Source organism: Talpa occidentalis, unplaced genomic scaffold, assembly GCF_014898055.3.
Source record: "Talpa occidentalis isolate TD23 unplaced genomic scaffold, MPIMG_talOcc4v2.1 talOcc4.16, whole genome shotgun sequence".
NCBI classification, from domain to species: domain Eukaryota; kingdom Metazoa; phylum Chordata; class Mammalia; order Eulipotyphla; family Talpidae; genus Talpa; species Talpa occidentalis.
The window spans coordinates 3,913,698-4,148,263 of NW_023601653.1; the positions used below are offsets into that span (position 1 = coordinate 3,913,698).

General features: G+C 47.8%; 4 protein-coding genes and 1 long non-coding RNA gene across 15 annotated transcripts; 1 reads left to right on the forward strand and 4 right to left on the reverse strand.

Moving 5' to 3' along the window:
• Nucleotides 1-17,864: 17,864 nt before the first annotated feature.
• Nucleotides 17,865-20,779, reverse strand: MCHR1 (melanin concentrating hormone receptor 1). Its single transcript, XM_037515210.2, has 2 exons — nucleotides 20,698-20,779; nucleotides 17,865-19,513 (listed from the first exon to the last, which is right to left on the reverse strand). Exons 1-2 carry the CDS (start codon nucleotides 20,777-20,779, stop codon nucleotides 18,534-18,536), a joined length of 1,062 nt encoding a protein of 353 aa, XP_037371107.1. The 3' UTR covers nucleotides 17,865-18,533.
• A 32,191-nt stretch (nucleotides 20,780-52,970) lies between these two features.
• Nucleotides 52,971-193,761, forward strand: MRTFA (myocardin related transcription factor A). 4 transcript variants are annotated; one of them, XM_037513500.2, is made up of 16 exons: nucleotides 52,971-55,355; nucleotides 71,678-71,739; nucleotides 85,840-86,101; nucleotides 157,990-158,055; nucleotides 176,614-176,669; nucleotides 178,869-178,944; nucleotides 179,805-179,966; nucleotides 183,470-183,645; nucleotides 184,091-184,222; nucleotides 186,213-186,466; nucleotides 186,682-186,850; nucleotides 187,801-188,793; nucleotides 189,213-189,308; nucleotides 189,611-189,772; nucleotides 190,014-190,074; nucleotides 192,069-193,758. In XM_037513500.2, the coding sequence occupies exons 1-16, from the start codon at nucleotides 55,181-55,183 to the stop codon at nucleotides 192,563-192,565; spliced, it is 3,399 nt and encodes a 1,132-aa protein (XP_037369397.1). In that variant the 5' UTR covers nucleotides 52,971-55,180; the 3' UTR covers nucleotides 192,566-193,758. The 4 variants fall into 4 exon arrangements, with proteins under 4 accessions (XP_037369397.1, XP_054551996.1, XP_037369401.1 ...); XM_054696021.1 differs by lacking the exons at nucleotides 52,971-55,355; nucleotides 71,678-71,739 and adding an exon at nucleotides 82,696-82,802; XM_037513504.2 differs by lacking the exons at nucleotides 52,971-55,355; nucleotides 71,678-71,739; nucleotides 85,840-86,101 and adding an exon at nucleotides 105,649-106,353 and having other exon boundaries at nucleotides 192,069-193,760.
• Nucleotides 56,618-145,842, reverse strand: LOC119247234 (uncharacterized). Of its 4 annotated transcripts, none has more exons than XR_008552117.1 (4): nucleotides 145,653-145,842; nucleotides 144,586-144,917; nucleotides 74,009-74,114; nucleotides 56,618-56,874 (listed from the first exon to the last, which is right to left on the reverse strand). It is a non-coding gene; the product is annotated as an uncharacterized LOC119247234 (long non-coding RNA). The 4 variants fall into 4 exon arrangements; XR_005125684.1 differs by lacking the exon at nucleotides 56,618-56,874 and adding an exon at nucleotides 73,798-73,883; XR_005125683.2 differs by lacking the exon at nucleotides 56,618-56,874 and having other exon boundaries at nucleotides 73,920-74,114.
• SGSM3 (small G protein signaling modulator 3) lies at nucleotides 193,294-216,735 on the reverse strand. Of its 3 annotated transcripts, none has more exons than XM_037513505.2 (22): nucleotides 216,664-216,735; nucleotides 201,219-201,314; nucleotides 200,797-200,882; nucleotides 200,339-200,405; nucleotides 197,906-198,117; nucleotides 197,728-197,835; nucleotides 197,340-197,483; nucleotides 196,966-197,161; nucleotides 196,640-196,785; nucleotides 196,345-196,569; nucleotides 196,092-196,146; nucleotides 195,862-195,989; nucleotides 195,585-195,740; nucleotides 195,433-195,487; nucleotides 195,226-195,275; nucleotides 194,978-195,130; nucleotides 194,759-194,829; nucleotides 194,627-194,675; nucleotides 194,462-194,547; nucleotides 194,252-194,374; nucleotides 194,107-194,167; nucleotides 193,294-193,972 (listed from the first exon to the last, which is right to left on the reverse strand). In XM_037513505.2, exons 2-22 carry the CDS (start codon nucleotides 201,223-201,225, stop codon nucleotides 193,892-193,894), a joined length of 2,259 nt encoding a protein of 752 aa, XP_037369402.1. In that variant the 5' UTR covers nucleotides 201,226-201,314; nucleotides 216,664-216,735; the 3' UTR covers nucleotides 193,294-193,891. The 3 variants fall into 3 exon arrangements, with proteins under 3 accessions (XP_037369402.1, XP_037369404.1, XP_037369403.1); XM_037513507.2 differs by lacking the exon at nucleotides 216,664-216,735 and adding an exon at nucleotides 216,105-216,291; XM_037513506.2 differs by lacking the exon at nucleotides 216,664-216,735 and adding an exon at nucleotides 216,039-216,291.
• A 3,349-nt stretch (nucleotides 216,736-220,084) lies between these two features.
• On the reverse strand, nucleotides 220,085-233,213 carry ADSL (adenylosuccinate lyase). Of its 3 annotated transcripts, none has more exons than XM_037513509.1 (13): nucleotides 233,043-233,213; nucleotides 230,510-230,713; nucleotides 228,713-228,757; nucleotides 228,219-228,298; nucleotides 227,172-227,343; nucleotides 226,955-227,001; nucleotides 226,352-226,442; nucleotides 225,321-225,390; nucleotides 225,064-225,211; nucleotides 223,224-223,314; nucleotides 222,128-222,217; nucleotides 221,465-221,641; nucleotides 220,085-220,202 (listed from the first exon to the last, which is right to left on the reverse strand). In XM_037513509.1, the coding sequence occupies exons 1-13, from the start codon at nucleotides 233,211-233,213 to the stop codon at nucleotides 220,116-220,118; spliced, it is 1,473 nt and encodes a 490-aa protein (XP_037369406.1). In that variant the 3' UTR covers nucleotides 220,085-220,115. The 3 variants fall into 3 exon arrangements, with proteins under 3 accessions (XP_037369406.1, XP_037369408.1, XP_054551997.1); XM_037513511.2 differs by having other exon boundaries at nucleotides 233,098-233,121; XM_054696022.1 differs by lacking the exon at nucleotides 233,043-233,213 and adding an exon at nucleotides 232,554-232,684.
• Nucleotides 233,214-234,566: the final 1,353 nt, after the last annotated feature.

The following is a 234,566-nucleotide window of genomic DNA, read 5'->3' on the forward strand; positions in this document are numbered from 1 at the left end:
TGTATTTGATTGTTGTTCACTCTTTATTTGACCATTATCTTCTCCAAACCAAGTTTATGGGATTTGCCACCAACCATACTGAATTATCACTATACATTTATCGATATTAACCTTACTCCTAGCTTCATTATTTTTCCTTTCCTTTTTTACCCTTTCACTTCAATTCCTGGCATTATTTTGTTCCTTGACATTGTGTGCATTTTTGTGTAGTGAAATGGGTAAAGGCATGTCCACATTAATAGCATCCTCACACTTAAATGTGAATTTGAGTCGAATATACATAGACTTGACCCCCTTTCAACCTGAGCTGTGAAGAGTGAGGCCAGGAGCTCCCCCTCCCTGGGATTCCTGTGGGATCCCCTGTTGCCCTCTTCTGCCTGCCCCTGTGGTCTGGGAACCTTGCTCTCTGGTTGCTCCAATAGATGTTCAAGCCCATCGAATTGCTTCCAGGTTCTCCTGGCCCCAGACAAAGGCTGAGAAAAATATCAGACCTCGACTCCCACCCTCTGTGAAACCTTCACCTAGAGGCATGGTAGAGCCTGGTGGGAGGGTCATGGGGACCAGCTCTGGCCTCTGGCGTCCTGTTACTGAGCCATGTTGCTCTGTCTTTCAGCTGCAGGGCCCAAGTGCTTCTTCCCACCCACCAGCATTTGCCTCAGTGTGAGAAAACAATTTTCATCCACCCAGCAGGATGAAGGTAGATGGAGGCAGCCTGCTTTCTCATCACAGAAACCTTTTCCATCTTGTGGAGGCTGCAGTGCCAAAGGTAGGTAGAGCAGCTTTGTTTTGACGCGGTCCCTGCAGGATGTTCCGAAGCATAGGTCATCAGCTCTGGAGTCCGGGGAGTGAGCAGCTGGGATTGCTGCTATCCTAGGACCAGACACAATGGGACTCTCCTGGGATGGCTGCTTGTAATCAGGGGTAGGGAGCACCAGGCCTGCCTGCAAGAACAGGGGTGGGCACCTGCAGGGCTGTGGGCAGTGTGTTCAGGAAGCATCTGGAGTGCTGTTCTCTTCCCAGGGCTTCTCCTTTCAGAGAGGGAAGCTCTCTGAGAGAGCAGGGCAGTTGAGAGCCTGCAACTTTTCCAGAGCTGAGTGCCAGCTTTGCCAGGCGTCTTTACCTGCAAAATGGGTATTTCATAATACTGGGTGCACAGAGTTGGTGTGAGTGTTGGATAACAATACTCCTCTTGGTACATCCCCGTCATCACTCGAAGTGCTCAACGCATTTAACCCTGACAACGTGCTTGGTCATTCCTATTCCGGTGTATCGGAGGAGGGAATTTAGGATCAGAGAGCTTAAGCAACTTGCCTGAGCTGACACAGCTGGCACAGCTGAGATCTGGCCCCAGAGTCTGTGCCCTAAAGCATAAGGCTCTAGAACTTTTCCACCAAAATCCCGGAGGGCACCAGTCAAAGGCAGATCACTGCTCTGGTACCTGAGCCACTGAGTTGGTTTCGTGGCTCCAGCTGGGAGGTGGGCTCTAGCAGAGGTGATCTAGATGATTCTCTGGCAGGTGGGGGCTTTGGGGCCCTTGGGTGCTACCTCCATCATGCACTTAGCACCTCGGGTTACCATTCTCTGGTGACATCTGTCTTCTCTACTGTCTACCAGTGACTTGCCTCTCCCATGGCCAGGATTTACTATCTTTCTTGACATACACCAAGTGCTTAATGTTTACTTAAAAAGCTCTTCTTTGTTTTGCTTGGAGTGGCAATGTTCCTGGAGTGAGCCTGTTGCTGGGTGACCTGTTGCTGGGTGACCTTCTGGGTGGGCTGGCCAGATATATATCACTTTCAAATCTATTTTGCTTTGCCTGCTCACATCTCAAGCAGATCGTTCTGACGGCTCTTTAGAAATACCTTTATTTTATTTTTTTTTTAAATATTTATTTATTTATTTATACAAGCACTGGGTACAGTCAGAAGCGCGGGAGGGTGAGAGAATTCACCAGAGCCAGAGCGGGGAGCAGAGCAGGTAGAAGGTACGAAGTACACTGCTGAGGGGAGCAGCGGGCGGCAGGAGAGGTCTGCACGCCATGTGGGACCCTCCTCTGGTGGCCGGGGAGCAGCCGGGGATCGAACCGGCGCTGCAGAGGCTGCGGGCAGCTTCGCAACCCAGCGCTCAACCGCTGCGCCACCGGGGAGGCCCTACCTTTATTTTTTTTAAAGATCTATTTATTTATCCATATAAGAGCTGGGGTACAGGCCAGAGATGCAGGGGGTGAGAGGATTCACCAGAGACAGAGTGGGGAACAGAACTGGCAGACTGACCAAAATACACTGCTGAGGGGAGTAGTGGGCGAGACAGGAGAGGTCTGCTGTGCCATGTGGGTAGCTCCCTGGCTGGGGAGCAAACTCATGCTTCAGAGGCTGCGGATTGCTCCATAGTGTAGTGTTTAACCCCTTGCGCCACCAGGGAGGCCCCAGAAATACCTTTATAACTGACTTTTTTCCAGCACAAAAACAAATTATGCTTTTAAAAAAGGAACTTAAACAATACAAATCTGCTCATCCATGCAGGGTTCCCCTCTTGGTAACCTGGGAACGTGCAAGGAATTCAGAATCTCAGGCCCTTCTTGCGCTGACCTGAAGGTCAGAATCTGCCTTGAACAGAATCCCACTGACCCTCCAACAACAGAAAGTATGAAAATCAATGCTCCTCTTCCCCCAGCCCAGGTCAGAAGCGTTCAATTTTGTGTGCATTTGAGATCCTTTTTTAAAAACACACTTCTAAGTTCTTCCAGTAATTACCTGCAATTTTGTAGCCTCATCTAAAACCAAAATCCTCAAAGTCATTCGGCAGGAAGCTGATAGAGACATCATTATCTTGTCTGTCTGCTTCCACCCCTGCCTTCCTCCAGCCCAGTCCCGGCGACCGCTGCCGTGATCTTTCTAAAACATGAATCAAGTCACTCTCCCGCTTAGACTCCTGGGACACCTTCTCGTTGCCCTGGGGACAGCTTTCCCCTCTTCCGAGAGTCCACGCTCTTCTCCCTTCCTCCACTCCTGTCACCTTGACTTTCTTTCTTCTCTGGGTCCTTGCAACCTCTGCTTCTGGATGCCCGTCCCGCATGCCCCCTGGCTGACGCCTCTCAGCCTTCAGGTCTCAGCTTAAATGTCTCCTCCTCAGAGACGTGGGAGGAAATGACTTCCCGGGAGAGCGTGACTTCGTGTTCTCCCTGATAGTAAGAATCTGTCCCCAGCTGTGGTCAGCACTGTCCCCTGGGAGTGAGGGGCGGGCAGTGGCTCTCCCTTGCTGTGCGGCACGTGGTACAGCCTGTTGGCGGGAACTTAACCCTCAATAAATATCTGTTGGATTAATATCTGCTCTCTGGAGATGAGGCAAGTTAATAGCATCATCCTGTTTTTATTGACTTGTTGATATTATAAAAATAATAAATGCTAATTATATTTTTTAAAACTCTGCGAGAGGGAATACAATGAAAAGTGACATCTTCCCCCATCTCAGCTCCATCTAGCTGGAAAATAACCACTGATATCAGCTTATTTTGTCTCTTTCCAGAATTGCATAACCACGTTAAAAAAAAAAACAAACCCCACACAAATAAGATCATGTTCTAAATATTAATTTTATTCTGCAACCTGCCTTTCTTTAAAAGACTGGTAAAATACACATAACGTTAAATGTACTGTTTTAAGCATTTTAAAATGTACGATTCAGTGGTGCTAGGCATATCCACATTGCTGTCCAACCAGCTTCTAGAACTTTCTTTTTTTTTTTTTAAAGATTTATTTATTTTTATACAATAACCAGGGTACAGGCCAGATGCGTGGGAGGGTGAGAGGATTCACCAGAGACAGAGCGGGGAACAGAACAGGAAGACTGAAGAAATACACTGCTGAGGGGAGCAGCGGGCAAGACAGGAGAGGTCTGCTTCGCCATGTGGGATTCTTTCTGGCTGGCCGGGATCAAACCCGCGCTGCAGAGGCTGCGGACAGCTTCATGGTGTGGTGCTCAATGGCCTGCGCCACCAGGGAGGCCCAACTTTCTCATCTTGTAAAACTGAAACTACACCTAATTTAAAAAACAAATCCTCATTCTTTCCCTCCATCCCAGATGCTAGAAACCATCATCCTATTTTCTGTTTCTATGAGTCTGAACAACTTGCTTTTGTCCATCTTCCCCCCAGGGTAGGCCTCAGCCAGCTCATTAATCCTACACCACACAGCATCCTCAGCGGCCACAGCTGATCCGTGACCTGTCTCCTGTCAGTGACAGTGTTACCAAGCAACGGGCCAGCTGCCCAATGCAAGTAGAAGCCAATACTACAACTCTGCTTTTTGAGGAAAGAAAACACTTCATTGCATGGGTCGAAGGAGGAAAAACCTCAAATCTACCTCCCTAGCTAAGCGGGCAGGGGTTTTGTAGGACTAGAGGAAGAAATACAAATAATTAGGAATAAGGCTGCTGTGAGACTTGGCAATGCTTGAACAGGTGCATCTACTGAAATACACTGCTGAGGGGAGTAGCTGGGAGACAGGAGAGGTCTGCTGCACCTTGTGGGTAGCTCCCTGGCTGGGATTGAACTCAAGTACTGAGACTTAGCCCCTTGGCCACCAGGGAGGCCCTTGAATACAGTCTTAAAGGAAAGTTGGATAAGTTTTATGTGGTTTGAAGGGGCTGAGGGCAAGTTTTTTGCTTTACAACTTTTTTTTAAAGATTTATTTATTTATGCACACAAGAACTGGGGTACTGGCCAGAGGTGTGGGGGGGTGAGAGGATTCACCAGAGACAGAGTGAGGAAATACACTGCTGAGGGGAGCAGCGGGCGAGACAGGAGAGGTCTGCTGCGCCATGTTGGTAGCTCCCTGGCCACCAAGGATTGAACTTGTGCTGCAGTGGCTGCGGATAGCTTCACAGTGCTATGCTTAACCCCTTGCACCACCAGGGAGGCCCTGTTACAATGTTTTGATGCAGGGTTACTTAGTGAGGTCAGAGAATAAAGGTATGTGCTTCCATTTTGCAAATTGCTGCTCTGAGAAATCGTGTCCCACCCACAGAGGCCAGGACGTCCCCTCTCCCTGCACACACCAGGCTCTTGCCCATGTCTCCTCCCTGCGACGGGTGGGACTGGCCTTGAAGGGAGTGACCCCCTCTGCCTTGGTTTTCCTGGGAGGTAGGTAGCAGAGAGATGGGGCACTCAAGCTGCTAGATGTATACACAAGAGGAAGTCTAATTCAAAAGCCATATAATGAGTGGACTTGGGAAGGAACTCGTTGCCATGACAACCTAATTCCCCCGCTGCCAAGAGCCAGTTTTCTTCTTTCTTCTGCACCTGGCAGGAGCGCCTCTCCTTCAATGTTACTTGAAAAAGAGAGAGTTTAACGTTCTTATGTTGAGGTCAGAGCGCAGCTTCTGACAGTGACAGCCCAGTCACTGACTGCCTGGTCCTCAGATGTCCTCCAGGAGCAGGAGCTGGCAAACCCCCTCCGGTGGACAGATGTCCCTGGGTATCCCTCCGAAAACTCTGATGTGATGACCCCACCAAGCTGCACAATCTTTCCCGATACTTCTCTCCCCACCCTGGCTCCAGGCTGGCCCACGGAGACTGAGTTACAGTCCAGGGACTCAGCGGCTTGGGTCCATGGACAGGGTTCTGTTCCCTTCACAGAAAAGCTTTCCTACATTTTTGTTTTTTAAGCATTTCAAAGGTCAAGGCAGGGGATGCTTGCTTAATCAAGTCTCTTAAACCAGTTCCTGGCCTCAGTCACTTCATTCTGCTTCCTCCAGGACACTTAACCCTGAGTAGTGCTGACAGATTAGAGCTGGGGGCAGGGCACAGGGGGGTTGTGCAGAATTCCCAGCCGCTATGCGAAGCACACATGCCTGCATTTAATCCTTTAGCCCCTCAGTATGGTGGATCTATTATCCCCAGTTGTTACAAGAAAGAAATCTTAGGCTCTGAAGCTTAAGTGAAATTGCCCAAGTGCAGGAATATAAACCCAGGTCTGCCTGGTCTCAAGGTCATGCTGCCTGTCCCCTGCTAGATCATTCAGAGATTCCAACCTGATGGGAGGCAGCCCCTTCTCCTGGACATGATGGCAGCTGTGAGTCCTCTAAACAGAGGTCTGTGGGGGCTTGACCCACCTCAGCTGGTTCCTTCCCCTGACAGTCCCCTCCTCTGTGATCCCTACTACCTTCCCTTAATCAGGCTGAGGAAGGGAAGCTTGGGGTGTACAGGTCCTAACCCATGCTAGTGTGGTTGCTGAACCCCAGCCTTGTGACAGAAATGTGGGAGAACAGAGCCTCTGGCTTTGCTGTTTGTTTTGCTTTTAAGAACACCTAGTACATGGGGGAGGATTAAGTGAGCTGTGGGGAAGGATCCTGGGTCCCATGAGACTTTTCTATTAAACTCCAACAGGGGCCTCCTTGGTGGCGCAAGGGGTTGGGCACAGCACTGTGAAGTGGTAGAGGCCTCTGCAGCACAAGTTCAATCCCCAGCTGGCCAGGTAGCAACCCACATGGCAAGGCAGACCTCTCCTGACTCACCCACTGCTCCCCTCAGCAGTGTATTTTGGTCAGTCTGCCTTTTCTGTTCCCCACTCTGTCTCTGGTGGGTCCTCTCACCCCCCCAAATCTCTGGCCTGTACCCCAACTCTTGTATGCATAAATAAATCTTTTAAAAAAAAATCAACTCTCCTTCCTGCTGCCACCCTCACTGGTCCAGGGAGCAGTCAGCTTGGGCCTTGGAGAGCACTCTGCTGACAGCTGCTGCTGGCGTCCGGCCTCGGGCATTAGTCCCCTCGCTGTCATCTTTCACCTGCCCTGAGACTCCAGGTCCCCTTGCTGGAGCCCAGAGGGATGCAGGACCCCACAGCCACGGGAGCAGTTCCTTCATCTGGCACATTCCATCCTTGGTGTTGCCCTTCTGCCCCCCTGACCTGCTAGAGTCCGTGTCCAGCCCCACTGCACCTCCTCCTTGGTCCTAGACCACGTTTGCCTAAACTTGCTGTTGCTTAACCCCCAGGGTTAAGACCCCGGCCAGCCAATCACAAGTGAGAAACAGACACCCCTCCCTCCCCCAGGCTTCCTGCTGGGGCGAGGGCTGAACCAGATGGTTGTGCAGATGTAGACAGCAGAAAAATAGCCCAGCAGGGACGCAGGTCTCACTAGCTAAAATGCACCCCCCTGTGTGGAGACCAGGTGCTGTCTAGAGGCCCCTCCTATGAAGGTGAGTGTGATCCTGGGCTCTCGCGCCCCAGGAGTCCAGCCTAGACATGCTGAGATGCTGCTCACCAACACCCAGGCCTGGTGACCAGCCCCATAGACCAGGCCCCCAGCCCTCAGGTCCAGAGCTGGCTGGCCCAGGCACCTGCCACCCTACCCTGTTGTGTGAGCCACGGTGAAAGCGCCTCACTCGAAACCTGTTGTTGGCTTTTCAGAGCCTGTGCAAGATTCGTGTGTCAAAGCCAGACAAAGACCCTGAGGAATTGGTCACACTGCGGTTCTAAATAGGGAGGGACAAAGACCCTGGGGTACAGGGCCTGGAGGACTACCTCGTCTCCCTGGGAACTGCCTTCCTGCCTCCACCCCACTCCTGCTGCATCTTACCCTGATTCCTTCACTCCATTCCTTCACAACAGAACTCCAGGCCCAGTCTCCAGGCCCGGCTCCTCACACATTAATGTCACGTGAATTATTTAGAAAATCCCTTTTCTTCATGAAGACTGGGCTATTTTCTTGCTTTCCACTCGGAAATACCTTTTGGATATCCAAAGCCAAGCTTCGACTTCCTCTTTGCATTCCTAATCCTCTCCTGCCTCTGGCAGAAGGGGAGGGAGTTCCCCCACTGGAAGGCGCAGGAATGGGCACAGGGCAGGTTTTCTATGATCCAGAAGACGGGGGAAAGGGAGGAGTCAGAGTCCTGGAGCCCTCGGTGGCTTTTCAGGCTTTTATTGGGATTGACCAGGCAGGCAGGGGTTCTGGTGGGCCGGGAGGCTGGCAGGCCTCCCAGCCCCCAGCAAGTCTTCACTCTTTCTGTGTTCTCCGGTGTTCTCTGCTCCCATGGTCTCTGCTGCTCTGCTCTCTCGTGGTTGTGCTTCTGCTTCTTTTACTGCTTCTCTTCTGCTGGCATCCCCATGACGCCGCCCTTAAAAGCCCAGTCTTAGCCCAGGTGAATCCCATCTCCATACGCCCACACCCTACTCCAGGTGCCGCCATCAGGCGTGCATTCAGGACCGCTGGGACCCATCATCCATCCTAATGGCGGGAGCGCAGAAAAGCCTGATCCTTTTTACCTTGCCCTACACTCACAAAGGGGGTCTAAAGAGGGAAACACATTAATATCATTCAACAGATGTGGGCCCAGCCCACGAGCTTGAGACTAGGTGAGTCTGAGTTCCATCCAGCCCGAGAGTCTGTGTGTCTGAGCGCTGTTCTTCCCATCTTGTTGGGGTAGGAACCATTTTCATTAGCAGCTTTTGGGAAAGACCTTTTCTTTAATTGACATTGATTTAGTTTCTGCCTCTGCTCTCTTCCCCTCAATAGTCACGCTTCCTAGAAAAGTTGTTAAAGCTCCTCCTGTTTCAGAACCACCAAGGTCCACTAACAACCTCTTTATTTCTAAATCCAAGCACCCTAACAAAGTAGCACCAGCTGGTAAGCCAAGAAATGGGAGAGAAATGGATTGTCTCACAGCCCATAGGTCGGAAACTGAGAACTGAGCTGATGGGCAGGATGGGTTCCTTCTGGAGGCGGAGTTCCTTCTGGGTCTCGTGTGACTCTCCTACTTCTGGGGGCCCTTGACTCCTGGAAGTGTCCCTCTAGTCTCCACCTCTGTCTTCACATGGCTTGCCCTCTCTGTTCAAACACCTGAGAACTGTCATTAGACTTAGGACCCACTTTAAATCCAGATGATCTCAGCTGGAGCGCCTTAACTACATCAGCAAAGACCCAATCTCCAAATAGTCTCAGGCATGAGGGCTTAAAAAGATATGGGACGTATCTTTTTGGAGGACACTGTTCAACCCATTACATACCCCTTTCTACAGCATTCGATGCTCCTATTTACTTTCTTTTATTTATGTTTCCAGTGGTTTCCAGGAAACCAGGCTATCCTGGTTTCCCTCTCCCCTCCCTGGCTGACACCCCCCCCCCAAGCTACTCCACTAGCTCTTCTTCTGCCCAGCCCCCAGAGGCTGAGCTTCCTAATACCTGCCCCATCACTAGCTCTCTTCACTCAGGCCCCTGGTCTTCAAAGGGGACACAACTGGGTCATCTGGGATGGAAGGGGCCATAGGGCTGCAGATTCGGGGCTCGAATGTGTCTCTGACTTAACCTGGGGGCAATAGGAAAGGGATATTATGGAGTCAAAAGAATGACAAAAGGGGTACACTACTTGAAGAAAGTTCTCTGGTCTTGGTGTTTGGGAAGGACTGGATTGGAGAAAGCACATAGGAAATTGGGGACTTTGAGGAAGTTCCTGCTGTAATGCAGGTATGTGGTGCAGAGGACTCAGCAGGATGCAACCAGGAGAGACAGAAAGGGGAGAATAGGATTAATGTTTTCTGGGCCTTTATGATGAGCCACATTACATATGCTTCAATTCTCACAACAAACCTGCAGGAATATATGCTTGCCTGCATTTTACGTTTAGATAACTTCAGAGACGGTAATTGGCTTTCCCAAGCTTGCACAGCAAGTGAGGGGCCAGACTGGGGTATAACTCAGATGTCTCTTAGTCTAGAAATCAGATGGAAGGAATGAAGCTATGAAATAATACAAGGGTTGGCAAAATTGAAAGTTAGCCATGTGACCGGGGATCGAACTGAGGCCGCAGCAGGGACTGGCAATAGCTTGATGGCGCTGAGACTTAACCCCTGTGCCACCAAGGAGGTCCCCCCAGCCCCACCCCCACTTGTTGGGAAAGGAGCTGGATTTGGGATTGCAGTCTATTTTTTTTTCTTTCTAGCAAGATCGGGGGAGACCGGGACAGAAAAATAGCAGACCCAGTCTCTATAAATCAGACTTTCTGGTGTTACACTTTCACATAGGATTGCATCCCCCAGGCGGCTGTTGCAACCTCATAATTGCAACCAGATTTGTTCTCATTAGTGATTGCCAAATAGGCGCAGGAGGACCCGAGAAAGGAGGCTAGCCACTTGAGGCGTCCCTTTGATTCATCCACAGCCAGGCCTCCATCAACCTTCCCTAAAGCCCTTTGAGCCCAGGGCCCTCCACAGACAACTTCCCTTGCCAGGGGAGCTCACCCCACTTGTCCTTCAGCTCTTGCTGCTGAGATTCCTTAGCCAGCCTCCTCTGACTAAGCAGCCCTCGCCCGCAGCACTTATTCTCTCTCATACTTGTGGAGTCCTGTTGTAATTTTGCATATATTTTGGAATTATCTGATTAATGCTTCACTCCCTGCGGGGGCTGGAAGCTCGGGGGGTGCAGGGGCCCTGCCTGCTTTTTCTCTGATGTTGGTCGTGGACCTGCCCACTCGGCTGGACCGTCTTGGCCCTTGGCCTGACTTTGCTGTCAAATGACCGGATGCCAGGTTGTGTTCCACTCCCCGCGCTTCTGCTGGCATCTGAGAGGGTGGTAAACCCTGAAAACTTACCTGCAGTATTTCATGTGCATTGGGGCTGGGAGAGCCCAAAGTTTTTGTCAGATTCGAGATTGAAGATTCTTTACTGTGAAATATCTTCAACAGTTAACTGGATCCTTGCTCTCCTCACAATCTCCCTGGCTCCTTCCTGCCTGCCCCTTTGCCCCTTCTGTTTCCCGAGCCGCCCTCCCTGATGATTGAGAGCCTGTGTGGGGGAGAGCTGTTGATTCTGTCTGCCTATCACCTTCTCTCCGCGTGAGACAGTACAAATCCTCTTTTCCTTTCAGGATCACACACACACACATACACACACACAGAGAGACAGAGAGACAGACAGACAGACAGACACACACACACACACACACACACAGCCCCACTAGGGTGAACATGTGACCTATCCTAACCAATAAGAGTGTCCCGTCCCTCCCCCTAGTTCTCATGCTTGGGGGGTGGCGGGGGACAGGTAAATCAAACGGAAGTGTTTTGGGGTTTGAAACAGATGTGGGAGGACGGACAGGCGAGGTGTTAGGAAAGACGTCCTGGCTAATTCCTGGAGCTGCTGCCTGCGAGGATGAGGCACGCTCACGTGCCTGCTGGTGGCCATCTGTGCGACCCCACGGGAGGATACCTGGAGAAGGAAACCGACAGGGAGGGAAACTGAGGAAAGTGCTGGTGGGAGGGGGCGTGAGGAAGGGAGAAGGGAGGGTGTGCTGGTGACAGCTGGGGCCCTTGGACCCTGTCGGGACATAAAGCCTCAGTGGGTCCTGAATTTATCCACTTACAGGCCAATATCTTGCCCTCTGTTGGATTTGGGATGCTGTCATTTGTAACCAAAAACGCCCTTACGAACAGGCTGCTGCCACAGTGCAGCCTGGCCTGGGTGGCTCAGACAGCGGACTGTTTTGGAGACTGGAAGCCCAGCTCCGCATGCCAGCTGACTTCATCTCCCGGAGCCCTCGCTGGCTCATGGTCAGCCGCTTCCCCTGCGTCCTCACCCAGCCTTTCCTGGGGGGTGCGGGTGGTGAGAGGGAGTGAAGGCACAAGATCTCGGGGCTTCTTCTTCCATGGACACTAACCCCTCACAAGGACTCCCCTCCTGACTGCATCTAAACATAGTTGCTTTCAAAAGGCCCCTCTTCAAATATCATCATGTTGCGGTTAGGGCTTCAATATGCAAATTTTAATCCATGGTACTAATCTTAATACTCTATGATTATACTATAATGATACTAATCAACCTAATCTTAAAAATGTTCTCATTTTTCTTATGAGGATGTCCTAGTTGCAAGACTAGAAAGCCCAACTCAAATGGATGTTAAAATAAAAGAGATGTATTAGTTCCGCTAAGGAAACAGTCCAGTGATAACCCTAGCTTCAGGCAAAGCTTGATCAAGGTCCAAACCATGTCACCTAGTTCTTTTTTTTTTTTTTTAATAGAGGCATGTTTTTTATTTATTTATTTGTTTGTTTGTTTGTTTTGTTTATGCATGCACTGGGTACAGTCAGAAGCGCGGGAGGGTGAGAGAATTCACCAGAGCCAGAGCGGGGAGCAGAGCAGGAAGAAGGACCGAAGGACACTGCTGAGGGGAGCAGCGGGCGGCAGGAGAGGTCTGTGCGCCATGCGGGACCCTCCTCCTGTGGCCGGGGAGCAGCCGGGGATCGAACCGGCACCGCAGTGGCCGCAGGCAGCTTTGCAACCCAGCGCTCAACCGCTGCGCCACCAGGGAGGCCCGTCACCTAGTTCTTATACTCTCTTTCCGCTCTCTTTCTTCTGCACTGGCTCTGCCCTCAGGAAGGTTTTGTTTTAGCCATCCCAAAGTGGTGGCCAGCAGCTTGTGGAGCTCCGTGCCTCCCGCATTAAGTTGCGAAGAGGTTGAGAGAAGCTCTACCAGTAGCTCTGAACAAATAAGAATAAAGACATTCCTGCTCAGAAATCCTGGCTAATGACTTGCATTCCATTGTCTGCTCTCGCATCCCTGATGAACCACCTTGTTCAGGGAGATAGAATAGAGTGATTAATGACAGCCTGTGGGGACCCATTCCTGGAGCTGGCGCGGGATCAGAACTTCCTAAACCACAGCCTGGGAGGTTCAGGGTATTGTCAGCTACAGTTGCTTAAACAAACAGGGATTTACTTTTCTTGCACCACAAGAAGTCTGGAGGACTGTGTTGGTGCAGCCAGTCAGCAAGGCCCTGGGAACTGAAGCTTTTCTGTCTTCCTGCCCCACTGATCTCTGGGCCTTGCTCTGCATTGTGCTTGTCACCTCGCGATCCCAAAATAGCAGTTGCAGCTCCAGATGATGCATCTGCATTCAAGGCAGGGAGAAAAGAGGAGAGCAGATGCTACCAGGCTCATTCATTCTCGCTGATCAGGAAAGCGAAACTTTTCCCAGAAGCCCCCACAGCAGACTTCTGCTTAGGTCCTGAGATCCAAACTGCACACCCTGTGTCCTTTAGCCCCAAGGGAGGCTAGGGAAGCTGGAGGCCAGGCTGTCTGATGGGTTCAGCTAGTCAGGACCCATCGCCTGGGGGTTTCATAATGGAGAAAGGCCGTATGGGGAGGGCGTGTCATCAATAACGCCAAAGTTCCCTAAATACACCCTTCCTTCCCACGTCTCCATATCTGCTCAGGCGTTTCCCACTGCCCGAAATGTGTTCTGCTCCATCTCAATAAAACAAAGAAAAATGCCATGGAGGAAGAGTCTAGTTAAAAATAATTTTTTTCTTAGTCATAAGAACCTATTATTGCCACTTTGAGTTGAGTGGAAATATGATTGCTAACAAAAACGTATGCAGTTTTAAAATGGGCAAAGGGCTTTTGAAGAGACATTTCTCCAAAGAAGATAAACAAAGAAGACCAATAAATACATGAAAAAATGCTCAGCAGCACTAGTCATTAGGAAGATGTGGCTCAAAACCACTTCACATTGGGCCTCCCTGGTAGCGCAAGTGTTAAGACACAACCTATAAAGCTGTCTGCAGCCACTGCAACTTGAGTTCGATCTCTACCAGCCAGGGAGCTACCCACATGGCACGGCAGACCTCTCCTGTCTCCCTGCTGCTCCCCTCAGCAGTGTATTTCAGTTGATCCATCTGTTCTGTTCCCCACTCTGTCTCTGATGAATCCCTCTCACCCCATACACCTCTGGCCTACACCTCAGCTCTTGTATGCATAAATAAATAAATATTTTTAAAAATGAGTGCAGAGAAACTGAAAGTGCTGTCACTGCTGGCAGTAATCTCAAATGGTGGAAAACAGTATGGCAGCTCCTCGAAAAGTCAAGCATGGAATGTCCGTATGATCAGTAGTTCCACTGATCTGGGTAAAGGAAACAAAGGAATTCAAAGCAGATCTTCCAGCAGATGTTTGTACACCTTTGGTCATAGTGGTGATACTCACAATGGCCAAAGAGGTAGAATTGGCTGAAATGGGCACCAGCAGGTGCATGGGACAAGCAAAGGGAGGGTAAACATACAGTGGAATATTACTCAGCTTTAAAAAGGAACAAAGTGGGCCTCCCCGGTGGCGCAGCGGTTGAGCGCTGGGTTGCGAAGCTGCCCGCAGCCTCTGCAGCGCCGGTTCAATCCCCGGCTGCTCCCGGCCACCGGAGGAGGGTCCCACATGGCGCGCAGACCTCTCCTGCCGCCCGCTGCTCCCCTCAGCAGTGTCCTTCGGTCCTTCTGCCTGCTCTGCTCCCCGCTCTGGCTCTGGTGAATTCTCTCACCCTCCCGCGCTTCTGACTATACCCAGTGCATGTATAAACAAGAAAACAAACAAACAAACAAATAAATAAATAAATAAAACATGCCTCTATAAAAAAAAAAATTAAAAAATTAAAAAGGAACAAAGTGTTGGGCCTTGCTGGTGGTGCAAGTGGTTAAGACGCAACCTATGAAGCTATCATCAGCCTCTGCAGCGGGAGTTCGATCCCCAGCCAGGGAGCTACCCACATGGTGCAGCAGACCTCTCCTGACTCGCCACCTGCTCCCCTCAGCAGTGTACTTCAGTCAGTCTGCCTGTTCTGTTGCCCACTCTGTCTCTGGTGAATTGTCTCACCCCCCACACCTCTGGCTTGTACCCCAGTTCTTGTATGCATGAATAAATAAATCTTTAAAAAATGTATATTAAAAAAGGAAGGAAGTATTGACACCGAACCTTGAAGACAGGATGCTAATTGAAGCCCTCTGAGGACCTCAGAGTCCTCAAGGTCACAGTCAGGTCCCAGAGAGTCGAAGGTGGTTGCCAGAGACTGTGGAGGGAAGAGTTGGGAAATCAGTGTCTCCTGGGCAGAGGGTTTCAGCTGGGGATGATAAACAATCCTGGAGGGGCGGGGGTGGGACACACGATAAGGCAGATGTGCTTCTGTCTATGAATCAAGGACTAGAAAGTAGTTAAATAGGGCCTTCCTGGTGGCACAAGGGGTTAAGACGCAACCTATGAAGTTATCCGCAGCCACTGCAGTCTCTGGTGGATCCTCTCACCCCCCACACCTCTGGCCTATACCCCAGTTTTTATATGCATAAATGAATAAATCTTTTTTAAAAAGTAGTTAAATTGTCCATTTTATGTTACATTTATATTTATTGTGGTAAATCACACATATCAACTATTTTTAAATGTATAGTTTGTTTATATATTTACTACAATAACAGAAATAAAAGCTGATGAGGTGGGGAATAAACCCAACAGAAATATCACTGCTCATCCTCTGTTTGGTGTTTGTGTCATTATATCTTTGGGGAATGTCAACGAGCAGAAGGAATTTGCTTTGCCTGACTTGTGAGGTGCTGAGTCCCGAGACTGTGGAACCCGCAGGCTATGAGGGGCTTTAGAGACCGCCTCCCAGTGGGTGGAGGTAGCTCCTGGTGGGACTATACTGAGGATGTGGTTGAGGGAGCGTGAGATTTATAAGGTGAGCACAGGGAACAGGTGCAAGGACATCAGTCATTCTGTTAGCGGGCAGGATGAAGGCACCCCAGGATCTCTAAACCTGCCTGCTCTAAATGGGTTCTGCCATCTGCATAAAGACAAGCATACACTTAGTGCATAAGACCTTTTCATAAGAAAGAACTTTAATGCAATTAGTGTGCAGTCAAGAGAAGAGAAAAAAATAGTTAAAATAGTTTCCCCATGAAACACCCAAAGTTACCCAACCCCTGGTGGGCAAATTCCCAGACAAACAGGGTCAGATGGGTCAGTCCAAGGCCCAAAGGGGGGCCACTGAGAGGGGGAAGCCCGGGCTAAGGCACCTCCTGGCGGGACCCGGGTGAAAGGGCAAGTCTGGAATCAAAGAGCAACATCAGCACACACGTCCCGACAGCGCTGCCGCGGGGTGCCGCGGGCTCTCCCCCAGTCTCTTCCAAGTGTCTCCTCTGTGTCCCCCACGTCCCTGGTTCAAGTGCAGGGCCGAGAAGCAAGTGCGGCTGCTGCTTCACGTGCCTCTCTGCTCCGTGGCCTCCTCCAGGTCTTCTCTTACTTTTCCTTCCCTTTTCCTTCTTCCAGGTTGTTCCAGCTTCCCCTCCTGCCCAGCTCCACCCTTCCCGGGAGGGGGCGGACCTGGACCCTCCCCTTTCCTGGATGTCTGGCTGGGATGACACCGGAGGGACGGCCCCTTCCTGGCTGCTCTCACAGAGGCCCCACGACCCCCAGGCTGAATGAGGAGGAAAGAGCCCCTCACTCTTCAGACCCTCGCACCCTCCCACCTCCGACCCCATCATGGTGATGGCCCTGCCAGCCGCCCCCGGCTCACTCTCATCCTGGGCTCAGGTGTGTTCAGGTCATTGGGATCATCCTGGGCTCAGGTGTGTTCAGGTCATTGGGATCCCGCTGGGGAAAGAAGTGTGAGCCCCAGTTCCCCCGCCCTCACCCCCGTTAGAATCTCCCCACCTTTTGGAACCTCCCTGCACCCCTTCCCCTTCCCCGCCTCCTGGTCTCCCCCTGGGATTTCGCCTCCTCTCCCCTCTGCCTCACTTCTGTTGACATTCCACCCTCGCTCTCCTGCCCGCACCCACTTGCTTCGCTTCCATGTTCTGTCCTGGGTGGAGAGCTGCAGGTCGGACTCCTGGGGTCCCTAGGAGCTGACTGGTGGCTGGAACCCTCAGGGGGTCCAGTGCCTGCCCCCCCCCCCCCCCCCCAACCCCCGCGAGCGGCGGACTTGGCCAGGTGCTCTTCTGGGGCGGGGCCGTCTCACCTACCTATCGGCCCAGAGGGGCAGGGGGCGGTGGACACTGACCCCTGGGAAGCCTGTCGCAGGCAAGGCAGAGGCAGGACAACCTTTTCTGGAACGGTGGGCAGGAGCCGTCTAAGGCCCCCTAAGAGAGCGCGCGCACGCTCGGGCGTCTGAAATAGATTCGGGGCTTATTTGAAGCAGCTACAACCCCCTGTTAGCAGCAAGTAAGGAAAATGAACCATCAGTGTCCCCGCAGCCCCAGATCTGGGGGGAGTGGAATGCACGAGCCAAGAAATGCTATTGTTGATGATCTGAAAAAGGGCTCCCCAGGACCCCAAGAAGCAGCCCGAGTTTTCCAGACTACCCGCTGTAACTCTGCGGTGGAAACAACCAGCAGAAAGAGGTGGTAAGGAGGCGCCTGCTTGAAGGGTGCGTCTGGGCCGGTGAGGAACCTGCACTCTGCTGCGCGTGGCTGGTAGCTGGTGGGGACCCCGGGCTCCCGCGACCACTCCCGAGCTGGGAGAAGCCGGGCAGCAGCAGCCTTGGCCGCCGCCCAGCGCCCTTCTGCCTGCTCTCCTCCCGCCGGCTGCGCTCCCCAGCAGCACCGCACAGGTGACTCAGCAGGGGGGGGGGGCACGGTGGGGGGCGGGGGAGCTGGGGCTGGAGGGGCCAACCAGTGCCAACCAGTGCTTTTGAGAAGGAGCCGGGAAGCTGAGTCCTGAGTCAAGCCCAGCAGCACGACTGCAATCCAATGGATTCTCGCGAACGCGTCGGTCGTGTCGCCCAACCCTCCCTGTGGGTCTACACAAGCAGATCCCTGCTTCTTCCTAACACGCAGCCCGAGTCTGCAGCCTGTGTAGCTTCACGGCTAAGGCCAAGGGACCTCTCTCTCCCTTTCCTGCCGCACTCCCGCGCACACCCACCCCACGAAAGCCCAAGCAATTAGACACGAGCATCGGATGCTGTGGGTGCAGATTTTCCTTTATTTGTTTTTAATTGGGAGAAGAAAGGCCAGAGCAAAAGAGGACGCCAACGCCCCAGGCATCGGGGCCACCCCACACCTGCAGGATGCAGTGGGCACTCGCTCAGGATCCGGCAGGTGACAAATGGGCCACAAGAGGACAATGTCTCCACCCCACCCCCATTTTTCTTAACTTCAGGACCCCACCCCAGAGAGCTTTGGCATTTTCAGTGGCTGGCCTAGCAAATTGGGCTTGTACTCCTGTGGGCTCAGAGCCCTCATCGCCCCCCCAATAAACATGCATCCCCTAGAAATAAAGAGAAATGGACAGCAAGGGCGGGAACGCAGAGACAGCTCACTTCGCTTCTCCTCACCCTCCGGCTGGGAGACAGGCTGCCCTCCGCAAACCAAGGAGAGACAGGAAAGAGCACTGAGGCCATCCCCCACCCCTCACCTACCCGAGGGCCCTAGGTGGTGTGGCTGCTGCCCACATTGGCCCTGATTTCCAGTACACCTTTCGCACCGGGCAGCCAGCAGACGGAGGGCGCCCCCCTATTTTCAAACCCAAAATTCCTTCTTGCTCGGTTTCTGTTCCGCCCAAAGAGCTCGTCCCTCTCTGCCAAGGGGATTTCTGATGTTCGAAGTCCCAGACCTGGCCCCAGCCTCCCCAGCAATTTGTGGGCCCCGGGAATGGTTGTCATCACAATAGCCCCTCACCACCCAGCCTCCCTGCAGCCAACCGGCTTGGTCTGGGGTGTCTCAGCCGCTCTCCCCGTGGCCTGTGGTTGGCTGTGGTGTCCCGACTCGGAGCTGCCCGCGTGGCAGGGGGCCGTCAGGTGCCCTTGCTCTCTGTCCTCTCCTCGTCAGCGGTCTGGGCGTTGCTGACCGTGCGGAGCTGCCCCTGGGCCGCAGGCTTCACGGACAGGGCCAGGCGTTTCCGGAAGGTCTCGCAGAGCACTATGTACACGAAGGGGTTGAGGCAGCTATTGGCGTAGCCCAGGCTGATGGCCGCGTTGTACAGGTAGACAAAGGTGAGCGTGGGGCGGCTGATGGACAGCTGGGTCAGCTGCAGCACGTAGTAGGGCGCCCAGCACACAAAGAAGACCAGGCAGATGGCGATGGCTGTGCGGGTCACCTTCTTTGTCCGCAGCCGGATGCTGCGTTGCGAGGCGGGGGCCACCGAGGACGTCATGCGCTGCAGGATCCTCACGTACGCGGCCGTGATGACCACGAAGGGCAGGGCGAAGGCCAGGAAAAACTGGTACAGGGTGAACCAGTAGAGGTCAGTGTCGGGGTTGGGCAGGCGGATGCCGCAGCCCACAGTGCCCCCCGGGAAGGGGATCAGCCTGGCGTAGAGCCACACGGGGGTGATGCTGATGAAGGAGAGGGCCCACAGGAGGCAGATGACCAGAGTGGCGATGGAGGGCTTCCGGAACTTGGTGGAGGAGATGGGGTGGACGGTGGCCAGGTAGCGGTCGATGGCCATGGCGGTCAGGATGTAGGTGCTGGTGAACTGGCTGTTGGCGTCCATGGCCGTGATGAGTGTGCACATGGTCTCTCCAAAGTGCCAGACCCCATTGCCCATGAGCTGGTGGATCATGAAGGGCATGCCCAGGAGGAAGAGGAGGTCCACCACGGAGAGGTTGATGATGAAGATGTCGGGGACATTGCTGCACCAGCGGAGCTTGGACTTCTTGACCACAGCGAAGATGACGGCGGAGTTCCCCACGATGCCCAGGAGGCAGATGGTGCCGAACACGGAAGGCATGATGATGTTAACGTAGGAGACGCTCCCTGTGCGGGGAGGCGGCCCTGGGAACAGAGGGGGCAGATGGGGACCCCCGGGCACCCGGCTTTCTAGGGGCCAACTTCCCGGGAGTGCGCCCCGTGTCCAGCCACGTGCTGCTCACCTGTTCCTCGGCCCTCCTAGTTCAGCTCTGTGCCCCGTTCATCTGGAATCTTCCTCTCCCCACTGTTGCTAATCCTGTCCCCTGGCTTCCTCCGCCCGTTCCCTGGTTTATCCTACCAGGTTCTCCCGCACCACCTGTTAGCCCAAGGGCCCAGCTCTCCACCTGCTGCATTTTCTCAGAAGGCGCAGAGTAAAAAGTCACAGCTGTCTGCAGAGAATTACTCAGCGAGCCCCTGACTTCAGCAGGAAACCTCATCAAAATAGCCAGAAGGACACAAAAGTGTGTGTGCGTGTGTGTGCGCGTGTGTGTTCACGCAAGCAAGCAGGCGTGTGCTTTCTCTTTTCCAGTTTGCAGCCCTGATCATTTCCCTTTAGCAGTTGCTGGTGGGAGGCTGAGCACTGACTCCTGGGCATCTCTGGGGGTGACTGTCTTCCAGGGGCTGCGGTCCCCCCTCTCCTGCCTGCCTGTCAGGGAATCCCTGCTGCGTCTTCTGGGTCTGGGCTTCCCGGCCAGCAGAGACCGAAGCTGCGGGGTGCAGCCTCCTGAGAATTTTCTCCCGCAAACCTTCCTCTCCCCCTTCCTTCCTGTCTCCTTCAAAGCTGGAATCCGCGCACCTCAGCCCTGGGAACGAGGAAGCCTCTGCCCCGGGAAACTTCACCCCCTCCCCTGCGGGCAGCGGCCCGGCCCTCCCTCCCCTCCCGGGCAGGAGGCCGGCAGGTGCCCACCGCGCAGCCCCGGGGAGGGCGGGAAGGCCGTGGGGGCACGAGCGAGCCCCCGCGCCCCCCAGCCGGGCCTCGGCCGCTGCCCTCGCCTTCCCTGCGGTCGTGTCCCCCGCACGGCACGGCCGGGCGCCCCAGCCAGCCCTCGCCCGGCGCTGGCCACCGTCCGGCCACTTCTGAGTGAGCCTTTGCCGGCTTCCCGCTCCTGCCCCTCCTGCGCCAGCCCCGGCGCCCCTCCCTCCCGGCAGCGGACTGCCGGCCTCACCCCAAGAACTGAAATAAAGTTTCCGGAGCGGTCTGACTCGGAGGTGAGCCCCGACTGCCACCCCGGCGCGGAGAGCTCAGGGCTCGCTCCGGCGCGACTCACCGGCCAAGGTGAGGTTGTCCGGGCCGTCCGAGGTGTTGCTGGCGTTGGGGCCGGGGGGCAGCGGCGAGGCTTGCAGGTCCATGGCGCGGGCGCGGGTGGCCAGCTCGCCCGCCCGCCGCCCACGCAGGCTGCGGCAGTCGGGGCGCCGGAGCCCCGCAGTCCGCGAGGGGCCCCTCCGGCAGTCCCTGCCGCGCGCGAGCCCCGCCGCGCTCCCGCCCGCGCCTCGCAGCGCCCACTGACATCACCTCCACCATTAGCATTCGCGGCGGAGGCGCCTTAACCTCTTCCGTCCTGCGCCGCAGCTCCCGCTCCGGAATCCTGCAGCGCCCGGGTGGGAGCCGCAGGAGGGGCCCGGCCGCCCCGCAGGGCGAGGGGTGCCCCCCCCAGAGGCTAGCGCGGCGCGGCGGCTGCTTCCCCGGAGCGCCCTGGTCCCCGCAAAGACTAATGGGTGCCTAGCGCTGCAGGAGAGACCGAGCCTGGCCCCACCCCTGCCCCGTCCAGGTGGCAGGCCCGGTGGAGGGGGTGCTCAGCCCGACCCCCTGCAGGCCCGTCCTGCAGGTCGCCCGCAGCCCCTCCCAGGATCTCTGTGCTCTCCAGCCACCCGCTAGGCTGCAGGGTCTTTCAGCAGCTGAGGGCGCGTCCCTGCTGAGCCGCTGGCCACCCTCGGAGGGGTCGCTCACCACTCGCGGGCCTCGGGACCTGGAGGGGCGAACGCCCTCTGCACAGGCGCTGGGCACCAGGCTTAGGGGGTTGTGTACTAGTGCTCTGAGGTCCTCGAGGCTTTACCTGGGGCTCCTCGAGACAAACATCAGAAGCTAGAACCCCCAAGTAATCACCAGCGACAGCCTAGAAGGTAAAGTGAATCCTCAGCAAGGACATCCAGCAACCTCCATGTCCTTCACCGCCCCCGGCCAGCTGCCATCACCCCCACCCCCAGCACCCTATTCAGGGGCCAGGTTCAGGGTGACCCCAGTCTGAGCTCTACCTGCTTCTTCAGTCTTTATTTTTTTGCTTCAGCCAACAAATAACCATTGAGCTCTTACTGCTAGCCAGGCTCTTACCCATAGTGGGAAAAAAAATGAGTTTTTGAGTCTCTGTCCTTATGGAGATTACAGCCACATCAGGGAGACAGAAAATTGACCCCCCCCAAAAAAAGAGAGAGCAAGAAAGAGACAATTTATGGTTTTGATGGTAAGTGCCATGAAGCATCAACGCAAAGTGAGGGGGTCAGAGACTAGCAGGGAGGCGGATGTTGCTGTCTTACATAGGGAGGGCTCTCTAAGAAGTGCTTTGTCTCAAATGCAGTGAAGGGGCAGGCTTGGAAATATCTGCAGGAAGCGCTTTCAGGCAGTGGGAACAGCTAATGCAAAGACCCCAGGCAGGCCTGTGCTGGGTGTCTCTCTCTAGTGGTGCAAGGGGAGATTAGCAGGAGTCCTCAGAGAGGAAAGCACAGGAACGGTTGATTCCACCAGGCCCCGGCAGGCAATGCAAGACTTTGGCTTTTCCTTCACGGGAAATGAGTCACTGGAGAGTCTTCAGCTGAGGCTGGGCAGGATCTGACAGGTCCACTGCTGGGTAGTGAGGCAAGCAAGTTGTGCAGCTTGGCTTCCCTTGAAAGCAGAGCCTAGACTGCCCAGTGGTGTTTCTGAAAGGGTGACCCAGGGAGCAGGATGTGGGAGTTAGGACAAGGAGACAGGAAAGGAGAAGAAGTTGACGCCTGTCTGCTTCTGTGGCAACGGGAGCTTGCACTCACCAGGGTCCTTGGAAAGGGCACAGGTTTTTCCCAGGATCGCCCACCTGGGCAATGAGGGGCAGGAACACTGATCGAGATGTCCCTGTCCCCCAGGGGTTGAGGGCCACCTCTGGGGTCTTAATCCTGCACATCCCAGTGCGTGGACGGCGGGGGCTCCTTCTGATCCAGCTTCCGTGCGCCAGAAAGATGTGCCGCTTCCCTTTGAGGCAAGAGGCTGCCAGCACAAGGTGAATCTGGTGCCGGGACCGGCAGGGGTTTGACAGCACTGGGGTGGAAAGCTGACAGGAGGTGTCCCCTGGAGTCGAGTCCCTAAATACTTCTCCAAGGCCAATGTCATGGAATGTCACCTATGTGCTCTTCTATGTATTCTACGGCTCCAGGCCTTACAGGGAAGTCTTCACTCCACTTTGAATTAATCTTCATGTGTAGCGTGAGATGGAAGTTGCTTCATTCTTTAGTGTGTGCTTCCAAGTGAATAATTAAATCACAGTAACCTCATTCTCGTTGCCAGTGACTGTATCAGTGTCTACTGGACACTCACGTCACCTCTTCAGTCCTGAGGGCCACAACTAGCTTGGACCCACCCACGGCTGCAGCAGCCTGTTTTGCACTGTCCCCAACCGAGGACAGGGGCAGGCGTGGGGGCAGGCACGGGGGCGGGGGCAGGTAGCCTTGAGGGTGCTGTAGCAACTCGGGCTTGTAACAGGTGCTTTTTGCCCTCTGTCCTAGATCCTCTGTTGCTGTTACAGCTTAGAAGGTGGGAATCTTTGAATGTCCATGCACGAGCAACCCAGAAGCGCGGAGAGAGCGAACCTTCTCCTTTCACCTTCTCCTGAGACGCACGTCATAGGGCTTCTGGGTGGTCTCCGGGCTTCTCAGTGAGATGATGCAGTGGGTCCCTTTTAGGGTCACTTATAGAGTCCCCTTTGCTGCTGTACCCTCATCCCTAATACCCGGAGCCGCAAAACACCCAAGCACTGGCCCTTTTCTGGGAACCTGAGGCCGAGGCCACAGTTGACCCATTCTTACCAATGACACTTAAGGGGGCGGGTGCTGAGAGAGTTTTCCTTGTTCTTACACCCAGGACCCAGGAAGGGCTGTTGCCTGAGCCTCCTCGGGGGCACCTGCCGGCCTTCTGGTTGGGTCCTGGCAGCTGTTGAGCGTATTCTCCTTGATTGCATCATCAGGCTGCCCAGAGGGCACAGAGCAGACTGGGGGGAAATGGAGGAACGTTAAAGGGTTTCTTGGCCCTGGTTTGGGCAGCGTTAAGGGAAGCTGGAAGGGAAGGAACAGCACACCTAGGGAGCAGCAGCAGTGCCAGCGCACTCCTGGGCCCGGGGCCCCAGAAAGGAACGCTGCAGCCTGGACTGACCAAGGCGCTGTGCCTTCTGATCTGTGACCAGGCCAGGAAGGCACCAGCTGGATAAAGAGCCTGACCTCACCCTCTTGCCTCCAGCTGCCTGCCTGCTGGGTGCTGTCCTTAGGGTCTCCTCCAGAGCCCAGGGCAGCAGGATACAGATAGAAAGTGGATTTCAAGGAGCAAATTCACGGATGTATCCCCCCACCCTCCATACAAAGGGAGTCATTGGAGTTGAGACAAGGTATTTAAATGGCATCATTTTGTTACTATTCCTTGAGTCTGTTAGGGATTTCACTTTCTTCCTTTGGCAGGTGAAGGAATGAAATCCGTAGGGCAGGTTGGGTCTTCTGGGAGCGGATTCTGGGGCAGAGAGAGGAGTGTAAAGTGTTTATTGTGGGGTGACCCCTGGGAAGGGGAGGGAGGTGTATCTGGAAGGGGCCCAGAGATTGCTCCGCAGCTCTCATAAGGGCTTCGGAGGGGGGGGGCAGACATGGTGGGGTCCTTGTCCACCCCCTGGCCAGATGGTGACCGGGAGCCACTCAAGGAGTGTGACTCCAGCTGGAAAGCTGAGGCAGACCCAGATGGGACTGGGGACTGTCGGCTGAGTCCTTTCTGGAAGAGGATTGTGGGGGGCTCCCCAGTGGGGATGCAGGTAGCAGCTTTGGCCCTGGCTCGTGTGGGGACCAGGCGGCAGCTCCATGTCCACTCTTCAGCTGCAGCACAAAGGTAGGCCAATGTGCAGAGACTTTCAGTAATGGGACATGCCTGGCTTTGCAAAGAGCACTTTGGGGGGTAACATGGAACCTCCTGCTGGGGGGAGGGGTTCCCAGCTTCCTCAGCTCCTCATCCTACTCACTGAGCCCAGTGTAAGCAAGAGAGCCCAGGCTGTTCCCCCAGGCCAGATGTTCCCTAGCCAGATGCTAGAATTCTCATAACTTTAGTTTTTTGGTTTTTTTTTTTTAGAGAGATTTATTTATTTATGCATACAAGAACTGGGGTACAGGCTAGAGGTATGGGAGGTGAGGGGATTCACCAAAGACAGAGTGGGGAGCAGAACAGGCAGATCTACTGAGATACACTGCTGAGGGGAGCAGCGATGAGACAGGAGAGGTCTGCTGTGCCATGTGAGTCAGCTCCCTGGCCAGGGATTGAACTCGTGTTGCAGTGGCTGGTGACAGCTTGATGGTACCGAGACTTAACCCCTGCACCAGCAGGAAGGTCCCCAAATTCTCATAACTTTAGAGTCACTGAAACTCCGAGACAAAGTCAGCATGGCCCCGAAGTTCCCCCGAGAACAGAAGGTTTGACCTGTTCTCCTCCAAGCCTCCTGCTCTAGGTCTGGGCCTCAGTCCTGCCCGGCGTAGTCAGGCCCGAGACCCAGCAATGAAGTCCTCCCTCCACATGTGCCGCCCTCACCAACCCTCCCCGGGGCGGCCCCCGGCTCTGGCATGTCCCATGATGGCCTGCTGAAGCCCGCCTGTCCTGCCATCTCCGGACTCGGCGGCCACCTCAGGGCCAAGGGACTCGCGGAGGTCACTGCTGCAGTCTCCCCTTTCCCGCCTCCCTCCTGCCGGGCTCCCCCACCATCCCCACCCCTCCAGCAGCAGGCCTATTCCTGTTAAGACACAAAGCTCATCGCCCTGCTCTGCTCTTCTCTTAGACACTTGAGACACTTGAATGGCTCCCTGTTGCTTTCCCAGTGAAGTTAGCCCTGAAGAGAAGGTAACGGAGGTGACACCTTCGGTAACCCAGAGGTTGGTCCCCCAGAAAGCGAAGGTGTTGAGAAATTCTTTTGGGAGAGCAGGACCAGCACCTCTAAGCAGCCCTTGGTGGGAGCTGCTGGTGGGAAAAGCAGCAGTTGGAGCGGGGTAGACCCTGCCCAGCAGCAGTCACCACAATGGGGCCCCCTGCAGAGATCAACGTGCTGACTGGGTGTGGGGGCTCCCAAACCAGATAGAGGAGCAGCCCACCCGCTAGTTTCCACATGATTTGAATGTCTGAATAAACGTCAGGCCTCATGAACACAGGTTTAAGGCACAGTCCCTGACCCAGTTCCCAAGCCTGAGTCACTGATCCAGGCCCTCAGAAGTGGAAACCGGCTAAAGCGAAGCTTATGTAATGATTATTTTACCATAATTATTTATTATTATTACTAATAATTATTAATAATTTATTATAATTATTTTACCATAATTTAAAATAGGTCACCATTTCTTTAAGGTATCACAGACCATAATTCATTTTAAGAACTGTTCTTGTATGCATAAATAAATAAATCTTTACAAAAAAAGATTTTGAAAGCCTAATATAAATCATATTTTTTTAAGATTTATTTATGCTTTTATGAGTAAAGGAACATGGCACAGCAGCCCTCTCTTGTCTAGTCCGCTGCTCCCCTCAGCAGTGTATTTCAGTCAATCTGCCTGTTCTGCTCCCCACTCTGTCTCTGGTGAGTCCTCTCACCCCCCCACCTCTGGCCTACACCCCAGTTCTTGTATGCATAAATAAATAAATCTTTTAAAATAAATAAATAAATAAAAATTGGAGACAACTCAAATGTTCATAAACAGAGTAGGTATAAAAGATGTCGTATTCCTATACAAAGAAATATTATTCCACTATAAAAAAGAATGAAGTACTCACACACGCTCTAGCAGGGAGGGACCTCAAATCATTGTGCTAAGTGAAAAAGTGACAAAGGCCACATCTCTTGAGATTCTATATGCAATGCCCAGATTAGGCAAAATAGGCAGAGATACACCGTGGATTATTCCTTGCGTAGTTCAGGAAAAAGGTTGGTGTCAGGGGGAAGGAATAACTATTAATCGGTGCAGTACTTTTCAGGGTAATGAAAACATTCTCAGAGGTATTGATAGTTGCCCTATCTTGTGAATATCCTGAAAACTGTTGAGTTGTACACATGAAAGGGATGTATTTTTATGGTACATGAATTACATCTCAATTAATCTGTTTTTTCAAGATTGGAGGATGGGCGTAGGAAGTGTGGAGACATCTTTGCCTCTTCTGCAGTCCTCCGAGCAAAGGTCAACTCTTGGTCTCCCTTTTGCCCTGTCTCCTGGGAAACTCATTCGGGCTCCATCTTGCCAGCCATTTGGAGGATAATGGGGCTGCCTGTTGGCAACTACCTTGAACAGCTTTGCTGAAAGGGACTTCCTGGAACGCCGCTGACATCTGAACTGCAGCGTGACGTTGGGTTTTAGCTGATTCTGCTGAAGCCGCTGGAGTCAGTAGCTTGGATGGGTTTACACTCACCTCTGCTACTGACTTGCTGTGTCATCGAGTAAGACGTTCCCAGCCAAACTGGTGCCAAATGGTAACTGGAGCAAAAGGAGCCTGCTTGGGATTCTCCTTGCTGTGGGATTTTTGTGTGTTTTTTTTTGTAGGTGGCAAAATTATAGTAAGTTGCATTTGTGCAGCCTTTGTACACAGGTGCTTATCTTGGCTGGGGCCCGAGCACAGAGATGACCCCAGTGACAGATGTGGAAACAGAGGCTCAGGGAGTTGGGTGACTTTCCCAGAACCATGCAGCTGGCACAGTGGAGCCTGGCCCCAGGCCTGGGCCTCCTGATTCTCTGACTCCGAATTCTGCCCTCTTTCCTCACCCCAGGGCACCCTGCGGTAAGACTCCACTTTCCAAAATGCTGATGTTGAGAAAACAACTTTGGGTCCAGTCTCATCCCCTGTGATCAGTCCTGGGAGGCAGCCCCTCGCTCTGGGCCCCTCTGGCCATTTGCCGGCTGGTGGCGCCTGCCCCACCTGACTCCCAGTCTCCTGGCTGCGCTGGCTTGCGCTGTGGCCGCTGGTGCACATTTGCAGAAAGGACTGAGGTGGGAGTGGATGAGAATCCAGTGTGCTTTTCGGAAGAACTTTAATCCCAAATGTTTTATTATGGCACACCGATCACACCGGTCACACCGATCACTTTGTGACCTGGCCTCTGCCCACCTATAGGCCTCTTCTCTCCCCCTACCCTGCCCATTTCCACCCTCTGTCCAGTGTCACACTTAAGTAACTTAGTGTCTCAGGAAAAGACTATGTGCTCCTGCACCTGTCACACATGTTGACCCCTCTGTCTTTCCTTGCTTGCTAAGCCAGTCTTCAAGATGCAGCAGAGAGACCACCTCCTCCAGGAAGCTCTCTTGGCCCTCCCCTCTGCTCCCAACCCCATCCGCCACCAAACATCAGGCTCTGCCTGTACCGTAGCAGATGCCACTGGTGTCCTCCCAGCTTGTTTCCCAGATAGGTGCATGCATCTTCCTGCTACGGTGAACTGTGGGTTCACAGCACCCCAGAATCGCCCTTGCTGACTGGAGCCTCTAGCCAGGAGATTTCCACCTGCCATCATCCCACAGCCAAACCTGAAACAGAGGGAGAAAAGGCCAGTCCCTTTGCCTCCAGGGGTCCCACTGGGCAGTGCAGCCAGGAGCTCTAGAAACACCCTCCCGTCCTGTGGTCCAGGCTAAGGCCACACTGACCAGAACCCCCCCTCTGCAATTTCTCCCTCACTGACCTGCTTCCTTCCCCTCAGGGGTACTTTGCCGCCATAACCCCCAGCATCAGATCCCCACCATCTCATTCCACTCAACAAGGATTCTCTTCTTGCTCTGTGCTCCCCAAAGACAGGAGGTACAATGTCCTATTTATTTTTACTTCCATACCTAGTTGGGGCTCTGGGGAGAGCAGGTGCTTCATGTCGAGGTGGGTGCAGCTTCTGAGTGGTTATGGAAAGCACCGCATGAGGTTGTGTATCACCTGCCCCCGGCTTTACTCTGTCTCCTCCATTTATTCCCCTCCTCGTCTCTGGGGCTCCCTCTTCACCTTGCTGCCCTACTCTCGTCTTCCCCTACCCCTCAGGTGACAGAATTAGGTCCCCCGCCATGCTTCTTGCAATTTTAGCTTTGAAAGAAAGCTCCTGGGAGAGCAAGAGAGGCCGCAGGGGCCCACCTCTCTGGCGGAGCTGGTGGGGAGCAGGGGTGGAGGCAGCTAGGAGCACCTCCCCAGGATCTGGGCAGCCAGGGACCATTTGCTAAAAGCACCCACTATCCCAGTGGTTGGCCTTTTCCAATCACTGCTCTCCATTCCCCTCACTCTTTCTGCACATCTTAACTTCATCAATGCTGCAGGCACCCCATGTTCTCACTCTTTTTCATTCATTGCCACCCACTCACAGCACAACCACGTCGCAGGAGGAATGTCTTGCTTCAAAGGCTTATTAGCTTTCCAGACAGCATCCAGCTCATGTGGGAGCTGAGTCAGGGCCATCTCTGCCAGCCCCGGAGGAAACCAAGCAAGGCTGACTCAGAGGGGGCTGCTGGGTCCCAGCAGAAGCAGTCGGAGGAGCAGGGATCAGATCTGCCCCCCAAGGGGATGCGGGCTAATCCCACCTCACAGTCCCTGCAGCCAACCTCTGCATCTCATCTGCTATGTTCATGGCCTCTATCTGTTCCCCCTCCGGTACACGCAGCTGCCTCTGGGCTTCCTGAAAAGAAACTCAGCCTCTAGGGTGTGGTAGGCCCAAATGTCACCACATCCTTGAACGGAAGAGCCACTTCTGGGTCCTGTGGGGTCTCTTCTTGACCTGGGAGCAGGCTATGGATGTTGAGTTTGTGAAAATTCCTTGAGCTGTCAGATGATGCTATCTGCACTTTTCTGCGCCTTTCTGAAGTCTATACACTTCAGTGAAAGGCAACAGGGCAAAACAAAAATGGGAATATTGTGAAATCACATTCAAAATGTGCCTAGAAATTCTAATTTAAAGAATTTGCATGCTTCGGCAGGTGTTCTGGCCACTCCCGACGGGGGATGTTCTCTTTTGGGAAAGTTCTTTGGTGCAAAAGTAAGAAAGGCACCATTTGGGTTTTCCCATGGTGGGGTGTGAGGACCACCCCCCTCCAGAAAGCATCCCCAGGGAGCTCCTCCCTCCCGGACAGGGTTTCTGGGGAGGTATGTGAAGCCAGTGCTGGGGCAGAGCCTGTCTTCTGTGTTTGCATTCTGATGTTGATGTGACGAATCATGTTGCTAGGATGAGATGCTGATATTTCTTTTATCATGGGACTGGCCATGAATTTTGATTTTTGAGGTGCTATTTGTCTTGATTCATGAGGGGTTTGTGGGTGTCTGATAAAATGTTGTGTGTGATTCTTACTCTGACAGCCTGACTACCTTTCATTTAAGACAAGGAGGAAAAAAGCCCTGTTAATTTTTATCTTTAAGACAAAATCTTACACGTGGCCACCAGCAAGAAGTTGGCTTCAACTTGTCCTCTAATGGCTCACCCAGAAGCTTAGTCGCCCAACTAGGGGGCAGGAAAGCGTCGCCGCGCTCAGCCACGAGGGGGCGCCAGAGAACAGCTTATGAAGCCCCCGCGTGGGCACAGGGCGGCCCGCAGGACAGACAGCTCAGCCCGGGTTCCTTTTCTCCGAAAAAACTCATCCATTTTGTAGTTTCTCTGCCACTATACACTCCAGTCTCACGTAGGCTTCCAACACGGGAGCCAAGTTCAATAAGAGTATGCTTGGCTTCTAGCCCCAAAGTACCCAGATAATTTGTATTGGCCGCCAGGAACAGAAAAATCAAGACGGAATCCCATGGGACCGAGTTGGCCAGTCTTGTGTTTAAATCCTGGCTCGTGGGAAGGGCAGGGGGGTATCTTGGGAGGGTCACCGACCTTCTCCATTTGCCTGGGGCGGCCCTGGGTCTAGCACTGAGAGTCCCTGCAAACTGAGACCACAGCTGGTCATCGCCTTGCCTGACCCTCAGTTTTTCTAACCTGCAAAATGGAAGTCACACCACTGGAGAAGGGGGTTGGATGGTGCGCACAGTAGGCACGGAAGCAAACCTAGCTTCTTTTGTAGTTTCACGTGATCCTGTTGATGGTGGCAGTTCCAGGCATGGCCTGAATCCCTATAAATCATTTAAGCAGAGCCCCGGCCTTTTTACCCCCTCCACAGGGCATTCAATTCAATTTCAAAAAATCTGCCGAATTTTAACAGCGTATCAAGGACGTGTTAGTGGTTTTGAGGTTATCGACACTTTTTTTAAATGATTAACACTTTTCAAGGATGTTCTCATCTTTAGGGGACAAGGAAAGACAAATGTTAACAGATTAGAGGGGAAAAAGGCAAACAGCCCCCCCTTCCCACGACTTCCACCTCCCCACCCCTTCTTTCTTCAGGATAGATTACGGTGGGAGTCTCCTGACTTATCTCCCTACCCCACCGGTTCAGGCTCCTTTTAATCTAATCTACAAATGACCAGGTAGTTTGTAAGACCACAACTGAACACCTGCCTTGCCTGGGCATTCTTTACTTTTTATAGTAGGGCCTCCACCAAACTTTCAAGCCTTATCTTTCAAGCAAACCCAGCAACTCCCTTGCTCAAATATGCCTGGTGTTTTCCTTCCTCCATACTATCGCTCATAGGGTGCCCTGAAGTGGGTGCCCCACCTCATTCCTGTCTGTCAGAGGCAACCCCCCTCCTGTGGCCTTACTGGCTTCCCACAGACAAGAGCTCACCCTCCTCTTGCTTCCTGTCTACGGTTGTCCTCACGTGGTTGTGGGCAGAAATGGTCTATTTCATTTTCATTTTTTAAAAAAAGATTTATTTATGCATACAAGAACTGGGTACAGGGGGGTGAGAGGATTCACCAGAGACAGAGTGGGGAACAGAACAGGCAGACTGACTGAAACACACTGCCAAGGGGAGCAGCGGGCGAGACAGCGGGCTGCTCCATATGGGTCAGCTCCCTGCCTGGGGATTGAACTTGTGCTGCAGAGGCTGCGGATAGCTTTCACAGTGTTGTGCTTAACCCCTTGTGCCACCAGGGAGGCTGCTATTTCATTTTTAAATGTGTCTTCTAGTTCCTTATGTTTATAGAATGCATCCAGAATTCTAATTCCTGACTTTGCTGGTTTTTAGCGACGACTCATTGAGTTGCTTAAATCCTCTCCCCTAGTCTGGGTTTCATTATCTGAAAAGTGGGGATCACAACAGCACCTACTCAGGGTTACGACCAGGATGAAGTGAGATAACTCAGAGCTCAGTTCTGCGTCCTCAGAGAAGTGGAAGATTTAGGAAAGGGTTGAATCTTGCCATTTGCAAGCACACCTATGGAACTGGAGGGGATTATTTTAAGTGACATAAGCCTGAAGGAGAAAGACAAGTACCTTTTTATTACACTCATTTGTGGAAGACAAAGAAACAAAGCAAATGAACAAGCAAAACAAAAAACTAACCCTTAGACTCTGACAAGAAAATGATGGCTACCAGAGGGGAAGGGGGGGAGCAGATAGAGGGGGCTGGACTTTGGTGGGTGTAGGGTGATATATACCGTTGTTGATGTGAGAAACTGTACACCTGAAACCTATATAGTGCTTGAACACTGTTGTAGGGTAAGGTAAAAGGTATCAGGCTTTTCTGCCCTCCCGCCATCAGGATAGATGAGGGAACCCTGTGATCCTGAATGCATGCCTGATGGCGGCACCTGAAGTAGGTACACCTGCGCTAAGACTGTGCTTTTAAGGATGGCGTCACAGGGACGCCAGAAGCCGAGAAAGCAGCAGCAGAAGCCGAAAGAGAAGAAGCCCGAAGCAGAAGCAGAGAACGCCAGAGAGCCCAGATAAAGATTTGCTGGGGGCTGGGGGGACTGCCAGCCTCCCAGCCCCCCAGCACCCCTGCCTACCACGTACCCACTGAACCCCAATAAAAGACCTGCAAAAAACTACTGAGGACTCTGACTCCTCCTTTACCCGGTCTGCATGGGATCAGAAAACCTGCACTGTGCCTGTTCCTGACTCTAAAACTGTTATTGCCATTAAAAAATTAATTTTTAAAAAGGTCCACTTAGGATGGAGGAATACTGGAGTGCTTCTTGGAGGAAGCTGCCTGGAGGAAGTGGGAGGTGCGCAGGCAGAGGAACCAACTTGAGCAAAGTCTTGAGAAGGAGCAGGAATGAGTAGGATGTGCTGAGGACGGGGCTGGTCAGCACATGTGGGAAGAATCAGCCCAGGAAGAGAGACAGCAGGAAGCACAGTTAGAGCAGGTTTTCCAGGAGTATCGATTAGCAGGTTGAGGGGAAGAAATCAGTTTCTAGTGGTTTCCGTCATGTGTTTTGCACCTTGCAGCCATAGCGACAAAATTAGAAGCGGTGGCCCGGTGGAATCAGATCAGCTTTATTTATGGTAAGTTGCAGCCAAGGGTGGAAATGGACAAATGACCGTGTTAATTATTAGCAGGGCTACACTTAAAATCCTGCCCATGTGTTAAAGAATTAGTTACAGAAGTGCAAGAAATGGTGGGCTTGGCTTAAAATCAGTGTCAGGTGGGGGAAGGACTTGAAGGAGAGAGGGTAGGAAGGATTGGTTATAAAGTGAGTTGAGCAAAGGGTCAGCTCATGGTTTAGGGCACTGAGTTAGACCAGGGAAGGCTGAGGTCTCACTGTCCTCTGGAGGTCAGATCACAACTATTTCATGTAGTCGCATTTGGGGTGCAAGGAACAGAAACCCAGCTGGGAAGGGAATGCACTGGCCCACAGTAGAAGACTCAAGTGGTGCCCCTCCTGGATCTCTTTAACAGGTCAGGGCACCTGACCCCAGCTGCTGTGCTGTAAGCAGGTAATGGTTTCCAGATGCCTCCAATTCCAGAGAAATACCCTCCGTGGAAGGGAGCAGCTTTGGGGCCCCTGAGCCCTTCCCAGCCCACAGCTACTGGCTGGCTGGCCATGGTGGGGTAACTCCAGAGCACTCCATTGTGGATCAGGTCAAGGCAAGATGGAGTTTCCTTCAATCGCTCTTTCTCACAGGCTGTTTCTAACTAAGGACCCTGACCTAAGACAGTTGTGCAATTAAACAGCCAGAAAATAATTTTTCAAAACGTAGTCATCACCATTTCTCGCTCAGCTCTGAATGCTTCCACCGCCTTTATTCTCAAGCAAACCCTTTCCCTGCCAGCCCCAGGTGCAAGAAGAATCCCTTTCTCCCAGCAGTTCAGAGGAAGGTCCCAGGGCGCCTTCTGATTGTACTAACTGGGGTCACCTCGCATTCCCTAACTCCAAGGGGGAGCTGCGCTTTGACTGGGCAGGACTGGGCCACGTGCTCTGCCTGGACCAGTGAGTGGTCGTCAGCCAGGTGGCCCCCAAATGAACAGGATGGGAAGAGAGGGTCCCCAGAGGAAATCAGCGTCCCCTCACCAGGAAAAAGAGAATGTTTATGGGAAGGACAGAAACTACACGTCACCGGCAGATCTTGACAAAAGGAAGGATGTCTGCGTGGTAGTTAGGGTAGCGAGGTGCATGTAAACCATGATCTGGGAATGGTGACAAGGGGACTTTATCCTTTGTTTGGGGAGAAGGGTAGAGGGTGTGGGAAAGGGTATGCGTCATCAAATACTGGAAATGTTGCCAGGACAAAGTGGGGCTAGATGTGCTCTGTGAAGCTCTGGGAGACAACCTGAGGCTTTGGGGTCAGAGTTTAGAGGGAGGAGGTCTTCCATAAGAAATAAGCATCAGGGCTCCCTGGTGACACAAGGGGTTAAGTCACACCACTGTGAAGCTATCCGCAGCCGTCCACAGCCACTGCGTCACGAGTTCCATCCCCCGCCAGGGAGCTACCCACATGGCGCAGCAGACCTCTCCTGACTCACCCACTGCTCCCCTCAGCAGTGTGTTTCAGTGGCTCCTCTCTGGTGAATCCTCTCACCTTCCCCCCACCCCCAACACCGCAGCTCTTGTATGCATAAATAAATACATCTTAAAAGAAATAAACATCAATAAACTAGTTCTCTCTCTATAAGCGCATGTGTCTATGTACAATATACAATGTAAGTTGTCCAAAAAAAAAAAAAATGGGTGTGTTGTGAGCCCGTGGGCTGGGGAGTTGTGAAAGGGGGTACCTCTCTTCCATGACTAATCATTCCATGGGCGCTATCTAGGGTGCACCACCCAGGTTTTGTCTTGGCGAAATCTGTCCCACCCAGTTACTCCAGCCAGCAGTACTTTCTCCTCCGAGGTGTAGCTCTGTGTGTTGTTACTCGGGCCACCGGGGACACGCTACCTTGGGGTGCCTTCACTTCAGCTTACACGGCCTCTCCAGTAGCCTGCTTAGGAAATATTTGGTGAATTAATGATTTTATCAGGACTTTCCTGCAGGAGTCTTGCCTTGGGGAAAGGTGTGTGACGAAGGGGCGGCAAGGAGGCGGCTCACTGCCAGGCTTCAGTGACCAGTGTGTGGCAGGGCACTTGCCGTGGACTTGCAGGCCAATCCTTGGGAATGGGAGGGGGGAGGGCTACTTTGGCTTTTGCAGCTGCTGGAGGGGGAGAGGCACCCTCTCCTGCCCTTACTCTGAGAATCACACCAGTGGGCATTCCCCAGGGACCTCTGGAGGCGGACAGGGGTCCTAATCACGGGGGTGGGGGGCGGGGGTGGTGTTGTGAATGGGCCTTTTCCCAGTCTTTGTGCGTCCTCCCTGCTCCTCTCCAGAACTGGAGGAAGGCACCAGCCCCTTCTTCCCGGAGCAGCTGCTACCCTCCCGCTGACCCCGCTGGCCTGGCCCCCGGAGGCTTTCTGGAAAGCACTTCCCCCTCTTTCCCACCCCGCCGAGCTGGAGTTACTTCTCCTCTTCTGGGCTCCCTTCCATTGCTGGGGTGGGGGAGCCCGTGGCCGCCTCCAACGGGCGGGCGGCCCTTGTTTGACTTGTTCTCTCCCCTTAGCTCGCCTCCCTTCTCCCTTTTGAGGTCAGGGAGCAGGTCCACGTGCGGCCCCGGCGTGGACACGCGCACACACCCGTGGACACGCGCGCACACGTGGACACGCGCACACACCCGTGGACACGCGCGCACGGCCCCGGGCGTCGCGAGGGGGTGCCGGGCAGGCAGGTCGCGCGCCCTCGGGCTGTGGAGCCGCAGGAGGCCGCGCCCCGGGGTCCTCCCCGCGCGACGCTCTCCCGGGGACGCGGATCGCGCCTCGGGCTTGTCCAGCCTCTTCGCGTCTCGGCCCTGGGCTCAGCCTCCCGGGCAGGAGGGGAGCTGGGCGGTGCCGGCGGCCTCCCTGGACGCGGGCGACGGCCCCGGGGGCGCGGGCCGCGGCGGGAAGTCGGATTCATTGTGTCTCCTTCTGGGCAGCGTCTAAGTGAAGTAACCGACTTGCGAGCCTCAGGCGAGGCCCCCTCGGCCCCACAGCAGGCTCGGGACGGGGTCGGTGGATGGACGCAGGACGGGCTCGCGGTCAGCGCGGACCCCTCGGCCACTCGGCAGAGCGCAGCGGGCTCCGCCGCCCCGCGCCCGGCGGGGTGCCCCGTGCGCTGCGGTCTCTTTAAGGCGCCGAAGCCCCGCCTCCGGCCGCCGCCGCCCGCCTCCCACCTCCTCAGCAGCTCCGCCAGTTCCAGACTTCCCTCAGCGATGAGGTCACCTCTCTGCTGCCCATTGGCTGCGCCTGCCGTCAGTCACAGGAAGTCCCGCCGCCGTGCTCGCCTTCCTCAAACCCCTCCCTTCCCGCCCTCCTCTTAGTTCGCCGGGCCAGCCCTGACAAGGCCTCTGATTGGCCAGCGCCGCTGTCATTTCTCCAGCGCGCGGGGCGGGAGTGGGAGGTGGGCGGGCCCGTCGCTTCCGCGGCTGAGAGGAGCCGGCGGTGTCCTCGTCTGTGGTGGCCGCGACGGCGGCGAGAGCGAGCGTTGCAGCGTCCCCCGTGCCGCGGCTCCGCCCGCACGCGCCCTCCGCCCGCGCCGACTTCCCTCCTGCCCGCGCGCCCTGACTGGACGTGGAGCCCGCGCGGAGAGCGCCGGAGCGGGCACGGCCGCGGAGCCGGGCCGGGAGGAGCGCCAGGCGGTGAGTGAGTCCGGCGGGACCCCTCCCCCACCGCGCCCCGCCCCGCCGCGCCGCGCCGCGCCGCGCATCCTTCCCCGGGGACCCCGCGGCGCGCTCGGGGGTCGGCGGGCGGGCGGGGCGCTGCGGGCCCCGTGCACCTGTGCCCGCGGGCCGGGCCTCGCAGGTGGGCCGGCGCCGAGGCTCCCGCCCCCGCCGCGCCCGCTTCCTCCCAGCTCCGGCGACCCCTCAGGACCCCCGGCCGGCGCCGGGGCCCCGGGCTCGGAGCCGCACCTGGCCTTGCCGAGGCCCGTGGCCCTCGAGGGCCGCCAGGTGCAGGGGCTCCGGCCCACTCGGACTGGGCTGCCCGAGCGTCACCTTCTGCGGAAGCCTGTGTCTCGTTCCCCTTTGATCGCGTCCCCCGCCCCGCGGGCGCCCCGAAAGGACGCCCCACCGGCGTGCAAACCTGCCGTTTGCCGGCGGTGCCCTCTGCGGCGTCGGTGGCCTGGTCTGAAAAACGGGGGTGACAGTGGTACCTGCCCCCTGGGGCCGTGGTAAGCGTGGAGTGAAAGCCTGGCCTGACACGGTGCCCGGCACAGGGCCAGGGCCCAAGGGGTGCTCGCCGTCAGGCTGAGCAGGACTCAGACCATCCCGACCTGACTTTGTCGGCACTTCTCTTTTTTCCTCCCGGTTATGTAGCATGACTCAGGGCAGCTTGGTGGACAGTTAACGGCTCACCAGCCCAGATTTGGCACGAAGTGTGTGTGTGCAGGAATGTGACATGCCTCACTTAGATGTAATAATGAAACGACACCTGACTTCATGTCAGGTTTTCCTTTTAAATCCGTAAGATGTCTGAAATTGAAATGGTCTTGAGGTCTTTTCAAGAGGTTTTCTAACTGAAGCCAAACCCTATAGGATAATCTTCATTTTCAGTAAGAAGTTACGTTTTTGCATTTTACTTTAGAAGACTCCCCCTCCAAAAAAAAAAAAAAAAACAAAACAACACACACACACACACACACACACACACAAAACAAAAACAACCCAGCAAAATCCTCCGAATTTCACTTAGGCAGTTTTACTGTTGAAGAGCAGCCACCTCCCAGGGCTGAGGTGGTACAGCCAGCTGGCCTACAGCCCTATGACTGCAGGGTGGGGAACCTTTGGCTGAAAGTTATTAAACTAAGTTTTCTCTAGTGTCTTTGCATTTTTCCTAGTGAATCGAAGGACTTCATGGTACTCAGTTTCTTATGAAATGACTTAGAAACAAACAATTAGTGCTTCTTTCAAAAACACATGCAAAGAAAAACTGATTGTAGTCTAGTCCTAGTGTTTGCTTTAGTTCCTTGCCAGTAACTGTTAAGAAGAGCTCAGTTTAAAAAACTTCCCAAAGTCAAATCTATTAGTATAAAATTTAAAATTTAGAGTAAAATCACATGAGTTGGAAGAGTAATATGTATCCCGTAATCCAGAAGTATTTATTGCAGACTTCTCACAACCTAAGTACTCTGCTGCGCGCTGTGAGGAAGATTCAAAGGAAGTATAAAACACCATCTTTGCCCATAAAGGGCAAAACCATAAAGTTTGGGTCACCCAGGAGTAGTTATAGGAACTAAAGTAATGATTTCATTCATTCATGTATTCAACTAACTTTTGTTCCATGTCTGCAATGTGTCAGGTGTTTTCCTAAAAACTGAAGTGATCAAGATCAGTGAGATAGGGTCCCTGCACATGAGGAACTCACAGTCTAGAGGGAGAGGCAGAAAGTGGCATGCCCAGAACTGAATGGAAGGGTTAGGGAGCGTTTTCTTTGGACTTCAAAGCAAGGATGGCATTTGAGCTGAATCTTAACTCACTGGATGAAGGAGGGATCATTCCAAACAGAAGTAACTGATTTTGGAAAGATTTCCAGACAAGTCATCTGACAGCAGGAATATACCCTCGGGGGTGGGGTGGGAAACAGGCAGCTCTTGATAGTCTTGATAACAGGCATTAAGGTAAGCTTTTAATTTGTTTAATCCTCACAACACCACTGTGAAGTAGATTTTACCTCCACTTTACAAAAGGGAAAGTGAGGCTCAGGGTAGTTGAGTAATTTGTCTAAGGTTGTAGTAACAGAGCCAGACTGAGAGAGGAGTATGTATGCTTTTTTCCTTTAACGCTCTGCTTTGTAGAAGTAAATACAAGCAAGGTGAGGAAGCTTCACCAACATGTTATTTTACTGCCTCTATTATGAAATACTTTCTGTGAAATAAATTTTAATGTTTGATTTAGAGTTGCTCAGACTTATGTAATAAAGGTTATTTTTATCAAGTTATACTTATTTTACAGTTATGAATGTGATGTTTGCTAAGAAATGTGGCCCATAGAAAATACATTAAAAATAGAGGACATTGACACCCCGTTTCCGTGTGGGCCATCTTCCAAGGTTGTTAGACAGGTTTGGACTTTTTTTTTTTTTAAAAGATTTATTTATTTATATAAACACTGGGTACAGTCAGAAGCGCAGGAGGGTGAGAGAATCCACCAGAACCAGAGGGGAGAGCAAAGCAGGCAGACTGACGAAGTACACTGCTGAGGGGAGCAGCAGGCGGCAGGAGAGGTCTGCGCGCCATGTGGGACCCTCGCCGCTGCTGGGGATCGAACCAGCGCTGCAGAGGCTGCGGGCAGCTTTGCAACCCAGCGCTCAACCGCTGCGCCATAGGGGAGGCCCAGGTTTGGAATTTTCTTGAGAATGCAATTTAAATATTAAGTGCGCCAAGAATAGGATATGCAGTCATATGACCAATAGTTTTGAGTAATCTATAAAAAAGGGAGAGTAGAATTTTGAAGTAATATTAACAAAGATGGTTGTATTTAGTGAGACCACTCTGATGAGAGCATATATAAGACTGTAAGGTATGCAAGGGCAGGGATATATATTTTTTCCCAGTTGGAAGAGCAGTTCTTAGGACATGGTTGATGTTTAGTAAAGATGTGTAGAATTAAAATGAATGTGAACAAATGTGTAATTACAGTGCGTGGTGTATGCGTGTGTTTGTAAATGGTTCATAGAATTGATTAACATAAGGAACATTTTCATCTACTGAGAAAAAACTTTGGTCAGGAGGTTATATTTCAGAAGGTCTTTGAAAGAGAGGGAGGACCTGGATAGATTATAGATGAACAGTATAGGTATAGGGAGTAATTTATAAGTGGATACATTTTGAAAAAAATATTGAACAAAGTGGCCCACTGACACAATTCAACAAATATAGGCATTGTTTATTATTTTTTAATAAGATGTGGGTTTTTTTTTTTAAGATTTTATTTTATGCAGAAGAACTGGGGTATAGGCCAGAGGTGGGGGTGGTGGTGAGAGGATCCACCAGAGATAGAGTGGGGAGCAGAACAGGTGGATCTACTGACATACACTGCTGAGGGGAGCAGCAGGTGAGACAGGAGAGGTCTGCTGTGCCATGTGGGTCACCTCCCTGCCCGGGTATTGTCGTGGTGATAGCCCTGAGACTTTACCTAACCAAGGGAGGCCCAGCATTGTTTATTTATTTTTTTAAAGATTTATTTATTTGTTTATATAAGTACTGGGTGTAGTCAGAAGCATGGGAGGGTGAGAGGATTCACCAGAGCCAGAGCAGGGAACAGAACAGGCAGACCAACGAAGTACACTGCTGAGGGGAGCAGCGGGCACGGCAGGAGAGGTCTGCGCGCCATGTGGGGCCCTTGCTGGCGGCTGGGGATCAAACTGGCGCTGCAGAGGCTGCTGACAGCTTTGCAGCCCAGCGCTCAACTGCTGCGTGACTGGGGAGGCCCGGCATTGTTTATTTCTAAGAGCTTAGTGGAGTTTTGAGAATCAGGGAACAGTCTGTATTTTCAAGGGGTTTACAGTTTTAGAGTCGGTGTCTGAGATACCTATTGTTGTATAACAGATTACTTCAAAAATGAAGACAACAGCAACCATTAGCTCTCAGTTTCTGACACTTTGTGTCAGGAGTTTGGGAATAGCTTGGCTGAGAGGGTCAGGGTCTCAGGAGATTGCAGTGGTGTGTCAGCTGGGTGGCTGACTGTCAGCTGAATGTTTGACTGAGGCTAGTGAATCCTCTTCTGGCTACTCACATCACTGGCAAGTTGGTACAGGCTGTTGGTTCTAGGTCTCAGTGCCTCTCCAGGTGGGCTACTTCTTAGAACCACTTACATGTTATGGCAGTGCAGCTGGCCTCCCTCAGAGGAAATAATTCAAGAGGCCAAGTTGCACTGTTTTTATTATTGAGCTTCGAAGTCACATACCATCATTTCTCCAGTATTCTATTAGTCATATGTTGTGGGATGGTGTACAAAGATGTGAGTACCAGGAGGTGAAGATCAGTAGGGGCCATCGTGGAGATTGGCTACCACAGTGGATTGTGTAGGGAAAAAAAAAGTGTGAAATAAGGTACAAAGTGCTGTCAGAGGGGAGGAGAGGATTCAGGGTAGGGAAATACTACATTTGGGAAGATGAGGGAATTGGGAAAGATGTAATCTTTTAATACAAACATATATATATATTTTAAAGATTTATTTATTCATGCATACAAGAACCGGGGTACAGGCACAATGTTTGGAAGGGTGAGAGGATTCACCAGAGACAGAGCGGGGAACAGAACAGGCAGACTGACTGAAATACACTGCTGAGGGGAGCAGCGGGTGAGACAGGAGAGGCCTGCTTGCCATGTGGGTGGAACTGGCACTGCAGAGGCTGCGGACAGCTTCATAGCGCTGCACTCAACTGCCTGCGCCACCAGGGAGGCCCAACATACATACTTATTAAATGTATATTTGTATTTATAATAAATCCATTATATATGATATATAAATAAATTACATATATTAAACACATATGTATTTACTGTAAATATATATTGCTTGCCTACTGTGGGCATTCCACATGGTAGGCTAATATGTAGAAATGGACACCGAATGAGGGCCCTGTGAAGTGTTTTAAGTAGTTTAGGCCAACATTGGACACTTTAGGACAAATATTTGATCATGGTGTAAGGTGAGGGTGGAGTAATATTTCTGAGATTGAAGAGAACAGTAATTTATCAGCATGACAGACAAGCAGTTACAGAGTTTAAGTAGTTAAGAACTACTTTATTCCATTTTCCTGACTTTGAATTTGGCTCCACCACTTGCTAGCTGTGTGACTTTGGGTGTGTGACTGTGATCCTCTTGCTGCTTTATCTTAGTTATTCACTGTAAAATAGGGGTAGTAATGATACCTATTTTATTTTGCTGCAATGAGGATTAAATAAATTAAAAATATGCTTAGTCCTTGGAACAGCTGTATGTGTGTCGTCATCATCATCATCATTAATAACTTTTTGGCAGTAATGTAGAACTGATTATGGGTGAATGAGTGAGTGAGGTAGGAGTCAGAGGTGAGCAACTGTAGAATGATTGTGTTAGAAAGAGGCATTTAAGGGCCTCCCTGGTGGCGCAGGCAGTTGAGTGCAGGGCTGTGAAGCTGTCCGCAACCTCTGCAGTGCTGGTTCCATCCCCACTGGCCTCGGAGCAACCCACATGGCAAGCAGACCTCTCCTGTCTCGCCCGCTGCTTCCCTCAGCAGTGTATTTCGTCACTCTGCCTGTTCTGTTCCCCGCTCTGTCTCTGGTGAATCCTCTCACCCTCCTGCACAACTGATCTGTACCCCGGTTCTTACCTATGTGTAGATCATTTTCATGTTGTAGAGTGAACCAGTGATTTTATTAATTTTTAAAAATATTTTATTTATGCATACAAAAACTAGGGTGTAGGCAGAGGTACTTGAGGGGGTGAGAGGGTTCACCAGAGACAGAGTGGGGAGCAGACAGGCAGATCTACTGAAATACACTGCAGAGGGGAGCAGTGGGTGAGATAGGAGAGGTCTGATGCGCCATGTGCATTAGCTTCCTGGCCATGATCATGCCTCAGTGGCTGGCAGTCGCTTGATAGCGCTCAGATTTTAACTCCTGTGCCACCAGGGAGGCCCTGAAACAGTCATTTTATTTACCTGAATCTCTACACTTAAAATAAGACTTCAGGAGGTGTGTGGTTGCTTGTGAAGAGTACCTCATTTCTTTTGTTGTTCCTTTTAAAAAGATTATGCCTTGAAATAAGCCAAAAAGAAAAAGAAAAATACCGGATGGTCTCACTCATAGCAGGAATCTAGAAAACTTAAATAAGGGACCAGGAAAACGAATAACTATAAGAAAGTGAAAATCAATCAACAAAAAACTACGAACCAGAGACACTTTTAAGGGGGCGGGGGTGGGAGGGGAGAGATTGGGGTCAGAATGGGGGGGCTGCAATTGTATGGGGAATATAAAAATAAAATTTATTATTAAAAAAATAAAATAAAATATAACATTGAGAAAAAAAAGAAACTTCAAATCTTTATTAACAAATACATAAACTCACGAAACTATGAAGTTATTTTTTTCTTATTAAACTTCAGTAAAATTTACTTACTTTATCAATATATGTATTAGACTTTATAGTTGTTTTAGTTCAAAGATGAAATAACTAGACTTTTTCATAAAAAAAAAAATAAAAAGATTATGCCTTCTATATGCAGAATGGGTTAACTAGAATCAGTAGTGCTTCAAAAGAGCTTAGAGGTGGAGCTAGGTAAAAATACCTAGAATGAGAACTGTTGTGACTGAGTCACAAAAGAATCCAGGATTCTTAAAAATACTATCTCACTCCACCAGAGGTATGTTAATTGAAATCTGTGTTGCTGCAGGTGTTAAAGCAACACCTAAATTGGGTGAATTGCCAGCTGTGTCTCGGGTGGAGCAAATTGCTTAAGTTGCCTTTAGTTCTGTGGTTCAGTGACTCAAGCCCAACTCTCATTGTTTAGTTGAATGGAAGTACTGAGAAATTAAATGGTTTGAGGTTCACAGCAATCTAGTGGCTGAGCCTGGACCAGTGCCTCGCCCTGTGTTAAGGCTGCATCACACAGCAGTAAGAAGAGACCTACAATACCCTTAGAAGACTGAACATTGTGAAAATTTCTATTTTTCAGAGACTGTTTTTATTTTCTGTTATATTGGGTTGATTTGCTTCCTCACTCCTGTTATATATACATATTTTAAAAGATTTATTTCTGCATACAAGAACTGGGGTACAGACCAGCGTTGCGTGTGTGTGTGTGGGATGAGATGATTCACCAGAGACAGAGCGGGGAACAGAACAGGCAAACTGACTGAAATACACTGCTGAGGGGAGCAGTGGGTGAGTCAGGAGAGGTCTGCTGCGCCATGAGGGTTGCTCCCTGGCTGGGCATTGAACTCCTGCTGCAGTGGCTTTGGATAGCTTCCTAGGTTGTGTCTTAACCCTTTGTGCCACCAGGGAGGCCAAATCACTCCTGTTATTTATTATGCATTTGGAAATCATTCTGAATAAATGAGTGCCAGTAATGAGTAATTTAGATAGTTTAGTTTGAAATTTAGAATGTATCTCCATTTGTTACTGAATTTGGAGAGGTAGTCTACTATAGTTTTTTATCTCTAAAGTTATATATGGAATTTGTTATTTATTTTATGATTTTATAGAGGCATGCTTTTTATTTTATTTTATTTTACTTGTTGTTTGTTTGTTTTATACATGCACTGGGTAGTCAGAAGCGCGAGAGGGCGGGGACAGAGCCAGAGATGTAGGGGGTGAGAGGATTCACCAGAGACAGAGGTCACGGGCAGCTTCGAACAGAACAGGCAGACTGACTGAAATACACTGCTGAAGGGAGCAGTGGGGAACAGAACAGGCAGACTGACTGAAATACACTGCTGAAGGGAGCAGCGGCGAGACAGGAGAGGTCTGCTTTGCCATGTGGGTTGCTCCCTGGCCAGCTGGGAATTGATCTCATGCTGCAGATTGCTTCATAGTGCAGTGCTTAACCCCTTGCGCCACCAGTGAGGCCTGAATTTGTTTTTTTTAAACATCTGTTCTGGTTATCAAGTTTTAAAGTATAATGGGTATAATTTGAAAAAAATCCTAAACCCCTCCGGTCTCCCTGTAAAGGATTAAGTCTCGGGCTTCCCTGGTGGCGCAGCAGTTGAGCGCTGGGTTGCGAAGCTGCCCGCAGCCTCTGCAGCACTGGTTCGATCCCCGGCCACCAGCGAGGGTCCCACATGGCGCGTAGACCTCTCCTGCCGCGCCCACTGCTCCCCTCAGCCTGTTCTGTTCCCCGCTCTGGCTCTGGTGAATTCTCTCACCCTCCCGTGCTTCTGACTGTACCCAGTGCTTGTATAAATAAATAAAAAAAAAAAAAAATAAATCTTAAAAAAAAAAGGATTAAGTCTCAGCACTATGAAGCTATCTCCATGAGATCAATCCCCAGCTAGGGAGCTGACCCATGTGGCGCAGCAGACCTCTCCTGTCTCGCCTGCTGCTCCCCTCAGCAGTGTATTTCAGACAATTGGCCTGTTCTGCTCCCCACTCTGTGTCTGGTGAATCTTCTCACCAGCACTCCCCACTTCCCCCCTGCATCTTGGCCTATACCCCAGTTTTTGTATGCATAAATAAATAAAAAAAATCTTTAAAAAAAATCCTAAACTTCCTAGTATGTGAGAGTTAAATAAGTAGTGAAGTAACATGTCAAGTTCTAAGGGCATGAGCAGAGAGAGGTACTGACAGTTATCAGCTGTGTAAGCATGGGCTGACTGCTTACCCTTTGTGTGACCCAGGTTCCTCATCTATAAAGTGGAGTTAATAATTCTTACAACATGGGGTTGTTACAGAGAATTATGAAGAAATGTAAAGGGAGCAACAGTTGGCATCTATTTTATGTTAGTCATTGTGCTAACTCATTAATTGTTATACAGGATCTGTGAAATAAGTGGTAGCACCATTTTGCAGATGAAGAAAGAGAAGCTAGAAAAGGTGAGCTAATTTAGGAAAATTATAGTTAGGATCCGAACCAAGGTCTGTCTTTGAATTAGAAGATGCCAACTCCTGGGCCTCCCCTGGTGGCGCAGCAGTTGAGCGCTGGGCTGCGAAGCTGCCCGCAGCCTCTGCAGCGCTGGTTCGATCCTCAGCTGCTCCCCGGCCACCGGAGGAGGGTCCCACATGGCGCGCAGACCTCTCCTGCCGCCCGCTGCTCCCCTCAGCAAGTGTGCTTCGTTGGTCTGTCTGTTCTGTTCCCCACTCTGGCTCTGGTGAGTTCTCTCACCCTCCCGCGCTTCTGACTGTACCCAGTGCTTGTATAAATAAATGGGTAAATCTTTAAAAAAAAAAAAAAAGATGCCAACTCCCTACAATGATGTGTATGAAGAAGTGCCTAACTTTGCCTCCAGTAAACGCTTGTCCTTGTTCACTTTCTTTTACATAGTGAAAATGTCAGTATAGTGAGAATTCTTTTTTTTTTTTAAGATTTATTTATGCATACAAGAGCTGGGGTACAGGCCAAAGGCTGGTGGGGAGCGGGGGAGGATTCACCAGAGACAGTGGGGAACAGAACAGGCTGAAATCCACTGCTGAGGGGAGCAGTGGGCGAGACAGGAGAGGTCTGCTGCACCATGTGGGTCAGCTCCCTGGCTGGCCGGGGATTGAACTCATGCTGCAGTGGCTACGAATAACTTCATAGTGCTGTGACTCAACCCCTTGCCCCACCAGGGAGGCCAGAGAATTCTTTATGGTAGTAATCAAGGTGTTGTAGCTCCCAAAATAATTTTTGCAGTATTCCTTATGTGTATCTTGTTACCATTCCTGAAGTGAAATATATAATAGTGACTTTATATCTTAAGTTACTCAATAAATGTTTACTAAATAAGGGCATATTATAATATCCAAAATAAAAAAAATTTGTCAGTGTTTCAATTAGTGAAGTTAATAATAAATGTTGTAAATGATGCCAGAATCTCTAAATTGTGGTTAATTTGTACATATTTTCACTACCACAAAATTTATAAGAACTTGGAAAGTTGTCTTCTCTTCATACTTTAGAACACACACACCATATTGCATTTTAGTAATAGAATGGTGTTATTGTGGCTGAAACTGGCTTTATTGCTTTTATATGAAATATTTAAAGCAAACTTTTAAAATTTGCCACATGTGTTGTTTTGCCTATTCTTTAAGAAGTAGCGAGAAAACAAGTTAGAAATGAAAAGGTAAGGGCCATTTCTTACCCTTGATACATGTGATAATCACTTTTTTTTTTAAAGATTTATTTATGCATATAAGAGCTGGGGTGTAGGCCAGAGATGCGAGGGGGTGAGAGGAGCCACCAGAGATAGAGTGGGGAACAGAACAGGCAGACTGATTGTAATACACTGCTGAGGGGAGCAACGGGCGAAACAGGAGAGGTCTGCCTCGCCATGTGGGTTGCTCCCTGGCCGTCCCAGGGATTGAACTCGTGCTGCAGAGGCTTTGGATTGCTTCATAGTGCGGTGTTTAACCCCTTGCGCCACCAGGGAGGCCCAGTGATAATCACTTTTTTTTTTTTAATTTATACAAGCACTGGGTATAGTCAGAAGTGCGGGAGGGTGAGAGAATTCACCAGAGCCAGAGGTGAGAGCAGAGCAGGAAGTACACTGCTGAGGGAGCAGTGGGTGGCAGGAGAGGCCTGAGCACCATGTGGGACCCTCACCCGTGAGGCCGGGGATCGAACTGGCGCTGCAGAAGCTGCGGGCAGCTTCACAACCCCTCGCTCAACCGCTGAGCCACCGGGGAGGCCCGATAATCACTTTTTATGCAAAATCCCTTGAACTAAAACTCCCATTTAAGAGCTTTTCACTTTTTTAGGTGCAGTCCAGGTTAATGCCCTAAAATATCAAAGGCAAAGATGTTGTTTTTCAGACTTTTATATATTAGTGAATGATTTCACATTATCATGTTGATGTTTCCTTTCTGTTCAGTGTTTTATTTTTGCTGCTTTTGTGTGACATCTGCCATGAATCTTTGTATACATTGAACCAAACATTTAATAATTTTCATAAATTAGTCTCTCTGCAGCATGATTTACTTAACCCCCCCCACTTTGACTTTTCCTGAAAGCTGCTTGAAGGTGATCCTGGCAAAAACAATATGTATGAAAACTAGGCATGATCTGAATAGTTTGGACAAGCTATTCAAGGCATTTATTTTCAACATGTTTAATAACCTGCTAGGTACCTAAATAAAACTGAGTTAATTATAGTATAACCTTTTGTTCTATTTGGAGAGTGCTAAGGGTTTTTTGAATATCTTCCAAAATTCACCTTCAAGTGAGTATATTAGAAAGCTCTTTCTAGTAGGCCTCCCTGGTGGTGAAGGGGTTAAAGTCTCAGTGCCATCAAGCTGTTGCTAGCCACTGAGGCCTGAGTTTGATCCCTGGCCAGAGAGGTGACCCACATGGTGCAGCAGACCTTTCCTGTCTTGCTCGCTGCTCCCCTCAGCAGTGTATTTCAGGTGATCTGCCTGTTCTGCTCCCCACTCTGTCTCTGGTGAATCTTCTCACCCCCTGCACCTCTGGCCTACACCCCAGTTCTTCTGTGCATAAATAAATAAAAATAAACTTAACAAAAGTAATTAGGTGAGCTAGCCCAAATAATAATAATAATAATAAAAAAATAGAAAGCAAGCTCTTTCTAGATCTGGGAGCTTCAAAATTTTACCTGCATGACCTTCTCTACTTTTTCTGGCTACTTCTTTGTTTTGTTTTTAAAAATAGAGGATTTACCTACTGTTTGGTGATAGTTTGAAGAGTTTTGGAGTTGAATGCACTTGTGTTCAGTCCTGGTTGTACAGCTCATTGCTTCAAGGGAATTAATCTTTCTAGATCTGTACTTCCTCATAGGATCATTGTGAAGGTAAAATAAAGCCACATGTAAAGCATTTAGCGTGTAATAGGCATTTAGTGCATGCTGATTTTTATATTTTTATATTTTTTCTTCTGACACTTATAGTCAAATAATTATGTAGTTTTCATTCTAATAAGCTTCATGAAGCCAGGGACAGTGTCTGTTTCTTCCACTGCTTTATCCCCAGCATCTAGCATAGCACTTGGCATGGCCTATAGTAGATGCTCACTCAGTACTTGTTGAAAGAATGAAATTGACCCATCCCTTCTCCTTCCTTGCTCTGTCCTTGTTTTTTTTTTTTTTTAATATTTATTTTTATTTATGCATACAAGAGCTGGGGTGTAGGCCAGAGGTGTGGGGATGAGAGGATTCACCAGAGATGGAGTGGGGAGCACAACAGGCAGACTGACTGACATATACTGCTGAGGGGAGCAGTGGGCAAGACAAGAGAGGTCTGATATGCCATGTGGGTCAGCTCCCTGGCCGGGGATTGAACTCATGCTGCAGTGGTGCGGATAGCTTCAAAGTGCTGTGACTTAACCCCTTGTGCCACCAGGGAGGCCCTAAAAACTTGTTTTTCAAAAGACACTCTAATAGATGAAAAGGTGAGCCACAGACTAGGAGGAAATAATTCTCTCCCCCCCCAATTTTTAAAGTAAACCTGAGGCCTTAACTCCTTTGCAGAACGACTTCTTGTATTTGATAATTACAAATGAATCATTCAACCCTAAAATTGTTTTCAGATTCTCTTCTGTAGTGAGATTCTCTTCTTGTAGTGATCTCTTATAATTTGTTTATGCTTCACATTTCTTTTTTAAAAAATCAAGACCTTTTTTATTTATTTTTTGAGGTAACATTGGTTTACAGCACAGTACGTGTTTCATCTGCTCAGATGGACATCACCTCACCCCACCCCCCCACCAGCACCCGTTCACCTTTGTGTTCCGTTGGACCCTCTTCGTGTTGTCTCCATCCCTGCCTTCTTCTTCTAGTGGCCTCAGTGCTGCAGTCATATTTTCAGATTTTGTTTTGGTTTAGTTTTGCCAGTTCCTTTGTTTTGTATCTTTATATTCCACATATGAATGAAGTCTTCTGGTATTTGTCTGCCTTCCTCTGATTTATTTCACATAGTTTAATCCCTTCTAATTCCATCCACTTTGTCATAAATGGCAAGAATTCATCTTTTTAATTTTTTTTTTTTTTTTTTGCTGAATAGTACTTCCTCATGTATATATATTCCCTCTTCTTAATTCACTCATTATACTTGGGCACTTAAGTTGTTTCCATAATTTGGCTATTGTAGCTGTAGCAACGAACACAGGAATGTATATATCCTTTCAAATTGTGTTTTTGCATTCTTTGGATAAAAGACAAGGAGTGGGAATTGCTGGATCATATGGCATATCTACTATACATATTTTGAGAAACCTCTGTACTGTTTTCTACAGGGCCTGGCCCAGTCTACATTCCCACCAGCATTGAATGAGAATTCCTTTTTCTCCATACCCTGGCCAACATTTGTAAAGTTTCTGGTTTTTTTTTTTTTAAATTAAATTTTTTAAAATTGATGCATACAAGAGCTGGGGTGTAGACCAGAGGTGCGGGATGGGGTGCGTGCGAGAGGATTCACCAGAGACAGTGGGGAGCAGAACAGGCAGATCTGCTGAAATACACTGCTTGAGGGGAGCAGAGGGCGAGGCAGGAAAGGTCTGCTGCACCCTGTGGGTAGCTCTCTGGCTGGCTGGGATCAAACTCGTGCTGCAGTGGCTGCAGATAGCTTCATAGTACTGAGACTTAACCCCTTGTGCCACCAGGGAGGCCCCAAGTTTCTGTTTTTATTGATTTGGGCTGTTTTCACAAAAATGAGGTGGTATTTCATTTGTTTTTTTTTGTGTGTGTGTGTGTTTTTTTTTTAGATTTATTTATTTATTTATATAAGCACTGGGTACTGTCAGAAGCGTGGGAGGGTGAGAGAATTCACCAGAACGGGGAGCAGAGCAGGCAGAAGGACTGAAGTACACTGCTGAGGGGAGCAGTGGGCGGCAGGAGAGGTCTGTGCACCATGTGGGACACTCCTCCGGAGGCCGGGGAGCAGCCAGGAATCAAACCAGCGCTGCAGAGGCTGCGGGCAGCTTCACAACCCAGCACTCAACCGCTGCACCACCGAGGAGGCCCTTCATTTGGTTTTGATTTGCATTTCCCTGATGATAAATGATGTCAAACAGTTTTTCCTGTGCCTGTTGACTTTTTGTATGCTGTCTTTGGAGAAGTGTCTGTTTAGCTCCTCTGATGATACTTTGATTGGATTCTTTGTTCTCTTTTTATTGAGCTGTATGAGTTCTTTATTAATCTTGGGTATCAGCTTCTTGTCTGATGTATGGTGTGCAGCTATTTTCTCTCGTTCAGGTGTGTTTTTGTTTTCAGGATGGTTTCTTTCACCGTGCAGAAGCTCTTTAGTTTGATGTGGCCCCATTTGTTTATTTTTGCTTTTATTTACCTTCTATTGAAATCAGATCCCTAAAGCCATCACTGAAGCCAATGTTTTGGAGTGTTTCACCTGTTTTCTTCTATGTACTTAATGGATTCTGGTCTTCATGCAAGTCTTTATTCCATTTCAGGTTAATTTTGGTGTGTATGTGAGAGTGGTCTAGTTTCATTTTTCTGCATGTGGCTGACCAGTTTTCCCAGCACCATTTATTGAGGTGACTTTCCTTTTCTCACTGTCTACTCTTCATTCTTTTGTTGTAGATTAACTGTCCATGTGAATGGCTTTTGTACTGGGCTCTCAGCTCTATTCCATTGGTCAGTGTGTCTGTTTTTATTCCAGTACCATACTGTTTTAGTTACTGTGACTTCATTGAGACCTTTTCTTTCTATTAATGTCATAGTTCATCATGGGATGGGAGGTGCAGGGGCTTTTGGGCAGTAGTAGCTGCATCTAATTCATACTGTTTTCTCTCAGTGCAACCAACATAAGATCTTTACAAAATTGGTTTCGTAGATAAAATGAAGCATGATGGTACATTCCAGGTGAAGCTGAACAGCATGTTGTACATAGTCCATAATGGATAAAAGTGCAACACTTCAGATAACGGTGAACCTAGATCACTTCTCCTCCTTTTCTTGGCACATTCATTCCCTTGAAAAGGAAGTCAGGGAGATTAAATACTCCTTCTATCTGATAACAGCCCAGAAACAAGAGGTGGCATTTACCACAGCAGCAATCCAAGTCCAGTAAGAGAGCTTAATGAACTGCCTTTACCTGTCCAGAAGTCAGTTTGTCTCTGTGCTGAGACATCAGAGAAAAAACTAACTAGGAGAAACTGAACAGGAATATGGGAATGAGGAAAAAAGAAGTGGGCATTGGAACTGTGTATCATCTTGACAATTTATTTTAATTTGGAAAGATCTGTTATCCTCGTAAACAGCTTTCTCTGATGAGAGCTGTTTCAGCTCATGTCCTAGCTAGAATCAGCAGCATACTAAAGGAGAGGACACAAGCTTATCTGCCTTTCAAAATATACTGTTTCAAATACCGAACTTTGATGGGTTCAGAATCTGGTTTAGTCATTTTCACTAAGATTAGATTAAATTTATTTTCATTTTGCTTTCCTACTGACAGTGCATGAGGGTTCCCATTTCTCCACGGGCTTACCAATGCTTATTTTTCACATTTTTGTTGTTTTCATATATGGTTGGTAGTGAATATTGTCAAAACTTGTTCTGTTCCATTTTTTAAAAAGTACTGTTCTGCACCCCCCCTACCCACACACGCTTATCAGTCATACTTGAAGTTCTTTTGTTACCATAAACTGCATAAGGGCAGGGACCTTGTCCATCTTCATCACTAGTATTCCTGGGACAGTACCTGACACGTTATACTTGGTGAGCGAGTATTTGATGAATGAATGGAAACTGGAGAGGCATAGTGTAGTGTTTGAAACAAAGGATTTTGACATCAGACAGATTTGGGTTTGAATCCCATTTTCGTCATTTACAAAATGGGTTGATAATGCCTCCCTGGTAGGATTGTGGTAAGATTAAATGACATCACATATATAAAACCCTGTTCCAGTGCAACACCTGGTACATTGTAATAAAGCCCAGTTAATATTATCTGAGAGAGGTCAGCTGGCCAACATGGCATTGGTAGACTTGGCCTTTAAAAATTGTTGTCACGGGCCTCCCTGGTGGCACAGCGTTGGGCGCTGGGTTGCGAAGCTGCCCGCAGCCTCTGCAGCGCCGGTTTGATCCCCGGCTGCTCCCGGGCCACCGGAGGAGGGTCCCACCTGCCTGCTCTGCTCCCCGCTCTGGCTCTGGTGAGTTCTCTCACCCTCCTGTGCTTCTGACTGTACCCAGTGCTTGTATAAATAAATAAATCTTAAAAAAAAAAAATTGTTGTCACGTGGCCTCCCTGGTGGTGCAAGGATTAAGCACAGCACTGTGAAGCTATTTGCAGCCTCTACAGCAGGAGTTCGCTCCCCAGCCAGGAAGCTACCCACATGGCGCAGCAGACCTCTCCTGTCTCGGCTGCTGTTCCCCTCAGCAGTGTGTTTTAGTCAGTCTGCCTGTTCTGTTCCCCACTCTGTCTCTGGTGAATCCTCTCACCACCCCCCCACCTCTGGCCAGTACCCCAGTTCTTGTGTGCATAAATAATCTTTAAAAAAAATTGTTGTCACTAAAGCTGTAGGCAACAAATTGTCTAACATTTATAGTATGAGTTTTTTTCTTTTGTAAAATAAGAGCACATAGATGATTTTTATGTGCCCTTCTGTGATTTTCATTTGATCCTTAGGGTTCAGTCCAGCAGTCATTACTTCACAGTATAACAACTCTAGTTACAGTAGGAAATTGTCAGTTCCAGAGCCTGAATCTCAGAAGCATCTAAATGATAGAATTGATTAAATAATTTTTTTGGAGAAAAGATAATCTCATTCAAAAGTCAACTCATTGACATGGTTAAAGAATAGTTTGCCCTAGTAAGAGGTTTTTAATAGTGATTTAATATGCCAGGTTGTGTATTACCACTTAGTGATCGTGGAAATGGAGGAATGCAGATGGTAATGTAGAGTGCAGTGGTAGTGGTGGGTTTGCTCAGTTGTTTTGAACTCAGTTGCTGGGGAGACTTGCCCTAAAAATACTTGTCTATTTGCTATTTGTTGGAGATTGAAGGAGGAAATACAATAATTCTTAAGAGAAAACTCCTGACTTCAGTAGATGTGGCTAATTGTGTTCCTATTCTTAGCAAATGTGGGACCAGGTATGCAAACTCTGATGAGGTTTGACAGAGCATTTCATAATTTGCCCAACTAAGTGAGATGATGAGACTCCGTCTTGCACAGTTATTTGATTTTTGTACAAATAACTTGAAGCAGAGATTGGGAGTGACTAGATTTTATTGAGCATCTATTTTATGCTAGCCATAGTTAGGTGCTTTCATGTGCGCTCTCTTACTTGACCAGATTTGATGATAAAATAGTTGTTTCACTCGTGTGGGTTGCTCAGTGCTACTATCCTAAATCACTTATAGATATTCCTGGGCATGGTCCTTGTACATGAGTCCCTGTGGTTTTGTCAGGGAGCCACTGCTAGCCCCCAGAAAGTATATGTGGCTTTCAAGAAGGAGCTCCGTTTGGTTTCATTAAAAGCAAATAACCCACATAGCTTTTGTCACCAGAACTTCCTTATCTCTTCAGAAGTGCTTCCTGTAGGCCTGATGTCACCAAGTAGGAATCCTAAACACTTTCCCCATTGAGAAATAGTATAATTGATGATTACATCTCCAAACGAAATGTGTGAGCGCTTATCTGTTAGTACATGGGTCATGTGGAAGAGTTCTGTAATTTAGTCCTTATTTAAACATTTGTTTAATGGAAAGATTTTGGGCCATGGTAGCTGCTTAAAGGTTTCACCTTGAGCTAGTGTCAACTTTTCTGGGTTATGTCCTCATCAGTGAAATGGGGATATATTTTGTAGGGATGTTCAAGATTAAGTGAAATAATGTAGGTAAAACTCATGGGTATTTTATGGGTATTGGTAGTGTCTCTCCTCCTTCCATTCTGCTTTTCAGATAACTGAGTAAAAATTCTCTGAGCATAACTTAGTTTGTTAGTGCCTTTATTAAGATGGCTTAGCCACATGCCCCAGGGATTGACAATGGAATTTATTTTTCTTTCCTGATCAATTACAAATGCTATTAGAAACTTACTCTTGTTCAGACTTTGGAATGAGGAAACTTTTTAAGTGGAATTAAATGGCTTTGCTTAAGGCAGCTTTCTGCAATCTGGCAAATTTGGACAGGAAAATTAGAATGCTTTCATAGTGGAGTTCCCACCTGGAACATAGTTGGCAGTGAGAAGAAAGGTTATGCAATCACATTCCTTATCAGATTTTCAATAAAGCTTATTGTCGCTTGAAATTCTAGAGAAAGTCCCCTACTCCCTTCCTTTCAATCAAGAAGCTGATTATGGAACTGGAGATGAGTAAATGAAAATTAATCCGACTTTGGCAATTGGAGAATGAGAAGAATGCTAACCCCCAGGCATCTTTGCTTGTTTTAGCTTCCCAGAGATTTCCCCAGAGGTCATGACCCATGAATTTTAAGTATTTTTTTTTTTTAAAAGCTGGACGTTGACAGAATGAGGAGGAGGAAAATGGCGCTTGTGGATTGTAGTGCCTACAGCCAAGCAGCAGCCAAGCAGGGCTTTCTGTGCCTATAGCACCCAACCCATTCAAGGGTATGCGGAGACCACCTAGGCATGCAGGCAACAAAGCCACGGAACCTGTGGACAGCCCACTGCTATCAGCTATACTCAGCCTCAGACCACTGCAACCTGTGGGCAGACCACCTCTCCAGTTTCTTATGGACAGCCTCCCACTGGTTGTGCTACTGGATGTGCTCCAGTTGCTCCTCAAGTGGACAGTCAGTGCAAGGTATGGCACTGGTACTTATGCCACCACTGCTATAGTCACTACCCCCAGGCCTCCTATGTAGCTCAGTCTGCCCATGGCATTCAGCCTGCTTACCCAGCCTATGGGCAGCAGCCAGCCACTGCAGCTACAATACCACAGGATGGTAACAAACCCACTGAGAATATCAGTCTCACCCTAGTAACTCCAGTTACCCCCATGTAGCGAGTCACTGTACTACCCTCCTAACCTCAGGCCAGCTCGTCTTCTTCACAGCTGACTAGTTATGGTCAGAGCAGTTATTCTTAGCAGAACACCTATGGGCAGTCTCCCAGGTATGTACAGGAGAGTTGCTGTGGTCAGCAAAGGAGTACCCATTTATTACCCTTCCACCCTCTCACCCCCACATCCTATAGCCAGACTCCAAGTCATTATATCTAATAGAGCAGCAGTTATGGGCAGCAGAGTTAATTCTGACAGGACCATGCCAGTGGTATGGGTGTTTATGAGCAGGACTCTAGACCAGGAGATAACCAGAGCATGAGTGGCCTGATAACCAGGGCAGAGAATGAGAGGGGATTTGATTATGGAGGCATGAGCAGAGATGGGCAGGGAGGAGGATGCTGTGGAATGGGCTAGGAGCGAGCCGGGTGAAGATCCAGATCTTGATCTAGGCCTGTTTTTTATTTTATTTTATTTTATATATTTTTTAAGATTTATTTTTATTTATTTATACAAGCACTGGGTACAGTCAGAAGCACAGGAGGGTGAGAGAATTCACCAGAGCCAGAGTAGAGAGCAGAGCAGGTAGACAGAAGTACACTGCTGAGGGAAGCAGCGGGCGGCAGGAGAGGCCTGCGCGTCATGTGGGACCCTCCTCCGGTGGCCGGGGAGCATCCGGGGATTGAATAGGCCCGTTTTCATAAAGATTTATTTTATTTATGCATACAGGAACTGGGATGTAGGCCAGAGGTACCGGGGGTGAGAGGATTCACCAGAGACAGAGCGGGGAGCAGAACAGGTGGATTGACTGAATACACTGCTGAGGGGAGCAGCGGGCGAGACAGGAGAGGTCTGCTGCGCCATGTGGGTCAGCTCCCTGGCCGGGGATGGAACTCATGCTGCAGAGGCTGATGATAGCTTTATAGTGCGCAAGCTCCCTTGTGCCACCAGGGAGGTCCAAGGCCCATCTTTACATCCTCATGATGTAAACAGGATGATGTAAACAATGCGATTTTATGTGCAAGGATTAAATGACATTGTGACTAGATGATCTGATAGGCTTCTTTAATCAGTGTAGAGTTGTTAAGATGAACAGGAGAATCTGACAACCCATGATCCATATCTGTTTGGACAAGGAAACAGGAAAGCCCAAAGACAGTGCTATACACAGGCTGCCAAAGCTGCTGTGGAGTGGTTTGAAGGGAAAGATTTTCAAGGGAGCAAACTTAGTTTCACATGATCCACTGAATCTCTTTATGGGGTGGTGTGCCACATATATTATTAAAAAATTACTCTTTCAATCCAGAGCAGCAGGAATGATCTGAAAAACACAAATATTGCTTAAATCACTTAGCTGCTTAAATCCATCAACTCCAAAGTTTTCCCATTGCATTGAGAATAAAATCTAAATTTCTTTCCATGATCTGTATTACCTGCATGCTTTATCTATGCTGATCTAACCACCTCCTTGTCCCTTTAGTTGATGCATTATCATCCCGTGCTCTTTACTTAGTTCTTTCAGTTTACCTTATTGCTATGTCTAAAAAGTAGATACTTTTCTGGGCCTCCCTGGTGGCGCAACGGTTGAGCGCTGGGTTGCGAAGCTGCCCGTGGCTTCTGCAGCGCCGATCCCCGGCTGCTCCCCGGCCACCAGAGGAGGGTCCCACATGGCGCGCAGACCTCTCCTGCCGCCCGCTGCTCCCCTCAGCAGTGTACTTCAGTCTGCCTGCTCTGCTCCCTGCTCTGGCTCTGGTGAGTTCTCTTACCCTCCCGCGCTTCTGACTGTACCCAGTGCTTGTATAAATAAATAAAAATAAATCTTTTTTTTTTTCCAAAAAAGTAGATACTTTTCTGCTCAGAAAGTCATCATTTCTTTGTTTCCTTTGCATTTGGGGAAATTTGTAATTTTCTGTCTGAAGGCTTGTTTACTCTTTTTTTGTCTTATGCTTCTAAATTATAAAGGGTTCAGGGTTGAGACTATTTCATCCTTTGTGCCTAGCATATGCTGACATGTAGTAGATTTTTAATAAATATTTGTTGAATGAATGACAATTTGGTGATTTCTCCTTTTAGAGAAATGGATATTTTATAAAAGAACAGGGTATTTTCTTTTAATATACATAACATCTCCCCTCCCCCAACAGTCATTTATTTGATGATCTGTGTACATAAGACAGCAAAGGTTAACATTGATTCCCCCCCCCCTTAAAAAAAGGGTTAAATCTTTGGGTTGACTCTTTCAGAGTGAACTTGGATGGTGCCTGGGAGTCTCTCCTGAGAGGCCGCAGTTGGATGTGCTCTCCCTCTTGTTTGGTTTATGGCACCACTTGCCTGCCTCTTTCATGATAACAGATTCCCTGCTGGATTCCTTGTATCCTTAGCAGTTGGCTTGGTGTCCTGGCACATGGTAGTTGTGCTCAGTAAATATTTGTTCAGTGAGAAACACCTGTTAGAATTGGGGTATATCTTAAGAAATGAGCAGTTTTCATTGTGGAACTCATTGGTCCTAAAATCACTTGGTTCTTTCTTTTTACCACATCATAAGTTAAAAAAATCCTTTTCATGGAAAATTTCAAACACATATAAAATAACAAAATGAGCCACTGACCTAGACCTTCAGCAGTTATGAACACATGACTAATCTTGTCTGTTAACCTTGATCCTCCTTTCTTCCCCAGTATTTTAAATCAAATCCCAGACATTATATCATTTCATTTGTAAATACTTCAGAGAGGTATAATCAATTTAAGAACTAGTGAACTCTTGGAAAAACCTGATACAAAAATTCCATTTGTCTCCTTGAATCTAATTGTAGATGCCAGCTGGTGAATTTCCATGTGCTTAACCACGCCCAAAGCCTGACTCACTATTGAAAGCATATACTCCATTGTAATTGCTGAGATAACAGCATTTTGCTAGAATGTTATGGTAGTTAAGTATGTATGTTTTTGTTGGCTAGAGAAGGGTTACCAATAAGTGAAAATTCCTATCAGAGATGAGTTTTTTTTCTTTTGGAGATGATTAAAGACAGATGACACTTTTTGACATTGTGCATTACAGACTTTTAAACTTTCATCTGGAAAATGAAAATGAAATATAGTTTGTGGTTTAATAGAGTAAATTCCTGTAGTTCCTTGTGGGTGAATTCCTCAGAGTCACAATTAGCAGTAAAATGAAAAGGTTGCCAGAAAACTTAGAGCTAGAAAGACTCCTAAGCCTTGTGAGGTAGAAGGTTTAGAACTTGGGCCAGAGGAAGAGTCATGTGACATTGGAAGTGATTATGGTTCGTTTTATTCCACAAGTTAAAGTTGTAACCTAGACCTCTGTAAATAGCCTAGGTTAAAAATTTCCCTTTGAAGAGAAGAAAAGGCACTATTGTTTGCTTCCAGCAAATAAAGTGATGGAGTACTATCTTGTAAAGTTTGGAGATTGGACAGAGTGGTTGTTCAGAACAATGTTTTCTTATGATTCTAGTTTTTTTGTGCATAAGAAATGAATAGGGGGGCCTCCCCGGTGGTGCAGCGGTTGAGCGCTGGGCTGCGAAGCTGCCCGCAGCCTCTGCAGCGCCGGTTCGATCCCCGGCTGCTCCCCGGCCACTGGAGGAGGGTCCCACATGGCACGCAGACCTCTCCTGCCGCCCGCTGCTCCCCTCAGCAGTGTGCTTCGGTCCTTCTGCCTGCTCTGCTCCCTGCTCTGGCTCTGGTGAATTCTCTCACCCTCCCATGCTTCTGACTGTACCCAGTGCATGTATAAGCAAAACAAACAAACAAACAAATAAATAAATAAAACATGCCTCTATTTAAAAAAAAAAAATTAAAAAAAAAAAGAAATGAATAGGGGGTGGAATGATCATAAGTACCTTTTTTCTCCCAGTTGCTATTTTTTAACTTTATTTATTTATTTATTTATTTATTTATTTTAATAGAGGCATGTTTTATTTATTTATTTATTTGTTTGTTTGTTTATACATGCACTGGGTACAGTCAGAAGCGCGGGAGGGTGAGAGAATTCACCAGAGCCAGAGCGGGGAGCAGAGCAGGCAGAAGGACCGAAGTACACTGCTGAGGGGAGCAGCGGGCGGCAGGAGAGGTCTGCGCGCCATGTGGGACCCTCCTCCGGTGGCTGGGGAGCAACCGGGGATCGAACCGGTGCCGCAGAGGCTGCGGGCAGCTTCGCAACCCAGCGCTCAACCGCTGCACCACCGGGGAGGCCCCCAGTTGCTATTTTTTTAAAATTGAAATAACATTGCATTGTAGCATTATGTATATTGCAGGCGTGTATCATTAGAAATCACCATGCTTGTATGCTACGTTAACTTTATCGCTGAAGTCCAGTTCTGCCCCTCCCCATGCAGTAGTTCCCTTATACTGCATTCACCGATCTCCTTTCCTTCCGTAGCAGCTAATTGGTTTTCTAGGCTAAAAGTTCATTTCGTTTTGTTTCTTTGTGTGTTTTTCTCTGTATATATGAGTGATCATAACCAACTTTAACTCTTTAATCAGCCACATAAGTGAACAAAACCCTGATTCTAAGAGGCTGCAAGCGGTTGTGCGCTGGGTTCCGAAGCTGCCCGCAGCCTCTGCAGCGCCAGTTCGATCCCCGGCTGCTCCCCGGCCACCGGAAGAGGGTCCCACGTGGCGCGCAGACCTCTCCTGCCGCCCGCTGCTCCCCTCAGCAGTGTACTTTGGTCCTTCTGCCTGCTCTGCTCCCCGCTCTGGCTCTGGTGAATTCTCTCACCCTCCCGCGCTTCTGACTGTGCCCAGTGCTTGTATAAATAAATAAATAAATATTAAAGAAAAAAAAAAAGAGAAAAAAAAAAAAAGAGGCTGCAAGTTCAGCCCTGTGAGCGCGAGCATTGCATGAGTCTTCTACATGTAAGATCTGAAGGAGATGATGGATGTGGTGACCCCATGTCACTTTATTTTTAAAAGATTGATTTATTTATTCATACAAGAGCTGGGGTGCAGGCCAGAGATGCGGGGGGTGAGAGGATTCACCAGAGACAGAGTGGGGAGCAGAACAGGCAGATCTACTGAAATACACTGCTGAGGGGGAGCAGTGGGGAGACAGGGGAGGTCTGCTGCACCATGTGGGTCATCTCCCCGGCTGGGGATTAAACTCCTGCTGCAGAGGGTGTGGATAGCTTCATAGTGTTGCGTCTTAACCCCTTGTGCCAGCATGGAGGCCCCCCTATGTCGCTTTTTTTTTTTTTTTTTTTTAAGATTTATTTATTTATTTATACAAGCACTGGGTACAGTCAGAAGCACGGGAGGGTGAGAGAATTCACCAGAGCCAGAGCGGGGAGCAGAGCAGGCAGAAGGACCGAAGTACACTGCTGAGGGGAGCAGCGGGCGGCAGGAGAGGTCTGCGCGCCATGTGGGACCCTCCTCTGGTGGCCGGGGATCGAACCGGCGCCGCAGAGGCTTCGGGCAGCTTCGCAACCCAGCGCTCAACCGCTGCGCCACCGGGGAGGCCCCCCCCTATGTTGCTTTAATCTGAAAACTCACTCTTTTAATCCTATCTTGTAGTTAATTGTATTTAGCACACACTGCCTTGAATAGGGATTTTGTCATCTGTATATCCTTATCATCTAGCACCTGATCGCTTGGAAAATACTTGTTGCCATATCTTGATCCTTTTCCAATCCTGAAATGTTGTGATTTTGCAAAGTGGCCTTGACCCATAATGTGGGAATAATGCTAGTCCTGCTCTCTGTTGTTCTTCATGGATGTTTCTTTCCAGACTCTTGGCCATTCTCTTCTTTTGGGACTTTCCAGGGAACAGAAGAAGAGAATAATTTGTGTTTAGTGCAAGAAGAGCATGTCAGACTGTGGACAGTCATATTAAGGTCATTAGAATTCTCCAGTTGCTGTTAGGATGAGGAATTTAAGTTGATAGCAGATGCCAGGTGTGCTCATTCTGATTTATTCTTCATTTACTGTGGTTTGACCTTCAAACATGTGACTATGAGGTAGAATGAATTTTAACCATTAAAGGATGTGGTCAGGCTTTGGAAATTAAACAGCATCAAGCCACATTATGAATATTTTTTTTCATGAATATTGTAACTACTGAAATTTCTTATAAAACTGTAGGTTCTAGACCAAATTAAGCCTTCCGTTTATCATCTCACATAAGATAGTAAAATGGAGGGCCTCCCTGGTGGTGCAAGGGGTTAAGTCTCAGCACTTTGAAGCTATCTGCAGCCACTGCAGCATGAGTTGGATCCCCGGCCAGGGAGCTGACCCACATGGCACATCAGACCTCTCCTGTCTTGTTGTTGCTCCCCTTAGTATGTTTCAGTCAGTCTGCCTGTTCTGCTCCCCACTCTGTCTCTGATGAATCCTCTCACCACCCCCGCCAACCTCTGGCCTACACCCCAGCTCTTTTTTTAAAGATTTATTTATTTATGCGTACAAGAGCTGGGGTACAGGCCAGAGATGTGGGGGGTGGGGGGGTGAGAGGATTCACCAGAGACAGAGTGGGGAATAGAACAGGCAGACTGACAGAAAACACTGCTGAGGGGAGCAGTGGGTGAGACAGGAGAGGTCTGCCTTGCCATGAGGGTTGCTCCCTGGCTGGCCAGGGATCAAACTCAGTGCTGCAGAGGCAGCGGATTGCTTCATAGTGCAGTGCTTAATCCCTTGCGCCACCAGGGAGGCCCATACACCCCAGCTCTTGTATGCATAAATAAATAAATAAATAAATCTTTTAAAAAAAGATAGTAAAATAGAAATGTTTAAAACCACTATTTCATCAACCTGACCCTTGTTACCTGTTAGAAAGGTTGGAAAGCCAGTTGTATCAGAGAACATACCCAGGACTGAAAGTAAACTATTCATTTTCCTCTGCTTTTTCCCTACCAGCAGCTTTCCCTGTATTATTTCTGGTGCCTCTACTCTTTTGCTGGTCAAAACTCTGAACTCACTTTCTCTCATACTCCACATATTTGCCAGGAATACTTGTTGGATCTACTTTCAAAATATATCCAAAATTAACCACTTCCCACCATTTCTACTGTTAGCCACTCTGGTCTGAGCCACTGTCCTCTTCTGCCTGGATTATTGTAGTGCTCTTAACTGCTCACTCAGCTTCTGATCATTATTCTCAGCACAGCAGCCTGACTCATGCTTTCTATACCTGAGTCAGATCATGTCATTTCCCTGCAGAAACTCTGCAGCTGCTCCCTATTCTACTCTGAGTAAAAGCCCATATGGCCTTTATGTTCTGGTCTTAATTAACCTCTTTGACTTCAGTCATGTTAACCTTCTTGCACTTCCTGCTTTTGCCTTGGAGCCTTAGCATTGGCTGTTCCTTCTGTCTGGAATGTCTTCCCCTAGATATTTGCATGGCTAAATCTCTCATCACTGTCAGATCTTGGCTTCAGAGTCATCCTCATTATCTTTATAAAAATTTTTAATTCTTCTGCCCCCAATACTTCTGCTTCCCATTATTCTCATCTGATCCGTTTTTCTTTCTAAACATTCATTATATTTTAAGATCTACATAGTTTACTTCTTATATTATTTTTATTATCTTCCTCCCCCTACTAGAATATAAGCTCCTCAAGAGCAGGATTTGTCTTTACTACATAATTGTTGAATAAATGAATGAATGAGTTTTGAGCTGTTGAACTGTTTCTTTTGCTAAATCCATGCTTCCTGGGTACTGGAGCCAGTATCAACAATATAGTTTATATACTTGAACAGACCACCAAAAACATGTCTTCATGGTCACTCTGCAGGATAGGTTAGGTATTATACATCTATTTTTTTTTTTTTTTTTAGGCGAGGAAACTGAGGTTTTGAGAAGCTAAGCAACATAGCTTGAGATTAGATGCTTAATTAAAGTAGGAGCTGAGATGTAAATCCAGATGGACTCCAAATCCCACAGTTGTTCTCTGCTGCCATATTATCTGCTTTAAACCATTCATTCACTAAATACTGATCCATTTCATTTTAGTTTCTCTGGTCAAAACTTTGGATTCATCTTTCTCTTAAACCCAGGCACTGTTGACAGCTGAATAACAATTTATTGTAGGTTACTTATAAAATTATTTGTAATTTTATCATCTTTGTTGTGTTATTTTTGAGAAGTGAGTTCAGTGGATTTATCTATCTGCAAACTGCTTAAATGCAGGTAGACTTCAACACAAACATGCCTACCGTTAAAACCTTGGTCAACATTCTGTCATTTTCAAACATCTAAGAGTGCCGAGCACAAAACCAAGAGAAAATCTGGGTCAAGAGAGGATTTTTGAGCACTGTTGACAATTCCAGAGAAGCCTTAAAGTACCCTTAGTGCTGTGAGTTTCCAGAAGTTGAAGGAGTATGTTGGTCAAACTGGCCATGTGTGGTTCTGAATAGATCAACACTTTTTGAGAAGAAAACCAAAAAGCACAGGTGAACGGACATATGAGAAAAGCAGAGAAGGCAGAGTGGCCACAGTAGGTGTCATAGGATCAGTGACTAGTGCACTAAATGAAGGGTGGTCTCGAGAATCCAATGGCGAGCCAGAGAAGACATTTCTGTGTGAGGTGAGGCATCACTGATGCCACAGGGCCTTCTCCCAGTACAGAATGCTTCGTGGTCTTAGACACAGGAACCTCCTCCTCTGAGTGGATTGAAAACCACAGCGAGAGGGCCTCCCTGGTGGCTCAGCGGTTAAGCGCTGGGTTGCAAAGCTGCCGGCAGCCTCTCAGCACCGGTTCGATCCCCGGCCACCGGGCGAGGGTCCCACATGGCGCACAGACCCCTCCTGCCGCACGCTGCTCCCCTCAGCAGTGTACCTTGTCAGTCTGCCTTCTCTGCTCTCCGCTCTGACTCTGGTGAATTCTCTCACCCTCCGGCGCTTCTCACTGTACCCAGTGCTTGTATAAATAAATAAATAAATCTTAAAAAAAAAAAAAGAAAGAAAGAAAACCACAGTGAGAGACCACTTTATACCCATTGGGGATAGTAGCCATTATCCAAAAACTGCAAGGAGAAACTGGAAACCTTGTCTATTCGTCGCGAAAATATGAAATTGCACAGCCACTGAAGAAAAGTTTTATGGTTCCTCAAAAGGCTAAGCATAAATTTGCCATAGGATCCAGTAATTCTACTTCTAAGTATATACCCAAAACAATTGTAAGAAGGAACTTAAAGATTCTTGTACAGGCGCGTTCACCACAGCCAAATGATGGAAACCCACATGGCCCTCCACTGGCAAATGGATAAATAAAATATGATCTGTACATTAGAATATTATTCAGTCTTAAAAAGGAATGAAATTCTAATACATGCTACAACATACATGAACAGTAGAGATATTGTGCTAAACAAAGAGGCCAGACAAAGAGAGAGAGCTATTACATGAGTCCACTTCATGAGTTAGCCAGAATAGGCAAAGCTATAGAGAGTATAGAGTAGATGTTACCAGGGGTAGGGAGAGCAGAACCCAGAGTTATTGTTTAATGGTTATTGTGTTTCTATATGGGTTGATGAAAATGTTTTGAAAATGGATGCTGTTGATGGTTCCCCAACATTGTGAGCACACTTACTGCCTCTGGCATGTATAGTTCACAGTTGGTTAAAATGATCATTGTTTATGTAATACATATTTGGCTAAGTCCCCTGCCCCCAAGAACCCTCTACTTTGCTTTGGGTGTGGCTGTGTGAGTGTGAGTATGCGCAAGGAGGGTGCCAAGGCGAGCTACAGAGGTGCTGTTGGTGCCTTGCCGAAGGGAGGTCTCCACGCAGATGCTCAGAGTCAGTGATTGTGGCGATGTGCTCCCTCTGCTAGTGTGATAGCCAGTCTTTCGGCTCCTCCTGTAGCCTCATTTGTAAATAAGTCTGGGAGAGTCATTTAATCATTAAGAAAATGTTAGACTTGAAAATGTTTCAGGAAAGGAGTACAAGGGGGCTGGGGTGGGAGAGAGAACTATTTTTCACTTCTTATTGTACTCTTTAAATTTTTTTTTAAAGATTTTTTATGCATATAAGAGTGGGGTACAGGCCAGAGGCATGGGGGTGGTGGTGGGAGGATCCACCAGAGACAGAATGGGGAACAGAACAGGCAGATTGACTGAAATGCATTGCTGAGGGGCGCAGCGGGCACGTCAGGAGAGGTCTGCTGCACCATGTGGGTTGCTGCCTGGCCAGGGATCGAACTCATGTTGCAGTGGCTGTGGATTGCTTCATAGGTTGCGTCTTAACCCCTTGCACCACCAGGGAGGCCCTCTTTAAATTTTTTTTAAGCCATCGTTATATATTGCCTACTTTGAAAAATTAAAATAACTACGGAAAAAGCATGGAATAATGTCCATTTTATTCTGCTTAAGGAAATAGAAATGGGGTCTCTCTGGTGGCCTAGGGGTTATGTCTCAGCGCTATCACTGCTGCACCCTGAATTCTATCCCTGGCCAGGGAGCTGACCCACAAAGTGCAGCAGATCTCTCCTGTCTTACCTGCTACTCCCCTCAGCAGTGTATTTCAGTCATTCTGCCTGTTCTGCTCCTACTCTGTCTCTGATGAATCCTCTCACTGGGCCTACACCCAAGTTCTTGTATGCATAAATAAATATAAATAACTTAAAAAGAAAACAAATGTACATAGTTATTTAAGACTAGCTACAGAGGTGTTCAAGTCATATTTTTTTAAATCTTTTTAAAATTTTTTTTTAAAGATTTATTTATGCATATAAGAACTGGGGTACAGGCCAGAGATACAGTGGGATGAGAGGATTCACTAGAGAGAGTGGGAAACAGAACAGGCAGACTGAAACACACTGCTGAGGGGAGCAGTGGGCGAGACAGGAGAGGTCTGCTTCGCCACGTGGGTTGCTCCCCTGCTGGCCTGGGATTGTACTCATGCTGCAGAGGCTGTGGATTGCTTCATAGTGTGATGCTTAACCCCTTGCGCCACCAGGGAGGACCCCAGATTAGAGGTCTAAAAATTCCCCCTCTGTTACATAAGAATTCATGGGCTTTTTCTTCTTTGAGTCCATGTATGACAGAAACTTTGTTGTGGTTTGCTCTCTGTCTGTCATCTCTGCAAATAACCACTGATAATGCTTGGATACTCACATAAGAGAATAGATCTTGTTTCAATACTTGAAAAACTATAAAATGGATTTTGATTGGCAGTATAAAAAGGTGATAGCTTTATCTGAACTAGAGCTGCAGCATCTGAATCATTTTGCACAGTGAAGTGGAAGATACTTTCATGGTTTGTTTTTGAGGTGCTGGCAGAGGAAGGTACAACTGGAGCTGTGATAGAGTTGATAACTTTTTTTTTTAAAGATTTATTTATTTATTTATACAAGCACTGGGTACAGTCAGAAGCGCAGGAGGGTGAGAGAATTCACCAGAGGAACAGAACAGGCAGAGTGACAAAATACACTGCTGAGGGGAGCAGTGGGCGCAGCAGGAGAGGTCTGTCACGCCATGGGGGACATTTGCTGGCGGCCGGGGATGGTACAGGTGCTGCAGAGGCTGCGGGCAGCTTTGCAGCCCAGCGCTCAACTGCTGCGCCACCAGGAGAGGCCCAGAGTTGATAACTCTTATGAGTGGAAGGTTTAAGGTTTTAGTTTTTTATTTGTGAAGTATTGTGTATGTTCTAGTGCCTTACTGAATGTATTTAGGTTGAATGTCTGTCTCTCTCTGGAAATTGAAGAAAGAGCAAAATGAAGAATAATCAGGTAGAATGATATTTAAGTTTTTTTTCATCCTAGGTGTCTCAGTCTTTGTCATGCTATAGTGAATATGTACCCCAATGCCTTAAAAAAAAAAGACTGCTTTAAAACTACTAGTTGATTCATGTAATTGGAAATTGTGGGGTTTTGCCTTTTTTTATTTTTTATTTTTTTTTTTTTATAGAGGCATGCTTTATTTATTTGTTTGCTGGTTTCTTTGTTTGTTTTGTTTATACATGCACTGGGTACAGTCAGAAGCGCGGGAGGGCGAGAGAATTCACCAGAGCCAGAGCGGGGAGCAGAGCAGGCAGAAGGACCGAAGTACACTGCTGAGGGGAGCAGCGGGCGGCAGGAGAGGTCTGCGCGCCATGTGGGACCCTCCTCCGGTGGCCGGGGAGCAGCCGGGGATCGAACCGGCGCCGCAGAGGCCGCGCGCAGCTTCGCAACCCAGCGCTCAACCGCTGCGCCACCGGGGAGGCCCATTTTGCCTTTTTTTAAATACCAGTACCAAACCTGTTTCCTTTCCTTTCACCCCCCCCATTCTATTTTTTGTTAAATTTTTTTTTAACTTTCTGCAGCTTCCCACCCTCGCCATTAAGATGCGAAAATGGCAATATTTCAGGAAAAAATGCTTATTTGAAAGAAGATTCTGGATTGTATGAAGTCTTTTTTTTTTTTTGTGGGAAGTTTGTTTTCTAGAAGATGGGATAATCTCTTAGATTATAAAAATTATTTACATCCTCTTTGGAATGTCAGGAAAACTTTCTAAAGCCGAACTTCCAGTAGAGATTCTATGAGAGCATGAATTGAGCTGAAAGCCATGAAAATAACTGCTATGATTTTTCACTGCTCAATCTTTTAAAGGGTATCATTTCCTAATCTTTAGGGCACACATACCTAATTCTTTTTAGTTAGGGAAAGGGTATAAGTATTTAAACTTCTGTTTAATTTCTAAAACATTTTCTATTTTAAATCAACAGTGTGTTTGCTAGTATGTAGGAAAATAAAATTCACTGGACTAGTAATCAGATTCTGTTCCCAGATTTCTGTTCTCAAGTCATTGAACCCTCTCTGTTCTGGTTCCCCTACTGAAAATAAAGGGTTGGATGTGTCAATTTTTGAGCTTTACTTATAAAAATTTAGTCATTCCAGATTTTCTTGACATTTCTCTAAAACAGATAAAAGAACTTTGCTTACAATCCCATCATATGAAAATATAACTCAATATAAAGTAAGCTAGACTTGGATTCTAAAGCGACTTAGTCAGAGAATGACTAATACAACCTTTTTATAAAATGGTCTCATGTAGAAATCAGGTTCAAAATATATTCTCTGAGAACTTTAAAAATCCAGGGTCTCATTTTGAGATTAATAAATGTAAAAAAAAAAAAACCTGTCATTAACTTGAATCTTATTTTCATTCAGCTGTTTTAAAAAGTAACTCTTCAGGGCCTCCCTGGTGGCGCAGTGGTTGAGCACTGGGTTGCGAAGCTACCTGCAGCCTCTGCAGCGCCGGTTCGATCCCCGGCCGCCGGGTCAGGGTCCCACATGGCGTGCAGGCCTCTCCTGCCGCCCGCTGCTCCCCTCAGCAGTGTACTTCGGTCCTTCTGCCTGTTCTGCTCTCCGCTCTGGCTCTGGTGAATTCTCTCACCCTCCCGCGCTTCTGACTATACCCAGTGCTTGTATAAATAAATAAATAAATAAATCTTTAAAAAAAAAAAAAAGTAACTCTTCACTATCTAGGAGTTGACTTTTTCTGTTATAGCTTCCATCATAATACATTTAATCATTCTCCACTAAGTTCCTTTTCCTGAGAATAAAAGACTGAGCTCATTATACCTTTGCATAATGATGTAGGGAGTATTTTAAGCTTGGCATGTTCAAACCTGGCTGACTAGATTAATATGTGGACAGACTAGCACGTTAGAACATTTTTTAAGTTCCAGACCACAAATGTGCTTTAAATGAACATGGGCACATATAAAATTAATACTTCAGTCTTGAATAGCACAGACATTCAAAATGCCTGTTGTTCTGGGTGACTGATTTTCAGCAAGGCTCTTGCTTGCCCTGCACGTTTCTTTCCCTGCGTTAAGCACTGCCAAGAGCAGAGTTTGGAGAGGGTTTGTTCCTTTGGCATCTGCTGCCTTCTGCTTTCGGCAGGGAAAAAGACTGCTGTTTTACTTCTTAAACTCCTTCCATATGGAAAGTTTCTATAAATAAACCTTGGATTTATGATTGGACTTCTAAACTTGTAACCACTATGATCCCTGACTGAAGCCAATATAAACATACATACTGCATACAAAGTGTGGCACCATTTCAGTGAGAGAGGTCACCAGCCAGTGTCTAAATTGTAAGTGAATTCAATTACTTTCTCCTCTCTGTTGGCATGGATCAAGACCTTGTTTTGTTGTGAAGCAAATAAATCAGTTTTTAGTGAGTCCACTTTGACTTTTTGTTCATGAATTACTGGTGTAATTATTAGTGACATTTATGAAATTTAGTAAAAGTGCAGTAGACTTTGACAAACTGAATCGTGTAAATGTATTGAAGAAGCTGACTTTAGAAGAAATATATTGTTGTTCACTTTATAAATTTGAATGGCCTAATTGGACCTTTAGTCAACAAGTATCTAAATGGGCACCTGTTATGCGCCAGACACAGTGCTAGGCCTGGAGGGTTATAGAGTTTTATAAAACATGCTTCCTGCTCTGACTAGCAGGAGAGAAAGAAAAAAAAGGAAACCTGGGGACAATACAATATTTTACTGCTCTAATGGAGAGATGGACAGATGCCATGTGAGTGTGGTAGAGTGGTGAGCAGATAACTCTGGGAAATCACACAGACTTCAGAAAAATGTTGGCTCTTTAATAATAATAATATTTACAACAGCCTTATTTTGAGTGCCTGCCATATATTAAGATGTGTTTCCACGTTACTTCGTGTTACCCACCAGGGGAAAGGGAGGAGAACAGTCCCAGTAATAAGAGAAGCAGTGAAATTATCAGAGGTTTTAAGTCCTAGTATTGGGAAGCTTGGTCTGGCTGGTGGGGAGGAGGAGGAAGATCAGTGACCAGGGCAGAGGCTAGCAAGGCTGGGGGATCAGAGTGTGAAGGACCTCAGATATGCCGTGTCCTGTCCCTTCTGCCATGGTTTTGTTGCTGTTGTTTCCTTGCCTGAAGAGCCTTGCTCCTTTCTTTCCCCATGCAACCAACTTTTAAAGGTCCAGCATTAAGGCACCTCTTCTATGAATCTTTCCTCCCTCTCCCAAAGGGTATTGTTTTTTACTGAAAAATTGCACAGAGAGGGTATCTCATAAGAGGGCATTCTGTTCTCAACTGTTCCCTGTAGTTTAGTCTGCTCTCCCCAACTATGTCTTGATTCCTAAGGGCAAAGAAGGAATCTTCCCTAGTACTTTGTACAGCACTAAGCACGTTGTGGGGAGTCAGGAAATACATAATGAATGGATGACTATGGAACATTTATAGATAGCAACCATTGAGGCAGCCCAGATACAGTGGTTGAGATTGCCTACACTTATTTTAAAAGCATTATTTAACATCAATAAAAACAATTTTCAGAGGTGTATGTCAATTGTTACTTGGATATAAAATGAATTAGAGTAATTATCTCACAGGATTGTTTTGAGGATTAAGTTAATTGGTATATTTAAGAACTTAGAACAGTTCCTAGCATATAATATATGCTCAATTAGTCTTAACCTAGTATTTATTTTTTTAAGGATTTATTTATTTATACATACAAGAGCTAGGGTACAGGCCAGAGGTGTGGGAGGTGAGAGGACTCTCCAGAGACAGGGTGGGGAACAGAGCAGGCAGACTGACTGAAATACACTGCTGAGCGGAGCAGCAGATGAGGCAGGAAGGGTCTGCTGGGCCATGTGGTCAGCTCCCTGGCCGGGGATCAAACTCGTACTGCAGTGGCTGTGGACAGCCTCATAGTGCTGGGACTTAACCCCTTGTGCCACCAGGGAGACCCCTTACCTATTATTTAACTCCATCTATCTGGACCTTTTTGCCAGTGACATAGCTCAACCACTTGTGAAGGTTGGGTGAAAAGGATAGATGGAAGAAGTAACTTCCTACCTTTGAAGCTAAAAGCCCTTTAAGAATGGGAAGAACTGGGCCTCCTCGGTGGCGCAGTGGTTGAATGCTGGGCTGCGAAGCTGCCCGCAGCCTCTGCAGTGCCTGTTCGATCCCTGGGTCTCACAAGGTGTGCAGACCTCTCCTGCTGCACCCACTGCTCCCCTCAGCAGTGTACTTCGTCAGTCTGCCTGTTCTGCTCCCCACTCTGGATCTGGTGAATTCTCTCACCCTCCTGTGCTTCTGAGTGTACCCAGTGCTTGTATAAATAAATAAATCTTAAAAAAAAGAATGGGAAGAGCTGCTTATGTTGCATGAACTTTTATTTTTCTGTTTGTATTTTAGTGAACACAAGATATGGTTGGCATGGAATTGAATTTCACCTGTTTGTGGGAATTATAAACAAGGTAGGTCTCAGGTTTATTTTCTCTTTCCTACCTCCTTTCCTAAAGTGTTAGTATTTTCAGTTCTGCTCAACTTGAAGAGATCAGATTTGGCTATTGTTTAGGGAAACACTGTCTTTTGCAGTCTCATTTATGGTCCCAGTATAGTCTGTCATAGTTTATATAATGTTGTGGACATCTACTGTTTTGTTAGAATGTGTCAAATGCCAAGAAACAACACAATAAATTTAAAATTTTGGTGGTCATAGAACAGAGCCATGCACTCACACACTTTCCATGATCCAGTTCTTGGCAGAAACTTTAGTATTGCGACCACCATGTAAACCAGCTTGTGGGGAGTGGAGGGTAGTGATAGGATTATTTTTTCCTGGTCATTCAGTAGCTTATGTGAATGGTAGACTAAATGCAACAAAGGGCCTGTCATGACAGTAGCCAGGCTGTTACTGGCAACTATAAATTTTTTTAATGATGACAGACTCTGTCCATCTGTAACCACTAGAGTTTGATTTGACACAGCATTCTTAGCTCCTGTCTTAAGCTCCAGAGCCTGAACAAAAGTATACCAGATATGACTTTGGCTCATTTGTCGGTCCTGTGTCAGGCACCCACTAAAAGAGCTGTAGACAGTGGTTTCACACAGCTCTGCAGACCTGTTTCTGTCAGGACATTTCCTGTCAGGGTAAGGGCTGCTACTGGCTGATGTAGCTCTTAGGTTTGTGGAGACCCCGTTGTTCTCCGGTGCAGTGAACTTGATAGATGGAGGATGACCAGGTGATCCATGAACTTATGCCTGGGGTTCTGTGGGTTGATGACAGTCTTTGGACGCTCGCTGCACCTGCTCTTAGAATAGCATAGGCTCTTGAGGCTGACTTTTGGTCATAAAGAACAGGTGCTGTTAATACACTGCTGCCAGGAAAAATGTGGTCCTTGGAAATGTGGTCCATAGCTGTTTAGAAGCAAGGTTGGAGAAACAGATTCAAGTTTAACCTGCAATGGAATCCCAATATCATCATCTGGTGGCTTGAATTTTCAAGGTCTACCTTGAGTGGTCAGTCAGGAAATTATCTTTCTATTCTCCTGCTTTATATTCAGGTAATAGTTAACAGAATTATTTCATGAAAATACTCTTAAGAATTAATGTAAAGAAAGGAGCTGACACTGAATGCCCACAAAAGGTTAGGCACAGTACTGCAAACTTTCACATGTATGTATTTTTGAAATATATAATGTTCATTAATATTGCAGTTTTTTAAGCATAGGTAGATAATATGAGTGTCACTGTCTTGAACTGTTTTGATTTTTTTTTTTAAAAGATTTATTTTTTTATACAAGCACTGGGTACAGGCCAGATGTGTGGGAGGGTGAAGAAGATTCACCAGAGGCAGAGTGGGGAGCAGAACAGGCAGATGGACAAAATACACTGCTGAGGAGAGCAGTGGGCGTGACAGGACAGGTCTGCCACGCCATGTGGGACCCTCGCCGGCCAGGATTGAACAGGCGCTGCAGAGTCTGAGGACAGTGCTGTGCTCAACCACCTGCGCCATGAGGGGAGGCCCTGTTTTGATATTTCTTGTAGCCATTTAGAGGAAATAGTTATATATTGATGTGTTATTTCATTTGTATCTGCTAGACATTTTTTTTTTTTAAGGATTTATTTATACAAGAACCAGGGTACAGGCCAGATGCGCGGGAGGGTGAGAGGATTCACCAGAGACAGAGCGGGGAATAGAACAGGTAGACTGACGAAATATACTGCTGAGGGGAGCAGCGGGCAAGACAGGAGAGATCTACTGCACCATGGGGATTAGCTCCCTGGCTGGGGATTGAACTCATGCTGCAGTGACTGGAGATAGCTTGATAGCCTGAGACTTTTAACTCCTGTGCCACCAGGTTGGCATTTTTTATTGTAAAATTGGACACAGCTGTTTAAGCTCCAGTCGTACAGTCTAGGGGCAACAGGGAAGAGGGAGGGCTGAAGAAAGGCATGCCTTCTCCCTTTAGCCATACTTCCTAGAAGTTGTATAGGATATTTATATACTTCCTTATAGCTTACTGGTCAGAATGTTATTGTAGGACTGTTCCTGATTTCCAGTGAGGCTGAAATTGTAGTCATTAGTCTGGCTCACCATGTGCCTGAGTCTTGTTTACTAAGAAAGAAGAGGAGAATGGATTTGAGGCTATAATTAGGATTTTATGTTTTAACTATAGTCCACCCCTTTGGTTGGACTAAGATGCGTGTCTTCCTTTCTTTTCATACATGCAATACATTCACCTCATCCCAAGAGAGACTGCTTCAGTGTTTCATTTGGTTATTGCATTCAGCTCAAAGCTCAGGTCGTCTGTATGTTTAGTCTTCTCAGTCAGGTATGGCTCAGGACCTGTAGTTAAAAGACAATGTAACTGTTCCCAAAACAATTAGTGTATGATAGAAATAGAATGAGAGCAATAAAAAAATTACCATTTATAAAAAAGGAAAGAATTAGTAGCATAAAAGTCACTGGTCCATAGCAATTACTAAGTGCTACTGTATAGGAAATTTGAAGACTTTGTATTCCTTTGTATACAGAGGAATAAATTCTTGGATTAAGCATTGTTTTTAAGCCTAATGACTGGCCTTTTACTTATCTCTGTGCCTTGTCCTTGTCCACCCCCCCTAATTTAAGGGCAATTATTGGGAGGCTGTCAGAAACAACTGGCTTCTGAGAGATGGCAACCCCATTCTACCCCCTTTTGTTTTGGTAGTTGGGTTTATAGCCTTTCTATGCACATCTCACTTTTTTTTTTAAGATTTATTTATTTATGCACACAAGAACTGGGGTACAGGCCAGAGGTGTGGGGGTGAGAGGACTCACCAGAGACAGAGCAGGGAACAGAACAGGCAGACTGAGGAAGTACACTGCTGAGGGGAGCAGTGGGTGGCAGGAGAGGTCTGCGCGCCATGTGGGACCCTCCTCCGGTGGCTGGGGAGCAGCCGGGGATTGAACCGGCGCTGCAGAGGCTGTGGGCAGCCTTGCAGCCCAGTGCTCAACCGCTGTGCCACCAGGGAGGCCCCTATGCACATCTCAATCTTAACTCCCCTTGGCAGCCATTGTTTTTAACTGCATCACTTTGCAGTGTAGAAGTGGCTTGCTTTTTCTATTCTATATGGGTCCAGAGAGGTTTTAGTCAACTTTAAATTGCAGATGACAGGAAAGAGTACACTCTCTTTAGCAAGGCTATATTCCTTTCATCTCTGCTGCTTACTAACTTGTCTGGTCTGAGTTTTACCTCTCTGGTATAATTTTGTTGAAGGCTGCAAGCAGCAGCTGCCTGTGCAACATACTGAATGTTTCCTGTGATTTCCCTAAAGCTATGGAAGGCAGTGGCTATGCCACTGCACAACAGTGATCACCAGCTTTTCAGTCTTCAGTAGCTAAGGACTCACCAACTACCACTTTATTAAGCCAGTAGCACATGTGTTATGGTCTTTCTCATGAAGTGTACTACTCCTGGCACCAAATTTTAAATTAGCATTATGTTTGTTTGTAGGCCCTCCCCCCAAAAAAAGTAAAATAGTGACTTTAAATATGATAAAAGTTAACTTTTCTCTTACATAAAAGAAGTGAAGAGACAGGTAACACAGGACTGATATGGCACTCCAGAGTATCGGGGAGCCAGTCTCTTTCTTTTGTTCTATTCTCAACCTGTGACTTCTTCCTCACAGTCTGTGATGGCCGCTTGCATTCTAGCTCCCTCCTGCACATTCTAGTCAGCAGGAAGAAGGATCCCAAAGAATATTACACTCAGTTGCTTTTTGGGTTTTTCCTGGAAATCACACTTAATACTTTTACTTATGATCTGTTTGCTTGAACTCAGTTCCATGGCCACACCTAGCTGTAGTGGAGGCTGGGAAATGTAGTCTTCATTCTGGCATGCACTTAGCTAAAGCTCAGGTATTCTGCTACTAAGGAAGAAGGGGAAAGTGGATATTGGACAACAGCCTCCAGTGCCTGCTATAGCGATCCAGGTGGGGTTCCAGTACAGTCTTTTTTTTTTTTTTTTAATTTAATTTTTTTTTTATGCTTTATTTGTTTGTTTGTTTATACATGCACTGGGCACAGCCAGAAGCGCGGGAGGGCGAGAGAATTCACCAGAGCTAGAGCGGGGAGCAGAGCAGGCAGAAGGACCAAAGTACACTGCTGAGGGGAGCAGCGGGCGGCAGGAGAGGTCTGCGCGCCATGTGGGACCCTCCTCTGGTGGCCGGGGAGCAGCTGGGGCTCGAACTGGCGCTGCAGAGGCCGCGGGCAGCCCCGCAACCCAGTGCTCAACCGCTGCGCCACCAGGGAGGCCCTCCAGTACACTCTTTGATAGTTAAAAACACTCAGTTCTCTTCCCCCTGTGTCGTCCCCCCTCCCCCCCACCATGCCCTGTAAGATTTACGTGTTATTACATTCAGGTGTTTTCTTCTTTTATAGCTAACCAGTGTGCTGCCTCTCTCCTTGGTTGATATAGAACTTTTCCCTTTTAAGATAGGCCACCAATGAGATATTTGAAGATTTTCATGCTGGTGTACATTTACCTGTTTTTTCTTTTTTTTCCTCTTGTTATCCACATCATACTTAATGCTGCACAGATGCTTTCAGAATGCATTGCATTGCTGCTTTATGTGTATAAGCATTTTACAAACTCTACAGTAACTGCTCTTAGATACTGCTGTAAGGTAGAAATTCCCACAGTGCTTTGGAGAACATTTCTATTATTTGCTTTGTTTGGGAAATGGATTTTTCTTTGCTTCTACTCTCTCATCCTTTTTTATTTTATTTTATTTTTTTTTTTTTAAAAAAAAGATTTATTTATTTATTTATACAAGCACTGGGTACAGTCAGAAGCGCGGGAGGGTGAGAGAATCCACCAGAGCCAGAGCAGGGAGCAGAGCAGGCAGAAAGACCGAAGCACACTGCTGAGGGGAGCAGCCGGGGATTGAACCGGCGCTGCAGAGGCTGCGGGCAGCTTCGCAACCCAGTGCTTAACCGCTGCGCCACCGGGGAGGCCCATCCCTTTTTATTTTAAAACTTTATATATAATTGTACTAAATTTAAAATATTTACTGGTGTCTTACATTTTATACCATCAGAAAATCTCAGCCCCTTTTTTAGAAATAATGACTTTAAGTGTGATTTTATTTGAAGCAAGAGGCTGTCAGCAGGGAATAATAATGAGCCATAACTTAGGAACTGTTTTATTTAAATTGCTGAGATTTACTATGTTTTTAGAGGTTAAATTGAAGCCTTTAATGACCATGAGAAACTGAAAATGTATTTTAAACACAAACTTTGCACCATATACTATGAAGGTTCCTCACTTTTAAAGAGCCAGTACGGGGCCTCCCCGGTGGCGCAGCGGTTGAGCCTGGGTTGCAAAGCTGCCCGCGGCCTCTGCGGCGCCGGTTCAATCCCCGGCTGCTCCCCGGCCACCGGAGGAGGGTCCCACATGGCGCGCAGACCTCTCCTGCCGCCCGCTGCTCCCCTCAGCAGTGTACTTCGGTCCTTCTGCCTGCTCTGCTCCCCGCTCTGGCTCTGGTGAATTCTCTCACCCTCCCGCACTTCTGACTGTATCCAGTGCATGAATAACAAACAAACAAAACAAAACAAACAAACAAATAAATAAATAAATAAACATGCCTCTATAAAAAAAAAAAAAGTTTAAAAAAAAAAATAAAGAGCCAGTACTTTTAGGTAACTGATATTGCCAAAGTAGAGTCATTTAATTAATAAGCTAGCTATTATAAATAAAGTCTAGTAGAAGGATAACTGATGAATATGCTGGTGATATACTGTGGTATTTCAGCTTTAATGCTGCAGTGCTGTCCACAGGTGTGTATGTGTCTTGAGGGTCCCTTACTGTAGCACTTGTCGGTATCTAGGGGCTGTAGACCTGGCCTTTTCTGCTCTACCCATTGAGACACTAGTCTTGAATACACATTGGCTGAGTGTGGATTGCTGGATTTGAATGCTCCTACAAAATTGCTACAGTTTTCTTTCTTTTTTTCACTGGCAAGACATCATTACCAGTGTTCAAAAATATTTGACCAAGAATTTAAGAAAATATTCATGACTCGTTCTGTGAAGAGGGCATTTTCTTAAGTATGGGGAGGAGAACTCATTGGGAAACCTAAGGATATGAGGCTTTGGCACTGAAAAAGAGCTTTTCTTCAAATGCCCATTGTAGTGTAGAGACAAAGCACAGACTATAAATGCCTTCCCTCCCCCCACCTGCTGCCTGTCTTCATCTGAAGTGAGGTTTGTCTCAACAGGTTTTTCATTCCAAAGTCATTATGTTTATAAATAACTAATCTTTTTCATATTATTCATACCTAGAAGGAATCACCATGACAGATTTTCTGTACTATAGTCTGGGAACATTTTAGGTTGCCCAGATTTATTGGGGTATAGGGTTTTGGTGTAAGAGTAGTAGTGATGTGGGCCTCCCTGGTGACACAGGCAGTTGAGCACCGCACTGTGAAGCTGTCCGCAGCCTCTGCAGCGCTGGTTTGATTCCGGCCGGCTGGCGAGAATCCCACATGGCAAGGTATGTCACGCCCGTTGCTCCCCTCAGCAGTGTATTTCGTCAGTCTGCATGTTCTGTTTCCAGCTCTGTCTCTGGTAAATCCTTTCACCCTCCCACGCATCTGGCCTGTACCCGGGTTCTTGTATAAATAAATAAATCTTTAAAAAAAAAAATAGTAGTGATAGAATTCCTAACTTCCCATGATGGATTACATACTTTTGTAGGTGAATATACAAATATAATATGTTCAGATCATATTTAAATTTATTAGAAGACCTTATAAATATCCATCACTCTCTCTTAGGAAATTTCCAAAGAGAAATAGAATTCCACATTTAAAAATTTGAAATCATTTGAACACCATAGAAGAGGGACTTGGAATCATACAGAAAGTATATCTGTAGTGTTTGGGGCTTGATACAGTGCAGGGAATATAACAAAGACATATTGCCAAAATAGTGTTTTAAATTTCAAGCTACCTATTCTTGGGGAGAGGGTCTTAGTGGTAGGACTAGGACTAAATTGTCAGATATCTGTTTAATTTGCAACAAAATATCACCTTGTAGTTAAACTCTACTTTCTAGAACATCTTTTCATAAGACTCTGTAGGGTAACAGAACAGATAGCAGCAATTAGTTTTTTATTCAGGGTTACTTGTTTAAGGTCATAGCACCAAACTTGGTGATGTGATGTAGTAAGATACAGATCACATATCATAGCTTTTCCTCAAAATATTGCAGTGGTTGTGAGGGAGTCAGGTAGAGTGGTAAATTATACCAAACTCAGTCAGGATGCAGGCTACAGGTGCACAAGTTTCTTTATAATCATTCTCTATACAGTTGCCAAAGTGATCTTTTACAAACATACTTGTATCATATCACCCCATTGCTTAAAACTTCTAGTGGCATCCAGATTTTTGTAGAATATACTTCTGTTGTGCTCTCTGGCCATGCTGGTCTTTTACTTCATTGAAGATGTCAAGCTCATTTCCATCTCATGGCCTTTAAACTTGTACAGGTTGTTTCCACTCCACTTCTGACTGCTCTTGTCAAATTCAGGTAACATTCATTTGTGTATTGGTTATGGGCATGGGTTCAGAAATCTGATTATCTTTGTTCAAGTTAACCTCTCAAGTTAACCTCTCAATTGATTTCCTCAATTGTAAAATATTGGATAATGTAAGTAGTGTTGTAACAACTGAATACATACACATAAAATGTTTCATATATACTAAGTGCTTTTTTAATTGTTGACTTTTTTTTTAAAGATTTATTTATTTATACAAGAACCAGGGTACAGGCCATAAGCGTGGGAGGGTGAGAGGATTCACCAGAGACAGAGCGGGGAGCAGAACAGGCAGACTGATGAAATACACTGCTGAGGGGAGCAGTGGGTGAGACAGGAAAGGTCGGCCATGCCATGTGGGACCCTCGCCAGCCGGCTGGGATCAAACCAGCACTGGAGAGGCCGAGGACAGCTTCACAGTGTGGCGCTCAACCGCCTGCGCCACCAGGGGAGGCCCTAAGTGTTGACTTTTTATTCAACTTTTTATTCAAGTCTCAGCTCAGATGTCACCTCCTCAGTGAGACCTTTCTTGACCATTTAATCTAAATGACCCCCACCCGTAATGCTGATAATTATCTGAAATTCTTTTATTGTGTATTATTTTTGTCCTGTTCACTATAAGCTCCATTAAAGCAGGGATATTTTCTGTTTTACTCCCAGGCCCTAGAACAGTGCCTAATCAATATGTATATGTTGAGTGAATTAATGGAAATTAGGTCCACCCCAGAAGGCTTGGGTGACATAAACAGAAATGCAATTGGTGTCAATTGGTTAAGGGAAATTGTTCCTGTGTGTGTCCAGTACCATTGTTTGAAGCGGTGACTATCTGGCAGGGACTTGCTGAGAATGCAGAGAGGTGATCGATACAAAAGGAGGTGAATCTAGAAATAAGATACATATTTTACTTTCATCTGTTTTTATTTTTTTCTGCTGCTTCCAGTTGGTAAGTTCATGTCCTCTCATATAAGCCCTGGAGCTTACTTGTGTCTTTAGATTTGGGGCCATCTGGTTGCCCCTCAGCACTCTAAAGTTACAGCGAAAATCATGAGTTGAGAGTACTGCTATGTAATTAGATACTGCACTGTATGTGGTAATTTTAGGAGTCAAAGGGATGTTCTAACACCCAAAGTGGGAAGTCTGACATGAGGAGTCCCAAGTTATATTAAGTTTGATAACAACTTATCATTTCCTTATATCATACCTCTGCCTCTTTCTCTTGCTTTCTCTAATTTTTTGTTTTGTTTGTTTTCTTCCTATTCTTAAATTCTGTTTTGTTTCTATCATTCTACCTTCATTTTCTTGTTTTCCTTCTCATTTACCTAATGGAAACTCAAATTATGTTTCTCTTACTGGGCTTTGGCTCTTGGGTCCACATCCAAAATCAAACTCATCATTCCTTCAGATAAAATTCCTTCTACTTTCTTCTCCATTTCCATTTCACAATCACCATTCTAGTAGTCACTTTGGCTTAAAACTGTGGAGTCACCTTGGACACCTCTCTTCCTCTCATTCCCCACAACCAAACACAAGCGCATCTTATCTCACATAAATTCTGTCTCACTCTTTCAACATTAATTCAACGAAGATTTGAGTTCCTGCTCTGTGCCAGGTGTGAATCCACGTTACGTGGTAGTTTCCTTCTTTCTAGATTTACTATTCCAAATCGGAATCTCAACATGTTATACTTTGCCTAATGAAGTAGCCTCATTACTCACCCTCCCCAACTTCATATTCTTTTTTTACTCCACTGCCAGATTAATTTTCTAAAACATGGGTTGATCATGCCACTTCCTATTTCCTGGAATCAGACTCACCTTCCTGTTCTCCATACATCCCCTATGACTTTGACTTGAATTGGTACAAGTGATCTGCCAGACTGGATTACCCTTTTGAAAGGCTGGTCTCAGCTGGATTCCTCTTCCTTTCTGTGTTGTCTTCTTTTTATGGTCTCTCCAGCAGAGTAGTTAAACTTCTTACATGGGCTTACTTCTTATGCAGGGCTTCAAGAGACCAAGGTAAATGCTGCCAACCTTCTTAGAATGTAGACCCAGAAAATAGTATTTTGTCTGTAGTCCACTTGGTAAAGGCAGTCACAGGCTAGCTGAGGTTTGGGGTGGGGGTAGGGGAGAAGAATGGATCCCACCTATCAAGGGGGAAAAAGGTCAGAGAATTTACAGACCTTTTTAGTCTGCAGTGCCGCTCTTTGTACTTTCCATTGTTTTGAGATTAATTTTATATTTATTTCTTGTACTGCATGCTTTTAGTGAATTTCTAAGAGAGGGAGAGAGCAGGAAGGCCTTTTCTTTGCCATCTGTAGAAGTCTGAGTAGTTTTTAAGACATCTGAAGATGATTGGGGTGGTAGTGACGAGAATAAGTGGTAACTAGTTAGACAAGACTGGATGTTTTCCTCATCTTCTACTGTTCCTACCTAGTGTATATGTAATAAGCTCTAAGAAAATTGTCCTCAAATTCTCTCATGTCATATTTTATATGTGTGTCTTTTTAGGCAGTAAGACTTTTTGAGGATTTTGGTTTACTGTGTTGAGAGTAAATCGAGGAAAATGTAAATATCTGTTCAAATAAAAGAAGATTCATTAGTTGATTAAAAACAATTTATGTAAAGAAACTTCTTTTTCATAACCATATCGTTTAATTGTGTGAAACCAGCTCTTTGTCATGGATCATAATAAAGAATCCTGCTAGTACATGCCTTTTTTTTTTTTTCAAGATTTATTTATTCATGTAAGAACTGAGGTGTAGGCCAGAGGTGGGGGTGTGTGAGAGGATACATCAGAGACAGAGTGGGGAACAGAACAGGTGGATTGACTGAAATACACTGCTGAGGGGAGCAGCCGGCCAGACAGGAGAGGTCCACTGTACCATGTGGGTCAGCTCTGGCAGGGATTTAACTCGTGCTGCAGTGGCTGGCAGTAGCTTGATAGCACTGTGTCTTTAACCCCTGTGCCACCAGGGTGGCCCTAGTACATACCTTTAGAGTTAGCAGCAGCTATCTGCCTCGGCTCTTCCATTTCTTTAACACATTTTGTGCTGTTGCTGCTCGTTATATGTGCCGCTGGGCACCAGCAGAAGGCATGCAGCCCAAATGAGGGGTGAGGTGGAGAAAAGATGAGCCAGAATCAGGCCAGCAAGAAAGGGCAACAGATGGGTTGTGGGAGATGACCCTACCCCCATGTTGTTTTGTTCTGGTTGCTACTGATCATAAGCAAATTAGCAGCCAGGAAATTGGAGTTGATGATCCTCTGATGAAAAAGAAAGCTTGATCTTGGGCTAATTTTAGAATTAAAAATTTATAACACTGAACATGACACAGATTGTTTCCTTTGGTTACTTTTATTTATTTATTTATTTAAGCACTGGGTACAGTCAGAAGTGCAGGAGGATGAGAGAATTCACCAGAGCCAGAGCGGGGAGCAGAGCAGGCGGAAGGACCGAGGTACACTGCTGAGGGGAGCAGCGGGTTGGCAGGAGAGGTCTGCGCGCCATGTGGGACCCTCCTCTGGTGGCTGGGGAGCAGCCTGGGATTGAACCGGCAGCTCTGGTGGCTGGGGAGCAGCCTGGGATTGAACTGGCAGCTTCACAATCCAGTGCTGAACTGCTGCGCCACCGGGGAGGCCCTCCTTTGGTTACTTTCCTTTGAGATATTACATAAAGTATTTTATTTGGGATATAACTTTAATTTTCTAAATACTAATAGATGTAATCTGAGATAAATGTTACTCTTAGGTTTTAGTTTTCATGCAAGTTTTATAGTAAGTAAAATTTCCTAGGACTTGGTAGTAGATACTAATCAATGATGACTATACCTCAACATTTTTGGATTTTTTTTTTTTAAGTTTTATTTATGCATACAAGATCTGGAGTACAGGCCAGAGGTGCGGGGGAATGATGAGAGGACTTGCCAGAGACAGAGTGGGGAACAGAACAGGCAGATCTACTGAAATACACTGCTGAGGGAAGCAGTGGGTGAGACAGGAGAGGTCTGCTGTGCCATGTGGGTCAGCTCTGGCCAGAGATTGAACTCATGCAGCAGAGGCTGCGGATAGCTCACAGTGCTGCGCTTAACCCCTTGTGCCACCAGGGAGGCCCACTTTAGCCTCCTTTTTTTTTTTTTTTTAAAGATTTATTTATTTATTTATACAAGCACTGGGTACAGTCAGAAGCACGGGAGGGTGAGAGAATTCACCAGAGCCAGAGCAGGGAGCAGAGCAGGCAGAAGGACCAAAGTACACTGCTGAGGGGAGCAGCGGGCGGCAGGAGAGGTCTGCGCGCCATGTGGGACCCTCCTCCAGTGGCCGGGGAGCAGCTGGGGATTGAACCGGCGCTGCAGAGGCTGCGGGCAGCTTCACAACTCAGGGCTCAACCACTGCAACACCGGGGAGGCCCCCACTTTATCCTCGTAAGTGTTCTTATTTGGATGTTTTCCAATGTATTTTTTTTTTAAGATTTATTTTTATTTATCTTTGCATACAAGAACTGGGGCATAGGCCAGAGGTTTGGGAGTGGGGGTGTGTGAGAGAGGATTCACCAGATACAGAGTGGGGAGCAGATCAGGTGGATCTACTGAAATACACTGCTGAGGGGAGCAGCAGGCAAGGCAGGAGAAGTCTGCTGTGCCATGTGGGTCACCTCCCTGGCCAGGGATCGAACTCACGCAACGGTGGCTGGTGATAGCTTGATAGAGCTGAGACTTTAACCCCTGTACCCCCAAGGAGGCCCCCTCCAGTCTTTTTTTAATGAGATATATCAACCAGATCTACAGTGAAATTTCAGCATGTAATAGTCTTACATGAAAGTGTAGGTGTGGTCTTTTAAGTTTTTAATACTTTTCTTTATTTTGTGGCTTTGCAACATTTTGTTGCTTCTTCATCTGAAGCAAGTTAAAGTTCTCACTAAGTTTGCAGGGAACTCCTAGGCCCCCTTTTTAGATCAAGAATATCACCGTCTTTACAAAAGAAATATGAGCATGCATTTTTATATTTTACTTAAACTTAACTTGAAACATTTTCTACATTTAAATGCCTTATAAAAGTTATTCTTAATAATGGCATGTAGGGGCCTCCCTGGTGGTGCAAGGGGTTAAGCACTGCACTATGAAGCATTCGCAGCCTCTGCAGCACGAGTTCAATCCCCAGCTGGCCAGGGAGCAACCCACATGATGTAGCAGACCTCTCCTGTCATGCCCGCTGCTCCCCTCAGCAGTGTACTTCAGTCAATCTGCCTGTTCTGTTCTTCACTCTGTCTCGGGTGAATCCTCTCACTCCCCCACATCTCTGACCTGTACCCCAGCTCTTATATACATAAATAAATAAATCTTTAAAAAAATGGCATATAATTCAGTGAGTGTGAATATATTTTTAATTCATTTTACCATTAGTTCCTATGTTGTTGAAAAGTCTTTGAGGTTATATATTTTCTTTGTCATACTTAAAGAGCTTGTTCTGAATGTTGCCAGGTGTTTTGTTTTTAGTGTCCTATTCCTGGTATTGAATTAAATATTGATGTAGATTCAAATTTTGGGGCTAATATTAATCATCAGACAGATATCTCTATATTATGGAATGTAATATTTGGGAATTAATTTCCAGAAGTTATTTTCTTCTCCAGATTATGTTGGTACAATGATACTTTTATATCTTGTAGATGCTCATTAAGTGTTGTTTCTCTTTTTTAAATTTATTTTTAATTGTGCTAATATTTGGATACCCCCATCAAATAGTGCCACCATAGTGTATCCACTACCAAATCACGCATAGGCCACCACCATCATCCATTTTATTTCCTTCCCTCTTTTTTCAAATTTTTAAAAATTCTTTTATAGATTATTTATGCATACCAGAATGTGGGTACAGGCCAGAGGTGTGGGGGGTAAGAGGATTCACCAAAGACAGAGCGGGGAACAGAACAGGCAGACTGACTGAAATACACTGCTGAGGGGAAGCAGCGGAAGAGACAGGAGAGGTCTGCTGTGCCATGTGGGTTGCTCCCTGGCCGGGGATCAAACTTATGCTGCAGAGGCTGTGGTTAGCTTCATAGTTTGTGTAAGGTCTTAACCCCTTGCCCCACCAGGGAGGCCCTTCCTTCCCTCTTTAAGTGTTATTTCTCAAGATACTTCCCCCTAGGTGGAAGGTAACATCTCAGCTGTGTCTCCTTGACCAGCATTTCCTTTATACATTCTTGTGCATGTGTGCTGGTTTTATTTCAGTTAATGTTGTCGCCTTAAGTAATGTAGTTGAAGGCAGTATCCGACTTGAAATCTCATGTATTTCAACTATCATGAAATCTTATGATACTTGGTGAGTATCATAAATAGTAACTTAATAATGATGCTCTCTTACTTTACAAAAGGTTTAAAAAATAAGAGTAACAACCAGAAATATAATTTATAATACTAGTATTCTACATATATATACTCAGTGGAACAGTCTTTTCAGAGTGACATCTACCATCTTTGTTTCTCCTTTCATTTCCAGGTTGCCATCACGAAAGCCAAAGTGGATTTCTCCAGTGTAGTGTGCCTGCCCCCTTCCGTCATTGCTGTGAATGGGCTGGACGGAGGAGGGGCTGGCGAAAATGATGATGAACCAGTGTTGGTGTCCCTGTCTGCGGCACCCAGTCCCCAGAGCGAAGCTGTTGCCAATGAATTGCAGGAGCTCTCCTTGCAGCCCGAGCTGACCCTGGGCCTTCACCCTGGCAGGAATCCCAATTTGCCTCCACTCAGTGAAAGGAAGAATGGTGAGTAGAGACAGAACTGTTTCTTGAATCAGGCTCTTTACAGTGTACCCCAGTTCTTGGATGCATAAATAAATAAATCTTTAAAAAACCAAACAAAACAAATTTCTGAATGTATTTTTAGAAGACTTTGCCAGATCCAGACTTTTTTTGCTCCTTTAGTTTCTCCTGTTGTCATTCCCCCATTTCCAATCTTCTCTCTTGCTTGTAGCTGTTTGGCAGATTGTTTACAAACCGTAAACTTTCCAAACTTTCTTTGTTTAAAAAAAGTCCAATTTGTTATGAAATACTTAAGATTTCCCAAAAAAGTATAAAAAGTAATACAGCGAATAACTGTGTACTCACCTGACTCTTGGACTCTCCATGAATCTCCAGCCAGCCCCAGAGGTAACTGCTACCCCAGGATCTCGTATTTCATTGCCAGCTATTGCTGTGTTGTTTTTTGTTTTTTTGATACAAATGTATTGTTAAGCAATATAGACTATTATTTCTCATTTTAAGCCCATATCTGTCTGTCTAGCTAGCTATCTATGAAAAAGCGATAGTGTATGTATTCTGCAACTTGTTTATAGTTTGGTATTTATTTTCTCGCTGAGTTATTAAAGATAGCTATGATTTCTTCTGCTTTACCATTTATTGAATAGTCTTAATTTTCCCTTATTGACCTTTATTTATTTATTTTTTAAAATATTTATTTATACAAACACTGAGTACAGTCAGAAGCGCGGGAGGGTGAGAGAATTCACCAGAGCCAGAGCGGGGAACAGAACAGACAGACTGACGAAGAAATACACTGCTGAGGGGAGCAGCGGGTGCGACAGGAGAGGTCTGTCATGCCATGTGGGACCGTCACTGGTGGCCAGGGATCGAACTGGAGCTGCAGAGGCTGTGGGCAGCTTCGCAGCCCAGCGCTTAACCGCTGCGCCACCAGGGGAGGCCCCCCTTATTGATCTTTAATGCCAGCTTTTTTCTTTTTCTCTCTGTAGGAGTTAGTTTTTAGACTTTGTTTTGTTTCACTGGTTTTTCATTTGTTTCATACTACGTCATTTTAGTTACTATTACTTAATGAGTAGGCTTGCTATCTGTTAGGATGGGTCCTCTTTTTGCCATTGTTTTGGCAGTTTTTCAGAATTTTTAGAGTCAGCTTGTGAAGTGTTGCCAAAAAAAAAAAAAAAAAGGATTTTTTTGCAAAAAAATTTAAAACAAATAATAAAATAGGAAGGTCTACAATGAATACCTTTATGTCTGCCTCTTCAATACTACTGTTAACATTTTATAATAATTGCTTTATAACGTATCTATCCATTCCTCTGTCCATCAATCCAACTTATTTTTGGGGGTGCATTTCAGAGTGAATAGTAGACACCAATATATTTTTTTGTTTTGTTTTGTTTTTTTTTTATTTTTTTTTTTTTTATAGAGGCATTTTTTATTTTTTGTTTGTTTGTTTGTTTTGTTTATACATGCACTGGGTACAGTCAGAAGCGCGGGAGGGTGAGAGAATTCACCAGAGCCAGAGCAGGGAGCAGAGCAGGCAGAAGGACCGAAGCACACTGCTGAGGGGAGCAGCGGGCGGCAGGAGAGGTCTGCGCGCCATGCGGGACCCTCCTCGGGAGGCCGGGGAGCAACCGGGGATTGAACCGGTGCCGCAGAGGCCGCGGGCAGCTTCGCAACCCAGCGCTCAACCGCTGCGCCACCGGGGAGGCCCAATATATTTTTGTTTTAATGAAGTATACCAATATAGAATAACACAAATTGTTAGTGTCCTTACTGTTATCAGAGTGAATACTCCTGAAGAAATAATACATTCTAGCACCCAGAACCATCCATTTGTGCTTCTTCCCAATCAGTGTTCCTTCTTCCCTGACCAGAGGAAATTGCTATGTTAACCTCTAGCACTGTAGGTCAGTTTTGCTTGTTCTAGACTTTATGTAAATGGAATTAGGCTATATATTTTCCTGGTGGCTTTTATGTTTCTGAAATTCACGTGTTGAATTGTGTATAGATGTAGCTTATTTTCAGTGCTTCATGTCCCTAAAAGGGTAGTTTTGTTAAAAGAGATGCCTGCATAGTCACAGGTGGCAGTCTTGGGAGGAGAGCTGCCTCTGCTGCTTTGCAAAGGGAGAAAGTTGGTGAAGAGAGACATCTGCATAAGCACAGGCATCAGGAGAGCTGCATCTTGTCAGTGCAGAGATTGTGCTGGTGTCTTCTTTGGAAGGGGTTCCTTCCTCCATGGGATTGTTAGCTGCTGTTAAATTAATTATCTCTTGGCTTGGCATCTAAGGATTTTTTCTATATTTGGTTTGACTAGGTCAGTTTGAAAGGACTGGTGATTTTTTTCACAGTGGCCTCAATCTCCATATCCCCACCTCTGGTCTGGTGTATTTTTAAAAAATATTTTCTGACTGTTTGATATTGGGCTATAGCAACAGCAAATCTTTTCAGAATCCTTGTCGCTTTCCTGCATGTTTGCCTTTATTTGGGATATCCTCTCTACCCCCACTCTTCTTGCTCTTAATTGACCTTCAGAATTCTGTTGAGGACTTCCTTTGAGAAGCCCATCTTTTTTTTTTAAAGATTTATTTATTTATGCATACAAGAGCTGGGGTACAAGCCAGAGACGTGGGGTGTGAGAAGATTCACCAGAGACAGAGTGGGGAACAGAACAGGCAGATTGACGGAAATACACTGCTGAGGGGAGCAGCAGGCAAGACAGGGGAGGTCTCCTGCTCCATGTGGGTAGCTCCTGGCCAGGGATCTAACTCGGTGCTGCAGAGGCTGCAGATTGCTTTGTAGTGCGGTGCTTAACCCCTTGTGCCACCAGGGAGGCCCTGAGAAGCCCGTCTTAACTCATATTTAGTGTTAGGTGTTTGCCCGATTGCCCTTTATTATCTTACTTCCTCACTCATGATCCTCAGCAACAAGTGAGCCTTTAAAATGAAATCAGGTGCCTCCCTGGTGGCGCAGCGGTTGAGCACTGGGTTGCGAAGCTGCCCGCAGCCTCTGTAGTGCCGGTTCGATCCCCGGCCAGCCGCCAGGCGAGGGTCCCACATGGCTCACAGACCTCTCCTGCCACCCACTGCTCCTCTCAGCAGTGTGCTTTGTCAGTCTGCCTGCTCTGCTCTCCCCTCTGGCTCTGGTGAATTCTCTCACCCTCCCGCGCTTCTGGCTGTACCCAGTGCTTGTATAAATAAAAAAATAAATCTTAAAAAAAAAAATGAAATCAGATACTGTTAACATTCCTCTCAGAACCCTTCAGCATCTTCTACAAGCCATTTGATGAAATCACAGTTCTCATGATGTGTTTTGGATCCTCTGTGACCTGACTTCTTACCTTTTCCCCCAGCTCCCTTTACTCTGCTTCAGCCACACTGACATTCTTGCTATTCCTTGAACATGTCAGATAAGCTTCTGTCCGAGGGCCTTGGTACTTGCTGTGTGTTCATTGAAATTCTTGCATCAATGTCATTTCCTCGGTGAGGTCTTCCCAGCTTTTTTTATCTGAAATAACTCCTCTCTTTACTCTGTCCTGCTTGGTTTTTCTCCAAACACTCACTCACTGTGATTTGTGTATGTATGTGTATAAATATTTGTGTATGTATATTTTGTCTGTATTTCCCCACCTTGATAGTGTATTTCACAAGGCTGGAAACTTAATTTTGTTGCTGGATGTATACCCAACTCTAGGCTTTTAGTGGGCACCCAAATAAATATTTGTTGAATGCACAGATGAATGGTTTACTGGTTACTCCCACCAGAGGCAAGAATTCTGACTTCTTTTATATTCGTGGTGGGAAATGTAGTAGAAACTCAAGCAGTTTTTCTTTGAGGAAATAGACACTGAAGCTGTGTTTGGTGTCCTTTTCTCATTCTTCTCCTCTCCCCTCCCCTCTTCTCCCCTCCCCTCCCCTCCCTTTACTTCTCCTCCCTTCCCCTCCCCTCCCCTCCCCCACCAGCACACCCCTAGCCTAGACTTCAGCTTATTTATATGCTAAGGGGAAAGAGTCCAGAGGGGAAAGCTGAAGACAAGAGAAAGAGTAACTGATAGAGTAAGGTTCCTGTGGAGACTGCAGATTTGTGAGGCTGGGATCCAAAGGTATTGGCTTTAGCAGGAGTGAGGACCAGCATTCCTCTGGGATGGGAGGAATGGTAGTGTGGGTGATGACAGACGGCAAACAACAAACCTCTCATATCATGGGCAGGAAGTGGAGAAAATTGGTGCTGACAGCTGTGATGGCCTCAGTAGAGAAGGCAGCTGTTGCTGTTGGTGCAGAGGTGGTTGGTGTATCTTCAGCCTTTCTCAGCTCTTTGGTACATAAGTCAACAACTTCTTCCCATTTTGACTACCACCTCTACTCTAACTTTCTCTTCAAGCTCCTGAAAGTAGTTTACAGTCTCTGCCACATTCCAGAGATTCATTGCATTCTGGCTTCTGTCCTTACCCTTCTCCAGAAACAACTATTGTCAGTCATTAGTGTTCTTTTGTTGTAGGTCAGATAGGCGCTTTTTATCCTGCTTAACCTCTTGCCCACATTTGACATGGTAGACCACTCCCTCCGACCTGCTTCTTTTCCTCCCCTGACATTGTCTGTGACATTACTGTTTCCTGCCTTTTCAAACTCTTTCTGTCCACACCCTTTTCTGCTCAAAGCCTTTGCTGTCTTTCTCTGCCTACCTATTAAACTTCTTTACTCTTCAGTGTTCAGCCCGAGGGCTTCTTTACTTCTTACTCTATCTTTACCTTGAGTGACTTTCCTTAGCACTTTGGCTTTGACCACCATCTGATATATTGGTTTCTGTTCAGTCCTCTCCCTTGAGCTCCATACTCATGCTTGACTATCCGTTAACACCTTCTTTGCATGTGCCGCAGACTCGCAGACTCGGTATGTTCAGAGTTAACTCATCTTACTTGCAGTTCCTCCTAAATACTCTGTTATAATAATCTGCTCCTCCCTCCACCCAAACTAGGAGGTTGTCTTGTTTTCTTCCTAAATGAAAACTTTAGGAGTTTTAGGGGCCTCCCTGATGGCGCAGGGTTTAAAGACAGCGCTGTCAAGCTATCTGCAGCCACTGCAGCATGAGTTCGATCCCTGCTAGGAAGCCAGGCCACATGGTGAAGCAGACCTCTCCTATCTCGCCTGTTGCTGCCCTCAGCAGTCTATTTCAGTTAGTCCACCTGTTCTGCTTTCCACTCGCTGGTGAATCCTCTCACCTACCACACCTCTGGCCTACACCCCAGTTTTTGTATGCATAAATAAATAAACCTAAAAAAAAAAAAGAAAACTAGGAGTTTTATTAGATAAAGTGTAGGAAAAAGAAAATATAAGTTCCCTCACAATTATATAATTCAATGGTAGTCAATAGCAACAGTTAATACATTTGCATATTTATTTGTTTGTTTTTAGATACACATAGTGTATAAGTTATTTTCCTGTAATATTGTTTCATGAGATTTCTTATTCAACAGTCTTAGAAAACATTTTTTCTCTGCTTGATATTTGAATTGTGTATATACAACAGATAGCGAGTCTTCTATCATAAAAAACTTACATCTGTGGGTTTTGTTTTTTTTTTTTATGTTATACATAATACTGCAGTAGACATCTTAGTATATAAGTCTTGGTGCAAATAGCTGTAATACAAATCCCAGAAGTGAAGACAAGCTTTAAATTTGTGAAGTCAGTATTTCCACATTATCCTCTTACAAGATTATAGCATGCTATTGTTGGAAGTAATTTTTTATTCCATTTCCTTTCTACCCCCTTATTTCTTCCCAGTCATCACTAGAAATGCAACAGAATTTTTGATTATTGTACTCTGCAACTTTACTGAATTCGTTTAGTTTTAGTAAGTTTTCTTTTGGTGGAGTTTTTACTTTTTTCTGTATATAACATGCGTCTGCAAATAGTGACAGTTTTACTTCTTTCTTTCTAGTTTGTGTGCTATTTTCTCCTGTCTAATTGCTTTGGCTCGTTCTCCTAATATTATTTTGAATGAAAGTGGTGAGAGCAAACTTCTTGTCTTGTTCCTACTCTTAAGCAGAAAAGCTTTAAGTTTTTTTTTAAATTTAATTTATTTATGCATACAAGAACTGGGGTACAGGTCAGAGGTGTGGGGGGTGATAGGATTCATCAGAGACAGAGTGGGGAACAGAACAGGCAGATTGACTGGAGTACACTGCTGAGGGGAGCAGCGGGCGTGTCAGGAGAGGTCTGCTGCGCCATGTGGATAGCTCCCTGGCTGGGGATCGAAGTCTTATTGCAGTGCCTGCGGATAGCTTCATAAGTTGCATCCTAACCCCTTGCGCCACTAGGGAGGCCCTCAGCTTTTTGAGTTGAGTGTGACGTTAGCTATAGACCTGTCTAATATGGCCTTTACTTTGTTTTGTTCCTTCTTTATCTGCTTTGTTGAGTTTTCTCACAAATGGATGTTGAAATTTTCAAATGATTTTTCTGTATCTGTTGAGATGATCAGGTGATTTTTTTTTATCATGTGATTTTTGCCCTTCATTTTGTTGCTGTGGTTTATCACATTAACAGATTTACAGATGTTGAACTATCCTTGCATCCCTGAAATAAATTCTACCTGATTATATTGTGTGATGCTTTTAGTGTTGAATTCGGTTTGCTATTATTTTGCTGAGGATTGTTTCCTTTTTTATTCCATCCAGCAGCCATTAGGTGATGGTCTGGACAGGGGCGATATTGTTAGTGTCTAGTTGTATGACTTTCCTGGTCTTAATGGGATCATCTCTTTATATACCACAATGGTGACTTTTCCTGTCAAAAGGAAAGAAAGACTGGATGCAAATGTGAGAACATCATTATGGTATTTTTACACTAGGTCTCTTTGCACTGTTATTTGTAGGGAGGTAAAGAGCAGAAATGTAAAATCCTGGGAAGATTATGAAATTGGAAAGTCTGTTCAAGAGCAGAATAAATTCTGGAGTTAGAAGGAGGTGCCTTGTCATGGGTGGTGTGCTGTCTGTTTAAAGGGTGCAGTGAGGTATTTACTTTCAGATCTGTTTCATTGAAGAACATATCTTACATAGAATTTCAGTAAATTAACAAGAGTCCCTAGGAGGCCTCCCTTGTGGTGCAAGGGGTTAAGTCTCAGCATTATGAAGCTATCAGCAGCCACTGCAGTGTGAGTTCAATCCCTGGCCAGGGAGCTCACCCACATGGCACAACAGACCTCTCCTGTCTCGCCTGCTGCTCCCCGCAGCAGTGTATTTCAGTGGATCCACCTCTTTTCTCCCCACTCTGTCTCTGGTGAATCTTCTCACCCTCTTGCCCTGTACCTTTGTCCTATACCCTAGTTCTTGTATGCATAAATAAATAAAATCTTAAAAAAAAAGAACAACAATAGTCCCTACAGAGTAGCAGGCAGGTAAGATCTTGATGCCTTTACCTCCCACACAGAGGGAGTTGGAGCCCTAATGAAAGGGAGGTGCCTTTTGTTAGCTCAGCCCTTAGTCACCTAATTGGAAAAAGTTGTTAGAGCAGTTTCAAGCTTTATTTTTTTTTCTTTTTCATTTTTTTATTTTAACATTTATCATTTTTCACTTTTTTTTAGACAATATTTGCTTCCCCCCACCCCCTCAGATTGAGTCCCCATAGAATCTCCTTCCCTAAGGCACCCGTGCACCATCACCACAGTCCCCTGTGCTCCTCCCTCCCTCCCTCCCTCTTACCTCTCTCCCTCCTCCACCCCTGCAGGATGTCTCTGGTTTATAATTGTCTGTTTTTGCTTTGTTGTGTTTTGTACTATTATTTTTTTTTATACTGATGTCTTACTTGGTTTCCCTATATTCCTGTTATAAGTGAAACCATCTGATATTTTTCTTTTTCCTTCTGGCTTATTTCACTGAGTATAATTCCTTCTAGCTCCATCCATGTTGCTGCGAATGACATGAGTTTATCTTTTTTTTTTTTTTTTAAAGTTTTATTTATTTATTTGTTTGTTTGTTTTGTTTATACATGCACTGGGTACAGTCAGAAGCGTGGGAGGGTGAGAGAATTCACCAGAGCCAGAGCGGGGAGCAGAGCAGGCAGAAGGACTGAAGTACACTGCTGAGGGGAGCAGCGGGTGGCAAGAGAGGTCTGCGCGCCATGTGGGACCCTCCTCCGGTGGCCTGGGAGCAGCCGGGGATCGAACCAGCACCACAGAGGCCACGGGCAGCTTTCGCAACCCAGCGCTCAACCGCTGCGCCACCGGGGAGGCCCCAGTTTATCTTTTTTGATTGCTGAATAATATTCCATTGTGTGTATGTGCCACATCTTCTTGATCCAGTCATCTATTTTCGAGCATTTGGGTTGTTTCCAGGTTTTACCTATTGTAAATAGTGCTACAATAAACATAGGGGTACCGGTTTTCTTTTGAATCATGGTTTTTGTGTCCTTTGGATAGATCCCTAGGGGTGGAATTGCCGGATTGTATGGTAGCTTCATTTTTAGTAGACTGAGGAACCTTCAGACAGCTTTCCACAGTGGTTGGACCAGTTTGCACTCCCACCAGCAATGTAGGGGAGTTCCTTTTTTGCCACATCCTCGCCAACATTTGTTGTTGCTTGTTTTTTTTTTGATATGTGCCATTCTTACTGGTGTAAGGTGGTGTCTCAGTGTGGTTTTGATTTGCATTTCCCTGATTATAAGGGATGTTGAACATTTTTTTCATATGCCCGTTGGCCATTTGCATTTCCTCTATGGAGAAATGTCTTTTGAGTTTTTCTGCCCATTTCTTGACTGGATTGTTTATTTTGTTTTTGTTGAGCCGTGTGAGTCAAGCTGTATTTTAAAATATTATTTCTCTGTCTTCTTCTAGGTTGAACATTTAGGTCTAAAAACTGAAATTAATCTACCTATGTTTCCTGTCCAGCATGGGTTTGGAGAAGTCTGGGAAAATCTCTTGCATGATCTGGCCCCAACCCCATTAACTCTAGCCAGCGAAATTCTGGAACACATTGAATGACTGTATCATAATGGAAAATTTAGGTTTTACTTTGCTTCTTCCTTTAATGACACAGTGCTCTTTGGCTGCCTTTTCCTTATATATCTACCCCTTCTTCATACTAATCTGATATCAATCTTTCACATGTGAATGTGTTTTAGGACTAAGACTGCATAGACCGATTTTAAGATCTTCCAGTATGGGAGCTGAAATACTGTTTGCTGCTTTTCCTCATGACAAATATATTGCATTTCAGTAATCTTACAGGCTTTTGTGGGCATACCTAGGAATTTTGCCATTCGTATTTCTCTACTTTGTCCTCCTTATTCCCTAGACATCCCCACCCAACTTTTCCCCTAGATAATGATCCTGCACTTCTGTGTGTTCTGAATAATGAATCCTAACTTGGCTATTAATTTGTACAAGAACTTTTTAATGACTTAAAGTTTGCATTTTGATGTGGCTCTCATTACTGAGAATATACCTTTCTCCAACTAAGGATTGAATAAATAAAAACTTGAAATATAATCCACAAAATTTTATATCTACACCTATAGAAACCTTCATTTCTGAATCACAGATTATTCATGATCCAACAGATTTGAACATACTTGGAGAACAGTGTGACTGAGCATCTATAAAGCTGAGAAAGCTTCTTACACTAATCACCTACCCCCATGAAATTAGATTGATAATATGTATTTTATCATTCAGTTCTTTTTCTTGGGGGGAGAGGTACTATAGCATATATACAAATAAGTGCATAAATGATATGATGGTTTATAGAATAACCATAAAGCAAAGAGCCGTGTGATCACTTCTCTATTTAGCAGGTCATTGTGAGCCCCAAGGAAGCCTCCCATATGCTTAATGCTAATCCAGTCGTCTCTCCTTCCTAGGAGTAATTGCTATTCTGACTTCTTGAAAAAATTGTTTTACCAACTAGATATTTATTCCTATAGTTTAGTTCAAGTTTATATGAATGACATGATTCTGTATTGTCTTTTGCTCTCTATATATGATATTCTCTCATGTATATATATATTTTTTAAAGATTTATTTACTTATTTATACAAGCACTGGGTACAGTCAGAAGCGCGGGAGGGTGAGAGAATTCACCAGAGCAGGAAACAGAACAGGCAGACTGACGAAATACACTGCTGAGGGGAGCAGCGGGGGGCAGGAGAGATCTGCGCGCCATGTGGACCCTCGCCCAGGGATCGAACCTGTGCTGCAGAGGCTTGCGGGCAGCTTTGCAACCCAGCGCTCAACCGCTGCACCACCGGGGAGGCCCTCATGTGTATAGTTTTAATTCACGCATTTTCATTACTGTATAATGGATGCTGCCATGAAAACTTATTCTAGAATTTAAAAAATTCTTCTGCTGGCAAACATTTGGGTTGTTTCCAGGTTTAGGCTGTTACAGTGTTGCTATAAACATTCTTCATGTATCCTGGTATTAGGGTATATGCATATATACATGAGAATGCAAATTCCTATAATACATATAGTAACAGGAAAATTTTCAATAATTACTAAACTCTTTTCCAGAGTGGTTGTGTTATAGGACAGGGAGAGGGGCAGCCCAAACCCCCGCAAACCTGCCTATTCTACATGGGTTCTGCCATCCGCCGCATCAACACAAAACATAGGAGACTTTAATGGGAAGGAACTTTAATAAAAGTAGGAAACAATACAGGTAAGGCAAAGAATCTAGTTTCTAAATGAAGCATCCAGAGTTACCCGTCCCCTCGTGGGTAAAAGTCCATCCAAATGGGATTGGCCCAGAACAAGGCCCCAAAGCCTGCTACAAGTCTAAAGCATTTTCCAGTGGGGACCCACAGAAAAGGGTCACAAACAACTGGACAAGCCTGGAAGGAAAAGAGCAAAATCAACATCAAGATAAAAGCTGCCATTGTCACCTCCCCACAGGTCTCACCCACATCTGTGTCACCCAGTCCACAACCAAAAGACAAGCGCAGTTTCTTCACGTGTCTCTAGGCTCCATGTGCCTCCTCCAGGTCTCCTGGCTCCATCCTGCTTCCCTCCTCAGTCTCTTCTGCAGCTTCTCCTCTTCCTGCTCAGCTCCACCCTCCCCTGGGTGGGGCAGGGAACCTGGAACTTCCCCCTTTCCTGGGGACCACCCTGTTACAGTTGTACCAGTTTATATACCCTCCAGCAGTTTATGAAAGTTCCTGTTGCTCCATATCCTTGCTAACATTCAGAATCATTTGATTTTTTTTTTTTTCAGAATCATTTGATTTTTAATGTTTGAACCACCCTGTTAGTGGTTATATAAAGGGGTAAAGGTATCTTACAGTGATTTTTATTTTACTATTTTCTGATGAGGTTAAATACCTTTTCTAATGTTTATTGGCTGTGTGGATTTCTTTTGTGACATGCCTACTGAAATCTTTCGCCTATTTTTTTCTACTATATCTTTTTCTTGTTGACTGATAAGAATTCTCCATACATTTTGAATACTAGCTTGTTTTGCTTAAATGTGTCACGGCTATCATCTCTGTTATTTTTCATTCTCTTCGTGGTATCTTTTGATTAAGAATTTCTAAGTTTATAGCAACAACAAATGTTGGCAAGGATGTGTTGAAAAACGAACTCTCCTACATGGCTGGTGGGAGTGGCAACTGGTCCAACCACTATGGAAAGTTGTGTGGAGGTTCCTCAGGCTAAAAATGGAGCTACCATATGATCCAGTATCCACTTCTAGGGATCTACCCAAAGGACACAAAAACATTGATTCAAAAGAAAACCTGTACCCCTATGTTTATTGCAGCACTATTTATAATAGGTAATACCTGGCAGCAACCCAAATGCCCAAAAATAGACGACTGGATCAAGAAGATGTGGTATATATACACAATGGAATACTATTCAGCAATCAAAAAAAGATAAACTAATGCCATTTGCAGCAACATGGATGGAGCTAGAAGGCATTATGCTCAGTGAAATAAGTCAGAAGGAAAAAGAAAAATATCGGATGGTTTCACTTATAGGAGAAATATAGGGGAACCAAAGAAGACATCAGGGAAAAAAATAATAAAAAACAACACAACAAAAGAAAAACAGACAGCTGTAATCCAGAGACATTCTGCAGGGAAGGGGGATAAAAAAAGAAAATTTTTAAGTTTAATATAATTGATTTGTGAGTGTTGTGTCTTAATGAGACTAAGGTAAGGCCCAATTCCCAAATGAATTATCATTTACTGAAAATATTCTTTCCCCCCTACTGACCAGCAGGTACCTTTTTCATATATCTTGGACTTGCCCATGTGGGACTGTGTTTCTGAACTCACTCTTTGCTTCCATTGGTCTGCTTGTCTGTGTCTGCACCGTACCTCGTAACTTAACATAATGTCTGTTACCTGGGAGAAGTAGCTTTTCCCTCCTTTTTCTAAGAGTCCCTGTTTTTGGCTTCCTGGTTCTCTGCATTTCAATATGAATTTTGAAATCACTGTGTGATTTTGATTGGGATTGCATTAAATGTGTAAACCAATTTGGGAAGAGTTATCATCTTTAGAATATTGTACTGCGAACATGGTATACTTCTCCATTTACTTAGATTTTCTGTTCGATCTCCCAGTGAGGTTGTATAATTTTCTCTGTGGTCGTCATACACATCTTTTGTTAGCTTTGTTTTAAGAGGTTTCATATATTGTAATGCTGTTATAATGCTACCTTTTTAAAAAAATTATTTTCTAGCTGTTGTTGCTAATCCCAAATATTTTTCTGAAATAAATAATGTACAGTTTGTATGTATCTATTACTGCTATGCTGGGTGGAATAGGAAATTATGTAAAAAGAACTAAGCTGGAGAGAATGAAAGTGAAAAGTACACATTTATTCCCCTTTCATAGGCTTTTCTCCTTTGTAAAAAACTTGGGAAGTACTCATTTGTTTTCCACATGTGTAGCCTGTGGGAGAAAGGGCTGATAATGTAATTTTTTCCTGTAAGGGAACGTGCTGTATCCTTTCATGCTGTAGTGTTGCACAGGAGGTGCTAGTTAATTGCTGGAGAAGTAAAAATTTTGAGTGGGCAGTTCTTATCCACATTACATTATTTTCTTGGAAAAAGGAAAGAGATTTGTTTTATGTTTCTCTGGAAGCCTGGTTGTCAAGGATTTTCTAGATGAGATCTCCCAGTCACTGTGAAAATGCCCAAATCTTAAGAATATCTCATTTAAGGTGAGTGTGTGTGTGCATGCATGTATGTGTGGATTTGGTCAGGAAAGACCTCTTGAGGACCAGACAAGTGGTGGCAGCCATACAAGAGGGAAAGTCCACACCAAGGCCAGGGGCAGGGAATGGGGAAGGGGACTGGGGGCAGACAAAGGTTATTGACAGAAACTTGGCACAGAAGGAGAATACTAATATGTCAGTACAGCTGGGAGGTGGGGGGCGGGGTAGGAGGGAGTGAGGTGAAATAAATAAGTCAGGGGCCAAGTCACCCAGGCCTTTGTATGCCTCATTAAGAATTGAGGTTCTTGGGAAATACATTGTCCCCATCCATTCTGAAGTGTCTCATGGATTTATACCTCTGTCAGCCCTGTATGAGCAACTGGGATCATGCGCTAGCTCTGACAGTCTCATTTCTAAAAGGCTTCGCTAATATGATAGATGAGATGTTTTCACTTAAATTTGCATGTCTTTGATTACTAGTGAGGAATGAGCTTTCTCCAAATGTTTGTTGCCAGTAAATGTTTTGTTGTTTTTTGACCAGTTAATTTCCTTGCCCCTGAAAGCTTTAACATTCTTTCACAAGTATTCTAGAAACAGACTGATAACCCTCATCATCAATTTGAAGTTTCTTTTCTGTCTGTCACTTAGTACTCAGAATAAAGGTCTGCGGTCAAGACCAATTTTCTTTTGGCTTTGTTGTTTTATGATTCATGGGTATGTAAATCTGTGGAATTGGGAATTCAAGAAGATAAACGTGGGTACATACCTTAATTAGAACCAGTTCAATTAACCTTCCTCTAAAAAGCCAAGTTTCAGCGTGCAGACCTCTCCTGCTGCCCGCTGCTCCCCTCAGCAGTGTATTTCCTCACTCTGCCTGTTCTGCTCTCTGCTCTGGCTCTGGTGAATTCTCTCACCCTCCTGTGCTTCTGACTGTACCCAGTGCTTGTATAAATAAATAAATAAATCTTTAAAAAATAAATAAAAAGCCAAGTCTCTTGCAGCCAGAACTAATTGCTGCTGCTTTTATATTTGTTTAGCTCATTGTTCATACTCTTATTTAGTAATTTATTTTACCATTTTTACAAAAATTGTTGGTGACAGATTTTCTACCCCACTTCATTATATAACCCTTAAGGGCAGAGCCCTGTCAGTCTGCTTGATCCTTGTCTTTGTGCCCCCTTTGGTACTGACACTGCATAATGACAATATTTCAGGTGTTTGATATGAACACATTGGTTGTTTATATTTATGGTTATCATAGTCCTTACCATTTATTATACTTTGGAATCAGTTGAAAATACAGTGTTCATCTATCCTGAGGCCAAGGACTAGCATACCTGTGGTGATATGAGTTCCTCCAGGCTTGCAGGCCTTGACTGGGTTTTTCATTAGTAATAGGTTGTGGTCACAGGAAATGGAAGCTGCCCAGGACTTGTAGTGACTTGCCTGGGTGCTGGATTATGTTATCTTTTGGGTGTTTTCACTTTGCTCAACACCAGGTGTCTGGGGGAGAGATTTAACTGGTTGGAGCCGTAAACTTTCGATATGATGATTAAATTTTTGTAGAGCTGAACCTCAGTAAACTCATGTTTGCACTTGTGAGAGTCCAAGTCGGAAGTGGACATAGGAATGAGATTGCATGTTCCGAAATTCCACAAAGCTCTTACAGTGGCATTTGTCAGTTTGGGTGTACCTGTCTACGCTGCGTACCATCATAGGAAGTGGTATCATTTGTTGTGAGGTTGACAGCTTTTGATGGTTAAAAGATTATTTATTTAGTAGGTGAGCTGGACTATTTCTCCTCATTTCCTACAATTTGGATATTTTCATTGTCATTAGCACTTAATATTCCTGAGAGGAGTATTGTAGATATTTCTTATTTATGTTAACCTTGTACTTAGGTGCTATGGATAATTCTGCTTGTTTTCTCATGTAGCTTTCTAAATAATAACTTCATGTGTATTCTAATGAAAATTACAGCAGATTACTTATTTTTTTATACACAGGCAGGGATTCTTTTGCTGTTGTGGGCTTTTCCTTTAGAATTTTCTGGGACAAATAAGACTTCTAAATTCCATTAGGCATGCATCTATGAGTGCTGTCACATGCCAGCCACTGCTGGACCTGTTGATGCGGCAGCATTAAGCCGTATCTGAGAGAGCAGTGATGGGGTGGGCATGGGTTCTAGGGGAGCACGAGTGAGGGTTCTCTAGCATCTCCACGAAGGTTCTCAGGAGGGTGAGGAGAGTGCCAGATTCAGGAAAGGCTTTCTGGAAGTCAACACTTAATTGAGTTAATGGAGAATAAGAATCATTTGGTAACAAGCACGTTTCAGAATTGGAGCAAGGCTGGAGAGAATGAGCACATTAGTGCACTATGCACTATCACCTCTGAAATATTCTTGTGAGAAAATTTAATCTGAGTTGGATTAAGCTGCTCTATCTAACTCCTAACTTACTTGAAATGTAAGTAAGTGTAACAGAGAGGAGGGAAGAATGTACAGATTGAAAGAGATTTAAGAGACACATCAATAAAATATAGTATGTTTCCTCTGATGGACTCCAATTAGAATAAATCAACTCTGAAAATTTATCAGACAGTTGGGGAAATAATTGATGATAGTTAATATATAAAAGATTTGTAAAAATTTACCTGGGGCCTCCCCTGGTGCGCAGTGGTTGAGAGCTGGGCTATGAGGCTGCCCGTAGCCTCTGCAGTGCCAGTTCGTTCCCCGGCCACTGGCGAGGGTCCCACCAAAAAAAAAAAAAAAAAATTTACCTGTGGTAATGGTGTTGTAGTTATATTAAAAAATTGGTTCTGGGCCTCCCTGGTAGTGCAGGGGGTTAAGTCACAGCACTCTGAAGCTATCCCCAGCCACTGCAGCCCTGCATGAGTTTGATCCCCAGCCAGGGAGCTGACCCACATGGCTCAGCAGGCCTCCTGTCTCGCCTGCTGTTCCCTTCAGCCATGTGTTTCAGTCAGTCTGCCTGTTCTGTTGCCTACTCTGTCTCTGGTGAATCCTCTCACTCCCCTATCCCCTGCACATCTGGCCTGTACCCCAATTCTTGGATGCATAAATAAATAAATCTTTAAAAAAATAAAAAATAATAAAAATTTAGTTCTTTTAGAGATACAGAATAAAGATGAAATTAGATGGGTAGATGAAAAATGATGGGGTACATAGCATCTTATAATTCCATTTTCCCTACCTTTTTATATACTTAAACTTTCCTATAATATATATTTTTTAAAGATTTATTTATTTTTATACAAGAGCTGGGGTACAGGCCAGAGGTGCGGGAGGGAAGAGGATTCACCAGAGACAGAGCAGGAAGCAGAACAGGCAGATGGACAGAAGACACTGCTGAGGGGAGCAGCAGGTGAAGCTGGAGAGGTCTGTGGCGCCATGTGGGAATCTCCCTGGCCGGCCGGGAATCGAACCTACTCTGCAGCGCTGCATTAAACCCACTGTGCCACCGGGGAGGCCCTGTAGTATTTTTAAAAGGCTGTTTTATACTCTACACAGCAAATATTAAGGACCTGAATTGAACACTGGGTGGAACAAAGAAGATGGATTTGAGGATCATGTTATGAGATAGTTATACTTAGATCTTTGTTGCTGGAGGGAGGGGAGTCTTAAGTTTATGGTTTAGGAGCTGAGTGTTATCTAAGGTAGGGAAAGGACAGTTATATTGGCTTGGGGTTGGTGTAGGGTAAAGACATTGGAAGTTTGCTTTTGGATGTAGCTGGAGATAGCCAGGTAGAGATGCATGGTGGGTAGCTTATAGGTGATCAGAGCTAGATGTGAATAAGTGTATAGGTGTAGTGACAACCTTAAGAAAGGATAAGATTGCCCACAGAAAACAGGTAAAAGAGGAAAGGGGTTTCTGGAGAGGGGCAGAGAAGGAGGAGCCACTTATAGTGGAGCATGGAAACTGAGACAAGCCCAGTAGGAAGGTCAAATAGGATAAAAACTTTTGTCTTTTTGATTATGAACATTAAAGGTGCTTGAAGAGTCTGTGGGAGATGGGAAAACTTTGTCAGTAAACTATATATTGATCTCCTGCAGTATCATGTCCCTTTAGAAGAGATTAATAGAGACCATAGACACATTAAATTTGTGTTAACTAGAATTATGATTAAAAGTAAAAGATCTTTTATTATAAATTTAGATTATTATCCTTCATTTTCTTGGTGCCAGTTACTTGAAAATCATGTTCACTTGTGCAGACACCATGTTCTTTCCTGTGAAATGTTGCTAATTTGTGTAAAAAATAGTGGAAGTGAAGCTGCCATAGGGGTTCAGACTTTGAGAATTGTGACACTTCTCGGAAAGCCACTTTACACAGTGAATCTGTTACTGTGCTGATACTTACCAGGGTCAATGCAAAATCTTAGCAATAGGCAAAGATAATTTTACTTGCTTCCTTTTTGCTTTTGAAGATTAATTTTTTAAATACCTCTTTAAAAAATTGTTTTCCTTTTTTTATTTTTTAAAGATTTATTTATTTATGCATACAAGAGCTGGGGTACAGGCCAGAGATGCGGGGCGGGGGGAGGTGGTGGTGGTGAGAGGATTCACCAGAGACAGAGCGGGGAACAGAACAGGCAGACTGACTGAAATATACTGCTGAGGGGAGCAGTGGGCGAGTCAGGAGAGGTCTGCTGTGCCATGTGGGTTGCTCTCTGGCCGGCTGGGAAACGAACTTGTGCTGCAGAGGCTTCAGAGGCTTCAGACTGCTTCATAGTGAGGTGCTTAACCCCTTGTGCCACCAGGGGGGCTCCTGTTTTCCTTTTAAAAAAAATTTTATTTATGCATGCAGGAACTGGTGTCTAGGCCAGAGTTGCTGGTGGGTGAGAGGATTTATCAGATGAGGCAGGGAGCAGAACAGGTGGATCTACTGAAATCCACTGCTGAGGGGAGCAGCGGGCAAGACAGGAGAGGTCTGCTGCACCATGTGGGTAGCTCCCTGGCTGGGGAATGGACTCAGGTGGTGGCAGTAATAGCGCAGAGGCTCCTTAGGCTACCAGGGAGGCACAAATTGTTTTCCTTTTCTTTAGCTTGTTTTAATTCAAAGTGTAAATGAGATAATGGCTGTGGAATTGCTGTAAAGAAGTCCACAAATCATTTGACAAGTTGACGTGTTATTGTTACTACCACCAGTGATGGACAGTGTCTCTGTAGACACCTGTGACATTCGTGCTCTCTTACAGCAGGGAAGTTTTCACAGGAAGCAAACAGCCCTCTGCTTTTCTTATCATCTCCTGAGCAGGAATCTTAGAATGTTTTTATTTTCCTGTAAGCATGTAAATGTGAGAACTTTTTCATTTGAAAAAGTCTCACACAGCAATTTGTATAACCCACGTTGGAACAAAGGAATAACTCTGCCTTTCAGGGATGCTTTTCCTCTAACTGCTGACCGACTCTCATATAGTCTGAGAGTTGAAATTTACCTGTTTTTCGTAAGACAGTTTGAGAGCGTGGATGCCAGAAGGGACCAGCGAGAATGCTTCTGTCTTCCCAGAGCAGCCTTCAGCCCACACTGGCCGCCACTCTCTTCCCTGTTGAGTCATTCCCACAGTTCTATATAGGGCTTTTCTGGCTTTTCTTTTATACATGATGTTCTTGGAGTGAGAAAGAAAGGAAGTTTTCTCTCCTCCACAGAATCTCCCCTACCCCCAATCTGCATTGCTTTCTCTTTTCTAATAACAGAATATTGCCCTCAGTCATCCTGAGACTATTTTCTCTTTTAAGGTCTCTTAGTGCTTTCATTTATCATTTGTTTGACTATGTAAGCATTCAGGCATTTGCTGGGCTGAGTCTGTAGCAGTGAGCTTTGAAGATACAGGCTGCTACTTAACCGGAAAGATTGAGGAATTCTAGCTAAACATACCAAACATGGATTTCTAGTTTTCAACTATTTAAAAGTCAATCAGATATGCCAAAAGGCATCCTAATAGTCTTGTAAAGAATATTAGCCAGTAGTTAAAACTATTGTAAAGGGAATGAATGATTTTAATTTTTGATAAATGAAAATTGCTGTAATTTGAAAGGATTTTCATTTGTTTTTGTTTTTGCAGTGGGAGGTAAAATGTCCATGTTCTTTCTTTTTCAGAAGAGCCTGCTTTGTGTAGGAAAAGAATTGAAATTTGTCAGGAAAGAAAAATTCTTACTGTGTTCAAACTTTCTTCTTATGTGTTCCATGCATCTAGTAAGATCATAAAGCATTTTAGAAAAGTCACATGACACCAATAAGCTGTTCACAGATCATATGTCTCATATAGGCACAAGGAAGAGGCTCTTTCAGGGGATTGGCAGATCTGAAAGACAGATTACAGCTCCGGAATGTATTCAGATGACTTTTTGAAACAGATATTTTAATTGGAGTGGGGGTGGACAAATAGTTCAGCTTCTGTAGTTAAATATTCAGCTTCCTTAGCTTGTTATCTATAAATATCACAGATGAAAAAGCCGTTGGAACTCTTTTTCAGAGAATGAAATCACCATACATACTTATTTGTGTGTGTGTGTGGTTTTATGTGTCTCTTCCCCATCTCTACCTTCCGTGAATGGGTCAGTAATTGGGCTTTTTCTTCCATCAGATTGACTTGTTTGGATTGTGCTTAATCTTGCTCCCAGCAGCATTAGCAGCAGTCTCTTCTAGTAAGATTTTGAGCAAAACCTCATCTTATTTAAAAAAGAAAAACAGCAGTTGATCTGTTTTTGGAAAGTCTCTGTATGTCTTTCCACTCCCCCCAGACACGAATAGCAAGGGGAGGAGCTCACTCACTGTTCTAACCGCACTTCATATGTCTTAACTTGAGCGCTTTTTGGTTTCCTGTCGGCAGTAATTCAACTCTATGCCATCTTGACTTGCCTAAAGGGTGGATAATTGGTAACTGCACTGAGAAGGGGAATGAGTTTTCACAGACTGATTTGAGCAAAAGGCTTGAGATTGAATTTATGAAAGTTTTCGGTCACCTTTCAAGACAACATTTTTCTTCTGTGACTTGGAATTTTTTCACTTTATCTGTGGAGTGTTGTTTCTGAGAAGAATCTGTCATGACTCTACTGGAACCTGAGATGTTAATGATGGCTGTACAGTCAGGTAATTCCCATATTTCCTACAAACCCTTTTTGTCATAGATTTATTTAAACAGGTCAGGCATATTTGTACTGGGATTGGGTGGAGATGTGTGGAAGACAGAGGGGTACGCATGCATTGTCCAGGATGGCACTACAGTTTCAGGTTTTTCTTATAAAAGCTACTTTTTTTGAATTGCAAATTCTAGTTATTCAGACACAACTTTGAATTAGATACTAACTGGCCTTAAGACTGACCATTCAGTGCCAAGACAACCTAAGAAAGGGAAAGCTACATGTCTTCTTTACCCTGAGTATTTGTTACCATCTGTAGCTCTGCTTTTAATGAAGGATAATTAACTTGCTTTTATTGTCTTACATTTTACTATCTTTAATTACTAATGAATACTTTATTTTTACATCTCTTTGTTGAAAGCATATTTAAATGTTAGCTGTTATTTCTCTTTTGTGGCTTAACCTTCTTTATCATGTCTTGGCTTTGTGGAAATATCTTGATAACAGATAGGGTTAGTACTGTAAATTTTGGAGATTGGAAAGTTTGAGCAGGGAGACAGTCAACAGAAAGAACAGAATTTTTTAGATTCTATCTCTGGAAACAGTTTTCCTGAATCAAAGTGTCCTTTAAAAAAATTTAGAATTCCTGTTTGTGGGCCTCCCCTGGTGACGCAGCGGTTGAGTGCTGGGTTGGGAAGCTGCCCGCAGCCTCTGCGGCACCGGTTCGATCCCCGGCTGCTCCCCAGCCACCAGAGGAGGGTCCCACATGGCACGCAGACCTCTCCTGCTGCCCGCTGCTCCCCTCAGCAGTGTACTTTCATCCTTCTGCCTGCTCTGCTCCCCGCTCTGGCTCTGGTGAATTCTCTCACCCTCCCGCGCTTCTGACTGTACCCAGTGCATGTATAAACAAAATAAACAAACAAATAAAATAAATAAGTAAGGAACATGCCTCTATAAAAAAAAAAAAGAATTCCTGTTTGTTTTTAATGGTTTCTTTTACTTTTAGTGTTTTTAAACTTGTGCTTTAGATATCTAAAAATAGGGAATGTTCTTTTGTTATTTTTAGATTTCTGCTAAAATGTAGTCTGTAATGTTTTCGTATTGCAGAACATATCTTGAAAGATTCATACGAGTGGCATTTGGGGACCTTTTCTCTCTCCACTTGAAGGAGCATGAGACTTCTGGGTTCTGACAGATACTGTTTCTGACAGAATCTGTCTCTGTTCTCTTGGGGGAGCACTTTGGTAGTAAGTTGGAAGATGCAGATACCCATCTGAAGATGGATCTCAGGCTATCAGGTTAAGTTTTATGGATAGGGAAGGGGCAAAGAGAAAAGATACTGCTCCCATTCTGTTCTTTCTGCTTTTACAAATAGCAGTGCGATGAGTCACTCATTAGTTGAGTTTTCTGTTCATTTATACTGTGTGTTTCAGGATGCCGCTTCACTTCCTCCCACAGATCTGTCAGGTTTTGTATTCTAAACAAGATAGTATGCTTATCTGAATTTCCCATCTGTTTCGTCTTTGATGAAATAGTTCCCAGTTAAGCTGACTCCCCGCACCCCCACTCTGTATTCTAGGCGGGTGAGCAAGTGCAAATTTTATATTAGGGGGTAGACATTAGCATTTGAGCTGTTTCTCCCTTCTTTGATCACTTGTTGCTTACAGATCATCTCAGTTTATTACTTTTCTTAATAAAGGTTAAAAGATTGTTTGCTTTCTCCTAAGGGAGTCTCATTCCCAGCCTGGTAAGGGAAAGGGACCTTATATTCTCTTGTCTTTCTTGAGAGCTGTTTTTCCTACAACATATGCTGGGCATGACTAGCCACCCATCTGTTGGACTAGCTAGTTCATGAAACTTTCAAAGGATAATGTTATGTAAGACAAGTATAGGTAAGCTTGACAAGGGTGTTGGCTATGGGTAGAATGAAAGGTCTGTGGAGAATAGCATGTATGTTGACCTCTTTCTTTTGCCTATCTTAATAAAAATAAAGGAACTTACATATAGAAGGGAGTAATAGCAGACTGATTTCCCTAGTACTTGTGATGGTTAAATATTCAAAAACTTAATATGTTCATTTTCTTCCGAGGCTGTAGCCGTTTATGTGTGATTGTAACAGTGTTATGAGTTCTGTTCATGATAGGAAATGAAAAAAAAAAACAAACTCCTTAATAAGCTAAAAGCAGATCATTCTTCTTAAAAAGTCAAGGCATTAGACCATCTTATGTATTATAGATTTTCTTTTCTTTTTTTTTTTTTTATTAGTGGCTGCGGATAGCTTCATAGTGCTGAGACTTAACATCTTGTGCCAACAGGGAGGACCCTTTTTATTTTTATTTATTTATTTATTTAAAATAATAAATTTTATTTTTATATTCCCCATACAAATGCAACCCCCCCATTCTGACCCCAATCCCTCCCCTCCCGCCCCCCCCCCCCAAAAAGTGTCTCTGGTTCATAGTTTTTTGTTGATTTTGATTTTCACTTTCTTATAGTTATTCATTTTCCTGGTCCCTTATTTAAGTTTTCTAGATTCCTGCTATGAGTGAGACCATCTGGTATTTTTCTTTTTCTTTTTGGCTTATTTCGCTGAGCATGATCCCTTCCAGCGCCATCCATGTTGCTGCAAACTGCATGTGTTTATCTTTTTTGAATGCTGAGTAATATTCCATGGTGTATATGGACCACATCTTCTTGATCCAGTCATCTATTTTTGGGCATTTGGGCTGTTTCCAAAGCTTAGCTATTGTAAACAGTGCTGCTATAAACATAGGGGTGCAGGTGCTCTTTGGAATTGATGTTTCTATGTCCTTTGGGTCAATACCTAGGAGTGGAATTGCTGGATCATATGGAAGCTCTATGTTTAGTAGGTTAAGAAATCTCCACACAGCTCTCCATAGTGGTTGGACCAGTTTGCACTCCCACCAACAGTGCAGAAGAGTTCCTTTTTCTCCACACCCTCGCCAACATTTGTTGTTGCTAGTTTTTTTAATATGTGCCATTCTTACTGGTGTAAGATGGTATCTCATGGTAGTTTTGATTTGCATTTCCCTTGTATTACAGATTTTCTAGCAGTAAAATATTTGGACCTCCAAACTGTTGTTAATGAGATTCTTTGAAGTAATTAAGCCTCTTTAGACAAGTTCAAGATTCAGAGTCTTTACCCTTAATTGAATGTTATGGCAAGTTCCAGGGTACCTTGTATATTTATTAATAGTTTTATTCCTTATTTGGATCTTGGAGATCTTGGTGAGCCATACTCGTACACATAGACTTTCATCTTCTTTCCTGCTGCTGGTCTCACACTGATCCTGTGAGATCAGTTCAGATGCTGCCTTTCTGTGGAGCCTCCCTCTTGGATCAGCCCTTCCTCTCTGTTTCTGCAGTACCACCACCTTTGCAATATAGACTTTATCATTTTTACCTGTCTCCCAATTAGATTATTAGCTTTCAAAGGCAATGTGTTTGTCAATTGGCACACAATATGCATAAATACTTGATAAGTTTTTTTAAAGGGAAAATAGTAAAAGAAATGAGTTCCCTAACCATCATCCTGTATCTTAACCAGATCTTGTCCAAAATTGATGGCTGTTGTAACCTTGACTTTCAAAATTGATTTTCTTCCACATCTCAGGACCAGCAGTGCACACTGAATGTCTTCCTCCGATAATGCACTGTTGAACTGTGTAGCCACAATTAGAGAACTAAAGCACCTGTCACCACTGTGGAAACTTGTCTAGATCATTGTGATTAGAAAGCCAGTGCTCTGAAATGGACATTTAGAGTTGCTGAAGCTAAGACCAAGGGAGTATTGGGGGCACAGCATTGATTGGTGTTTTGCATAGAGAAATGCTAGAGCTCAGCTCTTTTCAGCTAACATATAAGACTTTGAGCAGGCAGGTCCTGTACCTGTGTCCAGCCAGTGCAGTCATCTTACTGATTTATACTTCTACAACAGTGGCGCTGAGGAGGAGAGAAAGGGGTTGATGCAGTTCCAGAGTGTGCTTTGGTCTCATGACATATACCAGATCTTGATGAGGCACAGTCCAGGAGTGTGTTTGGTTTTTCTCTGTCTCTCCTGTGCACATATTTGCACATACCCATCCACTCCCGAATGCACTGACACACACTGCACCCTGACACACATACTCCACCCACCTTGTACCCGTATCAGTGCAGAGGATAATCTCTGGAAGGACCAAGAAACTGGTAGCTGTGATGCCTCAGGGAAGGGGATGGAGAGCTTGGGGGTTGGGATGAAAGAGGCTTTATGTTCCACAAAATAACTTGAGTTCTCTTTTAAATTTATAGTGATTATAGAATACTCCATAAATGCAAAAGAATATATGGGACACTGTATGTATTACAGCAATATACAGGCTGCACCGACTTGTGGCTGTGTGCTCCCCAAACTAAGAATAGAGCCTAGTTATGAACCAAAGTCCACTTAAGTGCTCTCTTTGATTTATTCCTTAGAAGATTGCTTTGTTTCCTTTTGACTGTATGTACTTTTTGAATCTTTTATGTTTTATACCTATGCATACTGCGTTTCCTCAATTCATTTATTCTGTCTTCCCTGATGTCCATATATACTTAATTCTTGCATATTTCTTTGACTTCTAGTTCCATGATCATTACAGTTTGCCTCTGACTTGCCTATCTTATAAAAGTACGGGTTGGAAAGAGGGGAGCAGTAGTTAACAAAATTAAGGTTGAGGGCCGCCCTGGTGGCGCAAGGGGTTAAGATGCAACCTATGAAGCTAACCGCAGCCACTGTAGCACGAGTTCAATCCCCGGCCAGGGAGAACCCACATGGCATAGCAGACCTCTCCTGACTCGCCCACTGTTTCCCTCAGCAGTGTATTTCAGTCAAATCCACCTGTTCTGTTCCCCACTCTGTCTTTGGTGAATTCTCTCACCTCCTGCACCTCTGGCCTGTACCCCTGTTCTTGTATGCATAACTAAATAAATCTTCAAAAAAAATAAAATTAAGGTTGAAAGAAGATGGTGGGTAGACAACTTTTGTCCTTTTTGGTAATACATTAGTTCTTTTTTTTTTTTTTAAGATTTATTTATTTATTTATTTATACAAGTACTGGATACAGTTAGAAGCGCGGGAGGGTGAGAGAATTCACCAGAGCCAGAGCGGGGAGCAGAGCAGGCAGAAGGACCGAAGTACACTGCTGAGGGGAGCAGCGGGCGGCAGGAGAGGTCTGTGCACTATGTGGGACCCTCCTCTGGTGGCCGGGGAGCAGCTGGGGATCGAACCGGCGCCGCAGAGGCCGCGGGCAGCTTCGCAAGCCAGCGCTCAACCGCTGCGCCACCGGGGAGGCCCAAATAATACATTAGTTCTTAAAGGAAGGCTTCACTGTTTGGGTTCACATCATTTGAGGTCTCTAGAACTGATGAAAAATGCCAGAACCTTTAGAATACCTACCTTTTTTTTTTTTTTTCATCATACTCTAAATTTTAATATGAGCTTTAAAAACATTTAATATTCAAGGTATTTTAGAGCTAGAGGAAAATTGTGTATATTGTCTCACCTTCTCCCATATTTAAGATGAGGAAATTGGCCCATTGAGTTAATTTATTTCCTGAAGTCATATAATAATTAGCTAGCAGCAGAGATGGAAGGAGAATTCCTTACACTACTGTAAATACTGTTCTAGTTTACTTACAGAGAAATCATCAGAGGGGTTTGATATATAAGATAATTCATACTTTTCTCTGGAGATCTTGGTTTTCCTGGGGTTTTTCCATTGTAGGTTTCTGTCTCTGCTCAGACTGACTCACATTTTAAGAGGTGGAGATAAAAACCAGTGGTTGTGTATTTGCCTCCTGCCCCTGAGAGTCAGATGCTGAAGGTTCCCTATTCTCTTGTGGACCTCTGTGTCGCCCTGCCTTCTCTGGCATGGGTGATGATCTCATACCTGATGATGATCTCAGAAGATAGGTAGGCGGGCAGATAGCTGTTGTCATCAGTATTCTGGATTACATCTTACCAGCCTTTCTCTGACTCATTGATTTATCTGGGGTCCCCTTAGTACCCAGATCAAAGGAATTTGAATTCATCTATATCTTTTTTCCTCCCTTTTGTATGAGGCAAGTTGTCAAGACCACGAACCATAGTTTTTACTTTACTAAAACAGTGCCAAATTAAACAAAGATGAGTCTCATTCAGGCTTGTGTGTGTGTGTGTGTGTGTGTTTTTTTTTGGAACTTTACTTTTATGATGACCACATGCATTATTTTTGAAAGAATTTTCTCTATAATAACAAGGGACAATATACTCTAAAAACTCCTGCTCTGCCACCACCACCAACAAAAAACAACTCTGTTTGCAGGCCAAGAGCAGTATCAGGCGGAGCTCATGATGTCAGTGGTGGGGTGCCCCTGGCCTCACAGCAGAGTCACATAAATTGGGTAGTGGTAGCAGTCAAGTAGAAAGGGCCTTAAAGAGGACTATGTGGCAATTACATAGTGAAAATAAGTTTCCTAGTGAAAGTTTCATAATATCAGAATTTAAAAGTGTTTTTATTATCTTATTTGATCTTTACAGCAGCTCTTTGAAATATCTGTATCTTTACATTTTGTAGAGGAGGAAAACTGGCTCAGAAAGGCTTCAGGATACACAGTAAGAGAATCCTTATGTAAAGTCAGGTATTTTTACTTTTTTTTTTTTTTTCTAAAGATTTATTTATTTATACAAGCACTGGGTACAGTCAGAAGCGCAGGAGGGTGAGAGAATTCACCAGAGCCACAGCGGGGAACAGAACAGGCAGAGGAACGAAGCACACTGATGAGGGGAGCAGCGGGCGGCAGGAGAGGTCTGCGCGCCATGTGGGACCCTCCTCTGGTGGGCTGGGAGCAGCCGGGGATCGAACCGGCGTCGCAGAGGCCGCAGGCAGCTTCGCAACCCAGCGCTCAACCGCTGCGCCACCGGGGAGGCCCCAGGTATTTTTACTTTAAATAGTACTTACTTTTAAGGTCTGTTTGAAATGAAAGTCACGTCATATGCAGAACTTGTCAGTAGTTCTCATGCACTAAAAAGGTCCAAGTTCTTAGAGTGCCTGCAGTCTCCGACGTGAGCTGTCAGCCACCAGTCCAGTACCTCTCCTACTCTTCATCCCTTGCTACTGTGCCCCAGCCCTCTGGCCCTGTGCTGACCCTGCCCGCCCAGGGATGCCCCTGTTCAGGGCTTTCGTGAGGTGGTTTTTTCGACCTGGGACGCTTCCCTGGGTCGCCTCATGCTTTGCTTCTTTATCTTTTTGTTCTTGTTTTTTTTTCTCAGACTTTTCCTGAACACCCTATTTCTTTAAATTCTGCTTTTATTTTTTTTTTAATCTTCTTATCTGATAGAACATGTGATTTGTTTGTTTATGTTGATGCTGTCTCCCCCTAGTAGAGTGAGCACATCCGATTGTGGGATTTTCCTCTCGTTTTCTGCTGGGTTTCCAGTGTCTATAAGGAGAGTACCCAGTACATAGTATGTAATTAATAATTCTGGAGTAAATTACTCTTTTTCTCCACTGGAATAAATTATTTGCCAAACAGACAAGTATGTCTGAGACCAGGCCTTTCAGTGCTGATGCAGCTCACGCTGTTGGAGAGAGTGGCAGTGAGCCAGGGGCCTGGGCATCCCCGAGGCCTTCTCAGTGGATGTGACATAAAAACATTTTTTTTTTCAGATTTATTTATTTATTTATACAAGCACTGGGTACAGTCAGAAGCACGGGAGGATGAGAGAATTCACCAGAGCCAGAGCGGGGAACAGAACAGGCAAACTGACAAAATACACTGCTGAGGGGAGCCGCAGTCGAGACAGGAGAGGTCTGTCGCACCATGTGGGACCCTCACCTGCGGCCAGGGATGGAACCGGCACTGCAGAGGCTGCAGGCAGCTTTGCAACCCAGTGCTCAACCGCTCAACCAGGGGAGGCCCATAAAAGCATTTTATATATTTATACGGAAATGTTACTCTCATGTATGTACAGTGCAGTTTTCCAGAACTGCGTGATGTACAGTATATCAACAAAGTGAATGTAGAATCCAGGTATGAAAATTCAGTGTCTCTTAATAAATTAACTTTAGTGAGAGTTGCAAAAATGGTAAAAACATGGCATTCCTTTTTACTATAGGGTTTTTTTTTTTTTTTGAAATTTTTCATTTTATAAAAGGGCTATTTATTTATTTATTTGTTTGTTTATTTTTGTGGGACCCTCACTGGTGGCCGGGGAACGAACCAGCACTGCAGAGGCTGCGGGCAGCCTTGCAGCCCAGCACTCAACCGCTGCGCCACCAGGGGAGGCCTGGGCTATTTATTTTAATGTGTAGTAGATTTATTGCTATTTTTAAAAGAAATATTTAAATATTCTCAGTTTTAATTTTTTATATAAGTATTGATAGATATAACCCACCTAGACAAAAACATTTTGACGTTCTCAATAACCATAAGAGAGAGTAAAGGAGTACTGACATAAAACAGTAGGGCCTCCTCGGTGGCACAAGGGGTTAAGCACAGCATTGTGAAGCTATCACAGCCTCTGCAACATGAGTTCCATTCCTGTCCCTCCAGGGAGCTACCCACATGGCGCAGCAGACCTCTCCTGTCTGCCCACTGCTCCCCTCAGCAGTGTATTTCAGTAGATCCACCTGCTCTGCCCCCCACTCTGTCTCTGGTGAATCCTCTCATCCCCCCTGCCCCACCTCTGGCGTACATCCCAGTTCATGTATGCATAAATAAATAAATCTTTAAAAAAAAGTTTAAGAGTACGTATAGTGTTTTAGAACTTGAACTTTGGAATTCAGTCTTCTTAGCTCTGCCACTAACTAGCTATGTGACCGTGGCAAATTCTTTCACCTCTCCATGCCTGTTCATCTGTAAAATAGTAATAGTGGTGGAGGTGGCAGCAGCAGCAGTAGTAATCTCAAACCCAGGAAGTTGTTGTAAGTATTAAATGAGTTAATATGTATAAAGTGTATAAAACTGTAATAGTTCCTGGCCCATAGTGTTTTATGTTTTTGATGTCATTGTAGTTATTTTTGGTTTCTGTTGTTGGGATTTTGAGTACTACTAGATGTAGATTGTTCTTTTTCTTCCTGGATATTCTGACAACTTGCCCCAACTGTGTTATTTGGCAACATTTACAAAAATTATTTAACTTTGAGATACTTCTGAGAATTTGTTCTAAGGAAATTTTAAAAATATATGAAATTTATATTAAGGATGTCATAGTGGTATTATTTGTAATGGTAAAAAAAAAAAAACAACCAAAAAACCAGAAATAACCTAATTTTTAACAGTAGAATCTGGTTAAATAACTTAGTATGCATTCATTTGATTGAAAATTAATGTAGTCAAAGATGATTTGAAGATGTGGGAAAATGTTTGCCATTTATCCTTATAATCCTAAAAAAGATGACTGTAAAGATATACACCACAGTATTAATTGTAACTCTCTCTGGGAAATAGGCCTTCATAGGGCATTCCCTCCCCCTCTTTGAGTTTTCCTATATTTAGCATATACACATTTATTTTACATTCAGACAAAACCATATTAAATAATGAGTGAATGTGTGTGTGTGTGTGTGTGTGTGTATACACTTATATGCCCACACATACATGTAGGTATAGTTGTGAGATGAAGAAAATGGCTGGAAGCGTCGTGACTTAGACTAGAAGCTAGCGCTGTTGGGTTGGACCTCAGCAGTCAGTGTGTCCCCTGACCAAATGAGTGATAGAAAGGCACCCCTCCCATTGCGTCCCATTGCGGTGTTCCCACCAACCAGTCTAGCTTGGATAAATCCTTTTTACATTTTTGCCTTTGTTTCTGTTTTACAAGATTCATTTAAATTTATCTTTGTAGTTTGTATTAGGTCATGTTCTTGGCAGAATTGTAGATCCTTCCTATGTACGCTAACTTACTCTCAATTTGCTGAACCTTTCAGGACTTTTTATAAACTGAAAACACAATAAGTTATTTTTTTATTTATCCTGAGTAAGAATAATGTGAGTTCTCTTAGGCACAAAATAGTGGTATTAATATAAAACATTTTAGTTATTTGAAAGTACATTCTGTAATATTTTGTCCTTTAGGGTAGGTGTGAAAATTCTGTTAACAAGTCATTAACTCTTTATATAAAAGTCAGAACTCAGATTGCCTCGTTTTTTGCCTTGTAAATAAAACTTAAGGCACGTGTGTTTAAGAATTAAAATGTTGAGTTAAATTGCTCTTGATTTTCTTACCTTTATCTTAGCATATACTGTTGGAACTCACTTGGATTATATTCCTCAAACCAGTGCTGTAAAACTAATTTGTAAAATATACTTAGTCATATAGAGTATTGAAAACTTGTATGAACGTTATTAGGCTACCCAAACATACACTGTGATTGATTGCAGTCTGACACCGTGCAATTCAAGGACAAGCATCATCTGTATCACCCAAGAGCTTGTTAGGATTGCACAGTTTCAGACTCTACCCACATGTGCAAAATCAAAAACCTCAGGTGCATATTAAAGTTGAGAAATGTCATTACAACAGATATTTTATTTTTTATTGACTTTATTGTTGAGGTGAACAAGCAAAATAAAGATGATTTGTTGGTTATTTCCTGGGCAATAGGCCTTGCTTAAAATGATAAATCAGGAGATAAGATAAAATGATTCGAAAGGGTCATTTGTTGTCTAATTAGTACTGACTCATTGGATAAAATAGGAAACAAACAAAAAAGAAAATTTACTCCTAGTGCAGTATTCTCATTTGGCAAATGTTCACAAGTTGAGATGTTAGGGGGACATTTTTCTTGACTTTTGGAAGAAAGAACAAATAGACTGCTTCTTGGCTTTTGAAAGTTTAACTAGAAAAGGGATAGTAGAGACAACCTGAGGCAAATCTTCATTTTATAGAGAACCAGCAATTTTAGGTGAATGACTTACGTAAGATCACATAGCTTAAGCTCCCTGTGTCCTGAGTTTCAAAGCCTTGCTCTTTGCACCTGCTGCACAGGAGGTTGCTGAAGGCTAATTGATTCTGTTGATGTTGATTGGAACCATAATGAACAGTTATGAGTGAAGATATATCCAGCACACCTCTCAGGATCTTGGGAGAATGATGGGGGGCTCTTGTTTCTTCACTGTCTTTGTGAACTCATGTAATAGCTTCAGAAAAATACTTTTTTGAGTGGGGTGGGGGTGGAAGTTAAATTGCTTCTATGAACCAGAGAAACTCAGTGTTCAAGCCTGGGCTCTCTAATGCCGGAGGATGCAGGGGTGTGGGGGAGGTGTTTTCTGGTTTGCTGAAAAGGCAGTGGTTTTGAGTATTTAGGAGTAGTGTAATTTTTTTTCTATCCCTGGTTTAAATGTTTATAAATCAGGAAATGAAATCTTTTCAACGAAGAATGCTGGAAGAACTGACTATATACCAAAAATAAAAAAGGGGACTGAGGGAATCGTTACCCCATACCTTCAACAAAAATTCACTTGAAATGGGTCACAGACCTAAATGTAAGAGCTAAAGTACACAGAGAGGTTGAGCTATGAAGGAAAATTCTTAAATTGGACTTTATCAAGTGTAATACTTTTCCTCTTCATACATTGTTGAGAAAATGAAAAGACAAGTTATGGAGTGGGGAAAAATATTTCCGGTTCAAATATCTGACGTTTGGAATGTGTAAAGAACTCTTAAATTTAACTTAATAAGACAGCAACCCAATAAAAATGGCTTGTTTAGTGTGCATATCCCCCACTAGATTATAAGCTCTATGACGGTACCTATCTTACCTGTTACAGTTAATTTTATTTTACCATTTTATATTTAGCATCGATCCAGTTTGATACGTACTAGGTGCTGAATAAATATGTGAAATGGATAAGTAAAAGGAACATGTAATTTTGGAGAGATTGGGAAGAATCTCTTAGGACTTTTAGATTCTAGGTCTATCCCAACCTAACAGTTTCTCACAGAACTAGAAGAAACAATCCTGTTTATGACATAGAGGATTGCTTTTTAACTATCCTTTTTTTAAAAAAAATCTTCCTCATTCATTTTGAGAAATGCCATTCTCTTTATTGTGAAATTGTCAAGATACATAAATTGCAGAGTATTTGTATCTCTGTCACTCGATGTCCTTCTGTGAAGGGTTGGGCTTGTCTCTTTTCAAGTAAGGAGCATATGTTTGAAGCACAATCTCTTTCAGCTAATTGATTAGTGATTTATTTTTTTGTTTTTAAGGTATTTAGTTTTGTCTAGGTTTTGAAAGACTATATTTCAGTCAAAGAACTTACACGCTATTAAAATGGCAAGCATTCATTTTGAAATGTAACAGCCCAAGCTCAAACCAAGAGTTTACAGTCTGAATGCTTCCGTCCCTGAACACTGATTGCTGGCCTCCTGCATCTCAGATTACTTCTAGGGTGAAGATGATGACTTTTGTGAGATATTTGGTGCTCTTGAAGGCTCTTGGCTGATAGACTCAGTTTCAGAATTCATCTTCATAAGGATGTCAGGCATCTTCAAACTGGGTGTGCTGCTAGTGGGATTCAAAGTATCACAAACAGACTTTATTCCTTGGAAAACGTCCCTTTTTCTTTCTTTTGTTACTTTAAGCTTTCTAAATTCTGTTCTTTGGGGTTACTAGGAATCTCTTTTCCTAGCAGAAACTTTAGATAAGATTTAGAGAACTTGGAGTTTCACAGATTCTCTTGTAAACTATTCATGATGAAGAGGGATCAGTTCAAGTTTACAGATTACTTTTAAGATGCAAATTGCTAAGTGTGGTGCTATGGGTATGAGTTTCTTGGCTTTTTAGGATGTCACCGCTTTAGCCCTGTAGCTGAATATCAAGAGGCTGCATGTTCAATCATAAAACGTTAACCTCTGCCAACATTACATCAACTCCACAAGACCGCGTTGGCTAATTATCCCCTGGGACTAGGACATGGATTTGGCAGCTTGTGAAAGCTGCTTTTTCCAATTTCTCCCTTCCTGGCTGTGACATATCCCAAAGGAATGAAGTTGAGAAATAATCATCTTCTTTTGAAAGCTCTCAACCTCTTATTCCCACAGTGGTTCTCATGGTCAGGGATAGAAGATCCCTTCTTCCACCTGAGGAATCCTTGTCGCCGATGATGTATTCTTTAAGTCATGACCAAGGCAGCCTGAATGAGCTATGAAAGGGTGATGGCAAGGAGCCTAGTGTTCCTTGAAGTGTGTTTCTGGGTGGTTTGCTACAAGGATTCTAGTTCCTTTGTTAAGCTTCTCTTTAGAAGTTCTCTACTACAAAATGGAAGAAACTGGAAGAGCAGGACTGGGAGCCACATGTGGTCATCACCTGGGTCAGTGGACACTCAATAGAAGAATTAGTGTAGACAATTACTGTCTCTTACGAGCATCTATGAAGTAAATTTTTTTTTTTTTTTTTTTTTTTAGAGGCATGTTTTATTTATTTATTTATTTGTTTGTTTTTTGTTTATACATGCACTGGGTACAGTCAGAAGCGCGGGAGGGTGAGAGAATTCACCAGAGCCAGAGCGGGGAGCAGAGCAGGCAGAAGGACCGAAGCACACTGCTGAGGGGAGCAGCGGGCAGCAGGAGAGGTCTGCACGCCATGTGGGACCCTCCTCCAGTGGCCGGGGAGCAGCCGGGGATTGAACCGGCGCCGCAGAGGCCGCGGGCAGCTTTGCAACCCATCGCTCTACCGCTGCACCACCGGGGAGGCCCTATGAAGTAAATTCTTAAGGGAAACCTTTGATAGTAAAAACAATTATATAATTATAAGCAATCTTTATAATTTATTTTAGCCTCAGTTTTTTCATTCTTAATACAAACGTGCAGTATTTGCTTAACTGTCCTCAGAAGGTGTTGCAAAGATGGAATGAGATAACACATGTGAAAGTTGTTTCCACCTAGATCAACACTGACATACTGGTCAACCTGTGCAGTGGGCCCATCTTAGGCCTCCTCTTTCATGACCTTTCCTTAGCACCTGATCCTGTTCAGTGCTCTCCTCGTTCTGTGCTACTCGGGGTTCTTTGTGTAATCTTACTTAACTTAAGCATAAGAGGAAGACTGGATCAGAAAGCCCAGAAAATGAGGAGACACTGAGTGAGGCAAGACATCATGAAGACCATGTCATGGGATCAGTCTACCGAGGGCTCTGTCCCTGGCACTACTCACTGGACCTTCTCTGTCTCTGTTGAGGCCTCGTCTCCAACAAAGACTTGCTACTGTTCACACTGCCACCAGTAGACACCACAGTGCCATGAACAATTTCTGAGTGTATTTTCCATCTTTGTGCCATTCTCCCACTATTCAGAGTCCTGGTAGGAGGCACAAGTTGGCTGGACTTGGGTTATCATTGTGAGCTAGATGTCAGGTTACAGACACACACACCACACATTTTTAGCTTCTGTAGTAGGTGAAGCGGGTGCCTTTGCCCTATAGCAGGATTTCCCCCAACCAGGAAAGGTGTTGAGCTTTTCTGGGCAACTAAACTATAGATACCACTCTCTCTCCGGCTTGCCTTTTACTTTCCTGGCCACTATTCAGTTTTTCTTGCAATCTTCTGTTTGTTCTGTGCCTTAAATCTGTAAATGTCATTATTTTGTAGGGCTAGTTGACCTATTTCTCTTATCCTGACCAATCTCATCCCAACCTGTGGCTTCAACTACTGCTTATTCAGAGATATCTCTGATCTTTTGATTCATTTAAACCATTTATTCTCCCCACATGGGCATCTAGACGATTCACATGCTCTTCAGACTGTGACATATTTAAAACTTATGTCACCATTCCCTGTGACAACCCTTGTACTTTTAATCCAGTACCATTCCCTTAGTTGGCCTAACCAGAAAATTAGGATTCTCATTCTCCTTTCTTGTATTCCTTACATCTACTTTCTCTGATTACTGTATATTTGACCTCTCCTTTGACCTCATTTTTGTTTCACTGAGAGTAAACTCCTCTTTCTCACTGTAATTTCAGTAATCATCATGCTGGTCTTCTACCTATAGTCTGACTATTCTTTAATTTGTCCTTTATACAGCTGCCAAGATGCCTTTTCTAATAATCGACTTTAATCAGTTTATTCTTTTGCCCAGAATTTTTCAGTTTCTTATGGGGTAAGAAACTTAGTTTCTTATGACTAGTTATTTGGTCACTCTTATCACTTACAACTTTACAGGCTCCAGCAATGCTGAATTGTTTTTAGTTTCTAGAACAGCCTGTGCTTTTTAAAATTTCTATTCCTTTACATATAATCTTCCTTCTGCCTTGACCGTCCTCTCTCCACTTGCCAGCCAACTAGTGTCTGCTCATCTTTCAGGTCTCTCAGGGTGGCCTTCTCTGAGGTGCCATTCTGAGATGCCCATGCCTTGATTCCAGACTGAGGTGCACCTCCTCTTATGCTTGTCCTACACTTGGTAAAAATCACCTGCTTGATTATTTCATTGCGTTATTATTTCAGCAGGTCTCATCACTAAAAGTAAGCTCCTTGAATGCAGGGGTGGTGTCTCATTTCTATATTCCCAGTTTCTGGCACATAGCAGTTACAGTCATTTTTATTTGAGGATTAAGTAAATCAAATCAAATCTGAAAGTATTTTAATTTGAGAAGTAAAATACTATACAGATATAACAGTATTTTCATCGTTGACATTCTTGTAAGCATTAGGTCCTTTTTTTTGTTTGTTTGTTTTTTTGTGTTTTTTTAAAGGTTTATTTAATTTATTTATTTATACAAGCACTGGGTACAGTCAGAAGCGCGGGAGGGTGAGAGAATTCACGGGAGCCAGAGCGGGGAGCAGAGCAGGCAGAAGGACCGAAGCACACTGCTGAGGGGAGCAGCGGGCGGAGGAGAGGTCTGCGCGCCATGTGGGACCCTCCTCCGGTGGCCAGGGAGCAGCCGGGGATCGAACTGGCGCTGCAGAGGCTGCGGGCAGCTTCGCAACCCAGTGCTCAACCGCTGCGCCACCGGGGAGGCCCAAGCATTAGGTCCTTTTAAACTCTAAAGTTTTGTGATCTGTGAATTGGTTCTGTTAGCGGGCCAACTAAGGGGTATCCCAAGACTCCTAAATTTGCACTCTCTAACTAGGCTCTACCATTCACCATATAAAGACAAACATACTCTTAGTACATAAGACCTTCAATAGAAAGGAATTTAAATAGAATTAGTGTGCAATACAGAGAAGAGAAAGCAAACCCAAGTGAAGCCCCCAAAGTTACCCATCCCCTTGTGGGTAAATGCCCAGCCACACAGGGTTGGCGCAAAGCAGCACTACTGAGGCCCCAAAGCCTGCCACAAGTCTATGACATTTTCTGGTGGGCACCCATAGGAAAGGGGCAGAAGGGGCCAGACAAGTCTGCAAAGAAGAGAACAAAATAAAAGGACTAGTTAAGATAAATTCTACCATTGTCAGCCCCCCTGTGATCCCTCTTAAGTCTCTTCAAAGTGTCTCCTTTCAGGTCCCCCAGTCTTGGTACAAGTCCAACACTGAGAAGCAAGTGTGGCTTCTTCACAAGTCTCTGCTCCACGTGCCGCCTCCAGGCACGACTACTCTTCCAAGACTCCTTTTATCTTCCCCTCACTGCTCAGCTCCATCCTTCATTAGGTGGAACAGGGAACTCCCCATTTTAGATTACACTGTTAAAGTTGTAGGGGAACAATTCTGGTTTTGTTTCATTCTTTTTCTCTAACTGCAGGTGGCCAGATGTCCATATGTCCTGCTAGCCCAGATGAGTTCACCTTCTCTCTATCAGCCTTACTTGCTTTCCCTCAGAAGCTGATTAAATGTATTTCAGTTTTCCCAGTCTTCCACTTATCCTACTTTTTTCCTAAAAATTGAGGTACCGTTGATTTGCAATACTATATAAATTTCAGGAGTATACAGTACTTTCACACCTCAATAAATGTATATGCTATACCCTACCCACCCCGAAGGTCTAGTTACCATCTGCCACTATCCACTTGACTTCCTTACCCCATTCCTTTCTCCTCCAGTAACCACCATTTGTTATCAGTCTAAGGTATTTGTTTTGTTTCCTTATTCTCTGTAGATGAGTGAAATCATACAGTGTTTGTCTTTCTCTTTTGGGCTTGCTTTGCTTAGCGTAATCGTAATGATTTGCTTCATGTGTGTGACTCCATTTCCTTGCCCTACAACCACTGATAAGTCATGTTTCAGTGGCTCTAGTTTTCATACATTATGTAGTCTTTATTTTACAGTATATAAAAACATACATGTTGTTGGTAGTCTAGAAAGTCTCTGGAGAACCTTGAGTCTTCTATCAATTACAATGGACTGCTGGTTTTGAAGGTTTCCTCACCATCCCTAGCTCTCATCCTGTGAACCCACTGGAGCAGAACAACAGTCTATATGTAGTTTAACCTCACTCATATTTTATTATTTAGAACTTGGCTGCCATGTCACTTGATTTATTGCACTGGGAAGAATTAAGTTTCAATTTTCTCTTGTTCCTTCCTCTGAGGGAGCTTGCGTCATTGAGAAATGTTTAACCTCATTGCCTTGCATTGGGGCTGGAAATTTGCCTAAGGGAACTTGAAGCTGGCAGTTTTTTTACTCAGATTTCCCCTTCTGGGGAGGGGGATTTCAGTGGGATCTGCCAAAACAGGAAGATGTTGGGAAAGTTTTTAGCAGCAGAGCTATTGCCATTGAGTTACTGAAAATATTTGAAGAGTATTCTGGAGATGAACATAGGCATTTGGAAATCCCTCTGGGAAAATAACTGTAGCTTCTACCTGGTGTAACCAAAAATTCAGGCTGAGAAATTTAGTTGTTGGTTGTATGGTATATTGTTAAAAGAAAACTTTGTCCAGTTGGATGAGAAAGAGAAGCTAATTAGGGCCTCCCTGGTGGCGCAAGGGGTTATGCACTGCACTATGAAGCAAAACTTTTGCAGCCTCTGCAGCACTAGTTCAATCCCCAGCCGGCCAGAGAGAAACCCACATGGCGAAGCCATGTATCTGTATCGCCTGCTGCTCCCCTCAGTAGTGTATTTCAGTCAGTCTGCCTGTTCTGCTCCCCACTCTGTCTCTGGTGAGTCCTCTCACCCCCTGCATCTCTGGCCTGTACCCTGGTTCTTGTATGCATAGATAAATAAATCTTAAAAAAAAAAGAAAGAAAGAGAAGCTAACTAGAGAAAGTTTGAAGGCTGAGGCAAATCTCTATGGACTATTGGGAGAATTTGGCTTTTTTCCAATTCTGGATTATCCTAAGAGTAGATAATCACAGAGATTTAGTTTGGAAAATCTCTTTCAAGTTCTTACTGATATTGTCAGTGTATTCTGTTTGCACATGTGCCTTGTTACAAACAAGATATTTGCCCAGTAGGACTTAGGATAGCTTTTGTGTCCAAATAATGATCTCCCTATCGGAGAAGGTGTGAACAGTAGATGTTTAGAATATGACTATTTTTGCTTGTTTTTATCTTTGTGTCACAGATAAGGACAAGTTACACAGTTGCTTCCCAGTATGGCATGGTAAGCTGAGCAGGCCCTAGGCCTTGAGAAGAAAGGAATTCTGTAGTAGCTTTGTGACTTCTGGAAAGTTGAAAATCACTACTTAATACAAATCAAGGCATTCATGTCCATTCTGAGAGAGAGTTGTGTGCATCCAGCAGGCTATCTCTCTATGCAAGGCCCCTACTCTTAGTTAGCATGAAGGATGGAGGGTTTAGAATATGCATGGCTAATGTGAGACTTTACTTTTCAAAAAGTCAGCAAGTATTTATTAGTTATTGATTATGTACTTAACTGTCTGGTTGTTACTCTGGAGATTTCTGTGAGGTAGTGGGAATAAGTCCAAGACTCAGGAAATTTATATTCTTGTTGGAAATACAGAAAATGTAAGAGCCTAAGAAAAAGAGAAATGACTTCAGGAAAATTTCACAATGGAGGTGAGGTTGGAGCAGGACCGAAGAAGGCAAGTGCAATTTGACAAGTAGGCACAAAGAGTCAGAGGAAGGAAGAGCAAATCAGATGGTGTTCAGATAGGGCCAGCATCCTAGGAAAAGATCTGGAAACTGGGCTAGGTGTGGTATGTAAGGAAGAGGAACTTTTCACCTTGATTAGATGTGTGGGATAGTTGGGCGATTGGTTGAATAGGTAATAAGAGCTGCATTACTGAGGACCCCGAGTGGTAGAAATGTATTGTAAACTCTTAAGTAATTAACTGTTTAGTTTTAGAAAGTTATTGTAAACTCTTGAGTATTTAATTGTTTATCAAACCATTTCTCTCAGTAATTTTTAAAGATTTATTTTTTATTTATACAATAGCTGGGGTACAGGCCAGAGGCGCAGGAGGGTAAGAGGATTCATCAGAGACAGAGTGGGGAGCAGAATAGGCAGATAGAAGGCACTGCTGAGGGGAGCAGCGGGTGCAACAGGAGAGGTCAGCCCGCCATGTGGGAATCTCCCTGGCTGGTGGGGAATTGAACCCGAGCTGCAGAGACTGCGGACAGCTTCACAGCGCTGCGTTCAACCTGCCGTGCCACTGGGGAGGCCCAATTTTTAAATTGAAATTTTTATTGCTATAATTATAGATTTATAGGCAGTTGTAAGAAATAATAGAGATCACCTGCATGCCATACTTAGTTTTTAATTGTGAAGTTTGTGGAGTCATTTTGAAAGTTGCGTAGATACATAAGATATTACACCTGCTTTTTCACAAGTATATAGGAAAAGCATACATATGTACTTCCTTTTTAGAAGATATATGTGTGTGTAAATATGTAGTGTATGACCAGGGTTGTTTAAGTCCCCCACATAGTGTATGACCAGGTTGTTTAAGAACTAGAGAAACAACAAACTACTTCTGGGAGGGGGTGAGGAAAGGCTTGTAGTCCTCGTGCTACATGAAAAGATTCAGCCCCTCATCTGTCCCCAAGGCCTGTGCCAGTTGTTAAGTGTATAATGATGAACACGATAGACAAGGTCCCTGGCCTCATGCAGTCTGAAATTGTGTGAAGGCAGATGAGTAATTATAATACAATTGAGTTGGGGTTATAATGGGAAATGGAGAATGCCATGGGAGAACAGAGCAGGGAGTGGTTCAGGCAATTCTAAGGAACATTACAGAATGGCCTGGCAGAGGAAGGATTTTTTTTTAAATTTTATTTTTATATTCCCCATACAATTGCAACCCCCTTATTTTGACCCCAGTCCCTCCTTTCCCTCCCCCCTCCCCCGCCATGTAGTGTGTTTCTGGTTCATAGTTGTTTGTTGATTTTAATTTTTTCTTTCTTATAGTTATTCTTTTTCCTTGTCCCTTATTTAGGTTTTCTAGATTCCTGCTATGAGTGAGACCATCCAGTATTTTTCTTTTTCTTTCTGGCTTATTTCACTGAGCATGATCCAGGAAGGATTATTTTAGCTGTGCTCTGAAGGGTGTTCCAGCAGAGAGAGGTGTGAAGGTGTGAAGTAAGATAACACACTTGAGGAAGTTATGGACTTTCCTTACAGCTGGTATTGAGAGGCATAATGGATGTGAGTGAGGGTCCCACAGTCTACCAGCCTAGATTTATATCCTGGCTTTACCACTTACTAGTTGCCCTTGTACAGTTACTTCTCTGTGTCTCGATTCCCCTGAAAATAGGCATAACAGAAATTCCAACTTTATAGATTAGGACTAAATTATTTAGGATAAACCACGCCCTTCGATTATTAGTTAGCACACAGCAGGTGCTCAATACTTGTTAGCTACACTGTGACTGCTGAGTACTGCTCTTAACTCTGAGAAGATGAATGGTAAGAAAATAGCTTAAAGGATCAAGAGGGACTTAAAACTGCATTAGGACTTTGGCCTTTATCCTCAGAGCAAGGGGAGGCCACTGTAGGGTTTTGAGTAGAGTCATTGCTTTAGAGTTGCATTTTTGAAAGCTTGTTCTGTTGGTATTTAGGTAGAGGGAGCCAAGAAAAGTGGCAGGGAGACCAACTAAGAGTCCAGATGAGAGATGGTAGTTTTGAGATAGTGGTTAGATCAAAATGACATTTGTTAATTAATATTTAATGCATGTGCCAGGTAGACTTCTAGACTGGCGATAGGTCTCTCATGGAGCTTATGTCTTAATGGTGGGAGGGAGGTCAGTGACAATGAACAAATATGTAACATAGTATGAGGAATGATAATTACTATTAAGAAAAATAGGTAAAAAGGATAAAGAGTCTAGGTTAATTTTAAAAGGGTGGTCAGGGAAACCTGTTTGAGATAGTTACTTTTTTTTTTTTAAAGATTTATTTATGCATACAAGAGCTGGGGTACAGGCCAGAGATGCGGGGGGTGAGAGGACTCACCAGAGACAGAGCGGGGAACAGAACAGTCAGACTGACTGAAATACACTGCTGAGGGGAGCAGCGGGTGAGGCAGTACAGGTCTGCTTCGCCATGTGGGTTTCTCCCTGGCTGGCCAGAGATCGAACTCATGCTGCAGAGGCTGCTTCATAGTGCGATGCTTAACCCCTTGCGCCACCAGGGAGGCCTGAAAGTTACATATATTTAAACAGAGACCTGAATGAAGTGAGAGTGAACCAAGCTTCCAGGCACAGGTAGGATCATGCTTAACATGTTCAAGGATGAGTAAGGATGGTGACAGGAGTGTGAGTGTGGAACGTATGCGGATTTTGTCCATCGTGTTAACCTAGAATTGCATTGAGCAGTGTCTGGCACATAGTGGGTGCTTGGTGAATACTTGTTGGATGGATAGGTGGGTAGGTAGATAGATGGAATTTTCAGTAAATGAATAAAAACTTGATTCATTTCTCAAACAAGTCTCGAAATCCAGGAGAGGGTGGGTGGAGCCCCCAACTTTCGCTAAGGTTAAGAGGTTAAGAAGATGGACTCAGAAGTTGGACTGTTAAATTCAGATCCTGGCTTTGCCATCTGCTAGATGTGTTAGCTTAGGCAAGTTATTTACCTTCTTGTTGCCTCAGTTTCTTCATCTGAAAAATAACAACAGCAGTACTACTTACCTCGTAGAATCATTGCATGGTCTTAGCACTGTTAACATGTTAGGTTGGATAGTTCATATTTGGGGCTCTCCTGTCTGTGTATTGTAGTGTGTTAGCATTATACCTGGCTACTAGGCCTACTAGATGCAGCCTGCAGTTGAAACAAGTAAAAATACCTCCATGTGTTGCCATATGACCTGCTGGGGGCAAAATTGCCCCCATTTGAGGACTTTTTTTGTGTGTGTGTGAGGATTAAAGTAGTTGATATGTGTACCTAGCATATGTATTGTTAAGGTCACCATAGTGGGCTTCTGAGGAAAAATAAGTGGGCAATTTAGACTCCTGTTTGTTATAGATAGTCCTCCCATTTGATTGGTTTAGTCTCCTATTTGATTAAGTAATAAAAACTTCAAAATAAAGTGCAAATTCTGATGGAGTATGAAAAAAAAATGGGTATGTCTATCCCCAGTAAGAGTATTTACACACACTGCCACTTGATGTGGCCAGAGTACCTTCCATTCATTACAGAATCTCTCGCCCTGCCTTTACATGCAAAGATGTCTCTCAATTTGGAAATTCCTTCAAGATGGAGGGATAGCACTAATAGGCTGCCTTTGCAGCACCTGGGATTTGGGGACACTTTTTTGTAATATAGGCAATAACAGTCCAGGCCTTACCAGCTCTAGGGACTAATTTCAGTGCAATCTCTTTTTGCTTCCCCTTGTCTAGAGTCAGGCACTGATGATTACATAATATTACTAAAGGTTCAGTCATCAGTGAGCATCTGGTTGAAAAATAGTAGACTAGATGCTGAGGGTATCCACATAGTAGAGCCCTGTTTTCATTTTGGGGCAAAATAGAGTCTGAAAAGCGATGTTAATCCTTTTCTTCAAAGAATTTAGCATTCAGTGGGAGAGAGATATAGCTATTATATTACAAAATAAGAGAAATTTTTATGCTGAAGGTATAGCAGGTGGAGTGATCAGTTGTTTTTCTTTTTTTTTTTTTTTTTGAGGTGAATTAGAGAAAATGTCTTCAAAGTTTTGAGCCAGGGTTTTAGATGATGGACATGAACAGGTGGCTGGACTGAGTTCCCTAAAAGATTAATGTACATAAGAGTCCATTTCAACTTGGAATGTTTCATAATTTTAAAGAGTAAAGTGTCCTTTGTCACACACCTTGATTCTCAGTTGAGGATTCTGTTTGATCAGACCCTTTTACTAGGGTCTCTTAAACCACTGTTTTGTTGTGCTTCACCTTGTTATTTTGATTGCTTGAATTTGGGGGGATGAAGTTTAAGATCTGGATTCAGGTAACCTTTGATTCTGTATTTCATTCATAAAAATATAAGTGTTAGAGGTATTGCTATGTCCAGATGCAGCATTTCTTGAGCTTTTCTGAGAATTTGAAACCTAAAGAATTTGAGAAATCTAGGTTAATTTTTTCAATTACAAAGCAACTTGGTGGCTAATTTTGAATTTTTATAATTTTCAGTTATAGAACAAAGTATTTCTTAAACTTTTACAGAGAAGACTCATCACCCCCAATGAACTTTGACTTTTTAAAAACATCAGCATTTACGTTTAAAGCTATGAAATTATTTTCATCTAAATTTAACTGAATTTTTTCAGTGGCCCCAGGCAGCCTTAGTTTGTGTTTTTTCAAAATACCCTGGGAAATGTTGATACCTTAGCAGTACAGTCTTGACAAAACATTTCCTTGTTGAGTAGTATCAGAATCTCAAGAAGGACACGCTACTGTTTTTGAAATTATGAAGCATTACAAATTGGATGTTTTTCTCTGAGTAGAATACCTTTGCAGGAGCTCAGTTAACTCCCTATCTTTTTCTTTTTTTTTAAGATTTATTTATTTATGCATACAAGAGCTGGGGTACAGGCCAGAGGTGTGGGAGGTGAGAGGATTCACCAGCTGGGGTACAGGCCAGAGGTGTGGGAGGTCAGAGGATTCACCAGAGACAGAGTGGGGAACAGAACAGGCAGACTGATGAAGTACACTGCTGAGGGGAGCAGCGGGAAGACAGGGGAAGTCTGCTGCGCCATGTGGGCAGCTCCCTGGCCGGGGATCGAACTCGTGCTGCAGAGGCTGCGGACAGCTTCATAGGTTGTGTCTTAACCCCTTGTGCCACCAGGGTGCCCCTTAATTCCCTATCTTAAAGGGCTACAACTTCTTCTAGATTCCTGTATTGCAGACACTTGGCAGTTAAAGGGCTCTCCTGTTTCACATTCCTCAGATTGGAGCGTGTACGCATTTATGTGAGTTAGAGGATTCATGTCTGTGAAGCAAAACATGTAACCCACATAAGTAAGTGGCTGCTGGGCATCCTGATTTCTAAGGAGAATATCGGGATTTGAAAAAGAATTTGCTTTTATTTCAGAGGAGATAAGAAAAGGGAATGAGACTCCTACTGGAGGAGTTCTAGTTGCTTTTGACTTTGAAAGATGCAAGAAATCAAAGACAGTGAGGTAATGAGAAAGAGCCAGCAGAAATGTATGCAGTTTGACATCATCTGATCATCTCCCACCCCCAACTCTGCTTTCTAATTTTGTTGGCCGTTCTCATGTGGGGAGCCTGGTTGGCTGGTGGTGTCTGGACTGCTGGAAAAGAGCAAATGGCATATGTAACAAGGCTGTCACAGTTATGCACAAATTAGTAGGTTTCTGGCATTGTTAGCTCAGCTTTCCTGCACCTAAAGGGACGAACCTTTCTCTAGTTTCTGGCTAATACACTGTGCATCTGGAGACCTTTCAGCAGAATGGAATGGAGGACTGTAAGGGCATGCAGAAGGTTCGGAAGCTTTACTACCTACTGGCTTCCCTGTGCATTGATGATAGCAGGGAGAGTGGAGAGAGAGCAAAAATGTGTCCTTCATGGTATTAGGTAGGAAAAAATACCCTAAGGTTCCCTGAAAGCATGAGATTATCTACAGTGAACTATCTTTGTACAGGAGGTCCTAACCACTAGTAAGAGAAAAGGATGTAGGGCCTCTCTGGTGGCGCAGCAGTTGAGCGCTGGGCTGCGAAGCTGCCCGCAGCCTCTGCAGCGCTGGTTCGATCCCCGGCCGCTGGCAAGGGTCCCACATGGTGCACAGACTTCTCCTACTGTGCCTGCTGCTCCCCTCAGCAGTGTATATTGTCAGTCTGTCTGTTCTGCTCCCTGCTCTGGCTCTGGTGAATTCTCTCACCCTCTTGCACTTCTGACTGTACCCAGTGCTTCTATAAATAAATAAATCTTAAAAAAAAAAAAGAGAGAGAGAGGAAGGGATGTAAAAGTATGACATTCTTGGGCCTCCCCTGGTGGCGCTGGTGGTTGAGCGCAGCTCTGTGAAGCTGTCCGCAGCCTCTGCAGCGTCGGTTCGATCCCGGCTGGCCGGCAAGGGTCCCACATGGCGGGGCAGACCTGTCCTGTCTCGCCCGCTGCTCCCCTCAGCAGTGTATTTTGTCAGTCTGCCTGTTCTGTTCCCTGCTCTGTCTCTGGTGAATCCTCTCACCCTCCCGCGCATCTGGTCTGTACCCCGGTTCTTGTATAAATAAATAAATAAATCTTTAAAAAAAAAAGGTATGACATTCTTAAAGATGTAGGCTTTTACTTCAGTGTAAAAAATTATAGCGTATACTTGAAAATTCTGTCCACGTTCCCCTCTGCTTCCTAAAGTCTTCTGTTAGCACTGCCTAGTTTCATTGTAAAGAGAAATTTATGGGGCCAAATCAGTTGGCCCTTAATGTCACAGAGGAAATATTTTCTTTTTGTGTTGTACATTCTGCCTTTAAAATCTTTAAATAGCCACTATTGTTTTTGAAGTCATTTGTAAGAAATAAATATTTTTAAAAGATAGTTAAAACATTTTTGAGGATGTGATTATAGGGAGGCAGGGTTTTTATGGTTTTGGTTTTTCTTGAGAAACATACTAATTGCTGTGTCTCTTTCCTCCTGGAAGAAGTGATTACTCAAAGGCACAACCAGTTAGGAAAATCTCTCATTTTGGTTTTCTGGTTTCAGAAGATTCTGCTTGCAGTAAAGGACCAGTCTGCCATGTGCTCTGGCATCTGTGCCCACATTGTGTGCAGGCCTCAGTGCCACGCCTGCTCTTCAGATGACTCGGTATCAGAGTCAGAACAAGGAATCCTGGGGAAGACTGACTGGCTCCCTATTTGCGGCGCAGTGGGGGATGGTTTTTATTTAATGTGCTAGGACACGTAATGATGTAGACAGGTACTCATGGTTTGAGACACCCTAAAGGAAAGCTAGTTCCAAGCATGATCTTTGCAGGCACACAGCTGTGAATTCATTGACTGTGGATTTAGTCATGTTCAACAGACCCTTTTTTCATATTGCTGCCCCTGTTTCCTACATTTTGTTTTTATCTGTGTAGGGAAGATCATGGGCTGGCCTAAAGGTGGAAAATGAAAAACAAGAGTAATAGAAGAAACCATTTGCTGTTTATCTGACATACTGATTATTGATTGATTGTCTCACTAAGTTCACCTTAAAGCCATATGAATTTAGTGATGTTATTCCCATTTTCAGGTGAGTTGAAAGCTCAGAGAGGTTAAATGACTTTGTCACCTACCCAGAGGTGTTAGGTGGTGAGAACAGGAATTGAACGAAAGTCTGGGTCTCTGATGCCAAGTGCAGTGTCCTCAGCCACTATATTACTTTGCCTCCATCCTGCTGCTGAGAAGTAGCTCCCAGCAGGTCTTGGGCAGAAGAAAAAGCGCTCCAGTTCTCTTGGTTGAGTTGGTTCTTTTGTTTACTGTCTGTGCTGCTTCTCCCTTCTCCCCCAGAACTTAGCCTGTGCATCACATACACTACTCAGTAAATATTTATTGAATAAACAAGTGTGTGCAATTAACCATGGAAACTGAAAGTGAACTGAGATTTTTGTAAAATTTGTGTAAGCATGCTGTATTTGTAAATATGTTAAAGTACATCTTAGACTAGACTAGTATTTTATCAGGTTTATTCCGACATTTGAATAAGAATAACATATTTAGGTGTTTGAATAAGAATAAAAGGTGCAATCCCATGGGATTTCTGGAGATCATCAATGGTCTGAACTCTCATTTCCCTCTGCCCAGCCATCCTCCCAGTGCTGGTCTTGTCCCTCTCCGTTTTCATACTGCCATCAAAGGGACCTTTCTGCTCTTCTGTATCCTCCGTCCTGCCAGTAAATTGTTATTTTCACACCTTTTGCTTTTGTACATTCCTCTCCTTTTGGTTGGAATGCCCTTCCTCATCCTTTTGGTTTGACTCCCTGCTCCACATCATTTCGGGCTGGGCTGGGCTGTCTTCTCTGAGTCCTCCAAACCCAGGTGGGCCCCCCCCTTCTGTGTTCTTGTCAAGCATTTATGGGAATGGATGGTGTAATTGGCTACAAGTCTGCCTCTGTTTCTTTGAGTGACGTGTATTACATACTCCTTGAGGTCAGGGACTTGGGGGTTTCATCTGTCTGTGTCACAGCCTGGCATGTGGAGAGCAGACAGTAATGTGAGAAGAAAACAAAATGAAACAAAATAAAGGGTATAGTTTGCCGAGTCCCACCATAAATCTTAGAGAACCATCCCATTTTAGAGATGGCGGACAACCTGTCTGCGCCAGCCCCCCCTTTTTACAGGGGAAGGTGCTGACTTCTTGAGGTCATGCAGCATAGCAGAATAGGCAGGACTCTTGTCTTCCAACCCAGTGTCCTTTCTTTCATTGCTTTTGAGGGGAATTTTTTTTTCCGCTTATTTTAAAGACAGGAGTTATTTAATGTAGAATATTTAGAAGGTAAACAGAAGACAAAAGCGTCTTCCTATTCCCACCTCCAGATCCAAATACTCTCCTCTCTGTTTAGAAGTGTGTGTGTCCTGTAGCATGTGGTGACAACAGCTTGCACTTTTGGATGCTTATGGAATAGGCCCTGCTTGAAGTACACTGACTTACTTCTCACAGCATCCCTATAAGGTGGATTCTGTTACCCCCACTTTAAAGAATGAAGAAATGGAGGTTTAGAGGCATCAAAAATATTTCAGGGTCACACAGCTAGTGAATGGTGGAGCCCAACATTTAAACCCAGGCAGTCTAGCTGTTACACACTTTGTCTCTATACATAATATTTCATAATCTACTTTTTTTTTTATTTATTTGTTTGTTTGTTTGTTTTGTTTATACATGCACTGGGTACAGTCAGAAGCACGGGAGGGTGAGAGAATTCACCAGAGCCAGAGCGGGGAGCAGAGCAGGCAGAAGGACCGAAGTACACTACTGAGGGGAGCCGCGGGCGGCAGGAGAGGTCTGCGCGCCATGTGGGACCCTCCTCTGGTGGCTGGGGAGCAGCCGGGGATCGAACTGGCGCCGCAAAGGCCACGGGCAGCTTCGCAACCCAGCGCTCAACCGCTGCGCCACCGGGGAGGCCCCATAATCTACTTTTTAAGAAGATAGAAAATCAGTTTATATACAGTAATATCCACCCTTTCTAGGGGTACAGTCAAATGAGTTTTGATATAAACCGCCACAATCAAGATCTAGAGAGTATTTCCATCAAAAGGTTCCATTGCATTCTCAACTCCTGACAACCACTGATCTTATTTCTGCCTTTATTATAATTTTGCCTTTTCTTGTATTTTGTATAAATGCAATCATTTAGTATGTCTCTTCATTTAGCATGATGTTTCTGAAATTTGTGTTGTTGCTTATAGCCATATTTATGTTGTTTTTTTAATTGCTTGGTAGTTGTTATATGTGTCTCACAATTTTTTACTCTGTTTACAAGTTGAAGGACATTTGGGTTATTTCTAGTTTTTGACTAAAATTAAATTTGCTATGAATATTATTTTTAAAAGATTTATTTATTTATGTATACAAGAACTGGGGTACAGGCCAGAGGTGTGGAGGGTGAGAGTATTCACCAGAGACAGAGTGGGGAACAGAACAGGCAGACTGATGAAATACACTGCTGAGGGGAGCAGCGAGCGAGTCAGGAGAGGTCTGCTGCACCATGTGGGTAGCTCCCTGGCCAGGAATCGAACTCGTCCTGCAGTGGCTGCAGACAGCTTCATAGGTTGCATCTTAACCCCTTGTGCCACCAGGGAGGCCCCTGCTGTGAATATTCTTGCACAGCTCCTTATGTGGGGATACGCTTCATTTCCTTTTACTTGCCCAGAAATGGGATTACTGGGTTCTATGGTGAATGTAAATTTAGCATTGTTAAGAAAGTTCCAAACTGCTGTTCAAAGTAGCATTATCCTTTTTTATTCCCCCCCAGTAATGTCTCAGAGTTCTACTAGCAGCTTATCCTCACACTATTTATTGATGGTATTTCTATTCAGACACTAGCAAAACAGTGTCTGGGGAAAAGGTATTGTTTCAATTAAGGATTTATAAATTTTTTCTTTTTCATTTTCCTTCCCACTTTGCAAATATGTATTGAGTGTCTTTCAATGCAAGGGAGGTAGATGAGGCTGAGCTGCTGTACTCTCAAAACTCCCTGCATTGTCCTGTGAATGGGGGCTGTGGCAGACTGGGGATGCATTTCATTCTTATACTTTGCCTATTTTCCTGCTGTAACAGATTCCTCAACATGGAGGTTTGTGTCCATGCCTTGGTAAGCTTTCAGTTTCTGAGAAAACTGGTGGGGAGAAGGTGGCTCCCGCTTAGGTGAAAACACCAGCAAGTGTCAAGGTGGTAGCTGCTTCTGTAAGTCAGCTGGGTAGGCTTCCCCTGTCAGTCTGTTGGGGTAGCTGCTGATTGCCTCCCCTGATGATGTCTAAGGAGTTTTGGACAAGCTATAGTAAATGAGAGAAGGTTGTGAATCTCAAATTTTTTGGTGGGTTGCTCTTGTTACAATATATTGTCTCAGATTGTAGCCGGCATTTTAAGAACTTTTATTTTCTTTCTAAATGGAAAAGTCAAATGTGTGCTGAGTTATATCTTTTTTTTTTAGAGATTTTATCAGCAAACTTTGCAAATTCCTGAGAAGTTACTCTCTATTCACTCATTTGCTCATTCATTGAGCATGTTTGCCAAATAACCAGTTATGTTTATGGTACCTTCTTCACATTGTGATGTGGCTTGTTTCAAAGTAACTTCTCCCTGAGTTTTTCATTTGGCACCTCCCCCTCTCCCAATTTGGTATCTTTCATCTGTAAACATTTTTAAAACAAATGTCAAGTGAAATAAAATAGTGCCTTGTTATAGTTCCTAGTTCCACTTCTGTGCAGGCTTTGTACACGGAGGGAGGGAGGCAGAGGAGAGATGGAGGACCTGGGCATGTGATGCTGCTTGTCTGGCAGAAGGCTGTCGTTCTGAGCAGAGAAACCAACTGTTTACTATTTTGGGTGAATGAGGTTGGTTGGTTGCTACGAGCATTTTCTCTAAGGGAACCCTCTTCTTTTCCAGCTCTACACATTGAAATCATCCCAACCCAGCTTTTTGGCATTGAGTAGAGGAGGGAGGTGTCTGTGTCAAGGCCCAGTGCTGACAGGAGGAAATGTTTTCCAGGAGACTTACTGATTCTGACCTTCTGCTGTCACTGCTTTTAATGCTCCACTCCCGAGGAGTAGCTTGGGATCTAGTTGTTGCTGCAAACTTTTGCACTGCAGAAATGAAGTACCCGCTTTAACCTATAGAGCAATGCTAGTCAGGTCTTCAGCAAATAATGAAATGGCCTCCTTAACGAGTGAGGGAAAGAAAATGAGTTTATTACAACACTGGCCTTTGGAGCCTCACATCTCCCCCAGCATGCTAGAGGAGAAGACTGAGATTCACCAGCCCCCCTGCAGGACTCGGCCCCTCTCGTGGATTGTTCTGAAGCCGGGAAAGAACAGCTGCTCAGCCTTGTGCCTGGCACCTTATCACAGTTTGCGGGAAGGTTAGCATATTTGTTTTTCCCTTTGGGAGTTGCATGCTTTTGTTTCCTCCTAAGCTTCCTGCTGTCTTTTATTCCCCCTCCCCCCCCCATTCCTATACAGCCATCCAAGCTTGGACTTTGGGTGCTTAGTCTCTCAGGGTTTTCACTAAAGCTCCTTAAAGCTCATTGAGCATTCAGCAGATGGTTAACTGAGCAGAAGTTCACGACCTGATGGGACGGCGTTTAGGATGTTACACTGTCTTACTCTCTTTCTTCCATCCAGCAGAGCTCATATAGCCAAAGCTCATGTAGATTATGGAGGAAAAAATTTTAATAAGGTAGGATTCTTTCCCTTTATGTAAGTCAAATGCAGTGTTTTATCAATTAAACATACACTGGCTCTAAGTACTGTACAAATAAATCCGGAGTCATTGATGATGACTTCCGTTTCGTCTGTCTGATAAATGTTAAAAGCAGGTAGATAACCTCTAAGATCTCTTAGAATAAGATGTCATTTAAAATAAAATGATACTTGGGAGCCTTTTTACTTGTATTGCATGCTAGTTTTGGTTAGGGAAAGTAGTTTGGACTAGCCTTATCATTCTTCTTAGTAATTGTAGAAAACATCCAGATATATGAAAGATAACAGGAAACTCCATTAGGTTAACACCCATCCACTCTTAAGGGAGTTTCCTTTGTGAACATCCCATTTTGTTTTCTGAAACTTGCTTAAAAAAATTCTCTGGGAGTAGCGTGAACACATTTGAATTCTACAGAAAAGTTCAGTTTTAAATTCGAGGAAAACTGAAGAGTTCTAAGTGAGAAGGGAGGAAGGGAAGTAGGCCCTTTAAATTTTATCAAAGTGAGTAGAAAAGAATTACCAGCATTTTTCCTGTCCTAGTTTGGAAACCCTCTGTTATCCCTTATCGTTATTTGTACATGATCTCTAAAATCCATTGTGTTAATGTCCTAAAATCTTGGCCATTTCTTTTTGATTTTTCATCTCTTTGGGACTTTACTAGCATTTCACAGGGTGATTTGAGCATGGGGAATCAGCAATGAATGAATCCACTGAAGAGGAGATGAGTGATTAGCAGTGCTCAGTTTGCAAAGAGAATAGATTATAAAACTGGTTGAGAGGCAGTTGATTTTTCTTTGAATATCTAAAACTGGACTGATGTCAAGTAACTTGATTAATGTCAAGAAACATGGTGACATTAAAGGGAATATTACTTGAGGGGCAGAGACACAGCGTCGCTCAGTACTTAAGGCTCTGGGCAGTTGCTGCTAACTGTATAATCCAGAGTTAGTTTTCATTCCCAGGCTGATCATTAAGATTACCTTTATGTGGGCCTCCCTGATGGTGCAGGTGGTTGAGCGCCGCACCATGAAGCTGTCTGCAGCCTTTGCAGCACGGGTTCGATCCCGGCCAGCCAGCGAGGGTCCCACATGGCGCGGCAGACCTTTCCTGTCTCGCCCTCTGTTCCCCTCAGCAGTGTATTTCGTCCGTCTGCCTGTTCTGTTCCCCACTCTGTCTCTGGTGAATCCTCTCACCCTCTCGCGCATCTGGCCTATACCCTGGTTCTTGTATAAAAATAAATAAATCTTAAAAAAAAAAAGATTATCTTTATGTGCAGAGGTCCATAGGAATAGAAATGCAGTCTTGTTGCCACCTAGGTAGGACGGGAGTGGTAATTTTAGGCAACTACCCGAAGCAGTTTGACGGTATGTTTTTCTGGTTTTATACTGTGCTTAGAACCTTCTGCTTCGAATTCTGCTTGTCTGCTGGATCTCAAGAGGATTCACATTGTGTTTTCTACAAATACATATACAATTTTTAAAAAATGATATTTTGTAAATTGCACAAATGAAATAGATTATGTATCACATAGTGAAAGCGTAAGGTGTCTGATGTTACTCCTGTTAGGGAGAGTGGGTATTTCAGGAGTAAAGGTGATTATTTCTTGAAATACCCCAAGAGTTCCAGTGGAAATGACTCTTCCTGGTTTTAGGGATCTATCTGTAATAATAAAACACAATAGTAATCTTTTTCTTCTTTGATAGATTTCTTTTGTCTTATCTTCTTCCTACTTAAAAAAACATTTTAGAAACTGGTACATATTTTAAAAAATAATTACTTAGGCTTATAGGGGATCACCTATGGTGCTTTTTCTAAGTGTTTTAGTTGGCATCTAGAAATGCCTATAAGGATAGGGACCAGACTTTTTAACTTACCCCTATAGTAGTAGGGTTTTTTTTTTTTTTAAATTAATAGACTTTGGCAGGATCAGATCTGCATTTTATAGCAGGAGTGAGTCTTGAAAGATTGATGTTTTGTGGTTTTACATGAGCTTCTGGTATAGCACTGCCCAGTACTATATCTGTACTGCTCACTATGGTAGCCACTGGCCACAGGTATCTTTTGATACTTCAAATGTGGCTGGAGTGAGAAATTTTAAATAGAATATGTGGCTAGTGGCTACCATATTGGATAGCACACTTCTAGACCCTTCATGGTCTGACCCTAGCCAGCCTTTTACTCCCTTTCATACCCTTAATGCTCCAGTTAAATTGGAGCATATTAGTTATTTTCTTAACTAAGCAATTTTTTAACTGTCTAGTATTTCCTGTCTCTAGGTATTGACTTATGCTGTTCATCTCTTATTTCTAAAGATCTTCAGCAATGGCTTTTATGTTGATGTTTCTGTGAAACTTACCAACCCAGTTTCCAGTCTAGTAATTTATTATCTGTAAACTCTTTCAGCATTTACAGTACTGTCTTGATTACAGTGATTTGTTTTACGTTTCATATTTTCTCCACTATATAAATTCCTTGAGGGGCTTACATAGTCTTTATGGTTGTATGTGTGTAACAGGCTTAAGCTTTTCTCTTTTTACCCCTCTGTTGTTTAGCAAAATGTGTTTATACTTAGGTGGTTAATGTGCATCAGCTGGCAAGTCCCCTGAAGTCACTGTGCCTCCTGGCACTAGAGGGCAGTATCATACCCATAAGCAAAATGTGTATCCAAAAGGGACATCTGTATTTTGAGCACTCTGTCCTAATGTAATCTCATATTAATAACTGTAGTCTTTAGAAGCTACTCACATCTTTTTTTTTAATTTTTTAAAAGATTTATTTGTGCATACAAGAACTGGGGTGTAGGGCAGAGGTGCGGGGGCGAGGAGTGAGAGGATTCACCAGAGATAGAGTAGGGAACAGAACAGGCAGATTGACTGAAATACACTGCTGAGGGGAGCAGTGGGCGAGTCAGGAGAGGTCTGCTGTGCCGTGTGGGTTGCTCCCTGGCCGGCCGGGGATCGAACTCATTGTAGAGGCTGCAAATTGCTTCATAGTGCAGTGCTTAACCCCTTGTGCCACCAGGGAGGCCCTACTCACATCTTTTAATTGTCAGTGGTACTAATAATCTTTTCCCATAATTTTCTTGAATTAGGATTCATATTATGATGTTTGACCAGGAGTTTGGTCGGTTCTTACTGGGAAGAATCTTGGTGCATCTGAGAAATAACTGGCCGAGGCATTGGGTGTCAGAGATTGATTCCTTGAGGGCAGATGCCTTTTGTGGTAGCAGCTGTGCTCCAGCACTGAGCTTATAGTAAAGGATCTGAAATTCTTGGTTGGATCTTGCACTGATGAGCTTGGCTAAATTGCTCTGAACTTGACAAATCAGTTTCTCTTTGTTGTGCAGTGGGTACTATGTCTGCCATACTAACTCTTACGATCAAATCAAATCATGTACGAAAGTGGCTTTGTAAAGTATTACATAAACATGTAAGGTTATTTTCATTCTCAATTCCTGCGTTATACCTAGTATCAGGGCACACGTAGTAGTTGATTATAAGTATTTATGACATCAGTTTTTCCCATTTCAGTTAAAAAATGGACTCTTAAGATAATGAGTGATATATTGATATAATTACTGCCACCTAAGCTGCATCCATTTAGAAGTGATTACATAAGCCACAATAACTTAGTTAATATATATCCTGTCTTTTGATTTTATACAGCCTTATAATGAACTGTATGTATGATGTGTGTGTAGACTGTACAGTTTGAACGTGTTTTCGTTTCCTCTCATGGACTTATATATCTTCTTCCTAATGCTAACCGATACTCTTCAGAATGAGCCAATTATTGTGATGTTTCTGGACTCGCTATAGACAATCAGGTTCAAATACAGTTACTTAGCCAGTTTGGAAATAAACATGAGCATATTTTCCTTCAGGTTTGTGTGTTAGAAAAAAAGTAAGCCATCCTGGGGCCTCCCCGGTGGCGCAGCGGTTGAGCGCTGGCTTGCGAAGCTGCCCGCGGCCTCTGCGGCGCCGGTTCGATCCCCGGCTGCTCCCCGGCCACCAGAGGAGGGTCCCACATAGCGCGCAGACCTCTCCTGCGGCCCGCTGCTCCCCTCAGCAGTGTACTTCGGTCCTTCTGCCTGCTCTGCTCCCCACTCTGGCTCTGGTGAATTCTCTCACCCTCCCGTGCTTCTGACTGTACCCAGTGCATGTATAAACAAAACAAACAAACAAATAAATAAATAAAACATGCCTCTATAAAAAAAAAAAAAAAGTAAGCCATCCTAGAAGAGGGTAGTATGGTGGTTGCTTTTTGAGAATAACTGTCAGCCTAGAGCCTTCTATAGTAAATCATTAGGTGCATCAAATAAAATGTTTTGCTGTATCAAATAAAATGTTCTGCTGAAGTTCATGCAATCTCACAGTTACCAAACTTTCTTGCCAAAGAGAGTTGCAGTCATAATATCTGCAATCGAATCATTTCCTGTTCAGGCTTGAAGGTGGGGAACTGTCTGAAACTGCAGTCCTGTAAAATTAATTACAAAGAGTGACCTGGTAGGAGAGGTCTTGATGATAACAAATGACAACTTAGCAAGTGTGGGAATGGAAAGGGTATCCCAGAATTTTGAAACTAACCAGACTTTAAGGAATAGATCAAGGTATGCAAACCCACTTACATGGGGTGATCTGAATAAAGCCTCTAGGGCATTCAGATAATATGCTGAACACACTTGGCAGTGGGCCAAGCAGATGGCACATTCCTGTACCGACCTTTGGAGGCCTGCAAGGTCACCAAGCTAGCTCTGGGGGTGTGGCTGTGCCCTGGCCTACCAGCCTGACCAGCCTAAGTTTCATCCAGCATTTGATCCTCTCTATAGGGGATGCCTCAGGGCTGGTTTGGTCTCTCAGTGCACTTGGGGGTTGCTTGTGCTCTCTCATCCCTTGCCCCTACCTAATCTTGGAGCTGATTTTTACTCTAGCACAACCCCAGAACTCACTAATGTGCTCGAATTTACTCCCTGTAGATTGGGGATGACCCAGGGTTAGTCTTTAGACTGACTTCCTTCTTTGACCCCACAACTTGTCTTCATTGACACCCACATTTTTAGTCTTGGCCAAACCTTCCATTGAGGATAGGTGGGGGCTGGGTAAGCTAGGCTGCAGCCACTTGTCCCTCCTGCTTCTGTGCATTCCCTTGACTGTAAAGGAAATTCGGGTGTGATAGTTCCTTAGGCCTCACCTTACCTCTCCCCACCTCTTCCTGTTGCCCTTTAGATTTTTTTTTTAATCTGATACTGAGCCTTTCCTCCCCCCACTCACTCACCAACGGAGTCTCCTAAGCTATTTCTGTCAGTTTAATGATCTCCAGCTGTTGTTGTAGTTCTGTAGTCTCCATGCCTGGGGAGGCAGGAAAGCCCAGCCGGAGAAAGAGGGTCTCGTGTGTGTGTCACAGTGTGCCAGGCGAGTCTACTGGGTTTTCCTGAACACAATAGGCTGAGACTGCAATAGGGAGGGTTAACACTGGGATGATTGGAAAAAACAGGAGGAGGGAAACTACAAACCTGTGTCCAGGACATTTCAAAAATAAGCATTCTGCTGATAGGCGTGCCACCCTCTGCATCACTCAGAATTAGGCTAAAATGTGGTATGTGGTAACTGGGTAATTGTTCACTTTCTATTCTACTTCTGTTTTAGCTTCAGAGCTGGAATGATCTTCTACCTGTGTATGTTGAAGGAGCCACACATCAAAATGAAAAGGGCAATTCTGTGATAGGAAAATTCATGGAAATCATTTCTCAAGTGGTCAGAAAAGGCATTGATTTCAGTTCTGTTTTAACTTAATGCAGTTTTGTTTCGAAAATTTTGTGTAAAACCTGCAGTAATGAAATGTTCCACTTGCAAATTCAACCACACAAACTTCAGGAAATACACAATTGCAGCTCTTCTAACATCAGGTGTTTACTGTCACGGACCAATTTACTTTGTGATGTCTTTACTAAACCTGGGCCCAGGGACCGGGAAATCCATATTATGATAGGCTGGCTTTTTCTTTACATATTTAACCTTGAGAATGTTAATCTTGCTAACAATTTTATCTGTCTCATCTGATATACTGAATGAAGCTTAACTCTATGGACGTCCACTCTTTTGTAGGAAAAAAAAAAAGGTTTGCTGTGGCCTTTACCAAAATTTATTTTTAAATATTTCCTTTTTTAAAAACGATTTATTTATTTATGCATTATTTATTTATTATGCAAGAACTGGGGTGCAGGCCAGAGATGGACTCACCAGAGGATTCACCAGAGAGAGTGGGGAGCAGAACAGGCAGATGTACTGAAATACACTGCTGAGGGGAGCAGTGGGCGAGACAGGAGAGGTCTGCTGCGCCATGTGGGTCAGCTCCCTGGCCAGCGATCAAACTCAGTGGCCGCGATAACCTCATAGTGCTGCATCTTAACCCCTGGTGCCACCAGGGAGGTCCCTGTCTTTAAGGATTTCTTAAGAGATAATTGGATAATTAGATAAAATTTTATATCACCTAAGATTTAAGGGTAAGATTTTTTTTTTCTTTCTATACCCATAGAGAACTTGACACATCAGACATTGGAAAACCTTTCAGGTTTTTTTTTTTTTTTGGGAGGGGTGTCTGTCTGTGTTTTTTTATCCATTGGGCCAAGTTTCTAATTTCTTTCTGCTTCCTCATGCTCCCCCTAGGGGGGAAAAACCATTTTTTCTTTAAAAATTTACTCAGACTTTACCTTCTCCCCTCAGAAAATGAGTTATATGAAATATCATTTATTACTCTAAATACTGTTAATTTCAGAGATATAAAGAAGCTAAATAGGAAAGACTTGTTTTCAGGAGAGTTTGAAATACTTCAATTGAAAAAAGAACTTTCTACATATTTACAGAATTTTTATGAGGATATAGGCCTTTTTTAGGATTTCGAACTTGTTTATTTTACCATGCTATATATTTTTCAAGTCCATATTATAAAGATATAGAAAGAATATACACTGATATACTTGCTATGGAATAACTACCCTTCCCCAAGTTTTGAATCTGCCACCTGTCACCTGCCCTCAACAAAGTTGGGCACAAAATGTCAGCACCAGTACTTACCAGCAGGGAATAGCAAATGAGATTCAAGACTGCCCACATTTTCAGGGTGAACATGCAGAACAAATTTCACAGGGCAAGTGCTGTTGCCTTTACTTTGGAAGAGATTGTTCAGATGGCCCTGCCCATCAAAGGAAGCACATTCCCATCTCACTGCTGCACCCCATTGAGACGTCTGGTGCAAGTGCATGTTGCCCTCAGATCTGATGTGAGGATATTGTGTGAGCGTTACCTCGTAGATCCTTAGGAAGGAGACTGAGGACATGCAAGTAGCTGGCAATTTGAGATCTCTCTGCTGCAGTTGGAAAAGGAGATCACTTCAAGGGGAAGAAAACCTAAAATGAAATGAAGAGCTCTGGATTTTTCATGATGTGGGAGTTTGATTTACTTATTTTTTATGTATAATTATTAATATTTTTGTTATGACTCTGGCATTAAATTGGATGTAGTAGAAAAAGCACAGACTATTGGTATCAGGCTGACCTGTGTTTGAACTCTGCCTCTTCTTACTAGCTGTGCATAGTAAGTAAGAGAGAAGTAACGCAGACCTCAAATGCCTGTTGAGAGTAAGTTACTGCATACTGTAGGAGTTATGCATATTAGACCCCTCATTTCTAATATCTTAGTTTCCTGCTCAAGACAAGCTTTTCTCACCCAGTGCCTTCGCACATCCCATTTCTGCTTCCTGGAACACCTTTTCTCTAAATCTTTTCATGGTTTATCTTACTAATTAGATTTCTGCGTAAGAGTCATCGGTATCCCAAGAAGGACCTTCTCTGTGTACTGTTATGTGAAACTACCACGTCCCACTCGTCTCTCTTCTCATATTTTTTTCTACCCATAATGTACCATCTGAAATTAGGTATGACTTTGTTTCCCTCCTTTAGAATATATGCTCTGTGAGGGCAGAAACATTATCTGTCCATTTTACTGCTGTATCACTTAACTGGTGCCCAGCATATTCTTGGTGCATGTAAATACTAGTTCAGCAAATGAATGAATCAATCAACTGTGAATGGTTCTGGTACTAGGAAAGACCCCCTTCACAGAATGCAGGAAGAAAACTTTACCAGGAGGCAGGTGCTCTCTGACTTTTCAGTGTGGTGGTTTCTGATTTGAGAATCAAGTGGGAAGTCGGCTATGGCATTCTCTCGCGTCCTTCTAGGGTGCCTGCTGTGTCTGGGCAGAGCTCTGTGAATGACCTTTACAAATGTGACCACTGTTGTCCAGTTACAGTCTCTATTCCTTTTGGAATTTTAATGTAAGGAGCCTTTTCTGATTCTAGAGTTCTGAAATGTCATGTGCTATTCTCTGGAATCACCTGAAGTTTCCCCTGGTTACTAGGTGTATGTATCATAATTTTCACCAGCCACATCACATGGATGGCACTATTATGTGTCGTTTTTAAATACGGGGAAGTGCACAGTATAATCATGGTTTAGAGCTCAGGCTGTAGAATCAGATGAAGTTGGGCTCCAAATTCCACTTTTCATTTTTTGGCTTTGGACAAGTTTTGCTTAATCTAACATTAAATTTCCTCACCTACAAAATAGTGTAATTGTAACTTCCACGTACCGTTGTTTTAAAAAATAAGATGATAATTCATGTTCTTAACATTTTATAAGTAGTACTACACAATAAAGAGACTTTTGCATGGTTTAGTATCCCAAGTTAGGTTTTCATAAATTTCTCCTTTCTAAGTAACCACATTAGATATGTAAGTAGCCCGGCTTTACCAACCCAGGAAGATGCCTCGACCTTCTGCCTGTATTCCTGCCAGTATTCAGGTTAAATAAAAGATACTTATCATTTTTGGGTATTTTTTCTGACTTATAAAGCAGATTGAGGGAGAATTTCATGTTCACATCCTATATACAGAGATAAAGGGCAAATTTATGGGGTTGTGAAAGGGTTGAATGAGCCTGTTGATAAAACTATCAGAAATCTCATTGTAAGTGGTTTTCGGTATATATGATTTTGAAACAATTAGGGATTCCTTGCTTAAGTTCTTCGCAACATTATATTGTGATGTGTTGTATTCTTCATAATTAACCATTTATAGGAGTCAGTCATCGGACTGATGGTAGCATCAAAAGATGGTGGCATTTCAGTTGGAAAAATCTGGCCCTTTATATATTTAGTAACTCATAAATATTTCTGAAGAGAGTCAAATTTGTAAACTTTTTTGAGTGAAAAAAATAAGAGATAATTTTATTCTTATTCGTGTTTAATTTTTTAAAGTATAAGCATGCATTCATTTTATAATATAAACTTTTTATTTTGGAATAATTTAAATTTGCAGAAAAGTCACAGAGGTAATGGAAGAGAGGCCCTTGTATTCTTTACCCAGTTGTCCCTAATGTTAGCATCTTACATAACTATGTTACATTTGTCAAAACTAAGAGATTAGCATTAGTACACTAAGTAAACTTCAAGCTCTACTTGGATTTTATCTGTTTTTCCACTGATGTCCTTTTTCTGTTCCAAAATCTGATCCAGGATACCACATTGCATTTAGCCATATGATTTTCAGATGGTGGATCAGTAAGCGCTCAGAGAAAATTAACTTTTCTCACCTGCACACTCTCCTTTTTCTCTTAACTTTGGATCAGAATTTTAGCAGGTCCATCTTCCTCTGGCAGCAGAGCTCATTTGAAGACTGTTTCCCTGTTGACAGCTTAGGTTTTCAGGAGCACACTTTGAACACTCCTGTGTATTAAGTGGATACAGGTTCTTCTGCTTTCCTTTAGTCTTGCTCTTTATATGTTCAAGATTGTCTGGAGTCTAGGAACAGTATGCTTTTCACTGGCTGCCATTCCAAAGGGAACATCCCTTCTCTTCTCCTCTGTCCCTTTCCTTCCCCTCCGCAACCTTCTCCTCCCTTCCCCCAGCTCTGTCCCCCGTCTCTTTTGAATAGGATACAAGACCTTTTTGCTTTGCAGAATAAAACATCTCATTGGAGGAGTAGGATCAGATTCTCCTGTCCTAGAGAATTATCTCTGTGATGTAAAGGCCTCTAATGAAGCATTTATGCTCTGTGTTGCAGTTTTACAAAGCATTTTCAATATACATTGGTGTTTTTTTCTCTTTATCTATCTGCCTGCCTGCCTACCTCCCTAGCTGTCTGTCTGTCTGATCTTTACAGGGCAGGAATTATTTTTCCAAATTATATTGTAGGGAGAAAAATCAGGGCTTAAAGAAGTGATTTATAGAGTATCAGAATCAGGACTGGAACCCATGTCTTTTTACCCTTTCACTGATGTTTCCGCTCCTTAAGGTCAGTTTTATAAGTGTATTGTATTCGCTTGAATCTTATTAAACCTTTAAAATACATATATTTTATATACTTTAGTTGAAATGTATTAAAGTATTCCTATAACCAACCCTGTATGCAGTACTTTTACTCCTTCCCCTAGGAGTCTGTTTGAGGGTCAGGCTAATTATATAGAACACATTGAGTCTTTAAAATACTGTTGTTTATATTAAAGGCACAAGCCTGAATACATTTTTGGTGCAGTGTACACTGGGCTAGCCCATTCAGGCTGGTTTCCCAGTTGGAGGAAAAGAATGTAACCTTGAAAGGATTAGAGAAATTCAGAGTTTAGAAAACTTGACAAAATTATGTATAAGAATCAGAAGAAAATAATTCCAGGGATGCTGTGGAACAAGTTAGGGATTGAGAGCCAGAAAGCAGGAGAGGCTATGGAAAAGATAAGGGAGTGCAGATCTCTCTTTTTCAATAAAATTTTACTAGACTCAATCAGGAAAGACTTGTGGGAGGTTACCATAAGTAGAGGCCCAAAGGAGAACTACTTTGGGGAGTGTTGAGGGAATTACTTGAAACTTTAGTGCAAACTGATCATGAGGATGAGATATTTTTTCAGGCCCAGCTTATGTATTTTCTAGCCCTACTCCACATAAAAAGCATCTTATTTCTCCTTACCAGTGACTTCAGTGTTGGATAGTATCACCTTTGTACACCAAGAACACCTAAAAAATACATGTTATTTAAATTTATATTTTTTAAAGAAATCTGTGTTTCTTTCATTTAATCACATGCATGTATTACATGTAAGTTCAGATGATTTGAATTTTGCAGAGACCCTTAGTGTAAAGCATGTGTGCTTTACACTTTCCTATGACTTTATAAGTAAAGATGAATATTTTAGACATCACTTTCTTTATTACAGCATTTTTCCCCATTAGACTTAAGAATTTCGTGAGGTTGACTCCAGAACAATGAAAAGTAAATTTTTGTAAGCCAAAAGAAATTTCATGAGGTTGAGCATTGTCTTACTCACATACATGTGTCCAGCATCTAGGCCTACCCTTGAGAATCCGAAAGATGTATGAAGCATGACTCTCATGAATCAGGGAACAGTCAGCTGGGATGTGGTGTCTGAGTATGCTGTCTTTGAAAATATTCTTCACTCTTATAAAAGCTTATTTGATGGTTGTTTTCCCCACAAAAATGTAAACACCACTGAAAAGCAGTGACTATTGATCTTGTCACCATGGCATTGTAGCAGCCAGGGTAGCATGTGGCATGTATAGTAGATCCTCATATTTCTTAAGTGAATGCCTGAGGAAAGTTTTGACAAGGAACCAAAAAGAACTGAATAAGACATGAATATGAGGTGAATAGATCTGTGGACTGACTGGTACTTCAGCACTTGAACCAGAATACGACTAGGCATGTAAGTAGAAAATGAATAAATGAAACAGCTGTGTGGCATTACTAATTTTAATATAGTTTATCTTGAGTTCTTTTTTTTTTAAAGGCATTGTAGTATCTTAAGCAGTTGTAGTAATAGTAGTAAAAAGGAAAAGGGTATAGTAGGAAAAGGGTATAGTAGTACTGTTAGTATGTTTTCCCATTGGACTAAAAACTTTATTGTGAGCAGAATGTTGGTATATCCATTTCCTGGCACCTAACACATAGTATCGTAGTTGTTTGGTAAACATTTGTTAGATTAATGGATGAAGAATTCCTCACCCTTCAATCCCAATCCCTGTTTTGATGGTGGGAATGTAAAGTTACGCAGGCTGCGAACATGAGGAGTGCCCTTCTCTGGGGCATCCTTTACTTTACCTACATTAATTAAACAGTTTTTTCTTGAGATGTAATTTACTTATAATACCTTTCACCTACTTTTTTTTCTTCCCAAAGATTTTTCTAATTATGCAAGCAATGGGGTAAAGGCCAGAGGCGTGGGAGAGTGAGAGAATTCACCAGAGACGGAGCAGGATGCAGAACAGGCAGAAGGACCAAAATATACTGCTGAGGGGAGCAGTGGGTGCGAGACAGAAGAGATCTACTGTGCCATGTGGGAATCTCCCTGGCCAGCTGGGAATCGAGCCTGTGCTGCAGAGGCTGCGGACAGCCTCTGCAGCGTTGCGCTCAACCTGCTGCGCTACCAGGGAGGCTCTTACTTTTTTTTTTTTTTTTAAAGATTTATTTATTTATGCATACAAGAACTGGGGTACAGGCCAGAGGAATGGGGGGGGTGAGATCCACCAGAGGCAGAATGGGGAGCAGAACAGGCAGATCTACTGAAATACACTGCTGAGGGGAGCAGCGGGCAAGATAGGAGAGGTCTGCTGCACCATGTGTGTAGCTCGCTGACCAGGAATCGAACTCGTGCTGCAGTGGCTGCAGATAGCTTCCTAGAACCTTAACCCCTTGTGCCACCATGGAGGCCCCACCTTTCACCTACTTTTGATGATCCTTTCTAAGAATGAAACTAGTGAATCTTCAGTGAAATAGCCTTTGGGTCTAAATGATAGGTCATGTGATTTTTTACAATTTGTGTGTCACAAAAGGACATTTCAGGTGTATAGCATAAGCTGAAGTATAAAATAGTCTGATAAAATGGCTGTAGTTTATTGCCACAAAGATGATTATTCTAATTATTAGCATGTACTAAACTTCAAGTAGGCTAAAACCCACCTTGTTTCTTCTCTGGTCTTCCTAGTCAGACACATTCTGGTGTCTATTACAGAATTGATCTGTAATTACTTATTCTGATACTGGTATCTGAAGGTTAGTGGGGGTGAGTGGGGAAGGGATGTACCAAATTATTAGATCATATTTTGAGAACTTTAGAAGGAACATAATTTAGAGCAAGAATGTACTGTTTAAAATTACTTTGAATAATTAATATTTATTAAATGTGTTAGGCTGTATATAAAAGACAACTTAGAAGATGGTGCATAATATCACATGCAATAGGTTTAGATATAAATATAAAAGTCATAGAAGTGAGTCTAGAGATAACAGATTTTATCTTTCTTTGGTTGTTCTTAAGCCTTTTTTTCCCATTGACAAGTCTTTTGTGATGGATGACAGATACTTTTTGTGGAAGAAGTATGTTAGAAAATAAAAGTTCTTCTGTTGCAAACTTTTGAAATAAAAATTTTAACTTAAAAACATTGAGTACACATCAAGGGCCTCCCTGGTGGTGCAAGGGGTTAAGCACCACACTATGAAGCAATCCGCAGCCTCTGCAGCACGAGTCTGATCCCCGGCCAACCAGGGAGCAACCCACATGGTGCAGCAGACCTCTCCTGACTCACCCGCTGCTGCCCTCAGCAGTGTATTTCAGTCAGTCTGCCTGTTCTGTTCCCTGCTCTGTCTCTGGTGAGTCCTCTCACCCCCCGCACCTCTGGCCTGTACCCCAGTTTTTGTATGCATAAATAATAAATCTTTAAAAAAAATACTTTCTCAATTTTGTTGCTTTTTCCCAAACAAACTTTTGGTTCCATTATTTTTCTCTTGTTTTTCTGTCTTCTCTATCTTTCCTTCCTTCTGTGTATCTTGGGTTTAGTTTGTACCTCTTTTTCTAGCCACTTAAGGCGAAGACTTTATATTATGTCTTTGAGAGCTTTCTTCTTTCTTAATATAGACATTTAAAACTATGAAAGACTCTATGCAGTACTTTAGATACCCCATAAATTTTGATATATTGCTCAGCTCAAAATACTTGCTAAATTCTCTTAGTTCTCTTTGGACCCATTGGCTATTTAAGAGTATGTTGTTTAATGTCTATATATTTATGAATTTCATAAAATTCATTTTGTTGTTGGTTTCTAACTTAATTCCATTGTGGTCAAAGAAAATACTTTGTAGGGTTTTAATCCTTTTAAATGTATTAGAAACTTGTTTTATGGTCTAGTGCATGATCTGTCCTAGAGACTGTTCCATGTATGCATGAGAAGAATATGTATTCTGCACTTGTTGAGGGAGTATATTGTTCAAGTCTTCCATATCCTTGTTGATCTTCTGCATACTTGTCCATTATTGAGAGTGAAGTGGATTGTGAGTGATGAGGAGATAAACTGAAATATTCCTTATTCTCAATCATGTAAGTAAGCGTCATAGAATTGAGTTAAAGTAAGATTGAGAAATCCTCAAGTGTTAGTTAAATCTTAGGGATTCCAGAAATGGCATCTACTGATATATTTTCTGACATTTTGCACCTCTTTATTTCAATATTTTAGTGTGAAAATCACTTTTAATTATTACGAAAACTGATACCTTTTAACTTAGTTATCATTTCTGGGTGGCAGTTTCTTCCTCTGAAATGTGAGAACCCCCACAGTTTAGAGCCAAAGAACTGAGTGTAGGAGAAGAGAAAAGATTGAGAGGGCTTGTTTGCTTTTTGGTTGCCTCATGGATTTTCTAATACAGTGAATTTTGACTGGATTATAATTTCTAGTCAAGGGGTACTAATTCGTCAACAAGTTTGTTTTGGAGCCTTTTGTAACATAGTCAGAAATACTGTTGCCAAATTCATTGTCAGTTTGCTTAGATTTGGTTTGAAGTTCAAGTTTCATATAGAAATTTAAAGAAATGAGAAAAAACCTTTTCAGTGTTACTGAGTTAGGGGTGGGTTAATGGAGTGTCCCTGCAGTCAGAATCTTCCTTGAAGAGGTCTTACTGAGAAAAGGATGGTGCAGGAGAATTCTTGTTCCTTACATGTCACTCCCATGTTAAACCCCTTCCTATTCTTTTCTATTTTCCTTATGATTTAAACTAATTCTCCCTATGCTAGAAATCTTGGCGGAATCAGTCAATAGTCAATTAATAAATTAGGAACAGTCTACACAGCTGCTCATCTCTATCCAGTGAAATCCAGGACCAATGACCAGTGGAAGCCACAGAGCTGAGTTTAAAGAGCATGTAGTCAACACTAATGATAAAGGACTGATCACAAAAATCTACAAAGAGCTGATGAGTCTCAACAAAAACAAAGAAAATAATCCAATCAAAAATGGGCAGAAGAGCTAAAAAGAAACTTCTCTGAAAAGGAAATGCAAATGGCCAACAGGCGTATGAAAAAATGTTCAACATCACTTGTAATCGGGGAAATGCAAATAAGAACTACAATGAGATACCATCTTACACCAGTGAGAATGGCACATATTAAAAAAACTAGCAACAACAAATGTTGGCGAGGTTGTGGAGAAAAAGGAACTCTCCTGCACTGCTGGTGGGAGTGCAAACTGGTCCAACCACTATGGAGAGCTGTGTGGAGATTTCTTGACCTACTAAACATAGAGCTTCCATAGGATCCAGCAATTCCACTCCTAGGTATTTACCCAAAGGACACAGAAACATCCATTCCAAAGAGCACCTGCACCCCTATGTTTATAGCAGCACTGTTTACAATAGCTAAGCTTTGGAAACAACCCAAATGCCCAAAAATAGATGACTGGATCAAGAAGATGTGGTACATATACACCATGGAATATTACTCAGCATTCAAAAAAGATAAACACATGCAATTTGCAGCAACATGGATGGCGCTGGAAGGGATCATGCTCAGCGAAATAAGCCAGAAAGAAAAAGAAAAATACCGGATGGTCTCACTCATAGCAGGGATCTAGAAAACTTAAATAAGGGACCAGGAAAAAGAATAACTATGAGAAAGAAAATATCAAAATCAACAAACAACTATGAACCAGAGACACTATATGGGGGTTGGGGGGCGGGGAAAGGAGGGCTTGGGGTCAAAATAAGGGAGCTGTAATTGTATGGGGAATATTAAAATAATAAATAAACAAATAAATAAAGAGCATGTAGTGCAAGGAAGGGGTACAGGGCAGGTACTCTAGGATTTGAGCAGACCAGGGTAAAGGAGGAGTCCTGGAGCCTTGGTGGTTTTCTCAGGCTTTTACTGAGCTTAACATGCATTGCAACAACCAGGTACACGGCAAGCAGGGGTGCCCAGGGGCCACAAGGCCGGCAGGCCTCCAGGCCCCAGGCAAGTCTTCATTCTGGGCTTCTCTGCCCTTCTTTCTCTCCTCCTCTCTCCTGCCTCTCTCCTACTTCTGCTTCTCTTGGTGATTATCTCAATACTCCTCCGCTGGCCCACAGAAGTAAACAGCACAACAGTGTAACAACTGCAGGTGACCCATCAGGCAGGACAATCCTAAAGGTGGGAGGGCAGAAAAGCCTGAAAACTATTTACCCAACAGAGCACCACTTACTTTTACTTTTTCTTTTTTTTAAAAGATTTTATTTATTTATTTATACAAGCACTGGGTACAGTCAGAAGCACGGGAGGGTGAGAGAACTCACCAGAGCCAGAGTGGGGAGCAGAACAGGCAGAAGGACCGAAGTACACTGCTGAGGGGAGCAGCGGGTGGCAGGAGAGGTCTGCGCGCCACGTGGGACCCTCTTCCGGTGGCCGGGGAGCAGCCAGGGATCGAACCGGCGCGGCAGAGGCTGCCGCCAGCCTCACAACCCAGCGCTCAACCGCTGCGCCACCGGGGAGGCCCTACTTTTTCTTTTCAGTCCTCATTGACCCAGTTGTTTGATATGTCCAATTCTTGGAATGTCATCATTACATTTCCGTGGTCCTAATAGGATTGTTCACTCCTTTAATTTCCCAAGTAACCAATTATTCAAATAATAGGTGATTGCTGCTGTTTGATACTGAAAGAAAACAGCTATTTCCATGAAGAGTGGGACACTAAGGATCCCCCACTTCACAGTTTGATTTATTTTCCTTTTATTGCAGTCATTTTCTGGCAAGCAGCTAACTCAGTTGATTCACCATTCGTCAACTTTGAAGGCATCTGTTCATCTATATATAGGCTGCTTGCATAGACACGTTTGAAAACAGATGATATATTAAATTTATGGAATTCAGTAACAGTGAAGAAATAAAGACTCATGTCAGTACACAAATAGGTACTTTTGTTTAGTTTTTACTGACTTGCAATGGAGAGGAAATCACAGCAATTTGAAAATGAGTTTGGTCGAATTCCTACTCTCTTGAATCTCCTTGTTTGAGCACTATGAGAATAATCATTTGAACTAGTAGATATTTCTTAGTGAGGGATGTGCATTAAATATATTAATTTAATATTAAATATACTCCTAATTTGGTACTTCCTGCAGTGAGCACAGAATATGTGGCTCTTAAGGTATTTTCTGAAGATGAATTATTAAATTATTTTTTAATTTAGTATTTTTAAAATTTTATATATTTTTTACATCATTTTTCATTTTTGCACAATGTATGCATTTTTTTTCTTTTTTTAAAAAAGATTATTTATTTATACAAGAACTGGGGTACAGGCCAGAATCACGGGAGGATGAGAGGATTCACCAGAGACAAAGCAGGGAACAGAATAGGCAGACTGATGAAATACACTGCTGAGGGGAGCAGACAGAAGAGGTCTGCTTTGCCGTGTGGGACCCTCACTGGCCAGCTGCGATCAAACCCGTGCTGCAGAGGCTGTGCTCAACCACCTGCACCACCAGGGGAGGCCCAGTGTATGCATTTTCATCTTGGTTATAGTCCCCATACAATTCCCACCCCCACTTGTTTTGATCCTACTCCCCCCCCACGCCCCCCCACAGTGTGTCTCTGGTTTATAGTTGCTTGTTGATTTTGATTTTTACTTTATTATAATTAGTCTTTTTCCTGGGATAATCTTAAGTAAATTGTGTAATCTTTCTGGGCCTCATTTTCCTTATCAGTAAAATAGTATTAATAATACCTTTTTCTTCATAGGGGACTTATGAAGATTAAATGAGTTAAAACATGAAACTACACGTCATGTTCTATAAATGCTAACTATTAGTGTGCAGTTACTGTTTTTGTTTTATTCTGCAAGGATTTGTTTTTAAGTGTTGTTAGTAATAATGATTATAGTAGGGGCCTCCCTGGTGGCGCAAGGGGTTAAGATGCAGTACTATGAAGCTATCGGCAGTCACTGCAGCAAGAGTTCGATCCCTGGCCAGAGAGCTGACCCACATGGTACAGCAGACCTCTCCTGTCTTGTCCACTGCTCCCCTCAGCAGTGTATTTCAGTCAGTCTGCCTGTTCTGTTCCCCATTCTGTCTCTGGTGAATTCTCTCACCCTCCTGCACCTCTTGCCTGTACCCCAGTCCTTGTATGCATAAATAAATAAATCTTTTTTAAAAATGATAATAGTAACGTAGTAACCTTCTGATTAGATTTCACACACTGTATGTATCATCGTTTTGAAATCCAGTTCAATTCAATGAATAATTATTAAATACTGTGTGTTAACTGTTATGGGGAACATGTATTAATAAGTTATATATCCTGTCCTCCAGGAGTTACAAACTAGTAGGAGAGATAAGAGATACTCATAACTATTAAGCAGGGCAAACTCTATACTTTTTATAACAAGTGGTAGCTCACAGAAGACCTGTAGTAATTCTGAATGCTGTGGAGTCAGGAAGGTCAGGTGAAGAGGTGAAGCTTTCCAGGCGAAGCAACTGAAGATCTGGGAAAAGTATGTGGTACTTGAGGAAGAGTGATTGGACAGCCATGCCTGGTGTGGCTTAGAATGGGAGCGACCATGAGAGCAAGGGCACAAGCCTGAGTTGTCGCCACAACCTGCAAAATCCTGGTGTGGTGGGTTTGAGGAGGTAGGAGCTTGAGGAGGTGGTAGAGTTGAAATTGGCCCAGAAATTTATTATTAGTACTGGGGAGGATAATGAGACCAATTAAAGAGATTTAAAGGTTGGGAAATGGATTAGGTTTTTGGCAGAAAGACTAGTTCAACTTTAGACCTGCTGAATTTGAGGCCTGAGCATGAGTCTACCACTGCTATTTTTGGAGACTTTTTTGAAAATTGCTCTATGGATGGAAAAGGCAGTTATTTTGGTAATAGAGGATTCCTCATCGGTGCAGGTCCTCCTCATAGGTGACTTGCAGGAGCCTTTTCATGGAAGGCTTATCATATAGGGGGACTTTATGCGATCCTCTGCACCCTCCTTCACTGAGTATTTTCTTACTTAGCATCTCAGTGAAAGCCGAGCCATCTTCTTTCTGCATGTTGAGTAGTGGAAACACCCTTTAGGTTTCATTGGCATTTGAAATGGAGATAATTGACTTTTTTTTTTTTTTTTATAGAGGCATTTTATTTATTTATTTATTTGTTTGTTTGTTTTGTTTATACATGCACTGGGTACAGTCAGAAGTGCGGGGAGGGTGAGAGAATTCACCAGAGCCAGAGCGGGGAGCAGAGCAGGCAGAAGGACCGAAGTACACTGCTGAGGGGAGCAGCGGGCGGCAGGAGAGGTCTGCGCGCCATGTGGGACCCTCCTCCGGTGGCCGGGGAGCAGCCGGGGATCGAACCGGCGCCACAGAGGCCGCGGGCAGCTTCGCAACCCAGCGCTCAACCGCTGCGCCACCGGGGAGGCCCGAGATAATTGACTTTTAACTTAAAAAAATCCCTATTAAGTTGTTTTGTCAAATGGTGTTGCCAAGGTGGAGGGAGGAGCACCCCTGTGAGGCTCCCCTAGCCCAGGTGTGCTTTGAATCTGGTGGTTGATTCACCTCTACGTGAGGAGGAAGAGGAAAAAGAGAGTTGTATTAATGATAAACTATTGTCTGGCCTAGAGAAATGCATTGCTTGCTGAAGATAGGAATACTTTTTAGATATGACAAAAAAGATTTTACAATGATCAGTCCTTCTTGATCACAAGAATAGCTGTATCACTATGCTTACGGTGGTGAGCTTCTGCTACAAAAAGCAAGAAAAAGTTTAGGACTCCTAGAAAATTTCTTCTGGCTGGTGAGCCTGTCTGTATTTTCTTTGAGTTAAGAATTTGTGTTTTCAGTGTTAGGAGGAGGACCATGTTGTAGGAAGTTTTGAGCTATTAGGCAAGACTTTGGTACTTTGTGGATTGTTATCTCTCTGCAAGACCCTTTGCAACTTCCTCCTGCCGCCCACAGCAGAATACGGAAACCCTGCTGTATCAGGCCACTTCTGCAATTACAGTCATAAGCGCAGGGGATCCTTCTTCCACACTACACTCTCCTGTTTTGGAGACTGACTTTGCATTTGAAAATGTGTTTTTTGTGGAGGAATGCCCAGTTGATCCTTCATCTCCCCTCTCTCTTTGCTGCCTTGCAGTGCTGCAGTTGAAGCTCCAGCAGCGCCGGACACGGGAGGAACTGGTCAGCCAAGGGATCATGCCGCGTGAGTACTGCGCTGTGCTCTTGCTCTGGTAGAGGTGCACGTCGGACATGGTGGTGTGCACCCAGTGCACCATGGGATGCATCTGACAGAAAACGGGGACTGGTTTCGTTTATCACTTTTTTTTTTCTCTCACTTTTCCTATTTCAGGGACTCTCAATCACATACTTAAGACAACTGCCCTGGCTGATCAGGTTCAGTGAAAGACCAGCATTAGGTTTAATGGTGCTTCTGAATCATCTTTAGCTTTTGACTTGCACCTTTAAAAGGGTTTCTACGCCCAGTTACACTTCCTCTTATAAGAGGAGCAGATCTTGAGCTGGGGTATTGTGAGAAAGAAAGCACTTCTTGGATTTGTTTAGCCGTAGTGTTCACGTTCCCGGGGACTACATGCACTTTTCCACCTGGCATTTTGAATCAAGCACAGTATTACTTACATGGAGGCCCTTGGTTCCCCCGGGGCTGGCATGGGTGTGAGTGCATGGGGTCGTTGGTAAGTATTATCACAGCGCTGGGCTCGATGTGCACAGAACTGCATCACTTGGGGAGAAATGAAACCAAGAAAACTTGCTTTTAATACCAGCAGCGCTTTAAAAGTGGAAAATGGAGCCAGCACAATTTTGCTCTTTTTGACATTCTTGTTAGTCATCGGCAGAGCACTTGGGCTGCTGCTTGGGTGCCCTAATGGGTTTTAAAACAAAGGCAGGCAGCAGCTTCTGCTTCCATAGTGGAGAACTGATGCTTTTCACTTTAACTCAGGGCCTGCTAATGTACTGCCACTGCATTCTCCTAATTCTTCATTCAGAATATTTGCATACCTGATAGATGCCCATTGATACGAGATAAATCCAACTCCTACTCTCAGGAGGTTTATATTTAGCAGGAGAAGACCATTAAATAAACAAGGGAACAGATAAACAAGATAAGTTCAGAGCATAAATTCAGAGCATGTGAGTTTTATGAAATAAATTAACTGGTTGGTGTGTCAACAAGAATAGCAATGAGATGGGGTGTTACTCTGGATAAAATGGACAAAAAGGTTTCCCTCAGGAGGAAGTATTTGAACTGAGATCTGGGGGATAAGATGGAGTCAGCCATTCAGAAGCAGGAAGAGGGCCCAGGGAGTGGGGAGAGCAGGTCTAAGGCCTAGTGTGTGCTTGAAACACCAAGGAAGCCAGTGTGTCTTGGGTCTGGTGAGTGAGGGGAGAGCAGGGGCAAGTTGCGATTGACAAGGGGACTATGGGGCCAGAATGAAGGAGATGGATTTTGTTTTTAAGTACATTGGGAAACCATTGAAGGCTTTTAAGCAAGTAAGGATGGGAGTTGATTTATAATGACTACATTTCTAAGAGCTAGAACTATATAACAACTATAAAGAATCTGTCATCTATTTCTATCCTTTCTAGAGGATTTATGCATGTTTTTGTTTACTGCAATTTACTACCAAACCGCTCATCCACATTATGCTGCCCTCCTCTCTGGCCTTCGGTGAAGGACTCCCTACCCCAATCCTTGAAGTGTCATATAGAGCAGATGTCTTCAACAGTGGGTCGGTGGTTTCATCATGTAGGACGGTGTTGTACTTTACAGTGCTCCCTGTCTGCCAGTCTGCAGGCCTTTGTAGAGGAACAGTTTAGCCAGCATCTCCTCTGCTTGTCCCTGTCACCACCGACATGGTGTGCTTAACATCTACTCTGTGTCCCAGATGCTGTAGAGATTAAAAATATATAAGGCTTGGTACCTGCCCTCAAGACGTTTAATGGTTTATTTGGGCAACTAGAATTTACCCGCACACAAAATAAAGGGCAACTCAGTGCTCATGGGTGGGGTGCTGGCCGCAGTGATAGTACTAGTTCTGAGAATGCACTGCTTTTCAGGACCCGTACCATGTTCCGAACATAAAAGCCACACAAGGGCACATGTTCTTGCATCGTTCTTTGACTTGATACTGTTGAAATCACAGTTCAGTAGATGTGCTGAATATCGCTTTATACAAGCATTGCTTGTATAATGCCCCATGTTGTCAAGACAAATGATGCTTCAGTTACTGCAGCTATCTGCTCGTGTGTTTGTCCCGCTAACTAACTTGTGACTGCCTTGAAAAACTATCTTATTATATTTATGTCCCCAGTGCCTGGCTCTGAATGAATGAAGGAAGATAGCTAGTCATAAAATTGTGTGTTTGTGCACGCGCGAGTGTGCAAGAGAGAATGAGAATGAGAGACAGACAGGAACAGATACCACTCTGTTGCAAACTTGGAATTCTGGGTATAGAATTTGAAACAACATTCCTATTCTGTCAGGAGCCCAGGTTCTATAGTGTTCTGAGTCTCTAATTTTATGCTTCAGTTGGTCTTTGAATCAATGAAGCAAGTATTATTGCGCTTCATACAGGAATAGAAATGAGCTGCCACTATGAGAATGTCTCCCCTCACACTAAGAGCCATGGATACAGTTTGGTTTTTAGCTTTCCTAGTGATGAAAGTAGGTAGTGAATTCCTGGATTATGAGTGAAAATATTGAGGCCTGGAAGTATTTCAGGTGTGACATTCCCTGCTTATCCACATACTTAATGCCTCACAAATAGAGTCCTGAATCCCCAAAGATGAGGCTCTTTTTCATTTTGCCAACTCTCCCCTCTTTGACAGCCCTATTTCCTCACCATGGCCCTGCGCCCACTGCCCTAACTGATGTGGTGATCTTACACCCTCGTCTCCCTCACACTCCCCACCTGCCATCCCCCACCAACATCCCTTCTCAACTTTCAAGGAAAATAAGAGCAGAGCTGGAGGTAGATTGTAAAAGATCAGTATGTTGCTGTTGATTATCAGAGACTGGAAGAGTAACATCTGATTTGAAGTGCTCACTTCCATTCCTGTCTTGTTGGCCTGAGGAGTTTCTGAAAAGTGCCTTTATATTTAAAGTTCATGGTGCAACAGGATATAGCGAGGGTCCACAATCAGTATCATCAAGTCTGTGTTCTGCCATGTCATTTATATGTTTTATCAGAGTCTTCTCTCCCAATTTTTTTTCTGGCTCTGGGGAGAAAAACTCACCCACCTCATTTATCAGAGAGCTCATACCCAGCTCCTGCATCGGGCTGGCTCTCAGCTCTGACGTCCTGTCTGCGGGATGCCATGTCTTGAGCGGTGCCTTGTCTTCAAGGGGTGATCATGCTTCTGCACATTGTTCAAAGTCTTGGTATGGTCTGTCCACAAAGTTCAGGAATTAGAGAAATCTCCTAGTCCCTAAATACCCCTGGGCCCTTTGATATGCTCTGGTCATGGCATCAAAACATGGCATTTAGGGGTTGGTTTCCTATGTGTCTTCAAACAGGGTCATTTTCAGGGATCCTCCATTCTCATCTTGTAAACATGTGTCTCAAATTTAACACTTCTTAACCCCTGCAGAGTGCTGGATAACAGAGGCTTACATATTCCAGGTCCTGAGCTTTCTTTAATACTGTCTGAAGCTCTGCATGTCTTGAGGGAGAGAAGAGATGACACAGATAGGAAGCTGGTATTTAAGTGCAAATTTTAAGACCAAGAATGCTGCTCTGTCCAGGAAGAAGACTCACAGAAGGGATGGAGCATGCGTGGTACACACTGTTCTCAAGAAAACTTCCCCCACAGCCTGTCTTTTTGGCATTTAAAGGTGTATAAAGTCATAAGGTTAAGGTGAAAATTAGGAAAAATGTTCTGGCAATGAGAGCTGCTGCAGAGGACTAGCCTTTTAAAGGGAAATGTGGAAGTTCTCTTCTGCAGACAAATGAGGGAAAAGTCTCCTGTAATCTTTCTGGATATGAGAGAACAGCTTCATTTGTCTCTTCCTTCTCAGCCTTTTGTTCTTCTGTTGTGGCTCCTTGGGAAGCATAGAGTAGCATACGCTAATGCTGTACTTGGCCCTCGGTTCTTTTCCCATGGACACGTGGTAGAAAAATCTCAGTAGGCAAGCATTGAAATGTGATGCCTTGCTCTGTCTGTTCAGCAAGTTTGTTTTTTCGTATTAAATGGTGTTTCTTTGTACCCAGACAATAATACATGGCAGTGGCTGAGAGAATCCAGAGTAAGAGTGAGAGGTCAGCCAGCCAGTGTCAGTCCACTAGATTCAAAACCACCTTCCACCTGAAAGGTGTGCGAACATGTTGCTGAGTGAAAAAATGAACAACTTGGCCTGCTAGTTTTGACTGGGTCGTGGATCTGCAGTAGGCCCAGAATAGCTCACTCATGTTGAAACTGGAAAGCGTGAATTCTGCAGCTCTGTATTTTTAATAAGCTTCAGCATAGCTTGACTCCTTAACCCTTCAGATCTACAGTTTGAGCCCTTTGTCACACCTCAGCTGCTGGCTTTAGCAAAGTGACAGTGTGGCCCTGTTGTGGCGCTCACAGCTAATCTAACCTGTCATTTTTGTGGGCCCTCATGTAACAGCCCTGCACTAGGAAGAAATTTCTTCTAAACCCTGACAAAAGGTTGTTTTATGGCTGGGAGTATCAGAATTGATTACTGTGCTTCCTTTTCTTAGTAATCATATTCTTCTTAGTAATCATTTTTGGTTATTTGTGTTAGGGAATTATTCTATTATTCTTCACCAGATGTGCAAACTGAGTTTCAAGAATCTCTTTTCTGATTCATTTGGCTCACATTCATTTTGCTTAAACTTTTAGAACTAATTTTTAGTTTTTGTTACCCTTAAGAAGATAAACCAACCTCATGAAGCCTCAGAGTTTCTTGTAATGAGAAGACTTTGATTTAACTTTGCCACCATCAGTCCAGGCTATAAATACTGTGAATCCAAGAGCTATCCTTTACAGCAGCCCTGTCCAGTAGCACTTTCAGTAGAAGTAGTCTTATTTATTTACACTAGCCACATGTGTATCGAACACTTGACATATGGCTAGTTTGAGTATAGAGCTAAATTCCCCATATTATTTTAATCTAAGTAGTCATATGTGACTAGTGGCTATTACATTAAACAGTGTTTTAGGTCTCTCTTTGTCACTTAGGAGTGATGTGACTTTGGGCAGCTCAGTTAACTTTCCTGAACTCAGCTTCTACTCTTATAAGATGGGGTATTAACTCTCTTTCCTACCCCCCAGTGTTAGTTTGGAGAGAGATGAGATGTGTATTGTTTGTAGATGTGAAATGTAGGTAGTATTGTTCTCAGGAATTAGAGGAGTGTTAGCTGGCATCTATCACCTTGTGACTGTGAAGGCCACTTTAATTTAGCTCATTAAGTTTTATCAAAGCAGCTTTTAAGAATAGGAAGGAACTATGTTTCAGTAAATAAAGTCCTTCTTAATCCCACTTTTCTGTCTGCCTATGGATTAAAAACAATTACTGAAAATTGTTAAGTCAAAGAACTACTCTGTTAAGACTCATCCCCTTGGGCTGTGTATTAACAGGATTGTTGTCCGTGGTGGTGCTTATTTCTTAACCTCTCTTAAATAAATGAAAAAACAAATCAGGTGGTTGGATTGGAAATAATGTGTTTTTTTTTTGTTTGTTAGTTTTCAAATTTCCAGATCACTGCTGAGAGACAGAAAACTTTACCAGTGAGGACATGGTGGTGATACCAAAGTAGAAGAGGGTCTGATTTAAGGTAGAAAGGCTCTGCCCTGCCTTTTAACTTGCAGAGTTTATAAGATAACAAAATGGTGGGCTTCACAGAAATGTCACTTGTATGATGTCCGAGGTACCATGTCTGGACAGTTGCTTGTGGATCATGAGTTTGGGTGGGAGGCTGGAGTGAGAGAGACCTGCTCCTGGGCCTTGGTCTTTCCCCATTTTTCCAGTCCTCTGGGAGTTTCTGGCAGCTCGGTGTTGTCGTTTTTAAATTGTCCCTGTGAGTCAAAGAAGTGTGGCTATGATCTGACCAGGATCTCTTCCGAGCAGGAGCTCAGTACCCTACAGTTTGCCTGCTGCTGCAGGTCGGTCTGTGTCCTCAAACTCCTGCTGCTCTTCAGAGGCTCACTCATGAATTTCATTGTGATCCATTTAACTCTTTAGATATAGTTGTCTTTAGATCAGAGAGCTCTCCTCTCCTCTCCTCTCCTCTCCTCTCCTCTCCTCTCCTCTCTCTCTCTCCTCTCCTCTCCTCTCCTCTCCTCTCCTCTCCTCTCCTCTCCTCTCCTCTCCTCTCCTCTCCTCTCCTCTCCTCTCCTCTCCTCTCCTCTCTCTCCCCTCCCTCCCTCCCTCCCCTCTCCTCCCCTCTCCTCCTCCCTCCCCTCCCTCCCCTCCCTCCCCTCCCCTCCCCTCCCCTCCCCTCCCCCCCTCCCCTCCCTCCCCTCCCCTCCCTTCCCCTCCCTCCCTCCCCTCCCCTCCTCTAAAGATTGATTGATTGATTTATTTATTTATTATTTATTCATTCATTCATTCATTCATACAAGCACTGGGTACAGTCAGAAGCGCGGGAGGGTGAGAGAATTCACCAGAGTCAGAGCAGGATGCAGAACAGGCAGAAGGACTGAAGGACACCGCTGAGGGGAGCAGTGGGCGGCAGGAAAGGTCTGCACGCCATGTGGGACCCTCCTCTGGTGGCCAGGGAGCAGCCGGGGATCGAACCGGCACTGCAGAGGCTGCGGGCAGCTTCGCAACCCCGTGCTCAACCGCTGCGCCACTGGGGAAGCCCTCTTTCTTTTCTTTCTGACATAGTTGACACATTAGACAGTTGATGTCTTGACATAACATTATATTAGTTTCAGGTGTACAGCACCACCTTTTTTTTTTTTAAGAACCAGAGAACCCCCACCTAATTGAGACACATTGTATCTTCTGCACAATAATGTCACTATCTCACTGAGGTTGAACCCCAACTTTAAAATGGCATTTAAAAACACTACAGCAAAGGGCCTCCCTGGTGGCACAAGGTTGAACACAGCACTATGAAGCAAACCGCAGCCTCTGCAGCACGAATTTGATCCCCGGCCGACCAGGGAGATAGCCACATGGCGCAGCTGACCTCTCCTGTTGCACCCGCTGCTCCCCTCAGTCAGTCTGCCTGTTCTGTTCCCTGCTCTGTCTCTGGTGAATCCTCTCATCCCCGCACCTCTGGCCTGTACCACAGCTCTTGTATGTATAAATAAATAAATCTTAAAAAAAAAAAAAAGCCATAAAATATAGTGTGGAAGCCAGGATTAGGGTTCACTTGATCCCTAGATTTGAAGCTGAGAGAAAATTTTGTTAGTCATATGCCCCAGAGATCATACGGCCTCAGGAATCTTCTCTTTTCCAAGGAAAAGATCAGCTGGGCACATCACTCTCTGGTGTTTTAGGCTGCATTTCTGATAGGTGCCACCTTTCTCATCATTCCCTGCTCTTGTAGACTGTGTTTCTACCTCACCGCCTCTGAAAGACAGAGGCAGATCCAATCCAGGCCTTCCAGCTTCCTGAAGGTGATAGTCTGATGGGTCTTCCTGACAGGGGAATTTTATGACAGCCTGCTGTGCTTCTGGCAGAATTTCAAGTTTGAAAATTGAAAGCAGTATTCGATCAGGACCTGTGGTCAGGTGAAGTAAGCATGAGGGTGAGGGAAAAACTGATGGGGTGACCAGTTGCTAACAAATTCTAATAAAGGACTCTCAAGCGAGTCGTCTGCATTCCAGGTGCAGTCTTTGTAGAATCCGAAGGGCAGTCCAGTAGAGCGCTCCATTGAACAAGCCACCAAGAGTGGTCTTCTTTATGTGAGTGCTTGGTACAGCTTCCTATCTAAAAATTTTAGTAGGCACAATGAGGTAAAAGATATAAATAAAAATATATATTTAGTAAAAAAGAATACAATATATAATATATATAAATAAAAATTTTAGTAGGTATTCACCTTCATGTAATTATTAGTTCTTGAAATATCGGAGCTCTGCAAGGCCAGCTTCTTTTCAGAATAGTAAAGGAGTTTATAAAGTCACTTGTTGATGCTACTTGCTCATTTTACCCAAACAATTCAAGTCCTAAGGAATTATCCACTCAAGGGGAGTATTTAGGCTTATGGAATATTGTTTGTAGAAGGGCAAAGGTGATTTGGAACTTGTATCTAAGCAGATGAAATTAGGTATATTGATTATGAGACTTCAAAAAGGTGACAGCTTTTGTGTGTGAGAGAGACAGTGATCTGGAGGATCAGACTGGTCCAGGGTGTGGAAACCAGGTGTCAACATGGCTGGCATGTGTGTCAGAAAAACTTGGAAGGCCAAGTTCAAAATATTTTAGCCCTGAGATTTTAACCTCTTGGAATTCACTGTACCAGTTGATTTTCATAAGACCAAGTGCTGACCTTTCCTCCTGGTTGTTGTCTCTCACCATCCATGGGTCAGGGGAGACTCTGGAGCAACTTGCACTCCCGAGAAGGAGGAGATTTAGCATCCTTGAGCCTCCACTTTTTATTGCCTCTTGGTTGTTGGCTCTCCTGCTGGCTTGGGTGTGGGCGACCTCCCAGCCCAGGGGTGGTGGCAGGCCTGTACACCAAAACAGGATGTGCAGGAAGCATGTCACTGTCAGTCTGGATCCTTGCTTGCCTCAGCATGTGTGGCCCTCCCCCACACCCCACCACCCCAACTTACTGACACAATTTTAATTCTATTTTCATTGTCATGGCTAGCTACTGGAACTGGGGGTACAGCTCTGGCTGTTGGTCTTGGTTGCAGGATGTTTTTGTAGGCATTTTGCTATGATATCTGAAAACAGACAAAAGATGGACGTCAGCCCAGTGAACTCACAGCATTTTCTGTTTCCTTCAGAAGGAGGATGACACAAAAAAGTTAAACCAGCAGCAGTGCCTGGGGCTTAACAGCCCTTCCTGGAGACAGCAGCACTTTCACTTTACTTAGCCCACGTGTCTTTGGTGCAGTAGTTAATTGCCATTTTGAGGATGAGGATACTGAGAATCATAGGGGTGCTAGGATTTGTCCACAGTCACACCGCCTCTGAAAGACAGAGGCAGATCCAATCCAGGCCTTCCAGCTTCCTGAAGGTGATAGTCTAATGGGTCTTCCTGACAGGGGAATTTTATGACAGCCTGCTGTGCTTCTGGCAGAATTTCAAGTTTGAAAATTGAAAGCAGTATTCGATCAGGACCTGTGGTCAGGTGAAGTAAGCATGAGGGTGAGGGAAAAACTGATGGGGTGAGAGTAGCCCTGGCATTTTTAAGCCCTCCGAGCTGCGGTTCCTCTCTGCTGGTCGTCTGGCTTGCACGCCATGGGTGTCTTCCCACGTGAGTCGTGACAGCCCTTGGTTAAAGCAGAGGCTCTTGGTTTCTTTTGTGTCATTGATGCTCCTTGGAAAATCTTACACATCCTCTAATTAGTTATCTAGAAAGGACCCAAAATTGAGTACACAATTTCTGGGAATGCATAGATATCCTAAAGTTGGTACAGTGTGCCCGGGTTGAGAGCTACTGCTCTGCCTGGATGGGGACTCCCATGCACAGTGACCTAGCTGACACCAGCACAAGCCCTTACACACTGGCACCACAGCCGACCTCTGCGCTTTATTGTTCATCCTGTGTGTGGCCCTCCCCATTTCCTGTACTGATGCCAATGACTGAGTTTCTGTAACTCCTTTTTAATGAGTGCCATTTCCAGGATCTTGGTCATAACAGCAGGATATCCCAGTTGAATTAGGCACTATCCCAGGGTTCCAGGAAACTTTCAGAAATACATGCTTTGCAACTCCAAGCAATGATCCTAAAAGGGGCTTAGGAGATAGAACTTGACCAAGTTGTGAGCATCTGTGTGGTCAGCAGAGTCGACATTTTGAATCAAGCTTTTACATGATGAAGTCCTTATTGACTGCACATCCTGGACAGTTAGCTCCTGGTAATGCAGAATAAGCAGACTAAGAATCCCTTTCTCATCTGCAGTGTCACCTTTCCTCTGCCTTTTGGACTAGGGAAACATTGGTTTTCAAATTTTAGTGGAGCCAGAATCCTCAAAGACCTTATTAAAGACTAAAACCCAGGGGCCTCCCTGGGGGCGCAAGGGGTTAAGATGCAGCCTATGAAGCAATCCGCAGCCTCTGCAGCATGAGTTCGATCCCCTGCCGGCCAAGGAGCTACCCACATGGCGCAGCAGACCTCTCCTGACTCGCCCGCAGCTCTCCTCAGCAGTGTATTTCAGTCAGTCTGCCTGTTCTGTTCCCCAGTCTGTCTCTGGTGAATCCTCTCACCCTCCGTACCTCTGGCCCATACCCCAGTTCTTGTATGCATAAATAAATAAATCTTAAAAAAAGACTAAAACTCGGGAATCTGCATTTCTCAGATACCTGCAATTTTTTTTTAATATTTCAAAAGGACAGTTTTCTTAAGGAAAGGAGAGAAAAAGAGGAACCTGCATAATCACAGGTAGGTAGGAGAGCTGCTGCAAATGGCTCTTGCCCCACTGGGCCCAGTGCTGTTGACATGTGTCCCCTTTGTTTTTAGTGACAGCATATTGTTATTCTGCCCTCCCAGGAGCTCTAACTAGAGGATAGCCCTGCCCAGGTGGTTCAGAAGTTGATGACAGATTTCTAAGACAGGTGAGGCTACTGTGAAATGCTTAGGTAGAGAGATAGCTTGTGACCATGTCTCTAGTGCTGGAAAAAGCCTGCTTGCCTGCTTCTCTTGTGGCCTTGTGCTAGCACAGTGGTCGTTTGATAGAGCTACTGAGCTGCCTGGAGCTGTGTAGCAGATTTCTGTCCTAGGGCCAGGGGACGTGGCAAAAGACCCCGCTAACTTGGGACAGTCTGATGATACGGTAGGTCCCTTTTGAGCTATGTTGGCCCCTTTGAGAGGGCTGGAGGGAAAGGAGGGGAGAATGTGTGCCTCCCTGACAGTTCTGAAGTTGTTCCTGAAGTCCTCCCTTTTGTTCCATTGCCAGTATTTCTTTTCCGAGGAATAGCCAGGAGCAGGCAAATGTGGAAGAGGAGGTTAAAATCGTTGTTGTTTTGCAGCTGTCACATTTTGGAGGGGGGGAGATACTTGATTAAGGAAGTATCTTTTCTCCGCCCCACACTCCCTCTCTCCTGCTGAAATAAACGTAAAAGATCTGATTTGGGGATCAGAAAAATCAGTCTAATCTTCATTCCGTAGTTAATTCAGATGTGACCTAGAGCAAGTCAGTTCTCCATTATACAATGTGCAGAAACAGCATGTGCAGGGAAGCTTGGTTAAGGTAATTGCCTGCAAACTGCAAATACCAAAGGGAAAACGAGCCATTTGCAGCTAGTCTCTTTCTTTATGTCACTCTCAGGAGCCTTCGTGTCAGTGGCAGGTTTGACAAGGACAGAAATTCCTCTTCCCTGCTCTTTTCTCCAGACCACTTGAGAACAGTATAGTGTCCAAAGCCCTCCAAGGCCCTCTGGGGCTCTGTGTCCCTGCAGCTCCTCCTGGACATCTCTGTTCACTCTGCTCTGCCTCCTGTCCCTCAGGCAGGTTCCTGCTGGGAAGTCGCTCTCGCTCTTCTTCATCTTCCCAGATGGCTCAGGGCTCCCTCCCTGCCCTGCAGGTCTCACTCAGAACTCTTTCCCTTACTGCTCCAAGTACCCTGTCCTTCTCTCCCAGTGCCCTGCCGTTAGCCTGCCCCACCTGCTGCTGCGTGGCGAGCCTGAGCTCCCTGGGAGCCAAAACCTGGTCTCACGCAAGTGGTCAAGTGGATGCCGGAAGGATGAGCTAGTGAGGGGGTAACCATTAGCACCTCTAGGGTGCAACTCCACTTCCTCACCTCTCACTCCTCAACTTGTTGTCTTAGTTTCTTTCTCCACCAACCCACTGGCACGACTGAGACCACTGGCCACGTCCAGAAACTGTACGATCTGCTCACTGTTAACACCTCGCTCTTTCTGCCTACGCCTCTTTTCTGAAAGCTTACTCCTGATAACAGCCTTGCCTCTCCACCTCCGAGAGCCTCCTGGTGTTCCCTTTTTTCCAATCACCCTTCCTAAAATTCTGGGATTCTCTTAAGATTCAGTCTGGGAAGTATTTTCTTCTGTCTCTGCATATCATGTGATCCCTAGATGATGTCTCTCTCACACACACCCCCCCACACATACTCTTACACACCCACTTCCACTTCTCTGTGTGACATGTCACAGCTCATAGTCAACATGCCTCAAACTGAGCACACTCTCCCACCCTGTCCCTACTTACTCTTCCTGTATCCCCTGTTGAGAGTGTGAATGGCACAACCATTCACCCAGTCACCCCCATTTTGTTCTTTTAAGTGCCCTCTTAGTCACTAGTGGAGCCCTATCTCCTCATTGATTTCAAGTGGGGATCATCACCACATGCCTAAGTCCTTAGGTAAATGGTGGTTAGGGAGCAAGATTTTCACATGGCCTCAAAATGTTGCCCAACAGATTATGTATTAATTACAAAGCAGAAATGCTACCTTTAAGATGATGGGATACCTGGTGCTCCTTTCAAACTTGCAGCGCTGTCAGTGGTTGGACAGCATGAGCTCATGTGCCTCCTGCTGCTAAGTACATATCACCTATTTCGTCTTCTTGCCCCTTCTTGTTTAGCCTATTTCTAATCATGAGGAAACAGACAAACTCAGAATATAGGGCATTCTTCCTGCAGGACAGTGGGCTTAGATACTTAAGTCAGTGTTATGAAAAACAGAAAAAGGCAGGAGCAATAATATTCTAGGTTGTGACCAAAGAGGCAAATTAAATCTTGAGTTAAGGAAAAATTAACTGCTACAGAAGACATTTTGGAGGGCCTCCCTGGTGGCGCAGGCGGTTGAGCGCCGCACTGTGAAGCTGTCCACAGCCCCTGCAGCGTGGTATCGATCCCAGCCGGCCTGGGAGAATCCCACATGGTGAAGCAGATCTCTCCTGTCTCGCCCGCTGCTCCCCTCAGCAGTGTATTTCAGCCATTCTGCCTGTTCTGTTCCCCACTCTGTCTCCGGTGAATCCTCTCACCCTCCCATGTTTCTGGCCTGTGCCCCGGCTCTTGTATAAAAAAATAAATCTTTAAAAAAAAAAAAAAAGACATTTTGCAGATAATCAAAATTCAAATATGAACTGTAAATTAGATTATATGACTGAGTTAATGTTGATCTCCTCAGGTGTGATGTTATTTTAGTTTCGTGAGAGTGTCCACATTCTTGGGAAATGCACTTTGTTATCCTGGGCCCTGGTGAAAGCCCTGACTTCACCAGCCCTTCTGACAGTCACTTCAGTAGGGAGGGCGGGCAGCCTCGCCGCCGCTGGATGGCGGCCACCTACTTGGTCTTGTTTGGCCTTCTTGACACTGCCCGGACTGGACCAGAAGTGTGAGTCTGGGCCAGGAGTATCGGCCCAGCCTGGTAAGGCCCCACCTGGCCGTTTCTGATGGGAGACAGGTGAGGCCATTGTCTTTTCAGTGGTGTTGGGCTGGAGCAGAGTCATTATTGTCTAAGGTTTTCTCTTAGTGGGCTGCTCTTTTCTTGGTCTTTGACTAACGAGAGTAGGTTTTGTTGGGGCTTTTTGTCTGCTCCATCGGTCTTTGTTGTCTTCAGCTCCAAGTCTGGGATGTGTGAAGCAAAAAGGGAACTCAGGGAGCTCATCCCTGTGTGGTTTGCAGGTCCTCAGGTCCCTAGTCAGTCTGCATTATTCTCTCCACTTTCCAGAACCTATGCAGTGTGCAGAGTTTTTAGTTGTACTTAGCGGGAGGGATAGAGAATAGTGTCTGCTATGTCTTCCCAGGTGCAGAGGCCCCTACAAAGCACAATCAAGCTCGTCATGAGCAGGGCCTGCCTCCCCTTCCAGCCTCGTTGTCCCCACATGAACGCCTTGGTCCTGCCATGGCAGACTGCTGGTGTCTCTCGTGAACTGAACATGTGCCCTTTCAACCTCAGAGGAAACCTCACTGCCTCCCTTATCTCCCCTTGGTGTTTCTTTTCCATTCACTTGGGGCTTTCTCTGTAAAACCTACCTGACCGGTTCACTCTCTTTTCTCAGGCTGCATTCTGCTGCTCCTGTCCTCTGCATCCCTGTGAATGGCCTCTGTCACTGCAGTCCATCTTGTTTTGTGGTTGTCATTTCCCTGATCAAACCATGAGCTGTGTTTTTGAGGCCCAGGAGCCCATCCTGTATATCCTCGTCTTGGAACCTAGCATACATAGTACCTGGGTGCTTAAGACCTGTTCCTGGTAGGTGGGTGGATGAGTGTGGGTTCCCACCTGACTTGGGTGTGTATGCCCCCGTGCTCATGCTCGCCCTGCAGCGGCACTGTGTGTCTGCCCACGGCTTCCCAGTAGAGGAAGACTCCCGCAGGCTTGCCTGCAAGGGGGGCTGTGTGGGCCACGGCAGGGCGTTTATCTGTTAGCTGTCCTCTGGGGTAGCCTTGAAGTTCCTCTGAGTACATGGTTGGTGGGGAGACTCTGGCATATTTGTTAACAAGAATAGGAACCATGGTTTTTATTATGTCAACACTAATAAAGTGACATTCAGGCCCAGGCACCTAAATTAAATTTTCCTTAATGAGGAGGAAATGAGGCGTGGTGGTCCATTGCTTTCATTCCTCGTTGAGATGTGTTTCTAGCACTGCTTTCTTCTCCTAGAAGATTTTCATTTGCCTGCATATTTAAGTCAGTCTAGGGCTGCTGGTGGGAAAGCTCAGGTTTGAGGACCTAAATTAATGTGATCCATTGACTTTTTCTTTTAAAGATTTATTTATTTATGCATACAAGAGCTGGGGTACAGGCCAGAGGTGTGAGGGGTGAGAGGATTCATTCATCAGAGACAGAGTGGGGAACAGAACAGGCAGATTGACTGAAATACACTGCTGACGGGAGCAGTGGGAGAGACAGGAGAGGTCTGCTGCGCCATGTGGGTTTCCTCCCTTGCTGGAGATTGAATTTGTGCTTCGAATAGCTTCATAGGCTGCTTCTTAAACCCTTGCGCCACCAGGGAGGCCCCGATCCATTGACTTTTTTTTTTAAAAGATTATTTATACAAGAACTGGGGTACAGGCCAGAGGCACAGGAGGGGGGGTGAGGCAGGAGAGGTCTGCCCTGCCATGTGGGCATCTCCCTGCCAGCCAGGAACCAAACCTGCACTGCGGAGGCTGCAGACAGCCTCACAATGCCTCAACCCACTGCGCCACCGGGGAGGCCTAGATCCGTTGACTTTTTTTTTTTAAAGATTTATTTATTTATACAAGCACTGGGTACAGTCAGAAGCACGGGAGAGTGAGAGAATTCACCAGAGCCAAAGCAGGGAGCAGAACAGGCAGGTGGACAAAATATACTGCTGAGGGGAGCAGCGGGCGGCAGGAGACGTCTGCGCGCCATGTGGGACCCTCGCCTGGTGGCCGAGGATTGAACCGGTGCTGCAGAGGCTGCGGGCAGCTTCACAACCTAGTGTTCAACCACTGCGCCACCTGGGAGGCCCGATCTGTTGACTTTTAAGGGGGTTTGTATTGACTGCTGTTCTTTACAGTGAAGACCAGTCCCTCCCAGAATGCACCAGCTCTGTGGACCAGGAAGCCCGTAGATGCGCGGAGCATGGGGCAAGCTCTGCTTTGCAAGTGGAGAGCAGTTTTTTTTTTTTTTAAAGATTTATCTGTTTATGCATACAAGAGCTGGGGTACAGGCCAGAGATGCGGGGGGTGAGAGGATTCACCAGAGACAGAGTGGGGAACAGAACAGGCAGACTGACTGAAATACACTGCAGAGGGGAGCAGCGGGCGAGCCAGGAGAGGTCTGTGCGCCATGTGGGTTGCTCCCTGGCCAGCGGGGATGGAACTCGCGTTGCAGAGGCTTCGGATTGCTTCATCGTGAAGTGCTTAACCCCTTGCGCCACCAGGGAGGCCCAGGTTTGTTTTAAGAAAATTGACACATATTTCTTTTTCTAATTCACAAATGACCTAATTTAATTAAGGCTGCAGACAGGCAAGGGGAGCAAGAATAAGGGCGAGGGCAAGAATAAGGAGAGAGGGAATAGAATATTAGTTGGTGGCCACAGCCTACCAGGGATGGGACCAACATCTAAATCTGAAACTCTGATTAAGAACACCACGCCCCTTAGCTACTTCTGTTCTTTCGATTTGAGAGGAACTTGGCTATTTTTCCTTCCAGTACATGATTCAAATTCCCTCTGTTCACACAAAGTGGGGCAGATGATCCAGCGGAACCAGCTCTGAAGGGGTCCAGAAGTGCTCTCCGGCACGAGCAGCATGTATTCCTGTAAATTGTGTGCACAGCTCTTGGTTTGCATTGGTTTTGGGGGGCTTCTCTTTTGACCGCCTTCTAGGGGTTTCTGGGGAAATGAAATCTCTGAGTAATATTCTGACCCCTCTGGCAGTCATGGAGGCAGCAGGGAGGCGGGGAGGAGGGGGTGCAGGGTGATTGTACCTTCCCACTTGGACCCGTCCTCACAGGTTAACTTGGACTCTTTTTGGGGGTCTCTACAGGGGACTGAAGTTTAAACTTTAAAACCTTTTTTTGTGTGTTGCTGTGCTTCTCTGTCTCATTCCCTTAGCATGGTCGCCGGAGGTGTGTCGATTATGCACAGCCATTTGCTGCTGTATCCACTTTGTAATCACGTCCTATAGACAATTCATTCGTTTATTGAATGAATTCTGTGCTGGGTACTCTCAGCACTAGGGATACTGGTAGACATGAAAGAAATAGACTAATCCCCATCCCTGTCATGATGGAGGTGGTTCTAGTGGTGGGAGACGGACACCACCACCTAAGGAAGATAGGAGTTTGTGAAGAATGTCAGTCAGTGAGTGCTGTGGAAAGGGTCAGGCACACAGGGCAGTGGGTGAACACTGCGAATTTTTTCTTTGATTGCCTTTAATGTCTCACCCATGTGATAAACTCTGCAAGAGTGAGGCTGTATATTCACTCCCTGCTGGGCCATTACACCCAGCACAGATGCCTGCTGATCAGGGCTTTTGGAGACTGATTTCAGAGTTGAGCCGGCTTTACCTCATAGAAGCCGGTGCAGGGGCTGTGCTCGCCCACTGAGATGCGCAGTACGGGCCTGCCCAGCTTGGAACTGGGACTTCCTGGCTAGTGAGTGCCCTGGAATGCTCCAGCCAGCTGGGGCCGGAGCCTGGGCTGGTTCTTCCTGGAGCTGTGCCGATTATGATTTGTTAAATCTAGAGCTCCCCCTGCTGTTAGGAGTCGGGTAGGGTCTCAGCAGATCTTTTAAAGTGGTTTCTTTTTTATCCTAAGACTTAGAAAAAATCTTTCCAGAAGATTTAAATTTTTTTTTATTTATTTATACAAGCACTGGGGTACAGGCAGAGGCGCGGGAGGGTGAGAGGATTCACCAGAGACAGAGTGGGGAACAGAACATGCAGAACGACTGAAGTACACTGCTGAGGGGAGCAGCGGGTGAGGCAGGAGAGATCTGCCTCGCCATGTGGGAATCTCCCTGGCCGGCTGGGAATTGAACCCACAGTGCAGAGGCTGTGGACAGCTTCACAGCGCTGCGCTCAACCCGCTGCGCCACCGAGGAGGCCCAAGATTTAAATTTTCGAAAAAGACATTTGGAACTTTCTTCTGGGATGCTGTTGCTAAGGCCCAGCCTCCACAGGGTGGGGTGTGAGGAGGAAGCACAGAGTCCGGGGCAGGATAGGGTCCTATCTGTGCGCTTGCTACTTTTAGCGTCTCCTCGCCCCTGCCCTCCCACCACAGCTAGCAGCCTGGCAAAAGTTATCTCCGCACACAGTTTCACAGCTGTTCAGAAATGCTAGGCAGCAGAAGTGAAACTGACCAACGTCTTGTAATTTCTCCCTTATTGCTGGCTTCCCTACCTGAAGTGAGTCAAGTCATTTCCCCCTTAGCCTCAGGGTGTCCCAACTTATCCTTTGTCCTCACAGCTGAGTTTTTAACAAGAAAACTCTCCTCCAGTGCTGCATTTGTGAGGACCCTGCCTTCATCTGCCCTCCTCAGCGTGTTTGCTGAGTGGAGCCCTGTGGTCTGAGTGGTGGTAGCCCCAGAATAGAGCCTCAACCTTGATGGCGACTGCGGCCAGCCCTTCTTGTCAGCTGCTGATCGTGTGCACCGGGGTCAGCCATACCATCACTGTGAAGTTCTTTTAGTCCTTTGAGATGAAATTCAGGTTAATTTTAGCCACTGCTATTAATAGCAGCTGAAGTGAAGAAGGAAATGGCACCCAAGTGGCTGCATGTCCTTTTGCTTTAACTGCCCCATTTACACAGTTTGGTCACTTGTGGTTCCTACAGAGGGCCAAGAGGTGAAGGGGGCCTGACCTGCAGGCCTGCCCTCCCTGTGCATGCGCCTCCTGGCAGGTGTCTTTGAGACCTACTGTGGGGAGGGCTGTGCGGCTGCCGTGGAGCAGCAGGGCCTGGCACTTTCTGAAGTTCGGGTGTAGTTCGGGTGGGCACAGGTGGTAGCGCCCGTGCCTAGGCCATGACAATTCTCCTAGCAAGAAAGTAACCGGAACAGTTTCAATGGGGGAGCTCAACCATAAAGATAAATGCTTGCTCAGGTGCCGTTTTTGTCTGCATTTCAGCGTCTGCTAGTAGCACTGCTAAAATTAACTTGAGTTTAAGGCACCTTCTCACTGTAAATTATAGTAGTAGGCGTGATCTTTCACTATAAAGTAATTCTTTTTTGATTCTTCTCCCAACAGCTTTGAAAAGTCCAGCTGCGTTTCATGAGCAGAGAAGGAGCTTGGAGCGGGCCAGGGTAAGGCGCCGTTCCTCCCCAGGGACGGCCACGGAGCGTTTTCAGGGCCTGTGTTCCTTTGAGTCCAGCGTCAGCCCTGGCTCAGAGGGCTCTGCTTTTCCTGCTTCATCCCTATCCCCATCCCCAGCCACCTCTCACCTTGATGGTAAGGAACACGATCAAAGAGACTTCCTCTTTTTAGTGCACTTAAGGGCATATACCGACCCCCTCTCTCCGCCTCGCTTTGGAGACCACTACTATTTCCCCATCATTAATTCCGCTTAACCTTTTGTAGATGTTGGGATATGAACACCAGCCAAGGGAATGCTTGCTGAGTAGTGTCCCTCCATGACTGCGCTGCCCACATCTGTCCAGGGGGGACAGTCTAAGGAACAGGGAACCTTTCTGGTCCCTGTGTGTGTCGGCCCCCCCCACGCCCCCACCCTGTGTCTGCTGAGGCTGTGGAAGCAGAAGCTGGCCCCTGTCTGAGCCCAGGTTCATGCTGCAGCACCTGGCTTGCTCCCCTGTCCCCGTCAGTTTCAGTTCCCTCCGGGGCCTTGGGGGGATATTCTGCTGCCCAGTGTGGGTGGAGATGGGGAAGTCGCCAGAACATGCTTCCCCCTCCCACCCTCTTCACTTTATGTAGCAGACAAGGGAAGAGAACCTCCCCAAACGGAGACTCACAGGCTGGAGCTCCTTAAGACCCACACTTTTTCAGAGACTGAATTATTTGCCTCTGAGACTTTTCTTACTGTTGTCTTTTTATTTTAAAATTTTCTCTAAGGAAAATCTTGATTAGTGCTCAGAATGAGTGGGAAGATGAGGTCATGGGTCCTGGGAGCCAAGGCAGTCATGAACTACCCTGTTTCAGTTGCTGGGTTAGAGAATACGGGGTTAGGGGGAAGGTGGCATTGCCTGTGCCCCCAAACCAGTCATAAGACTTGGCAGTGATTCCTAGACTGCTTCTTAAGTAGGCAAGGGGCAAATATTAACTAATTACAGCAACTGTTATTTAATAAGCACTTTTATATGTGAAGTTTTAGCAATTTCTTGTTTGTTATCATCAGTTCTTCCGAATGAGGGGTGATTTTCCTTATAGGTATCGCTGAGAGAGGTTAACTAGTAACTGGCAGGGCTGGCCTGTGGACTCCAGCTATTCTCTTAATCAGTGCTGGCTGCTGTCTAGAACTTCCCTTAGTCAGAAAATACTCCTCTTAGGGCCGTGAAGACCTGCAGTGTCCAGTGCCTTTTACCATCTTCTCAGCAGCCATGTAATACTTCTGCCCACTGTAGATGGGTGATCAGCCCCCTCCCCAGGGCATCTGGAACCATCTCCTGGAGAGCTCAGCACCACCCTAAGGCTGGCACTCTGCTGCTCATCTGGAGAACTGAGGCCGCAGACCCCCAGGGCGGGGGCCAAATCTTTACCTTTACTACATGGAGTGTGCTGTGCTATTTTTATTTGCAATTTTCTTCCATTCTATTCTGTTCTGTCCTGTGCTGGTGCTGCCCACTAATGATCTTGACCTAGGGTTTTGAAAAACAGTGGTACAGAAGTTAAGAGCATAGGCTTTGAAATCAGACACATCTGGGGTCACACATTTATTATAACATTGGCACGAGGCAGTGGGGTGGCTCTCTGGAATGGTTTAGTTTGCCTGGAGTCTCAGAAATGCAAAATTGAGGACACTGGGTTTTAAGGAACTGTAACAGCATGTTATAACTATAACAGCATGTCTCAAAATTAGTATTCCATTTGGCATTCTTCAGAATGAATGGAAAATGCTCATGAGATGATGCAATGCTAAAAATTTTGAAACGGGATATAAAATTACACTTCAGTATGATTATAACCCTGCAAAATTAAGCTTATCTTCTATGTGGAAGAATGATTAGAAACAAATAACTCAAAATTCTAACAGTGGATGATTAAAAATGTCTTACTCTTTTTCTAAGTCTCTAGATTTTCTTCAGTGAGCATGTAGTTTATTGTCGTAAAAGTAATCTATTAAAAAATAGTAGTTCAACCTCAGAGAGACAAATGGTCTTGACAGATGATTGGCGGCTTTGGTAGTGCAGTTGGACGTGACGCGGCCTCCTCTGGCCTCAGAACCCTGCAGTCTTGAGCTGAGACTGTGGGGGCCGCAGAGGTGACCAACACCTGTTCATGCCAGGTGTTGTGATCTGGATTGAGAGCCTGTTGTCGGTTTTTTTCTACAGACAGAAGATTATCTGAAACGGAAGATTCGTTCCCGGCCTGAAAGATCGGAGCTGGTCAGGATGCACATTCTAGAAGGTGTGTTAGATTGGAAATGATTTTTCATCTAGACCTGGGTTCTCCCTGCTCCACCACTGTGCCACCTGCAGTTCTCCTTCCCTCCTGATCACTCCCCTTTCAGCTGGCAGTGGGTAAACCAGAGCCCTCACCATAAAACAGCAGTGCTATGGCAGTTGCCACTGGCATTAGGGCACTCCCAAAGGCATAATCACCTTCTCTGGGCTACCAGGCCCTTTTCTTCTGTGGCCATTTGGTGCCCCTGGGTCTCATCATCCTTTCCTATGAATTTCTTTCCTCCAAAACTTAGTTTCCATCCATCCATCCATCCATCCATCCATCCATCCATCCATCCAGCGTTTACTGTGTCTTACCAGTAAGAGCACCCTAGACGTACTCTGCTTGGCTGCAGCACACCCTTATTTCCACATTCCAGTGGAGAAAAGGTCTGACTGCTAAAAGCAGTATGACTCTACCCATTTTTTTGTTTAGTTCTGAGCCCTCTTCAGCACTCGAAGAGAATTTTCCTTGTCTGAACCCTACATTTTGCAGATGGAGACACTGAAACCCAGAGCAGGGAGGTGAATTGCCCCGGTCACATAGTAGGCTTGAGGGGAGGTGGAGATGGCTCTGTTGTCTGGTGCTCTTCTCAGCTCTGTAGCTCCACCTCAGAGTCCCCTGAGCTGGCCTCTGCCTGGTGACCATTGTGCGTGACCACATACTATCCCCACAGTGGCGACCCCTTCTGTGAAACATCAAGCCCAGCCACCTTTATTGCCTGGGGTACTTGGCTTTCTTATGCTCTCTGGAGTTCCCGAGGTAGAACCAGGTCCACTCCTTCATCCTCCTGTCTCCCCACCCCCCATTCTCTCCATGGGCAGAGACCTCGGCTGAGCCTTCCCTCCAGGCCAAGCAGCTGAAGTTGAAGAGAGCCAGATTGGCTGATGACCTCAACGAGAAGATTGCACAGAGGCCTGGCCCCATGGAGCTGGTGGAGAAGAACATTCTGCCTGTGGAGTCCAGCTTGAAAGAGGCCATCATAGGTGAGAGGCCCTGTCCACCTGTTTGCAGCCTAGCCGCAGAGGCAAGGGGCTCTGGGCGTCTTGCTCTTTGACTCCCTGCTTAGCCTGGGGGAACCGAGGGGCAGCGTTCAAGAGCCTGATAAATAGATTGTGTTACCTTGGGACAGGACTGGTGACCTTAAGGGTCAGTGTTGTGTCAAAATAACTAACAGGCCTCTGACTTATCTGTAAATCCAGGGACTAGTACACTTAGAGGGCAGACAGGTGTTGGCATCAGTGTGTAGGAACACGCAGAGAGGCAGGTATTAGAAATCTGTGCCTTACTGTTTTTTTTTTAGTGAATCTCTTCTGGGAATTGACCCTTGCCACAGATATTTCACTCAACAAATTTTGATCCAGGCAGTGTGCTAGATGCTAGGACCACATCCCCACAAGGCAGGCCTTGCCCCTTGGGCAGATACAGGCAGGTCAGTAGGCCAGAGGCGGACAGAGGCTGGAGCTGTACTAGAGGCATGGGGGGTGGGTGCCATATCAGAGAGGGCAACAGCCAAGAATGGAGGCTGCAAGAGGAGTGGAAACTGAAGTGTCGGCAAGGGAAGAACGTGTGCTTCGGGCAGAGCCAGTGTGCCCTGGGAGGGACCGGCTGCAGGTGGACTTGGAAAAGCAGGGTCAAAACTTGAGGTGGGGCCTCAGGCCAGGAGTGCAGGGCCTCATGTGTCAGGGTTAGGACGTGATTCCCTTAGACCCTTGTCACCACCATTGGTAAAGACGTGTCTCCTTCAGTTCAGTGGGCCCAGGACCTGCTCCTGGACAAGGCCATTCGGCGTCCCCCCACCCGTACCTTTAGCGAAGGGAGGCTCAGTGTCCCACTGTAGGAGGAGTTCGCTCTTTAGGCAGGGTGCAGGTCAGGAACACAGGAGCAGCCCCAGCCGCACTCTCAAGGGCTCTGGTAGACCCCTGCCCCGCCCCACCCCGCCCCGCCCCAATCCTGTTCTTTCATCGCTTTGCCCTGTGTTCATCCCGCCTCATCTGCATGGTCTCCTGCCCAGATCTTCACCAGATTCTGCAGCAGCTCCTAGTTCCAGCCTAGTGTTTGGGCCGAGGTCAGTTCTCAGGCCAGCCAAAGACTGACATGGTGGCTGAGAGTTGGCAGCTGCCAGACCCTGGTGACGTTACGGAGATGAACAAGATATAGCACTGCCCTCCAAGAAGTCGGTCTGTTGTGAGAAGACTACGTATAAATAAGTGGTTTCCCAGTCTGGCTCCGGGCAGGTGCTGGCGCCGTGCAGTAGAAGGGACATCGCTTGCGGGGCTCTTCGCCAGCTCACTCGGGGTATAGAGGGTCCAGCACAGTCCTCGGCACCTGACACTCACGGGTGGGTTGCTGGCCAGTCTGGCAGTGCTGTCCTTACAGATGCATTGACAGCAGCCATGGTAGCTACAGTGCTGGGTTCCCCTCCAGGCTCCCCAGGGCCTGGGGCGGGGCTGGGCAGCTGCCACAGAGGGTGTCGTGTGTTGGGAGCAGCCTGGAGCTTGATTCAGTTTGCCAAGTGGAGAAAGTGCAGAAGGATGTTCCAGGCTGAGGGGACAGTGTGGGGGTGGCCTGGAGGCCGGCAGCGCCTGGCTCGTGGGAGAACCGGAGGCCTGGGAGGTAGTTCAGCCTGGCAGTGAGGTCATCGTTTGGTGACTTGAGAGAAAGGAGTATTTGCCAGCAAAAGCCAGGTCATGTGCGGGTAAGGAAGTGGCGGCAGCAAGTGTAACCATTTGTTCAAAAGGTCAGTGGGGGAGAAAAGATGTGGCTGAGGAAGGGTTTTTTAGGCTGGGAGAAGAGGAGCAGGCTCATGAGCTGGGATGAAGGAGTTTGGGAGTGAGGGGGGCCAGAGGAGGTAGCGGCAGTGGGACCAGGGCTGAGGTGGAGGCTTGTCTCAGGAGGTGGCGGCCAAACTGGTGTGGACTGGAAGAGGGAGCCAAGACTGTCCGTAGGCCTGCTGCGCATGGGAGCTTTGCAGGTGCCGTGCTCTCCTGCCGTGTCCCCCAGCACCCCCGACATAGCCACCCCCCCCCCCCAGCACCCTTTTTCCATGCCACCCCGGTTGAGCTGTAGGTTCATGTCAACCCCTCCCTCTAGGAAGTCTTCCCTGAGCCTCTCCTCAGCATCCCCTTTGAGTCCATGTCTCTGACAGCTACCGAGCTCCACGGTGGGTGACTCGCCCATAAACTTCTGGAGGGCAGGGCCTCCGCGTGCTGTCCCCAGCCCCCGTCTGGCCACTCCAGACACACCGCTCCTGGGGCTTCCTCGGGCTGCGCTGACAGGGGTGGAATTGCAGCCCTTCCATCCTGGGTCCTGCGTCCGGGCCTGGGCCGGGCCCACAGCAGGTCCCCTGGCTGGGCAGAAGGGGTTGAGGAATCTGGGTGTGTGACCGCCATGTGCCTTCCTGGGACAGGCCAGGGGAGCACTAGAGGCAGCCCTGCTGGGGGCGGCCGCCATGGGGATGCCTGCTCCACCACCACCTCCGGCCGGCGGACAAGCAGGCTCAGGTGTGTCCTTCCCAGGGAGGAGAGAGCTGAAGGTCACAGAATCTGCTGGGAGAGTTACTGACCTGTTCCTGTTCCTTCTCTGTGGTGTCACCACCACAGCAGGTTTCCCGAGCGTGGCCGGCTGCTCACCTCTGTCCACGGCCCCAGTTCCTCTGTGTGGAGGACAGACCAGCACAGAACCTCCTCCCCTGGCATGCTGAGGGGGTGCTTATGACAGGAGTCTTTGGAAATATCCTACTCGTCCTATTCCCTTCCCTCTGGGTCCTGGGAGTTCCACGCGGGGACGTTCCACGAGTTCCACGCCGTTCCTCCCGCCTCGCCTCAGCCCTACCCCCAGTGCTAGAGGAGCGCCAGCACCCAGCCTGCCCCGGCCGTGAGCAGCAGGTGGCCAGTGACAGTAGGGGAGCTGTTTGTTGGTGGCCGCTGCCGCCAGGCCTTGAGTCTCTGGAGTCACTGGCTGCTAACAGGAGGTCCCCGGATGTCCGGCAGTGCTGTCACTTGTGCCAGCAGGTGTCCCTTTCCCAGGTGCTTGCTGGCCTGTGGGGCGTTCTGACAGGCCCAGGAAGTCTGCGCTCTCAAGGCCCCCCTCTCAGGGCCCACAGAGGAGTTCAGTGCAGCCACAGGACGGACAGACGAGGCAGGGAGACAGCATTTGGAGGCAGGGAGGGCGGAACTTGACTTTGAAGACAGGACAAAGCCTGGATTTAAAAGCTTGAGGTTAAAGATCAGTCCTTTTCTCACCCAAGGCGCTCCCCAGGGAGCATGTTGATGGCCTCCCAAGACTGGCCTTTGCTTTGGGTTATGCTCATGAACTTCCGTAGACTTCCTTTGGGCCCAGGAAGCGGGTTGGCTACTGGTCTCCCTTGCTGGGACTTGGGGGGGCCCAAGGGCAGACACTTTGCCGGGACAGCCTCGGCTGGTGAGCGTGGCCTCCCTTCTTACTCGCTGGGGTAGGAGTAGAGGCCGACACTGACTTTGACTTTCAGTGGGCCAGGTGAATTACCCCAAAGTGGCGGACAGCTCTTCCTTCGATGAGGACAGCAGCGATGCCTTATCCCCTGAGCAGCCCGCCAGCCATGAGTCCCCGGGCTCAGTGCCGTCGCCGCTGGAAGCCCGGGTCAGTGAGCCGCTGCCCAGTGCCGCCTCTGGATCCCCCAGTCAGGTGAGCTCACCCACTCCCTGTGCCCCACCAGGCCCCAGACTTTGCCAGTATGACCACAATGAGGTCTCTTGCTTGTGCTAGGTGGGACAGAAAGCCAGGGGGTATGGCCCCCGTAGGCCAGGAACTGGCTGCGTGAGTCCCAGGGTGGGGAGGGTGACATGGGCCATTTCTGCCAGCCTGAGCGCCGTAGTCCCGGGGGAGGCTGCGGTGGGGCTGCCTTTCATTCCCAGCGCCTGCTTCGCCAAAGCGTGTGCACTCCAGTGACCTTTCACTGCCTCTGCCTCCTCCCGGTCCCCCCGCTCTCTGCCCACCACTCATCTCCACGGTGGTGGTGTCCAGCAGGTGGCTGCCGTCGCTTCCGACAGGCAGGGCAGCGCTAGGGTGTGCTTGTGCCTCTGGAGGCCCAGAAAAGGAGGGCGTCCTCATGCCCCTCTTCTTTTTTCAGGTTGTTTCTCAACTCCCAGTGGGCCCGGATTCTGGAGAAACGCTTTTCCTGACAGAGCAGCCTCCCCTGCCTCCCAGCCTCCCCAATGGAACCACCGTCCCTGCCGCCAGGCCCTCCCCAACACTCATTAAGGTGCAGTTTGCTGATGGTTGTGCCCTGCCCTCTCCTCCCAGCGGGGGGTGGGGAGGGGTGACTCTCTCCCCCTGGACCAGCAGAGCTCATTGAGGCCACATGGGATTCTTCCTGTTTTCTCTGGGGCTCCTGACTGTCCCCCAGCAGCGTGCCCGCCTCTGCACAGGGCTTTCCACTTGCTCGCTCCTGCCTCCCTCCGTCCACTGTCCGGAGCAGCCGCTGGGCAGACGTTGCTGCTCCACAAGTGACACACTCAAGTGTGCTGACCAGCACCGTCACAGAGCTGGCGGTGTCGGGCATTTGTCCTCAAGATCTGAAATAACGAAGGGGCAGCATTACCTGTCAGCCCCACAGGACAGCCACAGAACCTCTGGGGGGGTCACTACTGGTCACCCCACAGACCAAGAGCGGCACGCCGACTCCTCCTGGCAGGTCCCCTTCCGCCCGCCCCACTCGCTTCCCTTGTCTCGTGGCTTCTCTAGCCCACTGACCCTGGGCACCGTGTCCCCGGTTAGTGCCTCTCCCCTTCTGCCACTCACAGCCTGGACGCAGCTGCGCCCCTTGCGGGAAGTCCCTTTGGCTGCCCCAGTCCCAGGGGAAGGAGTGGCTCCTCCAGGTCCGTGTGCTGTTCCCGTGATCCCTCATCAGCCTCACCACTCTCGCCTGTGTGGTCTGCTCCTGACTGACCACAGATGTCAAGGTTTCCCCCCAAAATTCCTCTCTCAGACCCATTCTCGTCACACAAGGGGTGCCTTCCTTTGACCGCATACTTTTGACAGAATATATGTATTGTCTGTGCTTCCTCTTTCCCAGTAACGCCTGAGCCCCTGTGGCTCCCCAGCCCTGTCAGGGAACTAGAATGTCTACTCAGGGTTCCCATTGTCAAACCCAGCCCCCCATCTGTCTCTGACCCCTTGGTGAACTCCTCTGTCTGCTCTTCTGCTTTCCATTGCCTTTGCCACAGCTCTCCCCCACTCCGTCCTCCCTTTCGGTAGGGTGCTCCCAGGCCCCGTCTCCATCCACATGGGTATCTGCCAGCTCTGGGCATTCGCCTGTTGCCATACTTACCAGCAGGGCCAGACCCTCTGCTTGACTTCCTGAGTGTTCCGCGAAGGGGCTACTGTCTCCACAGTTGCCAAAGTTCAAAACCAGAAACCTTTGACTTGCTCACCTGCCACCTGCTTCATTGGGTCCCCTCTCCCCAGATCTCTGCTCTGGTTTCCCACTGCTGCCTGGTGGAGTCCCCAGCTTAGGTCCACCTCAAGTCTCCCCTCGCTCCTTGTTCTAGGTGCTCTTGGCCCTGCCCTGCACTCCCCTGCCAGCTCTGGCCCTCGTGCACTGCCACTGTTCCCTGACCCCAGGCCAGGCCTCCCCGGCTTGACCTGCTGGCCTTTCTTTGCCTGCTGGGACCTCGTTGACCGTAAAATCCAGTGGCAGACCCCCCGCGTGCAGAGCGCACTGAACCAACAGGGGCTATCGGAGTCCTGGGCGCGCACCCTGGCTCTCCCCCCTACCCCCCCCACCCCCCCACCCCCCGCAATCAAGGTCACTTTATGACCTTGGGTGAGTGACTTCTCTGAAAAGGCGTCTTTTCCTGGTTCCTCAGCTTCAGGTAGACACGCTTGTTCCAGCCTGACAGGGTTCCCCCAGGCCTGCGTGACGTGGTCGTGGACGGCACGGGCACCATAAACCGGCCTTTACCTCCACGGCAAACTCACTCTTTGCTCAAGGTCACAGTGACCTCTGCACACGGGTTGATTTTCACTAGCAGAAGCTTTCTTAAGAGAGGCGGTGCCCAGCCCATCAGCCCCGGCCCCCTCCCGGGCACGCTTGAGGGTCCTGAGGAGGCCTTTGCCTTTGAGGAGGAGAGTGGAGGAGGGCAGGTGGCGGCGGGCGCCTTCTCAGCCACTGCTCGGCTGGCAGCAGCAGGCTGCCCCTTCCCGGAAGCCTGGCTGCCCCCTGACTGCACCTTTGCCTCCTGTGCCCTCAGCAAAGCCAACCCAAGCCAGCCAGCGAGAAGTCGCAGCGCAGCAAGAAAGCCAAGGAGCTGAAGCCAAAGGTGAAGAAGCTCAAGTACCACCAGTACATCCCCCCGGACCAAAAGCAGGACAAGGGGGCGCCCCCCATGGACTCCTCCTATGCCAAGATCCTGCAGCAGCAGCAGCTCTTCCTCCAGCTGCAGATCCTCAACCAGCAGCAGCAGCAGCACTACAACTACCAGACCATCCTGCCTGCCCCCCCAAAGTAGGCACCCCCATAGCGCCCCCGGCCCCGTGCACTGTGGGCAGCCCCAGACAGGTGGGGGCTGGGCCTGGTGGGTTGGGGGGGAGCCGTCCTTTGGTCTGGACTCTTGCGAGCATGGTCTCCAAGCGGGGCCTGCGGTAACCCTCCTGCCCGCCCGTCCTGCCCCTGCCCTGCAGAGGGAGGGCAGCGGCTGAAAGCACTTTCTACCTCCTCAGGCCGGCAGGCGAGGCTCTGGGAAGCAGTGGGGCGCCCCCAGTACGCAGCGTCTCCACCTCCTGCAGCAGCAGCTCAGGCGCCCCTGGGCCCGGTGGGCTGACGCGTCAGAACAGCTCCTCACAGGCTGGCAAGCCAGGAACCCTGCCTGCCAACCTGGACGACATGAAGGTAGGCGGCGCCCCCTCCCCACCGCCAGCCTGGCCTCCCCTGTGGCTGTCAGGGCCCTGGTGTCAGGCAGAGAAGACAGCTGGCCCAGGCCCAGGCCCAGGGAGGCAGGCGGAGCTCCTGACCGCGATCTCCGCCGGAGGCCGCCAGCCTGCCAGCCCTGCCCCTCTGCGTCGCGTCCTGGTCATGACTGTCAGCCGCACGCGTGGGGTCTGTCCAGGGCTGGGCTCAGCCCACGTCCACCTCCGTCTCTGGTGCAGTGGGAGCCTCGGGGCAGGGCCGTCCTCGCAGGGAAGATCCAGCGGTTGATGGGGCCAGAGGCTTGTCTGGGGTCACAGTCTGGCCAGCGGTAGAGCAATGAATCAAACTCTGGGGTCTCCACTCCGGCACCCCCGGCCTGTCAGCTTGGCCCCAGAGAAGGAATCAGCCACATCACACGGCCCGTGCTGGAAGGAGCGCGCCCACTCGCGTCACAGGCCCCGCTCTGGCCGTCATCTGTCCCCGTCAGATGAAATGGGGCATGTGCCCACCCCCCCCCCCCGAATGCGCGTCCTCTCACCCAGAGGGGCCCTCCTGGTCGCCACCTGACCCCGGTAGGACGTGGGGGCAGTGGGTCCCTCAGCCCTGGGCTTGACTCCGAGCTCTAGCTGTGCTCTGGGGGTGTGGTTGACCTTTGGAAACCCAGTCCCTTCACATAAGCACCACTGGGCAGCGCGCGTCATGCCCAGATTGGGGAGTGGGGCATTGAGCCAGGCCCTGGTGTGGCGAGGCCAGGCACCTGGCTCACCCTCCCCTGTGGTTGGGGGCAGGGGATGGATCTGCAGTGGCCGGTGGGGCTTGGAGACACAGGCCTACCCAACAGACGGCTCATCTCCCAGTGTCCCCCGCGCCCTCTTGCCTGGGCCCGGTTGCTGTGTGCCCTGCTGCCCGACTCTCCATCCACCCCCTTGCAGGTGGCAGAGCTGAAGCAGGAGCTGAAGCTGCGGTCGCTGCCTGTCTCGGGCACCAAGACAGAGCTGATTGAGCGCCTGCGCGCCTACCAAGACCAAGTCAGCCCCGCCCTGGGGGCTCCCAAGGCCCCTGCCGCCACGTCCATCCTGCCCAAGGCCGGCGAGGTGGTGGTCGCCTTCCCGGCAGCGAGGCTGAGCACGGGGCCTGCTCTGGTGGCAGCAGGCCTGGCGCCGGCCGAGGTGGTGGTGGCCACAGTGACCAGCAACGGAGTGGTGAAGTTCGGCAGCACGGGCTCCACGCCCCCCGTGTCCCCCACCCCCTCGGAGCGCTCGCTGCTCAGCACGGGCGATGAGAACTCCACTCCCGGGGACGCCTTTGGTGAGATGGTGACATCACCTCTGACGCAGCTCACCCTGCAGACCTCGCCCCTGCAGATCCTCGTGAAGGAGGAGGGCCCCCGGGCGGGGTCCTGCTGTCTGAGCCCTGGGGTGCGGGCAGAGCTGGAGGGGCGCGATAAGGACCAGATGCTGCAGGAGAAGGACAAGCAGATCGAGGAGCTGACCCGCATGCTCCGGCAGAAGCAGCAGCAGGTCGAGTGGCTCAGGCTGCAGCTGGAGCAGGGGAAGCAGGCCCAGCAGCCCGCCCCGGCCGCTCTGGGCGCCCCGGTGAAGCAGGAGAACAGCTTCCCCAGCTGTCCACTGAGCCAGCAGCCCCCGGGCCCCGCTCAGCCCTTCAGCCCCAGCCTGGCCGCCCACCACCACGTAGACGCCTGTGCCCTGGTGCCCTCGCCTGTGGTGGTGAAGCAAGAAGCCGGGCTGCCTGAGCCCGAGCTGGCCTCCACCCCCCAGCTGCTTCTGGGCCCGCCCGGCCCCGGCCGCATCAAGGGGGTCACACCTCCCACCCTCATCACCGACTCCACAGGGACCCACCTTGTCCTCACCGTGACCAATAAGAATGCAGACAGCTCTGGCCTGCCCGGCGGGAGCCCCCAGCAGGTGTCTGGGTGTGGGAGGGGCGGGGGCGGCAGGGGAGGGTGAAGATACGTAAGGGCAGCCCCACTTGCCCAGCACCCCCTGAGCAGGTTGTATTTGCCTCCAGTCTTCCCACCAAGCCGCAAAAATGAAGGCTCTTACTCCCCTTTCACCAAGGGGGGTGCTAAGACATGGGGAGGCTGAGGGACCCACCCGTGAACCCCCAGCCTTGGCCGGGCGGGGGCGGGCATCGGGACTGTCCACCTCTCTGGCATCACGTCAGAAAGTTTCAGCACCTGGCAGGGGGCTCCTGAGCATCGTCCACTTGGGCGCGCCCACATCTGCTCCCTGGGGGCTGGCCCCTGGCGAGGTGGGGGCTGCCCGCCCTGGGGCGGGGTGGCTGTGCCGAGCCTGGTGCCAGCTCCTCTCCTTTCTCCCCCCAGAGAGGCCAGCTGTCCCCCACCAACGGGTCATCGGCGGCCAGCTCCCTGGTGCTGCCACCCTCCCAGCCCCGCCTCGCCACGCAGCCCGGCCAGGAGGTGAGACGGCTTCGGGCTCAGGAGGGCAGAGGGGGCGGTGACAGGAGCCGGGGAGGGGGAGGAGGCACCCCGCAGCCCCTCGTCGTCTCTGTGGCTCCTGCCTACCCCCCCCCCCGTGGTCACCCTGTGTCTCCCTGCCCGCTGCAGGGTCAGACACCCCCCGCATCTCAGCTCCTCCAGTGTCCTCCATGCCTGCCCGGGGGGCTGGGCAAGCTGGCCCGGGGTGGAGGGCGGCGCCTCCTGCCTTGCCCTCCGGGGTGTGCGGCCCCGGCCTGCCCCTCATCCCGCTTCTCTCCTTCCAGCCTGGGTCCCCGCCGGGGTCTCCAGCCCCTGGACCGCCGGCCCAGAGGGACCTGGAGCCCCCGCCGCAGCCGCTCTTTGGGAGCCCCACGTCTCTGCTGAAGAAGGAGCCGCCGGGCTACGAGGAGGCCGTGAGCCAGCAGCCGCGGCCGCAGGTGAAGAAGGTAGACTGGGGCCTGGTCGGGCGGTGGCACCTCGGTGGCTGGCGGCCCGCGGCCCCGAACCCAGCCGGAGGACGGGGGTCCGGATGGGCCTTCGGGGCGGGGACGCGGGAGCCAGGCCTCGTGGGGTCAGGGAGGCCTTGGGGTGCAGTGGCAGCGCCGCCAGTGCAGGGACAGGAGGAGCCTGTGCCCGAGCCGGGGCGGCCCCCGTCCGGCTGTTCAGGGGTTTGTTTTCTGTCGGCAGGAAAACGGCTCCTCCATCCAGCAGATGGACGACCTGTTCGACATCCTCATTCAGAGCGGAGGTAAATCCCGGCCTCCCGGCCCAGGCCGTCTGCGGTCCCGGGGGTCCGCCTGCCGCGCCGTCTCTAGTCCCCGCGCGCTCGTGCCGGCGGGCTCGTGCCTGCGAGCGGCAGCAGCGGCGACGCGGCGCCTCCGAGGCGCCACGAGGGCAGCTCCATGAGGGTGCAGCGGCGATGTTGGGTTTGCGGGTGCCAGCCCTGCAGCCCGGGCCACTGCGGTGCGCGGTCGCGTCATCCTGGGTTCGGGGGGCACGTTGGGGGGTGGGGGCGGGGAATACTGGGGCTGGTCAGGGTCCAGCTCCTCCAGCAGGTGCAGCTTGGGCTGCGGGCGCCCCTGAGGAGCGCGGGTGGAGCTGGGGCGCGGAGGGGGAGCAGCGAGTGCAGGAGCTGGGGAAGCCGAGGACTGTCCCCATTCCCAGGCAGCCGGGCCACGCGGGGGCGCCCTGGAGCCGCGCTGGCTCCACTGCCCGGGCCGGCGCTCCGACCGCCTGGTGGGCCCGAGACAGGCCGGGCGCGGCCTCAGATGGGCATCCAGGGCCGGGATGCCGGCTGAGCAGTGGGCCGCGAGCGGGGCTCTCGGGAGGGTGGCGTCCCGGGGGCCCGGGCTGCTGAGGGGAGGCCGGCGGACGAGGCCCCGGTCCTGGGTGCGAGTTGTGGGGGCGCTGGCGACCTCAGCTGGGCGCTGCCGCGGGGCCCGGGCAAGGCCTGCCGGGGCGGGGCGTCGCGGGCTGGGTGGTGGCTGCAGCGCGCTCGTGGCAGAGGCCCGAGGACGAGGACGGGGCACGCAGGGCCGGGGCTTCCCGGTGTCCAGCGGGAACTCGCCGGGCGAGCCGCGGCAGGCTGAGAAGCGCAGGGAGCGCTGCGGGGCGGCGCCGCCGTGGAGAGCCCCGCGGGGGGGGGGGGGGGGGGGCGGCCCCGCGGGTGGGCCGCACCCAGAGGGCGGGGAGCCGGCCTGGTCTCGTCAGTGGATTTTCGGGCAGCGCGGGCGGGTTGATGGGGGAAGGGGCGCTGCGGACACAGGCGGCGGCGCTGCCTGTCGTGTCCCCGGGGGGCTTGCTCGTCACCCCGTGCCCGCCAGCCCCGCTCGGCGCCAGACCCCTCGCGTAGTGAGTCACGGCTTTGGGGTTCCCCTGGGTGCCCCCCAGCTTCATCTGTGCTGTGGCGCGAGGCAGGCAGGCGTCCGTCCTTGCGACTGGCCCCTTCGCGCTCACCCGCTCGCCCGCCCGCCCGCCGCAGTCGGGGCTCGCCGGCTTGGGCGGTTGCGAGCGATGCCGGCCGGAGCACCGGGCACGAGCAGCGAGGCCCGCGCCCGCGCTCACGGGTGTGGACCAGCCGGGGCCCCTGGCGACCCTGCCCGTGACCTCCCGAGACCCCGCCAAGCTCGTCCCGCCTCTGCCCTTCCACCCGCCCCCAGTGCCGCGGCCCTCCTGGCGCGGAGTCCTCGCGGCGGCGCCCACAGCCCCTCTGCGGGAGGAACGTCTGGGCCCGTCCCTGGCCCTTCCAGGCGGGCGCCGAGCAGGGACTCTGGAGCCGGACGTTAGTCCCTTGCGCGCGCCCCGAAACGTTTCCTCCCCTCACCGCATCTCCTGTGCAGCCTCAGTGGATGCTGACTTCAGAGTCCAGAGTCACGCCCGCGAAACCCACCTCAACTCCTGAACCTTTAAGATTTTCCCCTTTGGGTCTCCCTGATGGCCTGGGGCGTGGAGCCTCCGCACGAGCACCCTGTGGCCAGGGCAGCCGCCCTCTCCTGCCCCCGCTGCGCCCCTCCGCGTGTGTCAGTCCTTCTGCCTGGTCTGCTCCCCGCTCTGACCCCACCCCCTGCCCTGGCCTGCACCCCAGCTTTCGCACGTGGGCGCCCACAGTCTTTCCCCGCCTCGAGAGTTGTGGTTTTAGCTCCTAAACTTAACTCTTCGGTCCTTCTCGAGCTCCCTTTCCCTGGCGTAAGCCGAGGGCCCCGTCTCGGGTCCGGTCCTGACGCCCGTTCACTTTCTTACCAGAGATTTCAGCGGATTTCAAGGAGCCAGAGACAGAGAAGCGCCCCGCGACAGCTGCCTGCGGGGCCCCGTTGGCTGCGCCGTCCCCACCCGCCCCCGAGCAGCCCCAGGCCGTCCCGGCGGGCTCCCCTGCGCTCCCCGGCCGCCTGGAGGACTTCCTGGAGAGCAGCACCGGGCTGCCCCTGCTGACCGCCGGGCACGAGGGGCCCGAGTCCCTCTCGCTCATCGACGATCTCCACAGCCAGATGCTGAGCAGCTCGGCCATCCTGGACCACCCCCCCTCGCCCATGGACACCTCGGAACTGCACTTTGCCCCTGAGCCCGGCAGCCTGGGCCTGGACCTGAGCGACGGCCACCTGGACAGCATGGACTGGCTGGAGCTGTCGTCGGGCGGCCCCGTGCTGAGCCTGGCTCCGCTCAGCACCGCCGCCCCGAGCCTCTTCTCCACAGACTTCCTGGACGGCCACGACTTGCAGCTACACTGGGATTCCTGCTTGTAGCTCTCGGCCTACAGGGCCGGGCAGGAGCGCTGAGGCGCGGGCCTCGGGAACCTGAGGGAGCGTGACTGTCCCAGCCTCGCCGCGTGGTCGTGAGTCCTGACAATCTACAGCCCCCGCTGCTCCCTCTGTGGGCGCTGGGCCGGGCCTCCATGGAGGGGGATAGGCTGCCCTGGGTAGCTCTGGGCCCCGTCCTGGGGCTGTGGGGGCCTGGACAGGCCCGTGGGGGGCGATTCTACGCGGCCTCCTTCTGGGAGGTGGGAGGGGCCCTGTCTGACCGCAGTGTGGCTCAGGCAGGAGCGGTCAGGGGCGAATCTCCTCCCTCCCCCGCTTTCCTGCAAGTGAAGAATCTGGGCCTTTACCTCCCCGAGATGCTACCCCCCCCCCCAAGTCCCAGGAGGGGGCGCCCCGGCCGCGCTCTGTACAGTGTACATACGCCCTCTGTAGCGCCTACGAGTACATAGATTTTGGGGGAGCGCGAGGGGGATGCGGCTCCCTCCACATCCCAACCAGGAGGGTGTGGGGCTGCCCCGTCCTCCAGCCCCGCCCAGCACGTGTTGCCGTCGCACGACTCCAGCAGTGCCCCCCCCCCTTCCTGCTCCTTATCAGTGCCACGAGGGCAGGGGTGCCACCCGCCCACATTCCATCCCACTGCCTCACTGCCGCCGCCACGGCCCTGACAGGAGGGGCAGAGGTGGCCGCCACCCGCCTGGGGTCTCTCCTGCCTCCCGGCCCGTCGCTGTCACGCAGAGGGCGCTGGGAAGGGGAGGGGCCGTGTGAATTTTTTAAAATAAAATCACAAACACCGTTTGTTGGTCCGTCTTGTTCAATCCCCCGAGGGGGCGGGTGGCATGGCCTGGCCGTGTGTGTTCGAGACGGTTCCAGGAGGGGCAGCGCCTCGGACGGAAGGCCGCGCGGTCCTGCGGGACAGAGGCGGGCGGCACTTTCTCCAAGACGGTTTATTTACAGAGAGGTCAAGGCGCCCCGAACCCCCCCCCCCTTCCTGAGAAGAACCTGACGGGCGCGCCTACGAGGTTTTTGGTTGGCACCAGCAGTGGAGCTGGGGCGGGGCCCCCACAGGCACGACAGGCTGAGCCGGGCCCCTGCCTTCTGCTGCCACCGGTGGTGGCCCCGAGCGCCCTACCTGGGTGCCCGGCCTCAGCTCCAAGGCGTCTTGCCTTCACCCCACAGCTTGGGGTGGGCCTGGGTCCCCTCAGACCCCATCCCAAAGCGAGCCTGGCCGGGCCGGGCCGTGCGCGGGCGGGCAGGGCTGCTCTGGTCACCGGCGCCGTGGGGGAGGCCGGGCTGCGTGTGGCGCGCCGGCGCGGGTCACCCGTCTATGTCCCAGCTGAAGAGGTGGTGCTTCACCAGCATGTCCTGCACGCCCTCCTTCAGGGGCTTCTTCTCCTCCTGCGCAGGGACAGTGCCTCGCGGTCACGGGGCCGGGCCAGCTTCTTACAGGAGATGCCGGCCCCGGGGCCCAGGGGCCCGGCCTCAGCCACCGGGCGAGCGCTGGGAGGCGAGGCCCAGCCCCAACAACCCACCTCTCTCTTCGCAGGGAGTTCCCAGTCCTGGGAGAGGCTGAAGGCGAAGCAGCAGAGGACGCTGGAGGCGAGGCAGGGGATGCGGTCAGGGACCCTCGGGCGCGCTACTGCCCGCCGCGCCCCCCAGCAGCCCCCAGCTTCTCACCGGAGCTCGCACTTGATCTGGACCCAGCCGGGGCTGCGCAGGAAGGACCAGGGCTGGTACCACTTCTCCACGGTGGGCAGGCTGGAGCACAGCACCTCCAGCCACAGGTGCAGGACCTGCTCACTGGGGACAGGCGGGGTGGGCCGGCCGCTTCCCGGGGAGCCCTCTCCGCCCCGCCCAGCGCCCACCCCCAAGGGCGCAGCCACTCACTTGAGCCCCACGCAGATGAGCGAGCGGAGCTTGACATCCATCTGTGCGTGCGCCGCGTCGTGGCTCACGTTCACGGACTGCACCGCCTGGGAGGGAGGGCACCGCCGTCACTGAAGTGCCCCTGCTGCCGACCCTGGCGCCTGCTCACCCCCCGGCCCCGCTGACCCGGTACAGCAGCTCCTCCGGGGTCAGCACTTTGCCGTCTTCATCCAGCCTGAGGGGACAGAGACGTCAGCGCCACCCAGTGTGCCGGGCCGCCGTCCCGCCCCCGCGGGCTGCCGGGAGGCCCCGGGGCACCTGTAGGTCTTGCACAGCACCAGGCGCGAGTACACCGAGTCGAAGTCTCTCTCGACCTCCCGGCCGGCTGCCTGGACAGCAGAGCAGGTACCGGGTCAAAGCCCCAGGCCCGGCCGGGCGCACATCTCCGCCCGGGGAGCTCCCACCGCCGGCTCCGCGGGGTCCCGGGGCTGGGGGCAGAGCGCAGCGAGGGGGGTGGGGGTCCCGCCGCCGACTCACCTCCTCAATGAACAGCCAGGGGTGGCAGGCGCCCCCAAGCAGAGACGGCTTCTTCAGTCCGTGTTCAAACAGGGCCTTGAGGGCCGGGCAGAGCGTCCCTCGCACAAGGTCCGTGACACCCTCGGTGACCGCGTCGTCCCCCGCAATGGAGTACTGATGGGGGGCAGGGGCCTGAGCGGCAGCCCCCAAAACCCGCGCGGGCCTGCAGGCGCCCGCCGCCCCGGCCAGCCCGCCCCGGCTCCCTTTACCTCCTTGCTCCGCTCATCCAGGACTTCCACGAACTTGGCTGGAAACCAGCCTGCGGGAGGAGCAGGGCCCCCTGAGGAGCAGACCGCGCGTCCCCAGCGACCCCCCCCCAGGGCAGGCGCTGGGAGAGCCTGGGGCGAGCGGGACCCAGCGAAGGCCACCTGTGCCCACGGCCCCCTCCACACGGCCGCAGACGGCCGCCGCCTCACCTCGAAGGCCGTTCAGCTCCCCGACCCAGCAGTGCTCGTCCTTCTGGGAGATGATCTGCGCGGGAGAAAGGGCAGGACGAGCGCTCGGCTGGCCCCACGCTCGTGGCCGAGGGCCGGGGCTGGAGCCCCGCCAGGGAGGGGCAGCCACGCACCGTGATGATGTCGTTCTTGCGGAAGCCCAGCTCGTCGTCGTCGTGGCGCTCGAAGTCCAGCAGGGCCTTGGCCCGGCGCCGGTGGCTGCGCGAGCAGGCCACGTAGTTCTCGTGGTCCCGCTGGTGGCTCTCCATGCTGTAGTCCGGGGTCAGTTCCTGCCAGCACCGAGCAGCAGCCTCAGCCCAGACCCCCCGCCTTGCCTGCGCCTCGCTCCCTGGCACGTGGGCTGGCGAGGGGAGCCCCTCAGTTGAGTGCCACGCACGGCCTGGGACTCACCACACTACAGTTTTTGGGGTCGGTGCACTGGAAATGGCGCGCCACTCGCAGGATGGCTTCGCGGAGGTCGGCCACCAGCTCCGTCTGCTTGATGTTCTTGGCCTTGAGCGCCTCCAGGTCGTCCTCACCTGCGAGCCGGGAGAGTGAGGCCGCCAAGAGCCAGCCCTGCCCCTTCCCAGCCCCAGGCCGTGGGGACAGACGCCCTGCCTGGCCCCCACAGCAGTTCTCACCGAAGAGCAGGGAGGTGATGCCGGATTTCCTCCGCTGGGTCCGGCGGCGGACAACCTGCGGGGGGCGCGGGTCAGTGCGGCCCGGGACCAACCTCAGCACAGAGCCCCTGGGTGGCGGCTTCTGAGGTCAGAGCTGGACAGTACACCCCTGCCAGGCAAGGCCAAGGGGGGACGTGGGGTGCCCACAGGGAGGCGCAGTAGAGCAGGGGAGGGCGCCTGGGCATCCTCAGGCGGTGGGCGAGGCGGGGCCCACCTGAGAGAGGGTGGTGGTGGCGCTCGTCCCCAGGAGCTGGCCCTGGTCCGCCATGAGGTAGGCCAGGTGCTTGCGGCGCTGAGTCTCCACGGCGACGTCGGTGAGGGAGCCGGCCAGCCGCATGGCCTCCCCCAGCAGCTGCTCGGCGTCCTGGATCTGAGACGGGATGTCTGACAGCGTGTTGAAGATGGAGGCCGAGTTCTCCGACTGGATCAGCTCCTCCTCCTGAACCAGGTGGGGAAGGCATCAGGGCCTGCCTGGGAGACGCCTCCCTTGGGGCGGGGCGGGGGAGCACCTTGAGGCGGAGCATGCCCAGCGTGGTCTGGAACAGCACCCGGGAGCCCTCGTAGAAGAACAGGTCCCAGAGGCGCAGCAGCAGCCTGACGTGCACGACGCTGGCGAAGGCCGTGAGGAACCAGTGCAGCGTGATCAAGGACAGCTCTGCGGACACGGCCAGCCGGGGCGCGTGAGACCCGGGAGGCGATGGGGCGTGCACCGCCCCCCAAAGCCACCAGAGGCCGAGCCTGCTCCGCGGGGAGAGCGCGCATGACCAGAGAGACTCGGGTGCTGTGACACCATCACAGAGCTTCCCCAGGCGGAGGAAGCGGGGGCAGCCCTCACCAATGTCATGCTCCTGGAGCAGCTTGTCCAGGCGAGGCAGGTACTGGACGATGAGGTGGCGCAGGACTCGCTGGTCCGTCTGGACGCCCAGCAGGGTGGTGCTGAAGTAGGAGGCGGGGAGCAGGTCCTCGACGATGGCGCACATCATCCAGAAGGCGTCCTCCTCCTCCAGGAAGAGCAGCAGGCAGGCGGCCACCTGGCGGGGGTGGGGACAGGGCCCCGTAACCCCAGTATCCCTGGGGGTCAGCAGCACCCCAGGGATGGTCGCCTCCCGGGCCACGCGCCCTTCTGTACCAGCGCGCTGGATGGTAACATCAGCTGACACTGGGGGCCCAGAGACTCGGTTTCCCCCTCCCCGCCCGGGCTGCGCTCACCATGCCGGTGCCCTGGCAGTAGCCGATCTCCGGGTAGAGCCAGGCCAGCGCGCGGAGGACCCTGCGCAGGCGCGGGACGCCGATGCTGCCCACGCTGGCAAAGCAGGCATTGCTGGGCATGGTGCGGAGCAGGTCCTTCTCGATCTGTGACAGCCCTCACCCAGCAGGAGCCGTGAGGTGCAGCTGCGGGCAGCGGGCCCAAGCACCCTCCCCACAGGGAGCGGACACTCCTCCCTCAGGGTCACGGCCACTGGGACTGGCTCCACCAGATTCCCTCGGGGAGCGCACACAGACCCCAGGTCCCGGGGCGTCAGAATGACAGGAGGGTTTCCCAGGTCCCCCTCACCAAGGCGGCTGCGCCCCTGCAGGCCCTGGATCTGAGACGCACCTGTTTGGCAGCGACGGTCTCGTCGTCAGAGCTGTTCTTCACCGCCTCCCGGTACGACAGCTCGGAGCTCCTCTTCTTCTGCAGGGCGCCTGAGAGTCGCATCCATAGCTGGGGGGGCAGAGGACAAGGCTCAGGCTCCGGTGGGCCCCGGAAGCCCCCGCAGGCCCCCCCACCTCACCTGTGGCCTCATGCTGTGCGGGATGCCGGCCAGCACCAGGGAGCGGAGCTTCTCCGAGCGGGGCAGGGAGACGGCGATCTTGTCCCAGGTGAGGTCCCCCACGTCGTGGTTGTGGGTGAACTCCAGGTGGGCCTGCCACCGCAGCCTCTGCGGGGGGTCCTCCACCAGAGACACCCCCAGCAGCCTGCTGGAACTGGGGTCTGCAACACCATCTGTGGGGCGTGCGTGGGAAGACAGGGAGGGAGGTGACTCCGTACCACCGAAGTGGCCTCCGAAGCGCGGGCCTGGTCTGTGGGTCTAGGGCCCAGACTCGGCCACGGACACCCCAGCTCTTCGCCTGCTCTGCCGCAGCCTCTCCCAGACCCACAAACGCGCCTCCACGCGCCTCCACCCTCAGATGCTCAGCCCAGTGCCTGGACACCACCCTCGGCCCCTCCTCCACTCAGACCCCACGCAGATCCCTTCTGAGCACGAGCAGACTCCGCCATTGACCTAGTCCGAGCCCGCTCCTCCGCGTCCCGCAACCGCCCTCCACCGGCCCGGCCCGTCTCCACCGGGTAGCCACGTGCCTCTTGGGACACCAGTCAGTCCTGCGCCAGAGCCCCGCAGTGCCGCCACCTCCCCAGCAGCAGAGCCTCCGCCCAGCTCCCACCCTCTCCACCGCTTTCCTGGTACCCCCTCCCCTGCAGCGAGTCCCTCCCAACCCCCGCCCCAGGGCCTTTGCACTAACACCTACTGGCTCGCTTCGGCACAAATCTGTCCAGACATTCCCCCCAAAGCCCTCCCTCACCACCTCAGGTCCAGTCCGCTGCCCCCTTCTGCCTCCGGCATGACGGATCTGCTCACTGCCACAGCCAGCCCCCCGCAATGCCTGGTGACCGAGGACAAGGCGGGCTGCGCCCCAGACCCCACCCGACCCCCACTGAAGCCACGCCTCCAGCCTCCACAGCTTCAGTTCATCGTTGGCCGAGTGAAACACACACATCTTAAGTCTCACTTAGGATTCAAGTAACAAATGTCAAATGTCGTCCCACCAAGACAGGGAGCGCGCCACTGCACCGACACGCTCCCTCTTTCCTCAGGCCCAGCTGAGCTTCCGCTACCTGCCTGTCAACTGGAAAGCATGGCACCCTTGGGCCCGGCTCGGAAACAGGAGAGCCGGAAGATGCCTCGCTTGCTGAGCCGTCAGTCTGTCCGGGTGACAGGCTTTCTGGGTCACTTTCTCAACAGCCCATTTGGGAGCCCCGAAGTGTGTTTACGAGAAACAGGAGGAACGGCCTAGAGGCCCAATCCCAGAACAGTGGTGGCGAGGATAAAGCCACGGCACAGATCCCTGACGGTGCGAGGTTATGTGGCACTGGAAACCACACCTTTAAAGAGGCCTCAAGTGACAGACAAATCTCAGGGTATAAGGCGAGGCGAGAGCAGCACAGAGTAATAAACATGCAGCTGCGAGACCTTCACTATGAAAAGCACTTCCAGAGAAACACCCTGAAGAATAGCTCATCTCAACTGCAGGATGGTGGGCTCTTCAACTTCTCGACAGGGACAGTCTTGCCTTTATTATCATATGAAGATTAATAAAAGTTAAAAAGCCCGGGGCCTCCCTGCTGGCGCAAGGGAGTAAGACTCAACCTATGAAGCCGTCCACAGCCACTGCAGCACGAGTTCCATCCCCAGCCAGGGAGCTACCCTCACGGCACCGCAGACCTCTCCTGTCTCCCCGCTGCTCCCCTGAGCAGTGTTTCGTCAGCCTGCCTGCTCTGCTCCCCACTCAGTCTCTGGTGACTCCTCTCGCCCCCCACACCTCCGGCCTGTACCTAGATCTTGTATGCATAAATAACCTTTAAAAAAAATCTAAAGAGCCCAGGGGTCTTACGTCTATAGTGACAGCAGCACCCTTTGCCATGTCACGGGCAGCTCCAGGAAGGGGGAGGTGCCATCTTCCCGCCCACTTAACTCGGGAGAACTGAGAGGAAGGACGTGCCTGCTTCTCGGCTTTGGCCTGGCACCAGAGACTCGGAGGAGAGACAGTGGGGAGGCGACGATGGCGGCAGTTACCCTATGACCTTGATTTGCACTTTGATTTTGCTCCTATGGTTCCCGCCAAAAGGTGCCTTAGCCTTGTGGCGAGTATTGGGGCCTCTGTGCCCTGCTTGGGCCAGCCCTGTTTGGCTGGGCACTCACCCCACGGGGTGGGTAATTTGGCCTGTTCTGTGGGGAAACTATTCTCCTCCCGCGCACACTAATCCTATTAAAGTTCTTTTACGCTAAGTCTGCTTTGCCTTCCGACCTCTTTGGAGGCTGCGAGTCTGGGGCCTCGTCTTCATGCTGCAGACGCGGCTCCGTCCTCCATGCGGAGCCAGAACTCCGGAGCCCAGGCCTGAGCGGGGGCCTCCCCGAGGACGCAGCGTGGCGACGCCCAGCTCTCACCTTCCTGGTCCACACGGAAACCGAACTCATCGTAGCAGAACTCTGGTCGCTCCGCTGACTCTTCCCTCTAGAACCAGGGTTAGGGAGGGAGTCAGGGTCTGGGCCCACGGGGGCCAGGTGACCCCACCCACACTGCCGCCTGCGGAAATCCACCCAGCCCTCAAGGCTCACAAAGGCCACCCTTCCCTAAAGCCTGCTGAGGCCATCCTCTACCTTCTCTAGATTCCCCAAGCAGTTCCTCTTCTCGGAGGCCAAAGAGAATACGATGAAGGCAAAACCAGGTTTTAGGCAACCCTGCATCCCCGTAACCCCGAGCACAGTGCCTTCCCCAGCCGACTGCCGGACGCCTCCCTGATGGTGTCAGCATGTGGTGGAAGACTCGGTCCCGGGTAACCTGAGTGGGTCCCCTTCAGGGCCACAAGCTGGGCCCAGAGCTGCCGCTGCTGCTAGTGCCCTACCTGCGCGCACTTGGCCAGGAGCTCTTGGGGCCACATGCTCGGAGTCAGGGCTGAGAAGGGGCCGCTAGCAGGAGGGATGTGGCTTCCTAAAATCAACAGGAGATGAAGAAAATGCAGAGCCTTCAGGGTGGGGGGAACTCAGGCTGGGGTACCCCCCAAGTCCTCTCCCCACCGAGAGGCACTGGACCATCCAAATTGAGACGGGCGGGGAGGAGGGAGCAAGGACACCACACAACCAAACTTTGTCTCTTCGCCGCGGAGCAGCGAGGCGCTGCGTGAGGGAAGCGGGAAGAGGACACAGATTCGGGCAAGCAGGTGAGGGGCAGGGAAGGACGTTACTCATGTCCGCGTTCCTGCCTCTCACCTGGAGGGTCTTGGGTTGTGCACAAAGAGCAAGCCAGCCCCTCAGGGCCCACGCCTACCTGACATGGTGGACAGGAGAGGCTCCGGCGTCTTCCCAGGCTAGTGTCTTCCCACGGGGAGGCGCTCAGGCCTCATGGGGTCCAGAAACATCCGCCCTGGTCAGACAGCAGAGGGCACATCACCCTACGGGCCCCTTTCTTGGGGGTCCTTCCCACACACCTCTGCGCGCTGGCCGCCACGCCTGAAAGAGCGCCGCTGCGCTGCGCTCCGCATTGCGCCCTAGAGGACGCAGCTCGAAGAAGCTGAGAAGCACCAGTTCCCAAGAGCTCTGCGAGCTGCGGGGCCTCGGCTCCCGTATTTTAAGGACGGATGGAATCACAGGCTGACTTCCCCACGCCCCTATGCTCAGGCAAATGTTTCTTAAGAAAGAAAAGAAAAAAAAAGAAGAAGAGGGCCTCCCCGGTGGCGCAGCGGTTGAGCGCTGGGCTGCGAAGCTGCCCGCAGCCTCTGCAGCGCCAGTTCGATCCCCAGCGAGGGTCCCACATGGCGCGCAGACCTCTCCTGCCGCCCGCTGCTCCCCTCAGCAGTGTCCTTCGGTCCCTCTGCCTGCTCTGCTCCCCGCTCTGGCTCTGGTGAATCCTCTCACCCTCCAGCGCTTCTCACCGTACCCAGTGCTTGTATATTTAAATAAATAAATCTTTAAAAAAAAAAAAAAAAAAAAAAAGAAACCCAAACCGGTCATGACCACAACCTCTGTGACCAGGTTTCCTTAAGCCACAGTTCTGAGCAATTATTTAGATCCAGACCTTGGTGCGGGCGTGTGAAAAAATCCGTTTTCTTTAAAGACCCATTTGCAAAAGGCAAATGCGTCTCCTTGTCGCTCCTAAGGCAGCTCACCCCTCTCCTCCTGGTCCGAGTCGGGCTGGATGCCCACAGCTGCGCCCCCGCGCCTGCTTGCAGATGAGCCCGCCGAGAGCCAGGCGGCAGAACCTGCGGCCCGCGTGGAGGCAGCACGGGGACGCCCGCCTCGGCGCAACGCGCGGTTTGAATGGGAATGTCGTGCTGGGCGGAGCAATTTTAGGTAAGAAGTTTAAAAAATCACTTTATTCAATTCTCATGACACATGAAGGTGATTCCTCACACGTGAGAAACAGCCTGGAAGAGACGGCTGAGTGTGGGGTGAGCGAGCTCATCAGGCCTTCTGCGCCATCAGCCTCTGCGGCCATCACCTGCGGCCTGGAGGCGGCGGTGCAGGAGGCGCTGGGGCGTGGGCGCGGGGCGCTGAGCCTGATGGCGGACACCTGGAGCAGGTGCGTGCGTGCAAGTGTGCACACCTGCGCCTGGAGGCCAGGGCTATGAGGGCGGCGTCACCCAGATGCACGACAGCTGCAAGAGGACGAGCGGCGGCCACAGAAGAGGCAAGACCCTTGGGCGACGCCAGAGGAGGCTCAAACACTCACCAGAGCCTGGAGGCTTGCCAGGCCCCCCGGAGGCCTGGGTGCCCCCAACATGTGGTTTTCTAAATAGATTTGAAAAATCACGCGCTCGTAAAACACCCCACCACCCTGCAGTCCACCTGGCAGGATGATGTAACGGCGCCGGCCTGCTGCCCACTCGGGGGCACACTGCATGGGGCCGGCCCTGAGAGGCTGCTTCAGAGCACGTGGGGGCACAGCCTCCCCTCAGACAGCCTGGGCCCGAACCCCAGCTCTGCTGGTTGGACCCCTTGTTCTGACCTTGGGCAAGCCCACGTCACTTTAAATCGCACTTTCCTCAGCAGCTCCTGCCGCCTGTGACTATGCAGGTCCATCTTTTTTCTTCCTCCTTTCCCTAAAAGCCTGTCCCTGAAAATGTGAATAATCTCACTTTCCTCGCCCATGAAGCAGATTCGCAGCCCCGAGGTCCGCGGGGCTTGGGAGGACGAAAGGAGAAGGCGAGCGCGGTCCTGGGCACACGCGCCAGCACAGCAGCCGCGCGGGCAGACAGACGGGCCATCGGCGGCAGTCCCGGTAACTTCCAGAACGGCCCGTCGTGCCTGGGCCTCCACACTGAGGCTGGGAGCCGCAGCGGCTGCTGATGCTCACCTGGTGCCACCCACATGCGCGACAGCGACACAGGGCCCGCCACACCGGTCCGAGTGTGAGCATGAGGGAGACTCCAGGCCCACAGCCCCACGAGAGAGTGGCTTGTTTCTTCCGGCAGGGCACAGGCAGGGCGAAGGGAGGGGGTGCCTGTCGTGGAGAAAGGAGCCGCACCCGGGGTGCAGGCTGAGGGGCAGGAGACTATTCCAAGAGGCAGCTCCCCCTTCTGACCTTGCCTCCCCCCACTCTGCACCAGGAGACGAGCACAGCAGGGGTGGCCCGTGGAGGATCACAGGGCAGGGTGTCTCCCCCCCTCCCCCCCCCCATGGTGCAGCCAAAGCTGCAGGGGAAGGCAGCGGCAACCTGAGAAGGGCTGTGTGGACCACGCTGTCAGAAAAGCTCTGTGAGGAGAAGACACTGGAACCAAGGAAAGGAGGTGAGGGGCCGAGCCCTGTGGCTCCTCGGGGAAGGACCCAGGCAGGACAGCAGTTGGGTGTGGCTGGAGGCCGAGGCAGCAGCCACTGGGGTGACATGGGTGGGGGCACAGCACCTGCACGGACCTTCCATCTTATTTTAGGGAGCTGGGACATTACAGGGGGTTCTCAGCAGAGCTGAACCCGAACCCAACTTAGGTGTGAGAAGCTCTGGCTGCTGGGAGAGGAGCCGCCAGAGGAATGACACCGGCTTGGCGGCCGCGAAGGACGCCAGTGTCTGGGAGTCTCCGCAACACTGCAGAGAAGTACTGGAGGCGCCACCTCTCCCACCCCTGCCCTGGAGTCTCCCTCTTCCCCGCAGGAGCCGGATGTTACTCTGCTAAGCTGGACGGTCAGGTTTTTCCTGCCTCTGGTTGCTATGGAAACCTTCCTGCAAGCAGCCATCTGGGAGCCGGGGCTAGCGTCACGTCACTCCTGTTGTCACAGGCGGCGGGGAGGTGGAAAGTGATAAGCAGCACTGAAGGTCTGAGGTGCTGTACAAGGAATTTTTTTTAAATTAAATTCAGTCTTTCCCCCTAGTTTGCCAATCCTGTAACTTCCTAACAAATGTTGACAAAGACAGTCAGATGTCCCCGGAAAGCCACGTGAGTCGTCCCGCAGCTCGAGCCCTCCAGTCCTCAGCACGCTGACCCGCGTCCTGCCCCGGCTCCTGGTGTCTGGACAACACAGCCGGGCTGGGCTGCTCCGCTGCTGGCGCCCCCTGCCAGGGAACGCGACAGCTCAAGTGGCACATGTGAAGGGACTTGTCTAAGAGGCCTCTGAGACCCTGAAGACTTTCTCTGTGAGGAAAGGACAGGATGCTGGACGCCACTGACAGCAGCTATCCGGGAGAGAGAAGCACAAGCAGGAAAGTCCGAGAAAGCAAGGCTATGACGACAGCGTGGCTCCTGCAGGTGCCAGGAGAGCAAGGCCAGACAGCAAATGCTCGGTGGAACGTGCCCTTTGTGCTGGAAAATGAAGGAATCTGTCTGAACGCTTTTCGCAAGAGACAGGTACAGAAGTACCAGGCTTCATCCTTTCCTCTGCAACCTCTAGAAGTGGGAGGGCACCCCCCCACCCCCACACCCCCCACGCTCCTCTTCCTCGGGGCTATCCCTGGGAAATCTCAGGTCCTGCGGGGGCCTCCAAGACCACCTGTCTCCTCCTTCCGGTGGTGACACCTTTCTCCCAAACCCCAGGTCCATTTCTAGCTGCTTCCTACTGCCAGCTTCAGCTTCTCAAATGCAAATCTGATCCCTCGATTCCTGCTTTACTCACAAGTGACTCCATCCTCCGTGAAGACAGGCCATTTTCCACGGGGCTCCGTGGGGTCTGCTTCTGCTCTCGCCATCCCCACATCACCCTATTCTCCAGGCCTGCTGCCCACTCACTGCCCAAATGCACTTACTTACTGTCCCTGTTCTTTTGCCTCTAAAAGTCTCCTTTTCTGCCAGACACACTCCAACTCATACAGGAAGCCTCAAGTCAAACGACCCATGTCAGAGGAAGAAGCCCTCTGTGGTGCCAGCCTCCCAGATGCCGCCAATGATGCCACCTCCCGGCGTCACACCCTCGCGCACGCTGAGCCACAGTTCCCTCTGTGCCGACAGTCTGGCGGCAGTGAACGCGGACACCTTCCGAGGCCAGGCCGTGAGAGGCAGGGCAGCTTCCACTGGGTTCATGTCACCTCCTGGGGGGGGGGGGGGGGGAGTTTGCACCATGTCATGAGGACCCCGAGGAGCCCCCAGAGAAGCGCCACTACCGGCCACATTAATGAAGGGAAAGAGCTCCCCTGGCCCCGACACCTCAGCAGCCCCAGCCAACATCTGGCCGAGGTGACACGAGTCTCCCTCCTGACAGGCTCCTGAATTTCTGACCCCCAGAAGCCACGAGATAAGAAGTGATGACTGCTGTTGGAAGACACTGTTTGGGCTGCTGAGTTTCACCCCGTTAGGTGACGAACGCCTTCACAACGCTTCTGTGCCTTGTGTGGAGGCGCGCTCTGCGTGCCCAGTAAGCCCGGGAACAAGTCCATCCACGCACTTAGTTCACAGATTTTTATCCCTAATAATTTTTCTCTCGGGCCAGCTGACCCCACAGGCCAGACGCGTCTGGTTCCCGACACCCAGAAGCTGCAGTGAGATGAATTAGAACGATGACTGACTGGACAGCAATTGAGAAACAAGTAGATAAAAGCCACATTTCATACCATGGGTAATAACAAATAACCTGCATTTTATTCACTGCATCTTCTCCCTTCTCCAGGGAGTCCGGAAACCAGCCGCCTCACCACACCCACCCGCCCTTCCCTGCAGCACAGCCCCGGCCAGGCTGACTGCTTCTGCCTGGTCCTAACATGCAGCAGGAAAAGGGCCAGACGGGGAAGCATCTGCCTCACACTGGCCTGAAGGAGCCCTTCTTGGAGATTTTGAACCAAGGAGGGCTGCCTGCTGTGGCGGGGCACACGCGAGTATGTACGTTGGTATAATCGCATGTGTGCGCATATATCCATGTTTAATTCTTTTTTTTTTTTTAAAGATTTATTTATTTATACAAGCACTGGGTACAGTCAGAAGCGCGGGAGGGTGAGAGAATTCACCAGAGCCAGAGCGGGGAGCAGAGCAGGCAGAAGGACCGAAGTACACTGCTGAGGGGAGCAGCGGGCGCCATGTGGGACCCTCGCTGGCGGCCGGGGATGGAATCAGCGCTGCAGAGGCTGCGGGCAGCTTCGCAGCCCAGCGCCCAACCACTGCGCCACTAGGGGAGGCCCCTCCATGTGTAATTCTTTTAAATAAAATGCTAAATGCTGACAAAAATTAGTTTTGCAGTAAAAAAAAAAAAAGTGCTGTTAAACAGTATTTTCCCTTGGAATACCCATAAATATTCTCACACCCTTTGGTCCAGTAACTATTCTAGCAATTTATCTTAAGGAGATAATCCAATAAAAGCAAAAAAGGTATACTTTAGCCTTATCTATCCAACAGCAATTTTAAAATAATCTAAATGCCAAACATTAGGGAATTACTGCAACTCTAATATACTGACATGATGACATGTGATCCAAGCACCCGCATTGCAACTATGGACTTCAGAATCTGGCCACTGGATTCCATCTCGCCAGCATTTAGAGGTCAGGCAGAAAAAGAAACAAAATAAAATGTGAAGGGCGGCCGGTAAGGGAGAAGCAGCATGTGGTGAGGTGGAAGCGGAGAAGACTGTTTCCTGCGGAGGGTGATGGCCAGTGTCACGTGCCCTTAGAGGCCACACAGTACGAGGGCCGAGGACCATCGTGGGTTTGACAAGCTGCAGGTTGTTGTTGGTCTTCACAAGAGCTTTACTTTCTAATAGTGAAAGTCCAATTGGAGTGGGTTTAGGAGGGAAATGAAGACGGTCTAGGACTTCCACCACTGACAACATATGTGACACGGTCAGGTCCAAGGCTACGTAAATGAGTACGGGACTCAGCAGTCCTGATTTTTCACTGCAAACAGCTGGAATTCAATCCACAGCCAGGGAGCTGACCCATATGGCTCAGCAGACCTGTCTCCCTGCTGCTCCCCTCAGCAGTGGATCCGCCTGTTCTGTTCCCCACTCTGTCTCTGGTGAATCCCCCACCCCCCGCCTCTCTCTCTCATACCCCCCGCCCCCCGCACCTCTGCCCTACACCCCAGCTCTTGTATGCATAAATAAATCTTGAAAAAACAAATAACCAGGGCCTCCCTGTTGGTTCAAGGGGTTAAACACCACACTATGAAGCGATCCGCAGCCTCTGCGGCACAAGTTTGATTCCTGGCCAGCCAGGGAGAAACCACATGGCACAGCAGACCTCTCCTGCCTCACCCACTGCTCCCCTCAGCAGTGTCTTCAGTCTATCTGCCTGTTCTGCTTCCCGATCTGTCTCTGGTGAATTTTCTCACCCTCCCGTGCCTCTGACTGTATCCCAATTCTTGTATAAATAAATATATCTTAGAAAAATTTTAAAAATAAATACTAGAGGATTGAAAATGTGTTCTTAGGAGTTGGTAGAGCAGCCTCCTGCCTTCTCTGTAATCTCGCCCTCCTCCAACAGTGTAACTACTCATCACCTCAAGTATCTATCCCCACAAGGATACAGTGTTTACACAAAACCGAGGAAATCAAAGGTGGAAAGACAGGTGCAAACCATTAGGAACAGCTTATCTATAGCTGTGAAAAGGGTTCCTTTCTCCCCAAGCTATCTGACTAACTTCACTAACCCTGCTCGGCATGAATTTCACATCTTAGCAACCTGTGAAGCCAGGCACTTCCTAAGCTGCTAAAAGGTAAAGTTTTTAATTTTTCAACTCACCATAACAAGATTCCCTCTAACAGGTTTTTTTTTTTTTTTTTTTTTTGTGGGACCCTTGCCAGCGGCCGGGGAACGAACTGGCGCTGCAGAGGCTGCGGGCAGCCCCGCAGCCCAGCGCTCAACCGCTGCGCCACCAGAGGAGGCCCAACAGTCTTTTTCTTTTTTTAAAGATTAACTTATTTATACAAGAACCGGGGTATAGGCCAGAGGTGCGGGAGGGTGAGAGGAGTCACCAGAGACAGAGTGGGGAGCAGAACAGGCAGACTGACAGAAACACACTGCTGAGGGGAGCAGCAGGCAAAGCAGGAGAGAGGTCTGCTGTGCCTTGTGGGTCAGCTCCCTGGCCGGGGATCGAACTCAAGCTTCAGTGGCTACATAGCTTCAAAGCTCCCCTTGCATACAGTGGCTACATAGCTTCATAGCTCCCCTTGCGCCACCAGGGAGGCCCCTCCCTCTAACAGTCTTAAATACTCACTGGAAAGAACGAATCACACTGAAACTCAGGTTTCCAACCCACTGTTTTGTTTTTCTTTTTAAGGCTAAACAACCCCCACAGGTGGCTGCCACCAGGAGGGGTTTCAGCTGCTTTTTCTATCACATCAACGAGCAACACCTTCACCAAAGAGGTAGCCGCTCAAAAGCAGTTTAAAGGAAAAGGGGTGCTCACAAGCCAGGAGACGCAGGAAAGCGCGGCAATTTGCCAGATGTGCTCTAAAGTGAAAAAGCTATCTCCAAATCTACTTCTACAAAAATGCCTCCGTGTCCCAAGTCTTCTCCGCAGGCAGGCACGTGGTCCCCAGCCCCTCCAGAGCTGGGGCAGCAGAGACACTGCTGCGGAGCCCCCAGGGTTGCTGCTGCCCTTCCTCTGGGCATGTGTCACAAAAGCACAGGCCCCTTTGCTTGTCAATGAGAGCACGGTAAGATGCAAACGTAAGGACAAATTTAAGTGGTAGCAAAATAAATTTAAGCTCTAGTTCATAAGACAATTTTTAGTTTATCAATAGTCACTGAGCTTATCATAGGAAGGGAATTTCTGGGCTCACCTTGGAGTTCTGAAGCTATACAAACATTAACGGAAAACAAACTTCTAAAAGCTTCTGCCCTCAACACAGGCTTGGTCCATCGAAGAGGTCAACCCAGCACCGCTGGTGCTCTAAGGCCCCGTGAGCACATTTCAGGTCTCACAGGTCTCCCCACTGTACCCTCAGCATCAGCAGCACTTCCGGCAGGAACCACTTCCTCCCGCTCCAGCTCCTCCTCGGGGGAGAGGAGAGGCAGGATCCCCCGTGTTACAGGCTCCTTAGAGGTCACACGAGGAGGGGCCCTTACTCCTGCCGTTCTGGCTGCTCTCTCCAGCCTCCTCTCCCAGTTCCCTGCTCTCTCCACAGCCCCAGCACCTCAGGCAGACACTATGTCCATCTGGTCCATCTGAGGAGCACTCCAGTGCCGCCTTCTTCCGGGGACCCAACCTCAGGAACCCACCTACCCACCCACCCACCCACCTTCCGGCCAGAACCGGGCAGCAAGGATAATGGATGCTCCTTCATCCATCATCGTCGTTGACCCTGTACCCCCTCCCGCAACGCCCCCCCACCAAGTCTTAGAGGTCTTTCCTCATGTTTTTTGGAACTTCCTTTTTTTCCTTCAACCTGTTGCTACCTCCCAGCCGGAGCCATCCCACTTCTCCCCGTCATGGCCACTGCAAGTCTCTTAGCGGGGTCTCGGCCTGCAGCCCTGCTCCCCCGCCCCGCCCCGCAGGCAGGGCTGTAAAATTTTTCAAAAAGCAACTGATCATTTCCTTCTCCTCCTTAAACCTCTGTTCTTCCCTCTGACTTAATGGAACACTCCAAATTTGTGAACCTGGCTTACTGGACCCTGGGCAGCCTATCAGCCCCTGCCCACGTCCCAGCCTCATGGCTCACACCTACGGTTCACCACCCTCCACTCGCACTGGGCGCCAGCCACGCGCACTCCAGTCCCGAGCCATTACTCAGCGCTGTGTAAAGAAAGTCTCTAACCTGCCCCACCAAACGCCATGATAAGGCAGCTGATGGTGCTGATCGTTACAGCTGCTCCCCATCCAGCCACCCCTGTCATTTTCATGGAAAACATGTTTATTATTCATATCACCTCTACCTCCTTCAGTGCCGAAGAAACCTGAGGTCTGACCACCCTATCCAAATTGTCAACTGCCCTCTGCCTCCCCCCAAAGCTGGCATCAGCAGAGGAGCAAAATGACTCCAGTGATCTTTCTGCCTTAGTGCCACTCCGTTCCCAGAGTTTACAGCAGGACCGCTTTCCCTTCCCAGAGTCACTATTTTCTCTGTGACCAGAGATCGTGTTCCTTTAAGCAGGATTTTGGCATGACTGTGCAGGTAGAGGCCCCGGGAACACAGACCACGCCCTGTATCCCACAGGCCAGCAGCAGGGCACACCCAGCTCTCTGGGGCGGACTCCGAACCCGGCTAACCCCTCTAGGTCTTCACACAAGATAATTAAGCATCCATGACAGCGGCCACTTAAGTCCTTCCCAGACTCGTTCCTTGACGTTTACGCCTGGCAGTGCCTGGACGGTGAGAAGGAAAGCAAAAGCAAAGTTTTCCACATGAACCTTCTGCAATTCTACGGGGGGCGGGGTGCAAAAACCCCCTTGATAGTAAAACTGAAACATGATAGTTAACTACATGCAACTCAACATTCTAGTAGCTCCTGACAAACAACAGATAAAGGATTTATGTGGAAAATAAAGCTCCTTGAGGGATCACTGGCAAAAAGCCCACTACGAAATTCCTATGTAGGGCCTCCCTGATGGCACAGGGGTTGAGTCTCAGCACTATGAAGCTGTCCGCGGCGACTGCAGCACAAGTTTGATTCCCGGCCAGGGAGGTGACCCACACGGCGCAGCAGACCTCTCCCGTCTCCCCGCTGCTCCCCTCAGCAGTGTATTTCAGTCAATCCACCTGTTCTGCTCCCCACGGTCTCTGGTTAATCTCCTCACCCCCCAGTTCTTCTACGCAAAAATAAATAAAATCTGAAAAAAACCCCAAAAAGCAGCAGGTCATGAAGAGAGCACATTAAGCCCCACTCCTCCGATAATTAAACCACAGAGGTTAACCCACTCTTACTTTTGTCATCTGGCCACATCTTCTACATAATTATTGGGAGTTTTTGCTGTGCAGATATGAAAATACCTACACAAAACCCTAAAGTATGGTGACTCAATTTTATTTTCCTCGGGCTGCTCAGTGGATGGCAATGCCAGAAGAGAGGTGCCAATGAAGATGGAAAAGCAGCATTTATTGAGCATTCACTGTATTGCTAACTTCTCCCCATTTTACACCTGACAAAGCCAGAGCACAGAGAGATGAAGGCTTTGGCCCCCGTCAGTGGGTCACGACTGACCCCTTGGCCGCCCTCTGCGCCACGCTGCCGAGCACAGCTGTAGCCAGCAACTTTGCAGCACAGTTTGCCAGGAAGACTGAAGCTCCTGTGCAGAAGGACCCACCTGGACTGGGCCTGGAGCCCAGTGGGGACCAGTGAGTTAAAATGTAACACAAGGGGCCTCCCCGGTGGCGCAGCAGTTGAGCACTGGGTTGCGAAGCTGCCCGCAGCCTCTGCAGCGCCGGTTCCATCCTCGGCTGCTCCCAGGCCACAGGAGGAGGGTCCCACATGGCGTGCAGACCTCTCCTGCGGCCCGCTGCTCCCCTCAGCAGTGTACTTGGGTCCTTCTGCCTGCTCTGCTCCCCGCTCTGACTCTGGTGAATTCTCTCACCCTCCTGCGCTTCTGACTGTACCCAGTATATGTATAAACAAAAACAAACAAACAAATAAATAAACTAAATAAATAAAAATAAATAAAATGTAACACAAGCAAAAAAACATCAATCTCTGCCACGATTCCAAATTCAGAGAGAAATTAGGAAAGAAGAGCAAGCGCTGAGGGACACACACTTGTGTTTGGAGCGCAGCTGCTGCTCCTCGCAGAGGAAGGCCCTGAACAGCCTAAGTTCACTTTCCTCTCACTTTTTCATCAAAAAAAACTTGAAGCCAAAGTGAAAAGACTTGATTTACAGCTGTACAGAGGAGGTGATACAGTCCGACCATAAGTCTCCTATTTCCACTATTTCAACCTAAAACTAAATAAAAAAAACTTGGAAAAAACACGGGAACAGGCAAACAGGGCAAAGCCAGGCTATTACCTCCAGCCTGGTTGTGTGGCCTGGGGCCTCAGAGCCTAATGCAAGGTGCTGCTGGTCACAGCACAGTGCTGCTCGAGGACAGCCAAGGAAGAAAAACTTAGGAGAAGCGCTTTACAAATGCAAAGCTAACACAGTAGCCGGCTCTGGCTGAATGTCTGGCACAGACATTTTATACAGACTATTCTCTATAATCTTCAAAACAAGCCTGTGAGGGAGGATATCAGCACAAACGGTGGCATCTGAGGAAGCAGGCTTCTGACAGTGCCACTTACTTGTGTGTCCCAGAGTAAATCTCTTACCATTATTCTGTGTTTCTTCACCTGAAGTGGGCATGATATCAGAAATACATAGGGTGCTTGTGAAGACTGAGTTAATGTAAGTAAAACTCTCAGAACTGGGCCTAGAACACAGTAAACGTGCAGTATTTGTTGTCATGAGTGCGGTGGGAGTAGCAGTATCCCAATTTTTAAAGATGAGAACAGTTAGGCATTAGCACTTTTATTAAATTTTCAGTTTAAAGTGGTAGAGGCAGAATTTGAACTTGATTGTAAGTGTTTCCAATTAGATACTGGAGACATTTTACTGACTTAGAAGTTAAAAAAGGTAGGCAGGGTGAGTACTTGTACTTTAACCCTATTCTCAAATCACACAAATTAAGAATATTTACAAATGAAACTCAAACAAAAGAAGCAGGAAATGATCTGTTGTTTTATTCTTCAGAAGATTAGCTACAAGACTAATAGGCAGCAAGAGAAGGATGGAAACATTTAGGAATAAATAAAATCTTCTCTTAGCTCTAATTGGTAATCAGGCCCTTCCCAAGAACCAGAGTTGTGATAAATGGGCTGGATCTTTCAATCTCATTTCTTTTTTTAAAGATTTATTATTTATGAATACAAGAACTGGGGTACAGCTCAGAGATACGGGGGATGAGAGGATTCACCAGACAGAGTGGGGAACACAACAGGCAGACTGACTGAAATACACTGCTGAGGGGAGCAGCGGGGAGACAGGAAAAGTCTGCTGTGCCCTGTGGGTTGCTCCCTGGCCGTGGATGGAACTCCCAGTGGCTGCAGAGAGATTCATAGATTGCGTCTTAACCCCTTGCGCCACCAGGGAGGCCCTCAATCTCAATTCTGATGTTACTCCTATCATAATGATTCCAAAGAAATCAGTAACTTTCCAGGGCTTCCCTGGTGGTGCAGGGGTTAAAGTCAGCACCATCAAGCTATCCGCAGCCACTGGAGCATGAGTTTGATCTTCAGCCAGGGACCTGCCCACATGGCGCAGCAGACCTCTCCTGTCTCCCTGCTGCTCCCCTCAGCAGTGTATTTCAGTAGATCTGCCTGTTCTGTTCCCCACTCTGTCTCTCGTGAATCCTCTCACCCCCACACCTCTGCTCTCCACAATCCCTGCATGCATAAATAATTTTTTTAAAAAAGAAATCAATAACTTTCCAAAACAATTCACATAATTGGCAAGGAAAAAACACGTGAGCAAAACCTATCTCACAAGCACTTAGAGAAAGCAGGAGTGTGTGCGTCCTATGAGAAGCTAACGTGAGAAGTGCACACAGCCACCTATGCCTGCCAAAAAGAGGGGAATGTCTCTCTTTTCTGAATTGTGACCATAAAAGTAACAAGTCTCAACATTCAAAAAGAGGGGGGAGATTATATGAATGCCACCCTAACAATGGTGCTACCTTCAAAATCAGTTCATAAATGACACTGAAAGTTAGCTTTATTTCAACCCTATGCTGCTATTGAGAAAACTATCTACCGAGCTGAGCACAACAGTGAGGTATTCATTCAAGGGCTATTTTTTGATCAATTACCACTGTTGTAGGAAACAGGTGGTAAAAAAGACAAGAGCCCCATTTTCATAGAGCTTAGGCCTGAGGCAGGTTAATTACAGAAAAGAAATGAAGGCTCAGTTTTCATGTCTGTTAGACTAAAGCCTACACTGTATCTTTCAACTATTCCATCTTTCACTGGAAAGCTACGGGTTAGGGTCCACACTTCCGTATGCAGTCCTGGCACCACTGGCTGGAACCATTAGGGTTTCCCTCTGTTGGCAACCCAAGGTCACTTTCTCAGTGAGGAGTTCCTCCCTCAACTCCCAAGAGCAAAGACTGCTGTCAGCAGTTAACACATCATATTGTTATGTTCTTCTTTCCCTTGAGTCCCCAGACTCCCTCAGGGTAGCACCACCTCCTTGGCCTCTAAGCCTGTGAGATGGTACTCTCTGCAGGCATTCAGCAGATGCCAGTGGCATTCCCGAGAGCAGTTGCAGTGGAGCTGCAGTGGAGCTGCAGGGGAAGCCAGACTGTAATGAATGAAAGAGTAAATAGAAGGGCAGAGCTTGCTTTTTAAGAACAAGCCTAGAGGGCCTCCCTGGTGGTGCAAAGGGTTGAGCACCACACTATGAAGCAATCCACAGCCTCTGCAGCAAGAGTTCGAGCCCCAGCCAGGAAGCTACCCACATGGCACGGCAGACCTCTCTTGTCTCTCCCGCTGCTCCCCTCAGCAGTGTATTTCAGTCAGTCTGTTCTGTTCCCTGCTGTCTCTAGAGAATCCTCTCACCCTCCCACACCTCTGGCCTGTACCCCAGTTCTTGTATGCATAAATAAATCAATCCTTAAAAAAAAAAAAAACAAGCCTAGAAAGGGAAGGCAGAAAAAATGGTAGTAGTTTGAAGGAGAAATGTGATCACAGGAAAGCTTTATATTTTTTTAAGAATGAGAAAGACATGAACATCTGCGGGGCCCTTAGCAAAGCACAGAACAAAAAGCAGGGGAGTCAGACTAGAGTTCAAATTTCTGGTCCTGTTACTGCGTTTGGAGGCAAATCACTTCACCTCTACACCTTCCACTCACCCACATGTACAACAAGATGGCAATACACATATCTCGCTACGGCAGTCACAGCCTTCAGCAAACCAGACATTCAGTACACGGGACCTTGGTGATAACTGCAGGGGAAGCCTGGACCTTGGGGTCGAGCCCCTCGGCCGAGTGTGGCTTCTGTCCGCTCCCCTGCCCCAGGCGCTGTACTACAGGGGATGGCAGAGGAACAGACTCCTTCTTTCTTCTGTGTGCACCGGCCTGTGCTACTCCCCCTCCGCGCGGCAGCCCGAGCAGGAGCAGCAGCTGTGGAAAATACTGACGTCACCAACTGAGACACTCTGGAGAACGAGCAGACGGAAGTGATGTTAAATCGTCCAGAGTACCAGATTTTGGGTTCAGACCGAAACCCTCCCTGATAACTGAGAAGAGAAAAACCGACAATGCACACCCGGGGGGCACTTCAGGCTTCCAAACCAAAGGTGTCCCCACTCCAGCCCAGGCACAGAAGGCAGCCGAGTGAGGAGAGGCGTGAGGAGAGGCGTGAGGGGAGGCCTGAGGGGAGGCCTGAGGAGAGGACTGAGGGGAGGCCTGAGGGGAGGCCTGAGGGGAGGACTGAGGAGAGGACTGAGGGGAGGCCTGAGGGGAGGCCTGAGGGGAGGACTGAGGGGAGGCCTGAGGGGAGAACTGCGGGGAGGCCTGAGGAGAGGCCTGAGGGGAGGCCTGAGGGGAGCTGGCCTCGAGTCCTCCTCCAAGTCACCACTTTTCCTGTCAACCTGACCAGTTCCCAAGTTCGCCCTTTTGAAATTAAACGGTCTTTGTTTCCAGTCCTCCAGCCTGTTCTGGTCAAGCCCATTCACCTGTCCCCTACCTGACCAGAACCCCGCCCCAGCCCGCAGCTCACACAGGGGTGGGGGGGGGGCGCGGGGGCGGCAGCGCCGAGAATCAATTACAAACCAGTCTTGGAGAACAGAAAAAAGTACGTAAAACGAAGATGCAACTCTCTTCACAGAGCCGAGAGACCTGGAAGGTCGGGAGGAGACTCGAGGAGGAAGAGGGGGGCACAGGAGCCACCCCTGAGCGGACCCACAAATACGGTCACAACCACAACGCCAAACCCGTCACCGCGAGTCCGCTCGGGCGCTCGAGTTTCCCGGGAGGCCGAGGAACGGCCGAGGCCACTCCGGGCAGCCCTCAGCGTCCCCCCGGAATGACGCAAACGCCAGCAGCCCACGGCGCAGCCCCGCCCGGGAGAGACGCCCCCGCGCCCCACAGGGCCGCGGGTCCCGAAACCCCTCCCCGCCCCGCGCGCGGCTCCCCGAGCCCCGCTCCCCGACGTCAAAACGCGAGTCCGAAGCCGAGCCTCCGGCGCCCGCACGACGCCCGCGGGACCCGCAGGGGGGCGGCCGCCCCCCCCCGGCCCCCCGCCGCGCCCCCGCCGGCCGCGCTCCGCGCCGCGACCCGCTCCACGCGCGGCGCCCCCCCAGCGGCCCCTCCTGTCAGCCGGCCCACTGGGCCCCGCGCCCGCCGGACGGGCACGGGTGGGCTCGAGGCCGGTGGGGCCCGCGAGTCGCGCACTCACCTGCCGCGCGGGCTGAGCGGCGGGGAGGGAGGTCCAGCTGCCCCGCGCCGCCGCCTCAGGGCCAACCCCCGCTCCCGGCTCCGCGGCTCGGCCCGTCGCCGGTTTAGCGGCGCCACCGCGCACGCGCCGGGCCAGCGCGGCTGCCGCGGGGCGCGCTGGGGGCTGTAGTCCTCTGGGAGCGCGGCTGCCGCGGGGCGCGCTGGGGGCTGTAGTCCTCTGGGAGCGCTCGCCGGAGCGCAGGGACCCGCCCGCGACCCAGGTCCCCGGGCGGCCGGGCTCCGGTCTGATTTCGGCCTCGAGTCTGCACTGCAGCCTGAGGGGCTTGGGGCAGTACAGGGGGGACCTGCGGTCAGCGTGGAGAAGAGACACCCCAGCGCTCTGCGGAGGCGCGGCCCCTCCCTGGTGCTGCTCTCACAGGACGTGCCCCAGCGACGCGTGAGGATCCAGAGCTGAGGAAAAGCTCCCAGGACCCCGTCGACGAAGTCCTTTGAGGACTCAGTTGTTAAGCCCCTCCCTGTGGGCGCACAGGATGCGGTCCGGGCCAGCCTGATCCACTTTTGCACAATTCGAAAGCCCCGTAGGGAGCCAGGCGCCTGCGGGTGGACGCCGTGCCCGAGGGGTGAGCCCCGCCGCCCCAAGAGTGTGAACTCACCATTGTCTACAACCAGGTCGCTGTTCCTGAAAACGTTTAAGCAAGGTGCCACGGAAACGTCGACGCTACCAGGCCGGTGGCAGGCCTCCTCCATTGGCTCCTGGTCCTGGTCGACATCAGGCTCTATCTAGCCTGAAAATGTGCCCTCATCTTTTGGAAAGGTCACCAAAAGCTGCACTAGTACTACGGGGCCATTCTCCAAGAAATTTCACCCAGTACGCCCGGCTCGTCGTGCCCGGGGTGGCCGCGGAGGGTGGGCCTGAGGCCACAGCTGGGACTAGAGCGCTCACCTCACCAGGCCCTTTACATTATTGACAACTCTCCTGTGCTGAAAGCAGGCTGGATTTTAACATTTTACGGGGGACCTGGACAAAATAAGAAATGTGAACCTGTTTTTTGTGGCAGTGTTTACTTCTCTTTCCAGCTACACCAGTTTTTCAAAAGAAAAAATTTTTTAAGGCAAAGAATTTTGCCATAGGGTAATAAATTCCTGCCCTTTTAGTGTGATGACATCCATTTTCCTCTCACCTTACAACTTGCAAGGGCTGTGTTAAATGATTTTCGTGGGAAAAGTTTGAGAGTTGTAAGCTGAGGTGTCATGATGCTGCTGAGTAATTCAGCATGGGTGCCTTAGATTTTTGCAGTTAAGTCATTAGCATTTCATTTTTGCCTACTTTCCCTACAGGTTTAATAGGGAATAAGGACTTGGTTAGCACTATTGCCAGGCAAAGCTTCCAGCCCTCCCCTGGCACTCCAGTGGAATCATGTCAGTGAACACTGGAGTGCAGGCCTTAAGGCCACAGAGGGTAGGACTCCTTTTCCAGGAAGGGTAAATGATTCTGTGAAACTGCTAGTAAATGCTATGCAAGATTTCTATGTATCATGTAGCCTCCATCAGTCAGATAACAAAGGGCAAGAAAGTGAAACAGCCAGGTTCTTAAATGCCCCCTAGGACAGCACCCAGGTAATTCATAACACCTGCAGGGTGGATGGGGCCAGCGCATTGAAGTAATTCTGCCAAGCAGCCTCAGGAGGGAGGAGGGGTGTAGAGCGCATTAGAAGACGCCACCACCAAGGGAAGCAAAATACCCTTTTATCAGTGACACCTCAAGAGCGCCTTTTCTCGGTGGACCTTAAAGAACATGCGTGTGTACAAAAGTGGAAATGTCTGTCCTACCATGGAGGAGCCACTCACCACTTCTGCTTTCTGCACTGGAACTGCCAGGCAGTGTGTACAGGCGGTGCACAGCAGGGGGCTGAAAAATGTATGGCAAAGTCTGAAACCAGTATGAAAAAATGTCATAAATATGTATTTCTTCTGGGATATCATGAAGAAATGAAGCTTTTTAAACACCAAGTATGTTACTTTACCTTTTTTGTCTTGACAGAAAATGAGCAACTTACTTATGGAACTATGGGATAAACCTTTAACTTGTAAGACAGCTGCCTTATTAAGGTATAAAGCCTCAGGAGAGGGGTCACACTTACCCAGTTTTAAAGCTCCCAGTGCCCCAGAGCCCTGGATAGCTCATTTCTGGCCGGAGACCCAGACACCTGCAGGCCTCTAGTCTCTCCCAGTCTCACAGATTGCCACTCAAAACTATTGGATGTTTGCTATTTCCTAAAAACACCCCTTGGAGTCCAAGCAGGGACCTGTAATCAGGACACAGAATGCCAGGGTGGGATGGTAAGCCTGGTGGCTTTCCCCGACATCATGCCACCCAGAACTATCTTATCTTACTGGCAACCACTTCTGGTTCATACGGAGTTAAATTAACTTCTCTATATTTATCTTAGTTTTTCTTCTTTTTTTGGCTACATCACTTCCATCTATTTAAGTTCGACGAAATCTTAGTTTACCTTACAAAATAGTTGTGTTGACAAGTTCTTAGTTTTGTCATCTGCAAAACTGATAAACAAGTTTTCATTTTCACCTGAGGAAAAGGTACCCAGACGGAGGCAGCTAAGGACAGCGTTGGGGGGAAGAAGGGGGGGCGCTCCAGTGCTCTGCTGGTGGGTAGATGGGCGGTGACGCATATATATCCTCGCATCTCAACCGTCTTTGGCTACAGCTGGCCCAAAAAGCTAGCCAATGTCCTGATGTAACCAATACACCCAATTAGCGTTTCCAAGCTACACAAGCCTTACCAAAAGGTAAAGTGAGGCTGGGCAGATAACCTGAGCTGAGTAAGGTTGATTTTCAGAAAGGATTTGTTGTACCTCAGCTCCAAATTTCATTATTCTAGCCAAAAATAACAAATGGAAAGTATCCAAGGACACTGAATCATTGAGCCCTGGTTATTTCGTTAGACCCAGATCAAACTCATCCTCAGAAGACCAGGACATTGCCTACTGAAAAGGACTAGCCTAGCTGGAAAAGAGGCCTTGAAAGAACAGTCAACTGAGTGGCTGTTTATTATGTGAATGTGTTGCTGTTTAACAACAACAAAAAAAAAAACAGTCCAACCACAATGCAATTTATTTCTGTTGTAAACCTTGAGAAATGTGAGAGCACCATGGAGAGAGAAAAGAGCTGAATTAATTCAAGGTAAAATTTCTTGAGGTGTCTTTTCACAACCCTTTTTCACTTTGCAAAACAGGAGCGGTGTCTCTCCTGCCCACCTGTCTATGCAGGTGCCTCTTTTTTGCCTTTATCCTTTCCCTGATAAATCTGTCCTTTTGAAATGTTAAAAAAAAACCCAGACATAAACGTAAAATAAGGCACTAAATTAACATTTTCATGACTCGCCAATAAAAGTTAACAAAGCCAACAAGGAATTTGTTTAATTCTCTTCCAGCTCTACAGACATAATTCTGCTTTCAACTTCATCACACTTTCATATGGTTTTAGCAGGGGATATACCTCCTCTTCTAAGAATCTCTGTACCTGCCAAAGAGGAGAGTAAATATAAGAGAAAAAACTGTTAAGATGTATATTTGTTTTTGTTTTTTTTCAATCACTGAGACCTAATTTGATAAAGCCTTTACTGCACCACTGAGCTTCCTTCCCCCCAAGCAAGCAGCTAACCCTCCATGGCACACACACCAGCCTTCCTCACAACCCATCCTGTTCTCTCAGTGGGCCTCCCCAAGCGCCAGTTACCCACGTGAAAGTCATTAATACTTCCTCCCTCATCCTCACCCAAATAGCTCCAAGTGAGAAGCCTCCTAAGTAGCCCTGGGACTTCTGTCTGTACCCCACTGGCTCCAAGTCCTCACCCGCTCTGCATCTGCCACGTCCTACCTTCTTACTGGTCTCCCCACTTGACATCTTTCAAATACAAAACCCCAGCCTGAACTGAATACAAACAGTAAACTTGACCTTCAAGTCCCCTAGGGCACCTGATTGTCCAGCAACACTCCATTGCCTGGAACGTCTCTTATGCTGCATTTGCCATCTCCTCTCAGGCTGTGCCAGGCTGACTCCTACTTGTCCCTCAGATTCAGCTTAGACATCACGTCCTCCAAGAAGTCTGCCGTGTGTTCTCCCAACTTCTACTATTTTAGGGCTGTTTCCTCCTTTGATCCCAAGAGATAGGCGTCTCTCAATTCCTGCAGGTGCTATTTGGCATTATAATGACCTATTTACAAGTCTCTACCACTAAGCACTGAGCTCCCTGGAGACGAGGATTATGTGTCCATCTTTAAAGCTCCAGAATTGAAACAAAGTACCTGAACACACACTGAGCACCATGCCTGCACTTGACGTTTCTAAATTAACTCTTGGGAGTCTCAGTAGAGCCAAGAGGAAAATGACACGTACTAAACACTGCGCCAAGTACTACGCCAGGCCCTCAATCAACACAGCCTCCGGCCAGGAGATGTCCTTTTCTCCTGTCAGCCGGTAAATGCCACAAGTCAGGAGTGAACCAGATCTGCCTGACAGTAAAGCTCAGTCTCTGCCCAGCACACCATCTGCTCTCAACCAAAAGAGAATCCTGAGAATTCCATGGAGGAAATACTCTGGGCAGCTCAAAACAATCCAGGCCCCTACATCTTAGCCACCAAGCGGCTCTGGATTCTAAGACACCCCATTCCCACCACTCCTCCTATAAAGTGGAAACAGTAAAGTGTTCCAGGCTGCACAGCCCAGCAGTGCAGGGAGACCCCTGGGTCAAACCTCGGACCCGGGAGCACCCTGATGCTTACCTGTTGGGGTGCACGGCCAGTGAAGGAGGACGGATCTAGTAAATGGTCCAACTGGGAGTGAATGGGACTGAAGTAGGCATCGGCCTGGATGCGCTTGATGAGGTCATTGTCACCCCCTTCCTGCTTGACTACCGCGGCTGCCTGCTGGGAAAGCACTCTAATTTTCTCATGGCAATCCTGGAAGACAGTGAGGGGGGTGCTGGTTAACCACCGACAGGGCCTGTGAGCATCTTGAGTCACATAGCACTCCATACAAGTGTCTGTGCCCCTCCAGGTTGAGGTGGTTCCTCTCAAAGTCAGACTCCAGCGAGACCCTGTCTCTCTGACCACTGGATGGTGTGACACTGATGCCTGCCTCATGCCGGCACCTCAGAAGCCTCCCAAACCACCTTCTAACGTGTGCTGTTGATACCCCACTGACTGCTTCCTATGGGAAGTCAGACCCAATTCATTTACTGAGAGGGGACCTTCCCTACAAGCGAGTGATTCACTTTTACTAACCAGGTTCATCTCAATCACCAGAGACAAGCCTGTTTTGTGGTAGAATGAAGTCAATGCTCTGAACCAGTATGAGGATGAAGGGGCCTGCCTTTCATCCATTCCTCTTCAGGAGGCAGAGCAGGCGGACGGGGCACTCAATCTAAGAGCATGAGGATCACAAACCTGGCGGTTGCCCCCAGCTTTCACCATGGCCATGATGATGTTCTCTGTGGCCATGAAAGGCAGCTCTTGCCGAATGCGCCGCTCAATCACCTAGGAGGAGGAAGGGCCAGGAAAGGTTACAAACTCACACACCCAGTAAGAAGCCGGCACCATCCAGCAACATGCACAGCAGGCCTATGGACTACATTCATGAAGAAAGTGGAATGCAATGATCATTCTACACTGTTTTTCAAATTTTCTAATTCAGAGTATTATTTTGATTTTAAAAAGGAGCAATGATTTAAGTTTTAAAAAATTGCTTCATCAGAAGAAGTCCTAAAACCTCAAGTTTGTTCAATTTTAGTGCCCAACCTCAAAATCCAAGTACCTGAAGGACATGAACCACCTGCCTCAGGTACTTATAGAGAGGCAAATGGAACAGCCTGCTCTGCTGGCCGCTGCAGAGCTGACAAGTCAGCGGGCAGGCTGTGTAAGTCAATGTGAAGTGTTTTTCTCAAATGTGCCTATGAATTTCAGAGCAAGTCAGTTCCCTAGGTGTAGTGGCAGGAAGGGCCAGAGCAGGATCTCTATGACTGAGCGGACGGGTGGAGGAGAGTCCTGGAGCCCTCAGTGGCTTTTTCAGGATTCTATTGGGATTTACCAGGTACACGGCAGGCAGGGGTGCCAGCAGGCTGGGAGGCTGGCAGGCCTCCCAGTTCCCAGGGAATGTTCACTCTGTGCTCTCTCTTGTTCTGGTTGCCCTTTCGTTCTCTGTTCTGCTCTGCTGGCATTCCCGTGACGCTGCCTTTATAAGCCCCATCTCAGCCCAGGTGTACCTGGTTACAAATGCCCACACCCTACTCCAGGTGCCCGCCATCAGGCATGCATTCAGGACCACAGGGTTCCATCATCAATCCTAAAGGTGGGAGGGCAGAAAAAACTGATACTTTACTTACCCTACACTAGGGCTTATGTCACAACTGAAAACAGAGCTCAGGTTGGAAAGCTCTACTGGACCAGGAAAGAGGTCCCCCAATATACTCACTCCAGGGTGGGAAAAGGTCACCCACATTCCAACCCTTCCCTCATATTCGCCTTTTAACTGAGAGGCTCTTACTTTGGGGTAGATCACCAATCCTTCAGAAATATTTTGCAGAGTATTCAGTATAGCATCTGCAGTGAGAAAAGCTTCCGCCAAACTGATCCGTCTAGAAAGCAAACAGCCAATTTGTTATCCCTTTAAACAAATTAACTTCAGTGAAATGCAAGGTATGTTCCAGAAAGTTGCCCTACTGTCTTCTTATGCCACATAAACTTCTTAGACAACTTCTTTCAATCTCACATCTTCAACTACTCCAATATCCTCATGACCCTCAAATCTAGCACCTCTATCTAGTCCAGATCATTTGCCCAATAGCCAGACCACATAGTTCAAGAGCTCCGCCTAGTGGACCTGCTGGTACTGCAAGCCTCAATGAATTCAGCTCCAATCTGCTCCTCTCCCAGCAGCACCTGACTCAACAAACAGCACTGGCACCTCTATCACTGAACAACTTACTCCAGGCACCCACGCAGGACAGTCAACCTGCCACTGAGTTTACACCCATATATTTCCTCCTCAGTGGCAGGGCAACTGTGGACAAAGCTTTTAAAAGTGGCCTTTGGAGGAGCCTCCCTGGTGGCACAAAGGGTTAAGCACCGCACTATGAAGCTATCTGTAGCCTCTGTAGCACGAGTTCAATCCCCAGCCGGCCAGGGAACCACCCACATGGCACAGCAGACCTCTCCTGACTTGCCCGCTGCTCCCCTCAGCAGTGTGTTTCAGTCGATCTGCCTATTTTGCACCCCACTGTCACTTGAATCCTCTCATCCCCCACACCTCTGGCCTATACCCCAATTGTATGCATAAACAAATACATCTTTAAAAAAAATTAAATGAAAGTAGCCTCCCCACTTGTTCGGACCAGAGCTGTGCTACCTTACAACTGATTCTCCAAATGGCTACAGGGTGTTTCAGCAGGCTCATCTGATCAGGCCACACCCTAAAAACCACTTCAGGGCCTCCCCGGTGGCGCAGCGGTTGAGCGCTGGGTTGCAAAGCTGCCCGCAGCCTCTGCAGCGCCGGTTCGATCCCCGGCTGTTCCCCGACCACCGGAGGAGGGTCCCACATGGCGCGCAGACCTCTCCTGCCGCCCGCTGCTCCCCTCAGCAGTGTACTTCGGTCCTTCTGCCTGCTCTGCTCCCCGCTCTGGCTCTGGTGAATTCTCTCACCCTCCCGCACTTCTGACTGTACCCGGTGCTTGTATAAATAAATAAATAAATAAATAAATAAATAAAGTTAAAAACAAACAAACAAAAAAACCACTTCATCCAATGGTGAACTTCTGAGTGAGTTCAGAGGGTATATTCCCACAGATAAACTCTGGATTATGCATGGACCCCAGAGAGCTAGCTTTGACTACATGTCCTTTTCCACTCAAGAAATCCCAGCACAATGCAGGCAAACCAGGCTATCTGGATCTACTTTACACATATACACACACCCATAAGGTAGAAGTGGTACCTTTTTGTGACAAATTACTTCTAGCCCACCTCCTAACTAGCAAAGATGTCACTGTGCCAAGACACAACAGCTGGTATCAGAACAAGTTAAACTCCCTCTCAGGGCCTTTCAGGAACTGGCTACTACCTGAAGTAACGCCCCACCTCATCTCTTGCCAACGCACACCCCATTCCCCAGTGCTATCGATTTATTAGTAACTCCCTAAACTGTTCTTTCTCCTCCTTTTGGGCCTTTATAAAAACTCCCAATTTTGTTTAAATATCTTGAGAAGTGCCTGAATCTAGTAAGCCTTAGAGCACCACCCACTCTTTGACATTACCCCTGAGTCCTCCACCACTTCTCTCTGCTCCCCCCGAGTGCCCTGCATACACTGCGCGACCCCTGCTCCACAGACCTGTTGGCACTATCGTCCAGGGTGCGCTCCAACCACTGCACAGCGGCTGTCTGCAGCGGGTTCATGACGAGGGTGATGAGGTGCCGGGCCAGGCTGCAGCATCGCTCAGCGCGCATAGGGTTCCGCTTGTATGCCATGGCGCTGGAGCCTGCGTGGAAGCAGGGGCTTCAGAGGCCTGCGAGTACGCAGGGAGAGCTATTCACACGCCTGCCAGCCTCCCAGTCTCCACACTGCCCCAGACTTTACACCATACTCACCAATCTGCTGTTTCTCAAAGGGCTCCTCCATCTCCTTCAGGTGTGCCAGGAGTCGTATGTCGCTGCAAATCTGGGGGAAAGCATGGCATAGGCGTCAGTCCACACCCGTGCAGCAACTTGGGGTCAGGGCTCGAGCTGATGCTGGGCTGAAGATCCTCCAGTGCTCCTGGACAGCATCTTACTCAGGCTTTTCTTGGCTCCTGAAGAGCAGAATGACAAATTCAGGGGGCCTCCCTGGTGGCACAGGGGTTAAGTCTCAGTGCTATCGAGCTATCACCAGCCACTGAAGCACGAGTTCGATCCCTGGCCAGGGACCTAACCCACATGGTGCTACAGACCTCTTCTGTCTCCCTGCTGCTTCCCTCAGCAGTGTATTTCAGTCAGTCAGTCTGCCTGTTCTGTTCCCCACTGTCTCTGGTGAATCCTCTCACCTTTCTGCACCTCTGACCTACACCCCAGTTCTTGCATGCATAAATAAAAATAAATCTTCAAAAAAAAAGAACGACAAATGCTGGGAGGAAGCAGGTGTTTTGATGAGGCACTGCTTATAACAGCACGGAGGGACGACGGCATTATGAACTTTAATGAGAATGCCAACAGCAGTCCTTCCCTTGAACACACCTTAATTTGAGCGACTATTTTTTTTTAAGATTTATTTTTTTTTTTTTAGCACAAAAGAAGTGGAGTGTAGGCCAAGGTGCGGGGGGTGAGAGGATTCGATCAGAGATAGAATGGGGAGCAGAACAGGCGGATCTACTGAAATAATGAGGGGAGCAGTGGGTGAGACAGGAGAGGTCTGCTGCATGTGGGTCAGCCCCCTGGCCGGGGCCTGAACTCAAGCTTCAGTGGTGGTAGCACTGAGACTTAACCCCTAGGCCATCAGAGGCCCATGAGACCTTATTTATGGGTCCCAAATTGTTAAGACTGATGTTGACATCTCTTGAGAGTTGATTAAATAAGTCTGAGCTCATCTGGTCTGTTTGTGGTATGCAGAGCTCTCATCCCTGTCCCCTACAAGCTGCCCCACTCACCTTGTGCACAGACGCCCCCAAGCTAGCCAGTGCTAACAGCACCTCAACATCCACTTTTCGCGTGTAGGTCTGCCCAGTGATGATGAAAGCTCTGGAAATAAATAGAAAAGAGTCTTTGGTTTTACAGGTTTATAAGTCACACTGAGCTGCGAGGAATGCAATAACTAGCTGCTGAATGACTGTTCTTCCACCCACCTCCCGGTCCTGACAGCTGTCCTGACCTGACAGGTACACATGGTCTAGGGCACCTACATCCTGCCACAGCTTGATGGAGGTAGCAGCAGCCAATGTGGGATCTAATGGCCTTGATGGAGCAGCAGCCAATGTGGGATCTAATGGCCTTAATTGGGAACCCATTTAAACCAGCTCACTGGAGGCTTTCAGTGAAGGAATGAAACCACCACCAACATTGGCAAGGCTAGTTTAAAAACTCAGAAATAAGTTGCTCCCTTTTTTATTGTGGATTATGAGAAAACAGAATCGAGACAGTAAGAAAACTCAGGCCAGAGATGGCAGGAATTCTGGAAGAACAAAGGAAGAAAAAGGAAGAAAGGAAGAAAAAGCTAAGCCACCGGGAGACCAAAACCTTTCTCAGTTACCTACCTCTTAAATCCTGCCTTTTCTGTCACCATCTTGTCAAGCTGCTCTACCTGGGAAAGAAAAGACATCCCTATAGAAACCCAGGGTGTCTAGCTTGAGCACACTGTGAGGATGCACCCTGCCCAGGTTTCCACTCACTTCCTGCGGTCCAAAGACCCCGACCATTGTGAGCGCTCCCTACCACCTGGTGCGCCCACCGCAGAGGCGGCTTTCAGGATACCTTCTGGTGGTCTCCTTCAAAGAGCTGCAGGAAGCTGGCCTGAGTGCCCGTGGTGCCCTTCACTCCTCGGAAGCGCAGGTCATCCTGGACACGCTTCAGGTTCTGGAGATCCATGCAAAGGTCCTGAATCCAAAGGCAGCAGCGCTTCCCAACTGTGGTCAACTGAGCAGGCCTGAAAGCAACCCAGAGAATATGGAAGCCTCGCACCAAGGGCTCACTCTCAGACACTGCACTGTTTCCCCCAATAACCAGTTACTTATGGGAAGGAGTAAAGGAGAAACCAGTAGAGACTAAATAAGAGCTAAAAAGCTTAAGCAAATAGTAGTTCAGGAGATTCAAAGTCAGTTATAAACAGTCGAAGGTTATAAAACTAATGGGCTCAGCTGGAGATAGAACTCGTGCTGCAGTGGCTGGTGATAGCTTGACAGCGCTGTGTCTTTAATCCCTGCGCCACCAGGGAGGCCTCAGAAATGTATTTTTTTGTCCATCAACATTTTAACAAAAGGAGGTTGAACAAAACGGCATTAATTCAAGGACGTGCTGAATTAGATTCCCTCTCACCAGTACCACTATCAGGTTCATTCCTCATAAGCATCCCAAGTTAGCTGCTTAACCTGCATTTTGACAGTTCACCTTAAAGTTTCCATGGAGGAGAAAGAACTAAATAATAAATGAAAGCCAGGGCCTCCCTGGTGGCGCAGCGGTTGAGCGCTGGGTTGCGAAGCTGCCCGCAGCCTCTGCAGCACCGGTTCGATCCCCGGCTGCTCCCCGGCCACCAGAGGAGGGTCCCACATGGCGTGCAGACTTCTCCTGCCGCCCGCTGCTCCCCTCAGCAGTGGACTTCGGTCCTTCTGCCTGCTCTGCTCCCCGCTCTGGCTCTGGTGAATTCTCTCACCCTCCCGCGCTTCTGACTGTACCCAGTGCATGTATAAACAAAAACGAACAAACAAACAAACAAACAAACAAAATATGCCTCTAAAAAAAAAAAAAATAAATGAAAGCCAGATGCACATAAACAAGCCTAGTTTCCAAGAAGCGATCACTTACTGGAAATGGGTGAACCCCAAGGCGGGAAGAGCGGCATGCTCCTTGGCAAAGTCAGCAAGCCGAGAGATCACTCTGGCGAGCTACAGCAGAGACCACATGGGGGAAAGGGGAAAGGAGTGAATTTAGGTTGAGCTCCTTACATGGTCAGAAACTAAACTGTTACACTTTACACAAAATCAAAGTGTCTTGAAGAGTTCACAGCAACAAAAACTTTTCCTACACAATTTTACGACCACTGACCATGCAGACAAACAGGACAACCTCATAAATCTGGCCCACATATTTCAACTACATGCTGTCGACTGTATGTACTTCCCTTAGAAGGCTATGCTTAGAAAGCATTTACTTAAAAACAATTTTACTCAAGAAAAGTCACTTAGTTCTACAGATATGATTGCTCACCTGAGAAAATACTCTAATTTACGTTAATTTACACACATAAGTGGTGCCCATTTTCTATCAGAGAATCTAGGAAACTTCTGCCCACGCCTTACCTTTGGCAAAAGCAGGTTGGATGCATTTCTAAGAATAATGAGGTCCTACAAGAGAAAATGCAAGTTGTACATTAAATAGTTTTGCCCAAACAAATCATGCACAGCTTTTTCTGGCACTCATGACTGGGCCTCTCAGAGAACTACAAAGCTTACTGCAAGAGCTGGAGATGCTGACACTACCAGAAGAGCAGACTACACTGCACCATGTGGGTTAGCTTCCTGGCTGGGGATCAAACTTATGCTGTAGGGGCTGCGGATAGCTTCATAATGCTGAGACTTAACTCCCTGCGCCACCAGGGAGGTCCCTACGTGGCTTCTTTCTGAATCGGGAATTTATCTAGAATCGATCGTCTGGTCCCACAGGTACACTATGATTAAGAGCACTGCTTTGGGGCCATTCTATTTGGGTTTACACTCTTTCTAGCAGCATGACCTTGGGCAAGCTCTTCAATCTCTTTTTAAATCTCAATGCAGAATTGAGATAAGGAAACTAGTCCCCAAGAGTCTATATAGATTCCATTTATATGAAATTTCTAGAACAGGCTAAACTACAGAGACAAGAGGCAGGTCAGTAGTTGTCTGTGATTGGAAGCAGGAGTGGAGAATGACTGTACACAGGCAAGACAAAGCCAGGTGAGGGATGTACTCTCAAACTTTAGTGTGGTGAAGGTCAAATGAATGCATAAATTAACTAGAACTCAGAACCATACATTTAAGTAAGCTTTATTCAATAGTGCTGGCTGAAAATGGAGATCACAGCCTCTGCCTCTCAGGGTGGTTGTGAAGAATAAATGAGTAATATATACAAAGTGCTCAGAATAGTGCAAAGCACCTAAAACCGCTTAGAAAGCACTTGCTGTTGCTTTCCATGTTTGCCTCTAAGACACTTTCACCAACGAATATTTCATTTAAGAATTATAATGCAGGGGCCTCCCCTGGTGGCGCAGCGGTTGAGTGCTGGGCTACATAGCTGCCCGCGGCATTGGCAGCGCTGGTTTGATCCCTGGCCGCCGGCGAGGGTCCCACATGGTGTGAAGACTTCTGCCATGCCCGCTGCTCCCCTCAGCAGTGTATTTCGTCAGTCTGTCTGTTGTGTTCCCTGCTCTGGCTCTGGTGTATTCTCTCACACTTCTGCGCTTCTGACTGTACCCAGTGCTTGTATAAATAAACAAATCAATCTTTAAAAAGAAAAAGAATTATAATGCAGGGACCTCCCTGATGGCTTGGGAGGTAAGTCTCAACTTAGCACTATCACTGTGATGGCCTGAGTACGATCCCCGGCCAGGGAGCTGACCCACATGGCGCAGCAGACCTCTTCTGCCTCACCTGCTGCTCCCCTCAGCAGTGTATTTCAGTGGCTCTGCCTGTTCTACTCTATACTCTCTGGTGGGTCCTCTCACCCCCTGCACTTCTGGCCTACACCCCAGTTCTTCTATGCAAAATAAATAAATCTTTTAAAAAAAAGTTCATTAATATTCTTAAAAAAAAAAAAAAAAGAATGATGCACTCCTCTGTCACAGCAGTTATAAAAGACTTTGGAAGGAAAATTACCTCGCCAACTAAAAGGCTAAAGAGGTGACTTCTGTCCAACATATCAATGCATAAGTGCAATCTGGAGGTCACTTAGGATCTCAGAGCTGAGACAAGAAAGATGCCAAAAGCAGGAAATTCATGAGCACTGAGATACCCCTAACACTAAAGATCTATGGAATTCCTGAAATTGAACAAAATCAAATAAAATTTATTAACACATAAAGACTGAGTCCTACATGGAAACAAAACAACACAGGCCCGTACTGTATTGTCTCCAACATAGCAAGAGGTGGCACCAAGGTGAATAATGCCCGCAGCTTTTGGACAGCAGTGGCCAAACGTGTGTACGTGAGCCATCACATCATGCCGTAACTGTTTCTCTTCTTCAGCTGCCATCTTGAAGTCGATGTTGTCCAGATTTGACTTCATTTCCTGGATTTGTTCATCCGTTATAGGCAATCCCAATGTCTGCAGAACAAGCAAAATGAAATAGAATAACTTCAGGTATGCAATTATTACAACTGAGCTGATACCATGAAAATAACTGGCTCATCTTAGCATTTATGCCTTACTCCCAATTCGTAAATTAACATGGGGTAACCAAATTAACTTGGGGTAACCAAGTTAAAAGTACACAGGGATGGATGACTTTCTCAAGGAATCACGGTAAATTACACATGTAAGGTCCAACATACACATATGTAACAAAGGAATGCTGATCTTGGTTCCCTCTGTCCCATGTCCCTCACATTCTGGTCTCTCGGCCCAAATGTCATCTCCTCAGAGGTCCTTCCTGATCACAACGGGAAATACCCACCCTTTGCATCACCATCTGCTTGGTCTGACTTATTAATAAATTGATTAGCCTGCCCCTCTCCCCCGAGAATGTGTACTTCATGAGAGAAGAGCTGTGTGTATTTACTGCTTCCTCAGTACCTGGCACCTAAGTGTCCAATGGGTGGGAACCAGGCCAGTTTTATATTCGGTCCTGGGGGATTTACTCAGAGAAACCAAAATAAGGGAATGCTGTAAGCAGTTTTGCCAACATATTATGTACAGCAAATTCAGTGCAATTGAAAGCAATTCCAGGAGACACTGATGAGAAAATAAACACATCAATATCTTACCTTCCTCCATGGAAAAATCAGGCTGGCCACCTGGAGCCAAGCATGGCACATATACACTGGTGAAATTCTTTCAAACCTCCCTTGAAAACCTCAAGGCCTGATGCTGGAAAGATCCTGCATCGCAGACCTGTCTTGTCCATAATGGAGCTACTAGCCAGATATGCTTGTTTCCATGGAGGCTGATTAAAGTTAAAACTTCAGTTCTTCAGTCATACTAGTCACATTTCAAGTGCTCAGTAGCCACCAGTGGAGTGTTGTCTAGGCTCTTTCCTCCTAACAGTTGCAGACCCATCCCATAGCAAAACATCAGGGGGCAGTGGGGCCAAAATACTCCTCTCCCCCAAAGCAATTCATCTCCCCAGAATTCATTCCCCCCTCCTAATTTATTTTCTGCATGCCTCCTAATCTCCTACTCCCAAAATTGTTTTTCTTCTAAACTACCACTCATGGGTCCCTGGTGGTGCAAGGGGTTAAGCACCATACTGCGAATCAATCAGAAGACTCTGCAGCATGAGTTTGATCCATGGCCTGCCAGGAAGCAACCCACGTGGCGCAGCAGACCTCTCCTGACTCACCCGTTGCTCCCCTCAGCAGTGTGTTTCAGTCAGTCTGCCTGTTCTCTTCCCACTCTGTCTCTGGTGAGTCCTCTCAGCCCCCACATCTCTGGCCTGTACCCCAGCTCTTGTATGCATAAATAAATAAATCTTAAAAAAAAAAACAACAACCCACCAACTCATTATGTAACATGTGGCTGATGCTGACACCTTAGTTAATAGATAATCCAAATCCAGGAGGTGCCGAAACTGCTTGAATTTCAAGCAAAATGTAGAATGTGCTGAGAAACAAACACCAATTCAGATGACTTTACATTTCAATTCCAGCTTGCAGTCACTCAGTAGCTAAAATGACCCTGGCAAAGTCTCTGGGGGCCGCCACCCTGATCTATATAACAAAGTATCAAATCGAACAGAAAACAGAGCAAAATAAACCACAAGGCTCTGTACCATCTACTATTAGTGTATACTGATAGACACTATCTGCTATCTTTATCTGAGCCCAAAGTTTATGAAATCTCGCCTTCCATCATCCCTAAGACAGGAATAGAATCTGTCTAAGGAGCTATTAATAAAGTCTCCCAACGGTGCCAGGTACTGCAGAAATGTCAGATATTATTAAATTACTTCATTTTCTTGGACACAGCGACGGGGGGAGAGGGCTAGAAGTAGTTTCCATCTTGGATACACGAGGCACAGTGGTCCTAAGCCCCCTCCGACTGTTCCCACATCTGCTGGCACGTGGCGGGGCCCCTGCCCCCCGCTGCGGTGGCATTTTCCTCTGAAACCTTAGCGCCTCTGCACCACCAGCTCCTCTGGGGCTATTTCTGAATCTGCTGGGCTGAGGCGCCCTCCGCGCGGCTCCCCCAAGGGAAGCCGCAGCCGCGTCTGACGACCCCGCAGGCCGGGGCGCGGGGGGCCGGCAGGGGCGCCCCGCCGAGCCCGCTCCCGCCCCGGCCGCGGCCTGCAGGGCCGGGCTCCCCGGAGGCGAGTTCCTCCCCGCGCGGGGCGGCAGCGGCCAGTCCGCGCGGGAAGCGCCGCGTCGGGGGGCGCGGTGGGGGGCGCCGGCCGGCGAGCCCCGAGAGCACCGCGCGCCGCCCGCCCCGGCCGCGTTACCTGCTCGGCCTCCGCGAGCCACAGCCAGAGCTGCCGCCAGGTCCGGAACTTGTACCTGTCGCTGAACAGGGCGCACATCTCCGCGCTGGCGTAGCGGCGGGCGAGCGGCGAGCGGTAGCCGTCGTGCTCGCCGGCCGCCCCCTGCGCGCCGCGGTCGCCCCCCGCCGCCATCACCACGCGCGCCGCCCCCCGCGGCGACTCCCGGGGGCGGGAACGGGGCTGGGCGGGACTTCCGGGGGCGGGACTTCCGGGGCGGGGCGCTTGGCTCGGCCCCGCCCCCGGGCTCTGGGCCGCGGACGCGCGGGGCCTCGGCGCGCGGCGTCCCTCTGCCCACGCGCCCGGGGGGACGCCCGGGCCGCTCTTCTCCGAGGCTGGCGTCGGTGACTTCGACGTCTCGGTCTCTTGATTTCGCAGCCGTCAAGGCTGTCGCCGGGGAGACGCGCCGGCGAAGCTGCGGGGCGGAGGGGCTTCCGGGAACGGGTTTCCGAGGCCCCGCGCGCGCCGGGCGCCCCCCCCCCCCCCGAGGCCGGGCCCGCCGGGCTGCTGACCCGAGCGCGCGCCGAGCACCGCCCCCGCGGCCTCCCGCTCGGGCCCAGCCAGGCCCGGCCCGCGTCCCTCCCGCCGCTCCGGTTGCCCGGGATGAAAACCGCCCCGTTTAATGGGGTGTGACGGCGCGTCGGGCTCGGGCCGAGGCCTCTCCAGGGTGAGCTCAGTGAGGCCTTGCGAGGAGGCAGAGTGGTTTTCAGGGGTCACTCAGCGAGGTCGTGCACGTGAGGCCCCGATGCAAAGCACGTAGAGCTCAATAAACCCCCACTTTGCAGATGGCAGAACAGGCCTGGTAGGTTGAGTGTCTTGAGATTGCTCGTGAGGAAGTGGGAGGGAGACCTGGGAATCAAATGCAGGTCGGTTCTGGGGTATGTGTGCCCTTTCTGCCGCTCCAGGAGCGCGTTCTCTGCTGCTTTGCAGCCACCCTTTTCTTAGCTCCTCACTGTCAGGAGGCCTCCCAGGGAGTTGCCATATTCTGAAATCCCAGCTCTTCCAGGGGTGAGCTGCCCCTTCCCAAGGACCACAGTTCTGGAGGGACATTAAAAGTTGCTGATAAAACTCATGACTTCAAGATCCCATTTGACAAGAACTTCTTTACCTGTCACCTTTCTATTCCTTTCAGTTATCTCCACGTCCACGCAAAAACCTGTGGACCACCCCTGTAGTGTTCTCCCTCCCCACCTCTGGGGCTTCCTAGAGCCTGGCGTATTATAAGTCACTTGCATCTCACCAGAGCTCAGAGTCTCCAACGGTCTCCCAGTGATTGCAGTGGGGGCAGAGAGCATGTCCGTCTTAGTCACCCATGGCCTGGCACTAAGAACAGGATCCAACATAGTATAGATATTCAATACATGATTCCAAGATTCATAATGAGCGCTGCCTCAAAGGAGTCTTTCTGAAAGAAGAATAAGGCCCATAATAGCCAAGATCCTAGCACCTATTTCCTCTTCCCCCAAGATCTCTCATCGCTTTACTGTC

Bases quoted from the DNA above. Each gene is read 5' to 3' on its own strand.
- ADSL (XM_037513509.1), bottom strand. From the start codon at position 233,213: ATGGCGGCGGGGGGCGACCGCGGCGCGCAGGGGGCGGCCGGCGAGCAC. The intron at 225,212-225,320 runs GTGAGTATGGTG...GCTTCCACGCAG, and splicing joins CTTTGAGAAACAGCAGATTG to GCTCCAGCGCCATGGCATAC. The intron at 220,203-221,464 runs GTAAGCATCAGG...CCTCTTTGGCAG, and splicing joins CTGGCCGTGCACCCCAACAG to GTACAGAGATTCTTAGAAGA.
- MRTFA (XM_037513500.2), top strand. From the start codon at position 55,181: ATGCAGGCAACAAAGCCACGGAACCTGTGGACAGCCCACTGCTATCAG. The intron at 178,945-179,804 runs GTGTGTTAGATT...CTCCATGGGCAG, and splicing joins CAGGATGCACATTCTAGAAG to AGACCTCGGCTGAGCCTTCC. The intron at 189,309-189,610 runs GTGAGACGGCTT...CTCTCCTTCCAG, and splicing joins CCACGCAGCCCGGCCAGGAG to CCTGGGTCCCCGCCGGGGTC.
- MCHR1 (XM_037515210.2), bottom strand. From the start codon at position 20,779: ATGGACCTGCAAGCCTCGCCGCTGCCCCCCGGCCCCAACGCCAGCAAC. The intron at 19,514-20,697 runs GTGAGTCGCGCC...CTCTGTTCCCAG, and splicing joins GGACAACCTCACCTTGGCCG to GGCCGCCTCCCCGCACAGGG.
- SGSM3 (XM_037513505.2), bottom strand. The intron at 196,570-196,639 runs GTGCTCCCCCGC...CACCTGGTTCAG, and splicing joins TGGGCATGCTCCGCCTCAAG to GAGGAGGAGCTGATCCAGTC. The intron at 194,548-194,626 runs GTCAGCGGGGCC...CCTCCCTCCCAG, and splicing joins CGGAGGAGCTGCTGTACCGG to GCGGTGCAGTCCGTGAACGT.